The 285905-nt window shown below is 55.1% G+C and overlaps 2 protein-coding genes and 2 long non-coding RNA genes across 8 annotated transcripts in view; 1 reads left to right on the forward strand and 3 right to left on the reverse strand.

The window, feature by feature from the left end:
• The first annotated feature begins 37004 nt into the window (after nucleotides 1-37004).
• Nucleotides 37005-40610, forward strand: LOC113598450 (uncharacterized). The gene is made up of 3 exons (XR_003419078.2): nucleotides 37005-37132; nucleotides 37525-37650; nucleotides 40090-40610. It is a non-coding gene; the product is annotated as an uncharacterized LOC113598450 (long non-coding RNA).
• Nucleotides 40611-55201: 14591 nt separating this feature from the next.
• Nucleotides 55202-220324, reverse strand: SMOC2 (SPARC related modular calcium binding 2). Of its 5 annotated transcripts, none has more exons than XM_027056431.2 (13): nucleotides 220085-220324; nucleotides 174678-174849; nucleotides 164147-164253; nucleotides 162492-162591; nucleotides 148624-148671; nucleotides 145627-145677; nucleotides 144316-144390; nucleotides 103978-104164; nucleotides 97683-97765; nucleotides 68068-68164; nucleotides 66229-66476; nucleotides 59423-59460; nucleotides 55202-56719 (listed from the first exon to the last, which is right to left on the reverse strand). In XM_027056431.2, exons 1-13 carry the CDS (start codon nucleotides 220166-220168, stop codon nucleotides 56702-56704), a joined length of 1308 nt encoding a protein of 435 aa, XP_026912232.1. In that variant the 5' UTR covers nucleotides 220169-220324; the 3' UTR covers nucleotides 55202-56701. The 5 variants fall into 5 exon arrangements, with proteins under 5 accessions (XP_026912232.1, XP_026912231.1, XP_026912230.1 ...); XM_027056430.2 differs by having other exon boundaries at nucleotides 66202-66476; XM_027056429.2 differs by having other exon boundaries at nucleotides 145627-145710.
• Nucleotides 220325-254566: 34242 nt separating this feature from the next.
• On the reverse strand, nucleotides 254567-260597 carry LOC128315446 (uncharacterized). Its single transcript, XR_008298199.1, has 3 exons — nucleotides 257718-260597; nucleotides 255455-255571; nucleotides 254567-255133 (listed from the first exon to the last, which is right to left on the reverse strand). It is a non-coding gene; the product is annotated as an uncharacterized LOC128315446 (long non-coding RNA).
• An 895-nt stretch (nucleotides 260598-261492) lies between these two features.
• The window catches only part of LOC128315704 (proline-rich protein 36-like), a 25003-nt gene continuing 590 nt past the window's right edge, over nucleotides 261493-285905 (reverse strand). The window contains exons 2-14 of the mRNA XM_053223201.1: nucleotides 284172-284228; nucleotides 283171-283869; nucleotides 276575-276736; nucleotides 276399-276490; nucleotides 272846-273393; nucleotides 271926-272714; nucleotides 270762-271474; nucleotides 268446-268594; nucleotides 268234-268309; nucleotides 267446-267896; nucleotides 262409-262603; nucleotides 261768-261948; nucleotides 261493-261705 (exon numbers count right to left, since the gene is read on the reverse strand). Coding sequence (XP_053079176.1) covers nucleotides 261493-261705; nucleotides 261768-261948; nucleotides 262409-262603; nucleotides 267446-267896; nucleotides 268234-268309; nucleotides 268446-268594; nucleotides 270762-271474; nucleotides 271926-272714; nucleotides 272846-273393; nucleotides 276399-276490; nucleotides 276575-276736; nucleotides 283171-283869; nucleotides 284172-284228 — 4325 coding nt within the window. The remainder of the gene's footprint in view (nucleotides 261706-261767; nucleotides 261949-262408; nucleotides 262604-267445; nucleotides 267897-268233; nucleotides 268310-268445; nucleotides 268595-270761; nucleotides 271475-271925; nucleotides 272715-272845; nucleotides 273394-276398; nucleotides 276491-276574; nucleotides 276737-283170; nucleotides 283870-284171; nucleotides 284229-285905) is intronic.

A 285905-nucleotide genomic window follows, 5' to 3' on the forward strand; every position in this document is an offset into this window, starting at 1 on the left:
GAGACAACATGGATGAAACTAGAGGGTATTAGGCTGAGTGAAATAAGTCCATCACAGAAAGACAAGTATCATATGATTTCACTCATATGTGGGATTTGAGAAACACAGCAGATGCACACAGGGGAAGGGAAGGAAAAATAAGAGGGAGGCAAACCATAAGAGACTCTCAAATACACAGAACAGACTGAGGGTTGATGAGGGTAGAGGGGCTAAATGGGTGACAAGCATGAAGGAGGGCACTTTTCAGGATGACACTGGGTGTCCTATGTAGGAAATGAATCACTGGGTTCTTGAAGCCAAGACCACACTGTATGTTAGACTTGAATTAAAAAAAAAAAAAGTCAAACCACGCCTTAAATATATACACACACACACACGCACACATATACACACATATATATACACATATATATATAATAAAAATAAATACAATTAGTAAAATAAGATAAAATAAATAAAATAAAATAAAATAAAATAAATAAAATAAAATAAGGCGTGCCTGAGCAGTTCAGCTGGTTAAGCGACTGACTCTTGATCTCAGCTCAGGTCTTGATCTCAGCGTCCTGGTTCAAGCCCCGAGCTGGGCGTGAGGCCAACTCACCGTTCTCAGACGCGAGCTGGGGTCGCATAAGCGGTCCTGCCCCAGACAGGCCCGCAGCCGCACCTGCAGCTCGGCGCAGCGACTCTCATACCAGCTGCTATAAATACAGACACAATTAAACTCCATTTTACCCACGCGTCAACAACAGGAGGTTCACATCCAATTTCGCTTTGAATTCCCCTGCTCATTTTATCTTTATAGGGCTTTTCTCTATTGTGAACGGTTTGAGGAATTTGGAAACCGGAATTTCAAAGGCATAAAGGAGACGCGCTAACAAAGTGCCTCCGATGAAGAGGGATGTGCGTTTCATGCAGTCAGTGGCTCTCTTCTGCTCACGCAGGGGACAGATTCACCTGCGGGATGGTGCTTCTAAATCACTTGAATTTTACCACCGCTACTTGTGGTTCCTAAGACACGAGGTTGTTTGTAGGCCGGACACCCTGTGCGACAGGAGATTGGGGTGGGGACCACTCAGACCCTGCTCGTGACATACAGATTCCAGGTCACCACCCATCAGGTATGAATTTCATCCCCGGATGCTAACAGAACTCAGTTGAGAAAGGCCATTTTCATCAAGGAAGCTGGAGAAAGAAGCAGTTGATGTTCTAATGCCTTTAACATAAGCTTCCAAGGTCCGCTGGCTTTCGGGAGCACAGGAGGCAATTTCTTCAGCCGCCCCTGCTGACACTGAATCACTCACCTTACAGTGTTTCCATCTGTTGGTCACCACAGATGATGAGCCAGAGGGGATAAAAAAAGAAGCAGCCGGCTCGTTTATTTGCCTCAAAATCAAACCAAATATTTGTTTGAGGTTCCAAATATTTAGATAACTTGCCCGCTAATTTTTATTTTACTTCATGTTTTGCACATCCTTTCCCAGAGCCACAGTGCCCTCGCTCCACTTTATTTGTTGGTTTAAATGTCTTCTGCAAAGGGAAACTGTCACAGATGGACTTTTTAAAATGAGGACACTGTTGTTCATTTGTGCCGAGTGAAAACACTTTATTTTTCTCACCTTTTCAAATATTTTCCTTAAGCCTCGTTTTTAGCATTATAAGTGGGATGTGTGTATCCTTTTTTTTTTTTTTTCTTAGTTTATCCCATTGTGGCTCACTGAATTTTTGAATCTGTAAGACGTTGTCTTGCACCATATTTGGGGAGGTTTTACGAGGCCATGGTTTGGCTTCCAGCGTATGTAAATAATCCATTAATTCAAATAATTATTCTCTGAGCATCAGACCCTCTCCCCTCATCCAGGCACACCAGGGATGCGTGTGTTACATTTTGGATACGGTCCCACAGGGTCCTGTGGCTCTGCTATTGTTTCTATTGCTTTCCTCTCTGTGATGCACGTTGGATAATCGTTACTGATGTGGCTTCAAATTCACCGACTTTCCATCATCTGTATTCCACTCGAAAGCCCATCCAGAAAACTGTCCTATTTTATCCACTTAATTTTCAGTTCCAAAGTTTCTGTTTGATTCTTTTTTTCATAATTTCATACTGAGAAGTTCACTTTCTATTCATTTCAAGAGAAACTACCCTGATCTCAAGAGTGTAGTTGTGGTGAGCAGTTGTCTTAAAGTCCTAGATAATTTCAACATGTGGGCCATCTTGGGATCAGGCTCTGTTGATTGTCTTTTCCCGTGAGTATTGGTTACCATTTCCTGGTTCTTTCCATGTCAAATAATTTTGGGTTGTATTCTCGACAATTTTTCATATTATATTATAAAATTCTGGGTCCTGTTGAAATCCTCTGGAAAATGTTAAATTTTGTGGGTTTTGTTTTAACAGGCAGTTGGACCTGTTAGGCCAAGACTGTGTCACTTTTGTAGGCAGAGTTCCGGTTTCACTGTCTGACCACCTAGCTGTGCTGCGTGGAGATGTCCCCCACACTGGCCTCTCCGGGGTTTGTCCAGGAGGTGGGCCGAGGTCTATGTCACGGTCTGGTGCTCAAAGTTCAGCGCTTTCCTGCGGTGTTAGAGTCTATCCTGCACATGCGCGGTTCAGAGGCAAACCTAGGATTCGTGTCGGTTGAGACGTGGACTTGGGATGTTCTCCGGTCAAGCTGGGTCCTCTGACATTGCTTTCAGCTCTGAAGGCCTTGGGGTGTTCCCTCGGGAGGAGGGGGCCTGTGCATGACCACTTGGTGCAGCAGAAACAAGAGAGGGAATAATAAGTAGAGGGGTTTTCCCCCCATCTTCGACCGCTGGCCCTCTTACCCAATTCATCACCTCTGGCCAGAAAGACAAGAGTCTCATGGGGATTTGGGTTCTCACTTTGTCACTGTTAGAGGGAGCCTGGGGCTTGAGCTGTCACAAGAACAGGGCCAGGAGAGAAAATAGCCAACAAACAGAAGAAAAGGGAAAACAGGAAAATAAATGAAGATTTCCTCCTAGACTCTCAGCCTCCCGGTCTCTGGAGGACCCCGCTTCTGGTCCTCAGACAGGCAGATGGTAAAAATCTCAAGAGTTTGCTCTCACTGTCTGCGTGTGGGCTCCCAACTAGGCAGCCTTCACGTCTGTCAAAGCTGAGACGTAAAAAAAAGAAGCGACCAGTACGGCTCCTTAAATTGTGACCTCCCTCCACAATTCGACTGCTGTCATGAACTCTCAGAGTCTCCGGGTGGTTGCTTTTTGGATTTGTTAAAAAAACAAAATTCAGCTGAGTAAAATTTGTACCTCTCGCTGTCTTTATTCGACAACTCGTGAATTAGACGGCACCCCATCTAGCAAGCAGAGAGGAGCCCTGAAGAACAAAACACAATGAGCATCTTTTACAGGCAGAAGGAGGCAGGAATGGGACATTTGTGGCAAAGAGCGGATTGAGTCAGGCCAAGTCACCCTCCTACAGGGACAGAAGGGGTCTGTCAGGCACATGACCTCACTGGTGCTGACAAGGCAATGCCAGGGTCTGAACCTGCAGTAGGTTGAGTGTTAGTTGAGTCTTGGTTCGCTGACGTGGGACTTAACACAAGTCACTCCAACTGGGGCCTGTTGCTCCTTTTTTAACAGTTTTAATTAGTGGGGCTTTTTTGTTGGTGTTTTGTTTTGTTGATAATTGGTAGGAGAAGCAGGCTGCAGCGTGCTTGCTCCCTGGGCAACACCAGAAGTACTTTTTTCTCACAGTCTAAACTTATCATACTGTATCTATATATTGATTATGAACTACAGTTAGACTGTGGGAAGATGAAAGAAAGAAAAAGAAAGAAAGAAAGAAAGAAAGAAAGAAAGAAAGAAAGAAAGAAAGAAATGAAAGAAAGAAAGAAAGAAGAAAGGAAGAAAGGAAGAAAGAAAGAAAGAAAGAAAGAAGTGAGTTTCTTACATCACCAGAAGAAAAGAAAGAAAGAAAAGAAAGAAAAGAAAGAGAGGAAGAAAGAAAGAAAAAAAGGAAGAAAGGAAAAGAAACAAAGAAAAAAAGAAAGAAAGAAAGAAGAGAGAAGAGAAGGAAGGAAGGAAAGAAGGAAGGAAAGAAGGAAGAAAGAAAGGAAGGAAGGAAGGAAGGAAGAAAAGAAGGAAGAAAAGAAGGAAGAAAGAAGGAAGAAAGAAAGAAAGAAGAAAGAAAGAGAAGGAGGGAAGAAGGGAGGAAGGGGAAAGAAGGAGGGAGGGAAGAAAAGCTTGTGGCATTTTGGGGAGAAAAGAAGACATGACAGGGCGTTCTCTCTCCTGCATGTGGTATAAAAAGGCACAGAGTACCGTCACGCGGATGAGGAAGTAAAACCAAGCAAAATTTGAGTTTCTTCCTCTCCCGTAAAGACGGAGATCAAAAGAAGGGCCGCCCGTGCCTATGAGCTGGGTTCCGTGGCGTGTGGTCCGCACGTGTGGCCCCGTACGGCAAGCCTGCGCCCCGGCAGAGGAGACTCGGGGACCCGGGGCACAGCATCCCCCAGAATCTCCGTTTGCTCCTCCGTGGGAGGCGCTGATAACCTCGAGCCTCCCACGTGGCTGTGAGAATCCGTGAGACGCCCTGGACCCGCCACACGGGGCATAACGAGGTGCTTTCGTAACATGTACGAATGGACGGCATACGTTACCATACGTGTGCAACCGTGAGCGTCACCAAGGACACAAAACCGCTTTGTTAAAGAGCCCTCTGCCTGGGCGGGGCCACCGAGTCGGCCCGGGGTGGCCCTGAGCGGAGTTTCCCCTTGTGACAACTCCACACTGACTTGAAGACAAAGGGCTGCGGAGCTTGTCACCTGAGCCACCAGCAGGGGTCCTCGGCACGTGTGCCTTGTCTCTGTCCTCGGCCAAGGACGTTTGCTGTCTCTTATTTCCGTGTATGTTGGAAAGGAAGTTACCCGGGGGGTGCTTATGGAGTAGCGGGTTTCTTACGTGACCAAGTCAGACTTTGCCTCCCTCTATGCCCGCTCCGACTGCAGGCCGCCCACCCAGGGACAGGGTAGATTTAATTTTCACCACTATCCCTCTCCTGAGGCGCTTACTGAACGTAACAGGGTCGTGTTTTCACTCGGTCTGCCACGTCTGTTCCACACGGCCACGTCCGCATGACAGAAATGACATCGGTCCTTTCTGTGAAAGTAAATTAAAACTGTTTGTAGAACAAATTGTCAGGTTTCCTTATAATTGCCTCCATAACAAGGTGAACTGGAGTACGGTGAAAAAGTTGAGTTTATTTGACAAAAATCGATTCGCATGGGGCAGTACCAAACCAGAAGGGGAGAGTGGGGTTCCACGGACAGGAGCCAGGGGACACTGTTACAGAGAACGGCAGAAAACCAGGCAGGAAGTTAGGGATCGGCTGCGGCTCAAAGCCCAGCTGGCTGTTTGCGACGCGTTGTCCTTATGTGTCCGTGTGCTCACGTGGGCCACCAGGGCGTCAGAGCCACCTCAGGCCAATGTCCTCCTTGTTTCATTATTTGAAGCCATCACTCTTTTTATTTGCCTGCCTTCTGCTTTTACAAGGCCATGGTCTTGGTCTGTACGAGGGACGATGGCCGTGCCGTGAATGCTCTTTATATGGATGTTGCTCAGAAACTCACAGGGAAGAGTCACCTGTGAGCCCACAGCATTGACTGTTTGGCAGATAGCCTTTTACCCAATAAAATGTGCCATCAGCAATGACTCTACGACTATGAAGTAAAACAGACGATTTTGGAATCTATCACTTAGATTAATTACCATCTTTATGAGAGGCAATGTCTCCGTGTGGTTCACTTAACTTATCACCATGGACCCCAGGTGGGTATACCTTTGCTGGTTTTGATTTTATGTGATGAGTTCTGTTTTTACAAAAGATGTGCTTAAAAAACAAACAAACAAACAAACAAACAACTCCTGGCACTGATATTTACTAGCTCATTCATGTTCTTTGCATAATAGAACAAAATATCTGCCCTGCATAAACTTCGTCTCTGGGGGGAAAAAGTGCGTTTTGTTTCCCTTGATCTTTTGCAGGTAAGTTTAAAATATTCTCAATCTCAGAAGATGAAGAGTGTGAAATAAACCCAGGTGAAACACGTTCAATTCTGTTACCAGAATGCACGTTCAATCCTTCCTTTCAATGGGCTGTTCCGATTTGTTGTTAAATAATTGTTTATATTATTTTACTGATTACCATTCTGTGAGTCCTCTTGAGATTGATATGAATCTTAAATAAGGAAATAAATAAATATCCATTCCATTTAATTAATAGTGTTCTAAACAGCCCATGTAAAGAGTATGAAACTTGAATTTGACCCCGAGTTATAGCTAATAGTGTCTACACTTTTATGAAGCGGCCACTCAAAAATCTGATAGGAAAAGCATATCATTCGATTCAGGGCAGAATAAGAGGCCAGAGGTAAGGGGCGCCTGGGTGGCTCAGTCGCTTAAGCAGCCAACTCTTGATTTGGGCTCAGGTCGTGATCTCACAGTTCGTGAGTTTGAGCCCCACATTGGGCTCTGCGCTCACAACGTGAACTTGCTTGGGATTCTCTGTCTCCCTGTCTCTCTGCCCCTCCCTGCTTCTCTCTCTGTCGCTCTCAAAATGAATAAATCAACTGAAAAAAAAAAAGGAAGAAGAAGAAGAAGCTGGAGGTAACTATCAAGGGCCCCAAAACTGACAGAAGATGAGAAAATGACAATTCTCTTGAGATCATATAAAAATATGTTTAACATCTATTAAAATTACACTAGCATGTGAACATTTCTCAAAAGTAAAACTATTATATTTTATAACAGAAGAGAAGCATTAACTAGATGAGCATTCAAAAACATAAAATTATAGAGGCGCCTGGGTGGCTCAGTTGGTTAAATGTCCGACTCGTGACCTCAGCTCAGGTCTTGATCTCCGGGTCATGAGTTCAAGCCCCTGCACTGGGCTCCACGCTGGGCATGAAGCCTGCTTAAAAATTCTAATTCTAATTTGATTTACTAACATGGGGGTGTATTTACTGCTCAGAAAGCTTTCCAGTCCAAAGGTTGTCTTGGGAACAGAGAGCGACTCACGGCGGTGAGTGCCTCGAGGCGGCTGGCAGGAGGGCCTCGAGAGTGGAGGACACGGGAGCTGGCGTTTTCTGGAGACCTGCCACGTGCCGATCACGTTGACACACATTTCTACAATTAATGTTCAAACCCAATCTCTGAGGCAAAATGAAACATCGAGACATTCAGTAGCAAGCCCTATTTCTGGTTTGTTCATAAAGGGACCAAGGACCAAGATTCACAACCAAGATCCCAAATTCAAATTCACTGACTTGAACGCACGCATAATACTTTCATTGTCCTGTGGCAAAGTAAAGCAAAGAAATGCTGAATTTACTCAGTGTAAAAAAATTATTGTTGCTGCCTAGAATCTACCCTTTCTCCTTCTTGGGTTATTTTCCCCCTTCAAATGAAATAATGATGATAGTCGAGTACATTTCTTTATCATGTTTAATCAGGAAATAAACAAGAAAATGAAATGGGCACTATGTGTTGGCCTCCACATGGATCAACGGATTCCGAGTCCATGAAATCTCATCTTTAAGAAATCACTTTGGGGGCGCCTGGGTGGCGCAGTCGGTTAAGCGTCCGACTTCAGCCAGGTCACGATCTCGCGGTCCGTGAGTTCGAGCCCCGCGTCGGGCTCTGGGCTGATGGCTCGGAGCCTGGAGCCTGTTTCCGATTCTGTGTCTCCCTCTCTCTCTGCCCCTCCCCCGTTCATGCTCTGTCTCTCTCTGTCCCAAAAACAAATAAACGTTGAAAAAAAATTAAAAAAAAAAAAAAAAAGAAATCACTTTGTCTACCACACCTTGTATTCGTGATATAAGCCATTTCTCAGATCTATCTCAGTAGACAATATGCTTTTTTAGTTATCAGAATGCAAATGTCATAATTATTATTTCCACTGTATTCCATGAGTTAAAAAAGACCATACATACCTACTTTTATACGATGAGTCAGAGATTTTTAAAAAATGCCTCCCCAAACCTACACTCTTGGAATATGAAATAATCCTCAAAAGCCTCCAGAGAAAGAGCTCAGAAACATGGCATTGGCTTAAAACCACAATCATATTTTGCAGAAAAATATTTTTAGCTACAAAAATAATTGCTACTTTCTCCTACTTTCTTGGTAGGACTATAAAAACATCAGGCAACCAGTGAAATTCCTAGTCGGGAGATCAGGATATTAAATCCATTTTTTACCATTTTTAACAAGATAACAGATTCATTGGAAAACAGATTTTTTTCCCTAAAAGGCAATTTTGATAAGTTTTTGAATCAGAACAGTATTCACTTGGTAATCTTGACCTTTCCCCAGATTCCTTTAAAGTGTAAGGAAATCGTGGTGTTTCTTGGCAGTGAGGGAGCCCCTTCTGTTCCGTCAGTGGCGGGAACAGTGGCGGCCTGGACCCACGTCGCAGGTGCGGTGGCCTGGGGCAGCTGGCGCCATGATTCCCGGGGAGTCCCACAGCGGCCATGGATCTGTCTGCCACCCCAGCAGAACACCTAGTAAGGGCACAGAGAAAAATCTGGGGCGTCTCGGGTGAGAGAGAATTCTAGAATGATTTACACGAGTCCTTTTTCACTTCAGAACGGAGTCCAGGCCCGTCACCTGCGGGTCCGCGCGGCCCGGAAGTTGCCCCGACGGGGGTCAGAGGGTCGGGGGCCCTGAGGGACACAGGGAGGAGTCTGGGGGATTCTGCTCCGCTCGGGGGTTTGCTTCTGGTGGTTGTTGCTTGTCAAAAATGGACTCTCCCACCTCTCGCAAAGCCTCTGAGCATGAAGCACTCATGCATCGTTTGGGTTTAAAAATGGAAAAATGAATTTAAATGTTCGTTTTTTTCCAAAACTTACTCACGTCCATTAAGCCACATCAATTTTGCTTTTGGTCTGCGGAATGTAGGTTGAACTGGAAAATCTGTGTGGTTAAGGCACATATGATGTTATTGGGATCACAAACAAACGGCCCATCAGGAACGCCTCGGGGCCGTAAATGTTCGACAGGCTCGGCCCGGAGGTTCCCTCTCCGGTCCTCACCGCCTTCCGTTCAGAGCCCAGCCTCACCCACATGTTACGATTTCCTCCCCCCACCCCCAAGTTTGCCCGTGTGGGTCAAGCAGCTAGACAGATGCCTTCTGTCTCGGGGGCATCGCTCCATCGGTTTCCTGCACACGGTGTCCCCGGCCTGCGCACAACCGCAAGCCCCGCATCCGACGGCAGGGCGGCCAGCGTGGCTGCGTCCAGGGGGGCCATGGGCCTGGGCACACACCCTGGTAGAGGGGAGGCCGCCAGGGCCCGCTGTGTGTGGACATGCTCTGCGAGGGGAGAGGGAGGCTGGCATTGGGGCCGAAGGGAGGGGAAGCAGGTGGGGGGGGAGGAGGAGGAAGAGCCCGCGGAGCCTGGAAGATGCAGGATGCGCAGCTTCTGGAAGCCACTACCTCCCCTCGAAAACTTGCACATCCCAGTCGCAACCCTCGCGAGGCCTGGCAGGGAGGTTTATTACTGGATGCAGAGCAGGGGAGGGGTCGAGCTCTGCGTGGGGACCGGCCTGACCGGGGGGGGGACTGGACAGAGGAGGCAGAGACAAGGAAGGAGACCGGTGGGGGGTGCTCCGGGCAATCTCTCTGAAACTGGTTGTTGGCGCTAAATTCCCTCCCGTTCTGGATGGCTGGGGAGGGGTTTGGGGATGCTGGTGACCCCGTGACGGGCAGGAGGGAACCCGCAGTCCTGGTGTCCACACAAGCCGGGCCGCGAAGAGCTCTGCCCGGCTCTCGCCGCTTGCGGTGGGACCGGCCCTCGAAGGCAGGCCCTCAGGCCACACCTCACCTTGCCCTTGGGCTCTGACGCACTGGTGGTGGGAGGGCTGGGCGCGGCAAGAGCCTGGGCGCGTCCTGGGGAGTCGTGTCCCCAGAAGGCTGGAGGGCTAGCCCCCAGGGACTGTGAACGGGGTCTTATCTGAAAATAGAGTCTTTGCAGTTGCGGGCCAGGTAAGATGGGGTCATATGGACCCTAATCCAACATGACCCGTGTCCGTCTAGGGAGAGGAGATTGGGACCCGGGCACCGGGCACCGGGCAGGAGCGAGGCCCAGCTGCTGACTGCAGCCCCCAGGGGCAGGAGGGAGCCTCCCTAGGGGCTCGGACGGAAGGGGACATGACCCAAGACAGGTTGACTGCCGACCACTGGCCTCCCGAACATAAGAGAACAGATTTTGGTTGTTCCGGACCACCAGGCTGGGGGTCTTTGCTTCCTCAGCCCCAGGACCCCCAAGAGATGTAAACACCACACAGATCGGAAAGGGGTGTGGAGTGATTCTGTGTTTCCACGAGCCCGGCTTGGGGCTTGAACCCACGGACCAGGAGATCACGACCTGAGCTGAAATCAAGTCGAATGCCTAACCGACTGAGCCACGGCAGCATCCCTCACTTTTTATTTTAAATGTGCATTACAAAATGAGGTGTTTTATTTTTTCACTCGATTGAATAGAATGTTCTGAGAGCATCCAGATGGTAAAAAGAAATTCTTCTTATAAAACCACTGTGCGTATTATGTCAGGTAATATTCAACCGAGGGATTCTTTTGAGCAGACACCCAGACATGTTTAGGGAATGGGTAACGTGACTTTCTTTCACCCATGGGATAACATTTCGGTAGGGTCGACCTCCTGTCCCCTGCCACACCCTCTGCCCAGCGGAGAGAGAGTTTCTTAGCGGACACCCTGCGGCCTCAAGGGCACACGTGAACCTGATTATTAGGGAACTGTTTACCCGGCAGTGGTAAGATAAAGTCTAAACAAGTATTTCCCATTGTTTAGCATTGATTTTAAGTTGTAAAATGTAGATTTCTCTCTTCAGCTTGTACACTTGGTTGACGATCACGGGGATGTGATGTGGGCAGCTTGTCCGGTCTCCCGTTCTGACGGTCGTCGGCAGGCAGAGCGTTCACTTACCTCCTCCTTAAACCTGTAAAAGAGTCACCACGAAATCTGCCTCGTGCGACGCAACAAACGGGAAAAACGGATGCCTCCAGTTTGCGACCTTCCTTAAGCACCTCAAACCCTCCAACGTAAGAGAGGAGTCCGGGTGTCCACAGCACAGACGCGGAGGGGACCCGAGCCGGTCGTTCAGGTGGGGTGGAGACCGCCTGGGGGGATTTATTTTGGAGAGAGAGCGAGCGAGCAAGGCGGGGAGGACAGAGAGAGGGAGAGAGGGGACCCAAATCGTCTGTCTGCCGAGACGCACGCGAGGAGAGCCCGGCTGGAGCTGGGGTGTGCGCCTTCCCCTCCCCGGCACCAAGTGCCGGCACCCGGGCCCCACGTCTTCTCCGGGGCGCCTTTAATGTCTTCGGGGAACAGAGATCTGTTAGCTAGCTCTTCATGCTTTTATATGCATGTGGCCTTTAGGGATAATCTCAAATTTCCCTGCGGATTTGGCTGCTCCCAGAGCCACGTCAGCATGTCCTGGGTGGTGTAGTTTGGCCCTTCCGAGTCTGGCAGGCACTGTGACCCGAGGCCCCGCAGGGCCCCAGGAGGCGCCCGCTCCCACCGAGCTCCGGCCCCCAGTCTGCTGTGCGTGTTTTAGCCTCCCCGACATTTCTGCCTTCTCGGCACATCTTTCTGACAGTTTTCCAAGCGACGCAGTCAATGCGCATTGTCCTAGAAGCCGTGTTCATAAAGGGGAGTCGGGGGACAGCAGGCACGGGGCAGAATTCAAAATTAGCTCCTAATCTTTCAGGCAGAGTCTGAAAACATAAGGTACCTGAGAACCTGCAGGGTCTGCTGAGAGGCGGGCCGTCCAGGCTGCCCGGAGACCGTGACGAAGGAGGGACAGAGACGTGAGATTCTCTGGCCTCCCGGTCCCGTGTCACACGTGGTCAGTGCCACCGAGGACCGTCCCTGGGCCGTGACCACGATGACATGGGCTCCTGGGGGGGACCTGTACCTCCCGGGTGCCGACGGACACGTGCAGCCCAGGAGGCTCCCCACCAGCCAGCAGCAGAATTGGCGGTGACCACAGGTGACCGTAAGTTTTAAGTGACATTCATAATTACAGCGTTTGGGAGCAGACAGAGCTGAGGTATAAATAACTGTGTTCAGGGGAGAGTGGTCAGCTCGTGCTGTGGTTCAGCCCATCTGTCCTCCTGGACGTGCGGCCACCGTCACCCTGCTCTCTTCCCACAGCTCCTTCCAGAGCCTCCCGGAAGAACATAATGCCCGCTTTGCTGGAGACACAGAGAGGCAGAGACAGAGAGACACAGAGGGAGGGACAGAGACAGTGGGACAGAGAAAGAGAGGTGGACAGAGAGACAGAGACAGAGAGACACAGAGAGGGACAGAGACAAAGGGACAGAGAGAGACAGAGATAGAGACAGAGAGACAGAGACAGAGAGGAAGACAGATAGATGGATGGAGAGAGACAGAGAGACAGAAAAAGAGAGACATGGAGATACAGAGAGGGACAGATAGAGAGACAGAGAGAGAGAGAGAGACAGAGGGAGAGACAGAGAGTCAGAGAGAGAGACAGAGACAGAGGGACAGAGAAAGAGATAGATGGACAGAGAGAGACAGAGATAATAGAGACAGAGAAACAGAGACAGAGAGGGAGACGGATGGATGGAGAGAGACAGAGAGACAGAAAAAGAGAGACGTGGAGACACAGAGAGAGACAGACAGACAGAGACAGAAATACAGAGACACCCAGAGACACAGAGAGACACAGAGAGGCACACACAGAGAGGGGCAGAAGGAGGAAGTCACAGGGACGGGCTCAACCGCCGTCTCGTGGACGCACGTCGGCCACCACGGGGTTCAAGCCTGTGCAGAGTGGCCACGTTTCTTGTGGAATCCCGCTGACTGTTCTGGAACGTGGCTCCTCCCCTGTCTCCGCCGGGCAGGCAAACGTGGTCCCCGTCCCCTCCCGCTTCATCCCTCCCTGTGAAAGGACCACCTACCTCGTGCGCCCTTCCTCACGCAGCACCTTCCCTGCCCGCACTGTGGCCGTCACCCCCGCAGCAGCCTGCCCCCAGGCGTCCGCGGACCCTCCTCCCCACGTGCTCCAAACCACACCGCCAGACCCCAGGGTCGGTCCCTGTGCACGTGGCCTGTTGCAGCGTGGCCGTGGGCTCCCGAGCCCGACCCGCGGCCAGCATGACTGGTCTGTGTTAAATGAGGAAATACAACCTCTGGGTGTATTTAGCGCTATCTCTGTCACTATTTACCGCTATCCTGGGAAAAGTCAGCCTTGTTCGAGAGGATACTGGGGTGGAAAGACTGTTCTCGTCCCAGGCCTTCGTCTCTCTGTGTCTCTCTGTTAGGAGCCAGCCCTCCTGACCGCCCCAAGGTCACCCCGAGCGCCACTTAGGGTCAGGGTCTGGCTTGGTGAGGAAGGAGGGGCCGGGCACGGAGTCTCCTGCTTGTGTTTCTTTCTCCGCTGAGCCCGGAAAGCCCGACTCGGGAGAGCGATGCTGTCCGGGAGGCAGACACGGTCCCGGCGCACGGCGAAGGGGGACGAGGCGGGAATCGGGCGCCACGTTCGCCACGCACGCGGCCCCTCTGCGGCCCCCCAGCCTCCCGCCAGGACCCCAGGTGCGCGGGCCTGACGACAGTCACCGGCCACAGCCGCCTTTATTGACCATAAACAAAAGGAGAAATATTAAGGGGGAGGAGAACACAGCAACCCAAATGGATGCGTTTGCTTTTTCCATTTCAATCGTATCGGGTGGAGAAAGGGCAATTATGGAAAAGAGCAGGGAAATGAGCCTTTCTTGTAACTGTTCCCACGATTCGCTGAATCGCTTCCACCCCACACGCAGGAACCGGCGCGCCCCACGGAGGGACAGAAGCTGCTGGAAGCCGGGTGGTCTGGGCCCTGGCCCCGTGGCCCCCAGCATTCTGGGGGTGGCTGCATGTGTGGCTGGCCAGGACAATTTGGGGTTTATGGAGTGCGGTTTAATCCACAAAAGAAAATTCCTTTAATCAGGCAACAGGAATGCTGTGCCGTGTGCACCCAGGACCCGCTCCGACGAGCCCGGCTTGTCTGTGGGGGGCTGGGGACCCCTCCCCGAGCCCCGACTGCAGACACGGGTCCGCCGCGGCCACCGTCCCTCCGTGCGCCCGCCGCGCTGCCCAGAGGAGCCGCACCTGTGCGGGGTCCCCCGCCCCCACTCAGCCCGTCAGGGGCCACTCCGGGCGGTGCCTCCCCCCTCCGCGGGCGCACGGATGCAAACGGGGGTGCGTTGTCATCCTCGCCTGGCTGGGGGCGTCGTGGGGAGGCGGGAGAGTGGGTGTCTGAACCGCATTCGCGGCGGGCGAAAGGCGCCCGGGATTCCACCCTCACAGGGAAACGTGACGGTCAAGGCCTGACCCGCAGGAAGCGCCTCGTGTGTGCGTACCCGACGCGGGTTCCTCTCTCTGCTCCCAGGAGCTTTACCGAGGTTGCCGCTGCCGAGTTTGCAATACTCAGGGTGGCTGGGAGGGGGTGGCCTGGAGGTCGGCGTTGCTGTGTTGCGGGCACAGGGCACCGGCTTTGCTTTTGTCACCGGCGAGACTGCCCTGGTGTGTCCTGAGAGGAGCCGACCTGGTGGCCTCGGGACAGAGGGCTGCCCGGGAGAGAGTGAGAGGGAACCCCTGGTTTCACGAGGTGGGGAGCACACAGTCCCAGAAAACGTCGTGTCGCTCCTAGGGTGAAAATCGCGTCTGCAAAACTCTCTGATTGCTGGAATACAGGCATTGACCCACTTTTCGGGAAGAGCGGGCCACGATGCAGTAAAACGGATGACAATGACAAAACGGAGAGAAGGGAAAGCTACGTCAGACTTCGAAATCACCTGGTGAGCTGGGGTGCCGCCTGGGCAGATACAGGGGAGGAGGTGGGCGGGGTCCGGCCCCTCGGGCTGCTGTGCACCTTTACAGAGATACTCGCACCTCCCAATGCGAGGGTGCGGAGGTGTTTGAGCAGCTGACCGCCCGCTGCGCCCCGCACGGGACAGACTCCTCGTGCTCAAAGCTGCTTCCATGTTGTCTACCCTCAAAGACGGGGTTGGGAGAAGATACTGGAAATACGCACGAATTTGGCTAAGAGGCAGAACTGGTCATAGAGAAACACCCCGACCTCTCAGATCCTTTTCTTTCCTCCCTCTGACTTGGTGATTAAGTTTATCTGTGGGGTCGCCGGGAGAGAGGAGGGCAGGACGCAGGCTGGGCTCGCGCCCACCTCAGTGCTCACGCAGCCGCCGCAGGACGCACACGTTCCCTCCAGGGGACTGTTGTGTCCACGCTCCGGACCAGCTCACTGGCTAGAGCACTGCGGGTCACGGCAGGTGACTAGTAGAGGGGGCACGATGGTCCTTCCGACTCCTGCTTCCCGAGGCCCCAAGGCGCTCCCGGCCTTGGTCAATCCGTGTGGGGTGTCCCCCACCAAGAGCGTGTAAATGTGGGGCCGCTTGCTGTGGCCCTTGTTCCTTCACTGCCTGAGCTCCTGTTGACAGGGTGGAGGCTGGGCACAGGGGACGCGTTGTTTTCAGCCTGTGTCTGTCCCGGACCTTTGAGGGCCGGTCACACACCGAGCGGTCTGTGAGGGGGGTTGACTGGGGGAGGTTCTCAAAGGTGTGCAGGGCTGCGTGGTGGGGCCGTGTCCCCGAGGGAGACACAGGCTGGAGCCACGTCGTGGGGTGAGGCGGTACGGGACCCTCCGACCTCAGAGCGTCCTCGCCGAGCCAGGCCGAGGTCAGAGAGCAAGGGTGATCCTGGGTGGGAGCCGCTGGGGCCAGGGGGGAGAGAGCTGGAGCCTGGACGGGAGACAGAGCCCCTGGGACACCTCCTGAGCCCACCGGGCCCCGTGCTGTCCTTACTTTTCAATTTCAGCCAGAGATGAGGGGCGGGAAGTTCTGTTAGTACTTGGTGAGTGCTGTCCTTCGAGGCTTGCGGCTTCCCCCGTGTTTGCCCAACTAAAGCGGGAAAATGCTTTAGCTTTGGGCGTGTTACAGACCTGGGCTATAGCATTCGTGCAGGTCACGGCCCTGGAGAATTCTTAAATATTGTCACTTCGTGTTGGTGCTAATCTAAAGCAAATTATTTTTACCAGGTATAAACACAAGACTTTTTTCTACCGTGAAAGTTTGCCGTTAGAAATATTATCATGGGAGTGAAATCCTATGATAATCTGTCTTGCTCTGACTGACTTGGTTCGCTCAGCACGGTTCCCTCCAGTTCCATCCACGTTGTTGCAGACGGCAGGATTTCATCCTGTTTTGTGGCTGAGTGATATCCCATCATATACACGCCACATCGTCTTTGTCCGTCTGTCAGTCAGTGGACCTTTGGGCTCTTTCCATACTTTGGCTATTGTCGATAGTGCTGCTATAATCGTGGAGGTGCCTGTGTCCCTTCGAAACAGCACACCTGTACCCCGTGGATAAATGCCTAGCAGTGCCATTGCTGGGTCGTAGGGTAGCTCTATTTTTAGGTTTTTGAGGAACCTCCATACTGTTCTCCAGAGCGGCTGCACCAGCTTGCATTCCCACCAACAGTGCACGAGGGTTCCCGTTTCTCCGCATCCTCGCCAGCATCTAGTCTCCTGATTTGTTCATTTTAGCCACTCTGACCGGCGTGAGGTGGCATCTCCCTGTGGTTTGATCTGTATTTATTTCCCTGACGAGGAGCGACATCCAGCATCCTTCCACGTGTCGCTTGGCCATCTGGACGTCTTGTCCGTTTCCTGACTTTTGAAAGTGCTGTCTGTTGTATTGTCACAACCCCGTCCTCCTCGTCGCTACTCGGTACCCCGTTGCTTCGGGACGGCGGGGTCAGGGGTGACGGCTGCCCACCGAGGGTCACCCAGCCACCCCCACGCGTGCGCGCCTCTTCCCCTGTGCGGTGTGCACCCTTCGGCGAGTGGATGTGTCACTCCACGTGTGTGACCGCCTCCTCCGGGTGTGCCTCCAGGATCTTCCTCGGTGCAGGTCTGTATCTGTGTCCAAATGTCCCCTTCCTACGAGGACCCACCTCTGCGAAGACCCCGCCTCTAACAAGGTCGCATTCTGAGGGTCTGGGGCTGAGGGCTCCAACTCCCCCATGTGAAGGGGGCGGGGCACAGTGCACCCAACAGCAGCAGGTTGTGCTTTCCCGACGAAGACGCTGAGCTTCAGAGTGTCCAGGTAATTCCCACAGTTGACGCAGCGGACAAACTCGGAGATCATGCCGGTGTCGTCATCAGGACAGGACGTACTGCCTCTGGAGGCCGCGGGCTGTGCGGGTTTTCCCGTGCGCTAACACGGCCAGGCTCCGAACCCAGTTACCCGACCCTGGGTGCCCGCGCTCCCTTCTCGCCCCCACCCGCGGGGGGTCAGGGCCACGGTCGCCCACCGAGGCTGGTGGAAGGTACTTAACACTCCAGGCCAGAAGGGAATCTCTGAGCACAGGTCTCTGTGGTGCAGGGGGGGCCTTTGTGGCCACTGCGAAGAGACCCTGCGGCGGTGCCGAGAAGAGGCACCGTGTCCCCTGGGGCCACAGCCCAGGGCTGGAGCCACCTGTGCCCGCCCTCCTGAGGGTGCCCGGATGCCCACGAGCCGCACACACCCACAGCGTCGGGAGGCGGCAACACCACCCGTTCCCGGCGGGGAACCCGGGAGGGGAGGAGGCTGGGGAAGCCCCCACCCGCACCCCCAGGTGCCCGGCAGCCAGGCTGCTGCCAACAAGGGGGGAGGAGGAGAAAGAGGAGAGCAGACGCCAGGATCGCTGTTTTCCTGTCTTCAGGAGCCGGTCGCACAGCAAAGAGCCAGCCGGCAAGGTGCCTCGCTGAAACCCTACTGTCCCCCCAGGGGGCACAGGTCACAAACCCGGGGTCGGACCCCCCCCACACAGTGGCTGGGTCACATTTTGCTTTTCGCTGACGTTGAACCGGCACAGGAGGATCAAGGGAGTCTGAATTTCGGGCGCGGAAGCTGGAGGAGGCCTCCCTCGCTGGGGAAGCCCTCGGGGCCGCGAGGCCAGCTGTGCGGACGAGGCGTGTGCACCTGCGGGCGGGCGTCGGGGCCCCAGCAGCTCAGGGACGCGGTCACAGCTGCTTTCCGGGAGCGCCCAGTGCCTTGGCGTCACGGGACACACGTTCTCCTCTCCCTCCTGAAGTTAACGGGCGGCTGCCCCCCTCTTTGATGGGTCCCCACGGAACGGATGGACCAGGTGAGCCAGTCGCTCTGAGACGGCCAGCATGTTGTCCCGCGTTAAATCGTCCGTCAGCGTGGAACAAGGCATGTGGCTCCCAGTCATGGGACCGCAGACACCGGCGGGCAGGGGTCAAGGGTTCTGGCCCCAAACAGGCAGGCCTGCTGATCTGTACAACGCCCAGCGCCGTGATCGCGGCACGCGGCTCACTGCCATCCTCCTCCTCGGAAGAGAAATGTGATGACCCCATTTGATCTGCCGCCCAACCCCAGCCGTGACTTTTTTCGGGGCTGAAACAGCTTCCCTCACCCTGTGTGTGGGGGCGGGGGGGGGGGGCGGTGCAGAGGCTCCGTGTCTCCACCGATCGGAGCCGGACTCGATCAGAACAGACCCCAGGCGATTGCAGGCATGTGGGCTTTCCCGTGGTGGTTACAGACAGACCTTCCCATCCCTGCTCTGGCTGCTGCTTTGGGCCGGCCGGCCAAGGGGCTTCCTCACGGCCCCCGGCACCCACAGGTGCCATCGCCCCTGGGACCCGGCTCGGGTGTGGTGCTGCCCGCTCACCTCGGGACGTCCTGCCAGGCTCCTTTCTCCCCTGACCTGAGCCCCCGAGGGCAGGCTGCACAGAGGTCTGGTGTCTGGAAGGAATAATCAAAAACGGTTGGATATTTTCTTTTCTGAAGGTTCTCAAGGACGTTTCCTTCTCGGAGAACCACCGTATCTCCCACACCACACCTGTCGGCAGTCTCACGGTTTGTGAAACAGACGTTGGGGGGTGTGTCCCTCCAGGAAGACTCTGGGCTGGGGGTCACCATTACCATCGGCGTGAGTCAGGACGCTCTAAATCCTGTCCAGCGTGCTCTCTCCCAGGGACCGGGGGCCATGAACCATGTGGTTAAAACAACAGAAATTTGTTGTCACACGGGTCTGGAGGCCAGGAGCCTGAGACCGTGGTATCTGAAACCCAGTGTATCCCTTCCTTGCCTTTCTAGCTCCCGGAGGCTCCGGCGATCGGTTCTGTTCCTGGGCTTGTGAAGCATCCCGTCACCTCTGCTCGGTCCGCACAGAGCTTCTCCCTCTGTGCCAGTCCACGTCCAGACTTCCCGCTTGTAGGGACCACAGTGCTGTTGGACGAGGCCCACCCCGACAGCCTCACATTAACTAGAGCTCATCTGCAAATACCCCATTTGCAAATAGGCCCCGGGCGGGAGCCCTTTCAGAAGACACGGTCCCACGCACAGCGATGCCCTGACCGTCTTGCCTTGGGTGACGATTTCTGGCAAGCAGGCTTACGTCTTTCCCATGGTGTCCCGTCCCTGCTTCCTCAGAGGCTCTGCAAATCACAACAAAGCAAAGAGAAACACCCCAGAAGGAAGTCCATATTTTTCTATAACTTTTTACCTTAATAAACTAAAGAATCACACAAAGCAGCTAAAATGTCCGTTTTAGCAACAATTCCTAGGAGGTGCCATTGTGAGCCCAGACTTTTGCATAAGAACCTAATATTTGTGAAGTGTGACCCCATGAAATACAAGGGTTCAAGGGAGTCTCCATCAATCAGGTAAAGGTACGTGAAACTTCGCCACGGCATTCTTTGTACTTTTATGAAAGAATAAATTATTCCCAGGGAGTCAGGGTGGCTCAGTCGGTTAAGTGTCCCACCTCGGCTCAGGTCATGATCTCACGGTCTGTGAGTTCAAGGCCCGCGTTGGGCTCTGTGCTGACAGCTCAGAGCCTGAAGACTGCTTCCGATTCTGTGTCTCCCTCTCTCTCTCTCTTTCTCTCTCTGCCCCTCCCCTGCTTGCACTCTGTTTCTCTCTCTTTCAAAAATAAATAAACGTTAAAAAATTTTTAAAAGAATAAATGATTCCCAGTTGAACCGGGGGAAAGGGCCCCCTGCGCGGCTTCGGAGCCCCTTGGGCCCTGGGCGCTCGCACAGGGTGCTCGTTCTGGGAGCCGTCGGGAGCGGGAACTGTGCCGACGGTTCCCCGTCTGCTGTGTCTGTCAGAAAGTAACCAGCGTTTGTTTTGAAATACGCTTCCTGCCGTTTTGTTCTCTATAAATACGATTCCTATTTGCCATAGAGAATTAGGAAAACGTAGGCGGATATACGGAAGAAATTTCAGTCGCTTGTATTTTTGCCACCCAGAGAGAACCACTGTTACCATTGGGATGCACATTGTTTGTGCATGTGTTTATGCAACTGGGATTATCCTGCATCCACGCTTTCAGACTCTGGTTTGCTCCAGGCAGTATCACACCGTGCGCCGTGTAGACCCTCCGGGGGCTGTCCCGTGCCGAAGCGGCCTCCGCCCTCGCGGCTCTCACACCGCCATCCGTCGCCCTGACTACGCCCCGACTGCCCGACTGCCCGCCAGCCGCCGTCTGGCTACCTGCACGTGGACAGCGTGTTTCCCCAGCAAGCGCTGACCCCCCTCCCAACCCCCCTCTCCCAGGCCGCCAGGATTGCTCTGGAGGCACGGAGTGCCGTTCGGGGCGTGGACCTTACGCTGCACCCCCCGCCCCCAAGCTGCATGGACGGGGTCACAGAGGAGCCCCCCCGGCCTCCATGTCCCGATGCTGAGTCGGGATGACAGTGTCCCTGGGCTGTCCTGAGGACGCACTGAGTCAGTCTGCCGATGGGGCAGACTCGTGACGGGGCCTGGTATACAGTAAGTGTCACCTAAGTGGCACCATCACCCAGCCCCTCACAGCAAAGGACTGACGGTCCACGATGAGATTTCCGGCAGCCCCACGGCCACACGGAGCTCAGCAGCAGAACCCCTCCGACCTCTCCACCCCCACTCGTCCTGGAGCGGCCACCACGCGCTCAGTAGGCAGAGCGAACGCGTCCCCTGCTCCTCCCCTGGGCTGAGCACGTCCCCAAGCAGCCTCCTGGCGGCTTCGTCCACACGCGGTGACTGGCGAGCTCCAGCTGCAGGAACCTGAATTTGGTGGGGGCCCTTTGCTCTCCTGCCCCTGTTCCCCCCCCTTCCGAATCCCCCCCTCCACAGGGGCTGGGCACCTGCTGTCCCCTCTGCTGGTGCAGCTTCCCCAATCTGCACACGGCTCGTGTCTTCCTAGAATTCAGGTGTCAGCCCGAAAGTCACCTCCTCACAGAGGCCCTTCCTGACCCCCCTGACATATCTGCCCCCCAAACCCCTTGTCCTTGGCCCCACTGTCCCCTTATTTCCCATTACAGCACTGACATTCCCAACGCTGATTCACTGGCGAGTCTGGTCCATCGTTTCCTCTGTGATGTCAACTCCTCGAGCTCGGAGATTTCCGGGGCTCCAGCGCCGAGAGGAGGGCTTGGTCCCCAGTGGGTGGGAGACGCTTGTCTGGGCGCAGGGTGGGGGGTGGGGGCGGTTGCGGATTACTAAACAGGAAGAGCAGGAGCAAATCTGGAAGCTGGAGTTTCTAGCCGCCTCCACGTACCCACTGTCCCCACATGCTCTGAAGGCCGCACCCGCCACTGTCCTGCTCTCGGCAGCTCAGGCCACTCCGTCCGTGTATTTGAACTTTGTGTGTGCTAGTCCGAAAACTCAAGTGCTGTTATTAGGGAAGAACTTTTATAATCAGAATGGACTCCTTCAATCTTGGTTTTGAGAAGCGGTTCATTCTGTTTGAAAATTTACATGATTACAAGCGTGGGCTTTATTCCATAGGCATTAAAACGCTTCGCAGACCCTCTGCTTCGGTGAGAAGCCAGAATGGCCCTGAAAGCCCGTGGCCTGGTGTCGCTCAGGGAATCTGGGCCCAGAAAGTGTGGATCTGCACAGTCCGGGAAGGAAGCGTTATCCACGCCCACAGGCATCCAGGTGATGTGTCGTCATGATTTCCCCCAGGGACGGACACCCCTCAGCCTTCCCGCCCATTGAAACCCTTAATGACAGAAGAGTGCCAGCTCCTGTCCCCTCACCTCTGCGGGCATGACACATCCCTCCCATTAGCGTGAATAATGAACGGTTCGGGGGTCTGGAGAGAAATGGATCAATGCTTGCAAAGGTCCGTGGCCGCAACACGTCTGTGGCCACCAGGTCAGGTGCTCGTTGGGACGGCTGGTGAGCCTCTGACAGGCGGCCTATTCAGACCCGTGACTGGTGCGGGGAGGAGATGTGGGGTCAAGACGATGGCCCTTACCCATCATCCCGCGACACAGAAACACTCACACTCCGCTCCCTTCGAGCTGGTCCCACGTCACCGTAAAAAGCGCTGTGGATACAAGTACACAGCCCCGTTATTTAAAACTATGAACTGATAAATCTCAGTCACTTTGAATTTCAGACTTGTTATTAGGACTTTGTAAGAGGAAAGTAGTCTTCTGAAATTTTGGGTCCCAGACTTGGAGTCAGATGGCAGGGTCCCTTTCTTCAAGAGAAACGTGGCCCTGATGCTATTCTACCAAAATCTATTTGTCATTTGAAAATTTCTGCTTCGGCCATTATTATTTAAAAGCATCTGCAAACACCTCTAAATCAACAGCGTTGTGGGGCGCCTGAGTGGCTCAGTCGGTTAAGCGTCCGACTTCGGCTCAGGTCACGATCTCGCGGTCCATGAGTTCGAGCCCTGCGTCAGGCTCTGTGCTGACGGCTCAGAGCCTGCAGCCCATTTCAGATTCTGTGTCTCCCTCTCTCTCTGCCTCTCCCCTGTTCATGCTCTGTGTCTCTCTGTCTCCAAAATAAATAAACGTTAACTCAACAGCGTCGTAAAAAGAAACCTCACTGTGAAAAACCACGGTCCTCAATGTGACGAGTAGGACTCCACGTGGCCCCACAACTTTCCACGTGTCTGCCCTCTCCGAGCAGAGGCGCCGGGAGACACATGCCTTTGCAGCCTGCCTTCCTCACCAAATTTACTTTGGGAAAGGGATGTTATGGCAAAGATGTTGGAAAAGCATTGGGGCTGATGATTTTTACGGTTGTATTTCATTCTGAGATTTGATCGCTTTGCAGTTGGTTTCTTGGGTATTCAGTACCAAGGGCCAAATGTCCACTCTGTCCCTTTGTCAGGAAGCAGCCGCGAGGGGCAGCCACACTGGCGCTCGGTCTCTGCAGCAAGGAGGGCTCAGCGGGACGGACGCGTGTGGCAGCAGGTGCCTCACGGACACGCCGGGAGGACGGCGATGGAGTGTCCAGTCGCCCAGAATAATCCTCCAGGGGTGAAATACACGTTTCCCGTCAGAGAAGCAACAGACAGGCGTGTAGTGCTTCAGATGGCCTTCGAGGTGGAAAGGCGTACTTTCCGTTAATTAAAGTGAAAGGCGTACTTTTTAATGAAATGAGCTGAGAAATGCAAGTCGCGGGGACACGAGGATTGAGAAGGCGGCCGCGGTCCCTGCGCACCGGGCTCTCCCACTGCTGGGATGCACGGTCGGCCAGAAGCTTCTCTCCCTGCCGCACGTTAGCTGCAGAAGAGGCGGGACACACACACAGCTCCTGGGACCTGCATGTTCCGTTGCGCACAAGGAGCACAAAGTTCTCGTTGTGAGAGCGCAGGGTCTGAGAAGGAGGGACCCGAGCTCGGCGCGGGCAGCCAGCAGCAGCAGAGCTGAGAATCAGCACCTCTGAGGGTAATGCTGATTTATTTCCTGAATGTCAAAGGATCCCGTGGACGTGGGTCAAAGCTTGTATTCAGGTCTGACCTCTGGGGCGTCTGGAATATTCAGAAGGACACTGCTGTTTTGTGCTAGCCCTCTTTTCCAAGTTTATTTTTATTCAAAATTTAAAATTATTAAAAACAATCTAATTGCTAGATTTAATGTCTCATCTGAGCAAGTTTACTCCATTTCAGAGCAACCTTTTCCAGCTTTCCCCAACGGTTTAGCCTTAAAGCACATTTGGCGCCTCTGGAGAGACATGAATTTTTCCTAGACAAGGTTTTTATGGTTTCATTTTGTAACATTTAACTACATGTTTGATGAAGAAACCACAAAACCCCATGAACCTATATGCAATAATGTCGGATGAAATCCGCTGATTTTGTTCAAGGTTCAGAATTGCCATATGACTTCAGTCAAAACCACGCAAATTAAGACAAAAAAGAAACTGGAGGCCAAATGAACGGTTTGGAGACCACACCAGCCAGTGTGTGGGGGTCGTCCCGCCGTGTCCCGCAGCCGGGGACTGACACGCCACTGTCACCGATGCCCCTTCTGGAGAGGCGAGCATCCCTGGCTGCCGTGGGGCCCACCGCAGGGTCCCAGGCTGCATTTGGAGATTACGGAAACTTATCTTTCATAAATATTCCGAGAAGTAGGAAAACGCAGCAGTGGAATTTCCAGATGCAGCCAGGGCGCCCGCCGCACCGAAGCTGTTCTCCAGGAGGCTCGGCCCCACGCTCGGCTGGCCCAGCTCCCGAGGGCGGGAGGGCAGACGACAGGAGACACGAGCCCCCGGCCTCGTTCCCAAGATATTTGCGTGTGTGCTTTCCAAATGCAACAGTTTCATTGAAACTCTCACCTCCGATTATTAAAACCGAGTCTGCCCTTTGCTGTGTGCAAATGGAACTTGGACCACAGTCTGGTCTGCAAACACTTCAGCCAGAAAGATTTTCTGTGCACATAGCCTTCCAACACCCAGCTCTGGGCTGTTATGAAAACCGTGATCATCGGGACACACAAGAGCCCGTAAACACCTGGAAATGGCCGCACACCTTTTAGGTCTGTTATCCCAGAGTGAGACAGTGGATTTGGACTCAGATTACCCGGGTCGGTAAGCGTGTAGAAGTCTACACTCGGCAATACTCAGGACAACGTGCTCTTGCGACAGAAGCAGGGATGTGGCCCAATCACGGAAGGAGAAGCTGAGCTAATCTTCTGTTTAGATTACGAATTTCCACCCTCCGTTCAGCTTCTCTTTCAGGCTCCCCACCCCCCTGCACCCCTGAGCCCCCAGGAAGAGTCCCAGAGATCTCGTGCTCCGGCAGGACCTAAGCTTGAGCTTTCCCCGGTGAGTGTGGGCCTGTCAACTCCACTCTCTCTCCCTGAGCACAGAAGCGAGTTCTTGGCGCCCAGTAAGTCCCGTTCTCAGGGCTCTCTGGAGAGCCTCCTGCTGGTCCTTCCATCCCATTCCATCCCATGTCTTCAAAAAGTCCATCCGCGAGTGAGGGAGGGGGAGAAAGCAGGAGCATGTCCTTGACACTGAGCAGCAAAGAAGTTACACGGTGTGCCGTGCCGTTCTCCTTAGCAGGTGGGAGAGTAGACCATCGCTTCAGCTTTCGGGGGAGCTGGGGGCCCCGTGAACTTGCATCACATGCTGGCCCGGCTTCCAGCGCACAATCAGGACGTCGCTGTCAAAGTAACCGCAAAATGTAACTCGTGTGTGCACGGCAGCGACCAGAAGGCAGCCTGCAAAGCTAGTCTGCTTTGGGGGGATGAGGAGGCCGGAGCTCAGGGAGCCCCAGAAAGGCACACACAAAGAAAAGCCCCTCGCGGAGACCCAGCCCGATGGCCGTGAGTGGCGCTCTGCAGGGTAGCGGTGTCACGGGTGGGTGTGCACGGACACGTGCCGTGTGACGGGTCAGCCTCCCGCGAGGAGGCTGCTGATGGGCCCGCCTGGTGACAGGACCTGAGAAAGCAGGGCGTTTCCGCGTGACTTTCACGGGCACCACCCAGAACACCCTTCTCCTCCCGTCACCCATGTCTGCTCCGGGTTCTGGACCCTCTGTCGTGTGTTTTCAGGCATCCCCTCGAGCATCTGTGTGGCATTTGACAACACTGACAAGTCCTTCTGGAATAACGACTCCGGTGGTTTATGTTTGTTAATACGCTTAACTATTCCGGCACTCTTCTGGGTTCTGCCAGCTGTTTAACTGATTAAATTTGGAATATTAGATTTTAAATTTTATTTATCGACAGCCGAATGTTCACAGCAGCCTACGGAGCAGGCTCGGTTTCGGCTGAAGCTGCTGCAGTTTGCCGGCCCACGTTCCCCGGCCAAACATTCCCCTTTGCTTCACTATCACCCAGACCATTCCAGCATTGGTCCCTGAGTCAAAGCGGTGACAAACAAAAAGGAAATTTCCAGAAGAGTGCATAGCATAACGTCTTTTTATTTAAATTACTTCCTTATTTTGCTAAAATTATCATGCCACTACAAGGATTTTAAATGATACAGGGACATATCCTCCCCCAAATTCATCGCCAAGAGCTAAGCAGAGAACACACATTAGTGTCCAACATGACTTCATCCAAACCAGAAATCTGTCCTGGAAACAGGCAAGGCCTACGAAATGGCTTGTGAGTTTGTGCCGTGTCCCTTGGAGCTCCTTCCATCGTGTTCTGCAGTGATTTAAGGGCGAGCTTAGAAGAAACGACATTTCACACAGGAAGGGACAATGTCTGAATGTCTTCTCGTACCCGTCTGCTTTACTTCACCTTAAGTCGTTTTGGGGGGACCAGACAGGGGACCAGACAGGACCGCGTCCAGTGAGGAAGCAGACAACAGCCCCCTGGAGCGGGGAGGCCTTAGTGCTCAGCCGCCCTGTCAGAGGTGTAGGCCCGTTTCCACCGCAGCGGCTAAGCAGATTTTGCTTCTGAACTCTTCCCCCCGAGGGTGTGAAGGGGTTAAAGTCTATATCCTGGTTCCGGGAAGGCAGGGTGGAGGGGTTCCCTGCACCCGGGGAAGGACAGAGCCAGCGGGCGCGCTCCGTGGCACATCTCAGCCCTCTGCCTCCTGCGCTGGGGAGATGATTCGTGCCCGTGCGAGGCCACTGGGAGCTCAGCTGCGTCGTGACTAAGGATCACCGACGCCTCCAAAGGAAGCGAACAGACACCCTCGTGAGGGCGAGCACCCACACGTAAACGGCGTCACCCGCTCAGGTCTGCGCTCGGGGTGTCGCTGAAATGACAAATACAGAACTCCCGTTATATTTATGAAGTTCCACGTGCACACGCAACGAAGCAGATGTAAAAGTTACGCAGATCTAATAAAAGCCCTCGACGAAACACTGCTTCGCGGCTCAGAAAAGTAAAGCAGCAGCTTCTAATAGAAACGCTGTTTTCATAATAATCTGTCAGAAAATTCTCGCCTGCAGCAAACGGCGGAACACAGGAATGTAAGTTCAAAAAGCCTCATAAATCACTTTAGACATGCTCGCTTGGGCCGTGTCTGCGGAGAGTTATTCCAGATTTGGGCTCGAAGGTCCAGGAGGGGGGGTCAGATGAGGCGAGGAGATGGCAGGGCCCCCTCGGAGGGGGACGCCCGGAGAGCGGTCTGGCCAGATCCCGCCAGGGGTGGGTGGGCGGTCCCGGTGCTCAGAGCTCACGGCGGGGTGCGTGCTTCCTAACAAGCCGGCTCGGTGCTACGATGAGGACAGCGTGGGTCCCCGGCCTGCCCGCCGCCCACGGAGGCGTGAGGTTCCAAGCACATGAACACCGAGAACCTTCTCCACCGTCCCGCCTGGACATCTTCACCCTGCTCGAACCGGGCAGAATGAAAGGGTGACACGAGTCATTCAAAGGGCCTGGAAGCACATTCTGAAAGGCCTAGGACCAGTTTGTTCAATTTCTCCTTGCCAGGCGTGCCACTCCGCGTCCCCAAGTAACGTCCTGCTGGGTCACAGGGGGTGAGGTCTCCACTGGCCTTGGCCACTGGCGGCCAAAGCAACTGAGAATTCGCAAAACAGCAAGACGCCGCTTCAGCTCTTAGCTCGCCGCTTGCCACTGGAGTTCATCTCTGCTGAGGCCCCAGGACACGGGAGGCGACCAGACACCATCCACCCCGTAATCGAAGGCACACAGAACGTGTCAAGAGCCCCACGGCACCGCAGAGCTGCCAGAGTCCGGGCTGTTCGTCACGGAGGAGAGTCTTCCCAGAACAGTAATCTAAAAATGTCACCAGCTCCCGCGCCGTTCCCAGCACCGGGCTCTGCATGTGCCTCTGCGTGTGACATGGCAGGTCGCGCTTCTCAGGCGTGACGAGGCAGGGGTGTGAAAGGCGCTCACTCCCGGGCGCTCTCTTCTGCCATGGCGGGGACAAGGCAGGGGTGTGATCCCGCCGGAACGTGAGGCACGCAGAGCAGAGCCAGATTGCTGTACTTGCCATCGTAGGGGACGCCCTTCCTCGTCAGAGCCAGGCAGCCGACATGCGTGAGCACACCCACGGAGGCCGACGGAGCCACCCATCGCGTGAGCCACGTTCTCCTCGGCAGATGTCGCCACATTGTGGTGGGTGTCCCGCTTTCCATCGGGATACACGACTCCCGCGGCAGGTTCCGCAGGGCTCTTCCCTGCCGACCGAACCCTGGTGCACTTGGCCATTTTTTAAAGACAATGCTGCCTTTAAAAAAAGTTTTTTAATGGTTTTTTTTTTTTTTTTTTGAAGGAGAGAGAGACAGAGTGTGAGTGGGGGAGGGGCAGAGAGAGAGGGAAACACAGAATCCAAAGCAGGCTCCAGGCCCCGAGCTGCCAGCACAGAGCCCGACGCGGGGCTCGAACCCACAAACCGTGAGATCATGACCTGAGCCAAAGTCGTCCGCCCACCCGACTGAGCCACCCCAGGTGCCCCAATGCTGCTTTTCTTTTAAATTGCTGCATGGAACAGGGGTTCCCACATGCTCTCGTTTCTTTTACAGGCATCTTCAAACGATCGCTCAACTTCCCACCTGATTTTCTTCTCTCCGTAGCACAAGTTTTCTCACGTTTATCCTGTTGACTTCAATGGAAATTCCTTTTTTTCTTTTCTTTTTTTTTTTTTTTACTTTTTCCTTTGTCTCCCATGTTGGCTGGTTAGTGCTGTTATTTGTTTCATGTGCCCTTGCCTACTTCCTGGGAGTTCTCACTCTCCGTTGCTTCCTTGCCTGAAGTCTGTGACAGCCTCTGGTTCTCTTTCAGTTGAGCCCTAGAACCTGAACCCGTTCCCTCCGATCTTTATTCTCAGGAAGAAGAAGTAAACAAATCTCACACCACACCCGAGCCTGCCTCTTCAAGCGAGATAAACAACATTCACACCAAAGTGTACTTCCGCAGCGAACGGCAATTGTAGCAGGAGATCTGAAGAAGGCCTGGAAAAGCCCTCGCTCCCATCTGAACCCTGGGCCGCACAGCGTCCCGTGTCCAGTCCTGAGGAATGGGGGGTGACGGAACGAGGTTGCCCCTACCCTGCAAACACCTGAGCGACTCCCTGCCGTCCACGCCGCACATTACAAATGAGTGTGGACAGAAAGCCAGCATCGATCATAAACCACCAGCTGCCCAACAGCCCGCTCCAAACTTCAGCCTGGGCTGGTGACTTGGGATGGACAATAAGCTCTATTTACATGTGAGAGCAGAGGCCAAAGCCTGAAAAGTAGGCACCAAGCAGTACCCATGCTAATTTTCTACCTCCCCTCTTCATCAAAACCCCTTGGTCCTAACGTAATAAGGAGAGTTTTATTTTTTTAATTTTCTCTCTTTAGAAGAAGTCTCATGTAGGATTCTCTCAATGGTTAGCTATGGTTCCTGCTGACCGATGCTTACTTTGGGTAGGTGATGAATAGTTTAATCAATGCAAAATAGATTTCAGAAAGAAAAACTCGTTCAAAAACCCAATAAAAGATCACAAAGCCAGGTAGAGTCAGGGTCACACCCGCTTAGGTTAGCAGTGCCACACCCCTTCCAGGTCTCAGATACGTGTGCGTGCACACACACACCTACAGATGTCGGTGGTCTCTCTGGGTAGATTTCGATATTCTTGTAAGTAGAGCAGTAAACATTCACTATTTCTTAGTAGCTCACAACTTGGGGAGTTTCTGATACTTTTGCAAGTCAGTGAAGCTCGTTCATTCAGCATTGACTTAACAACAGTTAGCCACGCCTGGTGCTCCCAGTGAGTGTCTTTAGCAGTTCTGGTAAAGAAGTTTGATCATTCTCCAGGCGCCTGGGGGGCTCAGTCGGTTGAGCCTCCGACTTCAGCTCAGGTCATGATCTCACCGCTTATGAGTTCGAGCCCTGCATCGGGCTCTGTGCTGATGGCTCGGAGCCTGCAGCCTGCTTCGGATTCTGTGTGTGTCTCTCTCTCTCTGCCCTCCCCTGCTCACACTCTGTCTCTTTCTCTCAAAAAATAATAAACATTAAAAAATTTTAAAAAAAGGAAGTATGATCATTCTCAATAAGAAATACCTTGACTTTCGAAGGTACCCTCTCTGCCTTCACTCCCCAGACTCCTCCTGTAGAAGCAAGTAAGGCTGTCATCAGCAGCAGCCAAGATTTAACACAAGAGTAAGTGACCCGACATGGATTTTAGTGAAGGCTCAGGAGCTGCTGTCTGTTTGCACATGAAGAGAACATCCCGCGACCCAAGTAATCAATCCACCAGGCTGTTAAAAAAATATGACAGCTTTACTGCTTCTCAAAATAGGTTTTAAAAGGTGACACAAGTCACACATGGTGGACCAGACCTTGCCCTACTGTACACGAGAAGGCTGTGTGAAAACACCACCGGCAACCTGCACTGTTTTCATTGGGTCAACAGCAGCACAATTATCGTCAGGGACAGAACCAGTCAGGGAACAGTCAACACTCAGGTTCCAACAAATCGTGCAGGGATCAGACCTGGGCATTCGTGGGTCTTCTTGGGCCACGGGTTCGTCTTCTTCACCGAACCAATGATAAGCCCCTTGATGAGTCACTGTAAACAAGTAATTACATCGAGTAACGGAATTAATCGGCAGTGTAAACCAGCTACGTTATTGAGGTTTATTAATTCCTACAAATATTCCTTCAGAAATCTCTTTTATGCTTGGAAACTTATTTATGGAATTGTATCTTTAAAACAGAGAATCTACAACACACAGTGTTTACCAGTAAGTGAAACATACTATTTTCAGGAAGACCAACTATGCTCAACTCCCCATAATCTGATGGCGCAAATCAGCTACGCATCCTCTAAGGAAACTCGCCAAGATCAAGAAATGAATTTAGAACAGGAGCTGAAACTTCGGGCACATGGGTCTGCCGAGCTCCAAAATTATGCCTTTGGAATTTGAAGGAAAAGGATTCATTTTTGGTTGCCAGAGAAACGGTGAAAAAAAGAAAGATAATTTTCATGTCCCAAAATAAAACGAAACGTGTTTTGACTGGGAATTTAGGAGCCTATTGATTCACAGAGCATAGAAAACCTATGGAAAGATGCTGTTAACATAAAATAGAGAAGGAATGTGTAAAACCATGGAGCAGAGCTGGGAAAATGTACGTTTCAGGTTCCATTAAGATCAATCAGGTCTCATCGGCAACTTGAATGATTCCCTCTGCCTTTTTGAGGGAATAGTATGTTTCCAGATCACCTCCGGACCAAACACGCCCCTGCTCCCTGATGGACTGAGCCCGGTCCGCTCCGAGTGTGAGGACAGAAGCCACAGGAAGCCTCTGGTAGGACTTGTCTTGTCCAGCCAGGAAAATCTCAGACGCAGAGCAGATCGTCCCCTAGCTACCCGCGACCCTCTGCTTGCTGGTCAAGGGGAAAGCTGTCCCTGGCGGCACTGACTCTCTTCCTTCTTCGAGAAGCTGCCTGGACTACATTTCCCTGTGCGAGTTGCCGTGTTGAGTGGCTTCCCAACCCCGAAGCCTGTGCCTTTTGTAGCCAGGTCGCACCTGGTACCCCAGCATCTCGGGCCGTTGTGGTTGACACTCCTCTCGATGCCACCTGCCTCTTCCTCGTCCTGTGCTCACGTCTGGGGTACCCGGCGCCTCGCTTCCTTCTCGTGGCTGCTGCAGTCTGACCTTCCTGTGCCTCGACGTACAGTGGCCTTTCGCTGAAAACAGACTGCCTGGGCTGCGCTCCCTTTAGTCCGACATCCGTCCTGGGGAATGTGCCCTTGGCGAGAGTGGACAGATATACACATGTAGAGACACTTACGCCGTGTGGAAACAAATCACCCCTTCCTCCTTCTCACCACACGTATCAATAGAATACACCCACAGTGGAAAAAAATGTGTCGTTTGAGCCAAAACATGAAGCAGACATTTTCATTCAGTCACACGAGTTGAAGTACGAGTTATAACTGAAGGTGTATATTCAAAACACACCAAGTGTGAGCGCAGGGTTAAACCAAACTGACCTTCCCGGCCCAAGCCTGTGGCGGGTTAGGCACCATGGGGGGCCACACGGGCTCTGGAAGGACCCGTCCAGGTCAGGCGTGCACCACACACCGGTCCTCCGATGGTGCGCCACGATGCTCACCTGACCCGACCCTGGACACAAGCTTGGATGCGGGGCCACCTTTTGCCGCACAGCAGAACTCTATCACGGTGTTCGCTGATTTAAAGGAAACGACTTGTTCCTTTGAAACAGAGCTTCAAAGCATCTTAATATTGGAGAACTGAAATGGCAGATATTAGCCCTTCACACGTGGGTCACATGCTCACACGACCCTGCCGAGAAAAGGTGCCTCCGGAACATTCCAGAATAATGACCACAGGACAGGGCAGGACCCCGTGAGCCTCTAGGAAGTTTGTAGGTTGGTTGGAGCACTGATTTTGTTGTTGCTGTGGCTGTTGTTTGGGGAAGCTGAGCAGGAAGTGGAGAATGTTAATTAAGCACCGACTGCATGCATAATTTCAGGCAAAGGCCCCAACAACGCTATGGAGCAGGGGTTTGTATGCCCATTTTAGCAAGGACGCTGAGCAGCGGAAGAGAAGCAGTGGACGTAGCGACCACAGGTGGGCCGGGCTTGGGGTCGGGGGAGGTGAGCCCTCCATCATCCCACTCTGGCCCTGCCTCACCTTGCCACCTGCTGACTGCTGACCGGGCTCGTGGACGAGAAGGATTTTGGAATACTGTAGGAAGTGCCGAGGGAAAGCAGGGAGTTGGAATCCTCCAGAACATGTGAACAGTAGGTCTGTTTTCCATCGATTCTAGCACATTGATGAGCCAGACGTGCGGTGCAGCCACGCCAGGACATTTCAACACTGAGAATGGTTCCCGGAGCGCGTGGGGGCTCAGTCAGTTGAGCGTCCAACTTCAGCTCAGGGCGTGATCTCGTGGTTTGTGAGCTCGAGCCCCGCGTCGGGCCCTGTGCTGATGGCTCAGAGCCTGGGGCCTGCTTCGATTCTGTGTCTCCTCTCTCTCTGCCCCTGCCCCACTGGTGCTCTCTCTCTCTCTCTCTCTCTGTCTCTCTCTCTCTCTCAAAAATAAATAAACATTAAAAAAATTTTGATGTGAATTTTTAAAATACTGAATTTTTTTTAATAGTAACGAAAAAGAATAAGCAGGACCCTGCCCCCTCTGCGTGCGTCCCGGCCATCTCCCGCACCGGCTCCTGGTGTCGTCTTCGGGGCCGGACGCTGCCACTCTGACTCCGTGCCTTCCCCAAGCTCCCCCAGGGGAGCCGGCCGCCAGGCCAGGGCGAAGCCCAGCCCGCGCTGCTCTCCAGGCCTTCGGGCTCCAGCATGCGGTTCCCATTTGGAGCCGAGAAGCAGCCGTGTTCTCGTGCTAGCTCCAGATGAAAGCCGTCTCCTGAAAGCCAAGGGCTCCAGCACGAGGTGGCGTCCTCAGGGCCTCCGGCAGCCAAGAGCCACACAGAAGGTGCATTCATCCGAGCTCTGACAGGATGTCCAAGGAGGCCGTCTGCTCCCAGCAGCTTGTGCCGCCTGGACCGTGCTGTCACCCAGGGCCTCCGGAGTCAGACAAATAAACACTGAGCGAAAGTCAAGTGCTTTCAAATTCTTGGGAAGTCGTCAAGCCCTCATCAGGTCTAACATGCCCCAGGCTGCCTCCGTGGAAAACCTGGACCAGTGCTCTCCTAGTGGGCACACCCCAACCGCCGTGGAAAATCACGTCTAGCAGGTATAGGAATGACCCTACACCCTCCAACGTTAAGGGGTGGCCAGGACTTAGAATGAATTGGCCATCCACTCAATATTTTGCGCCTTTGTTGCTCTTATGAGCTAACTACCTTTGGGGAACAGAAGAGAAGTGTAGGCTTCTTCAAGACATTTGCTTTGTTTTGTTCGTATCGGCCCATCTACTGAGTAAGCACAGGGTCAACCGTGATCCGATCCGGCCACTCTGGTCCCTCTTCTGGAGGGTGAGGGAGACCCTGAGGCGCTAGAGAAATGCCCCGAGAGCCCCGCCAGCGAGCACACTGGGGGGCTTGCCGAGACCCCGTGACCCGCACCCATGCGGCACGAGATGGCTCAGTCACCCAGGTTGGTGGCCCCTCCTCTTTGTGAGCTCGTCTCCAAGGTCCTAGAACTCTCTTTCTTTCTGAAACCTCACCGACCACACTCTGGAGAGACCCCACGCCAGCGTTCACCTGAGAGAGAAGAAAGCATCTCACACGCGATCTTCGCACAGGCACGCGAGTCTGTAATTACGGCATTTGGGGCACAGAGTACAGGCGGGAGGCATATTCGTATTTTTCGGAGTGACACCAGATCAGTAGTGTGTCTTGTTGGCGATAAAGCCGTTAGTGGGGGAAATGAGGTGGACGACTTTCTCCGTACTTTCTCTTCCTCCGCAGAATTTTCTGTGGATGGAATTCAGGCAGCTACACAGCGTCAGTGAAAACATGTACGGAAGAACAATGCAGTTCAACGTATTAGTAAGTGTATTAGTAAGTGGAATCAGTAAGTGGAATCGCCATGGTAGCTCTTGATACGCAGGTAATGAAGTCCATTTTAAATTCTATCCCAAATGCTGCCCATATCACCGCTGGTAATCGGTCTTTTTAGTTCCCTTTTACTCTGCAACATTAAACTCCGTGTCTTTCCCCTTTCCCCGTATGCATGTGCACGCATGTGTACGGCCTGGGAGGGAGGCCGTCAGGTGGAGGAGAGGGCCTGGGACGGGGACCGCAGGACCACAGAGGGAATCGGAAACGCCAGAGCCCCTCGCTCCGGAGGTAAGAATTCAGCCGATGCCGCCGAGCGGAGCCAGGCACACACGGAACCCGGAAATGCGATCTGGAGGGAAAGAAGACATTCCCCTGGCCATCAGTTCAGAGCCCTGGTCTCCAGGATGACACCTGCCACAGGCCCCTCGCAGGACAATGGGGGTCTTCCGGGAAGGTTCTTGTCGACAGGTAAGTTCCTAGCAAGACGTGCAAATCCAACGTGCTGACGTAGAGCACATTTCAGCCGTGATTCTCATTAACTGTGTCCACGTTTGACACAGACGAGCACCCAGAAGGATGGGATCTCCGGGACTTATGCCTCTGATCGTTTGAACGGTCAGCATAGAAGAAATTTAGGAAGTCTGCTAACTGCATCTAACTAGCACTATTTCATTCATACTCAATCCATCAATAACTTCCCCTTCTGTTCATTATTTCAAAGTTTCTAGACGTCTGCTCGCTAATTCTATGAATTTACGTGGGGCACAGAAGGTCTCAAGAAATGAAGAAAAAGCAAAATAAAGAAGGAAATGCTTGCATACATTAAAGGCCTTTTGAGACCTGTGAGCTAATGACTAATAAATGAGTTAATAAGTATTACTGTCTATTCAATCACTTATGTTTTGAAGTAATTTTAAAATACATATCTTTAAAATAAAATTAGGGGCGCCTGGGTGGCTCAGTCGGTTAAGCATCCGACTTCGACTCAGGTCATGATCTCGCGGTCCATGAGTTCGAGCCCCGCATCAGGCTCTGTGGGGACAGCTCAGAGCCTGGAGCCTGTTTCTGATTCTGTGTCTCCCTCTCTCTCTGACCCTCCCCCGTTCATGCTGTCTCTCCCTGTCTCAAAAATAAATAAACGTTAAAAAAAATAAAATAAAAAATTAAATTAAATTAAATTAAATTAAAAAATAAAATATCTTCGGGCGCCTGGGTGGCTCAGTCGGTTAAGCATCTGACTCCAGCTCAGGTCACGATCCCACAGTTCGTGAGTTTGAGCCTCATGTCGGGCTCTGTGCTGACAGCTCAGAGCCCGGAGCCTGCTTTGGATTCTGTGTCTCCCTCTCTCTCTGCCCGTCCTCTGCTCGAGTTCTGTTTCTCTCTCTCTCAAAAATAAACATTTAAAAATATGTAATATTAATTATTATTTAATGGTGCAGATAGTTGACATTTTTTCCTTCTCTCCTGCCTTCATGAAAGAGTTTAAAAGAACATTTCTAAACCCAGAGGAGAAAAAGAGTCCATGTTACTTTCAAATCACTATCTACCTTTTTTTTCTTCTGGTTGCAAAGGTGTGTTCATTCTTCTAAAAATTAAAAAAAAAAAAAAAAAATCCCCTTTTCTCCCCTCAAATCGACTTCTGGGTTCCAGAAATTGTTTTTATTAAAAAAACCGAAGCAAACCCAACCCTGCATTACCCGGGGTGAAGTGATAAATGCATCCCGTGGAGGGAAGGCCAGGAGCCGTGTGCCCCACGGACAGACGGGGAGGTTACAGGGGCTCTAGGCCCCGGGCTGTGACTTTCAGAGAACCCGCTGGACACACATCCCTTATGCAGTAATTTTAAAGCGTGAACAAATATACTCCAGGACACGGCCTCAGTCACCATGGACCTCACTCCCCCACCGGCCGGGCCCCTCCTCTGAGCCGGGGGTCCAGCGAGGCCAGAGAGCTGGGAGGGGGCTCCGGAAGGGCTGAGGCTGGTGGGACCCCCTGGAACTGTGGCAGAACGTGCGCGGGGCCGTGGCTTGGATGGTGGTCTGACTGGTGTCGGTTGATGGGCACATTCGACCGTGGGGGAGCCACCTGGTTTTAGAAGCATGTTAGGTGGGTGGCATTGGTGGAATGTTAGAAGCGAAAGTTGGCATAAGCCCGTCACGTGCTCGGAAGCTAGAAGACGCTCCGCTGTGTCAGTCGTGGGCTAAAGAGAGTACACCCAGCATCACACGGGACTTGCCCCGAGGGGTCGAGGAAACACGAGTTCTCACGATTGGCGCGAGGCGGGCACGTACCGGACAAGAGGGCAGTTGGAAGGGGATGATCCGAACGTCAGACGGCGGCATGGACCGTCCGCCCTACTCCCCACAGTGTCTCGTTCTCGGTCCGGAGCCAGACGTGGGTTGGGCGGGACCCAAGTGAGCAAGCGGCCAGATCTGGGTGCTCGCTGCTCCCGACCTCGGCCTGTGGGCGGGGCCTGGGGCAGGGCCTGGGGCGGGGTTTGTGGGCGGGGCCTGGGGCGGAGCCTCCCCTCCAGCCTGCCGTGCTTTGCTGGGCTTGGCGGTTCCCCTGTGTCGCGTCCGTCCGCATCTGTCCACCTCGGTCACTGGAAATAGCTTGCAGCCCGTTTTCCTGGCCGCGTTGTTCCCCCAGCTTCACCTTGAGCTTCTGCTGCTCTTAAATCTGTGTTCTATTTGCGCCCTTTTGTGACTTGTTCATCCCGATGCCGCTATTCCGTGTTATAAGCGGAGGAGCAGTTTTATACGGGGTGGCCACCGACTGGGGAAAAACACATCCCTGCCTTTGACAGAAGGAAGCCCCATCAACAGGCCCTCGATCTCGGTGAGCGGCGCTGGCTTGTCGGGAACGGTGAAGAACCTGCCACGTTGTTTTTTGGCCACGGGCACCTCTGTTCGCTGCTTCTGAGAACCTTCAGGTGACTTCTTTTTTTCTTTAAAAAAAACCATTTTTTGGAATGTTTACTGATTTTTGAGACAGAGAGAGAGACAGAGCACGAGTGGGGGAAAGGCAGAGAGAGAGACACACACAGCATCCGAAGCAGTCCCCAGGCCCCGAGCTGTCAGCACAGAGCCCGACGCGGGGCCCAAACTCACAAACGGGGAGCTCGTGACCTGAGCTGATGTCAGACACCCAACCGGCTGAGCCACCCAGGCGCCCCTCAGGTGACTTTTCTAACCAGAGATGCAGAAAGTCGCGTAAAAGCAGTGACTATGCACCAGCCACGTTTTCATGGCCTGAGTTAGGTCACGTCGGCTCAGGGACACGCGGGAGGAGCTCCCCAAACACGGCTTTATTTGCACGTCCTGAACGCAGCTGAGGAAGAATTCACTATTTTTCTGCCTAAATGTCATCACCAAGCTTTAAATGGGTTGGATTCAGTGAGTCCTTGAACACATTTGGTTAATCAGTGTCTCCCTGCCCCTTGGTCTTTAAATGCGAGTGGGTTTTAAAGGAAATTATGACTCATATGTTTCTAATTCTCTTATTCTTGCTGAAACTTATCTAACGTTGCTTTGTGATAGTTATCTGATGTCTGAAAGTTTTTGAACTTTTAACTGTTTTCCCAAAGTCAGGACCTTACGGTCAGAAAAACAATTAGCTCCAAACCCTACATTTTTCAACTCTGAACTCGTGAGGTTTGCAATGACTTTTCTACGTGAGCAAATGTTATTCTCTACAAACAGCTGAGGATTAAATCATCGAGATCCCGTTTTCCATGTGGCACCGCCGGTGGGGAACCAGGAGACCGGCCCTCAGCTCTGCATGGGGGCTGTGCATCCGTGTGAGCAGCGCCCCCTCTGGCTGGGGACAGCGGCGGGCAAGGTCCAGGCGCTGGGACGGGGGTGGGGGGCCTGCCCTCTACAGGATTCGGTCCCCACAGACGTCCACGTTGTGTTTGAGGAGAGGCACTGTTTCTCCCAAAGTGAGAGGCGGGGGTAGAGACAAGGGAGGGGGCTCCCCTCTCTGTCTTCACTGGGAGGGGTCCTCTGTCCTCCCTGGGGGGGGGGCTCCTCTCTCTGTCCTCCCTGGGGGGGCTCCTCTCTCTGTCCTTACAGGGAAGGGTCCTCTGTCCTCACTGGGGGGGCTCCTCTCTCTGTCCTCCCTGGGGGGCTCCTCTCTCTGTCCTCACTGGGTGGGGGCTCCTCTCTCTGTCCTCACTGGGGGGGTCCTCTCTCTGTCCTCACTGTGAAGGGTCCTCTGTCCTCCCTGGGGGGGCTCCTCTCTCTGTCCTCCCTGGGGGGGCTCCTCTCTCTGTCCTTACAGGGAAGGGTCCTCTGTCCTCACTGGGGGGGCTCCTCTCTCTGTCCTCCCTGGGGGGCTCCTCTCTCTGTCCTCACTGGGGGGGTCCTCTCTCTGTCCTCACTGTGAAGGGTCCTCTGTCCTCCCTGGGGGGGCTCCTCTCTCTGTCCTCACTGGGTGGGGGCTCCTCTCTCTGTCCTTGCAGGGAGGGGTTCTCTGTCCTCACTGGGGGGGGGGCTCTTCTCTCTGTCCTCACTGGGGGAGATCCTCTGTCCTCACTGCGGGGGGCGCCTCTCTCTGTCCTCACTGGGGGGCTCCTCTCTCTGTCCTCACTGTGAAGGGTCCTCTGTCCTCCCTGGGGGGGCTCCTCTCTTTGTCCTCACTGGGTGGGGGCTCCTCTCTCTGTCCTTGCAGGGAGGGGTTCTCTGTCCTCACTGGGAGGGGCTCTTCTCTCTGTCCTCACTGGGGGAGATCCTCTGTCCTCACTGCGGGGGGCGCCTCTCTCTGTCCTCACTGGGGGGCTCCTCTCTCTGTCCTCACTCGGGTGGGGGCTCCTCTCTCTGTCCTCGCTGGGAGGGGTCCTCTGTCCTCACTGGGGGGGCTCCTCTCTCTGTCCTCACTGGGGGGGGCTCCTCTCTCTGTCCTCACTGGGGGGGGGGGCTCCTCTCTCTGTCCTCACTGTGAAAGGTCCTCTGTCCTCCCTGGGGGGGCTCCTCTCTCTGTCCTCACTGGGGGGGGCTCCTCTCTCTGTCCTCACTGTGAAAGGTCCTCTGTCCTCCCTGGGGGGGCTCCTCTCTCTGTCCTCACTGGGGTGGGGGCTCCTCTCTCTGTCCTCCCTGGGGGGGGGCAGGTCACCCTTCTCCTCCCAAGTGCAAGGGAGAGAAACACACAGAAATTGAAAGTACTTGAAAGGCTTCCTTCTCAGTCACCCTGAAATTAGAACTCCCTCAGGTTAACCGGGCTCAGAAGCAGAAATTAATGTAATAAGTCACTCGGATGAAGGCGCCTCACACAGACAAAAGTGCTTTTTCTCTTCCTCTTTATCTCTTTCGCAAAAAGGAGATTCTTACTCCAAATAAAGAACCTGGTGAGTTTATGTCTCTGATCCCCACAGGCAGGGACGGGCGGTCCCGTTAGAGGTCCGTGTTGCTCTCCACTGCAAATTGTGTCCTTGTTGAGGCACACATCGGAGCCGCTGGGGAGCTCCAGAAGCATCTGCGGACACGGGGCACCCAGGGGACCCCAGGCTGCTGTCCCCACATTAACCTGGACGCCCCGAGGCAGAGGATGTTAAGAAAGAAGATGGGGGGTTGAGTCCCGGAGGCCCCAACTTTCAACTCCAAGACCTTGGACAGATAGATCAAACTCACAAGCCGTGTGTGTCCTCATTTGAAAACCGCAAATAATACTTAGCCTGCTTCCCCGTTGAATTTGGTAACAGTGTCTGGAAAAGGAAGTAATGGACCCCAGCGCTCTGCACGTGCCAAGCCATGGGTTATTTCTGTCGTCTGCACGTGGCCTTCCCGCCTCTTCCCTGCCCTCGCCCACCTGTCCGCCGGGCGTCCCGCCGGCCTGGAGGTGGGAGTTTGTCTCAGGTCGCCCGGGGTCCCCTCGTGCCCCGATCAGAGCTGTCGGTGAAGCAGACGGCACGGTGTCTGTGCTCGACAGATGCTCCTCCGGCGATCTCTGCACAGTCACTGTGCTGGCTCTTGCCCTGAAAGAATGTGGAACAGCCGCGGGGTGGCCCCTGAGTCGGCGCAGCTGTGGCCCGAGACCCTGTGGGCGAGAGGTCCCCTGCCCGCCGCCGTGGCCGAGCCAGCTGCCACTCGCCCTGCCGGGTCCACAGAGCGGGCGCTTCCCCGGAGGCTTTCCTCGACTCGGCGACGGAGGACAGCTGGGTGCCCCTCCCCTAGCAGGACACGGGACGCACTCTGCACTTCACTGGGAAGCTGCGACCACACAGGACCCGGGTCAGGGAGGTCGACCAGAAGTTTCCAGCCAGACAGCATCCTGGCCCAGCCACGGTCTCTGAGAAGTAACCCAAACTTCAATAAAACAGTGGAATTTGGTTGAACTTCCAAGTGACCATTAAAATTCTTCTAACATGACCAGCACAGGGAGGCCGGGTCTCACTTGGCGCGGGAGGGACCAGGGCAGAGGCAGCAGGCAGGTTTTTCCTCATGCAACACGACACCTGTTGTGGGCTGCATCGAGTCGCTGGTGTTCATAAAGTATTTGTGAGGGTTTGCTTCCCTTCTCCCAAGGCCCCACCCCAGACACAGCTTCGGGACACCGTTCCCTGCTTTTATTTTTTTATTATTTTTTAATATGAAGTGTACTGTCATATTGGTTTGCACACAACACCCAGTGCTCATCCCAACAGGTGCCTTTCTCCCTGCCCATCACCCACCCTCCCCCCCATCAACCCTCAGTTTATTCTCAGTTTTTGAGAGTCTCTCGTGGTTTGCCTCCCTCCCTCTCAAACTTTTTTTTTTCTTTCCCTCCCCCATGGTCTTCTGTTAAGTGACTCAGGATCCACATAAGAGTGAAAACATATGGTATCTGTCTTTCTCTGTATGACTTATTCCACTTAGCGTCACACTCTCCAGTTCCATCCACGTTGCTACAAAGGGCCATATTTCATTCTTTCTCATTGCCACGTAGTACTCCATTGTGTATATAAACCATAATTTCTTTATCCATTCATCAGTTGATGGTCATTTACACTCTTTCCATAATTTGGCTGTTGTTGAAAGTGCTGCTATAAACATTGGGGTACAAGTGCCCCTATGCATCAGCACTCCTGGATCCCTTGGGTAAATTCCTAGCAGTGCTATTGCTGGGCCATAGGGTAGATCTATTTTTAATTTTTTGAGGAACCTCCACAATGTTTTCCAGGAGAAGAAGAGAAATAAGAAAGATCAGGGCAGAAATAAACAATATGGAATCTAAAAAAATTGTAGAGCAGATCAATGAAACCAAGAGTTGGTTTTTTGAAAAAATAAACACAGTTGATAAACCTCTAGCCCAGGCTTCTCAAAAAAGAAAAAAAAGGGAGATGGCCCAAATAGATAAAATCGTGAATGAACATGGCATTATTACAACCAATCCCTCAGAAATACAAGCAATTATCAGGGAATGCTATGAAAAATCATATGCCAACAAACTGGACAACCTGGAAGAAATGGAGAAATTCCTAATCACCCACCCACTTCCAAAACTCAAACAGGAAGAAATAGAAAACTTGAACAGACCCATAACCAGCAAAGAAATTGAATCAGTTATCAAAAATCTCCCAACACATAAGAGTCCAGGACCAGATGGCTTCCCAGGGGAATTCTACCAGACATTGAAAGCAGAGACAATACCTATCCTTCTCAACTGTTCCAAAAAATAGAAAGGGAAGGAAACGTTCCAGACTCATTCTATGAAGCCGGCATTACTTTGATTCCCAAACCAGAGACCCAGCAAAAACAAGAGAACTACAGGCCAGTCTGCGTGATGAATATGGATGCAAAAATTCTCAACAAGATACGAGCAAATCGAACTTAACAGCATATAAAAAGAATTATTCACCATGATCAAGTCGGGTTCACTCCTGGACTGCAGGGCCGGTTCAATATTCATTCCCTGCTTTTAAAGAACCTCTGCAGAGGCACCGAGTGAATGATGGGAAGGTCGGAGCGAGTGGGTGAGGGGCCTCTGTGTCACTGGCCCTCGTGAGCACTCGCTAAGCTGTCCTGTGCTGGGGGCGCGACGGCACACCGGGCGGTAGGTCTGTCTGTGTTTTGGAACCACACGATGGTCCCAACTAAAACAATCATCTGGAACATGCTGGCCGTGGGTCTGCGTGTTTCCACCCGTGAAGCTCCCATGGCGGTCCCGGGATGCATTCGGGACAGACGGGGCATGTCAGGGTCATGAGCCTTATCTTCCTGAGATTCTGTGTTCTGCTGGAAGGACACGGTTGGGGCACCATTCCTCCCGTGTGGACACCGTGCCCACAGCGGCCGTGTGTGATTCTGCGACCTGTTAAACTGCTGTTGCCCTCAGAGCAATTCCTCTGGGGCGCTGGGGGGCTCAGTCATTAACGAGCCAGCTTCAGCTCACGTCATGATCTCAAGGCTCCTGAGTTCGAGCCCCACATCGGGCTCGGTGCTGACAGCATGGAGGCTGCTTGGGATTCTCTCTCTCTCCTCTCTCTGCGCCTCCCCTGCTTGCACTCTCTCTCTCCTCTCTCAAAATAAATAAACGGGAAAAAAAGGGAATTTCTTTTAGCAGCCTTAAACGGAGTCTGGAGGAAGAACCCCCCACCGCCACCCGCCCAGTTCAGACCCGTTTCCTTCAGGAACACGTTCCCTTCCTATTTTGCTCCTGTACGTCTTTGCTTCACGGTTGCCGAGACGCCCACCCCCGACCCCAGTGTGGACGAAGAGCTCGTCGGAGCCAGAGAAGGCAGTGGAGTGAAAATGCTGGAAGTAATCAGCCCGGAGTGGTCCAGACACTCACCCCTGGGCTCTGAGTGTCCTGTGCATCGGCCGACAGGCACCGACCCCACATTTCGGTGGAGAAGGCCGCAGGCACTCCCCGGCTCCGAGGGCCGCACCTGATTATTCTGAGCCATTTCGGGTCTGACAGGTCAGCAGATGGCCGGCTTGAGTGGCACAACCAGGACCGGGTGCCCGGAGCCCCCAGGACACGGGGAGCCCGTCTCAAGACCACATCCATGCGGTGTTCGGGGACACGGCCACGCGCCAGCCCCTTCCGGCAGCCCCTGCCAGAGCTCCCGTGCCACAGCCTCCAGGACGACTCCCGTATCAGAGGCCCAAAACATTGTGCAAGTGTCAAAGCCTGAAAATGGTCTTCTTCAGACCCCTGGGCGTATGGGTTTCGAGAATGGACCTGCAGGCTGTGGGCAATGCCACTTGGGCATGCCACGAGGCATTTCTGGGGCTCGGTTCCCTCATGGGATCCACACAAATTCGTTGTCTTCTGCAGCTCTGTGATCCCCGTGGTCCAATCACGAGTATTGATAACCAGCATGGTGGGTGTGTTTAACTGGGAGAAGCTGAATGAGTTAAATATAGAAAATAAGACAATTCCAGTCTTTCTGCTTCTTTATGGAGCCTTTACGTATGATGTCAGTGATGTTGATGGGACGTTTATTTTTTAGATAAAGTTGCATCTGAATCAGTAGACTGTGATAAGTGGATGGTCCTCCGTAAGGTGGATGGGCTCCATCCAATCAGGTGAAGGCTGTAGGAGACAAGCCTGAGCTGCCTGGAGGAGGAGGGAAGTGTGCCAGCCTCTCAGTGTCCCCCGGGTCTGCACCTGTATGATGTGCACACACCCCCTCTGGGTTCTGTGTACCCGGGTGTCCCTCTGACTAACACAACGAGCAGGAACCGGGTGAAAGCCTTCCCTAAAGGGACGATTGCTGGGGCTCTCGCCCCGGAGGTGGCCTTGCCATCGTGCTGACTGCCGCCCGCGGGTCTGGGAGGTGCTGGTGTCCAAACCCATTCGGCTCAGCTGCCCGGGGACAGGGCCGTGCCCATAACTAGACAGCCCCCGCTCTGTTCATCTCCGCCACCCGCTCTGAGCGTCCTGATGTGTCCTGATGCCATTGCGGAGGCCCTAAGTGACGCTGCTGGAGGGATCAACGCAGGTGGCACATCCCGGCCGCCCTCATCCAACGTGGAAGGAGGAACGAGGACACAGGTGCACGTGGTCGGCCCGAGGAGCGGCCCCAGTGACCCAGTGACAACATGGGGGACGTAGCACGGGCAAGGGAGGGAGGCCTCGGAGAATCCTGTGAAACGCTTCTCAGAATCAGCCCACTTCGTGTTGAAGAAACTGGCTGTGTGTTCACCCCACCCCCGTCCTTCATGGCTTTGGGGTCACCCAGCCCCCGAGCCCTGCCTCTAGTCGGGGACCCTCCCCTGGCAGAGCGCAGAGGACTGCACTTGCCGTGTGGAGCTGTGTGTGTCTGCGGGAACCAGACCAGCTCGGCGGCCTCAGCGGGGGGCCAGGGGGTCCCGGGCCCCTGGCGTCCTTCCTCGGCCGCTGCCCTGCGGCTCCGTGAGAGCCCATCCCCACCGCTGTGTCGACAGAGACTCCCTTCTTTGAAACACGGAATAACGTCACACGAAAACATAAGAGCCCCAGGCAGCAGCACAGGGACGGGACCAGAGGTTTGGGGCCAGACACAGACTTTCCCTGCCGTGTACGTGAAGGTCAAGTGGCGGGAGACCCTGGCCAGTGGGCAGCCGTTCTGCACCCTTGAAGGGGTGTGAGGCCCAGAAGCACCAGCCGACAGCGTCCGGGGAGGACACCCATCCCCCTCCTACACACACGCGGACCCTCCGGGTTGTCCTGTCCCTGCAGTTCTCAACACACGCTTGCGATGGATACGTAATCATGACACCGTGCGCCCAGGCACGCACATCGCAAGCCTGGCTTAAAGATGTGGCCGACCCAGGACATTCCATATGGGCGATGCCAGCACCACAGAAGAATGACAAAATTGTAATAAACCCTTCCCATCGCTGACTCCTTTCATCTTCGTAAAAGAAGCTAATTGTAACCTTGACTCTGGCCGTCTGATGGAGTCCCACGGCCTGAGTGTGCAGTGTCCTAGAAGGAAGCCGGTGGAAGTCTGCAAGTTTTAGCTTAGCTCCGCTTACCATCAGCCTGGCTGGTGCTGCCCGATGCTTTTACAGTCCTGTGCGGTCCCTCCCGCTGCAATGTTTTGACAAGAATCTCAAGGCGGTAGGGAGGCCACTGTTATTTCACCTCTAGGTCTTCAGCAGGACATGAGGCTTCAGGAGAGCATTTAAACATAAAAACAGACCCAGGAAAAATCCGCATTAACGCTCATGTGATAATTCAGGCCGTATGCCTCACATTGTACACGCATGATTGATGTTAACCGAAAATAAAGTTACACTGAAAACAATTACAGCTGTCAATGAACACTCGCTCCACATTTGCATGTTTTAGAGAATTCCAGGGCCGAGAAATATGGAACCCATTGTCTTTTAACCATGTTCTCTTGTGGTCCGTAACACCGGGCAGCCTTTGGTACAACCGTCCAGAGTATCGCGCTTTGGAGTGCCTCGTGCTGTCAGCCGCGCTCACTGGTTGTGTCTAGTTAGAGATCGGACTGAAGCCCACCAAAATGAGGCTGAGGGAGCCTTCTTAGAGCAATAAGAATGGGAGAGGCTGAGCCTGATCACTGTGTCCAGAGGAAGCGCAGGAACACAGTTAGACATCCGCAATGACGTGGCCTCCTGACGGCCTTCCCTTTTTGTCAGGGACAGATGGAGCCACGGAATTCAGCCGGGCAGTGCTGGACGTCACCATGCTAAGTGCGGGGCTACACGCAGCCCACTAAGCTGAGAGCTTCTCCAATGGTGGAGCTCGAGCTGTGCTCGGAGGCTGAGTGGCCGTGGGGCCCGGGCACCGAGGGCACCAGAGAGGGCGTGCACAGGGGCCTCGTGGCTCAGAGAAGTCAGGCGTGAGGATGCGTTCACACATGACCCCTGCATTTGCGGGAAGTCAAACACCAGAGGGCAGGAGGGGGGACCGAACAGCTGAAAGGTGACAGAAACAGAATTGGTGAGAATTCGTTGCCTCTTTTCCCAGTGACTTCCCCTACCTCTCCGTGTTTCCCCAGACTTCTCCCCTGCTCCCCCCCCCCCCCGCCGGCTGCCTCCTCCTCATCTTTGCGCCTTTTCCTTCCCTGCCTGATTTCTTACTTGGAAGCTGAGATTTTCACGGATGCAGGCCGGGCGCCACCGCCCGGGGTCCGTCCCTCTCCGTGCAGGGCCAGGAGCTGTGAGCCTGGGGGCCTGGGAAGCTGGCATGTCTCCTCCGCACGGCCTTGCAGCTAGCGTGGCCTCGGGCCCGCAGCGGGGTGCTGGGGAGCCAGTTACCCCTGCCCTGCGCACAGCTAGGAGAGGGTCCCCAGAGACGGGCTCTTCCCTGATGGCAAGGCTTTCCCCCAACGCAGCTGCTGCCACGTACACGTCACGGACTTTTCTGCCCGACAGACTGGATCGGAATTCAAGTTCTGCCCCTCGGCCGAGCGTGTGGGCCACGGAAGCACACACGGTTTGTGCTCGGCGATCTCGTGCTTGTGACACACGTCCGTGTAAGCGTTTCAGTGAGTGATCTGAGAGTATCTGAACAACGGTCAGGGCCGGCAGGCGTCAACATTCACAGCTGTTTTTCGTTTCGTAGTTACGAGGTGCCGTTTATCTTTCCAAGCGCTGTCTGTATCATGTCCCATCGAGGCCCCCCCCGGGGGGTGGGGGACACTGATCTAGGCGCAGTTTACAGACGCAGAAAGTTCAGACTCTTAGAGCAAACGGGCTCCAGAAAGGGACGGGGCTTCTCAGGAGCTGAAGGTGCCTGTGGGGTTGGTGTCGGCAGAGACAACGTGATTCGGGAAAAACCATTTACACGGATCACGTCTTGCTCACGGAGGCTCTGAGCCTCGGTGCTGAGAGTTTCTAGCGGAGCAAGGCCGTCACGGGGGGGCCTTCAGCTGCCAGAAGGGTTCAGTCAAGTCCGCCAATGGCACCTCTGTGATACAAGTGACTTCTGCAGAAACTTCTGCTTTTAAGAAATACTTATTTGTATTTTTTAGCTACTACACATCCAAAAATCTCAGCACCCCCCCCCCACACACACACACAATGGAAGACTTGCCATTTCCTTCACCGTCAATGTGTTTGCTAAATAAATAAGTAAACAAACAAGATGTACTCTGTCAGCCAAACCTTCAAAGGGTCTATTGTTAGAGGAAATAAAATGTTTAAAAATGTTATGGAATTAAGTTTTGTTTAAAGTCTTAATATTTAAATTTACAAAGAGAACTTCATGTCTGTTGTGGTTCCGATTTCCTCATTCTGCTGAAACCTGCTGTTAATTTGGAAATGTATATTGGTTTCTCCTTTAAATTTTCATTAAATGTTACCTAGCCCACATGTGCATCGCATGGGAACTAGGAGCTGGGCTTTAATATAAATGGCATGTCCATACACAGGCAAGTTAGAGTCAGACGCACAAGTGGAGGGGAGGGTAAGTTTCCAGGAATGCCTGAGGGGCTCCGTCCACACATTCAACCCCGCGTTGTCCGTGCTCGAGCCTCTTTACTTGCCTGTCCCCTCTCCAGCATTCCCGCCTGCCCCTACTGTCCCTCGGTACCACCAAGCGCGTCACCTCCTCTTTCAGCTGTAGTCACTTGTCTATAGTGTTTACCCAAGGTCTCACTCGACCCTCCCAAGTTTACTTCTAACTCCTCACTTCCTAATGAGCTTACTCCAAATGGTCCATATGGAGAAGTTATGGACTGAACTCTGTCCCCTCAAAATCCATAAGCGGAAGCCCTAAGTGCTTATTGCAAGTGACAGAGGACGCCAGGCACAGAGGAGAAAGGAACTGAGAGTCACCAGTGTCAGTGGAGGGAAGGGACCTTGCATGCACAGAGGGCATCATCCACTAAAGGAAAAGGAAGAGGCACGTCCTCTCCACTGAACCACGGGAACGGGGGGGATGGACCGGGTCCCATATATTTGTGTGATGGGGATAGGGGGGACTCTGCCTGCGGTCCTGAGGTGACAGGGTGAGAAGCTGAAGGGGTGCAGGGTGGAGGTGGGGAGCCAGGGGAGGAGCAGGGACAGTGAGGGAGTGGCGGGGGATGTGGAAAAGGATGTGGCATCATCTTGGAGTGAATGGGAGACAGAGTCGAGACAGAGCAGCCCAGGATTTTCAAACGGTGACGGGAGTCGGCATAATTTTGTATTTTCCCTGCAGCAATGGTCCACTGCGTGGGCGTGAAAGCAGAGGTCCTGTCACTAGGTTGACTCAGTGCTGGAGTTTTCCCCACAAAGGTCCCAGAGAATGCAGTCAAAGAGTTGAGGACTTTTGCAAAAGGGTAGGACAAGCCATGGACGGTCACCCGTGCAGGGCGGGAAGTTAAGGTAGCACGTGGCTGATGAATGGATCCAGGGGAGTAGGTTCCGGGGACTGAAGGGGCATTTCCAGGAAATGTGGGCATCGGGTGCATGCGTCTAGGCACGGCGGGAGCGCTGTCCGGATGGAGTCTCCACGGTGTCTCGGGGAGGACGGGTACCGTGGGGGAGGGAGGGCTCACTGCAGAAACAACCAGGGATCTGGCGTTGGCTGGAGATCGAAACTGTGAGCCAGGCGCTAAATAGTCAAGGGAAGCGCGCGGGAGCCCAGGATGACATGGGCACCATGCTGTGGGAGACAGCGTGGGACCAGCCAGGAGACCCTCAGGAGTGTCCCCGCAAGGAGGAAGGCCTGGGGTGCCGGAGGCTGCACGAAGTCGGGAAAACCTTGACCTTCCCGCTGGGACCTGGTTATCGGCAATCCCATGAGACAGACGTTAATGCTCTCATGTTCCAGGGGGGCTCTGAAGGCCGGACTAAAGATCCTGCCCAGGGTCACAGACTAATAGAGCATCCGGCAGGGTCACACTTGCCCTCCCCAAATCACCGTCGCCCTGCAGGAAAGACCGCACACATCTTCCACTACCTTCTCTCTGAAAATGGCATCGATGGTTCATTAGCACTCCGCGAATGTGAATGGAGCCCTGGGCTGTGCACGTGCTGTGCTAGAACGGGACTAGGAGAGCACCCGGTGTCCTCAGTACCGCCTCGGGAATGCTGGCGGGGAGCCCTTGGATTGGCACTGGAAGAGGTGCCCAGAGGTCGTGTGATTGGTGCCCACCTCCCGGTCAGCCCCTGTGAGTCTGTCTCAGAAGAGAAAACCTGCTTTAATTGATTGAATGCGTGCAGTTTATAATCAAATAAGAATACTTTGGGCTCGCTGCCAGAGCATATCAATCTATGGGGCTTTTCAGCACCCTAAAGGTAGCCATCTGGCACGGTTAAACGCTCCTCCTTTCCAAGTTTTATTTACATGAATGGTTTTGCTTTTAACACTCAATGTGCATTTCATCAGCAAGATGGGACACAGCCCTGTGCCCCATTCTCCGAAGAAGCAGGCTCTGCAAAACATAGGCGTGTTTAGCATTTAATGGCAAGATAAGTTCTCCCCCAGTTTTTTCAAGCATTTGAAAGACCAAAGAGTGAGAAAAATAGCGTGCGGGCTGCAAATTCATCAGATGACATTTCTGTGTCACAGTAAACATACAAAAAATAGAAAAATCAGAAGAAAAAGTTTCTGATAACTAAGAGACATACCCGAAGAGAGTGGAAATAAACTTTCTGAGAAGGAAATACATGGATTTAATCACGGAGGAGGTACTGATTTGATGTGAGTGCTAAAATACAGACAATTCTTCGGGAAAGCGAAGTTTTTCTTAATTGGTGAGCAAACCGTGAGCGAATTTCATGACACGAGTGATGTTTGCTGCAAATATGATCTACGGTTTTGCACGTATGTCCTTTAGAGACAGACTTGGCATGTGGATTCTCAGACTTCAAGGAAGAAATCACGGACAGGTGGATTTATGCCATAACTTACATGTAAGGAATTCTCAGCGGCCCCCATGGGTGTCTAGTGAATGACAGTGAGCCCCACCAACACGTTGCAAGCACTCGGGAAAACAAACACAGAAACAGCAAGTTCTGGAAATGAGAAAAGGGTGAGATTGCTCAAATTTGGCCAAAGAATAATTATAGTGACTGACACTGTGGAGAGCCGATGTGAGGCCAGAATGGCATTACCGGACGGGAGTCTGGGACAGTGTGACAGCGCGGTGTGGGCTGACCCACGAGTGGGGGCTGTGACTGCAGCAGGAAGCTCCCACGCCCCTCCCACTGGACTTCGACATCAGCTGGTCGCTTCCTGGGCAGCGTTTTCAATCCTGTTTTTATTTTCCTTTCTCAGGAACACGTCTTGAGACTTGTAATTGATGACGGGCTATCATTTATTTCTTTTTTAAAAAACTTATTTATTTTGAGAGACAGGGAGAGAGAGAGCACGTGCACACACGTGAGTGCGGGGAGGGGGGGGGACAGAGAGCGAGGGAGAGAGAGAATCCCAAGCAGGCTCCGTGCTGTCAGCGCAGAGCCAGATGTGGGGCTTGAACCCAGGAACCCTGGGATCGTGACCTGAGCCAAAGTCAAGAGACGGACGCTCAGCCAACTGAGCCACCCGGGTGCTCCAAGGATGCAACTCATTTCTAAATATTTCATTCAATAGACATTTTTTCCAGGCAAATGTAGTTGGAAAACTCTAGAGAGCCAGGGATGCAGTAGAGGACGTGATCTCACATTTATTCCCTACAGTGTTCATGGAGCAAAGGGACCGTCTTCGTCCGCCCAGACAGCAGCTTTTGAGCGCGTGTCCATGTGACTTCCCAGTGCCTCGGGGAAGGGGATGTCTGAGTGACAGCCTCTGCCTCGAGGACCTGGCAGAAGGGAAGTTCAGGAAGGGCTCCCTCACCGGGCTGCGGCGTTTCTGGTATGTGAGCGGGGGGCCCCAGAAGGAACCGCCTTCCAGCACCGGTCTGAATGTCAGAACTGGAACGTTCTGCGTCTACTTCGTTCCTCTTTCCCAGCCGGAGAAGGAGCTTCCCGCGAGGCGCAGAGGGTGCAGAGTCCGGCGTCAGAGCGTCCGGAAGCTGCCGGCTGCGGAGACCGCTTAGGTCAAGGTCGGAGGGAAGTCAGTCCGCTGTTGAGATGCCACCCCGGCTCACACCGGCCTGGCCCCAGGGACAGCGGGACTAACAGGTCAGAAAGGCCGTTTCCTTTTAAATTCTCGCTCGAGTATAATGGACACGCAGTGGCACATTAGTTCCAGGTGTACAAAACAGGGGCTCCCGAATTCTGTACATTCCTCAGTGCTCGTCGCCTACGTGTCCCCCGTGTCCCTGAGCTATTTCTTTCGACATCAGAAATAAATGGACTGCCAGACCCAATCCCAACCCGATCTTAAAACACATTGAAATTATTTATTTTATCTCGCTTTTAGAGATATGTGTCTTTTATCATAACAGGAGCCAGTTAATAAAATTACTAACCAAATTAGAAAGACCATTTTTGTTGATGAAAAAGTAACAGACTCGCCCTGTTTTAAGCCATAAAACTCAGTCCTTCTGTTCTAATGCTCAGAGAATCATGAATATGAACCTTGAAACTAAAGCATTCGGAGTCTCACCCCGAGGCACCCTTACAAGATCTCAGAAGCAATAAAAAGGCATGTCTCTTAACTACCGTAGCCACAGTTAATTGAAAAGGCCATGTAAGCACAGGTTGGTAGGGACTGTAAAAAATTCCATTTTTTTCAGCAAAGAAACAACACATCGACTCAGCATAATTTCAACTGGAAGGTAAGGAAACAAAATATTTGTTCTGAAGGTAAAAAAATTAATAACAAGATGTATAAAACCCCGCTGCTGGGAAGCACCCACGAATGGAATTAAGTTGTCCACCTGACCAGTAGTTAACCTCCAGGCTTCCAGAGAAAGTGGGCATGAAAGAAGGTATTTGCGTCACACAACGCATATAAGCCTGGACGAAAATCATTGCGAGCGTTCCAGGAACTGTCGGAGGGCGGCTGTGGCAAACACCTGCCAGCCGCCTGCCAGGAACGCCTTCCCCTCGGCCTTGCCGGCCCAGCTCCCGTTTTGTCCCTGGCGGCAAACGTGGTGATAAAATCCGAAGCTAGGGACGCAAGGGAGGGACACCGGAGGCAAGAAACCCGCTGGATGGGCTCCGGGAAGCCGCGAGGCAGCTGACGTGCCACGCTCAGCGGCCACAGGCCTGCTGCCGGCGCCCTCCACCCTCTGCCCTCCACCGTGTCCGCTGGCACACAGGGAGATGCTGGGGGCCTCCAGGAAAGCCTCGCTCCCAGACCCCAAGGGGTCTGGCTGCGTCGGCCAGGCCTCCCTGCGGCCTGTCTGCTCGTACGGCAGGAAAACGGCCCTTACGTCACCGCGACCTGGCTTCCTAGCCTCTGTTTCTTACCAATGAAGTCAATTCCCGAGAAGATTCCCACGTTTCCACCTCTAGGGAGTTTCCTTCTGTAGGAACCACCTGCCATCTGTACCCTGGTGTGTGCTATTGGGCTTTGGATCCGGGCCTCCCCCTTGGGCTTCGGATCCGGCCTCCCCCTTGGGCTTCGGATCCGGGCCTCCCCGTTGGGCTTCGGATCAGGGCCTCCCCTGTTGGGCTTCGGATCCGGGCCTCCCCCTTGGGCTTTGGATCCGGGCCTCCCCCTTGGGCTTCGGATCCAGGCCTCCCCGTTGGGCTTCGGATCCGGGCCTCCCTGTCCTTGATGCTTCTTTCAGGGAGACGCTCAGAACCACTTGATACAAACCAGCCTGACCCGTAAGTTTGAGTTCAAGATGCCTTCAATTAATGCCCATTTTAGACCAAACGGGTCACACCGTCAATAACCGGGGAAGCCTTCAGCTCTGTGTGGTTGTTCGACAGCATGGTCTGAGCTCTCGCCACGTCTGACGTCGCACCCCGACACGCATCCCCTGTGCACACGTTCTGCTACGCCTCTCAACACCGAGCGTTGCCCACGGGAGATTCAGGGCACACGTGTGTGCTAGAGTGCAGACCAGGTGCTGGGCTCCCTTTCCCCAGTAGGGACCCACCCCCACACGCTGCCGTGACCTCTCGCTGGGAGCCGTGCCTTTCCCCGCCCCGCGACTCGTTCCGACCCCGCGATGGGCTCCAGCAGCAGACACGGGCCGACGGGTCACAAACTAAGGCTGGAACGGGTTCGCGCCGCCAGGCCCGCTCCGTCTCACGCACAGCCTTGCGTGGTCCCCACGCCGAGGGGATGGGGTAGACCTGCAACCCAGTGTGAGAGGCCCAGAGGCAGGTCGGGCCCGGCCCAGACTAGACTGCCCTGCCCCGGCCAGCGCAAGAGTATGAAAAAGGATGCACAAGGGCTGTTTTAAGCCATGGCGTTCCGGGGCCGCTTGGTCCCAGCATTTTAGTAAAAGATGGCGAATGTCACTTTTTAAGTGAGGAAATACCAACAATGGCTAAGTAGCTAGTCAAAAATGCCTTTGATAGTTTTGGTCTATGTAGTGTTTCAGAAGAAAACCGCCATCGCCACCATCACCACAAGGCCCTGACCTTAGAGCCACGTGCATTCTCACTTTCTGGGGGAGCTCCGCGGTTCGCACGAGGTCTCTGCTTGGCGGTTCGTGATTCTATCAGTCGTTTCACTGATTCAAAAAAAGCTTTCACCTCGATAACTGAAAAAAAGTTCCAGGTGGGACCCTCATGGGCATGATTTCCGAGTTGGTCAGCACACTTCTGAAAAGTCTCGAACTCGGGAGTTTTTGACAAGGATGCAGGAGACCGTTTTCAAACACGAGCAGGGTTGGGGAGGGAGGCAACTGTCACTAAAAACAGCTGCCCGAGGTATGTAAAGGAAGGAGAGCTCTGTCTTAGATTTGGAGTCTCCGTGCCTGGCGACGAGAACCATCCGCTTCAGGCCACGCACACCGGCTCACTCCCTTCCGGACCCACCTCGACTCTCCTCTCGCAGCTGGCCTTTATGCGAGCTTTTCCAGCTCCCGTGATGGCCTCAGCCCCTCCTCCCCGCTCCAGAAGCCCGCCCAGGCCCCACCCCATCTACCCCAGCTTCCGGATGGCTGGCTGTGCTTCTCCTAGCTCCATTTCTGCACAGCTGACTTGCCACTATCTATTAGTTTTCATACTGAGTAGAGAAAAAAGTGTGCAAGACGGGATCTACCAGAAGGGAGGAGAGGACTGCGTCAGAAGCCCCTGCAATGGTCCCAGTGAAATGCGAGGGCCTGGCCTGGGACGGAACAGGGGACTGGAGAGAAAAGAAGAGTCGTGGGACTTGACCGATCGCTTCGATCAACGTCAGATCCTTCTTTGTTCCTCCCGTGGTCTGCCCTGGCCGCGCGGCATGTGGGGTCCTCAGCGCTCAGTCAGTGCTAAGTGCGAGTGACTGCCTCACAAGACAGGGTCAAACCCCACATCCTTTGTGCCAGGCCCTGCGCCCTTCACACAAGCCACACCCGGAGGCGCACAAGGCCACCGGCCCCGGCTTACGGAGGAGACGGAAGCACAGAAAGTTGGAGTCATGCGTCCCGAGTCACACAGCCAGAGGGGCAGGGCCGGGGTCGCTCACTCGGGCCAAGAACCGTTGCCTCTGCCTCTTGACTGCAGGCAGCTCTGGGACTAAGCAGTGCTAAAGGGCTGTGCTTTGCTGGTAAGAAGACACCACAAGCAGAGTTTTGAAAGCATATTTTATTTGAATCTACGAAAAATGATTAAATCCAAAGTTCAGAAATATAAAAGATTATCCAATAAATTTAGGATCCTAACTGTTTCTTAAACAACGTGACAGACACCGAAGCTGGTTTTGTGGCTCCAAAGTTTCGGTTTTTACTTTCGTACAGTTTAAATAAGTAAGAAGCCTCATAAAATATCTTCATGCACATGCACAGAGATCGTCTTACATGACGTGCGTCGGGGGGACTTGGGGCCATGAAGATTATTTTTCCAACCGAAAGCTGGAGCCGAAACAGGATCACAACCCGGCTCCCACAGCTGTCGGCCCGGCCTCCAAACGGCTCGGTCAAGCCAGCGGACGCGTGCGGTGTCGGGGCCCAGCTCTGGGTGCCCGTGGTCGCACCGCAGGCCGGCCCCGCTGCTCACAGCGGGGGCATTCAGCTCCTGACCTGCTCTCACAAGGGCCACTCGGGTGGATCCCCTCAGGGCACGTCCTTGTGCCCTTGAGGCCACACAGAAGGACGAGGCGGGAGCAGGGGACCGGCCGAGACCAGCACCCCGGCTACGGCGGACGCCGGCTGACCCGTCTCTATGGAGGGTGCTCCTGAGTCGTTCAGGTGACCGGTCACCTCCCAGGACTCCCAGAGCCGGCCGGGGCACGGTGGGCAGCGGCCACGTGTCAGGACAGAAGCGGGGCACTCAGCGCTGGCCGGGGTGCGGGTCTAAACCCGCCTCTCTGGACGCCGGGCCTCTCCCGGCTGCCTCGGGACGGCAGGGGCGATCCCTAGTATTTTACCGCGTGGTTACTCTGAGCCCAAGGCAACGCGCAAACCGAAGCTCGAGAAGGAAAAGCAGCCCCCAAAGCCAGGCTGGAAGTAGCCTTTCCTACGGGCACTGCCCAGACTCAGCGCATCGCCGCGGTGCCCGCTTGGCTCATTGGGAGGACGCCATCTCTGGAGGGCACAACAAAACAAACCAACACAAAGTCCCAAGAAGCAAATAAACCCATGCGCTCGTTAAGGGCATGATGAGGACAGGACGGCAGAGGACTGCAAACTTCTGCGGAAGCTGCCGACGCAGATTCGAAGACGCCGCAGGCACAGCGGACCTCAGAGGACGCCAGCGTGGCCTGTGGGGGGCGGCTGCCCAGGGCGGGGAGGGGTGGGGGGAAGGCAGGGGGTCAGGGCCGCGGCTCACAGCTCTACTACGTCAGCATGTGCAGGATAAAGAAATTAAGCCTAAAGCCATTCAAAATACATCTCTACCAAGTGCAGATTTCCAAGGCCAAAAGAGGGCACATACATTGTATGTGATTAGTTTTCTGAAGCCAGCCCTTCCATTTCACAGATTAAAGCCGTCTGTTTAAATATCTCATTTCTACAAAGTGAATTTACATTTAAAGTACAAAGTGCAAATACTATGTGTTTTTGGGTTTTTTTAATTGCTTTTTGGTGAGGGAGTCTCCCACGTGTCCAGGAACCGCCTTGGATGTGTGAGTCGCTACCCTTGCTTTCTTGGCTGAAAAAAAAAAGACAGAAACGGAGACATGGTTAGGAAGTTTCCATCCCTCATCTGTGAGGAGTAAAGCCTGCCTCCTAGGACTGGCGTTAATCTACCTGTCGGCAACAGGGGAAAAGCAGTATTTTTTTTTTTAGGGGTTAGGCTCAGTTTATTTATTTACTTTTAGTTTAGTTTAGTTTAGTCTTCTTCCTAGAACTAATTGTTATTTATTAATAATAGGTTTTGGTATTCTATTTATTTACTTTTATGTTAGTTTAGTTTAGTTTTCTTCCTAGCACTAATCGTTCTTTATTAATAACAGGTTTTGGTATTCTGTTTTATTGTGTTGCACTGCACTGTATTTTTAAATGTGTGCAACAGGAACCACTGTTGGTTCCATCACTTTGGGCATAAGGATTAACAAAGACACGATGCCAACGTTAACTTCAGACCCTCCTCTCCCTTTCAGTGATCAGGACTATCAGGAGAAACATACTGGCTGAGAAAAATTAGCATTTGCTTTAAGTATTTTAGGTAGATTCAATATATTCAATGTTCTGCAGCCTCCCGTCATTTGATTATTATACAAGATAACTATTTTTAGTTTTTTATTTAACGTTTATTTATTTTTTGAGAAAGAGAGAGAGCGTGCATGCTTTGAGAAAGAGAGCATGCACGCGCGAGTGGCAGAGGGGGCAGAGAGAGGGAGGAGACACAGACTCGGAAGCAGGCTCCAGGCTCCGAGCTGTCAGCACAGAGCCCGACGCGGGGCTCGAACTCACGAACCGTGAGATCATGACCCGAGCCGAAGTCGGACGCTTAACCTACTGAGCCACCCGGGCGCCCCAATACTTTTAAGAATCTAATTCATGCTTCAAATTTGATAAAGGCATCACTGATTTTTGAAATTTCCTTTTCATCCTTTCCATGTACTAACTTACCTCTCGAGAAGAAATGCAACTTGAAAAGTCTGTCTCCTAAACTACTGCCATTCTGCACCCCGACTGCCAGTTAAAAGCCATTTGGAACGAAAAGGAGAAGCAAGATACAGTCTTTGAGATTTGTTTTCCCAAGTGTATCAATTCCTACCAGTGTAAGTCGATCCATGCTCCTGTTTGGTTATCTAAAATAATCCACGTAAACACTTAGGAGGCGTCCAGGCTGCCTCTCCTCCCCTGATAAACACACTAGTAGGTGGTCAGAACAAAGAAGAGGGTCTCTCCCGCGTCTGAGCTCATGGGAAGTTTTGTTTTAATTAGTTGTGGGTGAAGATAAACCATCAGTATTTTCACAGTTACGGAAACCCATCACAACTGTCGGAGCAGACGAGGCTGGCCCACGTCCACGTCGGCGTGGGGGCACTGCTCTGATCGTGTCTGAATCCTGCCGGGAAATGCAGAAGAGATCAGGAAAGACGCCTCGCTCTTGGATAACTACGGGCCCCTGAATCCTCCTAGCTCCCCTTTGTTTAATGCTTCTTGTCTGCGGTTACTCGGACGGTGAAAGATCTTGGCGCTCAGAAATATTTTATTCCTCAAAGAAAGATCTACGGCCCTCCATTATTTCATCACGTGCAAGCCACAGCTGGTTTATGCAAGGGACTTAATCCCAGAATCACGGTTTACAGTAACAGCCCTTGTAACCAGGGCATGGAAGTCAGTATAGCCATCCCGACACCATAGAAACAGCAGGAGCGGCTGTTCCGGCTTCTTTTTCTGGGAAATAGCTGAAGAGGGAGGCTCGCGTCTTGAACCAAGTTTACCGCGCGCGTGGCCATCGTCACCGCTGGGTAATGACAACACCCCGCGGGCGTTTCCGCTGGGGTGACTGCTTTCAGACCAGCCCGGCTCTAAAGCAGAGGTGACTTGTGGTAGGATTTAAAAAGTTAAAGCCGTAAACATTTGCTAAACAAAGGAAACCGTATCACACGTCTTTCCTAACAAAATGGTTTTCAATTACATCTAGGGTGTGCCTTCGACGGCTCCGCTTAAAACCCACACCAGATGCAGGACATGACTTGGGAAACGTCCGCTGACGTCCAACCGGTGATTTTATGAATGGGCCAGCGGTCCTAAGGAGGGAGGCTTTTTGTCGTGGCTTTGAGGGAGGGAGAAACGTATCCACTCACGTTTGCCCTCTGGAAAATGTTCTAGACTTTGATGGGTGTGGCTTGGGATGCTGGGGAGAGTCCACACAATTACCTACTTTACCCGCACGTGTGAAGATAACAGGATTCAGAAACACAGAAACATGTGTCTAAACACACACTGGGGGAGGCTGAAAATCCCTTTTGGAGCAGAAGAGTTGTCTCATTAAGATCCCCAGATGAAAAGAAAATGTTCACCTGAATGCCCAGAGGGTCTCCTGTCCCTGTGATCTCCTTAACAAATTGTTAAGATATAAGTTGCAAATCCCAGACAATTATTTTTTTTTAATTTCCACAAAACAGTAGGACTCCATTTTTTTCTAAAAATAACAAAATGAAATTTCAAAGAGTAAAAAAAAAAAAATTAAGACAAATCTTTAAGTTGATGATTTAACGAGTTGGTGATTCTGATGGAATTTTGTAAGGTTCTTTTGGCCACACTGGGGTATGTATATGAAACGTGGCTTCTCCTGTTTTGGGAAGGTACTTTACTTTCCAAATCTCCAGAACCCCGAGTTTTCATTGCCTATAATTAAACAAGTTATTAACGCTAAAATAGAGAGAACAATACTTACCTGTCTATTAGAAGTGCTTTCAGCATTAACTCTGGGGGCTAACAAGGAAAGAAAAAAAAAAAGACACTATTAAAAACCAAATACTCTTCATTCAGTGAAAATTTCAATATCACTTTTCAGGAAGGGAACAAAATCACTTTAGGACAGTGTCATCAAGTGACACACTTTTCACATGAGAAAATACGTCTAGAGGGAGACAGCACAGATTATAAGCAGTGGCTTCGAAAAGTGACGACATACAATTTTCTAACAATAAACGCTCCAGTCCACCTGGAGAAGAAGGTTTCATTTTACCAAAACTTCCAAAGCAACATCTACTAACCCAAGACCTTTCTGACCCGTGTTTCTTAAACTCTCTCCGGGGAAAGGAGGCCCCAGGCAGGGTGCAACACGGTTCCCTGACACGTTTTGGTTTTATATTTAACTCATAAGAAACTAGCCTATTTGGCTCAAAACAATTTTTCCAAATCCTCGAGGGAAATGGAAGGTGGAGAGAGACACATATAAGACGCACAGTGTTTGTCCTGTGGCCTCGCCACGTGGCCCGTGGTGGGAGAGCAGGCGGGAGGCTCAGACCCGGCCCCCAAGGTCACGTCCCCCATCCTGCGGGCACTCCTGGGTCCAGTTCCCGGGCACCTGCCCTCCTCCCCTGCTTCCAAGATGGCCCTCCACCTTCCTGGGTTCCCTCCTCTCTCCCTCCCCTGCCCCTGGACAGCACAGCGCTGTCCCCAGCAACAGGGAGCACGGCAGCCCTACCTCACTAAACCCAGGGGACTACACAGAGAGGGGACTGGTGCCCAGGTGCCCAACGGGCACAGCGTTCAGGAACCACTGGCAACCAGTTTACGTCACTGGTGACAAGTGATGCGGAGGGCTCCAGGTGACCCGGCGGACGGCGGTTTGTGGTCAGGCAGTATGCCTAGAAGGGACGCGGCTAGCATGGCAATTTGGTGGAAAGAGCTAATTTGGTCAAAAATGAATATTTCTTCATTGCTGAGTGTGCAACGGCCATTTTGGAGACTCGTGAGGGAATGAGGCAACGTTTTGTGAATGTTTTTCCTGAAACCTTCAGGAAGATTTCCTTTCTTGTTTTTATCGTTTATCGACAGTTTCAGTTATTTTTTTTTTTCTGTTTTCTTTTGGTAATAGTGAAAATCTAGATCACAGCTTCCGCTAATACGTTTCAGTTAAATAATTCAAAGGTAAACTGTTGTGTAATTTCCTAAACTAAGTGTGATCAGGAAGGAGATGTGTCACGACCCCATCCTGCAGTGAAACGTCACAGCTGGCACGCGTGTGCGTGTGCACACATACTGACATTCCGGAGGAATGTACGGGTCTCATTACGTCTGAGGGAAAAAGCCACGTTATCTGTTTTTTATTTAATTTCTGTATTTGTTAGGATAAGACATGCATTGTCCAGTTGTGAGCAGAGATGAAGGAAACAAAAGATAGCAGTAATAGTTGGCCTATTCAGAACGTCCAATCTAACCCTCTCCCGAATGTGCAGGTTTTTCTGGCTTTTCAAAACCTACTTCAAATCACACGTGGCAGGAAGAAGGAGCTGATAATAAAGGTGAAAATGAAAATCACAGTAGGAAAAAAGAGAAATTCTTCAAGGAAGATAAGGGTTGTAGAATCAGATATGAATCTAAATCCCCAATGCTCACTTTTGACCAAATGGCCACTTGGACCACATTTTAGCTTATTTCGAGGGGATTCATCAGCCCTCTTCTTGGTGGCTAACACGGCCCTCAACTCAGGACATTGGCTCACCTGCAGCCACCTGAGGAACGGAACACTCCAGCTTCCACGGTGACAGAGCTTTCTATTAAGGATGAGGCTGTCAAATGCCCCGCCCCTGATCACCCCAGGGCAGGTCCTGACAGCTAGCCCCCCACCTGTCACCCCAGGGCACGTCCTGACAGCTAGCCCCCCACCTTGTCACCCCAGGGCAGGTCCTGACAACTAGCCCCCCACCCTGTCACCCCAGGGCACTCCTGACAGCTAGCCCCCCACCTGTCACCCCAGGGCACGTCCTGACAGCTAGCCCCCCACCTTGTCACCCCAGGGCAGGTCCTGACAACTAGCCCCCCACCCTGTCACCCCAGGGCACTCCTGACAGCTAGCCCCCCACCTGTCACCCCAGGGCACGTCCTGACAGCTAGCCCCCCACCTTGTCACCCCAGGGCACGTCCTGACAGCTAGCCCCCCACCTGTCACCCCAGGGCAGGTCCTGACAGCTAGCCCCCCACCTGTCACCCCAGGGCACGTCCTGACAGCTAGCCCCCCACCTTGTCACCCCAGGGCAGGTCCTGACAACTAGCCCCCCACCCTGTCACCCCAGGGCACTCCTGACAGCTAGCCCCCCACCTGTCACCCCAGGGCACGTCCTGACAGCTAGCCCCCCACCTTGTCACCCCAGGGCAGGTCCTGACAACTAGCCCCCCACCCTGTCACCCCAGGGCACTCCTGACAGCTAGCCCCCCACCTGTCACCCCAGGGCACGTCCTGACAGCTAGCCCCCCACCTTGTCACCCCAGGGCAGGTCCTGACAACTAGCCCCCCACCCTGTCACCCCAGGGCACTCCTGACAGCTAGCCCCCCACCTGTCACCCCAGGGCAGGTCCTGACAGCCGGCCCCCCACCCGGTCACCCCAGGGCCGGTCCTGACAGCTAGCCCCCCACCCTGTCACCCCAGGGCACTCCTGACAGCTAGCCCCCCACCTGTCACCCCAGGGTACGTCCTGACAGCTAGCCCCCCACCCTGTCACCCCAGGGGAGGTCCTGGACAACCTGGGGCAGTCCTGACACCCCAGAGCCCCCTGCAATCACTGAAACCAGTCTGTCCTGAACCTGCTGACCTGCCTCATGTGCCCCTCCCCATGGAAACCTCAGGGAAGTTGTCCACGTCTCCCCCGTTCCCTCTGCCCCGACTGACCATGGTCCCCGTGTGGCCCTGCGTGTCGTGCTGTGCCCCCTTCTCTTGGGACCGCGTGTCACAGACTGTCTTCCCCATGGCAGCGGTCTCCTGCCCTGTTGGCCCTAATATACCTCAAATCCTCTATCAATATACTATGTTTTGAAACCCCAGGATATTTAATCGATTAAGGCACTCAAACCCAACTCCAAAGGCCAGCACTAGCGTTCACAGGGAGGTGGGATTTTGAGACAATTGCTGGTCATCACCAACCAGGCGTGAGACCCCGGAGCGCCAGCTTCCTCAGCGCCCTGACCCCTCCAGGTGAGGGTCTCTGGGGGGGAGGACGACGGCGGTCCCTCCTCGGAGCAAAGCAAGGGCCAGCGTTTGCAGGAAGACCACCGTCCCATCCTGTCTCTTCCACAGACGGCAGCCTTGGATGAACCACTCGGTGGCATCCTCTAGAAGCCGCGGTTTCTCACGGGTTTGCCCAGACGAGGCTGTTCTCTGGGACGCGCACAGGTACCGTTCCTGCCAGGCCGCCCTCCTCTGGCCGAGTCAGGCTGACACTGCTGGACGCTCAGATGCCCCAGAGCCCTGAGGCACGACGGCAGCACTCCAGAGCTCCATCCCGACACCCCGAGGGCTGCGCTCAACATCACTCCCACCGAGACGCCCGCCGAGCTCCTCAGCCGGAGCCCGGTGCCGTGTCCCCGGTCCGCCGGCCACGCTTTGCACGCGCCGCCATTCCTGTGGCTCCCCTGGCTGGGTGCTTTCGCTCCTTTCCTGTCAACTGGAACTTCCGAGGCTCAGCTTCTCTGTCCGCCCCTTAGTTGACGGCAGACCCTCGGCCATTTGCTGAGTGAATGAATGCACGAATGAAGGGCGTCACCCCCAGAGAAAGCAGCTCCAGAAGGCGACGGGGACAACATCACCGTGAGGTCGCGGCCCCCCGGCTGGCCGCAGGTGATGCTTTCACCTTCCCGGCGCGGGAGCTCACGCCGCTTCGGAAGCCGGGCAAAGAGCGCAGAGATGCGGGGCCTGGCGGGGATCACCTGGAGCCAGACTGCACCGGGTCACGGCCGGACACGAAGCGCGCACGCCCGAGGCCCAGCGCCTCCGCAGACGGCCGGTCACGCCGTGCGCTGAGCCGCGCGGGTCGGGGAGCGCGCGGGCTTCTCCGCAGGAAGGCAGAGTTGTGCGGGCGGGAGGGTCGCCGCCTGACCGGAGGAGACCCCGCTCCGTCTCAGAGCCTGGGCGCCCTCACCGCGCTCATCCCCCCCTTCACGGGGGTGCCCGGAACCTGTGGCCCGCACGGTGCGCCTCAACGGACGTGCCGCCACCGGACCCTCAGCTCCAGACCCGCGGCACGTATCAGGCCACCAGACAGATGCCGAGGGGAGGGCTCCCTGCGAACAGTGGGCCGGTCTGTGCGATCCGGAAACGGGCGACGCGGAAGATCCTAGAAAGAGCAGGCTGCACACGCGGCTGACCCCGCACTTAGGTCACTCGTGGCAGCCACAGGACCTGGACACGGGTTCCAAAGGGAGGCGGCAGCACGCCCATCCGGCCATGGCACACAGGTCACGGGGTGGGTGCCCTGGTCTCTCCCCACGGGAGCGCCACGGAGCGGAGGCCGACGGCGCCATGGTGCCACAGCCGCGGGGTCGGGTGGCCCCTGCTGCCCACCGGCTCCCGTGACGACCCCCGAAGGCCTCCAAGGGGCCCCGGCTCTGGCATTTCTGGCTAGAACCGCACAGGGTCCCTAGTTTCCGGGGGCCCTCGGGGAACCGAAGTCGAAGACAAGGTGAGGGACGCGGCGAGGGCGGCTGTCCCGGTCCAGGAAGGCACAAGCAGCGGCGGAGAAGCACCAGAAAGGACCCCGAGGCCGCAAACAAAGGAGCGGGGGTGGCGGCTGTGCTGGTGCAAAGGCCCGGAGGCGGAGTTTTGGTTTTCACACCAGTGCCATCCGGAGGTTGCGGGCCGGCCTGTGGTGGGCCAGGGGGCCCGACAGAAAGTGCAGCCCGGGCAGGGGCGGCCGTGAGGGTCTAACGCTCGGTGCTGGGGCCGCTGCGCAGGGAGGACGGGGTGGAAGCCGGTGCCGGCTGCGGAGCCCCGGGAGACCCCCGACTCCGGCTCCGGTGACAGTGACAGTCGGGACGCTGTGGCCTGCACGCCACCAGTCGGCACAGCCGGAAGAAGAGCAGCGCCTGAGCTGGTTGTGACGGGTCATGAGTTCCGTGGGCTCTCGTGCAGCTGGCTCGGGGCCACTGCTGGCCTGGCACGGGTCGCGACCAGGGTGGCGGGGTCACTGTCCCGCTCGCGTGGAGGCTGCACTCCTCCCACTGTGCCCTCAGACACGCGGGACACAAACACACGGACCCGGCCTGGAGCCTGGTAGCTGAGTAGTGTTGGGGGACCCTCGTGACAAGGGCTAAGGACACAGGGACAATAAGACAGAAGGGAACATGCTGCTTCTGGAAACCCGCACGTGGCCAGCTGCTCGGGGCTCCGTGTTCCACAGCCGGGCTGCAGACACAGGACGGCCGAGCCCAGCACGACGAACTCAACGCTTGTCTACTCCCTGCCTTGACTTCTCCTTTCTTTCTTTTTTTTTTTGTTAAATTTTTGGATTTTTTTTAATGTTTATTTATTTTTGAGAGAGAGAGAGAGAGAGAGAGAGAGAATAAGTGGGGGAGGGGCAGAGAACGAGGGAGACACAGAATCCAAAGCAGCTCCGGGCTCCGAGCTGTCAGCACAGAGCCCGACGCGGGGCTCAAACTCACAGACTGTGAGATCATGACCTGAGCCGAAGTCGGACGCTCAACCGACCGAGCCACCCGGGCGCCCCTTTCCTTCTTGTTTCCACATAAATCCAAGTTAGTTAATACAGAGTGTGATAATGGTTTCAGGGGCAGAACCCAGTGGTTCATCGCTTACGCACGACACCCAGTGCGCATCCCGGCAAGTGCCCTCCTTCATGCCCGTCACCCATCTAGCCCATCCCCCCACCCACCTCCCCTCCAGCAACCCTCAGTCTGCTCTCTGTTTTTAAGAGCCTCTTATGGTTTGCCTCCCTCTCTGTTTTTATCTTATTTTCCTTCCTTTCCCTTATGTTCGTCTGTTGTGTGTTTTTAAATTCCACACAGGAGTGAAATCATATGCTATCTGTCTTTCTTTGACTGACTTACTTCACTCAGCATGATATTCTCTAGCTCCATCCAACTTGGTTTCCTGCTCAGAGGTGTTACTGAAATTGGTGACCCTCCCCGGCACCCACACTGTGCAAACGAGGCCATTAAGTCCCACTCGCAGCCAGCAGGCAGGAGGTCCGTGCATCCTGCCCGCCGAGGGTGCTGGGATCTACCCACCGCGGGGAATCCTCTTTCTCCACAACAGCTGGTTGGTCAGGCCAGCCTCCGACGAAAACATACACTCGACTGGCAAAACAGCTAAAATAACGTTTCCAGCCATCACAATAGTGGGTCTGCATAACAGGAACTACCGAACTGCTTACAAGCCAGCCTGAACGTCCGGTGGGAGTCGAGATGCGGTCCCCGGATTTGCACCTCAAACACAGGACGACAGGACAGGTTTGGAAAGCCGGCCACCGCGGTCAGAACAATAAAACACTGGTCTTCACACAACACCCAGCTCCTCCCCTTCCAACCGGCTTCCCTCAGACGCTTGTGGACGATTTGCTGTCATTTCTACGGACAAATGAGCTACACGTAAGAGGCACACGGTGCTTTTCTTTCACCCTCAGACCAAAGGACAATCTACCCTCGTAAGCAGTCGCAGGAGCGGGCGTCGGGACCCGATGCGTGGCAAAGCACAGAACAACGAGAAAGGCTCTTACTGGGGCGCTTCCTGGCACTGGCTTTACCTTCTTCTTTCGTCACCCCCAGGCAGCCCATCAGCTCCGGCACCGAGATGGACTTGTCATTATTCACGTCGCAGTACTCGACAAACTTCTTCACGCACTTTTTGGGTTTTGACTTTTTCCGAAGGAACCTCTTGAAGGGCTTGATCTCCTTTTTGCCAATGTCCCCACTGGAGTTCTTATCAAGTAGTTTGAAATACCAGTGGACCACTCTCTCCTCTAGCGTGTGGCTGGGGTCGGGTTCGGAAAGCCTGCAAGAACACACAAGGGCGTCAGGAGCCGCGGCCACACCGCCGTCACCGCCCTGCCCCTGCCCGTCTACGGAAGGCACGCCGTGCGCACCAGCCCCCCCAGAGGGGCGCCCTGCCCGTCACTCCCACGGTGCCGGCACCTAAGCCAGCAAAGATTCACCGTTCCATATAACGAGGTTTAAAAACAATTTAGAGAAAGGGCTTTAAAAAATATTTCAAGTTGGTTTCAAAACGGCAAACGACACAATGAATTTATGCGTGTGAATTACACAGTTGGTGTCGGCCAAGCGTTTGAAGACAGAAGCCCCGGGTCCCAGGTTCGGGCTCCGTGGGGTTGGCGGGTCAGCTCGCACATCCATGGCCCTACAGACACTGGGACCCCGAGGCTCCCGACTCCTTTAAATGTGACGCACAGGCATACATAGCACTTTATACCACAGGGACACTGCCGGATGCAAATAAAAATACATCTTGAAGTGGTAACCAGACATTTACCCTTGGATTTCAAGAAAAGTTTGGTATTTTAAGATCTAGGAGACGAGATACTCAGGAGGGAGGCCAGCACTCTAAGGAAGTCACCACGGGAAGATTCTCCCTCAGAAAAAGCTCTTCGAAAAAAGAAATAAATTACTGCTAATTCCCAGGGGGACGCAGGGCTTGCCATGAGACGTCCAGGCAGCGCTGGGAGGTCCCTTGGCGCCTGCGGTTAGTTGTGGGGAGCACACGGCATCAGGACGCTCCCAGGAGGGCTCGGGGAGCACGGCCCGGAGCCCCGGAACCCCGACCCCCTGCACGGCACCAGACCACCCGTGTCCAGAGTTTCGCAAGTCACCGTGAGCAGTGTCAGTGTGAAAAGTGCCACCGAATTGGACACTTGAGATGGTAAATCTTACGTATTTGGGTTTTTCTACAACAGACACACAGTATTTTGAAAACGTGAAACCAAACATCTTAATTCAAACTATGAAAATTGACTCGATGGCTCTGAATTGCAACTCCAAGGCATTAAGCCGTTGGAACTGGGGCCCCGCTTTCCGTTCCTCTCCCGCCTCCCACCCGCCATGGCCTGGTGCAGCCACTGGAAATCCCAGGTTCTGGCTCGACCCACTGTGATACGTGAGCTCCGTGAGCCCCACAGGGTCCCCCCTCCATCCCCGTGAGCCCTGTGGGGTCCCCCCTCTGTCACCATGAGCCCCGCAGGTCTCCTCTCTGTCCCCGTGGGCCCTGCAGGGTCCCCCTTCTGTCACCATGAGCCCCACAGGGTCCCCTTTCTGTCCCCGTGAGCCCCGCAGGGTCCCCTCTCCATCACCATGAGCCCCACAGGGTCCCCTCTCTGTCCCCGTGAGCCCCGCAGGGTCCCCTCTCTGTCCCCGTGAGTCCCGCAGGGTCCCCTCTCCGTCACCATGAGCCCCACAGGGTCCCCAGTCTATCCCCGTGGGCCCCACAGGGTCCCCACTCCGTGACCATGAGCCCCGCAGGGTCCTCCTATGCTGACCATGCCTCCGATGCCTCACGGCTGCACCAGCTTCTAGCCGGCGATCACCAAGGCTCCTCAGACCCTCACTGACCCTCCTCGGACCCTGCCACGTACCTGCCGGAGGAGGGGTCGGACACGGCGTGCACCATGTCCGTGGACAGCGCGTCCAGAATGCTCGTCAGAAACTCATTCTTTTTGGCACCCGGACAACCTAAAAAAAGAAAGTCAGCATCTTTTTTTTTTGCTCGTATTTCACAGAACCCACAGAATAGAAGAGATCTTTCCCTGTGATGAAAAGAAATGTTTATGTCTTGGAAATCAGTGTGTCGGGGTACCTTAGTATCAGTGAGCTCATGTGAACACATGGCAACACATATATTGACGTGGGGTCCTGATTTTCGTGAATGATGGCATCTGACACTTACCAAGTCGCCCACGGGACTCAGAGATCGTAGGCACTGATATCCGGCAGTCCCGGGCGGCACCCCTACTGGCCAACACTACGTACGAATTCCTGGTGCCTGCGGGCATCGGGAAACGCGCGAGGTCCCTGCTGAGACGGACGTGGCCGGACGCCTGTCCCGGTGGGCCTGGGGGACCCCACAGGCGCAGAGTGGCTGGCTTACGGGCAGCTCGGCTTCCCTCAATCTATTAACCCACAAGGCACCGCCTAGCGGCAGCCCCCTTCTCCACCCTCACACCACTTGCAGCTCCCCGGCCCCCGCACCTGCCGCACTCCGCCCCATCCTGTTCTGGGACAAGGACAAGAGCCGGGCCAGGTGCATCCTTTCCGGGCTCTGGAGAGGTCAGAAGACTCGGCCTGGGTCGGACGGTGGTTCAGTGAGACGGCCCGTGAGTCATTCAAAGACCAACATGTTATGCGGTTAAACACACTCTGGTTTTCTTTTGACACTTGAGTTGTGGTTATTATTATGCAAGTATGTGTTGGCTGCCTACAGCAGGCATCCATTCAGGCCTGTCTGCGCTTCGTTAAGTACACGTATCAGAGGAAAGATGTGAGTCCTCACGGCGGGGAGGGGGGGAGGTTAACAGTGAAAAACAGCGGTGTTATTCCCCTTTGATAGAACCAAAAAACTAGATCCTACTCCATAGGGAAAACACACACCATTGAGAGAATGTTCCTTCTCAAGAAAACATCATGATCTGCTTAGCTCTTCCCTCTGGGGGCTGCCGGTGAGTTGCACGTGGTTCGGAAACCCAGGGAGCCTCCCGCAGCCCCTGCGCTCCGGCTGGGAGGACAGGGGCCTCGATGGGGGCGGTTAGGAAGGGAGAGAGACAGAGCATGACTGGGGGAGGAAGAGAGAGAGAGGGAGACACAGAATCCGAAGCGGGCTCCAGGCCCTGAGCTGTCAGCACAGAGCCCGAAGCGAGGCTCGAACCCATGAACCACGAGATCATGACCTGAGCCGAAGTCGGACGCTCAACCGACCCAGCCACCCAGGCGCCCCTTTGTAAACTTCATTTTAAATAAAGAAAATAAGAAATGCATTCGTCTCACAAAGACAAAGCCACCAGACCTGCAAGACTGTCCTCAGGCACACTGGGTCCCACGCCGTGCACACGCGCTCTGGGTGAGGCTAGCTGGACCTCACACACACACACACACACACACACACACACACACACACGGTCCGCCTGCAGATAGGAGGTCCTGCTCACACTGCTGCCGTTCCTCCACAGACACTGTTGAGGCCCCGGGAAGGCGCTGGGCCTGGTGGCCGCAATCACCTACACGGAGCGAACGTCCCGAGTCCCCGCCTCAGCTGACAGGACCACAGAGTCCTGATTTACCCCAGACTCTGGGAGCACGCGGCCACCACTCCGAGGGTAACAGCTAATGAGACAGGAATGGGGGTGCCACTCCCCATCAGTGGGGAAGTGGGTTTCACCGCGACGAGGGCTCGGGGAGCACGGTCCCATGATCCCCGCGAATCGGGGCACGGGTAGGACCACAGGTCACTTAGACTGAGGGGTGGAGGTGGGGAGGCCCCAGAGAAAGCAGCCGGCCTGGGTTTGTGGTATCTGCGCGGCGTCTATCGCGGTGTTCAGGGGCTACTTCTGAGAGGACTCCCCCCGGGAGCAGAACGGAGACCCCCCCCGTCCTAGTCACCCTGGGATGAGGGTTGCCACTGGGTGATGGGGGCTGCTGCTCAAAGCCAGTTCTGAGACAAAGCAAATGAAAACGCAAAATGAGAAGAAATCAGAAAAAATTCAGAACCCACTGAGCAGATTTTCCTTGCGTGGAAGTGACAGAGGTACAGAATGGAAATGTCACCATGAAGTGGACCAGATCTTGGAAATACACGAAAGCAGCAACAGGCCTGACACAGAAGCAAGGCGCCCCCAGACCTCGGGGGCTTCTGCTGGGAGGACGGGTGGTCTCTCCGGGGACAGGGCGCCGTGACCCGGACAGACACGCACACTCCTCGGGGACAGAGCCACTGGTCGGAAGTAGACAGGTCAGGGTGGCAGTGAGGGCCGAGACCTTCTCAGGGCCCTGCAGACTGCTTGCGGGGCCAGGGCGGCGGGGAGCCCTGGGGGGCCACGTGCTGACAGGACGGCCACTCCTGGCCGGGCCCTTGCTCCTTGGCTCGCCTCCTGCTCACCCTGCACGGTGGCCCCTGGGGCGGCTAGACGGCTGTCCTAGATCTTGTGTTGTTTAAACCACAGCCTGCAGGCTCTGCGACATGACACAAAGTCACACGGGGACAGCTGTCCGCACGAGTGAGCTCTCCTGCAGAGCGCAGGGGCGGCCCCGCAGGGAGCAGGCAGGGCGAGCGTCCTGCTGTCCGCAGGCACACAGCTAACAGCCACTTAGAGAAACATCGCAGGGAGAGGAAACCAGACTGCCCTTTTCAAAGCTGGAAGAGAATGACTGCAGCAATTTGTTTACGAATCTGTGGCCAAACAAAGCCTACAGCTTAGCCTGACGATGCTGTTGATCCTGTGTCTATCTGCAGAATCCAAGTAAAACCCTCGGGGCTCAGTGCGATTTCCGTGAAGACACTTGAGCACTAATCCTGGTTTGGGGCCACAGGGCCGTGCCCCGGGCTCCAGTGCAGGCGCGGACGGGCCCAGCCAGCCGCCCCGTCTGCCGCACGCACTGGGGGTCTCGGAGCCTGGTTTACACTGGGACACTTGAAAAACCATTTCATTTGCTGACTCTTAAGGTGAACGCATTCTTCGCTTTCTATGAAATGTCCTTCTTTTAAAAAATAGGAGCTTTTCGTATAGATAGTGCTGCTATAAGCATGGGGGTGCGTGTGTCCCTTCGAAACAGCACACCTGTATCCCTTGGATACGTGCCTAGTCGTGCCATGGCTGGGTCGCAGGGTAGCTCTATTTTTAGTTTTTTGAGGAACCTCCACGCTGTTTTCCAGAGCGGCTGCATCCGTGTGCATTCCCACCAACGGTGCACGAGGGTTCCCGTTTCTCCGCATCCTCGTCAGCACCTGCTGTTTCCTGAGTTGTTCGTGTTAGCCATTCTGACAAGCACCCCCAAGTTTATAGCAGCACTATCGACAATAGCCAAAGTATGGAAAGAGCCCAAAGGTCCATGGATGGATGAACGGATAAAGAAAATGTGGTGTGTGTGTATATACACACACACACACACACACATATATACATATATACGTATACACACACACACACACACACACACACACATACACACAGTGGAGTATTACTCGGCAATCAAAATAATGAAATCTTACCATTTGCAACTACGTGGATGGAACTGGAGGGTGTTCTGCTAGGTGAAATTAGTCAGAGAAAGACAAAAATCATATGACCTCACTCATATGAGGACTTTAAGAGACAAAACAGATGAACATGAGGGAAGGGAAACAAAAATGACATAAAAACAGGGAGGGGGACAAAACAGAAGAGACTCCTAAATACGGAGAACAAACTGAGGGTTGCTGGAGGGGGTGTGGGGGGGGGGTGGGCTACATGGGGGAGGGGCACTAAGGACTCTACTCCTGGAATCATTGTTGCACTAGATGCTAACTAATTTGGATGTAAATTTAAAAAAATAAAATTTGGGGCGCCTGGGTGGCTCAGTCGGTTAAGCGTCCGACGTCGGCTCAGGTCATGTTCTTGCAGTGGGTGTGTTCAAGCCCCGCGTCGGGCTCTGTGCTGACAGCTCAGGGCCTGGAGCCTGCTTCGGATTCTGTGTCTCCCTCTCTCTCTGCCCCCTCTCTGCTCATGCTCTGTCTCTCTCTGTCTCAAAAATAAATAAAAACATTAAAATAAATAAAAAATAAAATAAATAAAAACAAGAAATAAAGTTGCTTTGATATTGTTTAAAACACAGACTCTGGCAAAGCAAAGAAGGAAACATCGCACACGCTGATGCTCGTACAGAGCAGAGACGCTTGGAAAACTGTGGCCCTGGGCTGCTGTGAGGGAAGGAGGGCAGCAAGACAGGGGAGGACCCCCCAAGGCTTGCGGGGCCCCAGGGGCCACTGGAAGAAGCTTGGACTTTACCTGCAGGGAAACCAGCCTTCGGGGGGTTTATAGGATGACACAATCCGACTTATGGTCTTCAAGTGTCCCATGTGCACTGTGGGGGCCCAGGGCGCCGGGCTTTGCCTGTGGTCCAGGGAGGAGCTCAGGGGGCATCAGGGAGGACGCAGTACTCTGGGGGGCCTGGCCTGGGTTAAATGGGCCTCAGTCTACACAGCAAGTATGCAGAGAACGTCCTTTGCAGGACACAGGCTTAGGTTCAGTCCTGAAAGCCCATCTGTCCTACAGAAGGACTCAAGGCTCTGTCCTGCAGCCACAGCAGGAAGTGAGGGTACAACCCGGCCCTGGGTCTGAGCACTGTGCCGAGACAAGGCATGAGGCACAAGTCGCCTGCCACCGAGAAGCACCTCCTCATTAAGACTTTTGCAAGGCCCAGGCCTACTCACCATTGTTCAGTCCACACTGGAGGCCACGAGCAAGGGCCTACCCGCAAACAGCCTTCGGGGGAGAGCACGAAGCTTTCCAATCTTTTAAACTTTTTTAATTTATAATTTTTTTTACACTTACTTATTTTTTGAGAGACAGAGAGAGACAGAGAACAAGTTGGAGAGGGGCAGAGAGAGCGGGAGACATGGAATCAAAAGCAGGCTCTGGGCTCTGAGCTGTCAGCACAGAGCCCAATGTGGGGCTTGAGCCTACGAATTGCGAGATCATGACCTAAGCTGAAGTCAGATGATCAACCGACTGAGCCACGCAGGTGCCCCAAGTTTATTTAAATTTAAAGACAGAGAGAGAGAGAGAGAGAGAGAGAGACAGAGTGTGAGTAGGGGAGGAGCAGAGAGAGAGGGAGACACGGAATCCGAAACAGGCTCTAGGCTCCAGGCTGTCAGCACAGAGCCTGACACAGGGCTCGAACTCACAAACCATGAGATTGTGACCTGAGCCGAAGTCGGATGCTTAACGGACTGGCCACCCAGCCACCCACGAATCTTTCCAATCTTAAGATGAAAACAAAATCTTGACTCTTACGTACTGACTCTAGTTTTTCTATCTTCTCTGTACTTATTTTATATATTTATTTTCATATTTCCATATTTCCAACATTTTCTCATTATTCTAAACAAAGAGTTTCACAGGCTGGCGACTGTGCTCTGATTAGTTACCATGACGTGTGCTGGAAATCGGCACTGGGCCAGCGCCTGTGGGACTTGAGGATCAGAGTCTCTGAGCCCAAGCAGGGCAGAGGCAGAGGCAGAGAGAGAAGGAGACAGAGGATCCGAAGAAGGTTCCCGGCTCTGAGCTGTCAGCACAGAGCCCAACACGGGGCTCGAACCCATGAAGCGTGAGATCGTGACCTGAGCCGAAGTCAGAGGCTTAGCCCACTGAGCCCCGCAGCGCCCCTAGAGAAAACTTTCTTAAACCACTAGCTCATTTATTTCTACTTCCAATAGTTTGCTCCTCGTTATTGCCTCTTTCATATCCTGTGTGAGGAAGTGAAGAAAGAACACAAGCCCTAAGCACGAGACAGACCGCCCGTATGTGTAAAAACTGTGAGCCTGTGCAAGTCCATCCTTGACTGTCACAAAAACTAAGCTTCCAATCTATGAAGTGCTTGTAAATCGCATTTTATAGCACCAACGACCTTGATGTGATTGCAAAGAGCCATCACTAAACTCCTCACCGGAAAAGAGCGGGGAAGTGTTTCCTGGCACCGTAAGGTTGGGTGAAGACAACTTCTGTCACCTTCTTCATCGCTAACCAGCACGTGGCAGCCGTGTGGAGCGGGTGCCGTGAGGGGCGCCGGTGCAGGCAGGAGGGGGGCCGCCGCGGGGCAGGCTCGCGGCGGGTGCAACCACCCGACTCAGCCCTTCTCGCGGCTTCCTGGCGCGGGACGCAGTCCTGTGAGATAGCAGCGGCAGGGTCAGGGGCTTCCTGACTCGGAAACGAGCAACACAGATGTGCCCAGGTGGCAGCCTTCGCCCTCTGTCCCAAGCCCTTCTGACATGTTGGGAGCGTAATCCCTGCATCCCGCTCCGCTTGAAACACCCACGCTGCTCTCCCGACCTTGAGCTACTGTCTGGAACGGCCTGGAGTTTGGAAGCCTCTCCAAAACACGGCCACTGAATCTGTGCTTGGCCAAGAACAGCTAACCCGGACAGCAGGACACACGGCCGATGGAGGTCCCCCCGTCCCGTTGTCCCCATCGTGCACACAGACACAAATACCTGCTTTGTGCCTTGCAGGATCGGGCACGGGGGCCATGCTTCCTGCATGTTACGTCTCCCAGCGAGACACTCTACGTCGCTGAAAATTCGTCCTGCCCTTTAAGTTCTGCATCACCGGACCACGGACCACAGAGGGAGCCTTGTAAAACTCCAGAGGTCTCTGACCAGCCCCGTGGCACCTGAGGGACGCGGCTCTCACCACTGACATAGAGGGGGCTCAGCGAGCTGTTGCTGAGGGCCGGAGGGGCAGCCCCCACTCTCCGGGGGCCAGGCTGTCTGCTCTGCGGCCGCAGGCATTCACCCTGCACTTGGTGGCATCGGGCCTTCACCGCAAGTCACTGAAGCAGGGCCCGTGCTGCCAGGGGACGTCCGAGACGCGGGAAGCCATGGCTTCCCGCAGTCAAATATCGCAGAGCCCGTTCTGTAAAACCACAATAAAGTCATGCTGAAATCATGCTCGTAAACTGACTAAAAGCCACACGCATTCTTTAAAGAGGCGAGGGAAACCAGAAGTGAGGCCGACCGCGTGCCTGGAACTCAAGCAGAGGCTCCAGACAGCCCAGCCCCGGCCGGCCCGGCTCTGACACGCTGTGCAGGACACTCTCCAAAGCACCCGGGGCGCCCACACCCCTGCCGGCGCTGCCCCAGAAGCCGAGCCCTCGGGGAAGCGGCCGCAGCGGCCAGAGCGTCGACGCTGGGTCAGCAGCTGCCCTCTCTTCCAGAACGGGGTATCCCCCGACAGACAGCCGAGGGGTGGGCAAGGGTGGGAGCGCGCCGAGACCCCTGCCCGCCCCTAGGTCCCCGACACCCTCGGGAGAACGTCCTCGTAGCCGCGGCCGTCGGTGAGCCAATGTCATCACAGTGCACTCAGGCCGCGGGTCTCCACTCTGTGCGCGGAGCCTGGGGCTGAGCCGACTTACAGACACGGCGTCAGCCCGTCCCACGAGAACCACGGCCACCTTCCCCCTGCGCCAATGAGCACGGTGCACCACACTGCTGGGCGGGGGCAGCGCCGGGCTCCTGAGTCCCGGGCCGACCTCAGAGCCCACGGCTGCGACCACGGCAAAGGCTCCCCCATGGGGACGACACGACGGGGCCTCTGCTCTGGGGACGGGCTCCACGCCTCGGCCGTTGCCGCTTCCCTGCATGGTCCCTGCCCTCCCTGCGCCTCCCGCACGGAGCCCGGCTTCCCGCTCACCTCCACGGCAAGTGCCGTGCACCATGTCCCGTGTTGTGACAGCCTCGGCACTTTCTCCCGTCCGGCTGATTCTGCAATTACTGTTGAATGGATCCCATCTGGTTGTTCACTTTCATTAACAGAGGTCGAGTCCATGCAGACGAGGGCCACGTGTCTACCTTCTCGCAGCCCAGTCTACACCTCAGAGCGGCTGTGTGCTGGCCGCTCAGCTGGGGACCTCCTTCTCTGGCTTCACTTTCCTGCCATTTCTGAGATGTAGGCTTTGTCCCCAGGAACGAAGACATGGGGGGACCAAACCCTCTGGTGCATGTCTAACGTGGTTTCTGAAGTTTTCAAATGTCAACAGATTCCGTACACGTTTTCTCCTCCATGTCCACGTGACGGACAGAACACAGCAAGGGCCCCAAAGTCCATTTCCCATGTCACCTTCTCCCTCTTATTCCCCCAGGAGAGCCGACACACAAGGAAAAACTATCCAAAGGAAACAAATGGCATCACTGTGATTTATGTTCTCTGAAGAGCCCCGACGGGATCAGCCTGGTTGCTCACGAGAATGCTCAGAAGACCGTGCAAACGCCTCATGGTTCGGAGCGGCCTCCGTTCCAAGGGGAAGGTGGCACTCAATGCTTGCCCCCCCCCCCCCCCCAGGATTCACCTGGAGCCACTTTTTCTCACTTTGAGCAAAGACAAGATGACCTCTCCTCAGGTGACAGAGGTCAGCGACTTGCAGCTTTGGGGTCAAGGTGTTAAGTCAAAGGACTAGGGTCAAGGTCAAGTGAGTTCTGCAGGGGCCATGAGACCTGCCTTCAGCTCTCTCATTTTCAAAAACACCCTTGCGATGGCACGAACGGAGAAGGACACTCATGCTGAGTGAAACTTGGAAATAGCACGAAAGTGCGGATGGGTTGTAATAGGCTACATAGGAGACTTTTAAAAATCATGACTCAAAATTATCATGGGGTCCGGACACTGAGCCAACCCCAAGTAAGGTGGAAGGCTCGCGGTGTGTCTGTGCAGGTACAGGCTGGACGGCACCGTATACAGCCAGGGATCACGGACTCTAAACGCTGAGCTAAAGACCCATGGCCACCCAATCTCATCCACCAGCTGGCATGGAAAAGCCTTCAGTCTGGCAGGGCACGGAGGAAGGGGACAAGACACGAGATGTCACTTCTATACTTGGCTTTTGGTTTTGTACTTAAGTTTTTTTTTTCTTTTTGGAAAGAGAGTGAGAGTGTGTGCACGAGCTGGGGTGGGACAGAGAGAAGGGGAGAGAATCCCATGCAGGCTCCACACCGTCAGCACAGAGCCCGATGCGGGGCTCCGCCCCGTGACTCTGGGATCATAACCTGAGCCAAAACCGAGAGTCAGACGCTCAACCGACTGAGCCACCCAGGCACCCCTGGTTTTGGACTTTTAAAAACAGTATTTCACAAATAAATTGACAAGGAGAGAAAAGTTACTGATGTCTGGCACTTACACTGTGAAAAATCTGTTCCGGTTTGTATGGCTAAAAGTTGGCAGAAACTGACCTAATTAAGGAGCTGCTGGCTGTCGGAATGAACTATCAACACGGGATATTACTTCTCGTATGCCTGAGTTAAGTCATTAACTATTAACCAACTCACCCAACCGTTAATCAGCTAGGTGTCACAAAGCCTCCCGTCATTTCAAGAACTCCTATGAAGGTGTCTGAAGATTCTGGAGGGTCTGTTTCAGTTCATATTTAGGAAGCGTCAAGTCTGGAGATGCTAAGAGGGGCACGGTGTTCGTGAATGATTTTTATGATTCACATTGACCTCCTAAGACTGTGTTTGCGAGCCAAGGTCTATTTTGGTAGCTGGAGAGAGGCTCTGTCCTTCTCCTGGTCTGCTGTCCCACCGACTCTGCCAGCAGTTATGAGCCTGGCTCGCGAGGCTGTGGCCCCAGCACAGGATTTCTGGTAAATGGCAGAATCTTTGAAGAAAAGATTACACACACGCTTCTCTCTGGGAGCCACAATCAATGACTGTAACTGGAAATCCTATCTTCCTTAGAAAACAGCCTAACAGTACGATGGGATAGGAAAACAAAAACAAAGAAACCACATCACTTTCTGTCTTCCTTGAATATAAGTTCTTCCCAAACACATGCCTTAGGTGTATTAATTGTGAACCCGTAATTTATACTTGTTCCTGGCTGCTCCCGGAGCTCACCCCCACCCCTGAGCAGGGTCCATTCTCTGCCTACTCAGTCCTGCCCCTTTTTAGTAAAGTAGCTCAGGGGCGCCTGGGTGGCTCAGTAGGTTAAGCATCCAACTCCTGATCTTGGCTCAGGTCAAGATCTCATGAAAGATCTCCTGGGATCCAGCCCCGCGTCGGGCTCTGTGCTGACAGTGCAGAGCCTCCTTAGGATTCTCTCTCCCTCTCTCTCCACCTCTCTCTCAAAATAAATAAATGAACTTTAAAAGAAAGTAGCTCAAAGCTCACCTTCTTCAGGAACACTTACTGCCTAGTTCAGCAAGCATGAACTGCCTTCTCCTCTGTATTCCCAATGCCTGTAGCAGCCATATGCCCACTGGGACTGCTCCCACCGGGACCGCTCCCACCGGGACCGCTCCCACCGGGACCACGCCCACCGAGACCACGCCTGCCGGGACCACTCCCACCAAGACGACGCCCGCCGGGACCACGCCCACTGGAAACCAGACCCTTCGTGCAGCTCATCCTCGGGGCTTCACGAGTGGGTTTTGCTGTGACAGCTCTGTGTTGAGTTTAGGAAATCAAGCCATGTGTGTTTGGATTCTTTCTACTGTACAACCTGTGACAAGGTGGGGCTCTTGAAGGAAACACCCGAGCTGGAGACGAGAAAGACGCTCCCCCAACAAGTCGTTTATCCATATGCCTGATCCGGAGGTCCTGAGCAGTGAGGTTTCAGGGCAGACCAACCACAGGCGCGGCCTGGTCTCACATGCTTCCCAAAAGTTGACCACACCAAGTCACCTGCCACTTTCAAGCGACTGACTGAGCTTTGACGAGCCGCGTGGGTTAGCTTCATGACCACTGGAAACACCTACACTTCAGCAGGGCTTTAAAAACGGCCATATGGACGAGGTGAGCCCAGCATCCTCCTATGGAAAGAGCCTAAATGTCCCCCAACCGATGAATGGATAAAAAAATTGTGGCTTATATACACAATGGAATACTACGTGGCAATGAGAAAGAATGAAATCTGGCCTTTTGTAGCCACGTGGATGCAACCGGAGAGTGTTATGCTAAGTGAAATAAGTCATACAGAGAAAGACAGATACCATATGTTTTCACTCTTACGTGGATCCTGAGAAACTTAACAGAAGACCATGGGGGAGGGGAAGGGGGAAAAAAAAGTTATAGAGAGGGAGGGAGCCAAACCATAAGAGACTCTTAAAAACTGAGAATAAACTGAGGGTTGATGGGGGGTGGGAGGGAGGGGAGAGTGGGTGATGGGAATTGAGGAAGGCACCTCTTAAGAGGAGCACTGGGTGTTGTATGGGAACCAATCTGACAATAAATTTCATATTAAAAAGAAAACGACCATATGGAGCCATGGAACGATGACAGGCATTACACGTGGCATGTTAAATACACGGGAACGGCTCCTCCCTGCACCCACCAGCCTGTCCAGCTGCCTACCGAGCAGAGCGTCTGTTTAATAAAAGGTCTGAGCAATCATTTCCACCTCCTGAAGACTCTCGGGGTCCCCAGGGCTGCCGCACAGACAGTGACATGCCCTGCAGGGTCCCTCTTGCGGAAACTCGGGCTGAATGACTTGTGTATCGTAAACCCAGATGGATCGGAATTTCCCAGATGACAAACAGCGATTTAGTTAACGCCTGGGAAACGTGCACTCAGGGAGCCCGTTGACACGTGTGACGACCCCGGGCCCAGAACCCAGAGCCTTCTGGTGAGCAGAGGCCCTGAGAGCCCTGTGTCAGAAGGGACCCGAGGGCTTCTCCAGGCCCCCGTCCCCCCTTGGTTTTTACACGGGAAAATGAAGAGCAGACAGAGGGAGCATGTCAGAGAACAGGGTGCACCCCACCTGACATCCGGGGCATGCAGCACCAGGCACGTAGGACGGGGACACCTGCTCTCAGCAGGTGCAGACACCGCCGCCCCCCGAGGCTGAGGGCAGTGCCCTCGTGACCCGCACACACCTCGCTGATGGGCCTGCTTCCCACTCGCATCCCAGCCGCCCCAGGTCGGGAAGCTGGCGCTGCCCCTCCGAGCGGTCTCTGCGGGACGGGACGAGTGCCCTGGATGAATGCCCTCCCCACCGGGCACTCCGCGTGTGCACGAGGGCGGCTCCAGGGAGCTGCGTGCAGAGCTCGGAAGGCAGTTATGAAGGGCAGGACGAGGCCAGGGTGACCCCGCTGAGGACCCGACCTGTGGCTTGGGGAGCTGACCACGAACCCTCTGGAAACCCTACCAACTTCACAAGCACAGGCGAGGGGGTGAGGACTGACGGACGGGAATGCGGGACAGCATCATTCATTACTGGACCGCACCTCTAGTGTCACGTTTTCAGACGGAGGCCGTTTCTCCAAATCACACGCTCTGCTCCTTTCTTTAAATTTTTTTTTTCAACGTTTATTTATTTTTGGGACAGAGAGAGACAGAGCATGAACAGGGGAGGGGCAGAGAGAGAGGGAGACACAGAATTGGAAACAGGCTCCAGGCTCTGAGCCATCAGCCCAGAGCCCGACGCGGGGCTCGAACTCACGGACTGCGAGATCGTGACCTGGCTGAAGTCGGACGCTTAACCGACTGCCACCCAGGCGCCCCTCTGCTCCTTTCTTAATACTGAAAGCAGCTTCCTGTTTATTATCTCCTACAGATTTTCCGGAGGCTGGGCCCGTAGGCGGCCACACGGAGAAACAAATCGTTTCATTTTGGAATGAAATGCTTTCACTCGATGTTTCAATGCGTATTTTTTGCCGGGTTATGTTAATTTAAGGCAGAAATATCGCCCACAATCCAATATTTTTATTTGAGAGGTAGCCACAGATGGCTAATGGTTCTCCCCGGAGGGTAACTGGATTTTATCGCTGTGTCTCCAAGAACTGTTGCAGGCGCTTTGTTTCCTCAATATGATGGTGACAGAGCTTGAACGGGCCGTGTGCACACTCACCTCATGGCCACGCGGGACGCCCCTCAGGTGGCAGTTAATCACAGCCACACGTCCACCACGGTGGCGCCCGCTGGACACCCACGGCTGCCCTCCCCTCGGGCCAGGACCACAGCCCGAGAGCCAGAGCCTCCCGCGAGGCCTCACGGCGACACAGCAACCCATCGGCCTGGGAAATCCTCACCTGACTCCTTGCTTAGATGGGACGCCACTGCACAATGAGCAGAATCGCCCAATCCTATGCTTTGCATTAAGAAACACGTTTCCCTCATCAACATTATGCCCACGATTGTAGTAACACCAAGCACGTTGGGTGAAAGCTGTCTTTCTTAGGACTCCAGGGCCATGTCAGTCTGCACCCTTTGCATCTCTCCTCTTGTAAAATGTAATAAAATCAGGAGATGAAGGCTACAGATTTTACAGGACAGCACAGATGAGAAGTGGTTTGGGATCTGTGTGTTTACATAAGCACGGATTTACTACCGAACTCCCCAGGATGCCACAGCTTGCCAGACTACACGCACCTCATCACGGTAAGATTCAAGTGTAAATGAATGAGAAAGAAGTCAACACAGAGACCAAGAGTCATGGTAAAGAAGGATGGCAGAAAGTAGACTTAGGCTGATAAAAGAAGGCACACTTGGGTGGATGGAGCCACGCGTTTGAAGGAAGGTCCCCCCGAAAGGAAACACAGCATAAACCAGACCATAGGGAGATACAAGGCCACTTGCTGAGTCTGAAACGAAGGAAATGCTTCCTGTGCCTCACGTAAGGGCCCCGTGGTGACGACAGCCGGATACTCGCCGAAGTCCTGACGAAGAACACGGCTTCCAAGGACTACTTTCACGAGACACGCCCGCTGCGGGCCGCAGCAGGGCCGGAAGCTGAGAAGCTCTTCTCACGGCACAATCACCTCACCACTTGCCCGAAGTCCCCGCGCGAGAAGATCAAAATAGTGTGGATTTCTTCCGTGCACATTGTCTGTTTTCTCAGGGTCTGAGAAACTGAGCTCCTCCAGATGCTGGGGGCCTGGATTCCATCTCCTCTCCGAAGTTGGTTAAATGAGGAACTGTTTGCTTTGAGAATCACATCAGTTAGGAGTCTGGCCATAACACACGCTGGCTAGAGGAACGTTCTTTACCTACAGAAGTTGCAAGTCAAGATTCTCCTCACAAAGCAGTCTGGGGCCACTCAAGACCACGGACCTCGGTGATCAAGGTCCCGAGTTTCCGGAGCCAGATTCCCAGCCTGCAAGAGGCTGGGAGCTGGCATAGCCACTACTGTGAGTCCCAGTACAGGTGCTGATTCTGGGGACCCCCTCAGACAGGTAGGTCGTGAAACACGTTTAGGTAACACGATGAGTGTGGTTGTCACCTAAGTTTGCTGACTATACACAAGCAAGTGGTAATGCTTACTTTCAGAATGACTAACCTACAGCCCTTCTTTGTGGGCGGTAATTAGAGAATAGGGACCATTGCCTTTTATGGCCCCGAACGGTGCAGACTGCGGTAGAATGCCGTAGCCAGCAAAGACGGAACCCAAGTGGCCACAGGCACGTTTGTGGAAATGTTATGGCCAAGTCCTATTAACTGTGTCTATTCTCATTCTTTAATAGAATGTACATAAAAATGCAGCTGTGTCCCAGACGTCCCTGAACCACGTCGGGTAATCCGAGCCGTGCCTGCAGAAACCTCTCACACATGGCCAATTATTTCTAAAGAAGGGAAAAGCAGCGGCTACGTAAGAGCTCAGAGGTTCTGAGTCCTTCGCTGGAGCCCGAGCCGCAGCGGCCTCACACCTGGGGCGCACACGGCAAGCCCAGCACCAGCCCCTGAGCACGGCCGGTTGCCGACGTGGCCGGGCCGCGGCGGGGCCGGGCGGGCTGTGCCAGGCGGACGACGGCTGGCCTCCCCGATGCTGGAGGGGAGTCTTCCCTCTGGAACTTGGACTTCTTCTCCTAACCAGCGTCAGGGACGCAGCTCTTTAATGCGACACGTACACACACCTCGTCTCTGGTAGGCCCATCGGAGCGATTTCCCCAATTACCAAAGTCACAGCCTCGATTTTAGCGTTCTCAGTGAGGCAGCTCTTGTCTTAACAACGCCTGCAGGACATGAAAGCCAGATCATGTCTTCACTCCAGCGCCCAAGAAGGTGTGTGACAAGCTGTTAAAAGTGTAAACAAAGAATTCACTTCCTCCTGCAAGGGCTCCTTGCCTTCCGTGCTGACAAAACCCAGGGCTCGTGTGTCTGCACTCTCTGGGCCCACAAGCTGGCTCCCCTGACGGATTGATGAGGAGCCCCGGGCACCCTGCCCCTCGGAGACGCCAGGGGAGCCTGGCGGGCGGGCCACACCCATCTGCCTCAGGGCCGGGGGCCACGGGGGACGCAGATCTCAGCCCACCTTTGCTGTGTCCACCCTCTCACACTCACAAAGGAAAAGGAAGCTTTCCGGGAGGTGGTACATGAAACCAGGTGGCAAACTTACAGCCAGCCAGTCGCTTCCTGTGTTTGAGCCTGCGCTCCGCATCGTCATTCAGCAAAGAAGAAAGAACGTGAAAATTACAGCCACAGAAGCCAATGCCATCGTGTAAGGAAACTAAGAGCCTGATAACACGGACAAAAGCCGGACTTTCAGTCCAAGAGGCACCCCACACTGGCTGTGGGACCTCGTGCAGGCCACACGACCGCTCTGGACCTTAAGGTCCTCACCTCAGAGCAGTGCCCGGACGGGCTGCTGTCCAGGCCAACGTCCTCTCTAGCATCCTGTAATCTCCGTTGGCTGGAAACCTGAACAGGCAGAAGGGAAGATGGGTCTCTGGGCCCATCACTTGCCACGACCAGCCTTCCAAGAATGTGTGCATCACGAGCCAGAGCTAGGGCGGGATCCCAGCTCTCTTGGGGATGCTTAGCATCCTCAGTGGCTGCGAGGCCCGGGGTATCTTGCTACCTCTAGAAGCAAACCCTACGCAAGGGTCCCGGGGAAGAGAGGTGGGAGAACACGCAGAGACACCTGTGTTAACTTTGGTAAGCGGAGCCTCATTCCAACGGGGCACAGGTGGTGTTGGCCATGGTGGCGGTGACAGCAGTTGGGGGAGCGATGGTGGCGTGTGTGTGTGTTCCACGGCACGGAGCGATAATTACATTATCATTTATTTTGGTTCCTTTAGTCATAAGCCACAGAAGGCGTTCAATAGGACCCACCTTACAACCAGTGTCATGTTATAAAGAATTCTGTTCTAGTAAAATCCCCGTGAGCGTGCGTGCCCGTGTGTGCAGGCACGCACACGTGGATCCCTGATGGCTTCCGCACGAGCCCGGAGAGGCAGCTCGCTGCACCACCGTGGTGAGGCCTGAACTATACCGACTTGGGACGTTTCAGGTCAACATACGCATCCACAGCGCAAAGTGACCTGTCGTCATGGACGGCTCTAAAGACTGGCCGAGCGGACACACGCAAAGCTTCTGCACTCACACCTTCTGCGTCCCCAGTCAATGCTCACCAGCACGAACGCCAGCGTGGTTCTTGGTGCTATCGTGCTTTTTAGTCTTGGGCACCTCTGACTCCCCATCCACAGCCCTGTCAGTGATGCCTTTTAATAAAAAATTCATTGGACAAAACCCGTCCAGGAGACCGTCCAAATTCCTTAATGGGACCTGATTTGAATCCTGCCAAACCTCAGGCTTGTTTTCTCCTTTTAGAGGATCACATGGCAACCTCAGTTTGCTTCACAAATGCAGCTTCTCTGGCTTCACGTATTTAAGGAATTTCTATAGGAATGCCTCAGACGGCACCACCAGCAGATAATGAAAGGGATCACTGGATCCATAGTCCTTTATGTAAAACTTGAGCTAAGTCACTGACCAGATACAGGAGCTATGAAAATTAAACCCTTGTCTGTCGAGAGGGCTCCTGAAAAGATCACTCTTCCCCATGTTCATGAGGCCGGCTGTCAGGACGGTCATTCTTGCACGCACCCTGAGCGGTTCCTGCTTTCTGGAACTGTCCTGTGCTCAGAGGTGAGGGAAGCACTCTCACGAGTCCTGGCATAACAGCCCTCCCTGACTTCTCTCTCTCTCTCTTTTTAAATTTACTTATTTTGACAGAGAGCGGGAAAGAGAGCACACATGAGCAGGGGAAGGGCAGACAGAGAGAGAGAGAGAGAGAGAATCCCAAGCAGGCTCCATGCTGTCAGTGAAGAGCCCAACAAGGGGCTCAATCCCATGAACTGTGAGATCAGACCTGAGCCGAAATCAAGAGTCAGTCACTTAACTGACTGAGCCACCCAGTACCCCTCAGCTGCTCCTTTGTGAAGGAAACTCTGTGTAGACGTGTTGACATCAGAAACAATGCCATAAAGTAGAAAGGACTTTGAATTAATGGTGGGAAAAGAAGGACTGTTCGACTCTTTGTCAGCTCCCTTGACACAAGGCAATCGCTTCACTTCTGTTGAGTTTAGATGTGAAATGGTCAGTCAGAAATCATGTAGAAGTAGACTCTAGGACTGGTGCATTCTGGGAAGATAGTATGTGCCAGAAGAGTTGGTTCACTTCACAACAAAGAGTGATGTCAACAAATGACACGCTGTGACAAGAAGAAAAAGGGAGGGTCACAAGGAATTGAGACGTGCATAGGTGTCCATTTGTCTTTCTGACACCTGCTGGATTCCTTCCTTTGCTTCAAAAATAATTTCTTCATTACAGAAATTACAAAGACATGACTCCTAGTCCTTTGCATTTGAATAGACAAATTCACCCCATATAAATAAAAAGTGGTGTGTAAAGTGTTAAATAAACTATTGACTTCGACTGGACTTTTCAGAGCATATTAAATGATGCTACCAAAAGTGCTATTTCATAGCAGATGATGCATGTTTCTCAGGAGATTAAAAAAAAATCAGACATCTAGGACTTCTTGAATTTAAGGACTCTACATCGATCGGTCAGATTCCCAAGAAGTCGGACTCTGAACACACAGATGCCTCAGATTCCCCTTTGGAAACAGGACATTACGCACTTCCAATAAGGTACCTAATTTAATAAGCAAAAGCACAGAGAAAAGATAGAATGAGAGCACAAAGCTCTAAAGCAGTCTGCAGGAAATCACTCGCGAAAAATCTATCCCAGGCACGTCCGAAAGTTACCTGAAAACCAAGGAACGGCCCACTTATCCTTTTGTGTCAGAGGCAGAAACCACTGACTTTTCTGAAAAACTGTTCTTGATCTGACAAGTCAGGAGAGAGCGAAGAATAAAATTAAATCATCCTGTCAGGCAGAATATTCTAGAAGTTTCCATGGCCTGCTGTTCTTCATTATAAAGCAGGTTCTGAACGTTTCCTCCCCTCGTTGGCCATCTGGGAGCGTCCCAGCAGCCTGACAAGGAGCTTATGAATCTGGGCGCTGCGCTCTCACTTTGTCCACTGAAATTCCTAAAGAATTAAGTTATCGGGAAGAACCAAAGTCCATTTCTACTGTCAGCTGTGCCGTTTCCATGAGTCGGGCCTACGTGCTCGAAGTAAAGCCCAGTGCTCTGGCCAATGTCCAGCTGTGATCATTGCATTTTGCCTGTGTGCACTCCCTTGGGAATTTCGGGAGGAGCAGTGACGTTTCACCGCGACTCCCTAGCACCACGCGGTGGCCGGGGAGTCCTCACTCCAGCAGCGCCACCTGGGGCGTGGGAGAAATGCTCCTGACACTGGCACAAACCCTGGAGAAGAGCTTTTCTAAAACGTTTATTGGCTTTTGAGAGAGGGCACGCGTGAGCGGGGGAGGGGCAGAGAGAGAGGGAGAGGGTCCGAATCGGGCTCTCCGCGCAGAACCCAGTTCGGGGCTCGGACTCATGAACCGTGAGATTATGACCTGAGCCGAAGCTGGACGCTTAACCGAAGGAGTCACCCAGGCGCCCCTGGAGAAGAGCTTTTAATGATACCGTGACATTTTCAGACATAAAGGTGGGATTTCATCCTGCGTCAACCTCCACTTCCTTAGCCTTTCTAACTTTTTATCGCGTTGCTCTCTTGTTTAAGAGCATCCTTGCCGGGGTCATAAACTGCAACCTTCGCTCCCGCCCCGGAGGACAGAAGCGGGTCTTAAGTGCCTGGCCGTCCCCCAGCCTCCGGCACCGGGCCATCGGCATGAGAGCCACGCACAGATATTGGCTCACAAACTGGCCAAGAAAGGACTTCTCAGGGGTAACGAGAAGGCACAACAGTTTCAGCGTTCTGACCCATTCTGGGTTCAGAAACAAGAGGGCCAGGAGGGGAAGTGAGACAGTAGAGAAAGAGTCAGGAAAGGGCTGGGAGCAAGGGCGGGAGGTCCCAGCAGCCCTCGACCCCGGGCCCGCCTGCAGCCCCTCGGGACACGAGGCCGGCAGGTGCAGAGGTCGGGGCGTCTCGGAGGGGGCGCCGGGGCCAGTGCCGGGGGCTGGCATTTACCACAGAAGGCCTAGGGACACGGAACACGCAGGACTGCAATAAAGAGCCCTCCCTCTGCGGCAGATGCCAAGTTCCACAAGGGAAGAAGCGTGAGTGTAGACGCTGGCCGGGAGGCGCACGGACCCCTCAGACCCTTCGCTCCGGGGTGCCACGCCCGTGCCGTTTACTGCAGCAAATTGTTTAAAAGTCTGCATTACAGCAGCACTTCCATCGGACTCTGGCAGAATGTCACCAAACCCGGCTCAGCTCTGAGGGAAGCCGAAGTTAAGGAAAGCGAGTTGCAGGCCAGTTAAAAGCACATTTGTTATTTTCGAGCATACGCCATACTTGGAAGGTGTTCCGAGCGGTTATTTTGGACAAAACTGCTTATCACAGAATAACAGTTGTTTAATGACGACTTTAACTTACTGAATGGTGTTTGAGAACAGTCTGTCCTCTTGAGTTCTCTAAACTGTCTCTGAAGCATTGCTTTACCCCCCCAGTCGGTCTGGCACGTGCTTCTTCACGGTCAGTGCGGCTCTAACCCCCACTCCCTCTCTCCCCCGCAGAACCGTGACTTCCAAAGCAACGGAGGCCAAGCCAAGGAGGAGCTAGCACACTAACGCCACGGACAACACTCCCTACTGTCCCAGAGTCTGTTTAATCGGCCCTTTCGATGAAAACCGAGACTTCGCGAATGACTCCAGGTGCCTGACACCCGAGCTGCCCGTGTTGGCCTGAGCCGTGCCCTGAGAGTTCCTGCGGCCTCAGGCGAGGTGCTCAAACACCGGGTTCTCCGCTGTTTCCGCCAATGCCTGGATATTGACGAAGATACTTACCGTGCTGTTACACCGGGAAACGAGAGACCGGCTTAGAAGCTGTGAATTTTAGAAATTAAAAACGTCAAAAAAAAAAAAAAAAAAAGGAGGCGACCTTTTTAACCATGGGTCACCGTGATTCCAGTTCAGGAACCCTGTTTACCAGCGTCGGTTGTGGGGGGGGGGGGGGGGGGGCTGTGGGTCATGTGACGCTTCGGGGTTCCTACCGCCTTCTCGGCCACACACGACCCTCGTGTGCCCGCGGTGACAGCCCCACGTCCGGGGTGCGGGGTGCAGACTGTCCCCAGTCCCTTCCGCTGCCCGGTGCGCGTGCCCCGGCCCCAGCCTGCGTTCCCGCGTCCACGTCCCACTGGCTCGTCCACTGCTACCACTCACAGCCCGGCTCCTCGTGACCGGACGCCAGATGAACCGACGTGTTCCCACACATCACACCCGGCTAACCCGAAAACTGTGGGGCCTCGTATTCAAAACGCGCGAGGAAGCTCACGATGGTGCCGGCAGATGGTTACCCGGGCCGCCCCCAGGAAGCTGGCCCTGCTGCTGATAAAATCCCTGACCAGATACTTACGTCCGAGGCAGACAGGGTAGTGAAACCTGTCCGCTCTCTTGGACAAGAAATAGACGGGGGGTTAACGGTACCCAGATCTCAGATCATCGTATCTCTGCTGGACCGCATTCACCGGGCAGCCAGGACGGGGTGGCTGCATCACTTGTAGACTTTGAGACACAGGCGCCTTCTTTTCCGGAGCCAACGACTGAATCCTGGGGTACAGGGTTCTCGGGAAGATGAGGTGTTGGCTTCGATGGGCCTCACCTCCGTGACACGCATGCGGCTTTGAATCCGTCTGGAAGCAGGGGACCCTACAACCAGTGGCAACACAGGGCGGGCCTGTGCTTTCCTAGACCCCGCAGCTGCAGGTGCCGACGAGGGAGGGGGCTACCTGGGGACCTGGCCAGGGAAGAGCTGAGATCAGCTGGTGACAGGTAACAGGATCCGAGGCTGAAATTGGGGAGGTGTCCAAGTAGCTGTGAGGCTCCGGGCAAGAGTGAACATCGCTTCTAACCAATTAGTCACAAATATCCATCTGAGAGGATACGAAAGAAATGGGCTCTCCACTTTCCTGCGTTTTTAGTAGCTCTTTTTTAAAATGTTTTATTTATTCTTGAGAGAGACAGAGGGTGAGCTGGGGAGGGGCAGAGAGAGAGGGAGACACAGAATCCGAAGCAGGCTCCGGGCTCTGAGCTGCCAGCACAGAGTCCGACGTGGGGCTCGAACTCACGAACCGTGAGATCATGACTTGAGCGGAAGTCGGACGCTTAACCGACCAAGCCACCCAGGCGCGCCTGCATTTTTAAACTACATTTTCATCCAAATACTATCACAAACTAGATTTCTCAACTCTCTTTCAGGCACAAGAAGCTCCTCTTTATATTCGGTGACTCAGGCAAGGAACCGCCTTAACACTCTTTCTCAGTTGGTTCAGTACCGAAGCATTAATACTCGGAAACAGCGTCCGACTTTCTTGTAAGTAACTGAAAGTTTCCAGTCGACCTTTAGGATTCCTTCCTCTGCGTGTTAAGACCAAAAAACAAAACAAAACAAAAAAAACCTTTGCTTCTTTAACTTGGCCTTAATTTGTTCTTATTTTACTGTGAATGAGTAATTCCCACAATTTTCCAGCAAACCTCCTCCAGTTTATCTTCATTCTCTTAAAAATGGAGAAAAATATCAACTGAACTAAATACATATTCTAATAAAAATCTCACCAGGAATGAGGCGCCTGGTGGCTCAGTTGGGGGAGCATCTGACTTTGGCTCAGGTCATGATCTCGCGGCTGGTGAGTTCGGGCCCCGCGTCGGGCTCTGTGCTGACGGCTCAGACCCTGGGGCCTGCTTCGGATTCTGTGTCTCCCTCTCTCTCTGCCCCTCACCCACTTGTATTCTGTCTCTGTCTCTCTCAAAAATAAACATTAAAAAAATAAAAAATAAAAAATAAAAAATCTCACCAGGAACCCCGCCAAGTGCAGCACAGTTACGACTTTTCAGTCCTGGCTCCGTGTATGTCTTCTGCACCTCCAGGACCCCACCAGCTTGTCTCCTAGGAAACGGGGTGCAGGCACCCCACTTTCTCAAGTTTGCCACACGCCGCCTTGCCTTTAGGAAAGGCCTACCTTAGAAGCCGTGTTCACTGACCAAAGGCGGTCTGAAGACGGTGGGATGAAAACAAGGCGAAAAGTGCCCATAGCCCCGCGTCGGTCCGCAGCGAGCCGGCACACGGGCGGCGGGCACTGGGCACCCCCTTTCCCGGAACCACATCAGCATCGCCACCTCCAGCCCCCAGAGCCCAGGACCGTGTCTGGGCACATTGGGGCATCGTCTCCGTGTATGTTGTGCGTCTGTTAGCAAGCTGTGTCCCGAGGTCCCAGAAAGCCCTGAGGCAGGTAGGTTTTGGGCTCTGGGAATGCTCAAGAACTCTTCTGTATAAATTTACAGTAATGGCCTCTTCACTTTACCCATTTCGACTTACGGAAGGTTTCACCAGAACGCTCTGCTCTCGCGGAGCACGGGTCCTGCGCTGGATACAAGTCCCACTCACCGTGCGTTCCTTGTGTCCTGCGGGGCTCCCGGGGCCTTGCGTTGAGTCCCTGAAACCCGTCCCCGAGGAGGAGCTGGCGTCTCAGGGTGTCCCTGCAGACGCCGTGTCTTGACTATCAGACGTTCTCAACCAGGGGACCCCAATGCCCTTGGCCCCCCTTGTCCTGGGATTGCTGTCCCCCCAAGTCTTTAGGACGGGAAATACGTGTGTGATTTTAACTGGGTTTTTACTCCGCATCTTTCCCCAGTAAACCTGGACTTAATGGCCCATCTCTCTGTCACGCATCCTACAAAATGCAATTTGCATCTAAAGGCTCGGTAATCTTACTCACTTGCAAGTTTAAGTTGGTATTTAAACCGTCAAGATCATTAGTCAAAACTTAAAATAAAGTAGCTCAGGTCTTTCTCCCAAGCACTGCTACTCAGTCTCCTGTCACATCCAGAAACCCAGACCCAAACCCCGACCCCGAGTTCACAAGCACCCACGGTTACCGTGATGCCATCAGAGAGCTCGGCACAGGACGCACTGTGTCCTCGAAATCCTCTCCCCACTCAGCACACCTGCTCTCACCTCCACCCCCTCTACCCTGGCCCCTGTTAGCAGGCAGCTGGCGGGAAGCCTCTCGGCGCCACGGCTGACCGGGGACGACGCCGGGAAGACTGAGCCGCCGAGGGCACAGAGCACGCGTGTCGCGGCCCCGAGCTGGCCGCGTCTGCAGAGACACGGAGCCGCCCATCTCAAATGAAACGCTTTGTTCCGAGCCCAGCTGCAGTTTAGCAGACTCGTGGCTATGAATCGGGTACGTGATCTGACACGAAAGTCAGAGATGTTGACGTTTCCAATGGGTGAGATATTGACATCTGGTATTCTCTTCGAAAGGGCCTTGAAGGCCACACACAGAGCCCCCTTTGGAAGAAAGGTAAATTCTGGAGTTTTCCAGGTGCTGCATTTAGGGTCCAGTGACCCTGTTGTTCAGTGGGAGTTCAACTGCCACACGGCGCCGTGTTCGCGTCGGACCCCATGGTTCCGTGCTCGCCACGGAAGGTCACCGACGCTACCGTCTTACGACCTACCCCTGTGCTGTGCCCAGTGACTTACCGCTTTTGCAACTGTTTCCACCCTCTTAATTCCGTTGTCTGCTTTGCCCATCCCCCCACCCATGTCCGCTCCGGCCACCACCAGATTGTTCTCTGTGCTCAAGAGGCTGGGTTTTTGTTTGTCTCTTCTTTTCTTTGTTTCACGTCTTAAATTCCACATATGAGTGAAATCATATGGTAATCGTTGTTCTCTGTCTGACTTACTTCACTTAACATCATAAATATATAAAGAACTTCTATGAATCAACACCAGAAAAACAAATAATCTGATTAAAAACAGGCAAAGAACCTGAACAGACATTTTTCCAAAGAAGGCAAACGGCCGACAGACGCATGAAAAGAATCTCGAGTGCTGGTGAGGACGAGGAGAAAAGGGACCCGCGTGCACTGTTGGTGGGAACGCAGACTGGCGCAGCCCCGTGGGAAACAGTACAGAGGCTCCTCAGAGAGGTACAAACAGGGCCACCGTGCGACCCGGCAGCCACACCAGTAGGTGTTTACCCAAAGAAAATGAAAACACTGAATCGCTAATTTGAAAAGATGTGCCCTTAGGGTTATTACCACATTATTTACAACAGGCAAGACGTGGAAGCAGCCCACGTGTCCGTCCAGACAGGAGCGGAGAGGATGTGGTGTGTGCGCACGCACACACACACGGACACACACATACACACACATATACACACGTAGACACTCAGACACATGTACACACACATACACACACATACACACATATACACACACACATACACACTCACACATATATACACATACACACATATACACTCAGACACACATACACATACATACACACATATACACACATATATACACACACGGACACACATACACACATATACATACATACACATATACACTTGCACATATATATACATACACACACATACACACACGTAGATACTCAGACACACGGACACATACATAGACACATACACACACATATACATACACATATACACACACACATACACACATGTATACACTCAGACACACATACACACGTACACATACATACACACATATACACACATATATGCACACACAGACACACATACACATACACACATATACATACACACACATATACACTCACACATATATATACACACACGTATATATTCAGACACACGTACACACACATATACACACGTAGACACTCAGACACATGTACACACACATACACACATATGCATACACACACATATACACTCACACATATATATACATACACACACATGCACACACGTATACACTCAGACACACATACACATACATACACACATATACACAATATAGACACATATAGACACATACACACACACACATATACACTCACACATATATATACACACACACACATACACACGTATACACTCAGACACACGTACACACGTACACATACATACACACACGTACACACATACACACATATACACTCACACATATATATACATACACATACACACACATATACACTCAGACACACGTACACATACATACATATGCACACATATATACACACACGGACACACATACACACATATACATACATACACATATACACTCACACATATATATACATACATACACATACACACACATATATACTCAGACACACGGACACACACATACACACACATATACACACATATATACTCAGACACATGTACATATACATACACACACACAGATACACACACATATACACTCACACATATATATATACATACACACACATACACACACGTATACACTCAGACACACATACACATATACACACATATATACATATATACATGCATACACATACATACACACATACACACATAACTACACAAAAATACACACATATGCATACACACACATATACACAGAGATACACACATATACACAGATACAAATATACACATATATACACATACATATATGCACGCACATACATATATGAACATACACATTGTACATATGTACACACATACATACACATAATTACACACATATATGCACACACACATACACAAATACACATATACAAATATATACAAACATACACAATGCACAAACGTATACATACATGAACACACATAATTATATACATATATACATATGCACACATATGCAAACATACACATACACACATACACACGTGAACACACATACACGTGCACACACATGTATACACAAATGCACATACATACACACACACACACACATACTTGCTATTCTCAGGACAAAGTAAGGATCATTTTATCTTACCTTAGAAAATCATAATTAATTTTGCAAAAAATTAGAGCACTGTGAGCATAGTACTTGAGAGATGCAGGGGTGCTTTTAGGGTTCCTAGCTGGGTCAAAGATCCCAGTGCACCTGCAGTCACCAGGGACTCGAAGGGCTTTTTGTCTCCGTAGACTTGAAAAGACTGTGTGTTGTGGTTCTACCCCCTTCTTGGGTCTCTGGGGACAGGGGCCCCCCGGCTGCTGGCGGCTGCCGCGTCTTGTCCCTGCAGTAAGCGTGTGCGCCACGTCGGCAGGGGGGAGGGGGGTGGCGCAGGGCCGTGGGGTGGGTCTGTCAGTCTCATCATGATGCCGCAGGCTCTGCCCAGAATGGAGGAGGAGGAGGAGACAGGCCTTCCTCCCCTCAGCCGGCGGCAAGCCCTCGGGGGGTCTGGCAGGAGCAGCGAGCTCCATCCACCAGGCCATCCTCCCCCCACGTCAGGAGCCCAGGCGTCTAGGACTCGCACTGCACACCTCACAGTCTGCAAACCGCTTGCTACATCGAAGTCCACAATGTCACTCGGCCCGGAACAGCCAACAGGCTTAGAGGAGGAGAAACGCGGCCTCGTGTCCTTAATTTACAAACTCTGTGCCACATATGAGCGCCTCCTCTGTGCTGGGCGCTGTGCCAGCCGGCGGGCCCCGGGAGGCTCAGTCCCCGCCCCCCGGAAGACATGAGGGCATGCGCCATCTGCAAACAGCCCACGTGAACACATGCGGTGGCCGTGTCCCGCAGACAGGTGTCCGGGACAGGCGCCCTAAGGAGCCGTGTAGACGGCACAGAGCTGCCCCCGGGGAAAGGTTCCGTGCCAGCAGCCCCGGGAGCAGAGCTCTGCAGGGGACGCGGTGGGTGGAGGTCACCGGGTGGATGTGTAAAGAGATGTGACAGACAGATGCCAGGACAGGAGGAACTCAGACCAATTCGTAGATGGAAAAGGGGCAGTTCAATGCCTTTGTTTAAAACTGCCGCCACCCTCGGTGTTTACCCCTCTCAGGATGCTATGACACGTCCTGTAAGGAAACTCATGGAATAAAAGAGCCCCAGTAATGACCCAGTCCTCAATAGGGGACCCGTTAGCGGGATCTTGACCTCCCTCCACACGGTAAAGCGCCAGCCTCCAAAGATGAAATCATCACTGAGCGGCAGCTCATGAGAGCCGGGCACGTGCTCACCGCCCCACGAACCGTGGGAATAATTACCTGAGAGTCAACAAACCCTCTAAAAACGTGGACCGTGAGTGAGAAAATTACAGCGTGTCTTAGAAAATAAAGGGCCCTTACTGGCCGGGGCTTAGAAAGCCAGTTAAAACGAAAACTGTACCTTTTAAGAAGAAAATGCAACAGCCTCAGTGTGGCTTGAAGCGCCTGCCCACGGGCCTGCCACTGTGCTGTTCTGGAAACGTTTCTCCTCTCGACAAGAATAGCCTCTAACCTGGAGTCATTTCAAGACCTACTTGTTTTTCCCTAATAAGGAAAACTGTCTCCAAAAAATCAAAATGATTAAGTGGTCATGAGCAGTACTAAGCAGAATGTTACATGGTTTGCATACAGTGGCCTGTGTGTCTGGAGGCTGGTTTTTATTTAAGGTATGAGTGGGGGGGGGGGGGGGATCTCTGCGTGACAGCCTGATAACCCAGCCGAGGGGACAGTCTGTCCAGCTGCGAGGACGCCTCCTCGCAACGTGTTCCCTGACACTCCCGAAGGTGCTGTGACGGCCGCACCAGCCAGTGAGACATCTGCGTGCTTCTCAACTGGACCCTCAGCTGCTTCCACGAGACAAACGACCATTTCCGTCTTGAATCACGAACCCGGTCGAAACCACACACGCTCTAGTTAGAGGTAGTGCAGTTCCGTATTATCAAATAAGGAAAAGGTAAGCGTCTTGGACCTCAGAGCCAAAGTCAAACAATCTGCTTGACGTTTATGAGACAGCATTGAGACCAGCTGAACACAGCGAGGGCTCTCCGTGCACCAAGCGCCTGCTAGATTCACTGTTTCCTGTGAGGAACAGTCTTGTCCACCACGGAGGGCAAGAGATCGCACCCGACGACGGAGGGAGAGAAGGCCCTCCGGTCCGAGAACATGAGGGCGCGTGCGATTGGGCAATTCACTGAGCTCCTTGTAAGGGTAAGACATCATGTATGCACAAGGCGCTTAACTAGGAATCTGCGTGGGTGTTTGCAGCTGCACCTCTATGCCCTCCCCCTCCCAAGACGCGGGAGCCTGATCCCAGAGACACAAAGCAGGCAGACCACTCCCAGAGACAGACACCGTGCGATAAAAACCGTGTCTCCCACAGGCTACCTGGACCTGTGTCAAAAGACACTGGTGGGAGCTGGGGGACAGCCCCCCACACGGACGTCTCAAGAGAAGCGAGGGCGACGGGCAGAGCTGTTCTCACGGAGGAAGCTGCTCCTCTCCTCCCTCTGTCTTAGGGACTTTGGTTCCCAGTGTTGGCTGGGTAACAGACGCGTCTCGGTGATGCGCCATTGTTTTCTCTCTTTATTCATAAACAGGAAAACATCTTTACGTGTCAGAGTTTAAAGCCCTCTTCCCTGATACTAGGACAAACAACGCAAGAACCGCATCTTCTAAGCGGAATTTTTACAGACTTTGTGTAAGGCCAAGATCAAACATGTGCTCTGAGCTAAAGGACATTCGAGAAGGATTTTCACGGTCTCTGAGGCACTGGGGAAACACAATCTGGAGATACTTAGAAGAAGAAAAGAAGACCCCAATGAAATAAAACAGAACTGGCTTTGAAGCACCACACGATGTCAGAGCTTCGTCTCTGAACTCCTTGATCTCATGACATGCGCCCGGCCGCCAAGACCCCGCCGGCTGGCACGCGGCCCTCTCCCCTAATCCCACGCAAACTCCGGGGGAGACGCGGCCCCCACGAAAGGCTTCAGGTGTACCTGTCGAAGGAATCATTTTTGCTGTATCACCAACACTTATGTGCTCTTTGCTGAAAGACACCGCCTTTTCATGAATGTATTTTCAATAATTATAACGTTTAACTCACCTCTGTTTAATTCGAACCGGTTCTTTGTGACTAAACATACTTGATACAGAGATCGAGCTCATGTTTTACTAAAACCTAAACTTCAGCTCCTTGAACAGTTGATTCCATTCTAAAGGAATGTCAGAACATGACATTTGACTTAATACTTTCTTTTAGGTAAAACAAAGGATCCTTTTGGTTTAGAAGTTCTGATTTTAGAGACACCGTTCGCTTCTCGGAAAGGCCGGGTCTTAGGCTCGGCACTTCCGGCCTTGCCGGCCACAGGTGCTGACGTGGGCAGGTGCCCGTGTGAGCCCCGCCCCGCAGGTGCCCACTTGGGACAGAGCAGGAGAGATTCCTTCTCATCCTGAAGTTTCGAGAAAGCTCAGGTGCTGGGGGAGGCGTGCCCACCACACCTCTGTGGCACTTACCTTGCAGCGGACGGTCCTTGTACAAGTCCCTTGTTCGGGTCGGGTGAGCCCGGGCTGTGTTGTCACATTTTGGCTGCTCGTACCTGTGAGGGAACGGAAGGGAAAGCGGGTTCAGACTCAGAAGGCGGTGCTCTCCTCTGTTTCCCAGGCAGTTGTGTGATGGCCCCCGTCCTTGGACCGCAGCGCATCTGTGGTGTCCACTTCTCAGGACTGAGGACTTTCCGTGACCTCTGTGACAGTTTACTAAAGTTTAGTTTTCACAGTCGGGAGGAAGGAGCACATTGCACAAGACTCCACCTCTCCGTCCAGTTTCTGGGACAAATCTTACACGGCGGCTGCAGAACACCAACCCCATCTCTTCCAGGATTTGTTACGGTTCAGAGGGGGAGGGGCCGGGGGCAGGTGAGGGCAGTGGCTGTGGCCCCAGGAGAGAATGCAAACTCTCAGAAAGAACCTCCGAATTTTTTATTTATATCTGAGAGACCTTCCTGAGGAAGGAAGGGAGGGAGGGAGGGAGGGAGGGAGGAAGGAAGAAAGGGAGGGAGGGAGAAAGGAAGGAAGGGAAGGAGGGAGGGAAGTAAGGGAGGGAGGAAGGAAGGAAGGGAAGGAGGGAGGGAAGTAAGGGAGGGAGGGAGGGAGGAAGGAAGGGAGGGAAGGAGAGACGGAGGGAGGAAGGAAGGAGGCAGGGAGGGAGGGAGGGAGGGAGGAAGGGAAGGAGGAGGGGAGGGAGGAAGGAAGGAAGGAAGGGAGGGAGGGAGAAAGGAAGGAAGGGAAGGAGGGAGGGAAGGAAAGAAGGAAGGAGGAGGGAGTAAGGAGGGAGGGAGGACAAAGGAAGGAAGGAAGGAAGGAAGGAGGGAGAGGAAGGAAGGGAAGGAGGGAGGGAAGTAAGGAGGGAGGGAGGACAAGGAAGGAAGGAAGGAAGGAGGAGGGAGGGAAAGGAAGGAAGGGAAGGAGGGAGGGAAGTAAGGGAGGGAGGGAGGGACGAAGGAAGGAAGGAAGGAAGGAAGGAAGGGAGGGAGGGAGGGGGGAGGGAGGGAGGAAGGGAAGGAGAAAGAAAACACTACGTCCGGCCCCCATCAAGTGGACAGAAAAGCACGGAGAAAGGACAGGTGGGTGGGGGCCGCGTGGAGCAGGTGCTGTGGCTGCCGCTGACGCCCCCCTCAGGAGAGCAGGTGCAGGGGGGGCTCTAGCACTGACTGACGGGCCCCCGGGCACCTCTGCTGAGGGCTCTGATGCCAGGCCGGCAGCCGGCACTGGCCCCCCGAGGGCCTCCCGACGGCTCCTCCGGAACGTGTGTGGGAGCACCGGCAGTGGAGACCCAGGCCGCAGGGAGGACGGCCCCCGTGCAGCGGGGCCGCTACCTGCGGGACCTGCCTCCCTGAGCACCCATGCGGTCGGCCGGGTCCGGAAAGGGTCTTGGACAGTGTGAGCCGGGGGAGGGGACGAAGGTGGAATGTTCCGGACCGAACCCTGCTGACTTTCAGGGAAGTGATCGAGGTTCCACCGTCCATTCTGCCGTGGTCTCCTTCCTCGCTCGGGGAGGAAGGGGCGGGGCACCACGTTTCCTTCTTACAGGTCACTTCAGGTTCCTCTTTCTCTCCGCCGTTTTGATTTCCCGCCACAGGGAACAAGAGAAACTCCAGCGTCTCCCTGGTGCCCAGTCCGGGGCGGGGGGACGACCCGCTGCGGCCGGAAGCGAGTGCCAGGGGGAACCCGAGCCCCCCGCCCCCCCCCCCCGAAAAGTCTCTTTGATGCCAGAGAAGTTAACACTCACTCACACAAACGAAACAGACTTTTCAAAACGTTGATTTTGAACCTGAAGCGTCCCCCACGCACTCAGGCGCACAGTTAAGCTGTCACGTTCACACGCGCCTGGAACGCAGTGGGGTTCGGCGTCGACGGCAGCGGGCCCACAGTCACGAGACCCTGAGCACAGGCGAGGACACCCGCCTCAAGCAGGGTGGCCCCCACACTGGAACCTCAGCGGGCACAGGGGAGCCAACCTGCACCCAGAGAGAGCGAGCGGAAGAAGCCAGCGGTCAGAGGGACTGCTGCTCAGCTCCCGTTCTCGCGGGCGACGTTTGCAGAACCCGCGGGCTCTATCGCAGGCTCCGGTCCGTGTCCGCCGGCTGGAACAGGTTGGGACGGGTGCCCGTGTGAGAACTGACACCATCACAGCTGACGGCCGTGGGAGGAGCCGAGCAAGTGCCCCCGCTGCTGACGGAACAGGTGGGAGCTGGGGACGGAACTCCCGGTGGACAGTCAAGTGCCCGGCCACTGAGGGCACGTCCTGTTTGCGGGAGTATCAGGGGGTGCCCCTCGGGGACAGCCACGGGCCGCTGTGTGGGGTCAGAGGCCAACCCATGACGTGGAGTCTGTGCGGAGCCTCCGCGTGGCAGTCCCCCGCTCCGAGCCTTTCTTTGAAGCGGCCTGGAAGCCAGCCACGCTCGTCCTTCCAGCTTGGTTCCAGGTTTCACTGGAGAGCTCTTAAGAATCCTACACATGTGGATTCAAAAATGTGTATTTACATGACAGCATTCTGCCTCTTTTAAGAGGATGGTGACACGCCGTAACTTGCGGAAATGGCGATCTCAAGGAACAGAATTAACGCCTTTGAAGTCTCCAGTAAAAACAAATCTCAAATTCAGTGTTTACGCCCCTCACATTCTTTTCAATAGCGTTTCGCTCACTTGTGCGAAGTAAAAACGAGCATCTCTCGACTGTCTGCTTGCCCGTCAGATACCAGGCTCTCCGCTGGGGAGAAGGGTGATTTCGCGTGCACTTGGCCAGTGACAGAGTCGGGCTCTGGGGTTGGGAATGGGGGGGCTGCCCTACTGCGAGGTAAGGACAGCCTGAGGTCTGGGGCCCCTGGGTGGCTCAGTCAGGTAGGTGTCCGACGTTGGCTCAGGTCACGATCCTACGCTTCGTGAGTTCGAGCCCCACGTCAGGCTCTGTGCTGACAGCCCGGAGCCCGGAGCCTGCTTCGGATTCTGTGTCTCCCTCTCTCTCTGCCCCTCCCCTGCTTGCACTCTGTCTCCCCAAAATAAATAAATATTAAAAAAAAAGAAAAGAAAAGAACAGCCTGAAGTCTAATGGCAGATGGGTGAATGCTTCATCGGCCATCAGGAAAGTGAAAGAGAGCTGGCTCTGCTCTGGGAGCTAACGTAGAAGCTGGCCACCAGCCCGATCCACGCTTAGTGGGATAATCGGATGGCCCCCTCAGCTCTCCCCACTATGAAGCAGGGGCCGGCTGGAACCCGCCCCTCTCCTCCCAGATCCCACTGGACCACGCAGGGCGTGGGCTCACACGGGTGCCTGGGCCCCGGCCCACAGGGAATCACCACTCTATAGCCAAGATGCCAGTTCTGACACCGAAAGGCAGGAGAACCAAGAGGCACGTCGGCGCGTGGCCCAACCCGTTTCCGCCCCGATGATCATCCGAACCAGAAATTCTGTGCTGGACGGAAGCCTCTCCACGCTGGCGGGCAAACACGTACTTCTACTGTCCCCGGCCCCAACATCCGGGAGTTTTCATTACCTTGCCTGGTGAGACGAGGAAAAGGGAGCTACCTGGCTTATAACGACGGCGCACTTTATTTCTATGCCTTCTCTCTGTCTTGGAGCTTTATTTTTCATTTTTTATTTTTTTAATTTTTTTTTCCAACATTTTTTATTCATTTTTGGGACAGAGAGAGACAGAGCATGAACGGGGGAGGGGCAGGGAGAGAGGGAGACACAGAATCGGAAACAGGCTCCAGGCTCCGAGCCATCAGCCCAGAGCCCGACGCGGGGCTCGAACTCACGGACCGCGAGATCGTGACCTGGCTGAAGTCGGACGCTCAACCGACTGTGCCACCCAGGCGCCCCTCTGTCTTGGAGCTTTAAATTACTCTTCCTGTCCGCAAATATAGAGGAAAACTGAGGGAAAAAACGTGCACCATCTACACAAATATACAGCGAAACTACAAAGTATCTCTCTGGAACTGCTTGTTTCAGAAAATCGTAAGAAAATAGCATCGATGTGACAGAAAGAGGACTTTCTGCAGGCTTCCTGCCCAGTCACAGTACAGCCAGTCGTAGATGTGGGTGAGGCTGGCCTGCAGCTTATCAGATATCCCTTAAGGTGGGTAATTTTGATTTCCCAACATCCATGCCTCTCTAGAGATCAGTCTAAACCAGGTCCATTTTTCAGGCCAGTCATGGGTTTGCCCGTGGTCGTGCGATCCAGTTCTGGCCAACAATCCATGAATTAAATTTGCTAGGTAACGTTTAGGGAAGGTTGTTTGGACTCCCGGTAAAGAAATGGGCTGTGTATCCTCTGAGCACTGTGGTGTCTGGATGAGATGCCCGGATGCCTGCAGCCATCTTATGACCATGAGAAGAGTCCACTCAAGGGTAAAGACAACACAGCGAGGATGTCAAAGTAAAGACCTGGGAGATCCTGTGTCATCAGTGACATCACCAAATCATAGCGTCAACTGAAATGCAGCTTCCTTCATCTCTGTAATTCTCACCTGAGGTAAACGTAGCCCCTCACTGTTTATGTCCACGGATGGAGGATAGATGGATGGACAGATGCACGGATGTACGGGTGGGTGGAGGGATGAGACAGAAATGCGGGCATCCAAAGGGTCTTCCTCACTGGGTTTAATTTAATGCTGTTTCTTGAAAGTCAAAGTTCTAAGAGGGAGGTACTCCCTTCTGGAGGCAAATTCTGAGAAAATGAGAACTTGATGCTGTTCTCCCTAAAGTTTTTGAAGCCACGATAAAGTCTGGGCAGAAAGAAATCAGGACAGACGGGAGGGAAGAGGGGTTCCTATATTGCTTGTCCGATTATGATAAAAATGCATACAGGTCCCCTAGGGACGACACCGTAAACCCTGGTCCGGTCGTCTCAAAGCCAATACGAGCAGTTCTGGTTTTGACAGCAAGGATTTCCGTTGGCCAGTGTGAACAAAGCCTCTCCCGGCGAGCCTGGCCCCCGTTTCTGGAGGTGTGGCCGAAGGGCCATCAGGGCAGCAGCACAAGCCCTGGCCTGGGGAGCAAAGGCCCCAACCTAAATGCACAGTGAACAAGCCTGAGTTCTAAAGGCAGAAATACTGCTTCCTGAGAAAGGTTTTTAGGAAACAGTCCCTACACACACGGGCACGGGAACCAAGACAAAGCACTCACGCCAACACCCTAAACAGATTTACGTTCTTCTCAAGCCGTGCAGGGCACACTTGTGTGGACGCTCTCCTGCGGCAGCCGTGTAGTCGCCGAACCCCACTCGTCGGCCTGCAGGCCTGGTCGGGGGTCTGCTCTGGGCGGGCACAGAAGGCGTGTGGCCAGAACGGGTGACTCGCTGGCCACCAAGAACCGGCTTGAATGCTACTGTGTTCCTCCAATTTGATCCCTGCTTGTCCGGGACGGGGACCAGGTGTGGGCGCACTGCACGTCAACCAGATGTTTGCGAGCTGGTCGCCTGTCCTTCGGCCGCCTTCCTCCCCTAAATGTCTCACGGTCACCCTTGAAAGACTGGGGGAAATCATTCTGGAAGCGTCAAAACGCTCATGCCTAGGTGCTAGATATGAAACCAGAGGCCGAATTGGATGGCTTTTGAAATATTTTTGTACATTGGTGAATTATCTTATCAATCTACGAAAATTCAAACTCAATTCACGTAACAAAGGACTGCAAACACATCTTCACTCGTGTCTATCCCAGTTCCACGGGCAGTTCGTGTGCTTCGGGCGCGATGACGAAACCGCCTGGCTCAAACTCACACACAATACGAGGCAGTAAATGTTTCTGCATCTCAGACCCTTGAACAGCTCTTGCTGAGCTCGCCTTTAGCACACTGTCTTGATTTTATGCTAAAGAAAGCCATTTGGAAAAAACACACAGAAAAAAGAAAGCCACTTGGGGCGATCGGCTCTTTCGGCTTAGAAAACGCGGGGCTCCCCGTGCCACAGGCAGAGCAGGGGATGCCCGCCGTGGACACGCAACGCATTCTGCCACCCACCCTGCTGGATACTGAGACCGCTTCCCCGACTGCAGCCGGCCGGAATCGGGGCCCGGAGGCCTCAGGCGTCACCGCTCCCCGCTGCGCGCTGGCAGCTCCCGGGGGCCGTCGGAGGGGCAGCGTGCTCCAGGTGCCGACGGCCGGAGCCATTCGTGTCCGCGGCGGCCCCACGGCGCTGTCCGGGCAGCAAAGCGAGGTCTGGGGCCGGGCACCCGTGACGGCGGCACCCACAGCAGGCGCGCCTTCCCTGGCCTCCCGCCCGCGCCTCCCGGCCCGCGGGCGCAGCGCTACCTGGTGGACGTGCCGGGGATGGGGCGTCCGGTGTCCACGAGGACGCACCAGCAGTAGCCGGTGGACGGGTGGCACTGCACCGGCTTGTAGAGCCCGCCGTGAGCGCACTCCGGGATCACCACGTTGTCGTTCTTGGGCTGCCTGGCCTCTTCCAGGGCCGACTGCTGCTCCTGGTCGCAGGAGGACACTGGGGACAAAGGACAGAGGCGTGAGCGCAGTGGGTCCCTCGCGGGGCCCGCAGGTGCGACCGGAAGGCGGCAGGAAGCCGGGGAGGCAGGGGCAGAGGCTGGCCAGTCGGAGGGGGGCCGGGTCAGCAGGGCTCAGGGAGGCACGGTGGGCCCAGGTGACTGGCAGTCACCTGTTAAAGGAGGGGCGGCTCCGGGTGCACGACAATCCGGACGGCAGCATCGGCCTGTGGTCCCGCACCCAGGTTTCAGTCCAGGTTGTAAAAACTGAGGCCGTTTGTCAGTATTTGCAAACTTACTTTTTTTTTTTTTTTTTTTTTTTGCAAATCAGTGCTGGACCTATAATTATCAATTAGTTTCTATTTCTTTCAATTTTGTCACCAACTTTTATTTAAAGGACGTGAAAGGACACAAGCCCAGCCTATGTCCGAGCACGGAGGAACCCAGTCTCGGCAGACGGCGGGCCTGGGGCCACACGGCTGCGACAGCCACCGGGCGTGTCCACGGCACACGATGGCACCGGTGACTGGGGAAAATGCTTGCTGTTAACGGTGACAGAGGCACAATCTCACGGCATCTACCACTCATGTAACAAGCAGCTGCTCGTAGGGTTTTCCAAGGGCTAGACCTGCCCTAATTCATTTCATGGGCTTTCTCAGGCAGCCATTTGGCAGATGAGAAAACAGAGGCACGGATAAGCCACTTGGGGAAGGCCACGCGGCTAGGAAGGGGCGGACCCAGAGCTCAGATCCAGACCCGTCAAACTCAGAAGCACAAGGTCTGACCGGTTTGTCAGCCTGCACCCCTCCGGCCTCCGGGCAGATGTGGTTCTCGCGCCCCCTGTGTGACACTGACTTCAATGTGCCTCCTGGGGGCACCAGGGGGGCTCGGTACGTAAAGCGTTCGACTCTGGATTTCGGCTCATGATCTCACAGTTCGTGAGTTTGAGCCCCACATTGGGCTCTGGGCTGCCAGTATGGAGCCTGCTTGGGATTCCCTCTCTCTCCCTCTCTCTCTCTGCCCCTCCCCTGCTCATGCACACACTCTCTCTCTCTCTCAAACTAATTAAATATTTATAAATAAATAAATAATCCATCTGGAAAACAGCATGGAGGTTCCTCAAAAAAGTTAAAAACAGAACTACCCTACAGTCCAGCAACCACACTACTAGGTATTTATGCAAAGAATACCAAAACACGAGTTCAAAGGGATACATGCCCTTGGATGTTTATAGCAGCGTTATCGACAATCGTCGAATGACGAAAGAGCCCAAGGTGTCGATCGATGGATGAACGGATAAGGAATAGGTGGTACATACACACAGTGGAATACTACTCGGCCATAAAAAAGAATGGAATCTTTCCGTTCCGTTTGTAACAACGTGGATGGAGTTAGAATGTATTATGCTCCGTAAGATACGTCAGTCAGAGAAAGACAAATATCAGGTGGTGTAGAATTTAAGACACAAAGAGAATGAACACGGGTGAGAGAGAGACAGGAGAACCAAGAACCAGACTCTCAACTACAGAGAACATACTGACGGCCACCAGAGGGAGGTGGGCAGCAGGTGCAACCCGGGTGCTGAATCACTGTCTCGCACACCAGGGGTTAACTAACCCGAACTTAAATGAAGATGCGGAGGACAAACAGCTCTGCAAGCAAGCCGACTGCATGGGGCTATCCGCACTCCAGCACCCCCACAAGGTGAGTGCGGTCTACTCCATAATCCTCAGAGGGTAAGAAACTCGAGCCCAACAAAGTAAAACCTGGGGAGCACTTTATCCTTCGCTGTAAAGTCACACACGGTTTGAAATACAATCTAGAAATAGTCAGCATATTCCAAACACTCCTGTTCTGGATAATTCCGGCCTAAACACAAAAGGGTACAAATTAACACCGGCAAATTAAATCTCCCTCCTCCCCCATTTTAAAGAATTCCAAATGTGTGCGCTTGTCTGCACTTTGTCTTCGCAGTGGGCTTTCTCCGGGAGGGCCTCTGACCACTCAGCCGAGGCCCCTCGAGCGGACATGCGGAGACCCGGCCACTCACTCCCTGACCCCGGGAGGCTCAAGGTCAAGGACGATCACAGAAGTGTCGGAGGTGGGACCGGTCAGGAATCACTGCCGAGAACAGAGCCCTGTGTCCCCGGTCACATGCGTGGCTAACGGTAGGGCGGCCCCGGGCCCCCCAGGGCTGTGGGCCCTCTCCCCCTGAGCTGCCCTGAGGGACCCCAGGCCCACGGCCCCGGGAGCACACCTGTCCTCCGCCTGAGCTTCTCTGTGGAATCGAGCAATGGCATTCTTTTGCCTTCGCATTTCTCCAAAGGAAGGAAACGGAGAGAACAATGCCTTGAGTGGATATAAAATCTTGATAGCACTTTCCTGCTTATGAAGTGATTTTCCATAAACCACGCCTTAGTCTGTTCGGAACCAGCTGACTGCAGTTCACAGGGACTTTGCGACTGTCGACCTAACATCGAGCAGGTGGGACCGCCGAGAAGCTGAGAAGAACGTGCCGTGGGGGGACCAGCACCCAACTCAGGGGGCCCCACGAGGGTGAAAGAGGTTAGATGCACGAGCAGAGCACGAGGACCGTGCTTCCCCAGTGTCAGCTGGGATGGCCTGGCACCCAACAGGCCCTCGAGGACCTGCTTTTTTTTTTAATTTTTTTAACGTTTATTTATTTTTGAGAGAGAGACAGAGCGTGAACGGGGGAGGGTCAGAGAGAGGGAGACACAGAATCTGAAACAGGCTCCAGACTCTGAGCTGTCAGCACAGAGCCTGACGCGGGACTCGAACTCACGGACCGCGAGATCATGACCTGAGCCGAAGTCGGCCGCTTAACCGACTGAGCCACCCAGGCGCCCCTAGGAACCACGCTTTAGATGATAAGCGGCTCTGGTATCGACAGTGATAGAAGGACCCAGGTTGCAGCTCCTCTGGCCACTCCATTTACAACACGAGGACCCTCATGTGTGGAATTTCGTGACTTGTCCCTTACCGACTGTATTGCCAAATGCTAGGAGACTTGTTAAAAACCATACGAATTTCCGTGTACCCCCTCGAAAAAAACATTAACATGTTGCGTTTCAGACCCTCCTCTGTGTTCCCACTAGAAAGTGCTTTCCCTGCCGTGGCCTCCTGGGCCGGACGCAGACTCCTGAAACCGGATGAGCACGACTGCGGCTTCATCAATCAGCGTATCTGTCCAGGTGGACATTTTGTAGGATAATCAGAGAGGCCATAGATCATTCCAATGTCACAGTAGATGCCAAAATCATGGTCATGAGCAAGAGGGAGAAGGAAAACCTTGGTCTCTGGGTGCACAGCACACTTCCTGTTCCCAACAGCCAGTGCTCTGGTCCCGGTACAGAAACCCCGGGACCCAGAAGGTCCTAGCGGCAAGCGCTCCGGGCCAAGTACAGAAGCGGCCCGATCCGCCCCGAGTCCAGGGTGCAGACTCCTGCCCCGGGCACAGCCGTGCCTACTTGGGTGCCGTGTCCCTGGCACGTGAACACAGAGGAGGCCGGTAGAAGGTCTCCGCGGGACTGTCCAGACCACAGGAACCCACTCCCGGACCCTGGGGAACACTTGGCTGTGCAACTCCCACTCTTCGAGGCCTCCAAGTATTTCCAATAAATCCCCTGTGGCTCCAGTTACCCAGAATCAGAGTTTTTTGGCTGTAAATTAAGTCCTTTAAGCAACAATGTTCTGATCCTAAAATAGCCCAACATTAGGATCGGGCATTTGGTTTTCATTTCAACAATAACACTCCAACGATCGGGGTACCCGACGCACCTAGCTGGAGATCCCATCAGGCACTGTTCCAGGTGCCGGCGAGGCGACCCACGCGGTGCGGGTGATTTCTAAAGATGTGATTCATCTCTAATCCACAACAACAACTCACGGCCACTGCATCTCTTAGAACGCCACCACGCAGGTCTGTAAAATTTCAATCTGTTCCCTGTGAGTTCTGTCCTCTTCTGCATACGCTAGAGTTCACTCAGCAAATACACAGCTCCATAAATAAAATCCATGCACGCTCACATGGTCATCATAAGGAAGCTTTCGCTCCAACCACAACTTGGAAACTGACAAGAAGAAAAGGGCAGTGATTGGCACTTGTGGCCCGTGAGTCACTTGAGACCATGAGAAGTCACCAGGGAAGGAGCAGCAGAGCCACACCTTCTCAGAGGAAACCCTCAGAGCAGTTAGCCCGTGACTCCAAGGGCTCACACACTTGGGAGGAGAGCTGATTCCCAGCACGCAGCCCTGGAAAACACACTGCTCACTGTGAGCGTCCACTTGGTTCCTTTTCAGAAGTTTTATTAGTGAACAGAATTTATGGTGTGATTATTTGGGCACAAAATACTTCTCAAGCTCCATCCAAGGACATTCTGTATCTATAGAAATGGTTCTAGGAAATTCTCGAAATGTCCCTTTGGAGTATTTTATTTCATATTTGAAGGTTCATCACAAGCAAAGTAAGATTAAGTCAACAATCTCTTATAATTTGCCAAGAACGTTGTAAAATGTAGAAGATATTACAGCTGAGTCAGAAGAAATTTCGTGTTTGTTGCATAAACATCCTGGTCAGTTAGAAATGTTAAATTAAGCAATTTTATTTGGTAAATCTGGCTCCGTGTGGGGAATTCAAACTTGTTGGAGAAATGCAGTTCTGTGTTCCATTGCTAAGGGCCATGATGAAGGAAGAAGGCCTTTAGACAAACCGATGACAACCCCTGGGAACAGAGGCTAAACAGAAACTCGATTTCTGCTTTGGAAAGTGGCTCTCCCTCCCTAAGGCAGCACCAGCCCCAGGGGATCTGACCTCGGCTCACGCTGGGGCCACAGGGAGATGACACAGACACCCTTTGTTCATAAAGGGCATGAAGCACTTATAAGTGGAGATAAACACGGAACAAAGCTTATTTTACCACAAATCCAGAAACTTTCAAACATTGGGACACAGAAGCAGGGCTTTAAAAGGGCCCCAGAGAAATAGGTTTCAAGGAAGGCCCGGAAACACGTGGAGGGAGGCCCCATAAAGCATTAGGAAAGGAGGTGCCCAGGGAGGGGCGCCTGGGTGACACAGTGGGTTAAGCATCCAACGTCAGCTCGACTTCGGCTCAGGTTCGTGAGTTGGAGCCCTGGGTCGGGCTCTGTGCCGAGGATCCTGTCAGCACAGAGCCTGCCTGGAATTCTCTCTCTCTCTCTCTGCCTCTCCACTGCTCTCTCTCTCTTCCTCTCAAAATAAATAAAGTTAAGAAAGAAACAAAGAAACAAAGAAAGAAGGAAAGAAAGAAAGAAAAGGAATAGAAAACTCCCAGTGCAGCTGTGGGGGCGATGGGACAGGATGGGATGGCTGTTCTGAGCCAGGATGATGTCATTAGGGAAAAGGTCAGGTTCAGGAGTAGGAGTCAGGCCCCCAGCTTTCCTCGGCCCCTCAACCTCTTGTCTGACCAACTTTAGCAAAAATCTAATCCTCATTTAAGCCCATCCTGCCTCCCAGGAGGACTGTGTGACCGAACGGCACAACACCTACAAAGTGATAGGTTCTACACAAACTTGGGAGTATTATTAATGTTGAGCACAAGGTTTACAGAACCCACTGGGCACAGAGACACAAAGATAAGAGGTCCTATAAAGAACTAGACTCGCAGCCCCAAAGAAAATTTAGATACTTTCAATACCATCCACGTAGAGTTTTTCAATCACATATTCAAGCATCAGAATGGGGAAATCCTAGATTTTTCTGTAACTAGTAGTTTCATTAATGCCCACGTTCACCTTACATTAGCCTACTAATTACCTAACCCTCCAAGTAGTGATACGTAAAGAAGCCTCAGGTGACTGATAGGAATTGAAAGAGAGAGTGCTATTTCTGCCACGCGTCCATCCAGCACTTTCTGTGTCTGGCCACGGAGACGCCTCTCGACCCTCCAACCTGGCGTATACAACCCGTCATGCCGGCAAAGCTCAACATCCTCCACAAACAAGCAGCCTTCCGTTCAGTTTGTCGAGTCTGTTCTCACCCAGGCCACTGGCTCTCGGTACTCTAGACGGCTCTCCTCTCGCCATGGCTTCGTGGCACGCCATGCTGATACCGTGAGCCACTTGACCCAACATAACTGTGGTGACTGCACCGCTCTCTCTTCCACAATCTGTTCCATCTACACTTGTGTGGTTCCACGCAGGTGCATTTGTGCCCGACTCCACGTGCTTGCCAACGTGTGTGGCTCAGACACGTGGCCTCCTGGGCCACGCACCCCGTGCTGAGCAGATTCTTCAGAGGTAATTAGCACTTCGGAGGTAATCTGCCTCAGTCCTTTTTCATGAAAATATTAAAGTAGAAACATGAGTGCAATGCCAACTTGTCTCTGTAAATTTTCATTTCTACAGTCGTATAACCACTCTGTGTTTTTAGGAAACTACCTCTGCAAATTTGGTTGGATTAAAAAAAATGAGTTAGCTTTTAAAATTATTTTATCTCCCAAACCATCAATAGATTTCAGTGACTTATAATGTGTCTGAAAGTGTGTTCAAATAATCTGACGACCAGAGGGAAGTCAGATTATGACAAATGGCTGCAGGACATTTTTGAACTTAAAGAAAAAAAAAAAGCACTTAATTAATGATCTCATCAAGTACGCCCCACTTGATTTTAGTATGATGATGCCCCAAATGCACTTAAAGAAATTACATCCATTCCAAAAAACAGACAGACAAGAGACCTTTGGGTTCGGCCATGTTTCATGGGTATGCAGGCTGCAGCAGTAAGTTTTGGCTAGCTCACCTTCCAAGAGTTTCACGTTGATATTTAGGGTTTCGCTGCTTACTTTTCGACAGGCACAGAATCCCGGGAAGCTTTCTAAAAAGCAAAATATTTGAAGCTGTTGCCCATTGGGTGCCCACCACCACAGATGCAGAATTGTAACACCAGCAGGTCAACAGGTGGTTCCAGTCCTCTTCTTGATTCTGAGTTTCCTCTGTTCCACCCTTAGCTGTCAGCACAGTTTGCAAGGACGCCACTCCAGGTCCCAAATTCTCCACAACAGGGTTTCCGTTGTCTGTGCCGTGGGGGCAAGTGATGCCCAGATGGTGGGTCGTTGGATGGTTATGGTTGTTCTTTGTAAAGGACCCTGTGTCCCTTTATCCACATGATAATCTGCTCTTGGAACATTCTGTTTTCCCAGACACACCTCATATTAAAGAATCACATAAATTTGCTATTCAACAGCAGCCAACGCCATAAGGGCTCTTCAGAAACGATTTGCAGGTATTGAAAGCGTGCCCATACATTACCCTAATGGCTCCTGCTTATTGTATTTGCATTAATTCGTATTCAGTTTATACTGACAGATTCTATTTTCCATTTACTCTCAGTTAGTTCTATAAAGGAAGAGACAATGAGGAAAATTTAATTTTCAAAGTCAGCATCGTTACTTAAATCTCTGGCAATCCTCCCCAAAATACGGCAGGTTGCATGATGTGAAGTAGAGAAGACTGAATAAGATATGAAGAAACACAGAGTCAAGACTGCTTCGTCCGACCTGGCCCATGGCTTTAGGGAAGTCATGTAAATGATGGAATCGCTTGCCACGTAGTATCACACCAGTCTAACTGCCTCCTGAGATGGTCAGAGGAGCTAATGGAATAATATATGAGTGTATGTAGAAAGAAGGATAAGGCGTCTTTCAAAATTGAGGGACTATTTAAAATACTAGAGGGGCGCCTGGGTGGCTCAGTCGGTTGAGCGTCCGACTTCGGCTCAGGTCACGATCTCGCGGTCTGTGAGTTTGAGCCCTGCATCGGGCTCTGGGCTGACGGCTCGGAGCCTGGAGCCTGCTGCGGATTCTGTGTCTCCCTCTCTTTCCCTCCCCCACTCATGCTCTATCTCTCTCTCTCTCTGCCAAAAATAAATAACATTAAAAAAATTTTAAATAAAATAAAATACTAGAAATAATACTCAGTAACTCCTTTAGATGTTTTAATGACATTATACCCTAAATGCAAATGTTTCCAGTTACAGTAAAACTATCCATTTTTATGCAAAGAAAACTTAGGTGTTGTTCTTCTTAAGGTGAATTACTTCATTCACTAAATGGCAAAACGCCCAGAAAACTGGTATTAGAAGAAAACTTTATCTGATAAAAAGTATATATATTTTATTTTCTTAATTTTTTAAAGTTTACTTACTGATTTTGAGAGACAGAGAGAGTGAGCAGGGGAGGAGCAGAGAGAGAGGGAGCAAGAGAATGCCAAGCAGGCTCTGCCCTGTCAGCGCAGAGACTGATGCAGGGCTTGAACTCACAAACCGGGAGATCATGGCCTGAGCTGAAACCAAAAGTTGGACACTTAACCAACTGAGCCACCGGAAAAGCATATGTTTTAAAAATGCACAGCTAACATCAGATTTAATGATAAAAGACTTAATGCATTCACTCTAAGATTGGAAATTGTGTCAACACTCCTACTTGTGATTATACTGGGTGTCCTGGGCAACGTATTAAAGATAAGAAATAGAAACACAGAAAGATTGGGGGGGGGGGGGGAATGTAGTAGAACTTTCTCTAATCACACATGACAGAATTATGTAGGTAAAAAGAATCTAAAACATCTACAAAGAAAAAACTGCTAGAATTAATAAGTGAATATAGCAAAGCCTCAAGATACAATGTCAATATGCAAAAATCACCTGTCCATGTAGTAGCAAGGAATAACTAGAAAAGACCATTTTTAAAAGGCATTTCCAATAACACCAAAAACATGAAATAAGTTTATGAAAAGATGTGCAAGACATTGAAAAAGCACTGCTGAGGGAAATGAAAGGAAACAATACAAGTGGAGAGAGATGTACCATGTTCATGGACCAGAAGACTCAGTGATGTTATAATGTTCATTCTTCCCAGACTGTCTGTGGTTTCAACATAATGTCCAACAAATCCCTAAGATGCTCTCTTGTGGAAATTGGCATTTTCATTCTAAAATGTATTTGGAAAATCAAAAGACTGGAAATATCCAAAGCACTCTTTTGAAAGAACAAAGTTGGATGACTAACGTTGCTGCATTTTAAAGGTCATTATAAAGCTGCCTCTCCAGACAGTATGTGACTGGAATCAAGATAGCTAAATAGATAATGGGAAAAAATAAAGACTGCATAAACAGACCCCAGAATACATGTTCAATTGATATTTAACAAGGCACCAAAGCAACTCAAAGAGGGAAAGTCTTTTCAACAAATGATTCTAGAACGACAGGCTATCTACGCTCCAATAAAAAAAAAAAAAAAAAAAAACCACAAAGTCTAAAGTACACCACACACAACAATTTATTTGAAAAGACTTCAAAATCTCAACATAAAAGCTAAACACTATAAAGCATCTAAAGAAAATACGTGAGCCTGTGTTTGTGACACTGGGTTAGACACTTTTTAGGTCCGATATAGAAAGCCTTAAGTACAGAAGAAATATGTAGTAAATTAGACTCTACTAAAACTGAAAACATATACTCACCAAAACACACCAAGAAAAAAGTAAAAGGCCAGGCCACGGACTGTGAGAAAATGCCCCTAAGGCATACATCCGACAAAGATTCAGGCTATATAAAGGACTCCTACAGATTAATAAAGAAAGATGAAGAATTAAATTGGGCAAATATTTGAATAGATACTTCAAAGATATGTGACTGAACAATAAACACTTGAAAAATGGTCTAGGACTATGTGTCACTAGACTGGCTCAAAGTAAAAATCCAAAGCCAAGGGCTGGGACTCTCACACAAATGCAAATGATAGGAACGCTTTGGAAATCTACTCTTGGGTAAATACCCAAGAGTAATGGATAAAACATCCATAAAATAACATATAAGAACATATATGGAACCTTATTTGTAAGAACCTTAACCTGGAAGCAATTAAAATATCCATTAAGTGGAAAAAATAAATAAGTAAATAAATAACAAATAAATAAATAAAAAATAAAATATCCATTAAGTGGAAAGTGCACAAATTGTGGAGTATGCATACAATATGCAGTTATGCATACAAAGTATAGAGAATAAATGGGTAATATAGATAATCAATAAGGATGAATCTCAAAACTATTATAATGCGCAAAACAGAAACAAGGGGGCATACAGTGCATTATTCCATTTATATGAAATTCTGGCCCAGGTAAGAGTAACACAGAACCATGGGATGATGGAAATCAGAACAGTAGTTGCCTCTAAGAAGGCGCTGACCCAGAAGGGCCTGAGGGAGCTCACCCGGTGATGGAGACCTTCTCTGTCTTGAAGGATGTGACTTCCATGGGCATTCCTGCTTGCCAGAGCTAAGCTCATCTCACTGAGCACCACGGTCTGTGTATCTCACCGTATAAAAATATCCTCAATAAACAGACTGATACCTAAATGAATCTTCAAAAGTTTTCAAAATAAGAATAAAATAGGGGGCGCCCGGGTGGCTCAGTCGGTTGGGCGTCTGACTTCAGCTCAGGTCATGATCTCACGGTTCGTGGGTTCGAGTCCCGCGTCGGGCTCTTTGCTGACAGCTCGGAGCCTGGAGGCTGCTTCGGATTCTGTGTCATCCTCTCTCTCTGCCCCTCCCCTGCTCACGCTGTCTCTCTCTGTCTCTCAAAAATAAATAAATGTAGGGGCACCTGGGTGGCTCAGTCGGTTGAGCGTCCGACTTCGGCTCAGGTCATGACCTCACGGTCTGTGGGTTTGAACCCTACGTCGGGCTCTGTGCTGACAGCTCAGAGCCTGGAGCCTGCTTCGGATTCAGTGTCTACCTCTCTCTTTGCCCCTCCCCTGCTCATGCTCGCTCTCTCTCTCTCTCTCTCTCTCTATCAAAAATAAACAAACATTAAAAAAAAATTTTTTAATAAATAAATAAATAAATAAATGTAAAAAGAATTGTTTTAAATAAAAAAAAGAATAAAATAGGAACTCTAAGAGACGAGAAAATATTGGTCACAGTTTTATTGGCAACACATTGTTTTTTTAGTGTGTCTTATGAAGGGTGGTACCTCAATTCAATGATGTGCAAACCACGTGTGAAAGCCCACAGTCAGTCCCCAGCAAGTGGCACTTAACAAAAGCTTCGTCTCCTCCTCCTTTTTTCCAAGAGGACTTGGTGTGCACGCTGTCTACGAAACAAAGAACTCTGACCATGAAATGCGGCATAAAGAAAGGACAGAAGCACCTACAGGCCGAGTGACTCTACATGTGCAGCGGTAGCTTTGTCCATAATAGCTCTTGGGCCTCCAAGGACGGACTTAACCGGCTGAAGAAAGTTTCCCTTAAAAGCTGTGCCGTAAGACCCGCAGAAAGTCTGTTTGGCCCCATGTCCAGCGGGTCCTGATTAATCTGTAAGAGCCTCCAAGTTATAAGCGGTTTTCCCGTCTGATCGGATGTATCACGTGAACAACCCCTGCATCCACCCCTCCTCTTTGCTTCCTGGTACCGTCCTCACTGTCCTGCCTCTGCTGGCCTGAAATCTCACTACTATTGGCTGGCCCGACTCCGAAGATCTCGTGGGCCTGCCACACGGCTCTGACGTGTGTGGACTAGAGTTTGTTTACTCCTGATGGCCTCTGCCAAGTCCCAGTTACCACTGCAACCGCAGCCCGGAAGGCTAGAAATGCCTGTCTCCTCAGCCGATTCCCACCCTCGTCCCCGACTGTGCCTCACATCCTCCAGGGCCTCCCACTTAGGAGAATTACACACTAACTTCGGGACTCAACAGATGACCTTGCTGGCCCGTCCTTGCTCCCTCCCCATCGCCAGAGTTTCTGCAGCACTTCCACACGGGCAGGGCGTCACGTTGGGTCCAAACACGTGAGCTCCCTGACTCAGAGGACGTCTGCAGGCATCAGACAAGCTGGGGCTGGACAGGTGCACAGAACCGCTTCTCTCACCCCTACTCTTGCTCCGAGAAGAACATTCTCCTTTTCTCACTCGCACAAGGAGGAGGAGGCATGTGGGGCAGAGCCCAGCCAAGATCAGCAGGTGCATGAGAAACAGACACTGATCGCTGATTCCCACGAACATTCTGGAGTTATTTCTTGAGAAGCAGTAGCTCTCTGACACGACAGTCATTCCAGCGTAAGCTTCCAAAACCAGTATCTTCTACTTTTTTTTTTTGCCTCTCCTTACAGTATTTTCAAAAGTCACCCCCCAAATACTCCTAATTAAGATACCAAATATCTTACTTCTCCAAGCATTTGGTCACATTCCCTCATTAGCTTATGACCCCTGCTTTTAACGTGCATACAATTAACCACAGGTTCACTGAACAGACCCGTGCTCAGCAAACATGGTGTGTGGGGCACGGGGCCACACACAAGGATGCAAATGGCTGTAGAGGGAGGGTCCCCAACAAAAGGTGGACATGCAGGGCAGCAGGGGCCAGACTGAGGGACCCCTGAGCTAGGTTCAGGGGTTCCCACAGCACGGGAAGCCTTGTAAGATTTTCAAGACTGCTACGATCGTATCTGTACTTTAGGAACCCTGGTGGCAGGCTTCTAGAGGACCGACTTGAGGCTATCTTACATTACCTTACCTACTAGGGTACCCAGGCCTTAAAATACGAGACGCATAGGAGATTAAGTGACACACACTGCAAGCATGAGGAAGCCCGGATAAAAGTACATAGATAATTCAGCGCAAATGCAAGCAACAACCAAGTGCCCAATTAGAGGTATAGACCGCTGTCCCTTGGAAGGCCAAAGATCTCCCAATTTACCTCCTGAAGCACTCAGCTGTAGGTGCACACTGACCCGGTCCACGCACTGAATCAACAGTGAGCCTAGCACCTTTGTTCTGCTGTTTTTTTATTTTATTTTTTTTAATCTTTTTTTCAACGTTTTTTATTTATTTTTGAGACAGAGAGAAACAAAGCATGAACGGGGGAGGGGCAGAGAGAGAGGGAGACACAGAATCGGAAACAGGGGCTCTGAGCCATCAGCCCAGAGCCCAACGCGGGGCTCGAACCCACGGACCGTGAGGTCGTGACCTGGCTGAAGTCGGACGCTTAACCGACTGCGCCACCCAGGCGCCCCTTTGTTCTGTTTTAAAGGGCATGTAAGCCACGGGGGCTCACCAAATGTAAGCTACTTTCCGTCATACTGGCCACACCACCACTCTGTGTGATCACCTACCATCTAACCTGTGGACATTGAGTTTCACTGCTACCTGAAGGGAGGTCAGTAAAGTATTTCAAGGTTTAAAAAGGACACCTCACACACACAAGTATTTCAGAGATAAAATAATGAACAGTTTGCTGGGGCACCTGGGTGGCTCAGTTGGTTGAGCGTCCGACTTCGGCTCAGGTCGTGATCTCGCAATTTGTGAGTTGGAGCCCCGCGCTGGGCTCTGTGCCGACAGCTCAGAGCCTGGAGCCTGCTTCGGATTCTGTGTCTCCTTCTCTCTCTGCCCCTCCCCCCCTTGTGCTCTGTCTCTATCAAAAATAAATAAAATATTTAAAAATTAAAAAAAAAACAAAACAATAAGTTTGTTCGGTAGAATCCCACTTATAAAACCATATGAATTTTGCAGATGAGCAGAGACTGGAGATTGACTACAGGATTTTCACGTATTCATTTACTTGGTCGCATGTTAATTCTGTGAAGGGGGATTACCGTCATCGTTTTACAAATTCAGTGATGGAATCAGAGAAGGTAAATTATTTTCCCAATCTGGGTAATGAGAGACAGAGACAGCCGGGAACCAAAGTGCTGGGCGGGGGTGAGCCCTTCTGACAAGTTGCCAGATAATGCTAAAGCAGGCATATATTTTCATCTGTCGCACATGTCGACAGAGAGGTTTCCATGTGTTCTTAGCATCGATTCCCTGATTTGTACTCATATTGTCTTCATCAGTCATGGAATGCCTGTGGCTTTCTTTTTAATTACACAACAGATGATCAAAGAAGGCAAAAAAGAAAAAAAAAAAAAACGAGAAATGCACCCTTACGGTTTGATTTTCTAGAAATGGTGGATTGGGCAGAGGGCAACCTTGAAACTCATAATATAAATGGAATACAATTACCTGCGTGTCCACGTTCAGGAGGCCACCAATCGGGGTTCTCAGTGCTAAGGCTTTGCCCACAAGCAGCACGAATGTGTCACCGGCCACGCAACTTGATTCCAAAGGAAGGTTTTTAAGGTTAACTTTTTAATCCAGAGTCATTGTCTTAATATTTACAGGCATCACAGGCACGGAGCTCGGCTTCCGCATATTGTCCTGCGATCCCGGTAAGCACAGAACGAGGGACGTGTATTCCCACCGTGAGTTTTTTCCAGTGAAGAAATGGAGACTCCGGAAAGGCCTATGGCTTACGCGAGACGGCAAAGCTAGGGAAAGCGGAGTGGGAACCCACACCCACGCAGTGGCGCAAAACCCACACTCCAGCCACGGTGCCCCCGCCCCTCGCCGCCCTCTCGAGAGACACACAATATGGGAAACCACAGCCAAACTCGAGTCTCGAAAAAACAGATCTGGATGCGATTCATGGATCCAGTTTCTTTGCAAAGAAAATAGTGACCACGGGTGTCCATTCTGATGATTTTTTCCCATATTTATTTCCCATAGCAACAGACCCAGACTTGAGTAACTGGAGACCTAGAAGTCGTTCCCGTTCTGAAACATGAGCAAAGCCCCCGGGAGAGGAGGAGAACACAGCCAAGACAAGGAAAAGCCACCTCAGCAGGATCTTGGGGCCCCGTGATGCCGAATGATCCCCAATCACACCCCTTCCCATCTGTGCCCCAGTGTTTCCGGAGGGTTCATCCACGTGAAAGTCAACCTCACCCAAGCTTTCTATCAGTCACAATTACACCAACATCACTCCACAGTGACCCCTTACCCACTTCTCTGTTTTTCTTCCACCCTGAGCCTAACTCTCTGAGGTGCTCCCCAGATCCTGTCCCTGTTCTCCAGCACCGCCCCCCGGGGTTTCTGCACCAGGAGCCACCACAGGGCTACACTGTCCCTCCCGCATTCATGGGACGGAACTCCACAGCCATCACCAAGCAGCCCTGCCCAGCACCCACCGTCCCAGCCACTGCTAACAAACCCCTTGAAGCCTTCCTCAATGGTGAATATGGCACCCCTCGCCCGCTGTCTCCTGAACAACGTCTGTTATGCAGAGTATGACACTGATTTTCTTAAAAGGGAGGCAATAAAAGTAGTCATATTTTATATTTGGATTCCATACACAGAATTAGAATATTTTCCATTTTCCAGAAAAGTCCCCCATCAAGACGGGTGGTTTTATCTAACACAGCTGATTACAAACAAAACTGATCCCGCCATCTTATTTAAAACACACTGGGTCCACTCAAGCCAATGTCCAGAGTTGGCCAACTTTCTTCAAACTAGTTTTCTTTGCATTTCGGTAAGGGAAAGAAGAGATGAGAAAAGGAAAAGCCAGAAGCGGCATTTTGACACAAACGACAGATGTTTGAGAACCACGTCCCCGTGCCACACGATGCAACCTGGCGTACCAGACGTGTCCCGTGTGGGAACAGTGCAGACCCTCTAACTGTGCATTCTTGAGCTGACTTTCCAGTCTGTCCCTCAACTGCAAAACGAGAACAACAGCCCGTACCTCACCATTGTGACAGAGAGATAAAACCTGATAGACACAAATCCTGTCACACAGAGTGTCCTATGCTCACCTATCCCTTTCTCTAACGGGTGCAGAAGAAAGCACATGAGGCCACAGAACTAGGTCAGCAGAACTGCATTTTCCTGCAGGTCGACGAGATTGCTACTTAATGGTGTTTCACCCTTAGAACCAGCGAGAAGTGGTATCCCGACGCCTGAAAATCATGCCCCCAAACACCACTATCTACGGCCAATTCACTGTAACAGGTGTTTTTGCCGAGACTAACATATAAAATGACGTTAGAAGCAGCTCCTTCAGGAACAGCGATATGGTGTCACCAGCAATAACTCAATCCTAGTAGAATTCTTCTCCCTTCTTCGAAAACACCACGTGGAGCCTTTTTTGTTCTTGGGGAAACTGTCACCTGAAGGCAACCCCGTGGGTGTTTGTCCGGAGCCTGGCTGATCGGGGAGGGTGTGCGCTGTGCCTGCAAGGAGATTATTCAGAGACGAACAACCTATATACAATTAGAGCAGACAGGACCCGAGAACCGTTTAGGTCTTCCGAGGGGTTCTACAGGATTTAAAGAAAATAAAGTCACATTTCTACAGCCCTTTTCATCATAGAAGCACCTCCCATTCATGTATTTTATTCAATTCTAATTGCTGAGGACTGCAGAGGGGTCAACAAACACTGGGCACTATCCTAACCACTTCGGGGGAGCTCATGAATAGTCATGGATACTCACAGACGGTGATGGATACTCATAGAAAGTTATGGATCCTCATAGATGGTCATGGAAACTCATAGATGGTCATGAATACTCATAGATACGGACACTCACGGATACTCACGGACAGTCACGGATACACACAGATACTCATGGATACTCACAGACGGTGATGGATACTCATAGAAAGTTATGGATACTCATAGATACTCATAGATCATCATGGTTACTCATAGATGGACATGGAAACTCATAGATGGTCATGAATACTCATAGATACGGACACTCACGGATACTCATGGACAGTCATGGATACACACAGATACTCATGGATACTCACAGATGGTGATGGATACTCATAGAAAGTTATGGATACTCATAGATACTCATAGATCATCATGGTTACTCATAGATGGACATGGAAACTCATAGATGGTCATGAATACTCATAGATACGGACACTCACAGATACTCATGGACAGTCATGGATACACACAGATACTCATGGATACTCACAGATGGTGATGGATACTCATAGAAAGTTATGGATACTCACAGACGGTCATGGAAACTCATAGATGGTCATGAATACTCATAGATACAGATACTCACAGATACTCACAAATGGTGATGGATACTCACAGACAGTCATGGATACTCACAGATACAGATACTCAGCTTAGAAGCTGCTCTCATTCCATTTTACAGGTGAGGACATGAGACACAGAGTGACTCCACCCCTTGCCCCGGCTCCCTCAGCTCTGCACAGGCACACAGACCAGGCCGTCCCACCCAGAGCGCCGCCACCAGAAGCACCCGGTAGTTTCCATCCGTCGTAAGCACCCGGACGGCGAGCACTGTATCACCCACGGGTTCCTCGGGTGGGCACGGGTGCAGGGAAGCTTAGCGGCTTCCCGAGACTGCGCAACAATAATGGTTTCAGAAGCAGGACACAAGCCAGGTTGTTAAATCCCTAGTCAATGCTGCTTCCGCTTTCTCAGGAGCCTCAAACTCCTCTCCTGAGGAGCTTCCACTCCTCTCGGGAGCCAGTGGGGTCCACTGTGGTCTCCCAGCAGCTGGTCTCCCAGCCCCGGGCTCAGCTCAGGGGACAGGCAGTGATACACGAAGCACCTCTGTACCGTCCCGTCCACGGCCTCGTCCAGCCCTCCGTCTGGGGCCCTGTCTGCTGGGACGTGCCTGACCCTAGCCTAGACCTGAGCGCCAGTCATGCCGTGACAATGTAGCCGATGGCTTCCGGGTCACTGAGGGTCCTGCCAGGGCCAGATGCGGGACAGCAATGCCTTCCGCTCACCAGAAAGTGCTGGCAGCCAGCCTCAGGGCGGCCGGGACACATTACGTGTTCTCTTAGACTGGCCCCCCTGAGAAATTCTGACATTCTCCAAAGATTTCTAATCCCTGGACCCAAAACAGCCATCATGACCGAAAACAGAACCAGTATCTGTAACCAGGGCAAGAGAAGAAAAACCAAATGTCATGAAGTGAGTGCCTGCAGGCTCTGAGGGGACGGACGCTGAAGTGTTCAGACAGAAGAGGACATCGTACCTGAACTCGGGCCCCAAGATATTATTGTTTTAAACATGGACAGATTTCAATGGGTAAATGGCCGTTTCAGAACAAGTATCTCCAAGGATACGGTGGCTTGACTCCCCTGTCCAGGGCTGTTTTTTCTAGGAAAACCTTCAGGAAGGGCCCTTCACGCTCCGCACACAAAGCGTATCCCCACACTTGCTTTCGGGGAAGAAATCTAAAGGCCCTGCCTGTGGATGTTTGGGGCTGAGGAACCAAGTGGCCTCCCTGGGGATGTAGGCTGTGTGTGTGCGGGTCCCGGGCTCACGAGGCCTGGCCACAAAACCCCTTCTTTCACTCTGTCCCACATTCTCAGGGGATCCCCCCAAGACTCCCCACCAGCAAGGGATTCCCATCGTCTGAATTCCCACTGAGCTACTCCACTTTTTCTCAACCATCACGATGGCTGTGCAGGCTTCTCTGCCTGCTCGTGCTATGTCTACATCGTGTCCCTACTCCAGAGCAGTGGTTCTCAAAGTGGGGCTCCAGGACCGCCAGGACAGCCAAGGAGGTCAGAACCACTTCCATAAAATATTACCGTGTCCTCTGCCTTCTGATTCTCACGAGTGACGTGTGATGATGCCACACGGAATGTGCCCCGGGGATTAAACACTTTTCAGCTTGAATACTGCCCGTAAATGTTCACAGATATAACCCATCCTAAGAAGAGCTGTTCGGGTCCTCAATAAGCTTTAAGAGTAAAAAGGATTCTTACACCAAAAAGCTTGGGAACTGCTGAATTAGACCACACACTTCGGTTATTTGAGCAGGGCCTCGGGCCGGGCGTGCGTTTCTGGACTCTCCCGATAACGGCAGATGCGTGCGATGTGCAGTCGGCCCTGTTCCACCCGCCCGTCTGGGTGCGAGCGGCTGTGTGCGAGCCACCATCATCGCCCCACTGGACCGTCTGACAGCTTCAGCCTCACGTACACACAGGCCAAGCCACCGCGCCCGCGGCTCCTGCACCTGCTGTGGGCAGGGGTGAATGTGGGGGCTGTGCGGGGCGCGGATGCTCCGCCCACAGGGGTGGATGAGCGGCTGTACGCGGCACGGAGAGCTGAAGTCAGTAAAGTCCAAGTGGTCAGTGCGGCCCCGAGACAGGCCCACGACGTGGCCAAGGGGGCAGGGACCCAGGACGGCAGCGGTCCCGACGGGAGAGGCCGCTTACGGGGGCGGGGCTGCATCGGCGAGCCGTGTCCCCAAACCGGCACCAGGCAGGGGGGCGGCCCGGCACCTGGAAGGCTTCCCTCGGCCGGGGGATGGCCCGCGTTCAGCCGAGTTTATGTTTCAGTGTTTACAGCCGTTTCGAACGGTTCTGCTGTGTTTTGCTTTCCTCCCCCGCTTGGCTCTGCTCCCTTCACAGACACTCAGCCTTGACGGGCTCCTCCATCCTCCTCCCGCATCCCGCCCTCCTGTCGCCGTCGGGGGCGTCCCCGCGCAGAGGCGCCTCTGGCCAAGGGACGCTCTGAGTGTGTGCGCCCCGCCGGGCGTGAACAGGCGTGCAGGCCTATAGAACCGGGGAGGGAAAGACTTTCCTGAAGGCGAATCGGACACACATCTGCGGCTCGTTTCGCGACCTGACGTCCACTGTAATTTTCACAGAGCCACTGTTTGAAGGCGTGGGGCCGTGGACCACCCCCTCCCACCCTGGTGACAACCGAGCGTGGCCGGGCTGGCCCCTGGGGGACCGCGGCCGGGCCCGCGCCCCGGCCACCTCCGCTCACCTCCCCCGGAGGCCCCGTCCCCCGAGGCCGGACGACTGCGCGCTGGCCGCCCTCCCTCCCTGCAGAGGGGAGAGAACCCAAAAACACGTTTTGGCAGAAGTGTTCAAACAGAACCGAGTCTAAATATTTAACATTTTGCAGATCACAGTGCGCACAGGAAACGACGGGTCTGGCACGGAGTCACCTAATAAGGCAGCGTCTGCTGTAGTTCATGCAAAGGGCGGCGGCCGGCCTGCCGACCGCCTTTGCACACGCATCACACTCGGGGCGCCTGGTGTGATTTGCAACGCGGAGCCCTCCCGGCATCTCCGGCGACAGACCACGGAGCGTGGCTTCTTGGAGGCCGGGGAGGCCAGGACCCCGGGTACGGCAGTCAGAGGCCGAATCTGCCCCTGGTCACCCGGCACCGAGCCATCGGGCCACCACACGGGCTACTTCTCTGAATGGGGTGCACGGTCCAAGACCCTCAGGAGCAAACCTGAGCTCTGGACACTCAGCTGGAACTTTCCAGAAAACAGGCCTCCCCTTCCTCCACCTGTGCCCGGGGCTGCAGCTCGGTGGCTTGCTCCCTCCTGGGCGTTTCCACTTTAGTCTTGCAGTTTGAGGGGATCTGGGCGCCCAGGACACGTGTCACCTCCTCACGACACAGTCCTGCGGGCTCCTGTCTCATGCCCCTCCTTGCACCCAGACCGTCCTGCCGAGACGCAGGCCTGCAGGTCCCTTACCCACCCCACCATGAGCCAGGTGACCCCCCAGCACCGCCGCCCCGGCCCGGGCTGGCCCTCACCTGCACCGTGTGCGGGAGCCCTGGTCACCCCAAACTAGGTTTTCCAGCTGCACAAAGAGCCTGCCTGTGAGAAGGGCCACAGCGACCCCCATAACGCCTGTTTCCTTGCGGGCACCCCTTCCTCGCCTTGGAGGATGAGGGAACCATCGCCCCACAGTCAGCCCGTGCAGCGGGTTCGAGGCCCACAGCCACCCTCCCCCTGCCTGCAGCGACGGCCCCCGGCACGGCCAGCGAGACGCCCCATCCCTCTGGCCCGTGACTGGGTCAGGGCTGGGCGACTGGTCCCACACAGTCTGCTGAACACGGCATCTGGGACTTTTATTTTTTAAAACTCCACCGGCCTGTGTGGAGCCGCCAGTGCCCGCAGGTGGAGGAGGGCTAACCTGGTAACGGACCTGGTAACGGACAGGAGGGGGGCAAGGTCGCGAAAACGTGGGCTGGGTCCTGAAGCCCCCCGAGCTGCAAACCGGGACCACGGCCAACAGTCAGACATTCCAATTGTGCCACAGGCACTGGCTGCTGAAGCCGTGGGGACGAGAGCCACACTCTTTGCTGTCTCCCCAGCCCGGCCAGGCCATCTACGGTCCCAGGGCCGGCGGCCCGGACGTCCCCTGGGAGCCCGTCAGACACGCAGGTCCCCCCGCTCGGCGAACCGGAACCCAAGCTCCTACATGAGTCCGGATGCCGTTCACGCACGGCCTCGCTCAGGCAGCTCGCCCAGATCCCCGGAACCCCTGAGCGACAGCCACAGGCCGACATGCTGAGTGAAGGGACAAACGTCCACAGGCTGGGCTGACGGGCATCCGGGGCTTGGAAGACACACGTCTCCGTCAGCCAGAGGATCCAGGATCCCCAGGAAGCCTATCCCAAGGACATAATCACAAAAGTGCAGAAAACTAAGAAATTTGTTCCTTAAAGAATTGTTAATAGTGGCAAAATGCTAACATTCCTACAAGAATCTGCTCTCAAGAAATTGATTCCGTAAACTATGCCCCACCACACGTGGTACAATCAAAAGAATACCGTAGAAAGCATTTCACAGATATTACTGTGGAAAACAATCATCCAGAGAACTTTATTTTTTTAATATTTATTTATTTGGTGGGGGGGGGGGACACAAGCAGGGGAAGGACAGAGACAGAGGGAGAGAGAGAATCCCACGCAGGCTCGGTGCTGTCAGCGCAGAGCCCAACGTGGAGCTCAAACTCATGAGCCGTGAGATCACGACCTGAACTGAAACCAAGAATCAGATGCTTAACCGACTGAGCCCCCCGGGCGCCCCTCATCTGGACAACTGCACAAGGCTTCAAATCCCGGGGCCCACCAGATGCAGATCTGGTGACACAGCAGACCAGCCCAGGGACCTGCATTTTTCCAGTCACCTGGGATGGGCTGTGGGCCGTGCCGTAAGAAATACCGTGGCAGGAAGGTGTTTGGAGACACTGAAAATGCTCCCTGCCATCTGCGAAGCACAGAAGGAGGTCATATGTGCACATTCGGATGCTGTCCCCTCCACTTACCTCCGGACTGTGAGTCCACTAGTTACTTTGTTTTATTTTCCTTGTTTGCAAATATTTCCTACAATAAATATTTGAAAACTTTGGACGGGGCGCCCGCGTGGCTCAGTAGGTTGAGCGTCCCACTTCGGCTCAGGTCGTGATCTCGCGGTTCGTGAGTTTGAGCCCCGCGTCAGGCTCTGTGCTGACAGCTGGGAGCCTGGAGCCTGCTTCCGATTCTGGGTCTCCTTCTCTCCCTCCCCTCCCCCGCTCATGCTCCGTCTCTCTGTTTCTCTCAAAAATAAACGAACATTAAAAAAAAATTTTTTTTAAAGAATAAAACGTTTCCGACTGCTAGTGTAAACCCAGGCCCGCGTGCTCCCGGGCAGAGCTCCCTTGCAGGTGGATGAAGGGCAGCCATGTGGGTCTAACAAAAAACATGAGGGTTCTGCTTCCTGCCCCTGAATACCCGCACCCCCTCCCCGGGCACCTCAGTGGCGGATGAATGTCCCTCGAGCAAGATGCTCCTGGGGAAGACGAAGCCGTGAAGAGGAAAGGAAGAAGAAAGATCCCAAAAACTCCCTGCTGAAAATAAGTAAATAAAGCAGAAATAAATGCAAGGAAGCATTGGGGTGCCTGGGTGGCTCAGTCGGTTAAGCGTCCGACTTCGGCTCAGGTCATGATCTCGCAGTCCGTGAGTTAGAGCCCTGCGTCGGGCTCTGTGCTGACAGCTCAGAGCCTGGAGCCTGTTTCAGATTCTGTGTCTCCCTCTCTCTGACCCTCCCCCGTTCATGCTCTGTCTCTCTCTGTCTCAAAAATTAATAAACATTAAAAAATTTTTTTTTAAAAATGCAAGGAAGCATTAGAAATGTTCCTACCAGAAATAGCAGTGTTAAATTTTCCAACTATGACAGTGTTTAAAACAGTAACTAAAATTATGTTATCTTCAATTGTCTCCTCTCCTCAAATTTTCCTTCCAAATTCCTTCTCGAGTCACGTGGAGCCTTTCTCCCAGGTTTGCAGATGCCCTCCCTACCCCCTCCCCCGATCCTGATGGGGACAAGGCCCTCTGTAGGAGCTGCCCCCCCTAGCCCCTCAGACCTCCTCCTGCAGGCTGCCTACTCTCCCTGCAAAGGAGCAGAAGTGGAGCCCCAGCCCATGGAGGACGCTGGAGGGATGGCTCTGAGTCATGGGGAGCGGGGAGCGCCCTGGGACCCACTCGGACTCCTAGGTCAAGTTCCTCGGGTTGCTCAGAAGCAAACGTGGCCAGGAGGGCACATCTCCGCGGCACCTTCCTGTTCAATACGTGTCTGCGATCTCACCTCTGCTCCCCACTAACCCCATTCCCAGCCAGCTACTCGGCCCGTCACCGGGTTTGGAACGTTTTTAAGTCTCAGCACTGTTCCGGAGCCCAGGAGTAGATGCCCACACATACACCTGAGGGACGTGTGAAAGAGAAGCTGAGACACACAAAGGAATAAGGACAGTTTTTCCAACAAGTGTTCTGGAACAGCTGGACGTCCACGTGTGGAAAACAAATCTAGACACAGACCTTTACCGTTCACGAAGTAACTCAAAACACATCACAGACCTGAATGTAAACTGTAAAAATGTAACATCTCTGGAGAGAGCACAGAGAAAGTCTAGGGGCCCTTGGGTTTGGTGCAGACTCTTTGGACAAGACACCAGAGGTGTGAGCCAGGGAGGAGACGGCTGATGACTCCGGGTTGTATCAACACCGAAATCATGTGCTCCGTGAGCGACACCGTCCCCAGAAGGACAGGATGCAGAGAAAGTGCCTGCGAAACACATATCCCATAAAAGACTGTGTCTAAAATAAGCAAAGAAAACAACTTGATGAAAAAATGGGCAAAAGACCTGAACAGACACCCCACGGGAGGAGTCACCCAGTGGAATGAGCACGTGGAAAGAATTTATTCAAAGCAATTTACTGACCCGCTCCCACCATCTATGCAGCCTCACTGTAACCAGCGGTGATTGCAAAAGGCAAAGCAACGGCTTTAGACACAATATTTCAGGAATCATGAGAACACATCATGATTGAAAAATGCTGAAAATTTAGAAAAAATCTTGAGCTAATAAAAACTCTCTTCCCAGGGCGCCTGGGTGGCTCAGTCGGTTGAGCGTCCGACTTCGGCTCAGGTCATGATCTCGTGGTCCCTGAGTTCGAGCCCCATGTCGGGCTCTGTGCTGACAGCTCGGAGCCCGGAGCCTGCTTCGGATCCTATGTCTCTCTGTCTCTCTGCCCCTCCCCTGCTCACACGCTGTCTCTCTCTCAAAAATAAAGATTAAAAAAATTTTTTTTTTAACTGTCTTCCCAACCAAACATTTTAGAGATTTTTTTCTTTTCTTTTTTTTTTTTTTTTTAAAGTTTTAAAAACTGACTTCTAAAATGAAGAAAATACCCCCCTTTCTCTTGTGGCAAAGTCACACAAAACATGAAAACAAACTTATTTCCAAGTTTCCAGACAAGAGAGAAAACATGCCAGCTAGCCAGGACGAGTCTTGGACCTTCCTTCCCGAGTCAAGTTCACACAGTTGCGAGCAGCACGAATGCGGGCTGGAGAGTGTTCCCTCTGTGTGCTCTTCATCCAGTCCTCCCGGTGGAGGAACACTCTGACCCCTCCTACTTGCGGGAGTCCCCCCCAGGCCTTCTCCCCACTGTCTCCCCCACACGTGTCCAGCAGGTATGCCTTCCAGAGGACCACGTGTGTCACACCACGCCCCGCACGGTCCCACTCGTGCTGGTTGTGCCCAGTACCATCGGTAAAGGCAGGCAACTCTTTAGCCTGAAACTGAAATTAAATCCGTAACTATTCAGTTATTAAATCCGCAAATGTACAAAGTGAAGGCCAATCATCTAGTACAAGGATTGGCGATAAACCTCAGACGATGACTTTGTTCACAGTGGGTATCACCGAGAAGTGCACAGGAATTCTGTACACCATCAACAACCTCACACGTCAAGGGCAGGCTTGGGGACACAGGAAGCATTGGGGAAAAGTCCCCACAGGCAGAAGCGGCAAAAACATTTTGGTAGCTTAAGAAAACAGGTGAATTTTTTCTTAGTTTACGTGAACTGTACCTGGCTCATTTTCACAAACGTGGGGGACGGGGGAATTACCAACCGAAAATAGCTATTGTATACAAGATACCTGCGGTAGCAAAAGCAATAGCTAAATTTGTGTGAAAGTTTCAATCGCCTTCATCCAAAATTTGATTCGCTGCAATCAAGGTGCATCGTGGGTCAAAATGAAACTTGTATCAAAGGTGCGTGAGAAATTACCAGAATGACTTTCCTTACTGCCTACAAAACCATTCCTGTGGGAGAGGAACTTTTTAATAGGCAACTTAAGACTCGAGGGTGACCACAGAAAGAGTAGAGGAGGAAGGTGTGTGGTCGAAGACGCCCACCGACAGGGAGACCTTCCCACTGTGAATGTCACCTCCAGGTGAAGCCTTTTTACCAACAGGTTTTGCTTTTAGTGCAATACCTCCAAATTCAAGACACATTAAAATAATTCTGTTCTGTACGTTACGGCCTGAATTGTGCCCCCCCCCAATTCATATGTGAGAGCCCCGACTGCTCCCCAATGTAACTGCTTTTAGAGACAGGGTTTTGAATATAATCACCTTTTAAGGAGTTGGGCTGAGGTTGGAGGTCAGGAGGGTGGCCCTGCTCTGACCTGACCGGCGTCCTTACCGGAAGAGGAGGGGACGCCGGAGAGGTGCACCTGCAGGGGAGGAGGCAGGAGCGGACTCAGGGAAAGGGCGGCATCTGCAAGCCCAGGAGAGCCTCCCATGGGGCCCACTGCTGCACCCGTGTCCTGGCCTCCCAGCCGCCAGGACCGTGAGGGATAAGTTCCCGTTGTTCGAGCCGCCTGGTCCGTGGCGTTTTGTGAGGACAGGCCTAGCAGGCGAGCACCCTATGTCAACATTTGATTGCTGAAGAGAGTCGGAGGAAACGTTCTCTGTTCAGGTGAGCTAAACAAAGGCTGAGCGCCGGGAATATTCACCCATGGGCAGATTGACAGGGAAAACGTGGAATGCCAGGTTAGATGTGAATTTACGGTAAGTCCATACCACGCAAAATTTGTATTTTTTTCTCTTATCCCATTTCCTCTTAATCCTCCCCCAACCAGAGTTCCTATTAATGTAACTTTTAACTGGATACACTTGCTTTAAAAAAGAAGTTCAAGGTGAAGAGAGGAAATTATCCAGCAGAATTAACCTCAAGGTTCAGATTGATCTCACGGAAGAGGAAGGCGCGAAGGGTGGGCATGTCGGGGGTCAGCGTGAGACCTGCTGCTGGGGGCGACTGTGTGCACCCCCCTCACGGAGGATGTACCTCGCTCTCCTCTGACTGTGCAGCCCCCCCCATGGAGGGTGAACCTCACTCTCTTCCCTGGAAGGGGCTCCAGCCTTACAGTTCCTCACATGTAAGACCAAAGCACAACCAATAAAACGAAAATAGATAAAGTGGGTTTCATCGAACATAAAAGCCCTGGTGATTCCGAGGGCACCATCAGGAACGTGAGCAGACGAGTCACGGAATGGGATAAAATATTTGCCAGCCACGTATCTGATAAGGAACTTGCATCTAGAACACCCAAAGAAGTCTAAGAACTCAATGATAAAATGGCAAGTAACCAGTATCACAACGTCCACAGGATTGAACACACGTTTCTCCCAACAAGACACGCACGTGACCACGTGAGAGTGCGCACGACCGGTCATTAAATCAAACCGCAACAGTGCAAGGCCCCACGCGCATAGGGTGGCTGCAGTTTTTTTAAAAGATGGAAAGTAACGAGCGTTGGAAAGGATGAGAGGAGAAATTAGACACCCGATGCCGGTGAGGACCCAATGCACGCACTTTGGCGGTTCTCAAAGACTCTAAACAGAGTCACCATACGGCCTGGCGATTCTGCCGTCAGGTAGACACTCAGGAAAGAGAAAAGGACGTGTACACAACATCTCTACACAAATGTTCACAGAACCATGGAAATGAGACAACGTCCGTCAGCTGAGGAACGGACACATAAAACGTGGAGCAGGATTCCGGCACCAACGGGGATGAAACGCCAACATCCGCCAGAGCGTGGCCGGTCCTCGTGACCATGGCGCTGAGTGAGAGAAGCCAGTCACGAAAGAGCAAACACAGGAGGCTCCACCCTTGTGAAGGGCCCGGAATGACGAAGTCCACAGGGACAGAGGTAGACTGGTGGCCATCTGGGGCTGGGGGTGGCCGTGGGGAACTGCCAATGGATATGGGGCTTGGGGTTCCGTGGGAAGGATGAAAATGTTCTAGAATTAGAAGCATTGTGATGCTGCACAACACAGGGACGACACTGAAAACTTCTGAGTTGTACCCTTCACACATGGGAGTTTTACCAGACCTCACACAGCTGCTTAAAGAAAGCTGGCGGCGTGGAGCGTGGAGGCGTGTGGATGAATGAGGAAGCAGCAGGAGGGCGGCGGGAGGCCACGGACGGGCCTCGGGCCGTATGAGGTGACGGGGGCACCACGTGAGAGGCCTGAACAGAGGAGGGGCTCGTGTTTTTAAAGGTCAGCATTGAGAAAGCTGCATGTGGACAAGACTCCAGCCGACAGGTGCGCGAGGATGCACAGAGACCCGGGGTCCGCCGCGGTGACCCAGGTGCCATGAGCACGCGATTCAGGGAGAGGGGCAGCCACCAACACGGCACACACAGTTCAAGTGCAGGACGCTCAGGCTGGCCTGCGGAACTGAACACAAGGGGTCGGGGAAACTGCGTCAAGGACGACTCGTGTTGTTCGACCTTCCCCCGATATTCAGATGCCTTTGTGAAATTTAGTGTTTTGTTTTGCATAAATGTGTAAGAAATAAAAGTCAAATGTCCAAAACCTTGTTGATAATAGTTAACATGTTTGTTGTGGTACTTAAATTTTAATGTTAAACAAGTCACCAGATATTAAAGAGCAAACTTATGTTGGGTCGCCTGGGTGGCTTGGTCGGTTGAGCGTCCAACTTCGGCTCAGGTCATGATCTCGCGGTCCATGAGTTCGAGCCCCGCGTCGGGCTCTGTGCTGACAGCTCAGAGCCTGGAGCCTGTTTCAGATTCTGTGTCTCCCTCTCTCTGACCCTCCCCTGCTCACGCTCTGTCTCTGTCTCTCAAAAATATATAAATGTAAAAAACATAAAAATAAAAAAGCATTACTCAGTTTCCCTCTCAATATGAAATTGAGCGTCAACTACTTTCTCGAATCATTTTACTTACTGTTTTATTTCTATCTAGTAAGATACCAAAGTCGATCACCAAATTTTGTCTCTCTCTCAAAAATAAATAAACGTTGAAAAAATTTTTTTTTGAAGATTTAAAAAAAATAAGTGTGGGAAACAAATAGTTGAAAGTTCTTCCTTGAAAAAAAATCTTATCATTGAAACCAAAGTATCAATTTCTGGCATCCCAATCCAAATGGAAGTGTAGAAGCATCGAAAATTCTCTCAAAACTCACTGCTGAGATTGGTGTTTTAAAAGATGGTAATGGGGCGCCTGGGTGGCTCAGTCGGTTAAGCGTCCGACTTCGGCTCAGGTCATGATCTTGTGGTTCACGAGCTCGAGCCCCATTTTGGACTCTGTGCTGACAGCTCGGAGCCTGCAGCCTGCGTCGGATTCTGTGTCTCCCTCTCTCTCTGGCCCTCCCCTGCTTGCTCACTGTCTCTCTCTCTCTCTCCCTCAAAAATAAACATTTTAAAAGAGAGCAAACTTATCTTGATGAGCACTGAGTAGCGTATGGAATTGCTGAATCGCTATACTGCCCACCTGAAACTAACACAACGCTGTATGTTGATTATACGGTCATTACAATTAAACACTTAATGAAAAATGCTCAAGCCCTCAAAAGAAAAATCACCTGAGAAGCTGCTCAGAATGCAGCTTTGGAAATCTCACACCCGAGACTCCAGTATTCCACTCCGGGAAGGACAAACGAGACACAAGTGTGCTAAGGATTCTAGGTCAGATGACGCAGGACACACACAGGCACTGCCCCAGGAGGACAGAGGACCGATGAAGAAGGGGGGTGAACAGCACGCTGGCCTCGCCAAGGGGTACGCCCTGGGCTGGGGAGACGGGGCACGAGTGCACAGAAATTTTTAGCAGAAGCGAACCATTATGCACGTATACGATACAAATACAGCCTCGCACATATCCCCACACAGCCATGTGTATATACATACGTCTGTATGTATGACCACGTGAACGCTCAGAAACGATCAGCACCACCTAATCCAGGACCAGGACCTAATCCATGTGGTGAGGTTATAATCCTATTTCCTTTTCTCCCAAAGACTACATCCCGGTCTCCGCGAGCACCTGCCACGGCAAAGCTCGGTGGAGAGTCGCGGCGGGCCGCGAGTCTACAGGCCCAACTCCTTCTCGGGCAGGAGGCCCTGGGACTAAGGTCCCTGCGGTAGGACCCCAGGGAAGGTGGTGGCCGCGGCCCAGGCTGGGGCTTCAGCAGGGAGCGCTAGCCACCTCCGTAGGCTCCTCCTCTCCCGAAACCGCCCTCACGGAATCGAGGCCTAGAGGACAAAAGGTACCAGGGTCCCGGCGAGACCGCCCGGAAAACCAGTGCTCACCGGGGCTGGTCACCAGAGCAAAAGGCAGACTTCTGACGAGCAGGGGCGTTACTGCCAACACCCCTCCTGGTAAATCCAGGAGTGTCACTGGCGGCACAAGGCCAAGTAAACGGAAGAGTCAGGCCGGTCGCCTGGATCTGCCGTTTCGGTGAACTCTGGGACTTTCTTCACGTGTAAAAAGGGAAAACAAGATCCTCTCATAGGCCTCAAGTGAGGACGGCCTGGAAATAATTCCTCTGCTCAGAGCTAAGGCTGTTGTCCGGGGCGGGTCAGGCAGGTCCCAAATGACACACACTTTACGTCTTCAGTTACTGGAGTACCTCGAGAAGATACTCGTATGACCTTGAAGCCTTACTGGTTGGCCCACAGAACCTTAACAGGACTTAAATATTCTGTGTTTTGATGCAAATAGTTATTTAACATAGAACTTAAACGACATCTTTTTAAATGACTTCCTGGTCTGCTTTTTCATCCAAGATACAATTGCCTGATGTATTCTGGCGTTAGCCACCAGTGGGATTTTCTGGCAAAAAACACGGGGAAATACTCCCAGACCAGGATTTATCTGGGACACAAATGTAGGACACAGACATATTAAAGAAAAAAGATAACCGATATAAAGAGAAGCAAAGGTAAGGAAAAAGGTTGCATCCGTGGAAAGCACAAAAGTGTTTCTCAGAGAAAAGTAAATACTTAACACGTTGGCTTGTATACAGGTGCTTGTTCACATACATACGCACACGTCGCGTCATTCTTGGGGAGGGACCCAAACGCTTTCACAAATGGACTGAGGTTTTTTTACCCTTGCCACAAGTCACTGGCCAGGGCCAGAAGTCACGCATCAATCCAGCGTTTGTGGGGGTATTTCCTCAGTGTTACGGACTCTGGCCCGTTTGGGGGAAGCTGTGCCAGTGGGAACAGTCTGCGCTGGCAAGACCCTATACCGCTCCCCCAACACTGCTGCCCACAGCGAGCGAGCGAGAGCCGCAGGCAGCACAAGACGCACTGCTCTCCCTGGGGGTGAAGGCAGGAAGTCTAACCTCCGTCAACCGTGGGTCATCTCCAAGACCGTTGCTCACAAGCCGAATCGATTCTGATTTAGTCTTTAATGTAACTGACGGGAAGACCACGGAAACAACCACAGCGGGGTCTGTCCTGTCAGGTTTCTATTCCTAAGTGTGAAAAGCAAGGAGAGACACCTCATTCAAAGTCAGGCTGCAAACCACATGGGCATTCGCTGCAACCAGCAATCCTTTCCTGGGGCACCCGTCACTTGTCGCTGGTCCCATCCTTACGGTTTCCAGCACCTGAACTCTCAGTGTGGGTCTCTAGAACTCCACACGGAACGAACACGCACGCACACGCTCGGGATGCTCAAGGACCGTCCTCTTGTTATTTGCAAAGTCTAAGACTGACCTTCGACCCCAACAATTGACACGAAGCCCGTCCTGCTGAGTGGAGGACACGGACGGCACCGACGGGCTGCAGGGCTTTCACACCCGTGGCCTCACTCGTGCCAGGGAGTCACAGCGCCGCCACTTTGAAGGTGACACGCAGGAAGGAAGATGAGCTCGTGAGGGTCCCTCAGAGTGAACCCCAAACCGGCCCCAGTGACACAGAGGCCACGGAGGTCCTCAGCAGCAGCTGAGATCCTGCTGGAAGAAAGGCCGCGGCTAACTCTCGGCCCCTCGGGGAAGGGACGGTCACACCCGAAACTGCCCCGTTGGCCGTGTCCCCACACACACCGCGTGGGTGCACGGCGTCCCAAAGCACCTTCACGGCACACGGTGCCTCTCTCTCTGGTCACCTCCCCTGGTCCAGTGCGTCCCTTCCCACGGAAACGGTAGTGGGGGGGGCATGACTTTGCTTTCGGGTTCCAGAGTGGGGAGGCTGCCACTTGCCCTGTCCTCAAGCCTGTGGCCTGACCCACACTTAGGCCAGTGCTCCTTCCCATCACGTCACTTCTGCGGCCAGACCCTCCCTGGGGTCCAGGCCCAGAGAGGCGCGAAATGCCAGCACCCGTTCAGAGCCCACAGCAGAGGCACAGCAGCCGGGCCTCCTGGTCCACCGTCCAGGGAATCGGGCCAGACACATCTCACGGTGTGCCCACCAGCCGTGGAACAGGCCACACCCGTCTGATCCGCAAAACAGTGGTAGGAAATCCGGAGCTGAAAATCTTGGCTGAATCTAAGACTCTGCCACTTAGAGATTTTGAAAATATACTTCCCTGTGAGTTAAGAGTTAGACTATATTATCCACTGAAATACACAGCACTCTGCCTGACGCGTCACGAGCTTTCTACAAATCGTAGCTACGGTCCTATTTAATATGAGACTTCATGAATTCAACGGCGAATTAGATGCACGTCTTCACATGCCGAGGGCCCCAAGTCCGGACGTACACCCGGCCGGTGTGTGTTTGCAACCGGCTGGGACGTAATGTGCTTGCTTCCGTTACCTGTGTTCTGTGCTTACACTGAAATGCTGCATCCCGATTATTCAACCCCACCTTGGACACAGAAATCGAAGAACTGAACGTGACTGAAATGAAAACTCCCCTTTACAATGAGGAAAACTGAATAAATCCAGGTATGCACACTCTTAGGTAGATTAAGTAATATATTTTAAATAATACAATCTCACAGTCCACGTTTAAAAGAAGTTATTGGATTTGGTTTAACGCGCCAATCTCTTCAAGTGACTGCAGCTTTATCACTTAAGAATCTCCTTGGTACCTTGATGTTTGAAAACTGGAATAAAAAGTAAAACTAATACTTTAAAGCTTAGGGACGAAGAAAGAAAAAATAACGGGTATTACTTTTCCCCGGGAGGGAATGCAATTTACCATGATTTAAAGCAGAATCCAAAGATAATTATCTTCTGGCACTAATTTTAATATGTGCAATAAAACAAAAATTATCAGCTCTGAAGAAAGCAGAAGAATGTTTCCACTGCGGGGGTCCCATAAAACCAAGGCGCATCCTGGCATCGGGGACGTCTCCTGGATATAAAACAGAGCTGTCTGGGAGAGTTCGGGGAGGAAGGAACATTTTTCTCCCAAGTGGGAGGGGATGTCAGAGACGACAAAACAGGCCCCGTGTGCCCTCAGCTCACACACACAACTGGAAAATCCCGACCGTGGAAAGGTCGGTGGGACCCGAGGCCACCAGGGTGGGCCGTGTGGCCCCAGTGGGGCTCTCCCCTGGGGTCTCCGAAGGGCCAGCGCTGCGGCCCGACCTTGGCTGTCGGAAGGGCCACAGGCAGAGAGAACGACACGGAGCGCCTGCAGCTTGGGATGGGAGACGACCCTCCGGCTGGGCCACTGGGGGAGGCTGCCCGCTGCCCCCAGGGCTGCTGCCCGGGCCACACAGACAGGCCCGGCGGGACGGCACCCTGGGTCAGCTTGTGGCCTCAACACAGAGAAAGGTATTGAGCCCTCACCTTGCCCCAGAGCAGGGCAGCAGGCGTGCCCCTGATGCCGGACCCACACCCTCCGACAGAGGCCCCGAGCATGACCCACCATGGCCCAAGCCCCACTCGGCCCCACTGGGTGTGGCATGTCACACTGGGGACACGTCATCGGGGTCCATGGGGGAGAAGGACTTGACCGAAACACGAGGCCCCGAGGAGGCGGTGGCTGGGTTCCCTGGTCCTCCCTGACCCAGAGAGCAGACGGGTCACCTGCCCGGCTGTGCAGAGCTCACCCGCCACCCCCCACGCCCAGGCCTGCACCTGGCACCCGGGCTCCCCCATCCTGCTGGGACGAGCCGACCGAACTTCCGGGGGGAACCCGCTTCCCTCAAGGTCGGCCGATTTAAATGTGCATCTACAAGGCACCTCCTCAGAAACACACGGGCGTGCGGAGCGGCCGCCACCAGGGCCACAGCGCTAGCCGGGCTCCTGCAGACCGCGGGGGACACGGGCCGTCCAGGACTCTGCCCCACCAGAAGCGACCCCGGCCGGACGGGCTCACCTGCGTTCTCTGCAGACGCTGCCCCGCCCCGGGGGCTGGGGGGTGGGGGTGCGGCCGCGTGGGGGGGCCGGGAGTCGTGCGCGGTGCGAGGCAAACACGGGCCCAGCCCCAGGCATCGTGAGGCCCCCAGTGAAGCCTGAGAAGCCGGCCCTGCACCTTCCGGAAGCAGAGAGCTGGGGCCTGAGGGTCTGGGGAGCCTCGTCAGGACCCGCTGCACCCAGAGAAGCCCCTACGACCCCTTTCACACGAGGAGTCCACGGGCCCCCGGCCCCCACGCGCGGCCTCACGCACGCTCACGGCCCCGGCCCACGGCTGGGCTGTGAAGGCCAGCGCTGTCCTCGTCGTATTCCGCACGCGCGGGGGCTGACACGTCGGGGCCACCAGGGGACCCCAGATGGGTCTAGAGATGCTGGGTTCGCCCCGGGGCTGAACAAGGTTTATCTCTACCCTCGATGAGACCTCACTCCGAGCAGGGAGAGACACGCCAAGAAACACACGTACCTCTGAAGACAGAGGCGCATCCTGGAGAGGAGGAGCGGGTACGGAGAGCGAGCGGTCAGGGGCTGGCGGACGCAGGGGTCTCTGCACACGAGGAACGGGGTCTGGGGGACGACCCATCACGTGAAGCAGAGGCATAGGCAAGACGTAGCAGGGCTTCTCTGGGCCATCTGGGGACAAGGGGTCAGGGACAAGAGTCTCCTGGAGGACATGGGAGCAGCAAGGGGACAGAGCTGCAAGACGGTGTATGTGTCCGTGCGGGCGTGCGTGCCCACGGCTTTGTGTGTGACGTTTGCGCGTCCACAGGAGCCTCGGCGACTTGCCAGCGGTATGAGAATCCCCCATGACTCTGTGGGGCCCAAGGGCACCTACGGGGGCAGACGGCTGTCTTCACTCCGTGAGAAGCCCGGCGTGAGGAGCATGACTGGGGCCGGTCAGGTGCCATTTCGGTGCCCGCCGTCGAGAGCCTGGGATGTGTCATCTGAGCCTGTGACATGGACACAGGACACGCCCGGCCCCACTGGCCTGTTGCGAGGACCGAGTGGACGTGAGGGACTTCGCAGGCAGCCGCGTGCAGGGACCAGGCTCCCCTGCCACTGTCATTACCGCTCACGGGGGGGACGAAGCCTCGGGAGGCAGTCAGCAGATAATTGCTCGCTGTCCCCAAACTTCCCGTTCATCACGCTTCCCAGCAGAGCCCTCTCGTGGGCACGGTGACTCCACTTGCGTGTCAAAAGCGGATCGTTCTGGGGTGCCCGGACGGTGCAGTCAGTTGAGTGTCTGAGTCTTGATTTCAGCTCAGGTCATGGTTCTAGGATCGAGCCCCACGTCGTTCTCTGTGCTGACAGCTGGAGCCTGCTTGGGATCCTCTCTCTCCCTCTCTCTCTGCCCTTCCCCTACTCTCTCTCTCTCTCTCTCTCTCTCTCTCTCTCTCTCTCTCAAAATAAATAAACATTAAACAAAAAAGGAGGTCACTCAGATGTCATGGAGCCTAATATGACATCGAGCAGTCATGACAGTTACTGACAGTCATGAATGACAGTAACATGACAGTTACTGACAGTAACATGACAGTCAATCAGTTACTGATTGTTAACTTAACCAGTCGTTTCCTGAGCTAATAAAGAGATAAAGAGAAACCTCTGATGGCAGGCCATTTCTTCACAGCACGGAATTTTTACTTACTTTGGTAAAAATACTTCCAGAAAAAGATCTGAGGGAAACACGCGAAATTAACATCGACGTGAAAGTCAGAAAAGTCTCTGCAAGTTCAAAGGTGGGGCAGAGTCACCCCCACCCCAGACCACGTCTGTGTTTGGGGGATGCCCTGCACGTGCACACGCTATTACGGGAGCCAGAGTACAAGGCTGCTGGCGGTGTGTAGGCCGCGTCACCTTGGCTGCCGTGCCACGATGCCATTTCGGGAATGAGTAGGTCCGTGCAACTGCTCATAAACCGAGAAAGTACCAAACTGTGGTCAAAAGTTATGAGGATCCCAGCCTGTGCCCCACCAGGTACAGGAGTCGTAAGGTGTCAGTTATGGGGGCCGCGAGGAGGGCTGGCGCGAGGGCGACCCTCAGCCGGGGCACGGGACACGCAAGCGTCCCAGAGCGGGTGAGTGGGGGGTGGTGGTAGCACCCAGGGCGGGCAGCACCGCGTGTTCCCAGAGGAACGCGGACTGAGGGGGACCCGGAGCAGAGGCGCGGTGAGGACCAGGACTGACCAACAACACCACACACTCTCGCAGCCCGGTCCAGGGTCAGTATCCACCGGGGCCACCCCAACCCTGTGGGGCTCACCCTCTCAACGAGGCTCGCAGATTGCTAGAACATTCCGAGTGAGGACAGTTATGTCCATGCAACTTGGCTTCTTACCGAACAGAACATCTGACAAACATTCACATACACCTGTGCTGCCCTAGAGCGAACGACTTGGTCCCTCCTGACGTCCGTTTCTTCCACTGTTCACTTAAATGGGGTGAGTCAGGTGGCCTCCGTGGCTTTGTTTTTAGTTTTAAGGTTCCATAATCCCAGTAACTCTTATCCATTATGGGGCACCCAGGTGGCTCGGTCAGTTAAGCATCTGACTCTTGATTTCGGCTGAGGTCGCGATCTCACGGTTCACGGATCCGAGCCCCAAGTCGGGCTCTGTGCTGACAGCATGGAGCCTGCTTGGGATTCTCTCTCTCCTTCTCTCTCTGCCCCTCCCCTGCTTGCCCCTCCTCTCAAAATCAGTAAGTAAACTGAAAAAAGAAACTCCTATCTAATACGCAAAGCATTTCCAAAAACGTGGCTTCTTCGTGAAACTTACCCATTAAGTTGAAGCAATCACAGAAATGGCACTAAGTCGCTCCCCTGAGCTGCGGTGACGAACAGGTTTCTTCATTTCCCTGAGATTCAGTACTTCGTTTTCCCTTTTCCCTTAATTTATAAAATGAGGGGGCTGGGCTACACGACACTTAGGGTCCCTTCCAGCCATAAAACTGAATGGTCCTCCTCATCTAAATGTATCCGTTTTCCCCTCTGTTCCCTGAACTCCTTCTCTGTGCTAACTAGTGGCCCACAGCTCAAAGAATACTGACTTCCTGTTTTGTGAAACGAAAGCATTCTTAGAGAAATTCGTGTTCAGAAACCATCTCCTACTTCTTTTACATTCCATAGACTAATTTTGTATAATTCAAAGACGGTAAGTTACAAAACCTCTTATCTGGTAAAATTTGGTGATCGACTTTGGTATCTTACTAGATAGAAATAAAACAGTAAGTAAAATGATTCGAGAAAGTAGTTGACGCTCAATTTCATATTGAGAGGGAAACTGAGTAATGCTTTTTTATTTTTATGTTTTTTACATTTATATATTTTTGAGAGACAGAGACAGAGCGTGAGCAGGGGAGGGGCAGAGAGAGAGGGAGACACAGAATCTGAAACAGGCTCCAGGCTCTGAGCGGTTAGCACAGAGCCCGACGCGGGGCTCGAACTCACGGACTGTGAGATCACGACCTGACCCGAAGTCGTACGCTCAACCGACTGAGCCACCCAGGCACCCCCTGAGTAATGCTTTCTTAACTAAAATACAGTTTTAGATTCTACTCACTAATGTGTAATGACTCACATAACAAGAGTGATGCTCCTCCTGCTGGATGAACCACCAGGAGACCGTGTCATTTATATTTATATTGCATTTCAATTAATAAAACTTCAGCCGTCAAACTGCACCTAAATTAATTGTTTTCTGGTTATTTATCTATTTGGTTTTTTTGTTGTTGTTGTTGTTTGCTTCCTGTAGTTTGTTTTAGGAAAATAAGTAATGATACCATCAGAATACCAATGACCATACGAGGGCAAAACTCTTTACGGATTTAATAAATACTCATGGAGTACCCAGCATGTGTACATTTTCAGACTAGGGTGCTGTATTTTCCTTTTCAGGAATGGTCCCTTCTAATGACTCCTACCACTGAATGCCCCAAAGTGTACTGACCACAACACAGGGAACACACTCATTAGCACGGCAATCGTATTCTACGTACCCAACAGCACAAGTAATATTATGTTACCTCAGCACAAACTCATGAAAAAAAAAAAAAAAATAGAGGGAATTTTAACTAATAAAGAAACATCCGAGCAAAAGAGAAATCCGTGCCCAGTCTGGCCTCTTACAGGAAAAGACACAAGAGTTAAAGACAAACAGCTAATTTTCTAAAAATTTGGGAATAATACACAAATCACCACTTGTGCTTTGTTAGCTAAATGTGCCTACTTCTATCAGAGAAGGTCATTAGTAAAAGTATCTGCTAAAAATAAAAGCTAGGGGCGCCTGGGTGGCTCAGTCGGTGAAGCGTCTGACTTCGGCTCAGGTCATGATCTGGCGGTTCACGGGTTCGAGCCCCGCGTCAGACTCTGTGCTGACAGCTGGGAGCCTGGAGCTGCTTCGGATTCTGTGTCTCCCTCTCTCTCTGCCCCTCCCCTGCTCACACTGTCTCTCTCTCTCTCTCAAGAATAAATAAATAAATAAAACAAACATTAAAAAATTTTTTTAAATAAAAGCTAAATGCAAGTGAAGCGCGTCTTACATTCGCGATCTCAACAGCAGCGGCTGTCTGCAAACCCCACGGCTGTCTGCCGTTTCCTTGTTACACGTAATTAAATACTATTCTTAATACTGAGAAATACCGATTTGATCTGACTTTCTTCAGACCCTCAGAAAGAACATGCATCCAGACAACTGACATGAAACAAACAGAATCCAGTAATTTCATGCCCCACGTCCATAAATCAACTCAACGTCGTCTTTTTGTGTCCTGCCCATTTAGGCTGATTTAAATCAAATTATAGCATGGGGTAACTTATGTAAACTGGCATTTCCTGAAACATCATTTTCAGTCCCACGAAACGGTGGAAGCCTGCATGGTTACTGTTGGTTAATTATAATCGACGGGTCACTTAAGGCCTGAAACTCTGGTAACAGCCCGTGAGGAGCGAGACACAAAAATGTGCTTCTCCCATGAGCTTGTGTACTTACTGTCAAAACCTGAAACCTCTGACAATTCAGACTGCTTTTATAGAAAAATGCACATGTCCAGGGACATCGTTCAGAATAATTTGATACGTGTTCCTCAGGGAAAGCGTGGGCACAGCCACACCGCCCTTGCATGGGAAGCTTCCAAGATCCAGCAGTCAACCCGAAACATGCCATGTTTGGTCCAGTTCCCACGCGCTCATCGTGTGCTTCCGAAGAAAATCTAATGAGCTAACTTCTGGAAATACAGTGACAAGATTGAACAAAACTAACTCCCCATTTTGGAAGTTCCTAAGAGAAGTACGCATCTTTATACACAAGGTAAAACGTTTCCCAATCATTTCTGAGGCAATAATTTTCAAATTTGGTAAACATGCTTTAGATTTCCCTGCCATTTGTGCACACGTATCTGATGGTCAAACCTTTGGATTCTTCCCTTTCTCACCTCAGCCCCAGGGAAGCCGCAGCCAGGAGGGAGGAGGGCCCCGTCCCGGGCAGTAACACGTGGGGCTGGGGACAGCGATGGGAACATCAGGGACAGAAGCCACACAAGAACACATCAGACCGATTCCACCCCTAACCCTCCTCTGGAGCCTTCACGGCTCATCCCGCTTGTTGCCTCTCAGGCTGTAAATCGGTGACCGTTCCTGTCACAGAGAGCGTGTCTTGGGGCCTCCAGGTGGTGGGAACGTACCAAGACTCAGGGCCTCCCCTCAAGAGTCCTTCCAGAAGGGGTGGGTAAGGACGGAGGTCACGGGAGAGAATCAGAGTACTCTTAGTATCCTGAACTTAAAGAAATCTGAGGGGTTTGTTTTGGTTTTTTCGTAAATGGACATTAAAATGCACTCGGAAAAAAAAAAACCACTTCCAAGCACAGGCCACAGAGCTGTGATCTCAGGCTGCCTTTGTGAACGTTTACGATTTTTTCACTGGAGGCTGATCACAGAATATTCACGTTATTACTGAGTCTGTGGACCCTCAGCAGATGAATACTTTAAACCCAGAAGGACACCTTCTTTCGGTAAGTATTTTTAAAAAAAAAAAAAAGCAACATCTGAAAAGGCCCGAGGAAGCACACACGCAACCAACTAAGCACGAACGAAGATTACAGACAGAATCTGATTTCACGAAACCTGTAAACGCCACTAACCAGATGCCGGGCAACCCACCTCCTCCCCACAAATGTCAGAACAGTCGGCTTTAACACGTAAAAGTCGGTCAAACACTCCTTTGTAGCAAATGCAATCTACCCAGCTTTCAGGATTTGGAACTAAATTAGCCAAGGGTTTGGTCATCTCTGAAATTTGGTCAAAAACAAATACTTGTTATCAATTATTGCTATATTTATACCAGAAGCTATAGTTTGTTTGGCATATGCAGAGAAACTGTTTAAAGAACTTAGGAAATTTAATAAAACCACCAAAATCTGAACTACATTTTGGCGGTCAGGTCACAAGAATTATTTGCATGACTCACTGGAAACTGAGGGAAAAGATGGGCTCTACACACTGAACTTCCAGAAAGAGAAACCACTTCCTACGCCTATGAAATCCCTCCTCACAAAGCAACGTCGGGCCCCTTTTTACCTGAATTCTTATTGGTTTTGTTCTGCCGACTTTTAACTTGCTCAGTCCAAAGCGTGGGGTAACGGGACGCGATATCTAATAAAACAAAACAAAACGATTATTTTTAATCATCATGAAAACACAGTCGCTCAATTAAAGACCTCAGTGGGGAGCCTAAAAGCTGCAAAGTCAGTGGGCTAAATAAATGCATATTCCACACTTTTAAAGATACTGTTAAGCTGATTACATATTTGAGACAAAAGGAAAGAATAATATACGTTTATAACATGTTAGTATATGTTTTTTTTTCTTTCTTCTTCCAAAAGCAGAAGTAAAATTTCTGTGGATCCAGAGTGGCTCCGCTTGAGAGGAGTGGGGTTCAGGGAAAAGCCCCGATGTACGGAAACATGTCCCCGCGCCCTAAAGATTCACAGTAACACACAAGGTTTCGCTCAGGAAAGATTCATCACAGACTACGCTATGCAAAACGCAGCCGTGTGTAAAACACTTCAGGAACACTTCGTTTTCAGCAGTACTGTGTCACAAGCCACCGAGTATTCGCCGAGCGGGTCAGTCACACCGTGGGCCCGAGAACACACGGGAGAGGCTGCCTCGGTCCCGGCCGCCCTTGGCCACGATCAGCCCGGAACCTCAGACGAGTTCTCGTCTGCGAAACGGCATCTGAGGACTCGGTGGGCTAATGACACCGTGTAGCCCGTGCCGTGAAGACATTGTTACCGCTGCTGCTGTTACCTGCGCACCCTCACTCCTTTTGGCCTGACACTTTGTCACACTTTGGCAAGTCGCTCAGACGATCTGTTAAAGGCTAAGAATGGGAAAATCTTTGTCGTGGCTACAAAATTCAAAACACCTTAGAAACATCCTCACGCTCGTGACCTTACACAGCTTGCCTCCCCTGCTGCATCGTGGCCAGCACGAGATGCGAAAGACACGAAGTCCGAGCAGGGAACAAGGCATGTGCTAGCATATGCTTCTGAAAAATATACATTTTATATTATCCAAATTATAAAATTTCAACTCCTCGATTTTGATTGGGGGGGAAAAAAAGAGAGACTTTTGCATCGTGCTGTATGTGTGCCACGGCCACATCCACAAGCCGTGCCCCGAAGCCACCGGGAAAGACAGCAGGTGTCATAAACTTGGAAGCGGCCAAATCCAGTCCACTCTGAGAGGACTCCCGGCAGGTAACCAGCCTGCATGTCCCAGGCCCGTCCGTGGCTGCCCCAGCACGTCCGCGGTCCTCCCCCATAGGACCCTGTTTCGGGCTGGGCTCACCTCCCCCAGCAGGACCCTGTTTTAGACCGGGCTCACCTTCTTCGTCTCCTTGAGGCTGAGTCTCCAGCGCTGGGGCCGAGGCATCATCTGAATTCAGAACGGAAAAGATTTGCAAGGAGACTACAATTATGAGAGTAAGTTCAGTAAGTGTGTATACGGGATGGAAGCTGAGGGCTCGCATGCACCCCACACACCAGCCAAACCACCACCCCCCCCCCGCCCCGGGGCACACAGGGACGCGGGGCCCGGCAGGAGCCCTCCCGAGACGGCACAGGGCACCTGGGCGAGCAGCCACCTGATGGCTGGTGCAGGCTGCAAACCGGGCCCCGGGGGGAGGTGCTGGGATTCCCGTCCCTCGGAACCAGAGTGGCTCAGGGCCCGTGAGGGAGAGACAAATGACCTAAGCAAGGGGCCACGGCAGTGGGAATGGGGGCTCACGTCAACAAAATCGGTGGGTTGGGGTGACCGGAGACAGAAGAGAGCTGGGGGGTGGACTGGGGTGGCCGGGGGAGCCCAATATCCCTGCTCTGCCCCCCCACCCCGTTTTGCCAGGGCAGGTAAATAAGGATCAGGCCCTGACTTGCTGCCCTGTGCACCCCTGCACTACCAGCCCCTCTGTCACCCCTGCAGGAGCTGGGGAGCAAGAGTCAACATCACAGAGCAGGACACGGGTGTGGGTGACGGAGCTGCTCTAACGCCATTTCTCTAGAGACTGAGGCTGCAGTGGATGATCTTTAATTAGCAGAAAGACTGTGGTTCCCTGGAACGGCGTCAGGTTCTAGAGAGTTCCGAGCCATGGCGGGATGGCATGGAGAATGAGCTACGGGAAGTCTGCCCCCGGTAAGCGGGGCCCCCATCAGGGACACAATCACAAGGCACTTTGTGGGGCTGTTTCTCGCTCGAGCTTGCTCATGTGAGCTCGTTATATAATAATTTGAGGATTAAAATACAATAAACAGTGCGGGAGATAAGGGCCAGCCACGAGGCTTATCTGTGATTCATGACTTTCCCAGATGTCTGGGGAATAAAAATGAAGTTTCTCATAAGTTCTTTTTGGGGGCAAACCAAAAGGCTTTTTCACAAAACTTCAACACTGAACAATCTTTTGAAAAAAGGCTTGCTTTCTGTCAGAACGCTGACAAAATGTAATGTCGCCTGTTCGAGAAACTCAAGTTCTAACACTGGAACAGCAACTGTGAACCGTTGAAGATCGTGTAATCCCTTCCAGAAACTACGATGAAACGGGGAGCATATCTACAGCAACCACACACGTTATGAGTGCTGTACATTTTCACTGAGGCCTGGACACATCACCTCTGTGGGGCCACCGGCCCATTCCCCAAATCACTGGCAGCCTGAAAACTCACGGCGAGCCACTCACGGCTACCCAGTGACCACCCGTAGGCCTTCCCTCACCCCCCACCAACGCCAGGGGCCCTTCCTGTCAGCGTGACCCTGCTCACATCACTGGCCATGCTCTGGTCCCTTGTAGACTTCTGTCCCAACATAACAAACACGTGGGCACCTACTGAACTCGGCCTTGAGAAATTGAAACAAAACCACGGGCAGCTAGCTGTGTGCTTTTTATTTTTCCCACTAGAGTTTGTAACGTCTCGTTTTCATCCACAAGCCAGTTCTGTTGCCTAATCTCAGGTATTTTCTCTTGTCGTGTGCATGTCCAGAGATCAAGAGGCTTCAGTAGAAGGAATGTATTCCTGCCCTACATGAACTTCTGTGCCCACGTACCAATTCCCTAGGGATTTTTGTTTCACTTTTACAGGGCATTCAACGTGTGTTGCAAGGAACGGGTTTAGGAAACACCTTCTGACATAGTGCTTCCTTTCCTTTCCTCCTCCCCTGAGCACCGGACTGATTTTCGCAATCATAAATACTGCCCCTTCCTGTTCTCTACAAAATACTGATACGCCCACCTCAGGATCTTACAGACTCAGATCCCAGCCATTCATCTAACATTCTAGGCGACTTTATCCCCTTTTCCAAACGTAAACTCTCGCTCCAGCCAGCGTTCTATGCCTGCCCATCACGTCTCTCCCCTATTTCCCTCAACTACGAGGTTCTTCTGTTCTAGGTTATGCCTGTCCCCTCTCCCACCCCCTCTGTGGCCACCAGCACCTCCCCTTTCATGAGACCACTCGTGTGCCAATCGGTGCCTGTCCCAAGCGTGCACCCGAGGTGCCCCCAGCTCTACCATCCCACCAGGGCAGCCACGGTGCCCACCGTAGTCTCAGGACACACTGAAGGCAACATACTTGACTAAAACTCAGCTCTATCCGGCTTTATGCCCCTTTCTTTATCACCAGTTCCTATACTATAACCTACATCATAAAAAAAAGAGGTGCCTACAATGTTGGTACTAAAACCTTTTCTTTTTTTCAATTTTGTCTTGAAAATCACTTCTGACTTTAAAGGTCGATGTAACACAAAGAGAAAAAAAAAGCGTCACTGGGTCTAAAGGATGATGGCTGTGGGAAGAGCGAAGGTGGGGCTCCTGCAAGGTCACGGTGGGCGCGCTGTAGTTTGCACAAGACGAACCCAGCTGCTACGGAAATGGCTCGCTGCTCTACCTGGCTCTTGTCACTACCGGTCCCAGGGGAGGCGACTGTCACAATGGGGAGAAGCATTCCTCTTTCTCATGAGGAAGAGTTGAGACCTCTTTCTCGGTGGCCCTCAGCATTACACTCCCGAATTACACGGGGAACCCAAACACCACGCATGAGCCTCTCCCCAGGCAGAGACTGTGGCACCGAGCAGCATGGACAGGTGGCCCCGACACAAGCCACGTCGGAAGGGTCCTCCCGGGGGCGTATGTGGGTTACGTGCCCCGCACCTACAGGACCCTGGAGGTCCAAAGGCAGGAATAACACAGTGCATTGAGTGAATATGTAATGAACTGTGTCAGCTCTCGTATCGTTTAGTCCATATTTAAATTTTAACCCGAGGAGCTATTTTAGGGCATAGACTGAATTAGCTTTAATACACTATCATCAGGAAAATTTATTTTAAGATAGTTACCTGTTTTTCCTGTGCCTTCCCGTTGGGGTAACTTTTCATTTATGGAACCTAAGGGGGGAAAGAAGGAAGAAATTATCGTTGGCTCCCAAGTGCCCATCCACAGCTGTTACACAATGCTTCCTTCCACTTCCAATGGTTTGCGGTGCTTGTCACTTTCTCATTAGACTGCACAAGCCACCTAGTACCCAGAGGTGACCACGTCATCTGCCGTCACAAGCCCTAAGCTAGTAAACCAAAGATTAGTTCCTACTTCTGTTGCTAACTAGTCGGCCACGTACCTGAGACCCGCACTCTTTAATATACAACACGTCAGTCTCTTCACTTGAAAGACGTCATCATCCCCTTCACATACATCACCACATTGGGGCAGCAGAATGAATTAGAATTAAAAAGGAAACATTTTTAAAGCAATCAAAGTTATGCAACCGAAGATACTTGAAACCCTGGTTTTGGCTGGATTTCGTTCCATAGAAAAGAAAGTTGAGGAGCCATCTTAGATTGTAGAAGAATGCAGGAAAATTCAGAGCTGACGGAGTAATTCCCGGAGTGTTTGTGATGTCTCTGATACACCGAGAGATCCGTGAGATAGATGGGCGGCCCTGTGCTCTGTTCCTGGCAGCTTGAAACAGCACAAGCACTGACTTCCTCCCGCACCATTACAATGCCCTCCCCCAAAGGAATAAAACAAAAAACTGTGCTCAGGACGAATTTGGAGTCTACCTGCTGATGGGGTGAGGACAGTCCGTGCAGGACTCCCCGAGGACTGCCAGAGTCACATGCTGGGCTCTGTACCTAGTGCGGACATCACAGACACAGAGGCGAGACCCATCGCTTGTCTTACGATCTTGAATGTGACATTGACGTACAAACCATCACTTATACTAAAGATGTAAACCGTACGGTATTTTGAGACTGTTTACCCTGTCTCTTGGGCCATAACGGTAATATAGTAGGAGACGTCCAAGCAGGTCATTGTAGGAAAGGATCTCACGGGACGGGCGTTAACACAACTTCGCAGATACCGTTGGTTCCCTGGAAGCCGGACGGAAGTCAGCAGGTTTACCGCAAGGGACAACGGGCAGTCACGACAAGCACTTCTCGAGCACCGCCAACCTCGGGGAAGCCCACTGGGTCTGCCGCAAGTGCGCCCCGTCGGCCCCCAGCTCCGGAGGAGACACGCTTCTTCCTCCAGCCCTGATTCTGTGAAATAACTGAGTCATGTGCATTTGGAAGCTTTGCTCTCCAGGCGACAGAAAGGACCTCGTTCTCCGTAGGACATCAGAGCTGCTCACGGACGACCACGCCGGGTTACCGCCCTCCCGCCATTTGGGGAAAAGGTACATGTTTCCAGGCTTCAAAACACAGGATTCTGCTTTTGGCGAGACTCCCCGGGATATAAAAGGGGCCCACGGCGTGGCCTCATCCTCAAGCCTTTGGGGCCTGCCTTTCTTAGATTTCTCAAGGAGCTTAACTGTCTTTCCTCCTCAGCTTACTGTTATCCTGTGTTTCTGCAATGAGTCAAAAAATGTTTTCTACTTTTGCCTGAAAATGGTAGTATTCCAGTAATATTTCCGAATATGTAGGCGTTAACATTCTGAGCTACATGTAAATATCCTCCGTGATAACCCGACGCCCCGCACGAGAGGGCTTCTCCACAGCATTGAGGACAGTATTTTGTAACGCAACCATCGAGGACCATAAGCTGTGGATTCACAGTCGGCTGAGAGGCCTCGGGAAAGGTCTCCCTCCGCCCGCAGGCCTGCTTTCTCCCAGACCAACCTCTGCCAGGCTTGCTCACCAGCCCCTGCACCAGTCCACGCAAAGATAATTCCATCCCGTTCTCAGTACGTAAGAAATGATTTTAAAGCACAGTCCAGTGTCGCTGCTAGCCTGCTCCATGGTTCAAGGATTCTGCAACAGAATCTGAAGAGGTCCCAATCACCGCACCTTCTGAATGCCTCTGGACGAAAATCTCCCCAAGCTTCACCGCCTTCCCTGACATCCCGTCCCCAAGGGTGTGGAAAACGGCCAAGCACCGCTCTCCACGCAGCAACACCGCTATGCTGAGTCCAATCCATGAAGCCACAACCAGAAAGCAGCTCTTATCTGTCATTACAGCTCTCCAGAGACAAGGACTTGCTGGAGAATTCCCGAGGGCGTGGGACCGACGAAACTCTAGGACGTGGGCGCAGAAAGGGGTTTTGAAGCGGGGGGCTCGGAGAGAGCGAACAGCTTCCTAAACCACGAGCTGCTCGGCTGAACCTTCGAGGCCTGATCACTGCTCACGGTCACAAAGACTGCCCTCACATTCACGTTCCAGAGGACGCAGTTGAATTCCCTCCGTTTGTGCGATCTCAGCCCCTTTCAATGCTATTTTGCTTTTTCTCTTACTGTTCAGTTTTGTTGGGAGATCACTGGCATACGGCACCATATCGATCCAAGGCACACATCACAAGGAAGGGGCTTACCTGCGCTGTGGACTGAACAGCAAGGGCAGTTTGACATCGTTTCCTACAGATACAAATCATTTGATGCTATTTGAAAAGAGGTGGCTCTCTCTCTCTCCTCCCTGTGCCCCCCTCCCTCAAAATAAATAGATACACGTAAAAAGATATTTTAAAAGAGGCGGCTTTTTCTGCAATCAGGGCACGCGTCACTGGTGGAGGAAACCACAAAAACGATGCAGGGAGCACGATACCTATGGCATAAGGGGAACAATGTGAGGCCCGTCATTCTGGGCGCCCGGTTCCAATGCAGCTGCCCTCGGGAGTACCGACCCGTTGCCAGAGCGGCCCTGATGGAGGGTGCCGTGTTCTGCTGAGAGCGGGTACCCTCAGCAAACTCCTTCCCCAGCGCCAACCGCTCCTTAGAAACAGCCAACCGCTCCTTAGAAACGGGGTCTGGGTGCACGGCTCCGGCGGAAGGGAGAGGTTCCCGAGGTCAGCCCGCGGCGGGCCAACTCGTGTCCAGCAGGCAGGGCGCGGGGCTCCTTCAGGGCCCAGGTGAACAAGCCATGCTGATTTATCCCTCTCTGGAAACTGCATATCCAGGGACAGACTTACAACATCAGAAACAGAGAGCGAGAGAGAATGGGAAAAAGAAAGAGAGAAAAGGAGCAGAGGAAGGGCAGGCTCCACTCCTCCTGTACTTTGCGGACACGCATCTCGGCTTGGACACCCGCTCACCCATCTCTGCCGTGAGTCTGAAATCCAGCCGATGCCGAGCTCTCTCGAAGCAGAGGCCCAGAGGCCCTGCGCCCAGAGACGGGCCCCTGCGTCCCACCAGCCCCTCCTCCGTCCGGCGAAAACCAGCGGGCTTTGCTCAGGGGTTGCCCGGCTGCTTCTGCCCTCCCGCCCCGAACGGACACCACGCGTGCAGGGAGGAGGCGGAACCGGGGCCAGAGAACAACCCTGCCAGCTGCCGGCCCCGCCACCTGCTCAGGCGGCTTCCCCGTCCCGACCTCGGCTCCCTCATCCGCAACATGGGCAGCATCGGGGCCCCCCCCTCCGCCCCCTCCTGGTTGAGCGAAGACGGGACACCAACAGGCGACAGGCACACGGGGAACGCTTGCTTCGTCGCCTGCCTGGTGCCTGGTGCTCACGCCACTGGGGCCTCTGTCTTCACACAGGAGGCTTTCATCTGCGGAGGGTGACACGGCCCTTGCGCCCCAGAGGGCCCCGCGGCCTCCACTCAGAGCAGGTGGTCAGGCCGGGCACGCTCTCGTGTGTTGCTAGACAAACAACAGGAGAGACGCAGCCCTGAAAGGTTTCGTCTACTTTGGGGAGACAAGGGCTAACTGGAAATTACTGGAATAAAGTACACAGTAGTTGTGTGCACGGCTAATCAACACAGTTCCTGCCGTGTGCTGCTCGTTGCTCTAAGTACACGACACGCGAAGTCACTTAACGCTGACAAGAGCCCTATGAAGTAGGTCTCATCATGATGCCATTATACAGATGAGGAGACTGAGATCTGGGCGGGTGTCTCACGGGCCCAAGTCACGTAGCAGCATCCATGTGTGCGCCGTGAGCCCTGGGGGGGCTGAGTGGAGGCAGGAAGGGGTGAACAGGCCCTGGCAGAGGAGGTGGTGGGGGGTGGGGGGTGAGAGGCGGGCTGGCGGTGAGTGGGGACACGGCGTGTCCAAGGGGACGCCTGGGTCCTCGAGTGCACCCCGCAGGCTCCTGGTCCCCATCACTCTGTGCACGTCCCCCAGGCAGGGACTCTCCTGTCACCTTGGCCTCCACAGAGCCTAGTGGAAGAGCCTGGGTTAAGAGGCAGCCTGCATGGGACCTGTGAGGGCAGACGAAACCCTGCCGGCTCCACCCTCCTGCCCTCAGACCCGCTGACCTGGCGCTGACCTGGCCGGGGGTGGAGAGCGGGGGCAGGGAGGCCGTGCGTCAGATGCAGCGGGTGCCGAGGCCCAGGACGGAAACCCACACTGGCATCAGAGAGCTCAGAAACCCGCCAGCCCCACATCACGCTTCCGTCAAAGGTCTGCCCTACAGAGGGCGCCAGGTGTAGACACGTGGCTGAGCCAAGGTGCGGGGGGGGGGGGGGGGGGGAGGGGGGGGCCCACCTGCCCCCAGCTGTTAGTAAACCCGTAGAGCAGGGCCCCTGCCCGCGTTCCCTCCTTGGGTCGCTGGGACACCCGACCCCATTAACGCCAGCGTCAGGGCCGAGACACTGGACGGTCCAGAGACAATATGACCTTCGCGATCGTTCCATGAGTTTGCAGAGCACTGGCAGGCAGCCCCCAGGCCCACGTGCTGCCCTCCCTGGCAGGACCCCGTGCCGATCAGTGTGTTCCTGGCTCCCACCCCACGGGACCTGCTTCGGGGAGCGTGGCTGCTCGTCCTCACGGTAGTGGCTGACCCGCTTTAAAACCAGCCCCACTATGACGCTTCCTGGGTGTTGGCAGATGGTGCAGGAGCCGCTTAGCGAATCCCTCATCTTTCCTGGATGTAAGACTAGATGTTATATACCCACTGCACACAGAACGAAACAGCGGGAAGGATCGCCTGATACGAGACGGCGATGGTTTTCCATACACGACTTCAACGACCACAGACTTTTGGTACGTGCCTGAGGAACCAGGCTTTAGAGTAATTGCAGAGAGAAACGCAGAACTTTCTGCATTTTTTTTTTTTTTTGCTTTTTTTTTGTTTTCTGCATTTTTAGCCCCTGCCTCAGTTTGCCCTTCCTATGGACTTCCAGGTCCCATGGGTGACTGGGAGTACAATGTTCACAATCAGGGCTCACTTCCAACGGGTGAAGGTGACTCGCTCCCCCCGGATTTTCCCGGGTTTCCTTGCAGGTGACACCGCACCACCTGGAATACGACGTGGCCCTGAACCCCACCGGCCCCCGAGAGGGCAGCGAGCACTAACCTAACGCAGGTTTTCGTGAGGCTGGGCCCCTGGGGAGGCCAGCAAGGGAGCCCCTCTGTCTGCAGCAGCCGCCCCCGGGCCCAGGACGGAGACGCCTGCGGGCCTCGGTCCCAGTGGACAGTGGCGGGGGGGGACTGTGCGGGAGCCGTGACAAGAGTGAGCCCTGTCCCCTCCAGGCTGACGGAGCCACGAGTCTTTTCTGAGCGCCTCAGATTTGGAAAGGGCCTGGTCCGCCACACTCCTCGTCCCCACAACCTTGGGCAAGGACAGGTCGAGCGGCCCCTGACCAGCCCCCACCGCCACCAGCCATCCTTTAAGGTTGGGCCATGCCCAGCAGGTGGGGGTGGCCCTGGGGACAGTGCTGGGCAGACAGAAAGCAGAAATGAGCTGCATTTGGGGCCCTGCGCCCTGTCCCCCGGCACAACACGAACCCCTGAGCCCTGTCCCCCGGCACAACACAAACCCGATAGCCCAGGAGAGCAGCATCGGTCACCCTGGGCTACGAGGGCCCCTCTGGGCCACAGCCATGCCAGTCGGTGGTCACCGGTGGCCAGAGGGCCAGGTGACAGCTCCGAGCCTCCCCGGGACTCGCAAGGCGGCTCCCCTCATCACCCGTAACCCTGCCCCAGGGAGGTCCTGGGGCCTCCTGCCCAGACTTGGGCCCCACCCAAGAGGGTGGGGCCCAGGTCGGTCCCAGCAGCCACAGCCGAACGCTCGCCACCAGATGCTATCGTTCCCGCCTCAGACACCCCGGGGTCCGGCCACATGCTCTTTCCGTCTCAGGTGGCACAGAGCCGGTGACAGAGACAGGACCCCAGCAGGACATTCAGGCCGCTTGGAGGAGACGCCGAGGCAGATACCGTGTCCCTCGCCCAGAGACAGCAGGAGGCGGCTGGCCGGGCGAGTGTCACCGCCAGGAGCGTGTCACCTGGAAGCTCCTCGGAAACCAGACACCCCAGCCTCTCTCCTCCGGGCCGCTCCGCGGACAGAAACTTGAGGACCGCACTCCGCACAGGGAGGCCCGGCCCGTGCCTTCTGCAGGCCTGCTTATTACGTGCCACTGTCCTCGCCACATCCCCGTGTCTGCGTCCAGGCCCGGCCGGGCCACGGCCACCTCCCGTTGCTCGTTTGTGTTTCTGTGGCCAAGAAACGAAGCCAATCGACCCGTCTCCTCTGAGCGAGTCTGCAGCCAGGCCCACGCTCGCCCCGCGGGACGGAGTGCAGGTGGCGCTGGGGTGGCCTTCCTGGGCCTCCTCTCCTGTGAGGCGAGGCCGGTCTGGACTCCCGCGTGCAGGAGCGTCAGAGACCAGGAACGCTCTGAATGTGCCATCTGCCGGGCTGAGCGCCGACGGTCCCGCAGCTGAGAGCTTCCTTCTCTGCGACGGCAGAGGAGGGGTATGTAAGTCTTTCTTCACACAGCCCGAGAGAATCCTTCTGGATTTATCTTCCGTTGGCGTCCATGTAACGCCTGTGATGTCTGTTTCCTATGCTTCCGTGTATGCTTTGGAGTCTCAATTTCACGCACGTCAGCGGGTACGTCGCTGGCACAGAGCCCAGCGGCATCGTGGACGGCTTCCGGGCACAGGAGCTCGGCCGCCGCACACACAAATAAGTGCCATAAAAATAAGTTCTACTTGTTCAAAAAAATTCAAAAGAAAACACACATCCTTGTTTGTTTTGCATAGAATGTCTCTGGAAGGACACAGCCACTGGGGGTGGGACGCAGACCTCGCGACCATCACTCTGACAGGACCTCTTGATTTCTTTCACAGTTTTAGTAAATATTAGAAAACACGACAGAACAGCCATTGAGGCACAGGTGTGGAAAAGGACACCGTAAAGTGCTAAAGTCGTGAAAGCCTCAATTACAAACTAGGCACCGTATCAAATGTACAGTCAAGTACAACAATCGAGCAGACTGTAACACAAAAATAAAAACGCGATGGGGCACCTGGGGGGCTCAGTCGGCTGAGCGTCCATCCGACCCTTGATTTTGGCTCAGGTCACGATCTCCCGGTTTGTGAGTTCCCGCCCCACCTCGGGCTCCGTGCTGACAGTGCGGAGCCTGCTTGGGATTCTCTCTCCCTCTCTCTCTGTCCCTCCCCCACTGTGTTCTCCCTCTCTCTTTCTCTCTCAACATAAGTACATAAACATGTTTTAAAAAATAAATTAAAAATGCAAGTATCAGATACCTGAAAGCACTCTTTTTTTCCCAAAAGGAAAATTAACAGCAAAAGCATGAAGTATTTTTCCAAGAAGGAAAAGTAACCACAATAAAATACCATCAGCACGTAGTGGAATAATTCAATACCAAGTCCAAATTCACGAGGAACGGGTGAGCAGACCCAAGGCAGGGCCCTGAGAGGCCCCCAGCAGAGCGCGCTCCCTCCGGGTGTACCTTCCCCTCCGTTAAAGCCGTCTGTGCATACGGTCCCTTGCCAGTGTGCACCGAAACATTCTGTCTTGCTATCATTTTTGGGGAAGAGGATTGTTAAGCCTTAAGAAAAGGCCATTTTGAGGGGGGGAAAGGGGGCTCCTTCTGATCGGTGACCTTTCCAATTCACACAAAGCAGCTCTGAACTTGCATTTCTGTACTTTTCATAAAGAAATGCTTCAGAGACGTTAGCAGCCAGCTGCAGCTGTTGATTTCAATATTTGGAAACTCGGTTGTGCTGGATATTTCCTTCAAATTCCTCAGCTGCACAGGGTCCTTAACTTAGTGCCAGGGAAATTCGTTAGTGAAAAACGAACAATTAGCTTCTATGAACGTAGTGCAAATTTTCAGAAATGATTAGCACAGTCACAGAAATGTGAATTTCCTCCACTCCAGGCAGAGGCCAGAACGGCAGGCGTTGTAGACAAACGGGAAGACCGCAGCCCCGCCTACCATGTATCACGTAGACACACCGAGGGGCTCCACGGAACCCCACGTCCTCTGGCATTCGCGCCTGGGCCTTCGCAAACCCAAACGTGTAAGCTGCCCAGGTAAGTAATAGGAATGTGTGAGTGTCATCGGCCCCAGGAAAGGACCATGAACTTACTCCTTCCCGTCCGGGGAAAAGCAAAGCCTCCGATAATTGCCACCGAGGGAGAGATGACACTTGTCACAAAACTTGCCAGGAAATAATCAGGGCCGGAGAGGTGGCTTTCTGTCCCGCGCCACAAGAAGGCGCTGGAACACGGGGTGTGGCGACGTCATGTTGAACGGGATCTCCGTCCTGCACTCGAGAACTCTCCCCATAACCCACCCTGGTGCAAGACGGGGTGGGGCGGGCGGATCCCAGGAGGGCCTCAGTCACGGTTGCGGGATGTCTCCCCTCCACGCCCCTGTGTCCCCAACTCTGCAGCTGACTTCAAACACATACCTCAAGCTGAGCTACATACAAAGATTCTGGGGGTACTGAAATATGAAGAAATCGTGAACACAGGTTCAGCTTACAGGGTCTCAAACTGCTTTGTACTCTTGCCGGGAATAAGCTCTTGGCCACGGGGCACAGTTACGGAAGGGACGTGAGATAAAAAACCCTGAAGCTATTTCCAAATAATAGCGAATAGGCGAGCTACAAAAATCCTCCCTCGGAGAAAAGTCCTTTGTCTCTGACTCCTACCCGGCCCCCAGCAATGTTACTCTTCAAATCTTAGAAGGAGGAAAAGAACACATCCTCACAGAATAAATACAAACCAGCGGTGTTCAGATGGAGGCATGTTGACCTGGCCGCTCACCAGCACAGACGAGGGGGGCCACGCTCAGCGCGTTCCCTGTCATTTCCTTCACCTCCAGAGTGTCCCCATGCAGGGAAAGACCCTGTGCAGAAAGCCGTCTGCAGACCCAGGAGTCTCGATCAACAGGCCAAGGTGAGCTATAAATCCCCAAGCCATGAGTAAGGAACACCCGCCTTCCGGCAAGCAAGGCCTGGAGTGCACCTGGATGCAGCTCAAAGAGCAGCTTTTTGGTCCTCAATACTTCTCAAGGCCATATGCTGCCTGCCACGGACATTCACGCTCTCCGCACAAAGGGAGAGACCTCCCACCATCCTTCAGGCCTGCCTCCGGCGCAAGATCCGCGAAGAGGAAAGCAAGAAGCAGGAACCATCTAGAATAAACGGTGGGAACAAGACCATTCCGCTCCCTTTTTATGCCAGACTTTCCCAGAACGATCTCTCCCTCACCTGTCCACCCCTGCCGTGTGCCTGCAGCTCCTGGCCCGAGACCGCGTGTCTGCAGAGACCTCAACGCCACACGCACCTTACCTGGCAAATCCTCAACAGATAAATTAGCGATAACAACAAACGGATTCCTCGGGAGAAAGGTACGGCTGGACGTGCCCCGTGAGCCCTAGGCTACGGGTCACGCACACTACGATTTACCAAAGCGGAATCTTAGTACTGCGTTAGGGGTTCGCCAGGTTCAATGATCCAGTCATCGGGAAGGGGTGTCAACTGGGCAGAAGGGCCGGGGCCACCGCGTCCCCTGAAGCCTCTGCCTCTCACAGCCTGAGCGCCACTCACCCGGCGGCCGTGGCTGGAAACACCAAGCAGGCCACCCACTAGCTGTGACAATCTGAGCGGCGTCCTCACCCCAAGGGACCATCCTTGACCAGAGCTGGTTATAGACGGCAGGTCTGCAGAAGTAACACCGAGGTGTTAACGTGGTTGGGGGGCCGCAAGTAGCCTCCTGCCCTCCGAGAACCTTCGACAGAACCTCCACGTGGCCGTGGATTTCCAACAGGGACCTACACACATTCCCAGCAAGGCGTTCAAGGCCCATGGACTTACATTATTGCACGTGGCCGAAAATGTGGGCTATGGAGGCAGAAAGACAGATTTAAGTCCTAGCTCTGTCCCTTAAAGCACGGAGGCCTTGGGCACAGTCCTCCCCTGTAACATAGAAGGTAAGCCCACCTCCCACCCAGGCTGCTGTGACGCCCAACACACGGCGGGGCCCCACGAGCGGCGGCCACCAGGCCTGCCACCCCCCGCTGTCCCAGAACATCGCGGAGGGCAGACGCTGAGGCCATTCGGCCCCAAATCCTCATCCACACCTGTCCCAGCCTCCCTTCCCGCCTCGGTGAGGCCGTCCTCACAGGGCTCCCGAGGCATCTAAACCCCCGCCCTTTCCCCCCGGGAAGATCCTCCGGGAGATGTGTGACCTCACGAGGAATTTAACGCACTTTAACTTTCCACACCTTTTTAAATCCGTGAAATCCCGCACTCGTGCCTGAAAGAACACAAACACACCGGCAGAGCACGATGGACTGTTGTCAAAGACGCAGAGAAACAGCTTCCGGGCAGGAGAGAGAGTCTCCACGTCCAGCCCCCTTTCCAGTCAACACCCCTCTCTGCACCTGTAGTCGCCGTCCCGGCAGTGTGATCACCCCTTCCTCGTCTGCCTCTGCGGCTTCCCACCCGAAGAGGCTTCTCCAAGTGCCAGGGGTGAGTTTTGTCTGGTGTTGCATTTTAAATGGACCCGTGTGCCCTGTGTTTTGGTGCGTCCACTCGGGACCACGCTGGAGCCCCATGTCGGCACGAACCGAGCGAACCACGACAGGAACCACGGACATCCAGCCACTGCCCGGATTTGGTGGGTACGGCAAATGCTGCCGCGGACGTCCTGGTGCCAGTCTCTGTCCTGCCGCAGACGTGAGTGCTTTTCTCCGTAGCCGCTCTGCGTCCTGCTGCCCGCACGGGAAGGGCGTGTGGGTTCTGCACCGGTGGCTCCGGCAGCCGTGGGAGGTTCTGTGGTTCCACGGCCTCGCCGGCACGTCACGGATCGCTTTTTCTTTGCGGCTAACGGGGTGGTGTGTGGGGACCCGACTGTAACGTTCACGTGCGTTTCCCTGCTGCGTGAGTCTCAACCCCGTCTCCCGTTCGCTGGCCATTAGCTTCTCTCCTTTATAACGTGCTGCCTGCTTAAGGCTTTGGACCACTTTTGGCTAGAGTCGTCCCATTTTTCTTATCCATTAACAGGAGCCTGGGTATTCTGTACTAATGGCTTAAAAATACATGTTAATGGAATATGTTTCTTTCGAAGGTCCTCCTGGGAGAAGGGAGGAGGAGGAGGATCGGGGGCAGGGGCTCTCATGTGCCGCTGAAACCTCGCCAACACGCGGATGTCTGCCTCCCTCTGCTGCGGCCTGCCTCCGTGGTTGCGCGTGTTCACGACAAACACACACACGTGCACGTTCTAAGTGACAGTCACTCTTTGTGGCTACGTTTTAAATCTCTTCTCCCAGTGTTGACGTTTTTATAGCATGAACTTACAGGATAAGCCTGGTGTGAACTCCAGGGCCAAAGATAATTGTTGAACACTGAGGCTAACCCAGTTTTAGTAAACCGGGCGGGAGCCACGGCCATCGTTCACAGCCGTGGCTAAGGGACCCTAGCCATGAGGCACACCAGCTACGAGACCAGTGGAGAGAGGGGGATACACGCGGAGAGGGAGTCCCTGGCTGTGTGCAGATGAAAGCTCGGCCCTCCGTGGTGCGTGTCAGTGTCACGGCCCCGTGCAGAGCGCCGCCCTATCACCCTGCTGTGCTGCACGACCTGGGAGGCTCTGTCAGCATCTGGGAAGAAGTTAAGCCACGCTGTGGAAGAGTCCATCATAAACTGTCCACATGTGTGTATGTGTGTGTGTCTGAGCGTGACCGGGCATCGTGCGTGCGGGCCACTGGTCACTGGCCAGGCCCCCTGAGGTCACAGCCCCAACCCCGGGGAAGTGGAAAGGGACGCTCACCTGCAGAGAGAGGGTCTGAGAGAACAGCCGGCCCCGTCCTCACCCCAACTCTGCCCTGAAACACGGGGCTTTTCCTGCGGTTCCCACACAACACACACCGGACTTCTGACCAGACTGTTGTGCATCATCCATCCCGTGGACCAGAAAACCCACACGGGCACTGAGAAAACGGAGCACGTCCATAGAGTCAAATTATAATTACCGATGCCTGTTTGGAAAAATACGTCAGCGCCCAGTACAGTGGTTTGATTCCAAAAACAAAGGACTGTTTGGAGAATGTAAGAAACTCAGCCGATTCTGTACATAAAGACCTTCCCGATAAAGATCTTTCAGACGCAGCTTAATTTTTCAAACGGTACCACTAAAATCACAGAGAACAGGCATCCCCCGGCTTTCTCCTTTGTACGATAAGGCTCAGTGCAAGCCGGTGCCACACGCCGGAGGTGAAGTAAGTCTGTGAAAGTACGTCCCAGAGCGAGGGACACACACGGAGGCCGACCGTGTGCGTTCATCCCCCCTTACTCCACGAGTCTGCACAAGAATTATTAGGTGCAAATGTTAGCTCGCTAAAAATATTTGTCAGCAACTTTTAGCTCTTGGATAACAAAATAGTTATTTGAAATAAATATATTTTAATTTCGCGTTATGCACACTCCGTGGCTTTTAAGCGATGACCAGTCACTGGAAATATTAGGTTTCGCGTCGCTGTTAATTACAGAAGTCATCAGGCTGCAGCGGTTATGAGTTCTGGCCTGTGCCTTGGCTGCTGGTGTAAGCGTCTGAATCATGAGCAGAATTCCTAATTAGAAGATGCCTGACCTTTAAATAAAAAAATGAGTCTAGAAGTAAATCCTGAACGCAAACGTTTCAGTATTTTACATGAAAAATCAGGACTAGGCTCTGTCCTTTATTATCACCGCGGCTACATTCTACTACAGTCTAATCTAGGGACCGTGATGCAAAGGTCACGGGGCCCCTTCACAGATGCGCCGATAGGCCCTCTCAGCCAATTAATCACAACTCAAGGGGCGACTGGGTGGCTCAGTCGGTTAAGCCTCAGACTTACGGTCTCACAGTTCGAGCCCCGCGTCGGGCTCTGTGCTGACAGCTCGGAGCCTGGAGCCCGCTTCGGATTCTGTGTCTCCCTCTCTCTCTCTGTCCCTCCCCTGCTTGCACTCTGTCTCTCTCAAACATAAATAAACATTAAAAAAATTCTTTTTAAATCACAACTCAAGCTGAAAAACATTCTCAAATAAAAATGACGTGACTCATTTATATCGTTTTCGGTAAAATATTAGTGGAAAACGGACCATTCCGTAAGTTACTCTCCTGCCGGTAAGATTACCTTTGGTGCGTTAGCTCTCTTATGAGTAATAAAGCAACACAAATAAACCATCTGGGGACGGACCTGTGAAGAACGGTCCTCTCTCTTTGCAAACGTATACACATAAAACCAGAACTTTCCTTTTTGTTTTTTGCCAAAGAAAACACGTGGGGATTTGCACTGCTGACTGCAGCCCTTGCGGTCGTTCCTAAAAGACTAAGAACCCTGAGTCGAAGAACCTACCAACCTTCAGACCAGGGCTTCGGCTGGGAAAGCCTCTTGAAACCGTTCTCATCCTGTTTTAGGCTCTGTCGGCGACACGAGCCCAGCGCCCGCTAGCCCTCACTACCACCTACGCTGCATTTCTTCCGAACCGCGAGCACACAGGCGTGGAGGGTCAGGACGCGGCGCGCAAGGGCACCTACCGGGGCACCGGGGCGTCTTGTGGGCCACGGCCGTGCCACTGACGGGCCTCCCGTTGGGTGTGACGCACCAGCAGTATCCCGTGTAGCTGTGACACTGCACCTGCGGGACGGCAGGACGGGGTCAGCTCGCTGCCGTGCTCGAGGCGGCCCCACTAGGAGGCCACGTGACTCTTACCTGGCTGCATCTGGACACAGCGGCAGACGGGCGGCCCCGGGACCCAGGGGTTTGTACGCGACCCAGGAGCTTCTGCCGCGCATGCTGGCTCGCCGCCTCTGAGACGGGCCCCAGCAGTCCCGAGACAGGCTCGGTGTCTCCCCACTGCGCCCAGACTGCGATGAGGAGGGAGGGACGGCGTCCATCCTGCCCCCGAGGTCTCCCCAGCATCCTGCCCACCTCCGAGCCCCGGGGTCTCCCCAGCACCCCACCTGCCCCCCGGGTCTCCCCAGCATCCTGCCCACCTCCCCTGCCCCCCCAGGTCTCCCCAGCATCCCTCCCGCCTCCCCTGCACCCCCAGGTCTCCCCAGCATCCCTGCCCCCCACCCAGGTCTCCCCAGCATCCCACCTGCCCTCCAGATCTCCCCAGCATCCCTGCCCCCCACCCAGGAATCCACAGCATCCCACCTGCCCCCCGGGTCTCCCCAGCATCCTGCCCACCTCCCCTGCACCCCCAGGTCTCCCCAGCATCCCTGCCCCCCACCTGGGAATCCACAGCATCCCACCTGCCCCCATGGGTCTCCCCAGCATCCTGCCCACCTTCTAGCCCCAGGGTCTCCCCACCACCCCACCTGCCCCCCGAGTCTCCCCAGCATCCTGCCCACCTCCCCTGCACCCCCAGGTCTCCCCAGCATCCCTGCCCCCCACCCGGGTATCCACAGCATCCCCCTGCCCACCTCCAAGCCCCGGGGTCTCCCCACCACCCCACCTGCCCCCCGGGTCTCCCCAGCATCCCTCCCAGCCCCAGCTCCTCTCCCCCCCACCCCCACTCCTCCATCCACACAGACACACGCCAGAGAGGGCATCCCCTGCTGTCGGTGCCTCTGCCCACTTCTCCCCCTCTCCAGCCCCTGCCAGGCCCCCGGAGGCCCAGTGATATAAAAGCACAGCGTTCATGTCACTATCGGACAGCACACTGTTTGTTTCCCTGCGAAGGGCTGTGTTCGTTAGCCCCGCACTTCAGGGATTTTTGCCTTAATGGGGAACAGTGGTGTCGACAGCAAAGACTCGGCCACACATAAGACAGAGAACTGGGTTATTTTCCTGACTGACTCTGACCAACAAGGTGGGAGGAAAGTCACAAACCCGCCTTGCGCCAGGGTCACCGGCGGCCTGCGCCTTCCCGCACCTGCCCCAGGCGTGGTAAACTAGGACTGCTTCCCACGGAAGGCCCGGGGTCAGTGGGGCCCGCTCGCCTCCCAGAAGGGCTGGGCCAGGCCAGCGCCCAGGGACAGCGGCCGGCGGCACGGCCCCGACGTGGGCACTTGCGCCGGGACGGGCGTGAGTGAGTGAGCTCACCAGCACCACCGCCAGCGGTGACAGTCAGCCCCGCCAGGAACTCCCTTCCCAGCTGTGCACGGGGGCCCCCAGGGACACCCCCTCCCCCCCCCCGCAGCTGGGAGCAGACGCTGCGGGGACCGGACGGGGCCAAGGGCCTCACCTGGCTGTAGGTGCCGTCGTCGTTGCATTCCGGAATAAACACCTGCTGCAGCTCCTTCCGGGCCTGCTCCTGGGTGTACTTCCTCTCGGCCACACACCTGGACACGTCTGCGGGGAGAGCACACGCACCAGTTACACAACCGGGACCCACGAGCGCGTGAGCCACCGGGCCACGTGGGGGCGCGGGGCCGCAGCGCCCCCGGGGGGAAGGTGACGGGGGCAGGTTTTCTCTGCACTCGATGAGCGAGGGAGCCGAGGCTCAGAGCAGCCGCTCTGCCTGTCCTGCTAAAAGGCAGGTGCTGCCTCCTGGGAAACGAAGAAGCTCCGGCCGTGGCCGGCTGCAGGCGGGCTCTCTGCGGGTCCAGGCCACACGTGGGGGCCCTCGGACACCGCGCCGGCCCGGGACACCCGCCCCACCTGAAGACCGCCTCGGCGGGACCTGCACAAGGGCCCTCGCGTGTGTCGCACTGTCCCAGGGTCTCAAAGCGATACTAAGGTCCTGCCCCCTCCAGCTCCAGGAGGAAAATGTGACAGCACGTCAGATGAAAAGCCAGACACCCTCAGCCCGCCCTCTGCTCTGTCCCAGACTTTCAGGTGTTGGCATTAGCGATACTGCGGCAGAACCTGATAAAATGCACCCAGTTCCTACTGCTCCTCAGGAAGCCGTCTCCTGAGACCCAGTAAGTCGGTGAGAAGGGAAGCAGCTAAAAACACCGAGTGCGTCTTGTCTCCTTCCGGACACAGACACCCTCAAACGAATCACGGGCACGCGGGTGTGCACGAGGGACGTGGCAGCTCGTGAGCGAGGCCACCGTCCCCTCCGCCACCCCCCCAGCCCGCACCGGCCTGCGTGCGACACGGGGGCCCGGCAGGCAGCACCTCCCGCTGCGGGCCCCAGGCCTCCCGGCATGGGCTCCGGGGCACGAGCCCCTTGGACACCGCAGCACGGCGTGCGTGGCCAAGCACCCACGTGCGTCGCCCACGGGCCTCTCACCCTCCGACACGCCACCACAAGTTCACGCTCCCTTCTTTGGGTCGCCATGCGACGTAGCTCATGTGAGTTTTAGAGCTTGAAAAGACAGGCTTTCCCCGTGTTTCTAAAGTGTTTCCAGATTTATTTTTTTTTTAATTTTTTTTAATGTTTATTTATTTTTGAGACAGAGAGAGAAAGAGCATGAACAGGGGAGAGGCAGAGAGAAAGGGAGACACAGAATCTGAAACAGGCTCCAGGCCCTGAGCTGTCAGCACAGAGCCCGACGCGGGGCTCGAACTCACAAACTGCGAGATCATGACCTGAGCCGAAGTTGGACGCTCAACCGACTGAGCCACCCAGGCGCCCCAAGTGTTTCCAGATTTAAATAACAGGCTGTCTTGATCTGAAGGGGCCTCTGGACTCCGAGAGCCGCTTCTTCAAACGTGTGCCCTGGCCAACAGCTTTAGATGGTGACTTCTCATGGTCTGGTAGCAAATCCTGCTGGCCCTGACTGCGTGCCCTCTGGGCGCCCGCTGCGGGGCTCGGGGCCGCAGCCACGGCCCCAGCGGCATCGGCCTGCTGAATACAGACTCTGCTGCTGAACATCCCCGTCCCCGGCTTCTGCGGACCCCGGGCCGCCGGCTGCGCCGTGTGTCACGGGCATGCGTGCTGCAGAAGACGCTCTTCCCTCCAGGCCGGTGCTCGTGTGTTGATCTCCGCTTTGGCCTGGCCAGCCGGCACTCGGCAACATGTGGTTTTAATGCAGCCTGTGTTTTAGCTGAGGACAAATCACAGCTTTGCTGGACTTGTGTCCTCGTGTTTTTAGCACAACCTGTGGTTTGACCGTCTAAAAGGAAAAGCGACAGGAGTTCCAGCTTGCGCGGTCTCCACCAGGGTCCCGACGGAATCGCAAATCATTTCGAATACTTGAACTATCGTGGAACGTGCCAAGAGAGCATACGTTTTCCAAACAACGTGTGGGCCTCGTTCCTGGCCTGGATGCACTTCCTTCAAAGACTCTGCGCTTAGCGCTGATCGGACGTCCTCAGACAGGCAGCGCTCACGTCTGACGGAGACTAAATTCCAAGTTTTCGTCTGGCACATGGCAGGCTGTGTAGTCACAGGAAAGAGGACTCTGAGGCCCGGAACGGCCGAGTCGGCATCAGATGTCCCCCGAAGTTAAGTCCGTGACCACCTACTGAACGAACGTGCCGTCTGTCTCCCACCGCCGGCCTGGTGTCCCTTTCCTAGATCTTCTGAATGACGGTCTTCACGACTGAGCAGGGTCTGGACGGCACCCACCAGATCAATGCTCCTGAAATATGCAGAATGCCAGGGATTTCGCTCAAAATTAGTCACGCCTCCCTTGTGCTCTCTTCAGCGTGTTACTTCTTCATCGTGGTCGGAAAACTTCACAAGAGACCCACTTCCTCAGCAAGTGCTTCTGGGTTCCACGTGCCACAGAGCGCTACAGGTGATCCCGCATCGCTGACACTCTCCGCCGCGGCCGTAAGGTCACGTTAAACCCCTACCTTGTTAACGTGTACACGCTCGGGATAAATCGAATGCCCTCCTTTACAGAAATCCAAGTGTTCAGCCCAGCAAGATGCGCGGCGAGGCTGGATGTTTTTCTGGCCGGTGACTCGGTCTGGAATGGCTACCGAGTGGTTTTGACTTTCAGCCTGGTGCCGTGTGCTCTCTGAGGTCCAGACGCCCTCACGGCTCTGTGCCCATGCCCGGCACAGGCCCGGCCCGGGTGAGGTTGGCCTCAGGGCAGGGGAGCCGGATGAGCAAAGGCCACCAGACAAAGGAGGCACACTCTCCCTGGGCGGTGGCCTCAGAAATGATGGCCCTATGAGACACTTTTATTTTTGCTGGCATCCAGTGAAGGCAGACGCGGGATTTCAAAGGTTGTACTATTTTATCCACCCATAATTTCAAAGGCCAGACTCCGAGGAAAATGGAGGACTCGGCACCACCACGCTCTTCGCATAAATAGAACATTCTGTGCCTCCTTAACGTCAGTGGGTGTGCGGTGATGCAAGACCAGAAGGGCGAGCAAGGCGCCCCGTCCACCGAGCCACTGCCGGTCGGCGAGGGCAGGGGTGCCGTACGTCCTCCGTGACCGCAGAGCTCTGGAGCGGGAGGGGGAAGGAACAGAGTTTCCCTTTTACATAAGTGTTATCGTTTCAAACGCAGAAAGACAGAAACAAATTATAATAGGAAAACCTCGAGTTCGTGCTTGGGGCTGCCAAGCCATACAGGAAAAAACCTACATGCGCTGCAAGCTGTTGCAAGAATGTATCGAAGTATTCGGAGTCTGTGCAACATTTGTACAGGAGACGACGGGTCACAACCATCTGCCGGGTAACTGATAACCGCGAGCATCAGGGCATCAAACGAGACCACGGCGCAACCGTCACCACGTCCCCTTTACGGAGTCTGAGTGCCACGCTCCCGGGCCCGGCCGGCGCTGCGCTGACGCTCCCGGCTCTGCTGGTGAACCAGTGCTGCGGGAACACGCGTGTGGGTGGAGCACAGGGAAGACCGTTCTTCACGCCACATTCCAAAGAGTCTTGTGCTTCTGATCCCGGCTGGAACGTGCGAGCAATGATGCTGCTTCCCGTCGTGTCTACTTTAGTCCGCAAGGAAGGACATTTCTAACCTCAGACCTGTTAGAATGTCATAAAAGAGTGAAGGTGAACGTGACTGGCGTAGGGTTTCTGCAAGAGAGACGCACAGATGTGACGAAAGTCCTAGGACACCGCTTTCTGCAACGGCTACTTCAGGTGGCCTGCCTGTGGGAAGGAAGTGCAGCTTCGACACGGCACGTAGCACGAACAAGGACCCCGCCTGAAGACTGGATGCAGGAGAGAGTCACGTGTACACACACATGCACGCACAGAGGCACCTGCACACACACACACAGACAACTCCCTTGCTGTCAAGTTCCTTTTAGAACAATGCACGATTGATCTCTCCTCTTGTCTGGTGGCCCAGAGGTTTTTACTCACCATCTGTGCACACAGATGCACACACGCACACACATCTGTACACATACACATGCGTACATGGGTACACGTACATATATGCAGATACACAGGTGCACGTGCACACACAGATACACACACAATACACACCCACACCCACACGCAGGTACGCAGACACACAATACACACCCACATGCACACGCACACACAGATATGCACACACACAATACACCCACATGCACATGCACACACAGATATGCACACACACAACACACCCACATACCATCTGTGCATACAGATGCACACATGCACACACATATGTACACATACACATGCAAACATGGGTACAACGTACATATATGCACAGATACACAAGTGCACATGCACACACAGATACACACACAATACACACCCACATGCACACGCACACACAGATATGCAAACACACAATACACACCCACATGCACACACACACACAGATATGCACACACACAATACACACCCACATGCACATGCACACAGATATGCACACACACAATACACACCCACATGCACATGCACACACAGATATGCAAACACACAATATACACCCACATGCACACGCACACAGATAGGCACACACAATACATACCCACACGCACATGCACAGATACGCAAACACACATAATACACACCCACATGCGCACACACACACAGATATACACACACAATATACACCCACATGCACACATACAACACAATACACACCTACATGCACACGCACACACAGATATGCAAACACACAATACACACCCACATGCGCACACACACAGATATGCACACACAATACATACTCACATGCACACGCACACACAGATATGCAAACACACACAATACACACCCACATGCATACACACACAGATATACACACACAATATACACCCATATGCACATGTACAACACAATACACACCCACATGCACACACAGATATGCACACACACAATACACACCCACATGCACACACACACACAGATATGCACACACACAATACACACCCACATGCACATGCACACAATACACACAGCATGCACATATACACACATATGCACATATACACACATATGCACACACAATACACACAGCTACCTATACATGCACACAAGAACACAAGCATATGTACACATACACATATATATGCACACATGTGCATGCACAGATACACACATGCACACATACACACAGATACACACAACACACACACAAAGATATAGATGCACATGTGCACACTAGACACACATGCACACACATGCATACACAGATAGTCGTGCACACATACACATTCCACACATCCCGCGTAGATTTCTTTTACAGAAATCTCTGTTTTGTTGAAGAAAATAATAGCAGGCTAAGAGCTGACTTAGCGTAGCCGAACCACACTCTGGGACCGGACGCTTGCTGTGGGTTCACAAAGCCTCCTGGTGAAGCTACAGGAAACACCCAGACGGCTCTGGCCTCCCAAAGGCGATGCCCCTGACGTGAAAGGAGCCTGTTTCTTTACACTCCGCGTGTAAATCAAGGCTTGTTAGGGGCCTTCTCATGATTAGGAAAATGGTTGAACAGGAAGACTTCTTAGTGTTCACCTGGTCCCACCGCCCTGTTTTAGAGACGAGAAGGCTGGTGTGGGCATGCGGCCCCCGCCAGCCGGTGAGAGAAACCGAGGCTGAGTCTGCAGCTCTCACACCTGAGCGGGCTTCAGAGCGCTGGGAAGTGTGCAGGGCAGGCGCTGGGACCTCCCGGCACCGCCCCACCCCTCGGGGGCCCCGATGTCCGCGTTCCGAGCACCCACGTGGACAAACAGGCAGAGAGGAGAGGCCAGCGACCGTGGAGGAGTCTCGGGATGCGGGGCGGTTACGCCACATTTTTAGCAAAACTAACGGAAAGGTAGAGGGCGTTCAGAGACGCCAACACCAAGCCCAGCGGGGGTGAGCGACGCCTCCGGGCTCCGCAGAAATCCTCGGGGACGACACGCCCCGCTCACGCTGCCCTGCAGGTCGCTGCTTCCCGCTGGGTTTCCGGGACACAGGTGCCCAGCGCTTGGGCTGCCCTCCTGGGGGTCTGGCCGCTCAGAGCCCAGTGTCAGCGAGAAGTCCCTCCGTGGGCAGCCCGTGGACCGCACGTCCACAGAGGGAGGCGCTGGGGCCGCCAGGGTCTGTCCCCATCGAGGCCGCGGGCTCTGCTGTGTGTTCCCCATCGTGGGAGGGTCCCCGGTGCAGCTCACCAGCTACGAGGTAACACTCCCCAAGGCGCCACCCCAGGTGGCTCTTCCCACCGCCACCAACAGGCCCGGAGGGACCACGGGTCTCCGCAGGGCAGCCGTGGCGGGAGGCCCCTGCGGAAGGGCCAGCAGGTTTCCCCAGACAGCACTATGACCCGGGATTTGTCCCGGCAGGGACTGACCACGGACGGAGGCCCCACAAGCACGTGTTCTGGCTTCTACTTACAGCCACCGCTTGTCCAAGAAAACCCTGCGGGTGTGTGTCCCTCGGGGTTCATGCAACACGATCGTCATGAAGAACAACAACCACTCATCCGTCCGTCCCCGACGTGGGCACGCACTTCTGCCTCTGCACGGACCTTGCCAAGGCCCCGCACGTCCGGCCCGCGTGCCGTGTGCTCACCGTGGCGCAGGGAGACCGTGGCCTCGCTCAGCCAGCCACGACGAGGACCACGAGACACTGGCAGCAAACAGGAACGGGGAGAGATCGGGAGCATTTTGTAAGCACGTTCCTTTTCTTAGAAACTCCTCGGGCCTGGAATCCCCGAGACGGCTGTTTCTGTCACGTTTCCGCTATGACTTTGCTTCCGGAAATCCCAAAGTCACTCCAACGCCTCCTGACGTTGGACCGTTCCTCCTCCTTGTTTTCTGGCTTTTTCACTGGATGCCAGAAATGTTGTCGAAAAGCAAGACAGCCCCAATGGACTCAGATCAAAGGGAAAATATTAATGTGTTTGCTAAGCTCTGAAAACCCAAACTCCACAAAATTTCTAAGAAAATATGAGAAAAATCCATCGGTGCCAACCACTGCATTTCTATTCAAGGGCAACACTTAGACCCTGACATCAAATGCATAAAATATTTTAATCCAGCTTAATGAAACGTGGACTAAAACATTTTAATTGTTTTCAAACCAGTACATTCCAAACAGGCCAGTGGGACTGCCACCCACCCAACGTCCTCAGAATATGCGGTTGCCCATCTGCCAGACTGGCACTATTTCAACCCCAGGGACAATGTGAGAAAAACCCAGACGGCTGTTTGTAGCACGTGAAGCGGTGCAAGGGGACCTTCGGCCTCGTGCCCCCTCCTTCCCGTTCGGAGACGCAAGCTTCTGACCCGGCTGTGCTGTCGAATCTGTCGTACTCGTGCCCTGAGAGGGACGTAGGCGGTACCATGACTTCCCCAGTCCGGCAGGATTCCTGTCTCTGGCCCCCATCCGCACCGGGGCTCCCTTTTACCTCTTCCCACTCCCTGTGAACCGTTTCCTCCCTGTTGGAGCCCTGGGCAGGGGAACGGCGTTGGTAAGCGATGGCACAGTTCACCAGTCTATACGAAGGAGCCCATCCCCTGGACGGGGGCCGATCGCCACCGTGAGCCGGGATGCAGGCGGAAGGCTGCTTCCGCAGGGACCGTCCCGCCGCAGCCTGGAAGCCCCTTTCCAGGGCAGCCCCCAGCGTAGCACAGGTTCCTGTCCCCTACAAGATGAGGTCTGTTCCCAAATCATGCATCATGCGTATCAGGGGTGCATGACGCCCGGTTATTTTAAACAAACGTGTGACTAATAATGTCGCTGTCAATAACCTTCATATTCGCTACCCTTGCCAGCTGAAGCACCAAACAAACTTGACTTTGAAATCTACGGGCATCCGTAGATTTTTTTTATTTTTTATTTTAACCCCTTGGATTTCAGTGGAACCAGCTTTTGTGAAGTGAGTTTTATGTCTGCTCACTCCCCTTAGCACATTTTCTGTGTCACAGATTTGTGGTCTGAAATTGGTTGAGGGAAGTGAATGAGAATCCCAGCCAAGGGAATTTCCCAGAAAACTTAGGCTGGATCCAAATACAAAGAGGGGAACGATGACATTATCAAAAAGGACACACGTGTCCAAAAGCAGCCCAGCACAGATGCCACGGTGGACAGAGTGGAGCCGAGTCAAGGGCTCTGGAGAGCGACCTTGGCAGGTGTGGACTCGCAGGCCTTTGCATCAGGTTTCCACCCAGGGAGGACAGGGGCCCGGGCCCTGGTCTAACTAACCCCTCCAGGTGCCTGCTGGTGATCGCTAAGGCAGAGACTAACCCCGGCAGCTCCCCCGTGGCCTTCCGGCAGAACAGCTGATCGGGGTCATCTACAGGAACGTGGCACGAGAAAGCAGCATTGACTCAAACTTTACCACCGCCCCCACAGCATGCTTCCGCGGGCAAGGCCAGCACAGGCGACTGCCTCTAGAAGCTTCCCTGAAGACCAAGTCGCCTGATATTTGAATCTATTCCTAACTCGCCTCTCCTTTCTCAGCACAGATAACTGACGTGTAAAACTATAATCGAGGCGTCCAAATTTTTCTCAGTTTGACGAGTTCAGAACGAGAGTACAGAAATTAGACACAGAACAGAGAGGAACAGAACTCCTCACGCGGGTGCTTTCCTTTGAGGCCACTTTTCCGTGAGACGTGGTCATGCCGTTTCTGGCCAGGCCCACTGCAAATCACTCTTTTAAGTTCCAGCACAGTAAACATGCAGTGTTATATCTCAGGTGCACAATATAGTGATTCTGCAGTTACACATACCCTCGGTGCTCATCGCAACCCACGTCCTCTTTACCCTCTTCCTGCCACCTCCCCTCCGGTGACTCAACTGTGTCCTCTGTAGTTCAGAGTCCGTTTCGGGCTCATCTCTCTTTCTTTTTCCTTTGTTCATTTGTTTCCTTTCTTGCATTCCACATACGAGTCAAACCCTATGGCGTTTGTCTCTCTCTGCCTGGCTTATTTCGCTCAGTATGATACACTCTGGCTGCACCCATGTCGCTGCAAATGGCAAGATTTCATTCTTTTGATGGCTGAGTAATATTCCACAGCATACATGCCGCATTAGCTTCATCCACTCACTTATCAACAGACATCTGGGCTGCTTCCATAATCCGGCTGTTGTAGATGATGTCGCTAGAAACATTAAGGTGCACGAATGCCTTGAACTGGTGTCCTTGTATTCTCTGGGTAAATACCTAATAGTGCGACTGCTGGATCTTAGGGTAGTTCCGGAACCTCTGAGGAACCTCCATACTGTTTTCCAGGGTGGCTCCACCAGTTTGCATTCCCCCAGCAGTGCACGAGGGTTCCCCTTTCTCGACACCCCAATATCTACTGGTTCCTGAGTTGTCAACGTTAGCCATTCTGACAGGGGTGAGGTGGTATCTCAGTGTGGCTTTGAGCTGTATTTCCCTGATCATGAGCGACGGTGAGCATCTTTTCATGTGTCGGTTGGCCATCCGGATGTCTTCTTTGCAGAAGTGTCCGCTCGTGCCTTCTGCCCATTTTTTAATTGGATTATTTGTTCTTAGGGTACTGAGTTGCATAAGTTGTTTACAGATTTCGGATGCTGACCCTTTATCGGATATGTCGTTTGCCAATATCTTCTCCCATTCCGTAGGCTGCCTTTTAGTTTTGCTGATTGTTTCCCTTGCCATGCAGAAGCCTTTTATTTTGATAAAGTGTCAATAGTTTATTTTAGCTTTTGTTTCCCTTGCCTCCAGAGACGTATCTAGAAAAATGAAAATCATCTGAATCCCTGCACAACTGTCCAGACACCGTCTTTCCTAGTAAAAAGCGTATGAGGGGCACCTGGGTGTCTCAGTCGGTTGGGCGTCCAACTTCAGCTCAGGTCATGATCTCACAGTTTGTGGGTTCGAGCCCCATGTCGGGCTCTGTGCTGACAGCTCGGAGCCTGGAGCCCGCTTCAGATTCTGTGTCTCCCTCTCTCTCTGCCCCTCCCCTGCTTGTGCCCTGTCTCTTTCTGAATGCAATTCTGTTGGGGCTCAAAGCATCAGCATACTCTGCGGAGTCAAACCCTTCATTAACACAGGAAGTATTTCAGTGTTTTGCTCGGAGCGTGCTAGTTAAATCTAAATCTGCTTCTTAAATCAGGATAATCGAAAATTTCACGTGTAAAATCAACACGAAAGAAATCGCCATCGACCCCACAGGTGCTGTGCGATGTCCCCCTGGCTGGAAGGGGGGACAAGACAGGGCCGATGGAAGCAGGATTAACTTTGGTGAGAATAAAACACTCAGAAAGTGTTCTGTGAAACGCCGATACGCGTGTGTCGAGATGGCACCAAACAGCCTAAGAAAAGAACACGAAACAAGGTATAAGGTGCCTCTGCCCTTGAGTCCCCGAAATTTCCCTCCTTCCTGACACAAACCTGGAATCCCTGAGTTTTTACGCATAAAAACGTAGCGAAGATGAGAACAACCTACTCGGCCTTATGCTTAGCGGTTGATTGGCCGGCCTCTGAGCGAACGATCAGACACGGCTCACCTCTGCAGTTGCCCCGGTAAGCGATCTCCAGCTGAGGGTCCTTGCACTTGGCACGCTGGAACTCGCAGCGGGACAGGAAGGTCCGGCCGTCAGACGCGCACAGTGGCTTCTGTGAGGAACCCGCACACGCCAGCTGGCAGTCCTTGTCCTTGTCTTGATCCACTCGCAAAAACTTGGGGGAGGAAAGAAAAAGAAGCCAGACAAATGTAAAGAGGCGTTTCTGCAGAGCAGCGGGAGACGGACGTTGGCCTGACGCCACCGCCAATCGCAACCGACGGCGGCCAGAGACATCGCGGGGGCCCGAGGACTCTGAGCCACAGGCAAGCAGGGAGGTCGACGGCCCGCGGTCTCCAAGCCAGCGTCTGCGGCTGGATCCCGGGGCTCCGGACTCAATGGTGCATGACACGGTCCATCCCGCAGTGGGATGTGCAGGAAACCTGCTTCACCTCCATCGTCCACGCGACCGGGATTTTAATCTGTAAATTCACTCGCTAGTTCCCTCCCGCGTGTGCCACGTCTCATGGTCACCCTGGAAGTTAAGACCGTAAGGAGGGCACCGGAGGAGCCAGGAGGCGGTGGCGCCTCACCACCTCCCTGTCCCAGCGACCCCCTCCCGCGTACTTGCTCAGATTATGGTTTTCTGAATAAACGCCCGGGCCCTGGGGGGGGCTGCTCGCTCCCAGGACACGGGGCACGCCCAGCAGTCAGGGGTCTGCCCGCCCAGGGCCACAGGGGCTGCGAGCCTGGGACCACGCGAAGGAGCCAGTGCAGAGGGCCCGGCGGCCCCCCAGCGCCCGCGCTCGCAGGGGTTCCCCATCCCGCGTCGGCTCCTGCTGACATCCCGACGCGGCATCACGGAGCCCACGGTGCCCTCCAGTGGTCCGGCTGCCCCCACGCCGGCCCTGCGCGGACGGTCCCACTGCAGGCGGCCCACCTGACGCCTGTCCAGCGTGGGACGGCTTTGTACCACGGCATAAACGGCACCTCCGGGCGCCCATGGCCACGGGCGCATCACCCGCCCCACGTGGGATTTTCTCTGGTTTGTGAGCACGAGCCCCGCGCTGAAGGAAAACGCCGGGGGCAGAGCCGCGGTCGTCACCGCCTCCTGCGGGCACCGCGTACGTGTGAGCAGGTGGACGTGGCGTCATCTGTCCCGGAAACACCTGCGGAGCCAGAGAGCGCCGTGCTCAGGGCCTGTCCCCTTCAGAGTCTGCAATGGGGGACACGCGGGAATGGGTCCAGAAGCCCAGGGAGCCTCACCAGGAAGAGAAAAGCAAGCGGAAAGGCGTCGCCGCTTTCCCGGGGGTGTGCAAAACGTGCTCCTGAGCTCAAACCTGGGCGAAGCGAGCGCGGAAGAACATCTGACTGAAGTCTGGCCACAGAGTTTCCGGGCCCGGTCGTTCCGCTTTGCCCAAAATGTGTTTTAACATCGCGGCCCCCAGAGGCGCGCCCGCCCCCGGGGGCCACCCAGCTCCTGGGAGGTGCCGACGCGCCGGCCTGCTGTCCCGGAGGGAGAGCGGCCCCCCAGAAATGTCACCCCCAGCTTCTCGGGGCTCTGTCCCTGCCTCATCCTTCCGCAAAGACAGACCTCCTCTCACACCACACAGCTGGGCCCTGACAGTGTCGTGTGGGAGAGATAGACAGACAGACAGAGACACAGACACAGAAAGACACAGAGAGGCAGAGAGACAGAGACAAGACAGAGAGAGAGAGACGGAGACAAAGAGACAAAGATAGAGAGAGACACAGACAGAGACAAGTCAGAGAGACAGAGACACAGAGAGACAGAGACAAGGCAGAGAGACAGAGATAGACACAGAGACAGAGAAAGAGACAGAGAGACAGAGACAAGACAGACACAGAGACAGAGAGACACAGATAAGACAGAGAGAGACAGAGAGACAGAGACAAAGAGACAAAGAGAGAGACACAGACACAGAGATGAGACAGAGACACAGAGAGACAGAGACAAGACAGACAGAAACAAGACAGAGACAGAGAGACACAGATAAGACAGAGAGAGACAGAGACAGAGACAAAGAGACAAAGACAGAGACACAGAGACAAGTCAGAGAGACAGAGACACAGAGAGACAGAGACAAGACAGAGAGACAGAGATAGACACAGAGACAGAGAAAGAGACAGAGAGAGACAACACAGAGAGACAGAGACACAGAGACAAGACAGAGACAAGACAGAGAGTCAGAGAGAGACAGAGACAAGACAGACAGAAACAAGACAGAGACAGAGAGAGAGACAGAGACAGAGACAAAGAGACAAAGGTAGAGAGAGACACAGAGAGACAAGACAGAGATACAAAGAGACAGAGACAAGACAGAGAGAGAATCAGAGAGAGACATAAACAAAGACAAGACAGAGACAGAGAAAAGACACAGAGACAGAGACAGAGAGAGACACACAAACAGAGAGACAGAGAGGGACAGAGAGAGAGAGAGGCAGACACAAGACAGAAAGAGAGACAGAGGCGATGTAGAAAACAAGGAGCACAGGTGAGCCTGTGAGATCTCAGGACCAGCCCCGCCACCAGGTACAATAATTAAAAAAAGCCTAGTATTCGGGCATTTGGAATTTGACCATAATTCTTGATAATTTAATGCTGCAGAACTAACAATGGAGCCATTCTTTGTCAGAAATAAGAGAACACACACTTCACGCACGTGTCTCCCCCTTCCCATTTTTAACAGCAATTATGTTCCAAGGAGACAGTGCATTTACCGGGGCTGTGTTCTTCAACAAGGGGAAATAGAACAGTCCTAGTTTAAAGAATTCACTGTTCACTTTTTTAAGTTCATCTATTTATTTAGAGAAAGAGAGAGAGAGCGGGGCGGAGCAGGGAGAGAGGGAGAGAGAATCCCGACCAAGCAGGCTCCGCGATGTCAGTGCAGAGCCCAACAGGAGGCTAGGTCTCAGGACCAGGAACCACGAGATCACGCCCTGAGCCAACATCGAGAGTCGGGTGCTCAACCCACTGAGCCACCCAGGCACCCCAAGAACTCACTCTACTAAAAGAACTTGGTTGAGGGTCTTCAAACTAGTTCAGATAAAAGGTAATTTGCCAAGTTTAGAAAGGAATCAAAAGGACCTTGAGCGACACTATTTTAAGGAAAACCTCAGAGTTGCAGGGGTCCCCATGTCATTTATCTTTACAAAGCAGTGCTGTGTGCCCGACGGCAAGGACAGCGGCAGGGGTGCCCACGCCGTGTCTGTCCAGACACCGAGGGAGAGATCCTGCAAGGACGCCAGACAGGTCAGATGCAAATGGGTCAAAAACGCGGTCTATATTTTGATTAAAGCAAGGGTGTAAGCCGGAGGGGAAGTTAGAACAAGATTCAACCATTAAAGGAACGGGTTAAAGCATCCCTTAAATCTGCATATGGATGGATCCTCCCACAGTGAGATTGATTCAAGACTTCTTTCTACTGTTTACGCTATGGCATAACATCAAGAAATACGTAGGTCTCCAGCTGTAAGATTCGCAAAAGCATCAACTTTCTAACCCGGAGGCCACTAGGCAGTGAGTTTAGCTCCTAAGTGTGTTTGCTTCCTCTGCAGACGAGGTTGACCCTAGGGATCGGGCGGGAAAGAAGCACGGTCAGGGGGTGGGGATGCCTGCACACCGCTGGCTGGCGCGTCAGAGGAAGTAATTCTGAGAGCAACTGAAGGACAGGTGTGAGAGGTCACAAACGCAAGTCCGTTCTAAGGAGCAACGTCTCCGTTTTCAGCCCTGAGCCTTCCCTGCTGTTAGCAAATGAGAGAATGGAAACCCACGATGCCGACGTGGAGATCTCGTAAAGTCGACGACTTGCGCTCAAGGGGGAAGGGAAGCACAGCCCACTGTAGGTGTTTCTCCCGGAGACATTGCCGTTGCGTTCACTTACCCGTTCATTCATTCATTCATTCATTCGTTCCCTAGAAGTAATATAAGCCAATTCAGATGCAGCTTTAATTGAACTTACCTAATAATTATTCAGTCACTGCTGCCTACCTCCTCTCATCTCCAGGAAGGTGGGGCTCAATGGAGGGCCTGCCCTTGTAGAATTTACAATTTAGAGGGCAGCAAACCTGGGACCACAGACAGTCACCGTGTCATCTGGGACACACATGATCACTAGGTCCTCTGGGACCACCCGTAATCACCACACCATCCAGGGCCACCCGTGATCACCAGGTCAAGAGAAAGTATCAGGTTTCTGAAGGAAGAGTCAGGAAGAAAATGAAGGGTCAGTCCTTCTCTCAGGGTCAATGCAGAGGGGTGCTGTGACAGGAGGACCCAAGATAGGGTGACAGATGTGGGATGGGGTGATACAGAGGCTGAGGCCACGTGTGTGAGCAGCAAACCCCAGGAAAACTCTCCACCCTGTGTGGGACCACCACAGACCTCTCAGGACTTGAAAGCAGCCAGGGGAAACGCAGTCCCCACAGCCTCGCTGAGACGCTGGGGCACGCAGGTTCTAGATGCTTCTTATGGTTGGGAGTGATGTGGAAACACACTGTGATGGAATCAGGAGGCCTAGAAACCGTTATCTTTCTTGTTTTTTACCACGCTGCCTCCACTGTTTGAGTGAACATAGATTTGGGGGGGGGGTGGGGAGAGACAGAATATGAGAGGGGTAGGGGGAGAGGGGGAAGGGAGGAAGGGAGGGAGAGAGAGAGAGAGGGAGAGAGAGATCGAGACAGAGAATCCCAAGCAGGCTCCACGCTCAGTGAATAACCCAACCCAAGGCTTCATCGCACAACCCTGGGATCATGACCTGAGCCAAAATCAAGAGTCAGACATTCAACGGACTGAGCTGCCCAGGTGCCCTGACAGAAGACTTTCTCTGTGTTTTTAGAGACTCTGTGCTGGCTTTGGTTCCCCAGACCTGTTGTTTCCTGGAGCTCTTCCAGCTCCTTCATGGACCCCACCTGCCGTACGGTGAGGCTCCAGCCCCCGACTCAGGGCGGCCACGTGTTGTGCTGAACTGTTTGCTCTGCAAATCTCTTCCCTTTCCCCAAACACCTCCGTTTTCTTTGTTTTCCTCGCCTGCTTCCACATCAAAAGCAATTGCAATATTCATGTATTTTTGCTTCTTTTTAGCACTTCTCGGAGGTAAGTCAAGAAGTCTCTTGGGTTATTCGTTGTTCCAGATTTATGTTTGTGTGAGATTCCATGAGAACACGGTTATTATAAAATTCTTCTTAAAAAAATATCGTGCAGATGGTGTAACCTTAATGCGAGACTTTGGGAACAACAAAAAAATCACCTTAGTCAACATCTGTCATTATTTCCAAGTACCGGATTTGACTTGTCTGCCCACAGCAGATTTGGATTCTACAAATACCCCATAAAGATTCCATGCAGCCGAACTCCCAGTCTTAGACATCACACCCTCTCACCAAACGGTCTCACCATATCTGGATCACTTCAAAGCGTTTACAGAAGGTCCACTGGACCTTGGGCTCAATCTTCATTACTTTAAGCTACAACCAAGTCCCAGTTCTTTATCCAGAATCCCAGGAAGCATCGAGGACCATGCCAAATGAATACGCAACGATTTACGTGTTTTTCTTGGGCTCCCGCCTTGAGAAACAGGCCAAGGCTGGGACATAGGAAACCCTGACAGTGGACATCCGATCAAAGGCTCAGAGCCCCTGGGACGGGGTAAAGACGATGTATGTTCGTCTGTGCGGCCTTGGCAACCCAGCCACACAGTTGGTCTACAGTTGGTGCTCAATAAATGCTTGTATTGATATACCTCTGGGAAACCCATTACAGAATTACTAGGACACACTGCAGAGGAAGGAGAAGGTATTCGAGCAAACTGACATAAGGGCGCAGGGATGATGGAGAGCCAAGGCCACAGACAGACACTCGAACTTCAGGAGGGGAGACTCACACTGGGCACTTTCTGCTGTGACTGCATCAGAGCGAGCAAGCCTGGGTTGCACCCTGACACCTTCACGGTCTCTCCGCCACCCTCTGAGGCACACTCCTTATCTCGTGGGCACTTCCTACATCTCCGGACTGAGGCACAGAGAAGCCCAGACATCAGATCTGCCCTGTAGTGGCACCAAAACAAGTATTCTACCTGGAGAGCAATTCCCAGTGAGAGGTTAAAATAGTTTAAGTGAGAAGTGTGTAAACATAAAAGGGCAGCACTATCAACAACAGTCAAACTACAGAAAGAGCCCAAGTGTCCATCGATGGATGAACGGATAAAGAAGATGTGGTGTGTGTGTGTGTGTATATATATATATATATACACACTTGAGCGCAAGTCGTATATACACACACACACACACACACACACACACAAACACACGATGGAATACTACTCAGTGATGAAAAAAAATGAAGTCTAGCCATTTGCAACTACGTGGATGGAACTAGAGGGTATTGTGCTAAGTGAAATAAGCCAGCCGGAGAAAGACAAGTATCCTATGATTCCACTCCTAGGTGGAATTCAGAAAACACAACAGATGAACATAGGGGGAGGGAAGGAAAAATAAACTAAGATAAAAACAGAGAGGGAGGTAAACCACAAGAGACTCTTAACTATGGAGAACAAACTGAGGGTTGACGGAGGGGAGGTGGGTGAGGGGCAGGGGAAAGTGGGTGGTGGGAGGGGGGCACTTGTTGGGATGAGCACTGGGTGTTGTATGTGAGTGACGAATCACTGAATTTCACCCCTGAAGCCAACACCCCAGTACATGTTAACTAACATGAAATAAGTAAAAAATAAAATACAATAAAATAAAAACAAATACATACATACATAAAATATGTGTTCCTGGAGCTCAAAAAAAGAAAAAAAAATCAACCTGGGAATCGGACAGGGCCCATGTCAGAGCCGGTGTCCTGACCTTGGCCGTCTGCACGCTGGGGTCCCCGCAGTTCGGCGGTACCGCGGTCAGCTGGGCAGCTGGCCGACCGAGCGGATGCCTGGCCTCCGCCCCAGCAGCGAGACCCTGCTTTGCAGGCCCGGGGCGGCGCCGGGAATCACCCGTGTGCGGGACCCCGACCCTGCTTCTCGGCGGTGCTCCCCGGCCAGGCGGCGGGAAGCCGGCGGGCGGGTGTCCACGGTGCTGCCGTGCAACCCTGACGGCCAAGCCTCGGTGTTCGGAGACGGGCTCCGGACGATCCGGAGCTCCCAGGAGCCCCGGCGTTTTGGGAGGCAGCTAACCGGGGCCACGGGCCGCGGCTGTGGTGCTTCGGGCCCCCGCTTCCCTAGGGCTATCGAATCCACTCCGTTGATAAAACGACATTTTCCGAGGCGTTTGGCCAGTTCCTTTCTCCAGGCTCCTGCTCATTTCAAAGCATTTAGAGCAAATTACACTAAAGTGCATGTTAGAGGACACCAAGTAGCCTGCAAGGCAGGGGGAGCCCATCCCAAAGCTGAGACACCAGATCACTCGTTCCCCAGCCAGACCTCCGCGGGGACCACGTGCTCCGCAGCGAACCCGCTCCCGCTGCAGACGCGGCCAGAGGGGGACGGGGGACAGGAAGACCGGGCCCGCGGGACACAACCTGCCCACGCGGCCCCAGGAAGCCCGCCCGGGCAGGCGTGCGGGACGGGACGAGCCAGGAAGCCTCGCACACGCTTCCCGCGTTTGCGTTCTTCAAGCGCGGAGGGTGAGTACCTCGCCTTAGGGGCAGGGACCCCCGATCTCCGGATGAAGACCGAGCAGGGTCCGGTTCCCGAACTCCAGCGTCTCGAGACCCACGCGGTGTCCGAAATACTGCCTACGCTCCCTGCTGCAGCGAGCCCTCCATTTGCCCCACGCTCGCCATCTCGCCCGTTCTGGGACGAGACGTGCGCCCCACACGGACTCGGCCAGCAGGGACGCTCAGCTGCTAACAAGGTCATGGGCCTGGTTCCCGTGGGGCTCTCCGGACAGCCTGCGCACAAAGCAGGTTCTAACAAGGACGTGCCACGTGAGTGAGTCGGGCACCGAGCGCTCCCGTGGCGTCGAGCGCTCCTGTGACGGCCCGCTCGGGTCCCGGGAGGCAAGAATCCTGCTCCACCCGCCACGGAGGCAGGCGTGTGCTCCCGGGGCACAAGCAGGGAGCGCTCCACGGAGGAAAAGAGCGGACAAGGACACCTTCATCTCTCCCGTACTCGTCTCCACCAACACGACTCCCACACCCCCAGGTGAAAGAAACCGGTGCAAAAAAGCCAGAGCCCTTCCCCGTGACACAAAGAGCCAAATGCCCTTTGCTCGCATGCCCAAGGGGCAAGTGCAGAGGCGTCCCCTTCAGAAGGAACACTGCCAGGGCCTGGAGGTCAGGGGGAAAGCCCTCGGGAGCACCGATGAGGAGACCAAGGCTCTCAGGGGACACCACGCTCAGATCTTCATGTGACCTATGAAGAGACACAGGGTCCCAGAGGAGGTCACACCATGAGCACACACAGCAGGGTCCTTGACCCGCAGGCTCTGGGGCTGGGTCGTCTCTCTCCAGGCGTTGACCCCGGGGCTACGATATCCACCCCACACACGGACCAGTTTTCTGGAAGAAACCTCAGAAGGCAGCGTGGAGGAGGGGCTGGAGGGTCGGTGACAGAGTGGCCCTTCCGTCCGCCTCCCTCCTGAGTTTTCATCTTCTGGCTTGACGGGCACTGGCTCATGTCGGGCATCATCAGAAGAGGGAGATGGCTTTTCCCCGCTCACCTTGGTTTACACATTAGAACAGATTCCTCACATTTTTTGACAGTCTTGGTTTATGTTATGAGATAGCCAAGGCCTGGGATCCTTCCACGGGAATTCTCTTCGCAGTCGCTTGAAATGCAGCATCTGAAACCTGGAAAGCAGTTATGCCACCATCGAAAACTATCATCATCGCTGAAATGCACCAGTACAATCTCTGAGATAGGTGGGAACGGTTCTGGAAGCCCCACACTCGCCAGCCGCGGCTGCTTCTGGAGTCCGTCACCCGACACCTCGGCCCGGGGCGTCGGCATCCCGCTCCGGAGGGGCGAACGCAGGAGAATCGGCTCCCCGTCCTCGTCTGCGGGCTTCCCACATCCCACAGGCAAACCGTGTTTCGGCAGATCTGGAGAGCTGGGAGGCACGAACCTGCAATTCGCCCAGAACCTTTGCATCACGCAGCCCGCGGCCCTCTGGAGCGGCACAGCCCAGTACAGAAACCGTGAGCCACGGGCAGCCATTTAGATGGAGATGAACCAAAATAAGACGGGATTTGAAATCCAGGGGCTCCCTTGCACAGCCGCTTTGAGTCCCCCAGAGCACCTGTGTGTGGAGCTGAAGGCAGGGGACAGAGCGTTTCCATCGCTGAGGACAGCTTCCCCACAGTGCCATCCAGAAGCGAGGCGTAAAGCAGAATTCGTCCCTCCCCTTGCTCCCTAAAGCCCAATTTTTAGAACAGTCGCAAAAACACAAATGAAAATCAGTTCGTGGCTCTATTGGTAATGACGCAAATCCAGAATGCCGAGAAAAGAATCTTCTTTTGGAAAAAATTATGTTGAAATTAACACCTTTAATTACAGAGCAGAGAGAAAAGCCTTAATTACAAGGGAAGAGGAAAGGGAAGGGGGAGGGACTGCAGGGGACCACAGTCGTTTCTGCAGGACGCGAGGGCCTTTCAGGGCTGAGGCTCGAGCTCAGGAGCAGCGAGCGAGGTGAGGGGCGGCTGGGGGCCTCACGTGGCCTGGGGGGGCGTGGGGACGCTCAGGACACACACCCAGAAGTCCCCGTGGTCACTGCCGACCAGTCATCTTCCCCACGAGGCACTCGAAGCAACACGCACATCGTCCACTTTTTACAGAGAAATTAAATGTCCCGAAGAGACACAAAGAAAACCTCGGGTTTCTCCAAGGAGGAAAATGTCAGAACTCTGGAAGCCAGCCCCACGGTGTTGACCGGGATCAGCCGCCGTGGCCCTGGGTTAACATCAGACAGTGCCAGACAGGCAAGGCCATGAATCAAACCCACCACCATGGGTCTCCCAGAGCCCACAGCCTCCAGCGGGGGGAGCTCCCAGATGTGGAGTCCCAGGGTGGGGGTCAGGGTGCTCCCGGGACGCGCAGAGTCCCAAAGGCAGGGGTGGGGGTGCTCCCCAGACATGCAGAGTCCCGAGGGTGGGGGAGGGGTGGGGGTGCTCCCTGGATGTGCAGAGTCCCGAGGGTGGGGGTGGGGGTGCTCCCCGGACATGCAGAGTCCTGAGGGTAGGGGGGTGGGAGTACTCCCCGGATGTGCAGAGTCCCAAGGGTGGGGGAGGGGTGGGGGTGCTTCCCGAACGTGCAGAGTCCTGAGGGAGGGGGTGGGGGTGTTCCCTGGACGTACAGAGTCCCAAGGGCTGGGGGATATGCAGAGTCCCAAGGGCGGGGGTGGGAGTGCTCCCCAGATGTGCAGAGTCCCGAAGGTGGGGGGTGGAGGTGCTCCCCAGACATGCAGAGCCCTGAGGGTAGGGGGGTGGGAATGCTCCCCGAAAGTGCAGAGTCCTGACAGTGGGGGGTGGGGATGCTCCCTGGACATGCAGAGTCCCGAGGGCAGGAGTGGGGGTGCTCCCCAGACATGCAGAGTCCCGAGGGTGGGGGAGGGGTGGGGGTGCTCCCTGGATGTGCAGAGTCCCGAGGGTGGGGGAGGGGTGGGGGTGCTTCCCGAACGTGCAGAGTCCTGAGGGAGGGGGTGGGGGTGTTCCCTGGACGTACAGAGTCCCAAGGGCTGGGGGATATGCAGAGTCCCAAGGGCGGGGGTGGGAGTGCTCCCCAGATGTGCAGAGTCCCGAAGGTGGGGGGTGGAGGTGCTCCCCAGACATGCAGAGCCCTGAGGGTAGGGGGGTGGGAATGCTCCCCGAAAGTGCAGAGTCCTGACAGTGGGGGGTGGGGATGCTCCCCGGACATGCAGAGTCCCGAGGGCAGGAGTGGGGGTGCTCTCTGGAGTGCAGTCCCGAGGGCGGGGGTGGGGGTGCTCCCCGGACATGCAGAGTCCCGAGGGCAGGAGTGGGGGTGCTCTCTGGAGTGCAGTCCCGAGGGCGGGGGTGGGGGTGCTCCCAGACATGCACAGTCCCGAGAGCGGGGGAGGGGTGGGGGTGTCCCCGGTGTACAGAGTCCCTAATTCTGTGCCTCACTTAGAGACTGAAATTCCTGCCGGGAGGCAAGTCCACATCCACACGGGCTCTACACATCTTTGGACACACCTGGCTGATTAGGGGCCAGGAACCAATGCCCCGAATTGGCAAGGCCAAGTGACCTCCGGCCCCCAGACAGGCCCCGGGGGGTCGGGGCCGATCAGCGGCTGTACCCTTGGTGGCCTGGCTCGGGGACTGGACTGCTCCGGCCTGCGGCTGCACCGGCTTTGGGAGAAAGCAGCACAGAACAGCAGCATAAGGAGACAGACACCCTCAGATTACGTCTGCTCCGCGTCCTGGGGCTCCCGGCCCCAGAAAATCAGTTCCAACCTAAGTCAGAGGCACTGCTAAGTTCCAACATCCTCATCAAGTTTCTCCCATCTTCTTGGCCGTGACGATGTGTCCAGGAAATATTTCTAGCGTGGGTTCATTTATTCAAAAAGATTTTGACAGGTTCCTTCTCCGTAGTAAAGCATTTCACTGAAAGTCCACAGAAATGCTAGGTGTTAAATTCGGAAAAGTAGGGGAGGGAGGAAGAGAAGACTCGTGTCCCTGAAGGCCTCCTAATGAGGGTGCAACCGGGATTGCCACGGTGCCCGCCCCACGGGTCAGCCTCCTGGCCCCAGACGCTGCATTCTGCCATCACACCGAAAATACACCCACTGGGAATGTCTCAGGGGGAAAGCCACTCTGAACAGCATCTGGTAGGACTATTTAACAGACTCGCCAAGATTTGGACCAACATGCCTGGAGTCATGTCAGACCGAGCAGACAGTGAGGTTTATAATGGAAACAGAGACACAACTTCAATTTAGGACTGGTCCGATAGCGTTAGAATGCATCCACACTCGTAACATGCCACAGTTACTGGTCCGCGGTTGTTGACGCACAAAACCCACAGACGTGGCCGCCGCATGGGGTCCAGCTGCATTTTCAGAAGGGTGATTCCGTGAGGAGCTCTTGTCACACAACCCCGGTCGGCAAACCCAGTGAGGACAGCAGCAGCCACAAAGGCACTTCAAGACTAGAACACGGGTCCAATGAGATAGGTGTTCTTAGCTGTCATCTCACTGGGGAAAGAAAACCAGGATTTACATACTCTCATCCCCCCGTTAGCAACTTGCTTGTCTAACACTGATTTTAAGTAACCAAGGGGTAATATACCTAGAACTTCGATATCAAGACCTCAAACTAATGTAACTTTAAGTTATGATCCTATTCTAGGGCCAAATCTTTTCACAGCAGTGTCCATCCTGAAGATATCTTTATACTTGGTCATTTTCTGAAGTTTTCCTTTGGTTCTGAAAACCTGTCACCTGGAGTTGTAGACCATTCATAAAACACCAACTATCACCACTGTGCAAAGCTACGCAGTATCTGACACAAAGTAATGGGAATCAGGTTTTTAACAAATCCCTGCCAGCAAGGATCAGTGTTTCAGCGCGTGTCCCTCCCCGAGATCACTTCCGAGCATCTAAATACTCCATTCGCGTCGTCTTTGTTCCAACTTGTGATGTCTCCTTGGAACTACCTTCCCAACAATGTACGAACGGCTCAGGACAATGTCCCGGGTACATTTTCCCCTGGATGGTCCTGCTGGACCCCAGCAAGGCCCGGCGGCACACGGGGACATCAAGAGACGCCCCTCGCGGTGCGGTCGGCGGCCTGGAGACGCTGCTCCGCGGGGGAGCACCTCGCCCTGCCGTCTGCACGTGGTGTCTCAGTGTCGCTGAGCCGTGGCCGCTGTCCTCCCAGAACCAACAGAGAAGCCTGTTTAGCTAAACCGACCTCGCTCCATAATCATTTTCAGTTAATCTCGTGGGGCAGTGGATGCCGGCATGCCCCCTCCAGTGCTGGACGGTCACTGGTTTCAACCCTGAGGACGGACCTGGCCGGCGTCCGACTAATCAGATCTGATCAGCCGGGAGCCGTGAAGGGGGTGTGAGTGCAGACACCGGCTGGGCCCGGGCGGCCCTGCCTTCCGGCCTCTGGAGAGTTCTGGATCTACACGTAAGGGGAGCTGGAAGGGACGCCAGCGTGGGAAGAGATGAGAGTCCGTGAACCCAGCGGACTCCACGCCTGTGCGCGTTCTGAGTGAAGGGGGACAGCATCGGGGCCCCGAGCGTTCTCGCGGGAAGGGCAAGCTGAAACCTGCATCTCTAACGACAGGGGGCATTTCCGCTTGAGATGGAAGGGGCCTTATTTTTGCCTCCACGAGGAATGTTCCCTTCAAACACAACCTGCGGTGTTTCACGCGCGAGTAAAAGAAAACGTTATTGTGTTTAAGTAAATTCATCCGTAACTCCAGAGGCCAATTCGACACCAGAAGGAACTAAAATACAAAGAGATTAGTTAATCAAAGGACTTTCATACACTAGGACACTCGCTTCTCGAGTGAGGACAGTGGTTCACTGAAGAAGGGCTGGGGGATATGTGCCTGGTGCTCCGGCCGTCACGGAAGGTACTGCTGATTACTTAGCGGCGTCCAGATTTGATCCAGGAAAGACACAAGCCACCGGGCGCAGAGCGCTCTCCCGGGTTTATAATCTTCCGCGGTGAGGTCCCACCTGGCTTCAGTATTTCTAATACGGCCAACAGGACAGTTGCTCTTGTAAAATAGCAAAGTAAAACCACAATTCCGTAAACTCAAACGGCTTTTCTGCATCCGTGTCCGGTAAGACTGAAACGTCCCTGCAGCTCACGTGTGCATGTATTGTAACTCGAGCATCCAATCAATGCCTTGCTTTAAGTTTTTATTGAACACTTTATCACAAGTCATGACATTTTTGATCTTCGAACACGCACGAGCTCGGCCTGACTCAGTGGGAGTCACGCAGGAGGATTTCAGGGCTCCCTGACCCCAAACGCCGGTGCCGAAAGACACATCCTTCTTGCCCTTGACTCTCATGCCGGTCTCCGTGTGCTTGGGAGACTACCTTAGCATCCGTTAATCCATTACTTCACATACACAAGTTATGCTGTGATTTTAATAAAATAAAGTCCATTTTCCGTTCAGCGTTGTTGATCTCTGGCTTCTTCATTAATCTAGTTCATCCGGCATCACGTGGACCCAGATCAAGAACACCGCGCAGCTCAAATACACAATAGGGAAGGCCTGATATGAGAAATAGTTGCAGTGACCTGGCCTGACCCGCTTTGGATTCTACAAGATGATCCAGAAATATTTCCCGTCTCAGGCGTGACCCACCCAGAGTTACACGGGGTCACCCTTCACGAGGAAAGAATGTTCCCTGCCCTGTTCGAGTGATACATGAACACACTCAGGCAGGTGCGGGAGGCTCCCCTCCACGTCCCACCCCAGCGTGAGAGGAGAATGCAAACCCCAGAGCCCCTCGGCCCTGGCTGCTGTGGGTGTGTGGCCAAGGCAAAGGGCACTGAGCAGGGGGACATGCCCTGTGAGAAGCGTGTGCCCACCCCCGGCGGCCTCCCTGACAAGCCAGCAGCTCGGCACCCATGTGTACCCACCTGCCCTCGCTACACCTGACTTGCCCCTGGGATGGGTCTATCCCGCCTCTGGGCGGACTTCATCATTTATAAAACTGGGGCATCAGGCGACTTCTCAGGTCTCACAAGGTTTCAAAATCCGAGACCTCTTTCGGCCGACCGCTTGTCCCCGAGTCCTGCCGTGCCCTGGCCCGGACACCACTATGTCAGAAGTCTACTGGGGCGGGGTGGGGGGGGGGGGTGGTGATGTGCTAGGAAGTGCACCGTGTGCCGGCCGCCCCCCACGGGCCGGTGTCACGACCCCCCCTCCCGGGAAAGGCAGCTCCGCGGAGGCACAGGTCCCGCCCTGGACTTCTACTCTGCCACAAAAAGTCACGACGTGGACTGGCCGGCAGAGAGCTGGAACCTGGGCTATTTTTCTTGTCAGCCACAACAGAATCTGAGCAAAGCAAACAGGGAGCCAGGTTTTCACGGGTGGGCCCAAGCACTGTCACCGATTCACCGGTGACTCACCACGGGTTTGGACGTGTAGTCGTGGCTCTGGGGCAGGAGGCCACAGGGGCGACTTCAACACTGATACTCTTTCAGACCAAGGCCGCTCCAGCCCAGACCTCCAGCCTCCGCGGCCCTGCTCGCCCCCTGGGCTCCCTGTCTTCGCAAGGGACAAGGGACACGCAGGAACAGAGGAGGGGACGCGAGGGTCGCAGGCAAAGGGTGAAGCGTGGCTTTCAGAGCCGACTAGCTGTCGACTTTATTTTCCTGATGCGCCGTTAGATTTTTCAGCCACTTTGGTCACGCAAGCCATTCCCTTACTTGCGTCCCTCTGGTGAACACTGGGCTGGCCCCAGGGCCCCGCCGAGACAAGGGAACACACAGCGGGACTCGGGCAAGACGGAGATTTCACGGCCCAGCACGATCCACTGAGGAGGGGAGCACCGTCCTGAGTCTTGCCTTCATTCCGAGACGTTCCATGGCTCGGCACTACTCAGAACATCACAGAATTCATCTCTTACGTGCGGTGCCTCCGAATTTGACCAAGAGTCAGAGGAACCTGTAGGAAAACTCCTGAATGGTATTATGGACACACAGAACCTACTAACATTCTCCGCCTCTTGATTCCCTTTACTCCGTGGAGCAGAGACGCCTTATAAACGTAGCTTATAAATACATTTGGATATAAATGATCAACTACGCACAACAGTCTTCCAGTTCTCGCTAATATAAATGAAGCACAGGATCTTTACCTGCTGGTCAACGGTGGGATCATCCTCCGTAAACCCGAGCAGTTCAAAACCAGACGTCGTTGGGCACTAGAGCCCCAGCTCTCTCTCCGAGCTCAGACAGAGGGCGAGCCGACCCCCCCACGGCTACTCTCTGTCCCGCAGACGGCTCGTGGTGCTCGAAGGACAGCCGGACTGTCGCCCCAGACGAACCCCGTTCTCGTCAGCCTGTGGCCACGCCACACACACGGACACTGGACTCCAGCGTATCATCTCCATCCCGTTCTAGAAACACCTACTTTCAGGCCACTCTCCTGCCTGCCTCATGAAGCTACCTATTCACGCTGACCTTCCGTACGGGCAGAAGTCACACAGCTTTGACGGCTCCACTAACCCTCTGCCTCCCCTTCCCAATGCCATGGCAGAGCAGCCCAACCACAGTCACCCTGTCTTTATCCGAATTCCTTCGACGGTCATGGTGCGAAGCACACAGGACGTAGAGATACTCCAGACCGTTCTCTGCCCATTCCGTGTCTTGATGCCTTTTCTCCCCACTGGACGGAAGGTCTCCAAGTCCAGGAGAGGTGGCTTAAGACTCGACGCATCCCTCCTAACGTCCAGCAACAGGCACACGGCAGGTCTAAGGCACACAGGTGACACGGCCCCACTTTGCCTCACTGGAGGCCAGGGAGAGCATGGCTGCCGTACATCCACAGAATGAAGAATAACGAATGTCCCTCGTGCTGGGGGAGAAATGAGAGCGGTGGGGTCGGGGGAGATGTCTTTCTCGCGGAGAAGCTGGGCCAAGAGGCATGGGACAAGTCTGCGGAGCACGGGCTGCGGGAGGGGGTGAGGTGGCCGTGCTACTTCTGCTCAGAGGCCTTTTATCTCATCTCAAAACAGCAAGCGTATTCGGGGAAGGCACTTTCTTTCCTCCCTTCCCTTTTCTTCTCCTTCTCCTTTTTTTTTTTCAATATATGAAATTTATTGTCAAATTGGTTTCCATACAACACCAGTGCTCATCCCAAAAGGTGCCCTCCTCAATACCCATCACCCACCCTCCCCTCCTCCCACCCCCCATCAACCCTCAGTTTGTTCTCAGTTTTTTTTTTTTCAACGTTTATTTATTTTTGGGACAGAGAGAGACAGAGCATGAATGGGGGAGGGGCAGAGAGAGAGGGAGACACAGAATTGGAAACAGGCTCCAGGCTCCGAGCCATCAGCCCAGAGCCTGACGCGGGGCTCGAACTCACGGACCGCAAGATCGTGACCTGGCTGAAGTCGGACACTTAACCACCTGCGCCACCCAGGCGCCCCTGTTCTCAGTTTTTAAGAGTCTCTTATGCTTTGGCTCTCTCCCACTCTAACCTCTTTTTTTTTTTTTTCTTTCCCCTCCCCCATGGGTTTCTGTTAAGTTTCTCAGGATCCACATAAGAGTGAAAACATATGGTACCTGTCTTTCTCTGTATGGCTTATTTCACTTAGCATCACACTCTCCAACTGATCCCATTCACAATTGCACCAAGAAGCATAAAATACCTAGGAATAAATCTAACCAAAGATGTCAAAGATCTGTATGCTGAAAACTATAGAAAGCTTATGAAGGTAATTGAAGAAGATATAAAGAAATGGAAAGACATTCCCTGCTCATGGATTGGAAGAATAAATATTGTCAAAATGTCAATACTACCCAAAGCTATCTACACATTCAATGCAATCCCAATCAAAATTGCACCGGCATTCTTCTCGAAACTAGAACAAGCAGTCCTAAAATTCATATGGAACCACAAAAGGCCCCGAATAGCCAAAGTAATTTTGAAGAAGAAGACCAAAGCAGGAGGCATCACAATCCCAGACTTTAGCCTCTACTACAAAGCTGTCATCATCAAGACAGCATGGTATTGGCACAAAAACAGACACACAGACCAATGGAACAGAATAGAGACTCCAGAACTGGACCCACAAAAGTATGGCCAACTAATCTTTGACAAAGCAGGAAAGAACATCCAATGGAAAAAAGACAGTCTCTTCAACAACTGTTGCTGGGAGAACTGGACAGAAACATGCAGAAGGTTGAAACTAGACCACTTTCTCACACCATTCACAAAAATAAACTCAAAATGGATAAAGGACCTGAATGTGAGACAGGAAACCATCCAAACCCTAGAGGAGAAAGCAGGAAAAGACCTCTCTGACCTCAGCCGTAGCAATCTCTTACTCGACACATCCCCAAAGGCAAGGGAATTAAAAGCAAAGATGAATTACTGGGTCCTTCTCCTTTTTTAGAGAAAGAAAGTGCACACACGAGTGGGGCAGAGGGACAGAGAAAGAGAGGGAATCCCAAGCAGGCGCCGTGCTGAGCACAGAGCCAGACATGAGGCTCAATCCCTAGGATCATGACCTGAGCTGATATCAAGAGTCAGACCCTCAAACGACTGAGCCACCCGGTTCCCCCCCGGGAAGAGCGCTTTTAGGACATCACGTCTAGAACATTCCCCACCCTCCCTTGCGTGCACACACGCACTCTCTTCCGCCAGGCCGCCATCCCTGCAGCAGACAGCAGGGCACGCAGCAAAGAGTTATAACCTCTGTTCACCACGTGTGCTTTGCTCCCTCACCTCTTTGCTGACCAGGCCCGGAGACATCCGCAAAAAAACAAGAAAGTGCTCAGTTATGTGTCCAAAACTTCCAACTGTACTTGTCAACTCTCTTGGTGGAGGAAACAAGTTATAAAAACACTTATAAATGAGAAAGAAATGATTGGAAGCCCATCTAAATATGCAGCACATGACAAAGCACCCACGACGGGCCCAAACTACACATCTGCACGTGCAGATTGAACAGGTGCACAGCGGTGATCGGGGTCCGAGGTACGAGGCCAGGACTGAGCGGGCGTGTGGTCAGTGGCCTCACGTACGGATCTGGATGTCGATCTGTGCAATTCCCAGTCTGGTCCTTGAGTGGCCTGGGGTGTCCACAGGAAAGACTGCCCTGACGGGGTCTGAGCCCCCCCTGCTCCGAAGTGACCCCGGGATTGGAAAAGTGCGTGGAAATGAACTGCGGGGGCCGAGCTTCTAAAGCTCGCTGACCTGAACTAAGACCCAGAAATAACTAGATTCAGTTCAACCTTGGTTCAAGGTGTGAAGTCCTTTTGGGGCGCCTGGGGGGCTCAGTCGGTTAAGCGTCCGACCTCCCCTCAGGTCACGATCTCGTGGTACATGAGTTCGAGCCCCGCGTCGGGCTCTGTGCGGACAGCTCAGAGCCCGGAGCCTGCTTCAGATTCTGTGTCTCCCTCTCTTTCTGCCCCTCCCCTGCTCATGCTCTGTCTCTGTCTCAAAACTAAATAAAACATTAAAAAAAAATTTTTTTAAGGTGTGAAGTCCTCAGCGGCACGGCACACAGAAGTCTACAATAAACATAGATTTTCAGATCAAAAACCAAGGAAAGCAGATTTGCTGATTCTGAGCTTTAAGCGGTGACTTGTTCCAAGCAGAGCCAACGGTGCCAAATGCTTCACAGACACGGAAACCGTGACTAATTCTGTAACGTGTATTAGAAGCCTTCAAAACGTTGATCACAGCAATTCCATACCGCAGTATATGTGAAGAAAAAATCAGAAAGGCACACGTTCATGCAAGTTTTGCTCGCTGCAGTATTCTTTCGAGTAGCCAAATAAACCTGAAAGACTTAAATACCCAACAAGAGAGGCCCGGATACACAAACGGCTCTAAGCGCGTGCATCAGAAATATGGTAATCCATTACAATCACACAAAGGCGTAGAAAATAGTTTCAAATGAGAATATTTAAAATGCAAGTGAAGAATGGATCCCAATTTTATACGCACCCCACGCTCACACGCACACTAGACAAGACCACAACACGTCAGCCCTGCAAAGTTCTATCCGTGTTTAGGCTCTGGGTAACGATAACACAGGAGATCGACGTGCTCTCTTTTCCAAATACCCGCAGTGGATCTGGGCTCCCTCTCTTTTAAAACACCATTCTTTATACACTTTATTTTTAACTCACAAAACACCTCGAACCTATGGCAAATAGGTAAGGATGTGCCTGCCCATCACCCAGTGGACGTGTGTCGATAGCAAAGTAGGAAAAAAGCGTGAGTTACTAAAAGCAACAGCAAAGAACAAACACCCCAAACACCCGGTGAAACAGGGCAGGCTCACGTCGTGCACGCCTCGAATACGTTTCGGGTCACCATCTCAGCTAACGCGGGATTAACCACGCACGGTAAAACGTGCCAAAGACACACTGGTGTCAGCCCTGTCACCACCAGATCCGGATGGACCCCCCAAATCTGACACAGAGCCGACTCTTCCGTGTTTTTGCAGCTGCCCTCTACAGCTTGGGACGGCCGAGAACAAACGCAAGCATGTGGGTTAAAGCCCCCCTTCTCTCCCATTACGCAGGTGAGCTCCTCGGCGTCCGTGAACTCCCCGCCGCTCCACTGAGGGGTCAAGGGACACGGAACGCATCCGGCATCACACCACAGACACTGGCCATCACACCCGAGACCCCCAAAGCCTGGTCCCAAACACCTCCTCCCCCTGCCCTCCTGCCTGTCCTAGCGGGTCTAGGGCACCCACCCCCCGCCAGCTGGGATGCTGGGCCCCCACATCCCCACGCTAACCTTGGCCTCCCGTCCGTCACCCCCAGGACGCACCCCGCCTTCCCAGGCAGGACCTCAACGCCTCGCCTCCCAAGGCTTCCACGGGTTTTTATGGAACCGAGCTCCGCGTGCACATCTGACTCGCTCCCCCCATGCACCAGGGAGCGGAGCGGGATGTGGGATGTGGTTTTCATCGGGTATTGCTGCGTGCACGTGCACAGCCACGAATGTCTCACAAACAAGTACACGGGCGAGCTCAATCGGCTTCCACGGGGAAGAGGAAGAAGGCACTAAAATGTGATGTTTGCACAGGATGCCAGCTGCCCTCCGCGTGTGACGTCTCCAGAACCACAGAGGCCACGGGGGTTCTTCGCGCGAGGAGACCAAGGACGTGAGAAGCTGTCTAGTCCGACGTCCCCCGGGGCAGAGCCACACGGGGACCTCAGCCTTTCCAACCCCAACGTCTCCGGTCTCCACGGGTCTCTGAAACGGGACGTGATCCGACCTAAGTCCACATCGTGAGCGGCCCCTCCGTACGACGCGGTCTGATCTGAAATTACGGCCGAATCTGGCTCACGTTCTTCCTTTTCTCTGTTTACCAGCGTGTCTGAACCTTGAGTCCTGGGACAAGATGCTGGCTTTCCGTGCAGTTAGCAGCGCGGTGCCATCTGCAAGGGGAACGAAGAAGGAGTAGCACGTCCCAGCCGTGAGGCCACAGCGTGTGAACTGCTCTGCGCGCGGCCACGTCCCAGCGGTGGCAGGTGTCCAGGGCTCGGGAGGCTGAGGGGATGCTCACGGCTAACTCGGTCCTCTGCTCCAGGTTTTCTAAGTTGAACGACAGCAGTCACGACAGCCGCCACCTTCTAAGCCGCAACCCTGAACTCGCTGCTGTGCTGCACTGCGTAGGTCAGCCACACGCCCCGGACTCGTCCAGTGTGCAGCCCGTGCAGCTGTGAACAGCGGTCTTGGCCGCGGAGCTGTCAAAGAGGAGGTTGGATGCGTATCCGGAGTTGGGCTACGTGGACAAGCTTGGAAATCATCCCACGGCAGGTGCTGTTTGAAGACTTGGACGTTGTGGCCTAAACACGAGACGGGGTAGGGTGTGCAGAGGGCACAGGGGTCAGGACCAAGCGCCAGACAGAGGGCAGAGAGGGCTCAGCGCACAGGACCCGTCGGCGCTGGGACAAACACCGGGAGGGGGCAGTGGCCACGGGGCCCCGGGGAAACCTCAGAACGAGGAAGCCGTGGGCTCGCTGAAGTCGCCCCAGAGCCTCAGCCTCACGCACGACTGGGGTCCAGCGGGGCGGTGAGCCGCGCCCTCCCCTTGTGACACTCGGGAGGCGGCCGTCCCCCCGCAACCCACGCGTGAAGGAGGGGCTGGGGCTGCCTTCCTCCCAGCGCCCGCCTTCCTGACACTGGGAGGTGCTGATGTCGTGGGAGGAAGGGGCCGACCGGCCGGCGTGCCACCGGCGCACGAGAGGACGTGCCCGTGACCCAGCACCCGGCCCCACGCGGTGTGTGTGCCGGTCGCAGGGCGCAGAGAGATGCCCTTACACACGTGCTCACACCCACACCCGGACACACGCTCACGCACACCTGGAGAGGAGGGAGAAAAGGCGGCAGTGAGGGCGCGCGGACCCGCGGATGGGCACAAACACGGGCGGCGGACGCAGCAGGGGAGGCCCCCCGGGCGCCAACCAGCGGTAGCTCCCGACGTCACGCGTCGCCCCCCACCTCCGTCACCAGGGGCCAGGTCCACCTGCCCGCGGCCGCCCTCCCAGGGGGGCCGCCGCGACCTGGGTCCCTCCACCCTCCCCCGTCAGGGCCGGGGCGGCACCCGAGCGTCAGTCAACCCGGGGCGTGGGGACCAGACCGGAGACCTCACACGCCAAACTCGCGTCCGCGAGAGGACGGAGGAGTCGCGGTCCCGGGGCAACACCCGGCACAGACTCGGCCCGTGCCCAAAGTCAGCAGCTCGCCCTTGGTGACCCGCGAAGCAGAGAGAGGACAGCATGGGGGCCCGCAGCAGGGGCGGAGGGGGCCGGGACCAGACGGCTCTCCGGGCACACGCGTTCCCGTCCGGTCCTTTCCAGTAAGAGGTAGGGATTCCCCCATCTGCCCTCCGGTGTTAGCTTAAACACACGCAGAAAATGATCTTGTTCCCAAGAAACCAGCCTCTCTCTGCAGCGTGGCCCCATTCACGCCTTGGAGGGGAAGGGCCTGCGTTTCCAGCCGTTCGCGTGGCGGATCATATCTAAGATCTCATTCGGCAGAAGCCTTATCATACCGTCACCGGCAGATCGAGGCGCCACAGGCCACAGCAGTCTGCTGTCACGACAAAGCGGAAAGTTTCACGAAGTCCCTGTGAGAGGCGGTTGCGTTCAGCAGCCACGCCCGGAGGCCACGGCGGCCCCTGCCACCCCGGCCACCACTCACGTGGGTGCCTTTGCGCTCCTGGAGGGAGCCCTTTAACAAATTATTTGCACAGACACGTCAGCGCTTCCATAAAACCGAACGGAGACAACAAGGTGCACATATAAGGAGCTCTTAGAACCTCACATTTGCTATTTCTTGCCCTTTTTTATGTTTTGGTAAAAATTATTCTGGAAGTGCCCCAGACGGCTGTGGAGAGAATCCAGATTTCTTGCTAATCTTCAGTGTCTTGGGATTTGCGGCCTTAGATGCATTCAGTATGACTTCATTGAAAAATAAAATGTCAGAGAGACACTTTGTGGGATCCTGGAATAGAAACATTTCTCAAAACTCTGGTGATACTTGTTCAACACAGAACAAAGCAGCGTCACGGGGGCCAAGTTTAGAAACTGGGTTTTTAAAACAACAAACCACCCGTGTGGCAAAGTGGCTTCGCGGGCGGGTCTTCTCCACGAAAAGGAAAAGGTGCCGTACAAAGGGAAGGGGGAGAGCCTTGTTTCTGTCAAGTCGCGAGGGTTCCCCAGAAGACCCCACGTGAAGGGTGTCTCCAGCCCACAGACCCCGATTCGGGGCACTCAGCGTGGGCGCAGGCCTGCGTCGCCTCCACACGGCGGGTGGCTGGGTGGCCGGTGGGTACCAGCCCCCGCTCACTCTGTGAGCAGCTCTTATCACAAGCCTAGCACGTGCTCACTCGGGCCAGCTTTGAAGAAACGGACATCCCCAAGTCGTGTACGTATCTTCCGCGAGCACGTCGAGCTTAGAGAACGTTACTGTCTAGCATAGCCCTCCAGCCCAGAGACCAGGAAAAAGACACAGGCACGGTTTCCTTGAATGGCCTGGAAATTTCCATTCAACTTTCTCGAAGGGATGAGAAAGCCTTTCCAGTGAGACTGCAGATCAGGAATCTTGGCAGCGTGCGCGATGTGGGAGATGCTCTCTGTCTTCCTAAATGTCATCTCGAGAACCAGCTACGCTGGGAGGGAGGCTGATGCCCTGCTGATTTTTACCACAAAGGCCTGTGATGTGGGTTTTGGTGCAGGGCCTGAATTTGCACGGTGCTCGGAGCGGCTAACGTTTATTGATTTCAGGACACCACGTACAAACAGAAAGATTTAGAAAATCACTTCCGAATCCAAACCCTGACCCTGTGAATTCTAAAGCCCTCCTGCCCTCAACCAGCCAAACCTTCACATTTGTGTAAACCGGTGGGCCTGCATCTGTTTACAAAACACACTCGGTCACCCCCAGCAAGGCCCACCCACTGTGGGCCCTGCTCCACTTTCCTCACTGGGGAACGCACTGCTCGCTTAGAAATTTCCAGAAGGTTTCCAAAGGCACTACTGAAACCACTTCCCCCTGATGTTGCTACAAAAGCCAGACACGACACCCTGGAAGATCCTTAGCTCAGGGTAAAGATTCCTTTAATAGTCAGTGGGGCCGGGGGGCGGGGGGGGCGGGGGTGCACAGACCTGCCCTACACAGATGTCCAGAACGCGAGCTGACAGGACCTAGCTGTCACGGCTGGTTACACCACGGCTCGTTTTCTCTGAGACCATGGGAAAGCAGGATTATCAGTAAGACTAACGCGGCACTTCAGAAACGTTTGCCGCGTGCGCAGAAGTGAGAGCTGCGCTAAAGAGCTCCAGAGTCAACACCGACGCTCGGAGTCGCTGCGGGGTGGCGGGCCATCCGTGTGCCGGGGAGATGCCGGGGCGGGTCTAGGTCTCCACGGAGCGTCTCCACGAGCTGAGAGCAGGGCCTTGAAGGTCACTAACCCCAGCAGCCCACACGCACTTGCGACCACGGGCGGGCGTCTCAAAGCACAGCAGGGCTGCAGACAGGCGGACCTCACACACTCCTCATCTGCTCTAACCACGGTGGGACAGGACGGCCCGGAGGCTTCCATTCGTCGGCCTGGGCACAAGCCTGGGTCAGGGTCCCGGCCGTCGCCTCTGGCCTCCGATTTTGTTCAGTGTCGGCACTGAGCAAACGAGCACGTGCTAGCTAGCCACGGAACAGAAGCGCACATGGAGAGCTCCCTGGAGGTGCTCTGAAGCATCTATCTGTTCAAATGCATTTGTTATTTAAGCAGAAAACGTAATTGCTGCCTTCTCAGAATACACAGGAGTCTGCAACTTTTCCTATAGTTCCATCACACGTACAGTAAATCTTCTCATGTAACAGGTATTACACGGGATTTAAGAAAAGTCTGAAAAACAGTCACCCACGGCAGGGCCGTCAAAAGGAAAATATCTTTCATCGACAGGAAAGTGTCTGGATAAACTCAGTAAGACACTGAAAGTGAAATACAATTTTCACAGCTTCGTGGACGTGTAGCCCACATTTTATAAAGTTCACGTGCACAAGAAACAATCTGCATTTCAGCCAGACTGTGCAGGTTCGGGGGCTGATGAGTTCAGGCTGCACGGCCAGGAGCCGCAGGATCCCGGAGACACGGCCCGAGCGCTCAGTGACCCACCCGTCACTCCAGAGCCTCCAGCGGCCACTGAGACAAACCCCAGCCGGAGCCCCCTTCCTCAGAGGGTCGGGGGGCAGCCCCGGGCCCAGGCCTGGCTCAGCTCCCGTCCCCCCACACCTCCCCGGCACCTGTGGGGAGGCCGGGCCAGGAGCAGGACCTCGTGTCCGGCCTCCCTCCCCCCCCCCCCCAGCCTCCTTCCCACGCCGTCCTGCCTCCCGGGACATAAACACACTGCAGGTGTCCCCTGCCTCCAGCCAGGGCCTGGAGAATTCGTCCTCTGGGACAGACGCGTGTGCACACATGCTATGAAAAGTATGCTTTCTTCCGAAGACTTCTGGAAGCTGCCTCCAGCGGACGTTCCTTCCTCGCCTACGGACCCAGAGTGCAGCCAGCGGACCCTCGGCCACAGCCACCCTCCCGACCCAGCGCTGCCCCGCCCGCTGGAGGGCACTCGGAAGTTCTGGGCTGAGCAAAGGGCTGGGAGCCGCTCTCTCACCGCCGACAAGAGTGAAGGCTGGCCTTCTATCTGCAACCCAGAATCCAAACTATAAAAACTAAATCTGAGGGGCACCTAGGTGGCTCAGTCGGATGAGCGTCCGACTTCGGCTCAGGTCACGATCTTATGGTTCGTGAGGTCGAGCCCCACATGGGGCTCTGGGCTGACGGCTCGGAGCCGGGAGCCTGCTTCCGATTCTGTGTCTCCCTCTCTCTCTCTGCCCCTCCCCTGCTCACCCTCTGTCTCTGTCTCTCTCAAAAAATGAAAAAATGTTAAAAAATTTTTCTTAATAAAGAAATAAATAATAAAAATAAAAAACTGAAGTCGAGGAAACTATAGAAAATCACAGCTGCAGGATTGACGACTGTTTTTTGCGGAGTCGAGACCATATAAACCAACATGGAAATTCATTTTTTATTAAAAAAATAACCCAGAAGGAATGTGTTGAAGATTTGGCAAGACGTACCAGCTAAGCAAAGCAGCAGTGCCTGCCGCCCACACGGGCGGGCCGGGCTCTCCCCGCGCTGGATGGCACCCAGCTCTGATAAACATAGTCTGGCCCAGGGGGGATCTATCCCGGGAATAGGTAGCCCCCACCCCAGGCAGGGCTTTGCTGGGGTCCCTGGGGCCTCGCCTGGGTCGCCGGGCCCCCTCTGTGACCGCCGTGGGGGGCACACGCGTGCGGGGCTGCGGACAGTCGGAACCTGGGCAGGCTCACGGGCACTTGCGTAGACACTACCTGATTCGAATTCCCTTCCCTGGTGGCTCACACTTTCTACTCCTCTGCCCACTGGCTTTCTTAACACAATACTGTCCCAGAGTTTCCTGTTTCTGCGATGGCAGAGTAGAGCTGACTAGTACAATCCTGAGGGAAACCTGGGAACTCTGAAAAGACTATCGCTTACGAGTTCAATAACAAATACGTTGAAAGTCTGTGGCACGTGATATCTGCAGGTCTGCCCATCCGCGGTTTGTGGGAACGTCATCATCAACGGGACGTAACGCGGACCTCCGAACCTCGGGTGTGCGGGTGTGGGAAGAAACCAATGGCAAAAAGGACTGAACACGCGTGGGACTGGTGGCGACTGACTTGTCTAGCGCTTCCCCAGGGAACAGAACACGTCCAGGAACAGCTCTGGACAAGCCACCCCTCCAGCTGGATGAACGGGTTGCCAGAAGGTCATCCTGGAAGGAGTCGCCGCGAGGCCAGCGGCCACAGCTATCGCCCGCGTGGACCCAGGGTCGTGATGCGGAACCCGACCCCAGCTCCGTCCGTTCCGGCCAGCCTCCCTCCACAGAAACCCCTTACCTGCAGGTGCGTCTGCCCCTCTGACCTTGGCAACGCCCCGGGGCCCCGCCGGCCCACACTGACGTCCCCTGTGGTCATCTGAGAATGACCATTGGGACAGCGATAATTTTCCAGGTCGGTGGGCAGGGTAGCATCTTATGATTTCCTGTTTTTCAAGTTTGGGTCAGTAGGGTGTCTTAGAGACAGAGCACCTGAGAGCTGGATGGGTGAGGGAGGGGCGGTGATGTCCCTGGTGATGCAGTGACACAGAGCAAGCCCACGAGAGCCACCCCCACTGTCTGGCAGGGCCGGACCCCAACAGCGTCCCCAGATAAACGTAGGGACCTCCAAATAACACACCGCTTAGTGTCTCACAGATCACGACAAACATGGCCAAAAGTCATTTGAATCTTCAAAACTGTGGGGAGAAAAGTTTCTCCCATTACCTGGTCAGCCACTTAGCCCTCTTCCCAGGAACGCCCCCACCATTCAGTCTCACCAGGTCACATAGCACTGAGGGTGGCGGGCAGGGGGCAGGCATACAGCATACACTGGGAGCCCCTGAGGTCAGGTCATTTCCAAGGCTGATGCGCCCCGTCTCTGGAGCCTCCTGTCTCCCTACGGCCTCTAAGCTCCCCTCCCACTCCCCCTCCCTAAACATCTCTGCAGAGGTATGGGAAAGCATGAGATGAGAGCCTCATGCGTGTCCAACACCAAGAGTTTGGGGTTCTGCAAGCAAACAGAGAGCTCAGAGGGGCCCGAAATCCTCAGGGCAGAGGCCGCCCAGAAGGGGCGCTGGGAGAAGGAGGATGCACCCCAGCGCAGAAGGGACCACCTGATCCACGGACACTGGGCAGTTCTAACCCAGGCGCACTGACGACTCCATTGCAAGTGTCAAATTTTCCCCAATCTGTCAAAGATTGGCACGAACTTCAGAATATGGGAACAGCCTTCATTATACCTGACGGAACGAGAACCCAAAGTTACCCACAAAGCGGGCTCAAGCAATGGACCTGCTGACCCAGAATCCTCGAAAGCTAAGGGGGGAGGGGGAGGGGTGGTCGGGCGGGGGAAGGGCACAGCCCAGGCCTCTTGGCTGGTCTAGACAAGAGGCACCATCAAGGATTCCTGTGAAATGAGCAACTAGGCTCACGCTCCTGCAAAGCTGACACACCATCTCCTCGCCAAGGGCCTCCATTTATCCACATCGGAGCCCCGACCTGGAACGTCGCACATTAGATGGTAGTGTCCTGAAAAAACTTAGGACAGCATGAGCCCCACGGAGAGTCAAGGGCACTGGGGACGCCCAGCGTGCGCCTCGCTTCCCGCTGGGTGCCAGATGCCAGGTTCGGTCACAAGAACCGCATGTCTGCACAGATCCTACCTTGTTAGCTATGCTAGGAGAGAAGACCAGGTAACATCCCGAAGGCTTTAAACACTGCAAGTCAACCCCCGCTTCTCAGTAAATATTAAAAGAAAAGCCAGCACGATGGTCAAATGAAAAGCCCCTAGAAGAGTAAACCTTACTCAGTATGCTGTAAGAAAAGGGGTGAACCTCTAAAAGGTTACCCTGCACATTACCGTTCTAGGTTGTCTCTAAAAAACACCCCAAAAGATTGCCAAGTGATTCCTTTTAAGTTCATAGTGTGCCCAGCACCAAGGGCACGAGCTTAGACTTTCCCTCTCCAACCAAATTACCACGTAAGCACAGATATCCTACAGACAGACATATGTCAGGGCTCCCAGGGTCTGCGGCCAAGGCCAAGGGTCAATCACAGACCTTCCTGTGCTCTCCTGGGACCAGATTGTTCCTCCCCATCATGTAACAAGCATTTAAAGAGAAGAAAAGCCCCAGGGGCATTCATATTGTTTTGCACCCGTAACGTCAAAAATGGATTCTATTGTCTATTAACACATTTCCACCAAAATAAGTCCTTCACAATAATGGATGCGATTGCACTGTGGAGGTTTGAGTGCTGAAATCATTTTTGGTAAAAATCAGCCTTCGATTTCACCTTAAACATCAAGGGAGCGAAGAGGGTGAGCAGACCCCCGACCGCTTCTAACTCCCAGGCCGGTGAGAGGACTCGCTCTCTCTCTCTCTCGCCTCCCCAACGCCTCGACGCTACCGAATAAAGAGATTAAACACTCTCATCGCAAAAGAGTTTTTCAAAACCAGGTGGGAAAGTCTTGAAGACGTCACAGCAAAATCAAGCAGACGTGTCCGGAGGCACCGTGTGGGTCGGCGGGGTTATCTCTCAAAATGTCTGTTATGTGGTTATGTCGTTTCTAGAACATCTTCTACTCTCCTAGGAAGGACACCCTGTCCTGTCTCCATAAAGAGCTGCTCACGGGGCCGGGCTTGGGGTACGTTCTTCTTTGGAGGCGGCCTCTGGCCCCTTAAACGTGTGCTTAACGGTCGTGGGGGCGTGAACACTTAAGTCGGAGGCAAGGGCAGGGCCCCCGAGAAAACCTTGTTGGCACATCAGTCCGGCAACGCAACCTCCACCCACCTACACTCCATGCGCATCCCGTCCGAAGGTGCCTCCCGAAGGGACCTGCAGAGCTCACACTGGCAGCCCGAGACACAGGCACCACGAAGCCTTCGGAGGCCAACACCTCCCCTTGGGGGACTCACGTGACTCGCACATGAGACCATGGGGCGTGGGGAGAAAGGTCTGGCCCGCAGCCCCACGGGGACCCTGGACGGTCCCCCCCACGACAGCCTGGGACCCCAGATGGCAACAGCGCCCCCCCCCCCCGACGATGCAGCCACTGACGCTTAATCCATCCGGGCCCCCAGTTCCTCCCCACAAAGTGGAGTGTCAGCAGCCCCCTCGGGGCACCGCTTGTGGGGAGGGGGCGTCAGCGTCCCAGTAAGTGGTGTTCCTAGCGCAGCGGACCCAGCAAGGGGGCACTCTGCAATTCCTTTTAAATTAGTCTGCTGGTGGAGCGCCTGGGTGGCTCAGTCGGTTAAGTGGCCGACTTCGGCTCAGGTCACGATCTCGCATTCCGTGAGTTCGAGCCCCGCCTCGGGCTCTGTGCTGACAGCTCAGAGCCAGGAGCCCGTTTCAGATTCTGTGTCTCCCTCTCTCTCTGCCCCTCCCCTGTTCATGCTCTGTGTCTCTCTGTCTCAAAAATAAATAAACATTAAAAAAAAATTTTTTTTTAATTAAAAAAAAAATAAATTAGTCCACTGGTTTCCAAGGTGTACTTAATAAGTTCGCTTTTAATCATTACAAAGTGAGAGTAATAAGCCTATGCCTGACTCGCCGCCCCGGCTTTTGTGCGGCTCCTCGCGGAGCTGGCCCCAGACCAGCCTGAGGGTCCGGAAGGCTTCCCGGAGGAAGAGCCGGCGATCTGGCAAGTGAGGGAGGCAGAGCAAGCAAGCACCCGACACAGGACGCCCGGCAGGTGTGCAGGTGGGGCTCGGCACAACAAGGGCATAGCAGGCCACGCTGCAAATAGCCCAGCGCAGGGTGGACACATGGAGGGTCGCGGCCGAGCCCAAGACGCCTGGTCTCTCTTCAAAGAGCTGGACGCTAAGCCACCGCGGCAGAGGAAGCGTGTGTCGACAGGGACAGTGATCACAGGCACGGTGACAGAGGGGGACGTCCTCCCATCCCGCAGCACCAAAGACTGAGACTCCGCGGCCGGCCCCGCCCCCCCACCTCGTGACCAGACTGCGTCCTCCCGCCCACTGACCACAGGGGCCCAGCGAGGGGCCCTCCTGCAGGATTTCGTCCCCAGGGGTCCCTCCAGAACAAGTCCGGAAGGCCCGTGTGGCGCTAAATCCCATGCCAGAGTCTGTCTCGAGAGGGGCCCCAGTGTCCATTTCTCCGGCGGGTGAACAGGGTGGGCCACGTGTCGCACCCCTAGGGCCAGCAGGGAAGGATGGCACACGTGAGGTGACGCGGCCGTGAAAGCACTGAGACCAAGAAGAACGGGAGCAGGATGTCACTATCAGACCATTTAGGAAGTTCCTGAACAGCAGGCAAGAGAGAGAGAACAAAAGCTTCTGGAGAGACCAGCACTCTCCCTCTGCTGGGCCCGCTGCCCCCGTCACCTGGGCCAGACTGATCTCCAGTGCGCTCGTCCCGGGAGACAGGCCGGGGGTCCCCGGCCCCCAGACGACAGCCGGAGCAGCGTGTGGCCAGCGCCCGGCGGGTCTGTGACCCTGGCAGTGCTCACAGAGGAGGCTGGCTACGCAGGGTCCGGGAACCCCTATCACACCCACACAGGTAACGTTAGAATCTGTGCTGCGCATTTACACATGACATCTCCCGGTCACTTTACAACCACGAGCCACCCACGGGTCGGTACGGGCCTTCAGTGAGTCCTGCACAGGGGCCCCCTGTGACTGTGCCCGTCAGTCCCCTGGCCCTCCCCCAATGAGGAGTCACTCCCGGGTGAGAGGGGCAGTGGCCACACCGGGACACACACGCTGCCCTGAGCTTTGCTCTGATCTATACTTTGTTTCTGTTTTGTGTTTTAATTTTTGTAATGTTTATTTATTGTTGAAAGAGAAAGAGAGAGCATGAGAGGGGGAGGGCCAGAGAGAGGAGGAGTCACCGAATCCCAAGGAGGCTCCAGGCTCCGAGCTGTCAGCACAGAGCCCGACGCGGGGCTCGAACCCACAAAGCGAGAGATGATGACTGGAGCCGACGTCGGGTGCTCAACTGACTGAGCCACCCAGGCACCCGTCCCAGTTTATACTCTGTAAAGGGTGGAATGCGTCACACACGTTTCTGTTCCGTGTTTACACGTGTCCCCCACCTGGGCCCTCACGTGAGAGTCCAGACCCTCAGGTCTGTCCAAGTTACAGGACAGAGCAGGATGGGTCCAGCCGCCCGCCACAGGCCTCCGGGAGACTGAGGACACCAGGCGGGGCCTGGCTCATTCCACACTGTGTACCGTCTGCCACAATGAAAACGCTGAGCGTGACCAGAAAACGGCCACCTCGCTCTCATGCGTGCGCACCTGTTCCCGGTCAGACCCTTCAAACTCCTACCGCCGGACTCCCACCTAAGCTCACGTGGCTGGGGCAGAAGGAGGAAGGCTGAGCTCACAGACTTTCCTCCCACATGGGCCACTCACCTCCCTCCCCGTCCGCCCGACTCCCCGCTGCTCCCTCCCTCTGCTCTCTGGTGACACTTCCTAGTCCCTGGTCCTGTGCTGCGCACCAAGACGCTCCTGCTAACAGTACCTGTCCCCAGAGCCCCTGGCACCCTGCTGAAACTAAAACCAGCCTGCTCTCCCAGCCTCCGTCCTGAGAGCACTGGTCAATCTAGCTCCGCGCAGAGAACCCGTAAGTAAAGGACACTGCGACCCTGTGGAGTAGACGCTTTGTCTCCACCGTCGCCAAAACACGAAGCCCACACCCAAGTCACTGTCACCACCCAGTAGCAGCAAGAAACGTGTCCAGGAGCAGCCCTACTAGGGGGCCACGGGGGTCCCGATCCACAGAAAGAGCGCGGGCGTGGGAGGGACCCTCCACGCAGCTTGGCTTTGTTGTGCATCCAAACCAGGCCACGGGATGCAGGTTAACACCAGGGAAGGACTGTCCCTTGGGAATGCCCACCACCCAGAGTCCCATCCCTTTCACGCCCACGCATGCCAGGGCCCTCCACCCCTCTCCCCACCCGACCACCACTGCACCTCCCACAACCCGCCCACACCCCGCCTTCCTCCATGCCCCGCCCATCCCACCTCCCCAGGCCCCACCCACCCTCACCCACCCCGCCTCCCCCACACCCCACCTCCCACATCCTGCCCATGTCCTGCCCACCCTGCCTCCCTCCACGCCCCACCCACCCCCCCACCTTTCACACGCCCCACCCATCCCACCTCCCCCACACCCCGCCCATGTCCCGCCCACCCTGCCTCCCTCCACGCCCCTCCCCCCTCCACACCCCGCCCACCCCACCTCTGCCCACGTCCCACCTCCTCAAGCCCCACCTCCCTCCACCCACCTGCCTCCTTCCAGCCCTATGCATACCCCACCCCTGCCCAGGGCTCACTGGGCCCACAGACCTAGCCATCTCCCTGCTCACAAGCTGTGACCATTCACAAGTGTGTCTGTCATTCAAGAGTGATGTGTGCGACAAGCTTTCAAATGGCCCCTGGCTTAGCACCACTCACAAACCAGCCCTCACATCGTGACACCGCCACGGGAGGCCCAGGCCCACCTGCCCGCATGAACGTCTGTCCCCCGGTCCTCCGCTGGTATCCGCACACTCAGGGGCCGGCCAGGGCACTGCCACCCTCCACAATTGGAAAGCCACGTGCGGCCCCTACAGGCACTTGGCGGGGACCCCGAGCTCATTACCCATGTGCCCCTGCGCCACCCGGGCACCCCTACATCCCCCACGTGCCCCGGCACCACCCTGCACGGCCCCTGCACCCCTACGTGCCCTCCAGGCACCACACTCGGAATGCGCACTGGGGAGTCTAGAGCAATTGCTTCCCCAGGGTCCTCCCTCCATTTGGGTGACATCAGGATGGCCGTAGGGTTTTTTCACTCTTCCTTCACTGTGGGGTTCCTGTCTCTCCACAGCTTAACTACCAACCCAACGGCTGGGCCGGGACATCTGACACCAGTGATGTTGAGTCAGGCCCCAGGAGCAATGATGAAATCTGCGTCCTTCTGTCCACACTGTCCTACCTGATTGTTAGGTAACCTCCATAAAGCGAAGCAGTCTCAAATATGCTTCAGAAAGTGAATTTTAGGGAGGGAAGGAGAGAGAGCATGAACGTTTCCAAGTTGAGGCGATGAGAGAGAAGCCAGCCTCTCCGACGGGGAACCCAGTGCAGCCTCCGGGTACACCTGGGCTCGCAGGGCTGAGCCGGCCCTGCCGCCCCCCTCCTCCTGCCTCCCTCCTCCTGCCCCCCCTCCTGCCCCCCTCCTCCTGCCTCCCTCCTGCTCTCATTTCCGCCTCTGCACAGAGACAGCAACTCTTGGGATGAAAGGCAGCACCGGGAAATTGTTACTGTTACAACGTTGGCCTATTTTCAAGAAAACTCCTACAGGAGAATCAGACCAAAGCGGACACCCCCCCCCCCATGGCCCATCCAGGCTCCCGCAGCGAGAGCTCCCGCCCTAACCGAGAGACAGCTGAGGAGCCTGCACCAGGGACCCCCGCCCCAGCACCACAGCCGCACCCCTGCTGACACCCCTGGAGGCTCCCGGAGCTGCCCAGCCTGCCCTCTCGGGGAGCTTCCTGCTCTTCCCCACCCCCCACCCTCCCCGACCCCTGCAGCCCGGGGCAGGGGTGGGGGGCTCATGAGACCCTCTCCCCTGTCCAGGAGCCTGTCTTCGTAGTTTCCGCCCCCACCCCCTCCTCCCTCCCGCAACATTTCTGAAAGCGGCGACCCCCTCCCGTGGCACCTGCCCCCCGCCACGCCTCCAGCCGGACACGGCTTGCGTGGCGCACAGCTGTCTCGTCTGCGGGACGACGGAGCGCCCCGCGGCTGGACGGTGACCTGGGAGCAGCACCAGGCGCCCGGGGGAGGCTGCACGTCTGTCACGCGCCCCCCGGCCCTCAAGCACGTCCGACGCCGGAACCGCTGTGTCGCAACTTTATTTACACACTGCGCGGGCCCGTCCCCCGGGGCATCCTCTGCTCCAAGGGACGCGCGCCGAGAGGCCCCCCGCCACGTGGACGGGGCGCTGGGCTGCAGGCACGTGGGTCACGGGCACCTCGAGCACAGCTGGGGGCCGCTCCCCCACCCGCCCTGCCGCGCTCGCCCCTGGGAGCCCCCGGAGCTGGACCTCACAGCCGCAGAGGCACGCAGGACTACCCTGAGCTCTCAAAGAAACTGGGAAGCCCAGAAAGTATGGGAGAGAGAGTTAATTTAAAAAGTTGTGATGTTTTAAAACAAAACCCGGTTAGGATTTGGCCGAGTCAAGTTCTGGGTTAGTTCATGTGTTCTCAGACATTTCAGCTCACAGAGCCCGACGACCTAGGGGCCTCTCCATCCTCCCTGTGGGGCCTCCCTGCTGATGCAAAGAGGCAGCCGAGGCCCGAGGCCAGGACGGGGTGGGGGGGGGGCGCTGCAAGGGTGAGGCTGGCAGGCAGTGACCCCACGCACACTGCAGACGTCAAGAGACCCAAGGGCAGAGACAGAGATAGAAATGCGTAAGAGACACAGAGAGACAGCTATAAAGAAAGAGGCCGAGGGAGGGAGGGAGAGAGAGAGATGAACCCCTAACCCTGCTTTGCCAATTATTTTGTCATGTTTTGCTGAATTTGGGGTTTAGGTAAGAAGAACAAGGATGGGGGGAAAGGGCTGAGGTGCCAAGCCGCCGGGGAAGGAAGGGTGCTCAGGGAGCACTGCCCCCGGGGCTGGACCCGAGCTCTGGGAGGCTGCTGGCCCGCCTCCTGTCTGATCGCACCCTGGAAGCATCGGCCCGGACGTGCCCGCCCCCAGGGAGGCACTGGACTCAGAGCTGCTCAGCCCGGATTCTGCAGGACACAGGCTGCCCCACCTGAGCGTCCAGGGCCTGCTCGAGCCCGGGGCGTGGGTGTGCAGCCCTGTGAGGGACGCAGACCAGAGGCCAGGGCCCCTCGCGGCCCAGGCCGCACTCCAGGACTCCCAGAGCCCGGGGACAGACCCCCCGTCCCAGCAGCAACCCGCAGGGCTACCCTGCACCACACAGGGACCCTGACAGCCTCCAGGAAGCTGGGAATAAACACCGGGCCCTGGGGAGGTCTGGAAAACCCCAGAACAGTGGGTATGGCCTCCTGACAGCCTCCAGAGCCCAGTCTGCGGGCCACCCAGCGACGGCAGAAGGCGCAGAGAGAAGAGGTCTGGACACGAAATGAATGAGAATGGGGCCAACAAGGACTTTTCTAAATGTTCTTCCGATTTGGGGCCACAAAGCAATGTAAATGGCCCCCAAGCCCGTGCAGGTGAGCGGTCCACAGGAGCGTGTGCAAAGAGCCCGCGGAGCTGGGGAAGGGGCACGATCGTTTTCCGGGGAAGATCCATCATAGAGTAGTCTGTTTGAGAGCTTCTGTCCCTGGAGCACGAGGACAGCAAATAACAATTTAGGACAAAGTAAGCGAAGCCACTGCTTCCGATAACAATCGGACGCGCTGAGTGAGCCCATCTCGCAGCGTCCCGGGGGCAGCGGGGGCCGCCCCCGACTGGCTGCTTAGAGCCACCGTTCTACCCCAGTAACACGGCGCGCCTGTCCCACAGCTGAGCAACAGCCCGAATTCAACAGGCTGATCCCAGACTTCCAAACACAGCTTCCAGAAACATCAGCTAAAAGTGTCCCTGTTTCTCCCTTCCCTGATTTAGCATCTCCTCAGGTTGAGTCAAATCTTTAAAACTGGGGAGTTGAATGTGGCGCCTGCACTCACACTAAGTGGCAGCGGCCCATGGGGTCTTCTCGATGTCAAGGTGGCGGGGGCTCGGCTGGCGGTCAAACCCCAAAGCCCACCCAGGAGCCCCTCCTGGAGCCGCAGCCCGGCTGCTCTCGGGCTCCCCCCTGTGGCTGATGCCGGAACGTTAGCACCTGAGCATAAAACCCAGCGGAGCGACCACACCTGTGCTCTCTGAGCCGGGTGTCAAGGTGGCCCCGCTGGCCAGAGTGCCTAGGAAGGGCTCCGGGACGCCACCTGGATCACAGCTCTGAATGCAAAGAATGATCCGTCTGCGACCACTCCCTCCAAAAGATCAATCTTCGAAGAATGAAGACCTGATTATCAGGAACACATATCTGCAGATTCGGCAAAGCTACACCTTAGCAAACGTGTATGTTCAGGTCACAGCTGTTACTCACTTTCCTTATCCTGAGGCTTACAAAAATCTAAAATATACACGCCCACGAAATATATATAGCGTCTTGGCAGGGCCAGTATGAGGACACGCGAGATAACATCGCAGGAGCACAGGAAGCTGGCTGTCTATTTGAAGAGAGAAAGAGAGTGTGAAAACAAGTTATTATATCACACGGAACTCCCAGTCCCACGAACCAGATACAATCATCCTGACGCTTAGAAGACCACGTCCACGTCTCCGGGAGATATCCTGTGTACAAGGAGCTAGAAGCAGAACAATTAGGAGTATCCGTAGCTGGTTGAATGACCTTATTCACAAACTGTCATTTATCGGGGTTTTTTGGAGCAAGGTTCACAGGAACGTGTACTTGGGCGTCTGATGTAGGGCTTCGCTGATTTCTGAGGCACTGATTCTCAGGGCGGGGGGAGGAGGGGACAGACATACCCAGAGCTCCTGGGGCTTCTTCCTTGGCACAGTGAACCCACGCGGCAAACGGACATGTGCCCGTGTCTCATCTCCCGGGACTGAATCCTAGCCTGTCCCTCGGGTGCATGGAGGCCAACCCTCTTACCGGAAGACAGAGGAGCGAGTGCTCAACAAATTTGCATAAGCCAGAGGGGACAGTCCCCATCTGAGATGATGGGATCAGGATGCAAATCTAGTTGTAAAGGGAAAAACACAGAAAAGACCACTTACAACAACGACAGGGAGAGTCACCACATGGAGAACCCAGATGCACCCCACTACTGCCTCAGACAAGGTCGTGCTTGGCAGCTTAGTGACCGACTGCTTTTGAGATCTTGCATCTAGACTGAAGGCCATATTCCTAAAAGGATATGGGTCAGCCAGAGCCCAGAATGGAGCCCGTCCAGAAAGGAAGCTGGGAGCCTCAGGCCCACGGATCCCCGTAGAAGGGCCGACAGCAGACTCGGGGCAATGCTCAGCCGGCGCCCCGGGCACGTGGACAAGTTCCTTTGTCTTCAGAGCTCTCTAAACCCTGGAGAGACAGCCCAGGCCTGAGAAGCAAGGTGTCTGGCCTCCAGAAGACCCAGTGATCTTCTCTAACCACCTCCACGAATGGCCCATGCAAACCGATGACGTAAATTCTTGTGGATTTGGATACAGATGAATTTTAATTTTTTTAATGTTTTTATCTATTTTTGAGACAGAGGGAGACAGAGCACGGGCAGGGGAGGGGCAGAGAGAGAGAGAGGGAGACACAGAATCGGAAGCAGGCTCCAGGCCCCGAGCCGTCAGCGCAGAGCCCGACGCGGGGCTCGAACCCACAGACCGCGAGATCGCGACCTGAGCCGAAGTCGGCCGCCCAACCGACTGAGCCGCCCAGGCGCCCCCAGACGAATTGTTAAAGACTGCGTGATTCTCAGCCCATGTTAAAACCAAAGCCCTTCCAGGGGGAATCCTGCTGATGACAAATCGTATTCCGTAGTGGACACCACTGGAGCAGGACACAAGACGTTTCTGTTCTCTCTTTTCAACGTGTAAAACTTTGCATGTGTCTGTTTCCCAAAGATGAGGGACTCTGGGCCGTGACGCCCCGGCACTCGGCCAGTTCCACGGGAGACGGGGGCCTCCCCGTCCCCTCCCCCTTCCTCCCACGCCTGGCCCGTGGGCAGGGCAGAGGCGGGGGGAGCCGAGCCCCGTGCAGAGCCCACACTGGACCGCGGGCCCGCGGGCCCGTTTCGGCTCCATTTCCAGTGAAGACGCTACAGTCTGATAACGCACCTAACGTGCCTGATCTCTGGGGAAGAAAGTATGATGGGAAAGCACAACGTCATTTTCCACTGCGCCGAAGGGGACTGCACATCACCAAAGCGTGTCAGGGACACCTGTGCCCCACACAGGTGACACACCGTCAGCATCACCGACCCCCAACCCGCCAGGAACCCCCACGCTCCCATGCGCGAGGCGGCCTCAAGCCTGCCCGCCACAGACTGGCGGGACACTCGCTTCTCTCTCCCAAAGATCTATTTTTTCCATTAATTTTACATATATTTAAAATCTCGGTCACACACTCCCCAACCCCATGTGGAATGAATCAGTACACAGCTGAGAACAAACAATGCACTAAATTCTGCTCTAAAACCTTCCTTCGAATCTGGAGCATTGTCTTCAAAATTACCAGCGTTTGTGGAATTTATTATCTTGTAATTTCCCTTTCGTAGTTCAGCGTGATTGGCTCTCCTCCACGGGGCGACTGCATGTTATGAAGCCTTTATGTCACTTTGATTTGGAATGCAAGGAAGGGTCCCTGCGGCCGGGGAGCCGTGCGGGTGGCTCTGTGACAGTTGTGTTCACCCGTAATATTTCTCAGGGCTCTAGGAATCCTTAGGGCAGGGTCGCAGAGGGAAGCTGCCCTGTGCAGAGTCAACCAGAAACAGACCAGCTGCGTGGAGAAAGGGCACGTCAACGTCCAGTCCTTCGACGAGCGAAGAAGGGGAGGACAATGAGAAAGCCCCTGCGCTGGGGTCAGGTTCTGGGCCACAGGGGGGCCGCCGGACCCCAGCGCCCGGAGCTCCCAGGTGGCTGGAAAGTCTTGGGGAAGGGCGCCTGCCAAACCCCAGAGGCAAATCGGGTCCTTCACGAACACCAGGTTCCCTCAGAAATTAAAATCATCAGTCGGCCCGCTCAGCGACGCACCGTCCGTCCTGCCTCAGAGCGCATGCGAACACTTCTCGGCCACCTCCCGCCCAGACACAAAAGTGTGGCACCCTTGCAAAGAGGCAGATCTGCTCGCTGGTCAGAGGACCCTCGCCGTGGGGGCAGATGGGACGGCCAGAAAGTCTCCCCGAGGCTCCAGGTGCCCTGCGCCCTCCCCTGCCGCCCTGAGGGAGGTGGGGACCCCGCCGCGAGGGCTCCCCAACGCAGTCCTCACGGGACAGGGCCCGAGACGACCTCCCTCACGGCGAGGCCTCAGCATGGCCTCCCGAGTGCCAACCCTTGCCCACGGGACAGAATGTCCTCGGCCTGGCCCGGGACACGTCCATCATCCCGTCTGCCCGTTGTGGGCTGGGCTGGGCACCGTTTCACCAACAAGCCGACGAACTTGCTCTCTAAGAAGTGACCAGAATCCAACAAGTTTGCGAACATCCAGAATGCAGCGGGGCTGACGGCCCAGGCCGCACTGAAGTGTTCTCAAGCGGTGATCAAACACGCCACACGTTATTGTGTTGACCTCAAACTCTTCATGCTTTCTGAAACTTCATTATTATCGGGAGAGACCGTGCCAGCAACCTCAACCCTTGAGCGCTGGCTTACCACCCCCCCCCCCCCCCGCCAAAGGCGTGGGGCTTGCTAACGGATGGGTCGTAACATGATGCAGGGGGACAGGATGGCAGCCGGGCCACCCCCCCCCCCCAGCAAGCTGACCACCGGGGCAGAGCCGGGAGGAGGGGACGCACCAGCGCTGGCAAGGAGGGACTGTGGGGGACAGCAATCAGAAGGTTCTTCTGGATTTCAGGGCCAGCTACCGCAGCCACGGCCTAACGGATGGCGGGTGTCCTGGTGACAGACGCCGAGAAGGCTCGCCGTGATTCGGGCAGGAAGACGAGAAAGACCACCAGGGAAAAGCGAGTAGATGACGGAAGGTTCCTCCCGGAGGAAGGAAGCACTCACCGTAGGGGCACTTCACCTCCTCTGCGCCAGCCCTGTCCGTCACCTGCCACAGTATGTCCTACGCGGCGAAGTTTGGGCAGAATCGTGGTTTTAGTCGTCACTCTGAGACTGCCCTCCTGTCAAAAGTTCTCGTTAAATTTAGCCAGATAGTCCACAAGTTTCCATTTATTATTTCTTTTTTTTTTTTTTAATTCTGACGATATAAATGCGTTAACGTTTTACTTGGCTCCAAGTTTTTGTGTTTTATTAGGAATCTTTGCTCTTTGATTCTCAGCCTGGGACTGCGAAACCACATAAAAATGTCTGTTAGTAATACTTTGAGAATAATTTCTTCTCAGCCCATGTGAACTTAGGATTTTATTCTCTGAATTCTTTCCTCTTGTGGGCTTTGGTTAAATACTTAACGTATCGAGCGTTCTTCAGACCCCAAGCACGTACGGATGTTAATAGCGGGATCCTACCCCGTTACCAACCCCATCAAGCGGGGACACAGAGAGGGGACAATTCTAATTTTCTAAGTCATAATTTTTCTTCCCTAATGCCAAATCCCACTGGAGATTCATCATCCTCAGCCTTTGTCTGGTATGTGGAGAAAAGTGCAATTGTCATTCAGAAATCGAGGTGTTACCTCGCTCTGTCCCACTGTTCTGCCCATCTTAATAACAGCCTCTGTCCTAACATCCTAGGGGGTCGGGAAGGCTTCTTTTGATATAGAATTGCCTGGAAAGCTGTTCTGAGTCATCGTTACATCGATGCCCATTTACCACCCGATCCTCGTAGGGCCTGAGGCTGCTTATGTGTTTATTTATGGTCTTGATGTTGGGGCTTCTAGGTTGGAGACTGTCGCTTGTGGTGACTTCTCTCCTCCCTCGCCGCCTCCGTGGCCGCTATGCTGATGAATGAAACCCGGCCTTCCCGGAGCACCATGCACTCAGAGCATGTGCAGTGGGAGAAAACACGCAGAATCACTGCCTGTTGGGCACGTCTCATGCTGGGACGATGCACATCCCACACACACACCCCCGCCGCCATGGCTCAGAAACGCTGCCGTCAGACCCTCTCGGGGACGTGCTAATGACGACACTTTTTAAAATTTATGTATGAGCAAACACTGTCATTCCTTTCCCCCCTCTTCTCTTTCAAAGCAAAGAAATACACATGGGGCACAAAACAGCCATCTCGACCCTGTCCTTCCACGTCCCCCAGACCAATGAGTCCGGAGCACGTCCCCTCCCCAGGGGGAAGGTGGGAGGGAAAAGAGTGCGGACTTATAAAGTCCCTGAAGGTGTCACTGAAATTAGAGCAGGGAATGCCCGTCCCCCAAGGGAAGGAACATAATTCCGGGTTGAATCTGGAAACAGCTAGATCAGCTTAGTGGCAGGGGCAGCTTCCCTGACTCTCCAGCGTGGGTGCAGCAGAACCTTTGTGGGCAGGTTGTTGAGGGCACACAGGAGGAGCACCCACAAGATGCCCTTGACGGGGTGTGTGGTGCACAGAGGCACTCAGTGCCACCACCAGTGCCTCCGGACAGAGCCCAGGAGATGGCACCCGCTGGCAACAAGACGTGGCAAGACGCCTGCCCCCTAAGCGTGGGCACTTGGTCTGCTCCACAGTGAGCCCGCTGGCCCAGCTCAAATTCCGTGGGAAGGGGGTCACGTAACACACCTCCTCGCCGCCCCGAAGGAAACCTGCAGGGACGGGCTGGCCGTCCGTCTGTCCAAACCCACACGACGACACTTGTGACAAAGTGAAAGAAGAGGGATCGCACATGCCCACGCTGTGCCACAGTCTCAGCCCTTCACAGAAATAGCTCGAGACAAGTCAACCATTCCCACGAGAAAGGGACACAGTCTGGCCTTAGGATGCACCCACCTTTTATTTATTTATTATTTTTTTTTTTAGTGGCCTTTTTAATTTTTTTTTTCAACGTTCATTTATTTTTGGGACAGAGAGAGACAGAGCATGAACGGGGGGGGGGGGGGGGCAGAGAGAGAGGGAGACACAGAATCGGAAACAGGCTCCAGGCTCCGAGCCATCAGCCCAGAGCCCGACGCGGGGCTCGAACCCACGGACCGCGAGATCGTGACCTGGCTGAAGTCGGACGCTTAACCGACTGCGCCACCCAGGCGCCCTCACCCACCTTTTAAAGGAAGGCAGACAAGTGGCCCCAATTAGGGCAGATTAATCACTTAACACCACCTGCTGATCGGCAATAATACTGGAAAGTCTCACTGAGGACCAGGAGATCATAAAAGCCATCAGAAAGGGCTTTATGGTGCCATTTCTAAAGAACAACTTTGAAGGAAAAAAAAAAAAGATAATGGTCAAGCAAAGCAGATTCCCTTAGCCTTGGACACAGAGCAGTGGAGGTGATCGAACCCAGGGACACTCTGACCGCACGGTGCCCAGACACAGACCAGGCGGTGTCGGGAGGAAGGCAGGCAGGTGCACAGTCCTGGGAAGCCAAGTGCGACGGGCTTCTGACCCACAGAGGTGGGGGAATATCCCCGTCTCTAGGTGACAAGAGAAGGTGGGAGAGACGGTACATTGTCCAGCCCTGCACAATTTACCTCAACTGAACGCGGGTAGCTGCCAGGAGCAAAGCGGTGCGTCCTAACCACCCTGTGACGGGCAGGAAAACCACGAAAGGCCAGTGCCCTCACACCCGAAGGACACAGCACCACAGCCGATAGTTAAGGTCTCTCAAACTACCTCCTGTGGACCAAAGGCACGGGCGCCATCCAAAGCAAGGTGAATGGGAGAAGAGATCCCCCCATACGAAAAGCCTTATCTTTAATCCTCACGGGGCAAGCTAATCAGACAGCACTTTGTCCACACGACACCGATAAGCAACCTGGGGATTAAGAAACCTCAGTAACGTGTCTAGGGTCGTCACCCATCCAGAAGACGCCACTCCCGGGCTCCCGGACGGTCTCTCGGACTTAGTGAAGATCAGACGTAAATCTTGCAGAGGAACCAAAAGCTCCCCGAATACTAGGCAGTGGTGTGAAAAGAGATGGTCCCTACACCAGATCCAGGGCTCCCAACGCTTCCCCGTGACCCTTCGGCCAACCTCTTGAATTCTCAGATGGCGGGGCGGGATGGGGAGGAATATGCCAAAATATTTGAGGGCTTTAAAATCTTCTTCCGCCAGGGCACTGTGTTTGCACACGTAGCTTTCAGGCAGAAGGTCTCCTGGGAGGAGAGTGCAGTCAAGGGCCATCGCCCGCCCTGGAGTCCCCAGGCGGCTTTTCCTGCCGCCAGAAAACCCGAAGTAAATGTCACACAGAAGGGCAGCAGGGAGAGAAGAGAACTTACAGGGATGTCAACGGTTCCAACAGCTAACCGCCCTCTTCTGCTCTTCCCAGGAGGTACCAACAGACCACGGTGCCCCCTGGGGAGCGGGCACATGGGACTCCACCCTTTACACTCTCAGAAAATCGTGGCAAGGGTAGGTAAGCCGCGGCCACAGCTCTAGAAGGAAATGCCAGTGTCTTCTTTTGAGAACCGGTCTGTTTCTCTGTGGCCTTCAGCGAGCTACTGGGGGGGGGGGGGCGGCGGGGAGGAGTCTGCTGTGAGGAGCTTGTGCCCTAAGCGTGTTCGGGCCACGGAGGTAGACACCGGGATAAGCACAGGAAACAGTGTCTGATGGCCTCTCCCGGAGATAAACGTTCTGCAGGAAGGCTGAGCCTGCGAAAACCTCCTTACAGCTTCCAGGGAGCAGTTTCTAATCTACAAGTCATTTGCAAGACACAAGGCAGGGACCCAAGGACGGTTCCAGAAGAATTTTAGGTATGAACAGTGAACTAACTCAGTAACGTCTTTTCCCCCTCACACTACTCTGAGGGGGAAAAAAGGCTCATAGGACTGCTTCAAATTTTTGCTGAAAAGCAGAACCGGAGCACAGCTCCTTTCAAACCTCCGGTATTTTCGATACAATAAACGCCTTGAGGACAAGTCCCGCCACTTAAAAGGCATCTCTCCACCAGAGGTGTTCTCTCCACCTTCGTGTTTTCTCAAGCACTTGTTCAAAAACACATTTAAGTGGAATGTTTTCGTTTCTGCAGATTGCATTAATTACGGGTTTGCAAACACTGCGGAGCCCACGAGGTCCGCCCGAGCTGGGGGCTGCAGACACCCGGCCTGGGCCGGCGGCCGGTGGCTTGGCTCGGGCCCCGCACATAGCTCCGGGCTCGGCCCCGCGCGCCGCCGGCCAAGACTGCTGCAGAGAAGTCTCGGCTAAGAAAGAAAAACACACGGCGGTCAACCGCGGTGACCCACGCGCTCGGGAGCGCGCCTGCCTGCGCGCAGCACCCGGACCCGGAGAGGGCCCGGAAGGAGGGGCCGCGGGACGCGACTTGCGCCCGCGGAGACGGGCGAAAATAGGGTTTCTTTTTAATGTCACGTGCCTCCTCCTAGTCTCCCTCAGGGAGGGTCTCTGCGGCCGGCGGGCGAAGCACGGGGGGCTCAGGAGTTGGGCCCAGGACAGCAGCTCGCCCCCCCCACCCCACTCCCCGCAGAGGAGCCCCGGTGATGGAGGGGCGCGAGGCCGAGCGCGCTCCGGGGCCGGCGGGGCCGGCGAGTGCGCGACCCGCTGAATGCCGGTGGCGGGGTGGGGGGCGGCCCTAGGGGCAATCCGGGGTCCGCGCGGGGCCCTGCCCACCCGCCAGCCGGAAGCGCGGGACCCCGAGGGCACCCCCCCCCCCCACGCGGCGGGAAGAGCCCAGAAGCCCCACGCCGCCGCCCGGGCACCGGCCCGGGCCCCACCTGCTCGCACCCCGCCGGCGGGAGGCGGCGCCACGCTCCCGGGGGTCACCTGCTTCCCGCGCCCCGGGCGCTCGCGCGGGAAGGGGAGGCGGGGGGCCGCGTCCCCGCGGGACGACTCACCGTGAGCGCCGAGAACTTCTGCGCGGGCGCGGGCGGGAGCAGCCCGGCGAGCAGGGGCAGCCAGCAGAGCTGCGGGAGCAGCATGGTGACGCGCGCGGCACGCGGTCCTGTCCCCGCGCTGCGGGCGCCCGACTCCACCCGCCGCCCTCCGCACCCGGCGGCCCTCCGCGTCCCGTGCGGCTCCGCCGGCGGCTGTCAAATAACTCCCGAACTTCCCGGATCCTCCTCCCGCTCGCTCGCTCCGTCCCTCCCTCCCTCCCTCCTCCAGCCCCACCCCCGCGCCGCCGCCGCCGCGCCCCGCTCGGCTCCGCTCGGCTGCGCGCTCGGGCCGGGGGCCGCCCCGGGCGCGGGTCTGCGGGAGCGGGAGGTGGAGACAGGCCCCCGGGGCTGCGCCGCCAGTCAGTGCCGCGAACGTGCCGGCTTCCCTGCGCGCGCACATGCGTGCACGCACATGCACACACGTGCACACACATGCACACATGCGCGCGTACACACGTGCGCATACATGCATACGCGCGTACACACGTGCACATACGCGCACACACATGCATAGGCGCGCACACACGTGCACGCGCGCGCGCGCGCCCTAGGAGAGTGCCCGGCACAACCGCAAGACGCGCTGTGCCTCCTCCCCTCCCCGTGATCGGGAGCAGCAGCGACCCGCTCCACTCACTACAGGCCCCGCGATGCCCACCACTTGAGGAGCCCAGGGCAGTCCCCAGCCCCCGCGGTTGTCCTAGACCTGTGGATTCTGATGCTACCGCATCCAGTCCTGAAGGTCGCCTCTCAAATCTGCTGGTGGATTAGCTGGCTCTCCGGCAAGAGGCACCATCAACACCACAGGGTCCAGAAAATTCACGGAGGGCGGTGCGCCTTTGGCATTTTTAGCAGATTAATGCACTTGGGGGCGAATTTCGCAGTCGACCTTGGGGGGCTGACAGCGAGGCAAGTGTGGCAGGAATGCGGTTGCTGGTAAAGCGGCTCTGTGAAGGCGGCTCAGGTGTTTACGCAGCGAGCACAGGGGTGGCACAAGTTGCAGGGTCCGCAGCGAGGACCGGTTGGAAACACAGCGAACTGTGCACACCCAGACTCTGCATAGTATCCATTGCAGACGACATTGCTGAAATAGTTTAGCCTTGGCTTACAACTTTACAGGAGGAAAAAAAAAAAAAAAGCTAATTCTGGCGCGCACAGAAAACCAGAGTGAGGATTTTCAAGAACAATGCCTCAATTGACTTGTCAGGGGCACGGGGAAAAAGAACAAAACAGAAAATCCAAATCTGATTTTTAATCGGATGTTTAATCTGAAGCTTTGGCCAGAAGAGGGGCTGTCTCAGCAAATTCTGCGACGGGTTATTGAGACAAAAGCTTGGTATTCCAAGCACAGGGTCCCATGCTGCGGGGGGAGAGGGCGTCTCATTTCTGTCCGGGGAGTGATGGACACAAGGCCGGGGAAGATGGGGAAGAAATGGGTCTTCCTGAAATCCACTAGGAAGTCCCCTTCAGATTCCGGAGCCCTGAGAATCTGCTGAGTACTGAGATGCATTCCTCCTGGCCGGAGGGCTCAGAGGAAATTATAATAAAACTCTTGGGGCCTGAGAAACAGGTGAGCAAAGCAGCTGCAAATGATTATGTAAATAAGGAATGCAATTAGGAAACATTAATGGAAATTAAGGCAGAAATAAAGAAGGAAACACTGCATATACCACTAACTGTGAGATCATCCAGAGAAAATTTGCACTCGGATCTGACATAAATCCTTTGAAAAGCACTTCCTACTAAAAATTCTGTTTTTACTTCCTACTCGATTTCGGGGACCGCGAGCTAACAGCTGGACTGTTTGACGCGTGCACTTTTCTACCGAACTCGGAAGACTGAAAACATGCCCGTGCTGTCACCCTCGCTGCCTACGGGGAGAAACCTGAATTATTCCCATTTTACGGAGGAGAGGTAAAGGCAAGGCGGTCAAATGCCCGAGCCCAATCTCACAAGCAACAAAATCGGGACCAGACCTGAGGTGCCCACACCTGTGGTCCTGTGAATTCTCCCTCCCTTCCTTCGGAGGCACCGGGGCGACGGGGAACAGAAGAAAACGTGACTCTCAAAGCCTTTTACTCAAGAAAGATGTGTCAACATGTCTGTCACACATCACCTGCAGACCCTCTGGGGATCCCAGAAAGACACGTGCAGCGGGCTTGTCCACGTTTCTGATGGGTGAGGCAGGGCTGGGCCCTTCAAAGCCCCCCTAACAACGGGAAGAGAGCACGGGACCCAAGAGCCAAGTGTCGCTTTCTTACAGACGCTGGTGATAGAGTCTGGAGACACAGTAAGTCTCCACTTTTCTTTGGTGGCGGGGGCGGGAGGGGGGCAAAAAACAACACATTTATTTAAAGCACTAGGTCATGGTTATGTCTGTCTGTCACTCTCAAATCTCCAGAAAGTTATTACTGGCATGAATACCAGGTAAACATCCCATTAGGAAAGACACGTATACATGTACGTGTTTCACAATTAAGACAGGAAATAACTCAATATTTTCCAAACAGTTCCTGGAGGACAGAGCAGTCCGCAGAAGTTCCTTTCTCTTGGAAATGTGGGGATTTTTAAAGTAGTAAGTGTCAAGAGGTCATTCTAAAACATGCCTTATGGATCCAGAGTTTAAATCCCTGTCACTGATGGAAGTAACAATGCAGAAGAGCAGGAGAAAGTCAGGGCCCAGGACGCCAGCCATGCTCGGATTTCCAACCCACTTAGACCATTGGCAAAACGCCTTATCAGGCGCACCGGCTTTCTTTGTTTATTTCTTTTACTATGCTAACACTGCGACGGGATTTTATTCTTGCTGGAGACACGATAGAATTTAATTATTATTTCTGGCTAATTTGTGTTTGGCCAAACGCTCTTGTCAGCCCTCTTTTCCACCTCCACGTGCCAATGTAGGGCGATTGACCAAAGGTCTGCGATCATGTCTTCCCAAGCTCACCGCAGAGTCCCCGCGCTGACGGTCAGCTGCTCCGGACTGGACAAGTGCTGGTCAGGGCGCAGACCCCACGTCGCCGGCCCCCTCCGCTCACTGACTTTACTGATGCTTCTCCCAGCTTCTACTTAATCCTGGCAAGAAGGTCTCCCCAGCACAGTTTCCCTCCCTTCGGGAGACTGTGGGTGATGTGCTCTCACCTCAGTTCTGGGCTTTTCGCCCAAGCCTCGACTCCAGAGACCTGTGTGCCAAAAAAGAGTCACAGAGAGACTGCGCTGAGCGGTCAGGCAGATGGACAGCGCTGGGGAAGCTGGCCTTTGCCATGACCGTGAGACAAGGTGAGCACAGCCAGGTCGCGCTGGAGAGCGGTCAGGGTCCAACTGCATGAACCCTTTGCCCAACTCGGAGGTTGTCCCCTTATTTTTACACATGAAAGTAACAGATCATTTGAACTTGTCTTTGTTCTCAATAAAATCATGTAGACAAGTTTGTCCTTCCTTCTCAAGATGCCTTATAACAAGTTTTATGACAACACTTTAAGGGCACATTATGGAAATTCTGAATAAATTGAAATATACTGAGTGTTTTATACATATTATCTAATTAATTCTTGCAGAAATTCTGCAATGTGATTATTTTCCAGATGGTAATAATAAGGACCTGGGAGACAACAGCTAGGAGCAGAACCCAGCCTCCCCCACACCTCTCTTCCACATCAGCCGACATTGCTGAGCACGTGCACAGGTGAACCATCCATGGCTGGCACTGTTTTTTTTTTTAATGTTTTTACCATTTACTTATTTTTGAGAGAGGGAGAGAGAATGTGAGTGGGGGGGGGGGGCAGAGAGAAAGGGGGACAGAGGATCCAAAGCAGGCTCTGTGCTTACAGCAGAGAGCCGGACATGGGGCTCGAACTCACAAACCGTGAGATCATGACCCGAGCTGAAGTCGGCCGCTTAACCGACTGAGCCACCCGGGCGCCCCTGGCGTGCACTGGTTTGCACATTAAGATCCATTACCTAACAAGTAAAAAAAGCACTTTATAGTTGTCCTTGATTTATCAGTAATACTTCCACCCAACTAGAGCGCTTTCCAAAGGTAAGATGTAATGTTTCCAAAGAAATACAAGCTTGCTCTAAAGCCAAATGCAAAATTGCTACTTTTCCAGTGAGAACATTCCCTGTAAGACAGGAGATGCCTGGGCCACTCCACAAGGATGTGTTTCTGCTGCCAGAGATCCACTCAATCCAACAACGCATCTAACTTCAGGTCCCAACATGCCATTACCCCACTACCACCACAGACATAGCACAGGCTTACTGAAATCTGTTTCCATAATATCCAGAAGCTGTTTTTGCCATCTGGGAAACTGCGTTCATTACTATACAAAACTTCACAGAATGTATCAGTTATAGAGCTGAAAACAATGATCATTTGGAAAGCCCGTCACTGCCAAGACCAATGGAGGCATAAGGTGCGAGCGTGGAGAGGCCTCGAGCCAGTCAACGGCTCCCAACTCAGCTCAAAACTGCCTTTGGATTCTCCTTCCTATTAACCACAGTCCGGGGGCCCTTCCTCCTCTCTTCACATGAGAACTGCCTTGAGGAGGGGAAGAGGTTTTAAATGGCAACTGGAACACAGCTTGCCAAGAATACTCTGCCGTTTGTGGCCCACGCGGATGGGAGTTACACCAGCAGAAAGCAGTGTAAAAAGATACCCCAATAAAGAAAGCTTCCGATTGCCTTCAGCAGCCCCCCCTTCCCTGGCCCAGCACACACACCAGCACAACACTCTACCAAACCCTGTGCATCGCCCAGCTCTAAGCATAATATTGAGATGTATCTGCCCAAACTTAGTAGAAGGAAGGAAATAACAAAGATCGGAGCGGAAATAAATGAACTGGGTACTAAAAAGAACAGAAATGGTCAATGAAGTAAGAGCTGGCTCTTTAAAAAGATAAACAAAATGGGCACATCTTTGGCCAGACTCACTGAGAAAACAAAAAGAGAGCTCAAATTAATAGCATCATGAAAGAGGAGATACTACATCTCTGCCACAGAAATACAAAGGACCATAAGAGGTTACTGTGAACAATTATACGCCAACAAATTGGACAACCTCAAAGAAATGGATGAATTGCTAGAAACATACAAACTACCAAGACTGAATCATGATGAAAAAGAAACTCTGAACAGACCAATTACTAGTAAGGAGATTGAATCATTAATCAGAAACCTTCCAACAAACAAAAGTCCAGGACCAGATGGCTTTCCTGGTGATTTCCACCAAATATCTAAAGAGGAATTCGTGCCAATCCTTCACAAACTTTTCCAAAAAATAGAAGAGGAGGGACCTTTTCCAAATGTATTTCACAAGACCAGCATTATCCAGATACCAGATAAGGACACTACAAGAAAAGAAGATTACAGGCCAACATCCCTGATGAACACAGATGCAAAAATCCTCAGAAGAATGCTAGCAAACTGAACTCAACAGTATATTAAAAGGATCACACACCATGATCAAGTGGGATTTATTCCAGGGATGCAAGGACGGTTTAATGCCTGTAAATCAGCCAATATGATATACCATAGTAACAAAATAAAGGATAAAATCATATGACCAGCTCAACAGATGCAGAAAAAGCAGTTGACAAAATGTAACATCCATTTGTGATAAAACCTCCCAACGACATGGGTATAGAGGGGAGGTACATAATGAAGGCCACACCTGACATGACCACAAGCTAACAGCACACTCAGTGATGGTGAAGAGCTGAAAGCTTGTCCTCTAAGATCGGGAACGAGACAAGGATGCCCACTCTCACCACTTTAATTTAACATAGTATTGGAAGTACTAGACAGAGCAATTAGGCAAGAAAAAAAATAAGAGGCATCCAGATTGGAAAGGTAGAAATAAAGTGTCACTGTTTGCAGATTACATGGTATTATCTATAGGCAACCCTAAACATTCCGTCAAACAAGTGTTTAATAAACGAACTCAGGAAAGTTGCAGGACACAAAATCAATATACAGTAATTTGAAACGCTGGTCAGCATTGAAAGTGTACTTGAAATTTTTAGCCAAAAAAAAGTCCTTGAATTTCATTATTTGTTTATTATTTAGTGACCAGGATCATCAGAGGTATTTGCCAGCCTTTTATTTTTAGGATTTCGGTGCCATTTTAAGAATTTGTCAGATTATTTTATGACTCTTCGGCATTTCTTTACATTTGTAATTTATTTCCACCTGTAACATATCGGAACACAGAAAAGGCCGTCATTGGAAACATGCCACTATTTTATCAGCCGCCATGAAAGGAAACAACCTTCTGAGAAAGTCATGACCCGGTCTTACGTGTCTGTGCCTCTGGGAGACGCCACAATGTGGAGAAAGGGCACACGTTCACGTATACACTCAGTATACTCAGCGGACTCACAGTCCACTCTCTGCTGTAGGAACAATGGTGATTGCTGACAATGGGCTTGGTTTGTACTTAGGTTTATTATTATTGTTCAAAGTAAGATAAATACATATCCACTAGAGAAGAAAGAAAGAAAGAAAGAAAGAAAGAAAGAAAGAAAGAAAGAAAGAAAGAAAGAAAAAGAAAAAGAAAGAAAAGAAGAATTCAAACAACACCCAGAGTTCTCCAATTAGTGACCGTGGTTGAGATGCATACATTTTCTCCTGCTTTCTACAGAAACACCTCCAAAGCGAGGCTGGCGGAGCTTTTAAAGCCATAAATCTACAAGGAGAAGGAGAGCAGAAGAGGTGGGGAGGTGCAGGAAAATCGCAGAAGCTGGAAAGCAGACACACAAGTGGAAAACGACTCAGAGAGGAGGAAGCCCGGCCCCATCACGGAATCGTCAGGTGGCTGAGAAAGGACGGAGGAGCCCAGAGACAGCCCCTGTCCCTGTCCCACCGAGCAGAGGGGGCAGCGAGTGTCGGGCGCCCGGATCGCTGGACACCTGGATCGCTGGACACCTGGGACTGTCCGGGGCAGGGACCCAGGATGCACGTGCAGTGGAGCGCAAGTCTGTGTAACAGATGCTGGAAAAGCTGTTTGTCCCCGACTCACTCCCTGAGGGATCACAGGCAGGCCTGTGCCCTCCGGTGAGGGGTCTGGAAGAACGTTCTCCAGGGTGGCCTTTGGCACAAAGGGAAGCGTGAAGATACCGACAGTGGTGGAAACAGGGAGCCCACCCTCAGAACCACGGCCGGCGGGCCTCACACACACATTCAGAGCCACAAACCGCTACTAATGTCTCGTCCGCAGTACGAGGGGACAGTCAACAAGAACCGCGGGGCAGTGGCGGGGAGCCTCTCCTCCGAGAGGCCGAGCCCACAGCCCACCGAAGGAGGCGCCCCTGCAGGAGAGAGAGCAGAGCAGGGTCCCAGGCCGTATTCTGACACACGCCTCCGAGCAGTCTACACATCCAACAGGCAGGAACTAGATGCTTGGGGTTCTTTTCAAAGCAACTTCAAATAGGAAAAGGCAATACGTACTCTCTTAGCAGAAATGGAAAATGTAGTACAATGGTTGAAGATAAAGGTGAAGAAAGCCAGGCGAAAATGCACCGACTTGGAAAATGGGAGAGAAAACCAGGGGTGATCGGAGACCCGGGCCGAGAGAACACAGCCTCCTCCAGCCCCCGTCACCTGCTCCCCTGGGAACAGGCCTTTGAGAAGGGGAGAGGAAGCAGGTCTGGGGAGACCACCCCCGCCTCGCTGACCCCTCCGGGGCTGGGAGGGGAGTCCAATTGCCCCCTCCCAAATCCGTGCAGAAGCCCAGCCTGGTCTTGAGGAACGTGGCCCAAAGAAACAGTGGCCAGAACCACTTGGGACAGGCCCACGGGTCTGGCCCAGACTCCCTGACCGGTTCGTCTGTCTCTCCATCCTGAGGTCCAACCGGTGGGCCAGGTGCTGGGAAGCCTGCTCCCCGTCTGCGGCTGGGAGGGGAGCCGGTGTGACCGCGGTGGAGAGCGAGCTGTGTATTCTGTCACAGCCTTTCTGAGGGACGGCTCCCAAGGACAGGCCAGCCTCTGGGAAGGAGGCTTCCTGGGACACCTCCCCCCCACCAAGATTGGGAGAAAGACGGGAGCTCCGAGGCCAAGAGCTGAGGGGAAACTCCTGCTCCCCCAACCCCTAAACCAAGGCAAAGAATCGGGGACCCCCCTCCGAGTGCCCATGCCTCTCCCACAAGCCCCTTCTGCACACCTAGGGGATTTACTGGTATTGAGACCTTTAACGAGAACTCACACCCCCGAGTCTGGCTTGCTTGCTGATGTATTTATAGACAGACACAAAGTCAGGCCCCTGACACTGATGGGGACAAGCAGGTCGTCACCATTAAACACGCTTTTGCGAAGTAACTGAAGGGGGTCTGCCCCTCCTGCAGCCTCACCGTCACCAGACCCGTGCAGGGGCGCTCGGGGCACAGAGGGGAGGGTGCTGTCCCAGGGCAGCACTGTGACGGACGTAGAGGGGTGGGGCTGGGGGCTTGGGGGCTCTGAGGACCTCTCCGGGGTAAGCACCCGCAGCAGCAGGGCCCAGGGAGAGCAGCGGCTCTCTGTCCCGGGCTTCTGAGCAAACGGAAGCCAATGCAGACACCCGAGCCAGAGAGCCACGTGCCTGCTCCCCTTTCCCAGTGCGCGGGCTGAACACCCTGTTCCCGGGACACAGAGGCTCCAGGAAGGAAACGCGCTCCAGACCATTAACACGGTGGGTGCCATCCACCACTCCCCGCAAGGCCCTGCTCTGCAGCTGTAGCACACTCTGCTGGCCTCCCCGCGGGCCGGCCACCGCCTGCGGCCAGACGCTCAAAGTCCCCTGTCCAGGAGGCACTGCCTGGGGGACTCCAGCTTTGCCCAGGACATGCAGCTGGCAGCCGCCAGGGCCCTCGCGACCTCCAGAGGGCAAGGGGGCCCTCGCATAGCCTGATCTCACAGTGAAAGCTGTCCTTTCCAGGGCGCCCCAGCCGTCCTGAGCCGGTCCGTAGGTCCAGCCGCCCTGGAAGGGAGGGGGCTCCCAGCCACGACCCTGAAACACAGGCATCGCGGGCGATTCTCATGGAGGCCACCCACCCAGCACAGAGAACGCCCCCAAAGAAACAGCTCCAGGACGTTCCCAAACAGGGACAACATTTTTCAAGATTGAAGGGGCCTCCAGTGCTCAGAAAAATGAAGGAAAATAGTCTGAATCCAGGCACGTCCTCAGGGGCCACAAATCAAACGCCCACAGGGAAGGAGACATATTTTCACAGCAGCCCGAGTCAGGGATGCCTCAGCCTCGTCAGCAGTGCAGTGCAGGTGGGGACAGGGGAGTCACCCGTGCACACACAGCACACGTGTGCACACATACAAGTGCACACGCACAAACACACATGTGCACATCCACAGCACACGTGTGTACACATGCAGCGCATGAGTGCACACACAGTACACACATGTACACACATGAGTGCACAGGGACACAGTACACACATGCACATTCACAGCACACATGTGTGCACACATATGAGCGCACACGGACACACAAACATGCATGTGAACACATAGCATACACATGTACACCTACCCTTCACATGTGCACACATGCACACAAACACATGCACACACGGTACACACATGCACATTCACAACACATGTGTACACATTCACAGCACACACATGTACACATGAGTACACATGCATACACAAACACGCACGTGCACATTCACAGCACACACGTATACACAACCCATGCACACGTCCACACACATAGCACATGCGTGCACATCCATAGCACACACGTGTACACATTCACAGCACACATGTGCACACTCATTACACGCGTGTGCACACACGAGTGCACACAAACACACTTGTGTGCACAATGCATCACACACGTGTGCACAAATACATGCACAAATATACACATATGCACGTGCACACACACACTCACATACCCCCCCAATTCCTTTCAGCTCAATCACCTGAGAAAGCCCCGTGGCCGGCAAGCCAGGCCCCATCCCGGAGCGGTCCCTCTGCGTCGGCCAGGGGCTGCCCCCACCGGGGGCTCCCCTGTCACAGATGCCAAGGAAAGGACACCGAAGAGGGATCCGTCTTGCGGGCTGTGAGTTTCAGGGAAGAAAACAGCATTTTAAATAATTTCCCACAGAATCAGGGACACAGCAGAGACCACCTGCGTAAAAATAGAGATGGGCTGAGCCCTCGCCCAGAATGACACTTCCAGTCAGCGGGGCCCCTGCCAGGGAGAGGGGAGGAGAGGAAAACAGGGGTCCCGACACTGGGGGCGGCCGGGCAGGGTTGACGTGAGACCGTGTGCTGCGCGTCCAGCTGGGTCCCGGCTCCGGGGCCCTCGGGAAGCCACACCGCGGGCGCTTCCTCCTTCCGTGGCCCGCATTCCCCGCAGGGACGCCCATCTCTCCCTTCCTACGCCTGTCGCCCGTCGGCACCGCTGGCGTCCTCAAGGGACTGCTCGTTTGTGTGCGTACTCCCTCCTGCCTGCACGCGTAGCTCTCTCGGCCCCCCCTCGAGGGCCACAGAGGGGAGCACCCCAGAAGTCTGCCCTGTGATGTCGTCATGCAGTGCTGGAGCCACGCCGGGTCCCTGCTTGCTGCGCTCAGCACACAGGCGTCTGGAACTCAAATACCCGCCCAGCATGAGCAGCTGCAGGGGCGAGAGATGTGCGGCCGAGATAAGGCCCCGAAAAATCTCCCTGGCAGCTGGGCGCGCGTCTAGAATTGACATTTCCCTCCAGGGTTTGGGCCTCTGGCCCTCGGTTTCTTGTCCGCACCCCAACTGCAAGGACGGGCCTTCTTGCCCGTCTTCCCTGTTCTGGCTGCCGGCCCCGCCTCCACCCCACAGTCTCCGCAGAGACAGAGACTCTGTCTCTGGGGAAAGGGTCTCTTGCCCCCCCAGGCCAAAGACCACACTGTCTGTTGTTGAGTTGTCTGGGCACTCATCGAACTCGAGACCTGGCTGGGTTTCCCCAGAATTTGGCTCCCGAACACCTCTGACTAACACGTCTGCTATTCTGGCTCCTTGAGCTGGGCCCGTGAATCTACTGGCCCCGAGGGAGCCCCAGCCCTCCGGGGTGCACGTCTCACCCATCCCTGCCTGCTGCCAGGCCAGGCCTCGTGAACCAGCACGACTCTGCCTCCCAGCCTCCTCCCGTGCCCTGAGCCCTGCGGCACGCGCTGGGTCCCCGCGTCCCCGGTGCCCGGCGCGCACGCTCTCTGCGAGGGGCAACTGAGGCGTGACTGGGGCACTGGGGGGGGGAGGGGGGGTCGATGTGTCCGTGGACTGACTCGGATGCAATCGCAGAGGACGTGGGGCTTCAGATGACTCTTGGAGGACAGGGGAGTTTAGAAAGGAAAAGTGAACCAGAAGCCCTCCATCTGCAGGAAGACGGCTCCCGGAGGCGCGAGCTGAGCCCTGAGAAGACGCACGCGGCCCGAACGGACATGCTCGTGCAGAGGTGGCGGTTGATGTAGTTGAGCGTCGGGTCAGAAAAATTCTGGTTTTGTGGCAAGCGGTAGAGAGCGGCTGTACTTGTCAGGGTTCCCCAGAGAACAGGTCGATCCCTCCGTCTAGAGAGGCCGATGGTAGAGGCTGGGCTCCCGCGGGCCCCACACGTCCAAGATCCGTAGATGCTGCCGTGGGAGCAAGGCCGTCTGCGGGAGAGCCCCTTCCTCCTCGGGGAACCTCACGCTCTTCTCTTCAGGCCTTCAGACGATCAGACAAGGCCCACCACCGTGTGGAAGGTCAGCGGCTCTCTTCAGACTTGACTAACTTCTATCTCATCTAGAAATAGCTTCACGGCGGCATCTAGATGGGGGTTTGATGGAACACCCAGGCGCACGGCTGCTACGGCCAGCCACGTCAGTCGGTGCGTGCTCCTGGGGTGGAAAGGACGTCCCAGCACATGGAGCATGGCAGCGGGGGCTCTTCAGCGGGAGGCCTCTGGAGCCGCACGAGGTCCTTGCTGCACGGGGACCCTGCCTTCCAAGGCACGACAAAGCAGAGAAGATACGGTCGGTGTTGCAGAGGACAGCTCGCTTCGAGAACGTTCTGCGCCCTTTGCCTCGTGCTGTTCTGACGTTCCCTGCTCCTCACGAGCTTGGAGAAGGGAGGAGGGACAGTCAAAGGGCTTCAGGAGGGCAGCAGCCCTGCGGGGCCTCTCCTGACGTCCAGTGATGAGCCTGACATGACGAGACAGACAGAGCCTAGACTAGGTCACTTAACTTTCAGCACCTGCGCTCCGTCATGCCCGTGCCCCTTTGGGATGCGTAGGCAAGTTTGGCGCGGTAGCAAAAGCAGTGAATCCAGCACACTGTTTTCAGCGCGCAAAGAGGCAGCGTCGTGGAAGGACACGCCCAGAGCAAAACAGGGCGATGCTAAGCAGAGACGTCAGAGCCACGTCCGCTCCCAGCGAGAGGACGGAGCAGGACAGGAGTGGCTCTCAGGACCGGGATGCTGCGTTCCTTCGTCCGGAAACCGCTTACATACACGCTCCTTTCATCATACTTCCAGCCGCACGCACCTGCTCACCACGGAGCACGGCCTCACACTGAAACGTCCCCGCAGGCGTGGGGCTCCTGGCCCAGTCAGTACCCAGCGTTGTCTGGAGGCCTCGAGTATATACAGCTGGCATGAGGCTGTTTACACGTGAGCGCCACGGGGTCGGCCGTTCCGGAGAGCCCCGCATCGTATGACCATCGTGGAGCCTCTCAATCATTCGTCTCCATTTACCAACTGAAATTTTGTCTAGTATCTGAGCGTTTTTCTTCGGGGATGTTGCGCTGGTGACGATTCATCATGGAGCGTAGTACAATTTAAGTTGCCCCCCAAATACCTACGAACCCCATATCTGACAAAGGAAAGGGCTGTCATCAGAATACACAAAGAACTTGCAAAACCCAGCAGTGAAAACAAAATTCCAACTAACAATGGGCAAAATACGTGAGTAGATATTTCAGCAAAGAAGATACGCCGATGCGAATAAGCACACAGGAAGACGTCCGGCATCATCAGCCCCCAGGACCACCAGCAGGCACCGTCGGAGCGGGTGAGGAGCCCACGGCGGCCAGCAGCAAGGCCGGAGGAAGAAGGCCCTCTCGGCCCAGGCGGGAACGGTGCGGGCAGGTCCCCAGGCCCACGTTTGGCCAGCGCAGCCGTGGCCTGCTCATCTCCCCCCCGGGCTCTCTCCTGAGCATCTTGAATGTTCTCTTCATCGGGTTTGAGTCACCGCCACGTCTGTGGCTCCCACGGGCCAGCACGTGAAAATCACGCTCCCTTCCCCCTTCCCATGCCCTCTGACCTCTCCTGTCTGGGGTCGCTACTCGCAGCCCGCTCGGCGGCCCCAGGTCACCTGCTGTGCCCCACATCGTCCCACACGTCAGTGTCTCAGCCCGCACCAGCGTCCACGCTGTGCCCTCTGCCAGTTCCCCGTCTTCTGAGTCCCGTCGCCGAGGCCCGGATCCAGGGCCCCCACGTGCCCGCGGCCACGGGGAGAGCCTGGTGCGGGATGCCCACGCCAGGCCCCTCTGGGCAGAGCACACGCTGACTCGCCAGGCCCTCGAGGCCTTGTCCCGACAAAGGTGTTCACAGGGTTGGCACAAGGCCGCGCGGAGGGCCGGGGCGCGGAGGAAGGGAGCTCGGGTGCCAGCCCCGGAGGAGCGAGCTTCCAATTGCACGGGAGGCAGGGCCTGGGGCCAGGGGTCACACTTGTGTCACCGGGCCCTCCGAGGAGCCCGCGTGCCCCCTTCTCCCCCCAGCCCTGTGCAATTACGACCCCAAAGGCGAAAGCCCCAGCTGCCCAGACAACCGCCGAGACCCAGTCCTGTCCGTGTCCGTGTTTAGAAAGCCTCAGGTTCAGGTGCAGTCCCGTCCCGCGGACCCACGGTGTGGGCGGGGCGCTGCGGGCTGCGGGAAGGCGACAGGTCCCCCGTGTGCTGGCAGCTTCGTTGTAAATTTTGAAATAGAGGACTGTCATTTCCCCAAAAGCCACCTGCCGCTTTTCTTACCACACTGTCCCCTGTTAAGGACACACGTCCCTAAAATCCCTACACTGAAGCCCTGACCCCCAATGTGATGTGATGATGTTAGGAGGTGGGGCTTGGGGGGTGATGAGGTCGTGGGGTGGAGCCCCCTTGGGAGAACCCGGAGAGCCCCTGGGCCCCTTCCGCCACGTGAGGGCAAGGAGAAGACCGTGTCTCTGAACCCAGAAGCACGTTCTCACCAGACACGGACTGTGCGGGTGCCTTGGCCTCAGAACCATGGGAAATGCGTGAGAAACGCATGTCTGTTGTTGAAGCCGCCTGATCCGAGGTGTTTCCACGTTAGCGGCCAGGACGGATGGAGGCAGCCCCATTTTCTGCCCGGTAAGAGTCCTGCCTAGTCACACGGGGGGACGCTGGCCTCTTCCCGTTGCTGGTTCTACCCCTGTGCTGTCCCCAGACCCTGGGGATTTGCTGTTGAGGGACAAACACAGGGGCTGTTAGCAGCCTGGCCTGCTCTCCTTCTCTTCTCTCCCTAACCGCCCATCTCGTACTCGAGGCAGAGCAAACACCCCAACTACCGGCCAGCGCCGACGTCCGCGTCCACTGCGTCCTCGTCCTCGAGCGCGGCCGTTCAGTGGCTCGGATGCCAGAGGAGCTGCTGGCTTACAGAGCCGAGGGCCACACTTTCAGGAATTTTCCAGAGCTCCTCATTAAACGCAAATCAGGGACGCTTCCACTAGCCCTCGGGCCCCAAGGAACCGTCACCTCTAACACGGCCACAGCACAGGGAGTAACTCAGGGAGGCGACTCTCACCCTGGACGGGGCTCCTGGGAGAGCCAGGCTGTTTCCGCAGCCTCCCCGCCCCGCCGCCCCCGGACTTTGGTGTCAGTCGGGGCCTCCCTTGCCCGCGGCCTGTGCTCTCAGGACACTCAAGTGCACTTCTTGGCTGTGGACAACAAAAGACTTCAGAAGATGTTTACTCCCTCCTAAAATATTAGTGATCTCCTCGGAATCGGAGCACGGGCCCGCGGGACGGGCGCCTTCAGCCCAGGCTTGGAGCCCGTCCAGGGAAAGTGGAAATAAGGTCTGCACCGCCAGATGTGAATAGCATTTCTGTTTCAGCCCAGCAAAACCGACGCGGTTAGAGAAAGGCCAGAGAAGCCGCCTCCCTGCCGGCTCAGCCGGGCCGCGAGCCCCAGGTGCCTGATTTTACCTTTCATCAACAAATGAAAATTCTTGGCTCGTTTCACACCAATTCTGCCTCTTCTTTGGCCCACCTGGGATGCCTACCTACAGCTTTTGACATGTCTTAGGGGAAGTTTGCTTTGCAAAGCTGATGGGAACTGAGGAGGAGAAACACGGGATTCAGGACGGTTTGTTGTACGCCCGGAGCTCCCGTGTCCGTCCAAACAACTGAACGTGGAAGGCTGGAGCCACAGAGCACGGACCCTCCGCCACGCCGGGCCTGCCGTCCACACCGTAGCAGCCTCTACGTGGGCACCTGGGTTCTACAACGTTCTGACGCCACCGTTTGATTCTGCACCATGTGAAGACACATCCACGGTGCCCCTGGTGGCCTGGGCCTCTAAGGGACGCCTCAAGGAACTTTGTTCAGCGTCTTTGGCAACCCCCAGTCTCCCTGTTTTCAGAGTGCCTTTCAAAAATAAACGTTGAATTATCCCTCAGCGTTGGGTAACACCTCTCTTCCTGTAAAGACAGATAAGCTGTGTCTGCCCGTGTGTGAAAGAGAAAGACGAAATGGGGAAATCCATTTAAATGGTAGAACTGTGTTTTAATACGTCCCATTCACGTCCACACTTCATCGTTATTTTTGCTGAGTTACTCGGCGTGATGACCCTGGAGGGGTCCTTGCTGCTAGGGAGGGCCCCCCACACACGTGGGGACACAGCCTGGCGTGCTTCCCCATGCACCCGAGGTAGCCCTGGGACGCCCGTGTCCCCAAGGCCTCCTGCGGAGCCCGGCGTCTGTCAGAAGCCGAGGAGGCGGCCTCCGGGGAGGCCGCGTGTGGAGAACCTCAGACGGCCTCTACGGTCCTTTCTCAGAGGCACTGAGGACGCTTCCTGGGAAATCAGGCATCGCTCCAAGCCGGTTTTGAAAGTATCTGATAAATACCTAATGAAGACGTCAGGTGCCCAAGAAACGTCAGTGGCTTCATCATATAGACGCATTTCTGCTTCGCTAGGACCTTGCAGCCCGATTCCGAACCAACGCTTCTGACATGGGCAGCTCCGGGGCCGGGACCGGTCCAAGTGCAGCCAGGGGGTGGGGGACAGATGCTCAGCCAGTGTGGGGAGGAAGGAAGGGGCGGAGGGGGGAGGCGGGGCGGGCAGCATGTGCAAGGAGCCGCCTGCCGGAGGGCCGTCCCCCGGCCTCCACCTCTGCACCCAGGATGCACCTCGGCTCCGAGGGTCAGGTTGGAGCAGTGGGCCCGTGGGGAGTCTGCCTCAGGCTCCACACCCTCTTCTCTGCTGCCCCCTTGCAGCCCTGTCCTCCGGGAACAGCCGGAGCCACCAGCGAGAGAACCGGACCACACGCGGTCTCTGCCCCCCACGCTGATGGGTGAACCCCAGGAGGGGACAGGGAGCGTGGCCGAGGCAGGAAGCTGCTTCTGGTCACAGCTCTCCAGTGGGCCTGTGGACCCCCCCCCCCTCCCCGCCTCACACAGACAGAGCGCTGCCCAGGGCTAGGAATTACCGTCTTTGCCTGGAGCACGAGTCCCCTCCCTGGGCGTCACCCTTGGAGCCCTGACCCAGCCCAGGGGTCGCCCTCGGTCCGGGGAGGAGCAAGCCGGGGTCCGGCATGCGGTCCTCCGAGCTCCCCAGGGGAACAGCGGGGGGACACATGTTTTCCCTCTTTGGTCACAGACGCTGCGGCTCTCGGGTAGCCGGGAGCTGCGGGTACCCGCCCCCCTGCGCCGTGCGGCAGCTCCAGCATGTGCCAGAGGGCCCAGGGCGAGAGAGAGGGCACTCTGTGCCCGCTGAGAATGCCATCTGCAGCCGGCCTGCCCCAAGTGCCTACCCAGCGGGACAGTGAACCCAGCACTGTGGTGGGGGACAGGGACACAAAGACAGAAAGATAAATCTGAGCAATAAGGTGATGAGGCACAAAGCCCCTGTGGCCACGGGAGAAAGTGCTCTCGTGACCGTGTGTCGGCAGCTGCAAAATGTCACAGCAAAAACCTCAACGTGCTGCTTGGGGTGTGGGGAGCGTGAAGAGATCGGGGGGCTGGCCGGTCTGGGGAGGCTTCTGAAGGAGCTGGGTTTCGAGCTGGGTCTTCCAGTAACAGACACGAGCTGGCAAAGCCAGGAGTGGAACGCGGGACGCGCCAAGATCAGCATAACCCCGTCCGGCGGGTGTGCGGTACCCCCTCCCCGCTCGTGTGTGAGTCCCCCACACCCCACACCACATGCAACACTGGGCTTTACTCGGGGTGCCCACAGACCCTCCTTATAATCCGACACCCAGTGACCCGTAACTCTCTGAAAGCTTTCTGGCCGAAACTATTTAGTCTCGGTTTCTTTTTCCCCCAAAGAGGCAATTTTGTGTAGATGTTTAAGGCAGAACAAAATTGTTTTATTTTTGAGTCATGAGAGAGAATTTTAGAGACGTCTTCTTTGCTCTCCATTGTGATTTCTGAGCAGGGGGGAGGGGGGAGGCTCAGCGTGCTGGGCCCCCAAGCACGGATGTCCAAGCGTCCACACCTCTTTAGTTTCCAAGGGGAAGATGCCTCGTGGTGGGGAAGGTCCGAGATGAGCTGGACATCGAAGGGTCTGGTTTGCAAATCCCCCCCTCCCCCCGATGGCACCTGTCTCCGGGGCCGTGCCCACGAATGAAGGCGTCCTGGGAACAGGCTGGCGTGACCTGGCACCCCCCACCCACGTCCCCGCAAGCATGGTGGGAGCCAGGTGAGTGCGACACCGTGAAGAGACAGCAGCCCGGACAGAGTCCCGAGCACGTACCTGAGAGACACCTGCACCCCCGGGGTCTGCAGAGGAGGCGAGCGGAGACGGTACCCCCTGGACGAGGACGCCGCGAGGAGAGGGGCCGCTACGGCTGTTGGACGGCAGAACCCAGGTCCCGGCTCCTCACCCCAGGGCCCGGACGGGAGCGCAGAGCACGGTTGCCGCGGCGGCCCCTCCTGACGCCCCTCTGGGGGCGTTCCGAAAAGGGACATGTCGCATAACAAGGTGCCTGTACTTAGCACCGCTGAAGTGCACTCTTAAAAATGCTTGGGCCGGTGAGTTTTATGTCGTGGTGGTTTTGTGTTTTTTGTTTTTTACCATAACTAAAAATAAAAAAGGAAAAACGGGGGGAAACCGGGAGAGGAAAGGTGCCCAGGCCCACACAAGGCTCACCCCGCTGGGCCTCGGGAGCCCCCTCCCCCGAGAACCCGCCTCCCCGCGACAGGCCGCGTCACAGGCGTGTCTGGTGCGACGTCCCTGGGGCGGGGGCGGAGGGTCCTCTTGCGGGTCCAGGCCGTCTTCCCCACGAAGCGGGGCTCCCTCAGGCAGACGCCTGCCTCTCCTCTCCCGCACGGCCCCACCCCTGCGCACACGGGAGGGGCGCCCCGGCTCCGAGCGCCGTGCGGGGGAAGCCGGGCCCGAGAGCTCCGTCATCATCAGTGAGGGGCCGTGAGTTCCACACGGACCCACAGCCTTTACCTGAAGCTACGCTCAGCTCTTACTGAGACGTTCGGCAAGTCGCTGCGTTGCCCTAGTAATCGGCTCCTTGGTAACGTGACCCTGACGTGAACGTGAAGATGTCTTAGGAAGCTGGGCACGGAGATCATGGATTGAGCCTCGGTGCAAACGCCCCGCTCGGCCAGCAGGCCCTCCGAACGGTGTCTGTCCACAAAGGGGGAACCAGCCGCAGCAATTTCCCAGACAGCAGGCAGACGCCGTCCGCAAGCTGAGGCGGGGGCCGGAGGCCGCCCCGGCTCTCACGGTGGAGTCCCGGGCAGGTGGATATCGGGGGGCGCCGGGCACCTCTGGACCTGGGGGCAGAGGAAGGCTGGACGGCACGGCGCCCATCGGAGGCCATCTGGGGCCCGCCCCGGGCCCCGGGCGCGGCTGGGGCATCAGAGGTCCCTGGGCTGGGGTCATGCCGCGGACGGGGGCGGGGCTCGATGACACGGCATGTCTCACACCGCCCCTGCGTCTCCCCCCGTCTGGCTTGCAGAGTCTGGTGGCCGGCACTTCCCTGGACACTGGCCAGCCGGGCAGACACCCCAAGACCCCGGCCTTGGGTCCCCCGGGAACCAACAGGGACAGAGCACTCGGCGGAGAAGCCAGAGGACTTTCCAGCACCGGCATCTGGGCAGCTACAGACACCTCCAGAGTTGGGGGGTCGGTGTGTCAGGACACTCCACGTGAGGCTTACGTGCACTCGGGTTAGAAATAAGAGGCCAGACCTTAGAGCGCAGAAAGGAAACAGCCCCCTAGGAAACATGGGACTCAGAAGAGTCACAGCGTCCCTACAGTCAGGGAAAGGAAACAGGGAAATGCTTCAGATATCTGGCGGAGAGCAACTTCCCGCCTGGACGCTGTCGCAGACGAGTGTGCATCCAGTGTGAGGGTACTGAAGTTAGTAGGTGTGTAAGTTCCCAAAACACTGACTTTTCGTGTGCGATGTCTCAGGTGACCCTCTACCCAGACTAGGGAGGGGAGGGCGGGGGAGTGTAGGGGAGGGGAGGGGAGCAGCGAGGGGAGGGGAGGGCGGGGGGAATAGAGAAGGGCAGGGGAGGGCAGGGAAGGGCAGGGAGGGAGTGGGGAGGACAGGGTGGGGAAAGGAAGGGACGGGAAGGGAGGAGAGGGGACAAGGAGAGGAGGCGAAGGCAGGGGAGGGCGGCGATGGGTGAGGGGAGGAGAGGGAACAGGGGGGCAGGGAAGGGAGGGAAGGGCAGGGCAGGGCAGGGAAGGCAAGGAAGCACAAGGGAAGGCCTCCTGGGGGAGAGGGCCCCACCCACAGCATGCCCTCCACCCCTGTCCACCGTGCTCCCTGGGGTACCACTGTCCTCCCTCTGCTGTCCTCCCACAGGTACCACTGTCCCCCTCTGCTGTCCTCCCTGGTTACCACTGTCCCCCCTCTGCTGTCCTCCCTAGTGAACAATTGTCCTCCCTCTGCTGTCTTCCCTCATGTACCGCTGTCCTCCCTCATGTACCACCGTCCTCCCTCTGCCATCCTCCCCCAGTTACCATTGTCCCCCCCCCCCCGCTGCCCTGCCCCGGTTACCACTGTCCCCCTTCTGCTGTCCTCCCCCAGTTACCACTGTCCCCCCTCTGCTGTCCTCCCCCGGTTACCACTGTCCCCCCTCTGCTGTCCTCCCCTGGGTACCACCTTTTACTACAAAAACTAAAAAAAAAAAAGTTAGGGGCATCGTGTGCATTTCCCCAGTTTCTAAGTTTGGTCCCCAGACACCCCATTTCAGACGAGCCGACTCGGGGCACACGGGCCTTGGGAGGGTACACACTTCAGTGAGAGCAGGCATGGCCTCGGTCCTCAATGCAAGGAACCCACTGTCCCCTGAGGGGGCAGAAGCTGGTGCCGCTCTCTGCCCACGGCCACCCCCTCCCCTGCTCCCGGACCAGGAAGGCAGCCCCGTGGCCTGCTGACCCGCAGCCGTCTCCCCCTGTGTGCGTTCTGCGGCCGGGCCTCTCTTCGTGCCCCCGTGTGAGGTGGGCAGCAGGTGGGCGCACACGCCCGGACCCCACGCCCCACGCGCGTGGCCTCCGGCACCCACCACGGCTGTGTTGCTGTCGTCGCCGAGCGCGGGCCTCGCCGGCAGCTGTCCTGAGCCCTTCAGGTGCGCCATCTCACCGTCAGGAAAGAAAGTACGGGAAGCGAAGGGCCTGGTTATCATTCCGCGGAGGACAGCGTGCTTGCCTGGCTCACAGAGGGGTTTGAGCCCAGGCCCTCCGGCCCCACGCGTCCCAGGCTGGGCCACCTCAGCAACGCCCTGCCTGGGGTCACTGCAACGAGAGCAAGAGCCATGCTGGCCGTCGGAGCCGCTTCCGTAAGGGAGGACTGGACAGCGTGGAGGGAGGGAGGAGCCCGATGCGGGGAGGAGCACTCCAGCGCGAACCGCCTGAAGCCGAAACCGTCGCCGCGCGCAGAGGGGACACTTCGGTGAGGAGCTAATGGCCTGGCCGCAGAGGCGTGGGCGCCAGGCTGGCTGTCCTCTAGGGCCTGAAGGAGCCCCCGCTTTCGCCGAGCGTCCACATGCCTGTCCGGGCTCCATAAACACTCGCTCCCGAGGGGTCTGAGCCCCATGTCCGAGGAAACACGTGCGTGGCCGTGTGGCTGGCACTGACACCTGTGGGGCGGGAAGGCAAGGCCACCCCCTTCCCCGCACGGATGCGGCCTCACTCCCGGGTGATGTGGGGCGGGTTCTGCTAAGCGGTCAGCCACCAACTGGGGTTCTTGGAAGAAAATAAGAGACAATTTCTCTATTGTATAAATCTGAAAATCCGCCCCTGAGTTCAAGTCTGAGTCACTGTGTGAGCAGACCTACCTCCCCGCGCCCGCCTCGCCTCTGAGGGAGTGAGTGAGGGCGCGTCGCCCTCTGCAGGACCCACGGCAGCTCTGGGAAGGCCTTGGCATCCGGGATCCTGGGCTGCCCCCCTGGGGCTCGCGTGCACTGGCACGCCCCCCCCGTCCCGAGCCCCACAGAGAGCCCGCCAATCATGCATCGTCGTGGCACGTGTGGAAGGACCCAGGGTAAGTTCCACAGATTATCGGAATTATCGGGTCGAGGCTGTCGCCACGCCTCTGTGCTGTGACAGACGGGGCTCTAAACGCCGCTAAAGGGAGTGAGCGCACCTACTTATCCACATACCAACTTTACCCAGCGGTCTAACGGCTTACAGAGGCGAAGGAGTTTAACACATGTCCCCCACTCCCTCTCGGCCGTCGCTTACCAACGTTCGATAATTTCTGTGTTTGGTGCCGCTAATGTAGAGCCTGTCGCGTCCACCCCTTTAAACCTGAGGGAACGAGCCCATCCGGACGCCCCGCCTTTTCTCCTCTCCCGCCTGCCGGCACCTGGCACTACTCTCGCCCCTTCCGTGTGGTCGCATTGTACCCATTACACCCCTTTCCCTGCCATCGTGATTCTGAATTTTGGAAAATGTAGGTCCTCCGTATTTTGCCATTTTAGACAACATATTCGCTGCTGGGCCGGGCAGCTTGAGGGAAGCAGTGAGGCTGCTCGCAGGTACACGGGTCCACCGTCGAGGTGAGACAGACATTCCTCCGTGTTCTCTTACTGCTGCACAGACCACATTGAACGGTAGCTGGCTTGACACGCATTCACTTATTTGCTCAACAAATATTAATGGTGCGTTTTTGATGAGCCAGAACTGGACATGCTGGAGGCCACAGCTTCACCACCTTGGGACTTGACTTTGGAAGGGGTACACAGACCACACAGAGCAGTCAGGTGGGGGGAAAGCTGGAAAGGGAGTAAGAAAGTGCCACAGGCAAGAGTATTGCTTGTTGAGTAGGCAGCCAAGAAGGTCTCACCTAGAAGATGGCATCTGAGCCAAGACCCGATGATGACGGCGAAGGAAAGAGCCATTCGGACATCAGGCAAAGAGCTTTCCAGCCCCTGTGTCCGAAAGGGCAAAGGCGTTGGGGCACCTGGGTGGCTCGGTCGGTTGGGCATCTGACTTCGGCTCAGGTCGTGATCTCACAGTTTGTGAGTTCAAGCCCCGTGTCGGGCTCTGTGCTGACAGCTCGGAGCCCGGAGCCTGCTTCGGATTCTGTGTCTTCCTCTCTCTCTGCCCCTCCCCTGCTCATGCTCTGTCTCTCTCTGTCTCAGAAATAAACATCAAAAACAAATTTTTTTTTAATGGCAAAGGTGCTGAGGCAGGAGTCTTCCTGCCTGCTAACAGCGCAAGGTGGCCACTGTGGCTGGAATGGACCCTGCAGAGGGGCAGTGACAGGACAGGTGGTGACCGGTGGCCAGAACACAGCCCACTCAGGCTTCTAGAGGCCACGTTAAGGTTTTCGCGTTTGATTCTTACCGTACTGAGACTCACTGAAGTGCTTTGACCGGGGCACTGACATCATGCGACTTCTGTTTTTAAAATATCATCCTGTTTTTTTGTGTAGATAACAAAGCCGGGTGAATGGAAGACAAGTGGCCTGGGCATGAGGCAAGTGAGGGTAGAAGTAAGAGGAGCCACGGTGTTCCAGAAAAGTTGATGGTGACTCCAGCCCATGTGGCGGTGAAGGCATGAAGGTTGGTTGGAGCCTGGATACATTTTAAAGAAAGAGCCAAGTGCACATCCAAACTGATGGAATGTGGAACATAAGACAAAGCAAGGAGTCACGGATGAGAGATTTTCGACCTATAGAACTCAGAGAATGGCGCCGTCCATGGATGATGTATCTGTCCATGGTCGATGGAGCTGCCGATCATGATGGGACTGTCCACTGATGATGCAGGTTAGCCCGTGGGAGCAGCAGCATGTGGGGTGACGGAGATCATGGGTTGGGCCTATTAGACATGTGAGGAGAAAGCAGAAATGTTGAGCCATCAGTTGAATACATGAATTTGTAATTCAGAGCTGAGTGAGTTCTGGGCTAGAACTATGAATTTGGAAGTTGTCACATCCAGTGGTATTTAAAGCCAAGAGGCTAAATAAGGTCACTATGACGGTTGATTTTATGAATAAACTTGACGGGGTCACAGGAAGCCTAGATACGCTGAGCGTGTCTATGAGGACGTTTTGGGGTGACAGCAACCTCTAAATCGGTACACTGAGAAACACAGACTGCCCTCCTACTGTGGGTGGGCTGCAGCTAATCAGTTGAAGGACTGAATAAAACAAAAAGGTGGATACTCCTTCAAGTAAGGGAGACCCCTTCCCCTCCACCCCCCCCCCCCCCCGCCTGACTGCCTTGAGCTGGGACAGCAATATTTTCCCTGCAGACTCAGATGGAAACATCAGCTCTCCTCGGGCTGCAGGCCGTGAGACTTCTCAGCCTCCATCACAGGAGCTGATTCTGTGTACTCTCTGTCGTCTCAGTCTCTGTCTTTCTCCAGGTCTCTACTGTTCCGTGTGTGTGTGTGTGTGTGTGTGTGTGTGTGTGTGTGTGTCTTTCTCCCCCTTCCTTCCTCCCTCCTTGAGTTTTCTAATTCCACAGACAGGAATCCAGGGAACACGTGGGATAGGGTGGAAAGAACATAAAGTTGGATCAGGTCCAATTCACAGACGTGAGCTCACGGAGCAGAGATTAATGCTATGGCTCTGGGAGTTGGAAAGGACTCTAACAGTTTGATTGGCTAGTTGGCTAAAACATGCCGAAAGGTGGCCCAGAGCGAGCGAATTAGAGATGCTTCGCCTTGGTTTAATCTAGAGAAAGGGATTCAAAGCCTGGAGGTGCGAGTGTTTTCCCTTCTTTCTGGAAATGCGTATGACGGCATTCCACAGAAGGATTGTCAGTCTGTTCCTTGGTTAAAGTATAGAACTGAGTACTCGTCGTTTTGAGTAGGCGAATCCGCGTTTGCTCATTTCCTGCAACATCTTGAATGCATTGTAGAAGGGTGGATGGATTCCCTCTGCTCCCAGCTGACTCTCCTGACCCCAGGCAGTCACCTGCAAAGTGCACGTTACTGATCATAAGTTGAGAAAATGAAGATAGATTGATTTATGCATTTCTGCTGTTGGAAAAACCTGTGACGCCCATGCCAGCTTGAAGATGAATCTGCGTCAGCGTATCGAGGGCACATTTGTTTGCGGCTTGGTCGCCTGTGTCGGCAGGTAAAGTTAGGGTATTTTTGTGCCAAAATATATTCTGTTGTCCAGGCCGCTGACATCAGACAAACGCCCTCCAAAGGCTCTGCCGGGAGGTGCGTGTGGAGAGATACAAGGACAGCATCGTCCCCAGTGGTGTCTATGCGCCTCTGGCACCAAAGCCCAGCGCCCTGGCCGCCTGGCTGCACTTGACCTCACTGAGGCCGGAATCCCATCCACGCAGACACTTGGCCTTCAGAGAATTAGCTATCAGCTTCAATAACTTCTTTGGTTTGCTCTAAATCGGTTGCACATCTCAGGGTTTTTATTTAACAGGAAATAGCCAGTGCCTGACCTCAACAGCACTGGATACAAAAATCACTTGGAAATTTTCCCACGCCGACACTCCACAGGCTCTATCTGCAAGACCTTTAGATGCGCCATTTACAGAAGAACGTCTGTTTGCCTTGTCTGGCTCGTCGCACGCCTCTATTGTTCAGTCCCCCCGCTTTGCTGTAACGACACACGTTCCCCCCCAATCTGTCTACCTTTATCCGGGAGTCCTAGCCACGATCAGATTTTCATGTCCATGACTGTCCCGCCTGCGAATAGTTACATCGTCAAGAACTTCTTGAGCAGAAATCCCCCGAGGAGGACGCCGAGGGTCCAGCTTCTGGACATTAAATTATAGGAGCTTCTTTGCGTTCATCTCTCCTCTCAGCTTGGTCAGGCATCGGGGCTCAGAGTTTGGGTCTTCGTGGTAGAAAGTGGGTGCTAGAGCCTGAGTGGCCTGTGCTGACAAGCCCACGCCCCATGTGAGCGTCTCTAAGAAAACGGCTAAGATTCCTTGTGTTCAGAACAGAATTAAGTACTTTATACCCATTATCTAGTTAAATGCTTCTAAGAATCGTGTGAGTTACAGACCGTCACTTACACTTTCTGGGGGGGAGTCACTGGATATTAGAGGGTGTTGTGAGCTGAATGTGACCCCCCCAAATAAGGCTCATTGGAGCCCTGACCCTCGTACATTCCTCTGAAGGCGACCTTATTTGGAAATAGGGCCTTGAAAAGGCGATCAAGTCAAAATGAGGCCACTCGGGGCCCTACAGGGCTGGTGGCCTTGTACGAAGGGGAACTGGGGGCAGCCACACGGGGAGGGAGAGGAGTGCTCCCCTACGCCGAATCCGGGCCAAGGCCGTGGGCCCAGAGCACCCCTCCCTGAGCCTGCGGGGAGCGCGGCCCTGCCCACAGCTACATCTCATGCTCACAGCCTCCAGAACAGTGAGGGGATACGTTTATGTGGTTCGATTTGCTCTTCACTCTGAAGTATTTTGTTACGTCAGCCAGAGAAAACTCGTACACGAGGTCGCCTGCCCAAGACCACGTGGTCCAGAGGCAGCGTGGGATTAGACACAGTGGTCTGAGTGTGATCACTCCGCCAGGCCACCTTCCTGAGATGATGACGTTGGGCAGCTGGCTTTCTGCCTCGTCCCCATGCCCACGCCTCGTGCGACATGGTCACCGGCACCGCTCGGGGTGAAGTCCCCCGACCGGGACACTGCGGGTCCGGGGTGTCTCGCCGTCCAGGCCCACACCCGGCCGTCTGGCTGGTGGTCTAGATGCTCCCGGGCTTCAGCCTGGCTCTGGAGGTCCCCAGCACACGTGCTAGTATGTCTGCTTCTCCAGAGCGGGACCAGAGGGGGCCGTCCAGCTGGGGGCGAGGAGAGGACCCTCAGGGTCTGTGGACAGGGAGCTGGAGGGGACGCCTCCTGAGCCTGGCTCGGTCATCCTGGTCTGAAGCTGCCTGGATGGTCCCCTTCCGTCTACACCGCAGGACAGGGCCACCCCCGTTATCCTTGTGGCCAGAGCATGTCTGTTGAACCGCGTGATGAGGAGGCAGGGGTAAGGGGTTGACAAAATTAGGCTTCAGCCCACATGTGATGAAAAGTTGTGGTGGGAACCCACGGACACACACCTGCCCGGAGACTTTGGGTCCGACTTCGCAGATAAGCAGATACGGTATCTAAGGATACCGGAGGCTGACGGGTGGAGAAATAGAAGAGGAAAATCTAGAGCTCAGCAAGAGGGCAAATCCCCGACTGTGTCCGGAAGGTCGTGGGAAATTCAACGTGTGCTCACGGAGCTGGTGGGGAAACAGCACGTGGGGCACCCAGGGCCGTGTGACAAAGCTCCTTGAACAGCAGGACTCCCCTCCCTCCTAGTCTGGAGGCCGAGGTGCGGGACGGGGGTGCAGCAGATGCGGCCCCTTCTGTGTGCGGGTCTGCTGGCTTCCTGGGTGTGCTCGGCGGGTGGGGCGTCGCCCTTCTGCCTCCACGTTCACACGGTGCCTTCCCGGCAGCTGAGTCTTCATCCCGTGAGGACACTCCACCCGATCGTAACCTCTTCTCATTGAATTGCATCTGAACTGACCCTTTTTCCAAGTCAGGCCAGGATCTGAGGGGCTGGGGGCTGCGACTGCAACACACGAATTTTGGGGGGCGGCTACTTCTGGCCGAAGCGGTCGGATTTTGTGCTCAGTGGGGCGGCTACGCGGCACCCTGGAAGGCTTGAGGTTTGAAGCCAAGGACAAGGGACCCTACCCTTGCCTTTTAGGAAAGCACCCCGACAGCGCACACAGCACCTTGCTCACACCTGACTCACTGGAGCACAGTCACGTGACTGGACTGGCGGCAGGGCACGCGGAGCAAGGCTATGATGGACGTGGACGTACTTCCAGAAGCTCTGTTCCTGCAGAAGACGAGGCAGGGGCGAGGGGATGAGCCACCGGTGCCGTGGGTCAGAGCAACAGGGCCATTCTTTTTTTTATTATTATTAAATATAATTTACTGTCCAATTGACTTCCACACAGCACCCAGTGCTCATCCCAACAGGTGCCCTCCTCCCTGCCCATCCCCCATTTGCCCCTCCCCCCCATCCACCCTCAGTTGCTTAAGAGTCTCCTATGGTTTGCCTCCCTCCCTCTCTGTTCGTATCTATTTTTTCCCCTTCCCCTCCCCCACGGTCTTCTGTTAAGTTTCTCAGGATCCACACAGGAGTGAAAACATGTGGTATCTGTCCTTCTCTGCCTCACTTATTTCACTGAGCCTAATACCCTCCACTTCCATCCACGTTGCTGCAAAAGGAAAGATTTCATTCTTTCTCTCTCATTGCCAAGTAGTATTCCATTGTATATATAAACCACATCTTCTTTATCCATTCATCAGTTGATGGACATTTAGGCTCTTTCCATAACTTGGCTGCTATAAACATTGGGGTACAAGCGCCCCTATGCATCAGCACTCCTGCAAAAATTCTCAAGAAGATACTAGCAAATCAAATTCAGCACCATATGAAAAGAATTATTCACCACGATCAAGTGGGATTCATTCCTGGGCTGCAGGGCTGGCTCAACATTCGCAAATCAATCAACGTGATACACCACATTAATAAAAGAAAAGATAAGAACCATATGATCCTGTGAATCAATGCAGAAAAAGCATTTGACAAAATTCAGCATCCTTTCTTAATAAAAATCCTCGAGAAAGTCGGGATAGAAGGAATATACTTAAACATCATCAAAGCCATTTATGAAAAGCCCACAGCTAACATCATCCTCAACGGGGAAAAACTGAGAGCTTTTTCCTGAGATCAGGAACACGACAGGGATGCCCACTCTCACCGCTGTTGTCTAACATAGTGTTGGAAGTTCTAGCATCAGCAATCAGACAACAAAAGGAAATCAAAGGCATCCAAATTGGCAAAGATGAAGTCAAGCTTTCGCTTTTTGCAGATGACATGATATTATACATGGAAAATCCGACAGACTCCACCAAAAGTCTGCTAGAACTGATACATGAACTCAGCAAAGTCGCAGGATACAAAATCAATGTACAGAAATCAGTTGCATTCTTATACACTAATAACGAAGCAACAGAAAGACAAATAAAGAAACGGATCCCATTCACAATTGCACCACGAATCATAAAATACCTAGGAATAAACCTAACCAAAGATGTAAAAGAGCCTTTCTAGGTTGGGTTCCTATAACTGTAGGGTCTTAGACTTAAAAGGATCTCAGAACCTGCCTAGTGTCCCTGCTGCTTAAGTAGGACCTGCCCACAGTATCCCACAACGGTATGTTCAGCAGTGGCCCCCTGGATACTTCTGGTAATGGGGACAGTGGAGGGTTTGGACAAAGCCATAGCTGGGTGCTCCTAACACAGGCCCAACACCACTGGCTTGTCTGCCCGGGGTCTCCCTGGTCTGTCCTGGGTCTCTGTGGTCACCCGGGGTCTCCCTGGTCTGTCCTGGGTCCCCGTGGTCGCCCAGGGCCTCCATGGTCTGCCCAGGGTCTCTGTGGTCTGTCCTGGGTCTCTGTGGTCACCCGGGGTCTCCCTGGTCTGTCCTGGGTCCCCGTGGTCGCCCAGGGTCTCCATGGTCTGCCCAGGGTCTCTGTGGTCTGTCCTGGGTCTCTGTGGTCACCCGGGGTCACCCTGGTCTGTCCTGGGTCCCCATGGTCGCCCAGGGTCTCCATGGTCTATCCTGGGTCTCTGTGGTCACCCGGGGTCTCCCTGGTCTGTCCTGGGTCCCCGTGGTCACCCAGGGTCTCTGTAGTCTTTCCCGGGTCCCAAAGACTGCCAGCCTGGAGCTTCGCCATGGTGAAGAGGGAGGCACCCTGGGTTCATGGGGAAAAGACAGGAGCACGGGCACCGGTGGGGAGCAAGGGGGTCGGGGGCGTGTGACCCCTCTGGAGGGGGGGAGCAGAGGCTCCGGACGAGCCAGCACTGCCGTCCACCCCCAGCAACCGCACAGAACCGCCCGCAGGACCGGGTGGTCCCCACCGCTGACCCTGGGCACAGGCGACTGCCAGGGGTTAGATGGGGTGTGGCCCCGCCATCCCAGTTGCGAAAGCATCTGAACAGCTCAGCTTAGATGACGGGACCTGAGCAGGGGTGAGTCCGGGCAGGGTAAGGAGAAGGTGAGAGTGAGCCAGGGGCAGGTGAGGGGCGGGGGCTCAGTGGGCCACCGGGAACGTGAGAATGATCACTGATTCTCTCCTTCATTCATTCAGACTCCTGTGGACACCATCAGGGCGGCCGAGATCTAAGGTGACCCCGGAACCTCACCCTCGGATGAGCCCTCCGCTTGCGTGAGGGCAGACCCTGCACACACGATGGATGTCACTCCCCTGATTAGGTCCCTGATCCAGTGAATCAGACAAAAGGAAAAATGTCCTGGGTGGGCCTGACCTCATCAGACTGGCTCCAGCCCTTAAGGACTCAGAGGCACTTGGGACACTCTCTTCTTCCCTCGGACACAGAGCTACCTACAAAAAGGCAGTTCTTAAACTTTGTTGGGTCTGTCCCCGAAGAAACCTATTTAAAGACGGCATTTCTGGGACCCCCACCTCCAGACTCTGGGAGCGGGCAGGGGGCTGGGGTGGCCCTCTGACGAAGCCCCAGGCAGGTTGGAGGCAGGTGGCGCGTGGGCCACCGTCTGAGGAGCCGGGACAGGGACCGCACGGCTGAGGAGCCCGGATCCGATAGCCGCCTGCCTTCCTGTCTGAGGTCGGCTCCTTTCTGCCTAAACTTGGCAACGTTTTTATGAACGAGGAACACTCACAGAGAAAGCTCATCTGCTCCTAACTTCCGTGGGGACAGACGTGGCCTCACACCGCGGGGCGAAGAGCCGTTGGCACGGGCCCAGCTCCGTGTGGCCGCACTGGGGCCCCGGGAGGGCCGCTGGCCCGCGCGGTGACTGCATCTGTCCCGGAGCCGCGTGAGAGCGCCGCGTGGACGCGCAGAGTACAAGCACGTCCCGAGCTCTGAATTCTGATCTCACTGGGGGGCTTGAGGCCTCAGCAGGCATCTTGCCCCCTCCGGGCGCGCGGCCCTTGCGCGTCTAGTGTGGCGGATCTGACCGAAGCCTCGCGTCTGATTCCGATTTATCTGCATTTACCTCCTCGAAATACTAAAGCTCTTTAATGTCAAAGAGCCTTTTAATGGCCTTTTAATCCTTTTCTCTTGAGAGCAGGAGCTTGTGATTTGCCCAGTGTGAACAAACACAAAACATCAAAAAATCCATTTTTGGCCCTAAACCAGAAGTCTGCAATGAGCGAGGGAGATTATAAATGTGGCAAATGTGTTCCCGGTTCCAACTGCCCCACGGAAGTCTTGACTACTCACCTTGCCGAGAGCCGCCTGGACGTTCCCGAGGTGCAGAGCTCACCCCCCCACACACACACATGGACACTCACATCTTCACACTCGTGCACACACATGCTCACACTCGTGCACACACTCACATCTTCACACTCGTGCACACACATGCTCCCATGCCCCAAGCACACGTGCACCCTCACTCATGCTCGTGCACACCCTCACAAATGTACATGTGTACACACACACACATGCACACACACACACACGCACACACAGGCTCACACACTCACATCTTCACACAGGTGCACACACATGCTCACACTCGTGCACACACATGCACCAGGCACACGTGCACCCTCACACATACTCATGCACATACTCACAAATGTACACGTGTACACACTCACATGCACACACATGCACATACGTTCATGCATATCCTCACACGTGCACACACACATGCACACACAGGCTCCCACACTCACATCTTCACACAGGTGCACACGCATGCTCACACTCGTGCACACACATGCACCAGGCACACGTGCACACTCACACATACTCATGCACATACTCACACTCATGCATATCCTCACACATGCACACACAGGCCCATGCACACTCACATCTTCACACAGGTGCACACGCATGCACACACTTGTGCACACAATGCTCCCATACCCAGGCATACAGCCACACTCAATCATACTCGTGCACACCCTCATACGTGTGCACATGTACACACTCACACACATGCACACACAGGCACACGCACACAGAAAAACACACGAAGGTCCGTCTCGAAGCTATGCTGGGTTGCTGCTCTCTCGGTTCTGCCCCCTGCCTGTCCAGAAGCTCAGCTCGGGGAAGCTGCCTCATCGAGCCCTTTGCCTTCAGTTCCGCGTGGTGCTCCCTGGACCAAGGGACACCCTGCTCCGTTCTGAAGCCCCTGTGCACGCTGGTCCCCGTCATCGCAGGAGCCCAGGGGACCGCCGGGAGGGGGACAGGACGGCAGCGGAGAAGGTGTGCGGTCGGCAGGAGATGCCGGGACATCGCCGCTTCCCGAAGCGTCGCCGGACCACGCGCGCCTGAAATGCACCTCCCGGGCCAGTGCCACGACGCCGCCACACAGGAAGGCTGTGAACGAGCGGCCAAGGAAATAGCCAGAGAACGCACAGTGGTTCACTGGGAAGGCCCTCACGGAAGCTCAGAGCTCTGCTTGCCGGAGAAAACTCCTGCTGCCCTGGGCGACAGGGGACTGGCTCCACAAATCCCCCCACACGCAGAGCAATGTCCAAACCGCGATGAGAAAAAGGGTGTTCTCCGTGCCGTTGTGTTAGGCGTGTTTACACTGCACACCCGCGTGTCCGTGCCCACAGCTCACCGCGAGCATGGGCCCCGTGCAACCCTGCGTGCTTTCCTCACGTTTCTCATCTCTCGACACTTCGGGTTCTCACTATTCACTTAATTCCAGCCCAGCTTCAGAACGAGCCCCGGAGCCCAAAGTGCTCTTTACTCTGACCCCTCAGTTCAGCCCAGGGGACCATGACACGCGAGTGCAGTGCCTCTCCAGCGTGCTGCACCTGCACGTGTGTGTGCGTATGTGTGTGCACGTGTGAGCCTGCACGTGCACGTGTGAATGTGAGTGTGTGTGCCTTGTTCTGCACGCGTGCATGTGAACACGTGTGCACATGTGTGTATGCGTGTGTGCATTTGTGCTGTGTGAGCATGTGTGTGCATGTGTGCTGCGTGGGTGCATGTGTTAGTGTGTGCATGCACCTGTGTTCTTGTGTGTGTTGTGTGCATGCATGTGGGAGTGTGTGTTTGCATGTGTGTGCAAGTGTGTGCATGTGTGCACGTGTGAGTTGTAGCAAAAGGGATAAACTTCAAGTCTCAGGTGTCATATTATGGAAGGGCCTCCCTCCTCCCTGCCCCCTCTTCTCCCTCCTTCCTCTTCTCCCTCCTCCCTCCTCCCTCTTCTCCCTCCTCCCTCTCTCCCCCCTTCTTTTCCCTCCTCCCTCTTCTCCCTCCTCCCTCTCCTCCCTCCTCCCTCTTCTCCCCCCTCCTCCTTTTCTTCCTTCTATCCTTCCCGCCCTGTATTAACTTCTCCTTTTCTTACAGGAAAGGACTGCATTGTTTTGTCATCAGACAGCAGGTTGCTCGTCAAAGGGAAGGTGACGATGGTCTTTAATTTCCGGCCCCACAGTGAGGGGCCTGGTTGGGCCGGGACGGGGTGGTCTCTGGTCGGCTTCCTGCATCGGGGGTATCAGCCCAGATCTTGTCCTGGAGACCTCCGTGGGCGTGATGGCACAGAGACCTGGGCCCTCTAGCTGATGCTGGGAGCACTCTCCCCAGACGCAGGGGAGGAAGTCTTCCGGGAGCAGGAGCGGGACCCCCCCCCAGGCCAAGCGAGGGGCTGCGGGCACGCCCTGAAACCCTCCAGGCTGGACAGTGGCCAGCATGTGACTCCGCCGAGCAGTGCCGGAGGGGGCGCCCGGGGCCGCTGCCCTCTGCCACTCCGTGTCGCTCCGGAGTCCGCTCTGAGGCGGGACACGGCGTCCAGCCCCATGAGCGGTGCTGGCGACGGCCTCTGCGGGGAGCTGCGCGTCCGCCACCCACGGGCGGGGGCTGGGCCTGGTGCCTGCACTTCCGCGAGGAACGCTGCTGGCTCACCCGCACAAGCCGCGGACTGCGCACATTCGCTTGGCTGGCTGAGCCCGTGTGTCTTAGTTGGCTTTGCCGGGCGGACCCAGAAACAAGGGGGGGGGGGGGCGAGTGGTTACCTTGGGAGGTGACTCCAGGAGACACGCACAGGGTGTGGGGTGAGCACAAGGGGAGGAAGGAAGGGGTGTCTCCAGTCGCCAGCCCCATGCTGCCGGGGCCTCTGGGAGCAGGACGCAAGGTGTCCCACGAGCTCCCCAGCCCCGGGCAAGCGGACTCGGGCGGGGGGGGGGAGGGGGTGGTTACGGACCGCCACCCGCCTCTCGGGCGCTCCCGGGCCAGGGCCTGGGGCTCCAGCCGGGGCAGCGGCCCCCACAGGCGGGCGGCCCCAGGCAGACACGGCATCTGTGGGGTAGCCCGGGAAGCCGGCGACGTCCGTCAGCGCGCACAGGCCAGCAGGGAAGAGGCCTCCCCAGAGGGAATGTCACTGTGTAGCAATTGTCGGCAATAACTTCCTTTTCAGATGCACCAGGATCGGGGATTAAAATACTGGCAAGAACAGAATAGTACCTTCATCTGTCTTACTTTGAGGGCAGGGACCAAACCTGTTTTCGATTTGCGTTGCCAGCAAAGATTGAATGTGATGGATGTGTTCTAAAAAGTAGGTTAGTCGGATGTGCCCAGGTTTTTATTTATCCCTGGACATGGTTCCAGCATGTTCTGTCTGTAATATTTTAGATTGGCTTTCAAGCTTGGGTTTCTCCACTCACAACTCACTTCCTGGGCAGTGTCCCGAGGCCACACAGGCCCCTGGGGTGGCCAGGCCTGGCGGCCGCTGCACAAACCCAGCCTCCCGCGAGGCCAGCAACTGTCAGGGGGACCGAGCGGTCAGTTGATGTATGTGCAGCCGAAACACAATGGAGCAAACAGCGTTTATTTTAGCCCAGTAAGTATACAGCAGCCATCTAAAACTAAAGTAGGGGTTTCCAGACATTTCTTTAGCCTCAGATTCAGATTCCTTTCTTCAAAAGAAATCTCGCCCAGAAAGGCAGACACAAGGAGCAGAGAGTGTAGGACTGTCCCCCATGATGGCACAGGAGGCCTGGCTGCCGTACGCCTTCGCCGGGGACCTCAGGGCTCTGAGGGGCCGCAGGGATGTGGGCACAGGCTCTGAGAGCCTCTGCGGAGACAGCCGCACGGCCGGCACTAAGCAGACCAGAAGCCCGCGGGACCGAGGGGCCAGGCCGCCACCTCCCGGGGCGTCCTGCCCACCGGGCCCGTCAGTGGGCAGTCTGTCAGTCCCACTGCCCTGTGAGCCGCAGACAAGAGCGACGGGAAGGTGCCCGATCCTGGCCTGCTCGCCTCGCTGTCCCCGGCAGCTCTGGGAGGGCAGGGAGGTGCCGATATCCTTCCCAGGCTTCGGTCAACAGCTGGCAGCCAGGCCGCATCACGCAGGGGGCCACACAGGGGGCACTCACCAGCAACCTGTGCATTAGACAAGGAACGCTCAGCGACCCGGCCGCGTTGGCATTCAGGCTGCGGTGCACGGGCACCTTCCCGGAATGTGCTGGTGCCGGAGACGGGAGGGTGTGGGGGGACGGGGCCCCGGGCCCCGGGCATCCGCACGGCTCATGCCCAGCCCTGACCTCGGACGTGCACAGCATTACAGTCAGTGGGAGGCCGAAATGTGCCCGCGGTTGTGTCGTTTAGGAAAGTACATACGACAAGTTAAAACTAGACAGAAGAATGCCGGAGGCCGTGCTGCTCCGGGAAGCCTGAGAAGTCAGACAGAAAACGCTCCCTTACGTGCAATCATGAAGCCGGTCTCCACGGGGCGGGAAGGCGCAGGGCCCGCGTCTGTGCCCCCCGTTCTCTGGGTTGGGCTTAACCATGTGTTCGCCTCCGTGGAACCACCTCTGGATCCTGGGGACACAAGAAATGCGGAAAGTTCACCTGGTTTTAAACCAAAGCCGTCTTTTCTCCCGGCCTCACCCTCCCTGAGAGAGAGAGGAAAGCCGTGGCTCCGGCGTGGCTCCCAGTCGGGGCTGTAAATCAGCCCAGGTGCGCTCCCGGCCCCACCAGCCTCCCCGGCGCTGCCAGGCCGCAGCGGGCCAGCCTCCGAGGATGCAGGAATCCGCCGGGAAACCCGGGCCAACGGCTGGCAGGCAGCCCCGCGAGCCGCAGCCGGGTTTGGGGTCTTTTATGACCCGGGACTAAGGACACTGCTGGCTTCTGGGAGGGCTGCTGTCCCTGCCCGGCACACGGGCGCAGGCTCGGTGTCTCCCCAGAACCGCGGCGCGCCGCTCACAGATGGGCGAGCCCCCAGGTCCAGGGCCTTTTGTCCCTGTGGGTTTCCAGAGGGGGCAGGACGGGGGAGAGCAAGCCCGAGGGCCGTGCCAGACGCGCCGCGCGCCGGGCCGGCCCACCCACCTCGCCGCCTCGGCCGGGCCTCGGGGCCTCGCCAGCAGCTTGGACGGTGCCCTCCCTGCCCGGCTCTCAGGTCTGAAGCTGTAGCCAGCTGTTTCCTGCTTGCCGGGAGGGTGGGTTTAGACGACTTCCCCACAAGAACGGTCCTCGTCTCCCCAAACCTGAATCCAGAGACTGGTCTGGCTTCCCCGCTTGAGCCTGGCCTGCAGACGCCCGGACCCCCGAAGTGGCCAGCGGAGGGCCGGCTGGGGCTGGCGTGGGCTGTGCTCCAAGAGCCACCGGGGCACCGAATCCCAGCCCTCCCCGCAGCGCCGGGGGCCGGCCGCGGCCTCGGAGCTCCCCACAGCCCGGCCGTGCATCCGAGGGCAAACGCGGGGCGGGCCCTGAGATGTTCTCCGAGGTGTCCGTTCTGCGGGGCCACGTCTGCCCATTCTACAGCTGGCCCATCTGTGGTACCGGGTTCATGCTCACCCAGGTCCACGGCGACGGGTCTGTGGGCCACTCGGCTTCCACCTCCTCCTGACGGCCAGCCGTGCCCACCATCGCCGTGTTGCCAAAGGATCGTCTGGGGCCTCCCCGAAAGGGGAAAGCTGGGGGAAAACACAACCACATTTATCGTGGGTGTGTTTATTTCCGGTTTAGAATTATGAACTTGTCTGCCGTGCTTCAGGGCGAGGCGCCAGGGTCGGGGGGGGCAGCTCAGACCCGAGCCAGGCGTCCTCTGCGCACACAGGCACCCACGTCGATGCAGACCGTCCGTGGCTCCTCTGTGGCCCGTTACTCGAGTGTTTCGGCATGTTTTTCACATAGCTTCGGTCTGATTAAAACCCCAAATGCATTTGGCCAACTGCATTTCCCTCTAATTTTTTAGCACATATTTATTTTAAGGGAAATCTAAGCCATGCATTTCTGATTCACTCATTGTTCGTCCATGCTGGCTGCCGGGGGCTGGGGGGTTTCTTCGGGTGCCCAGGGCTGGCCCCGGCTCCTCCAGAGTGACCCCGCCGCCCCGCCCCGGGGCCCTGGTGGGGACACGCAGCAAGCAGTCCTGCCCAGGGACATACTGACCCTGCAGAGAGTCTGTAATATCCATAATATGTGCAGGGTGAACATGCCTCCCAGATCTGAGCGGCATTGAACTGTTGTTGTTGTAACTTAGAACCCATGATTTTCAAGCGGTTTCTGACTTGGAAAAGCACATTTTCCCCTCCCTGACGGACAGAAAGCTCAGGTCGGACAGAGGCTGGGAGGGACGTGTGTGCCCCGCACCCCAGGCGCCGGCCCCCTCCTCCCGCTGCAGGTGAGGGTTAGGGTCTTGTGCTGCGGGAGGGAGAGCAGACAAGGGAGACGCGAGTCCTCTCCCTTCAGGCCAGGCAAGGCTGGGGAAGGGCTGTGGCCGCTGCAGGGGGGCTGGGGGCGTCCCCAGCGATGGGTCCTCCTCACCCTGTCCCTTGCGGCTGGCTCTCCTTCGAGGGGAGGTTCGGGGCCAGGGAATCCACACAGAGTGAAGGGGCTGAGTCGGCGTCCAGGCCGTCCAAGGGGCCCCGTGCCAATGCCCCCCCCACGCCCACACTTGAGGCTGCCTCATCCTGCGGGGCCTGGCGCTCAGACAGCCTTCCCCCGGGGCCACCTCAACACTGACCAGACTTTCAGTGGGTGTCGTCCACCCGTTCTTCCGTAGAACCAGAGGTTGCCGGTTACTTGAACTTGTGCACGTTGCCAAAACTGACGGCCATGTTTTCTGTTGGTCGTGCGTTTGATATTTTCACCATCCTGTGCTATTGCGCCCATGCAAAAATCACCTGAATGCCCCACGGGTGCCAATATTTCGGTGTCCAAACTCCACCTGCTGGGTTACTTCCGGGGCATGAAAGCAAATATTTGGCTCGATCCCTGGGAAACCCACCAGATGCCTTTCCCAGAGAGCTCGGCTCTGGTGCTCAGGGCTGGGACCCTCTGTCCTCTAACACACTTGAGGGGTGTGTCCCTTGAGGGGAAGGTCACCTTATGTAACTGCCAGGTGACGGCCATCATCACGGGTTGGCAGTGAGGGGGATGGGCAGGGATGCTGCAAAATACATTGTTCAGGATAGGCTTCTCTGGCATTTTCCAAGGGGTGGGCCCACTCTATGTCGGTCGTGGCCTCTGTCTCCTAAAATCTGCCTCCGCCTGCCTTCAGTGCCCTGCATGCCTGGCTAACAGAATCCCCACGGGGCACATTCAAGGAGAGGTCGGGCCTGTCCAGACCTGTGGCACCTGCAGCATGGCCTCCCACAGTCACCTGCACGCAGCATATGACTTGGGGCCGTCATGGTCCATCTGACAGATTTAATTCCCAGATGGGTGAGTTCACGGACCTCAGGTGAAGTCCCTTCTAGAATTTTGTCCCACAGTTTACATTGCGCATCCACTCACCAGGCTTGAGGGCTTTGACTTTCATACACGGCTTCGAGGATGACGTTTGCGGGTTTAATCTTGGCGGCAGAGGACTGTGGAACCCAAAAGGTGGGTGGTGAGCCACGGTCAGCCTGCCTCCCTCCTCCCACACGTCCCCAGGAGCCGAGAACTTAGGACAGAAAGTTGTGCCATTCTACAATAATGCCAGATCTCTCTTCCGTCACATTTACCGGGTTAACAGGAATCTTACTCCAAGAGCTCACGGCATCCACGAGTGCATGCACACACGTGCCCAGTGCACACGCACGTGGAGAATGTGGGCTGAGCGTCCGGTGAACTTCACTGAGCCTCTGATCAAAGCACCTGGTACTTTTGCATTCATTTCTTGCCCGTCTGTTCCGGAACCACTAACCAAATGTCCACCGTGGCCAAGAACTGCTGTGGCTCCAGCGGTTACAAGACAGCTAAGACACAGCTCCCCTTCAAAGGGCTCCCAGTGGGGCCCAGGTGCCCGAGGACATGTACCCGAGAATGTGCTGCCTGAGGGGTGAGAAACAGGTGAAGCGTCCTGAGCTCTCACGGGAGGGAGCGGTCACGTCAGGGGGATGAGTGCCGGACAAGGAGAGGAGAAAACGGCCCAGGGAGAAGGCTGCACGTGGGCCATCTCCCCTCACTTACCCATTTGTTCGATCTCGCACCATCACCGAACGCCCCCTTGGGAGCCGGGCACCGGCCCCGGGGCAGCAAAGGTGACAGACACCCGTACTCACGGAGCTCACCGTCCGTGGAGGGACATGGTGAGGGGTCGCGGGGCTCAGAGACACGAGAAGGAGGAGGTGAGACTTTCCTGGAGCCTGGGGCACGGTCGGACATCGTCCAGGCGAAGGTGGAGATGTGGACCCGAGAACCGCCCCGAGGACCGGAGTGCTGGTCGACCACTGACAGCCCTGAGTGGCGCTGCCGGTGCCTTCCTGCTGACGGGAGGGAGCCGTCAAGAGCCTTTGGTGGAGGAGCGGAGGCTCCTCGGAGAACGGACAGACCCAGTCACAATTCTGGGAGGAGGGAACGGCGACATCAAAAATAACTGGGCAGCAGACTCCCCGCGGAGAGCTCGGCGGCCGGACACGGCCAGGTCCCGGCACGGGCCCGCGGGTTTGAGTCAGATCTCCGGACGGTACTTGCAAAAGTCCACAACCCGGAGACGTTACCTGACAAAGTGTCGGAAATCAGTAACCACACAGAGCAAGCGCACGCAGCCTGGAGGACAGACACAAAGAGGGAGAAGAGACCGGGGGCGTCCTCACTTCGTCTTCTTCCCTGGGGCCTCAACCCAGCCTTGCGGCAAAGGTGGTTCTTGGTCCGTCTCCAAACTTAATAAGAAAAATCTGAAGACCCATCAGTGTCCCGTGAAGGCACAATCCACGTAGGCATGTGCAGGCCACACGAACGCCCTCGGTGGTCATCAGGCTGGGTGCCCGTGGAGACTCCGGAAGAAACCAGTCGGGGTGCTTATTGGCTTTGTTACTTACGAGCACAGTTCCTGCTCAGTAGGCCGCCTGTTCACCCAAGGGTGTCCAGTGCACGTGTGACAACAGCAAGTGATTCGTGGCCCCTTTATTTGACCCTTTAAACTCCCTCCAGTGAATATCACTCAGTGTCATGTAAGTGCCCCCAGTCTACACCCCGGAGGCAGGTAACTTTCTAGGTGAGAATCCTTGATCTGGCTTATTTCGCCGAGCATAATATGCTCCAGGACCATCCCTGCCGTCACAGATGGCGGGCCTCATTCTTTCTATGGCTGAGTAATATTCCAGTGTGTGCACGCGTATATGTGTGTGGGTGTGTGTGTGTGTGTGTGTGTGTGTAGCATATGTTCCTTGTCCATTCGTCTGTCTGTGCACACTTAGGTCGTTTCCATATGTTGGCTGTTGTAGATAATGCTGCAATAAAACAAATGAATAGGGGCGCCTGGGTGGCTCCGTTGGTTAAGCGTCCAACCTCGGCTCAGGTCATGATCTCACGGTTCGTGAGCTCAAGCCCCACGACAGGCTCTGTGCTGACAGCTCGGAGCCCGGAGCCTGCTTTGGATTCTGTGTCTCCTTCTCTCTCTGCCCCTGCCCAACTTGTGCGCTCTCTCTCTCTCTCTCTCTCTCTCTTTAAATTTAAATAAACTCGGGGCACCTGGGTGGCTCAGTCGGTTAAGCGTCCGACTTCGGCTCAGGTCACGGTCTCGCAGTTCGTGGGTTCGAGCCCCGAGTCGGGCTCTGTGCTGACAGCTTGGAGCCTGAAGCCTGCTTCGGACTCTGTGTCTCCCTCTCTCTGCCCCTCCTCCCACTCGTGCTCTGTCTCTCTCTCTCTCTCTCAAGATAATAAACAAACATTAAACAAAGTTTTAAAAACAAATAAATAAATGAACAAAAAGCAGAATCAGACCAGTAAATACGGAGAACAAACGGATGGCTGCCAGAGGGGAGGGGTGGGGGAGGGCAAAATGGGGGAAAGGCAGAGGGAGACACAGGCCTCCGGTTATGGGGTGGGTGGGTCACGGGATGAAAGGCACAGCACGGGGAACGGAGCGATGGTACTGTGACAGTGTCGTGCGGTGACGGGGGCAGCCGCAGTGTGGTGAGCGCAGCGTGACATATGACTTGCTGGGTCACAGTCTGTGCCCCTGTAACGAAGGTAACATCGTGTGTCGACTACACTCAAGTGAAAATAAAAATTAACGCGAAATGGGCACGCTCAGCCTGGACTCGAGGCGCCAGCGGCACGAGGCCAGGTTCAGAGAGCCTGCCTTGCGCATCCTGGGCGAATGGCTGGGAAGGCGCCGCTGGAATTTTCCGGGCGCACAGCATCAACACGGAAGGTCTGCAGTGGGACATCATCAGCCACACACAGCCTCCGTGTAGACACTGAGGAAGGAGTTGACCCCGGGTGGTAGGCTGAGTCAGGACCCCAAGGGTGCCCACACCCCAATCCCTGAAACCGTGAAGGTGTGGGGCTTTGCAGCTGTGACCGGGCTAGGGGTCCCGAGGCGGGGACTTCATCTTGGACGGCCCTGCAGTCTGTGACTGTGACATCAGGAGTCCGTACAAGACGTGATCACGGGAGAGAGCCGGCAAGGTGCTGGCCAGGCGGCGAAGGAAGGGTTGGGCTTTGCCGACGGGGAAGGGCCACGGCCCCTTTCCAAAGGTGGGAGGGCGCACGCTGTCCCCTGGACCCTCCAGGGGGAACTGCCGGTCACCCGGCGAGGCGGGTCCCAGAGGCCCGGCCCCCAGGACTGTACGGAGCTCACCTGTGCTGTTCTCAGCCCTCGGGTCTGTTCCAGCAGAAGCCAGAGACTCCGGTGGCCCAGGTACCAGGACGCCCACGGGTAGGAGGGGCCCTGGCCACTCAGACTCCGCTCCCCTCGATTCACTGGCTTTGCCCCCGTTCCTGTGTCTATCAGGCCAGCAGCAAGACGGCTCTCCTGGGCACTGCATCGCACAGAATTAGACAACATTCAGGGGACAGTGGGGACCTCTTCTGGTACATCACCCCCAACAAGCTGTCTTCGCCTATCATCGCCCGGCGTGGGTCACGGGCACATTCAGAAAGATCTCTGAAAGGAGGCTTGGCTTGTCATGGTTGGCGGGGACCGGGGCTCTCAGCAGGGCTCAGTTCTGTCCCCAGCGGCTCTGCAGGGGGTGCAGGTGAGGGGCGGGCTGGTCCTGGCACCAGAGGGCGGAGGGGCCACGGTGCTGCCGGACGAGCTACAGACCAGCGGCCGCCTTACGCCAAGGGTTCCTGCGCACACGCCGGGGCCGCCTGGGCTGTGCTGAGCCGCGTCCGCCTCTTCTGAGCGACACGCCCGCACTCCAGGGGCGTCGGAGCAAATCACATCCTGTCGAGACGGAGACGTGGAGGGTGTGCGGCGGCAGAGCACCTCGCGGTTGCCTCCGGTTCCGCCGCCGGTCCGCCTGGCGGGGGGACGGTGACAGGGCGATGGGCTTGCCTGAGAGGACGCGCACCACGAGCTCTCGTGGCCCTGGAGGGGCCCTCGCCCTCAGGGGGACAGAGGCACCGGGGTCCATGGATGGCCAGGGGTCAGAGATGGAGTGGAGGTGCTCGACCCCCGAGTCCTGGCGGGATCTGCCGGTTGCACCAGGAGGAAGTGTCACTTCGAGGGCAGGAGGAAGTTTCAACGACCTGCGCGTCAGATTGGACTTCGGGACAGAGGGGCTCACGCCTCCATCCAGGAAGGGCAAGCCCGCCGCCTGGCCTGTAGGGGACGGCCCCAAGTGCTGCAGGGACCCCATCCCCCAACGCGACATCGTCCCAGCCTGGGGGAGGCGTCGTCAGGGGCAAAGCCAGGCAGATGCTGAGTTTCCGCGAGCGCGTGTGGGTGAGACGGCCCGGAGGTCAGAAGTGTCTGGACGGCAGCCCGGGCCGGGCACGTGAGTATCTCCGTGGTGGGATCCCGGGGCACAACAAGGCGTTGTTAAGCGCCCATCGTATTTAAGAATTCACTGATTTCTTCCTCTTAAGTTTGCACGGAAGTTTGGCGGGAAGAACAGAGAACACCAGGAACGTAGAGTCATAAACCCCACGTGTTCTGAGGGACCTTGACTGGTCTGCCCCCGGCCCTCCTGGAACACGGGGCCTCCCGGCCGTCCAGGATTGAGGAAGCGTGGGGAAAGCCACCTGCGTGAAGCCACACATCGTCTCTGGGTCTCCCGGAAACGCACCAGGGACTCCGCACTCTCCACACTTCTAAGGGAAAGGCAGAGGGCCTGGGGCAGTTGTTCCTCCATTCAGTCCCACGCCCTTGCCGCTTTTTACACAAACGCTTTTAGAGTTTTCTTTGGGGATTAAATGGGTACTTTACTAAATTCAACAGAGTACTTAGCATCTTGCGGTATGAAAACACAAAACCAACAACAACAAAAAACCCTGAGAGATGCCTTTATTAAAAAACATAAATAATGCATTTAACTATGTGCACATGTGCTAGGACCACCGTGATGGCACCAGCCTTTCATTTTTAAATTGTAACTGCAGAAAGATTATAAATGTCAGGCTTTACGAGGCCCTAGGAAAAAGCTGTATTAGCTTAGATATCGTAAATCATCGGTGCGAGCACACCATTACTTGACGACCGTATGTTTACAAATTGACACACGGGGATGGGGCGCCTGGGCGGCTCGGTCGGTGGAGCGCCCGACTTCGGCTCAGGTCACGATCTCACGGTTCATGAGTTCGAGCCCCGTGTCGGGCTCGGAACCTGGAGCCTGCTTCCCGATTCTGTGTCTCCCTTTCCCTCTGCCCCTCCCCTCCTCATGCTCTGTCTCTCTCAGTCTCTCAAAAAGAAGTAAACATTAAAACATTTTTAAAAAGACTTTACAGATAGACACACGGACAGCAGGGTTTGAAAAGCAGGGAAGATCACTTATTCTGGTTCTTCATCATCAGGGTGATAAGCTCTCGCACAGAGTCACTTTGTTAGGAGTGATGCCACCTGGTAGAGGGAGCCAGCCACGGACGGAGGCCGGGTGAGGCAGGCAGGTCACACGGGGGGCTCGCCTGAGTCACGTCACCCCAGGACAGCTCATCCTTTACAAATCTAAAAGGCAGCTCAAAATGAACCGTGTTTAGCCTGGCTTTGAAGACAACACCGGATTCACAACTGAATCTTCTCTCTAACCACCCACAGAACGTCACCCTCGTTCTGACCCTGAGGCAGAAAGTCTCGGGGGAGAATGCCCCACGGCTTCTGTATTGCTGCTCCGCACACAAGCTCACACAGACGTCAGATAATAATGCCGTTTTAGAACATACTTCCGTTACAGAAAGACAGAGGCTGGAGACCCCTGTCCCCCAGACTCCCCGGTGCACATGGGCCTCGGGGTAAGCACAGGTGCCCTGAGCCCACAAAGCAGGAGAGGGCAGCATGAGCCTGGGGGGGGCGGGGGGGGGGCGCTCCGGAAAGTGGCTGCTCCAGGCTCCCCCCGGGGGCTGTCTGCGTCAGGAGACCGGAGAAAGGAAGCAGGCTTGCGGTCTCCTGCTCGGGGCCTCCCGGGGTTGCTACCAGCTGGCAGGTGTCACCCTTACCACCCCTGCACCTGCGAGGCACGGTGTTGTGAAGGACCGGCTATGACGTTCGTTCCCCAGATAAGGAGACTGAACCCGCCAGAGGTCAGGTCATTGTCCAAGTTCCCAAAACAACAAAGCAACAGCACCGACGACGTTCGGATCCGCCTGGCTTGACCCCGCCCCTGAGCGCCATGGCCTGACCCAGCACCCGGGCGGGACCGTGGCTTTGACCGGTAGCCTGGGCCAGGGGAGAGTGTGGGGCCCTGTCTGCTCTCCCAGGGAAGCTGGTGGCTTTGCTTGGCTGGCCGGAGGGTCAGTCTGGGGTTCCTTCCTGCCCTGTGGTTCTGTGAATGGGCAACCCAGGCTTTCCTCTGATGCAAGAGCCCTTCGGCCAGTGACTCACAGGGTCCTGGCATCAGAGTCTTTTGTGCAAACATTATTCTTTGAAACCCCAAAAATAAACATGCAGGGGCAGAGAGATCTAGTTGGGGCGAGCCGCTCCGGTTGGGGGCATGGGCGGACCTCTTCCGAGGGCCCCACCTGAGACACTTGGGGAAGTACGGGAGTTCAGAGGACCTTGGAGCCCCGCATGGTCTGGCATCTCGGCAGCCGCCTGGGAGGGCACGGGTTTGGCACGTCGTACCGAGGAGGACATAGGAGTGACATGCCCAGGCTTCTGTCCTCGCAAACGGCCTGAGGAAAGACGTGCCCCAAGTCCCCCGAATCAGAGCGAAGCCGCCCCAGTGTGGGGGTAGTTCTCCAGCCGGCGGGGAGGCGCTGGGGGCAGGGGGGACCTTCCGCAGACAGCAGGGATCCCCTCGCAACAAAATCCCTCTCCACTTCGGCCTCTGGGAGAAGAGGGAGGAGACGTCCACTCCCTGGGGCGTTCCAGGGCCTGGAGTCCCCCTTGGCGGCTCTGTCCCCTGGCTCCGCGTGCCACACCCAGCTCATCACGTGTCCGCCCAGCTGTGCTGGACTGAGCCGCTGTCCCAGAGGCCACAGGAAGTGGGATGCCGGCAGCCCATGCAGCTGGAAGGACGGGCAGTCGTGGGAAGGAGTCGAGTTTCTTCCGAATTCCACTTCTCTGGAGCGCGCCCTGCTAGGAAGGTCTGCGTTTGGTTCCCCTCCCCGTCAGGCCGCTGGTCGCTTTATCCCTTCCTGTCAGGCTGAGCAGTTTCTGGGGGAAGCGGCCACAAAGCTACCTCCGGAAACACGGAGCGTGTGTCCCGGGGCTGGAGCCACAGGAGCGAGAAAGAGCCCATAACCGTCCACATCCGGTGCCCACCAATCCGGGACAGGTGGGGACACAGGTGGGGACACAGGCCCCGAGCAGGTGGGCCTTCCTGGCTCCCGGTACCTCCCACAGCTGGCCCACAGCCCGGCTCCCAGCCCACGTCCGCGTCTGTGACTCGGCACGGGTGGCTCAGTCCTCCCCCCACAGACCGCCCGCATCGCCACCTGGAAATCCGTGCCGCGTCCTAGACTTGAACAACTGTGCGAGAAGGAACAACTTAAACCACTTCTCACATGAAAAAATTCCCCTAATTTACTGTCAGAGTGGGTTTCGAAGCATAGGGTTTCTGTCGTTTCCATTCTAACATGTGTTTAATTTAGTCCCAGAGTGTATAACAAAAATAAGGGGAAATAGTTGCTTTGCAAACTAGTCCTGGGTCGTCATAGGCGGGAAACGCTCGGGCACACGGAGGCGAAGAAAGAGGCAGCTGGAGCCTCAGGGGACGGGGCCCCCCGGAAGTGGCCCTCGGGAGCCGCTGCCCCCAGAGCGGGTCTCCAGACGGAGGCGGACAGGAAAGCACCTGCTGCCCCCACCCCTTTCTCCCGGGGACGAGCGAACCAGAGCTCGGGCTCGGGGCCCCATCGGGAGCCCTCAGTGCCCGTCTCAGCCTGAGTGACGAGGGCTGAGCTAAAGCCACAACTAAAGTCGCCTCCCTTGAAGGGACACCTTCAACCACAGGCCTAACTTGGGAATAAAAACAGTCATCTTCTCTGACGCTGTTAGTTTTCTGATGAAAAGGGGAGCCGCAGATACTGGTCTTTCTGGGTAAATACAACGTCCCGCTGCTGGAGAGATGGGCACTCCCGGGGGAACAAGTCCACACAGGCGCTCCCTCAGGGCGCGAGGCAGCTGGGGGTGCTTCCCTTCGAGCCAGGCCTCCCGCCGCTTGGTGCACATCTGGGCCCAGCCCGCCTGGATCAGGAAGGAAGCTCGGGAGGCATTAAACCTCCTTATCAATAACTGCCTGCTGTGCCCGGCGTATCCGGCTGCAGGCACCTGTAAAGCAATAAAGGCTGCTGGGACGGCCACCGCACACGCCCCGGGAGCTCAGCCGCCGGGCCGTGGCTCCAGATCAACGGTGTCTGCTCTCAGGGAGCAAACGATCACATCAAAGCCGCAGCGTCCTCCAGGAAACCCGACGACGGCCATAAAAGTGAATGCGAGGGGTGAATGAGGCTTTGTTACCTCAACAGGCAGCCTGTGTCGGCCCTGGACATTCACCCAGCTGCTCCGAGAAAGGGGCACAAGTGTGCCAGGGGGCCGGTGGAACGTTCCAGAACCCTCACCATGGACTCAGGACGCCCCAGGGGGCCGGTGGAAAGTTCCAGAATGCTTGCCATGGACTCAGGACCCCAGACACACATGTCAGGCCATGGGGACGGGAACCAGGGCCCGGCCTCCTCTCCCTCCATCGCCTAAAGACCATGGCCCGGGGAAACAGCTGCACTGTGGTGTGCCTCAGGCCAAGATAGTCCACACTGTAGTGTGCCCCGGGCGGGGGGTCTGCTCCCGACGCACGCGCGCGTGTGTGCACGTGCGTGGACGTTGTAAATGGGTGCACACACGTAGATACAGGTGTGTGAGCACAGGTGTGTGCACGGTCGCACCTGCGTGCCTCTGACCGGCTGGCTGCTGTGCCCTCAGACACGGTCATCTTCTGCAGCCCCGACCGTGACCCAGGCTGCTGACCCAGGCTGCTCCTGGGGACCCGAAGTCTCCCTGCACCCTGGCCGGCCCACGTGTCCAGTGAGCTGACAGAGGGGCCGCCCCGGGTCACTCTTCCAGCACCCACGGCACGGAGACGCGTGGGCACCAGGCCCCCACCGAGGCCACGGTCTGCAGCACCGGGCGCTCGGAGCAGATGGAGGAAAGCGGGCCTTTCGGCCACGGCCAGTGGCTGGAAGCTGAGCGCAGCCGGAGGTGGGCGGGGCCCTTCCTCCCCCGGACCAGTGTCCCAGGGACGGCGGGGCGGGAACCGGCCCAGAGCGGCCACACAGCCCTGGACAACAGCGCCATCAGGTGGCGACTCCTCCTGCAGGGCCTCCCCAGGTTCTGACCCTGAAACCAAGTCCGAGGGAGGGACACACACGCCAGCGCGTGCACGCAGCCTCTCTCTTGTTATGGCGCGAACGGTGTCCCCAGAGAGGGGTGCCCAGGTCCCAGCACGGTGCCTGTGAGTGCGACTCTATGTGCGCAGACGCTGCCGGGTGAAGACGGGGCCACCCTGGAGGAGGTGGGCCCGAATCCAGCGCCCGGCGTCCCTCCGGGAAGGGCAGAGACAGGCGCACCTGGGAGAGGCACCGTGAGCGACAAGCCGGGACCCGGGGCCCCGCGGGGCCGGAGGCAGCGGGGCGGACCCTCCCTGGAGCCTCGGAGGGAGCACGGCCCTGCCCACCTGCGAGCTGGGCCCCGGAGCCTGCGTGTCTGCCCTCCCGGGCAGGGAGCTTGACCCGCACGGTGGGCGCGGGCCCCTGGGGGAGACGCGGCGGCGGCGGGGAGCCGGTGTGCGGAGAAGGGAGGGCCGGCCGGGGTGCGCAGGGACCCGGAACACCGCCGGGGACCGCGTGGGCGCACCACGCGGGGAAGGACCCAGGCAGCACCCCTGACACGGAGTGTGACCGACCCACAGCCACGGAGCAGCGCCGCCGTCGGCAGAAAGCTTTCCAAAGCCTCGGGCAAGTCCGCTCTCTCTGCGGGTGTTTCCTGGCCTCGGAAGGCGGCTGCCAGGGGACGACGCCGCTGTGCTGCCCTCCGTCCTGCCAAAGCAGGAACCGGCTGTGGGGCCACACAGCCCCACGCGGGGCGGGGACCGGGCTGAGGAGCGCGGGGCCCAGAAGACAGCCGTCGGGACAAGGGACACTTGGCACAGCGCGTTGAGGACTCAGGAGGAAGGCGGAACTCCGTGATGAGCGACACGGGGGCGGGCTGCGTGGACCCAGAATCAGGGGGACTGGCTTCCCCCCGCCCGCCACCGGCCCCACGTGAATTTAGGAACAAACCAGTGCCGCGCTTCCTTGCCAGGAAGAAATGGCAACCCGAATAAGCTGCGGAGTAGGGGCATATTGGGCCTCTGCCCACGGGTCAGGCCCTCGGTCCGGGGCTGCCCCCTGGTGGCAGGCGGCGGCACTGCACCGTCCGGGGCGGGGAATCCTGCTGTTTTTGAACTTTTTAATCCAGCCGCCAGACACGTGACATTGGTTTCAGGCGCACAGGTCGTGACTGGGCAACTGTATGGGTTACGCTGTGCTCACCAAGGGGAGCCGCCCCCTGTCACTGCACACGCTGTCACAGTGTCACTCACTCTATTCCCCGTGCTGTGCCTTTCATCCCGTGACCCACCCACCCCTTAACTGGAGGCCTGTGTCCCCCTCTGCCCCTCCCCCTCCCCCAGCCCCTGGCAGCCATCCGTTTTTGCAGGTCTGATTCTGCTTTTTGTTCGTCTGTTCATCTGTTTTGTTTTAAAGGTTCCACCCGTGAGTGACACGGTGTTTGTCTTTCTCTGTCTGACTTATGTGATACGCTCTGGTCTCTCCATGTTGTTATAAATGGCACAGTCGCCTCCCTTTTTGTGGTGCTTCATATTCCACTGTATCTGTGCCACACCTTGTCCGTCCATCCATCAGGGGACACTTAGGTTGTTGCCATAGTTCGGCTGTCGTGTAGAATGCTGCGATAAACATAGGGGTGGGTGCTTGTATCTTTTCAGAAACAATTCCACAGCAAGAAAATCCCATGAAAAAGTGGGCAGAGGACCTGAAAAGACGTTTGTTCAGAGAAGACCCACAAATGGCCAACAGACACGTGAAAAGACGCTCACCGTCACTCCCCATCGGGGAGATACAGACCAAAACCACACTAAGCTAGCGCCTCATGCCTGTCGGACTGGCCAACGTCAACAGCACAAGAAACAGGTGTTGGCGGGGATGCGGAGAGACGGGGACCCCCGTGCCTTGCTGGTGGGAATGCAAACTGCTGCGGCCACTCTGGAGAACAGCGTGGAGGGTCCTCAGAAACTTAAAAGTAACGATCCCGTGTGATCATGCATCTGACGGAGGTTTCTGGATCCCACCACCCGCGCGCAAACAATTTGATGAATTTCTAACGAAGCGACCGCAGCTCCTCAGGGGCTGATGTCAATTCATGAGGCCTGCAGCAGAAAATTCTCATGTACCCTTCCCTGAGACATTTTAAAAAAAGCGGTATTTCATATTATCAAGAAGTTAAAATAATGCCAAGCATTAAACAGGTTTATAGGTATTGCTCATGCTTCTGTTCATTTCCCGTTGCACTGAAAATATATTTACCCTAGAAACACGTAAATTGCCAGCAATCAGATACAACATCGTACGGATGGTTCACTTACATAAATGATTTAGAGCCTATGCTGTTTCTAATTTCATATTGTGGGGACAGACTCGGCCGCAACACAGAGTGTAAACGTCTTTGTACAAACTCTGATGCACGTGATGTGATAAGGAAACACAGTCTGTGTTTAGTGCGCACCGAGCTCACTAGAGGAACCTGGGGCCCACCCACCAGCTTTCAGTGTCTCAGCAGACGGGGGACTTATCCGTCCTGCGAACCCCTTCCTGCTTTCAGCCGAGGAGCCCGGGAGTCAATAGCCACGGAAGCATGGGTGCTTTTTCCGGGCCCTGGAAAGTGCAAGCAAGTAGCACAGTGAACATGTGTCCTAACGTAAGTCCCACGGGGCCTCGGAGGAGCTCCAGGGCACAGCACTGAAGGAAGCTGTGGCTCCTGTGGCCACCTAGGGAAGAGCCCAAGGCCCCCATGGCCTAGCTGCTCCAGACACAGGGGGACAGTGAGAAGCAGACAGCAGGGCGTCTCCTGCACAGTGTGGGGCGGGAGTGTGGCTGCGGGCAGGCTGCAGGGGATGGTGTGGGGGTCCGGGCAGAGCAGGCAGACTGCAGGGGACGGTGTGGGGGTTCGGCATGGTGGGCAGGCTGCAGGGGACGGTGTGGGGGTTCGGCATGGTGGGCAGGCTGCAGGGGATGGTGTGGGGGTTTGGCATGGTGGGCAGGCTGCAGGGGACGCTGCGGGGGTGCGGGTATGGCCAGCAGTCTGCAGGGGATGCTTCTGGGTCCGGGCAGAGCAGGAAGGCTGCAGGGGACCGTGTGATGGTCCCGGCAGGGCGGGCAGGCTGCAGGGGACGGTGTGGGGGTCCGGGCAGGGCGGTCAGGCTGCAGGGGATGCTTCTGGGGTCCGGGCAGGGCGGGCAGGCTGCAGGGGACGGTGTGATGGTCCCGGCAGGGCGGGCAGGCTGCAGGGGACCGTGTGATGGTCCCGGCAGGGCGGGCAGGCTGCAGGGGACGGTGTGGGGGTTCGGCATGGTGGGCAGGCTGCAGGGGACGCTGTGGGGGTCCGGGCAGGGTGGGCAGGCTGCAGGGGACAGTGTGGGGGTCCGGGCAGGGCGGTCAGGCTGCAGGGGATGCTTCTGGGGTCCGGGCAGGGCGGGCAGGCTGCAGGGTACCGTGTGATGGTCCCGGCAGGGCGGGCAGGCTGCAGGGGACCGTGTGATGGTCCCGGCAGGGCGGGCAGGCTGCAGGGGACGGTGTGGGGGTTCGGCATGGTGGGCAGGCTGCAGGGGACGCTGTGGGGGTCCGGGCAGGGTGGGCAGGCTGCAGGGGACAGTGTGGGGGTCCGGGCAGGGCGGTCAGGCTGCAGGGGATGCTTCTGGGGTCCGGGCAGGGCGGGCAGGCTGCAGGGGACCGTGTGATGGTCCCGGCAGGGCGGGCAGGCTGCAGGGGACCGTGTGATGGTCCCGGCAGGGCGGGCAGGCTGCAGGGGATGCTTCTGGGGTCCGGGCAGGGCGGGCAGGCTGCAGGGGATGCTTCTGGGGTCCGGGCAGGGCGGGCAGGCTGCAGGGGACGCTGCGGGGGTGCGGGTATGGCCGGCAGTCTGCAGGGGACGCTTCTGGGGTCCGGGCAGGGCGGGCAGGCTGCAGGGGATGCTTCTGGGGTCCGGGCAGGGCGGGCAGGCTGCAGGGGATGCTTCTGGGGTCCGGGCAGGGCGGGCAGGCTGCAGGGGACGCTGCGGGGGTGCGGGTATGGCCAGCAGTCTGCAGGGGACGCTTCTGGGGTCCGGGCAGCGCGGGCAGGCTGCAGGGGACGCTGCGGGGGTGCGGGCAGGGCGGTCAGGCTGCAGGGGATGCTTCTGGGATCCGGGCAGGGCGGGCAGGCTGCAGGGGACGCTGCGGGGGTGCGGGTATGGCCAGCAGTCTGCAGGGGACGCTTCTGGGGTCCGGGCAGGGCGGGCAGGCTGCAGGGGATGCTTCTGGGATCCGGGCAGGGCGGGCAGGCTGCAGGGGACGCTGCGGGGGTGCGGGTATGGCCGGCAGTCTGCAGGGGACGCTTCTGGGGTCCGGGCAGGGCGGGCAGGCTGCAGGGGACCGTGTGATGGTCCCGGCAGGGCGGGCAGGCTGCAGGGGACAGTGTGGGGGTCCGGGCAGGGCGGTCAGGCTGCAGGGGATGCTTCTGGGGTCCGGGCAGGGCGGGCAGGCTGCAGGGGACCGTGTGATGGTCCCGGCAGGGCGGGCAGGCTGCAGGGGACGCTGTGGGGGTCCGGGCAGGGCGGTCAGGCTGCAGGGGATGCTTCTGGGGTCCGGGCAGGGCGGGCAGGCTGCAGGGGACCGTGTGATGGTCCCGGCAGGGCGGGCAGGCTGCAGGGGACGCTGTGGGGGTCCGGGCAGGGCGGTCAGGCTGCAGGGGATGCTTCTGGGGTCCGGGCAGGGCGGGCAGGCTGCAGGGGACCGTGTGATGGTCCCGGCAGGGTGGGCAGGCTGCAGGGGACAGTGTGGGGGTCCGGGCAGGGCGGTCAGGCTGCAGGGGATGCTTCTGGGGTCCGGGCAGGGCGGGCAGGCTGCAGGGGATGCTTCTGGGGTCCGGGCAGGGCGGGCAGGCTGCAGGGGACGCTGCGGGGGTGCGGGTATGGCCGGCAGTCTGCAGGGGACGCTTCTGGGGTCCGGGCAGGGCGGGCAGGCTGCAGGGGACCGTGTGATGGTCCCGGCAGGGCGGGCAGGCTGCAGGGGACGCTGTGGGGGTCCGGGCAGGGCGGTCAGGCTGCAGGGGATGCTTCTGGGGTCCGGGCAGGGCGGGCAGGCTGCAGGGGATGCTTCTGGGGTCCGGGCAGGGCGGGCAGTCTGCAGGGGACGCTTCTGGGGTCCGGGCAGGGCGGGCAGGCTGCAGGGGACGGTGTGATGGTCCCGGCAGGGCGGGCAGGCTGCAGGGGACAGTGTGGGGGTCCGGGCAGGGCGGTCAGGCTGCAGGGGATGCTTCTGGGGTCCGGGCAGGGCGGTCAGGCTGCAGGGGACGCTTCTGGGGTCCGGGCAGGGCGGGCAGACTGCAGGGGACGCTGTGGGAGTTCGGCATGGTGGGCAGGCTGCAGGGGACGCTGTGGGGGTCCGGGCAGGGCAGTCAGGCTGCAGGGGATGCTTCTGGGGTCTGAGCAGGGCGGGCAGGCTGCAGGGGACGCTGCGGGGGTGCGGGTATGGCCAGCAGTCTGCAGGGGACACTTCTGGGGTCCGGGCAGGGCGGGCAGGCTGTAGGGGACAGTGTGGGGGTCCGGGCAGGGCGGTCAGGCTGCAGGGGATGCTTCTGGGGTCCGGGCAGGGCGGTCAGGCTGCAGGGGACGCTTCTGGGGTCCGGGCAGGGCGGGCAGACTGCAGGGGACGCTGTGGGAGTTCGGCATGGTGGGCAGGCTGCAGGGGACGCTGTGGGGGTCCGGGCAGGGCAGTCAGGCTGCAGGGGATGCTTCTGGGGTCTGGGCAGGGCGGGCAGGCTGCAGGGGACGCTGCGGGGGTGCGGGTATGGCCAGCAGTCTGCAGGGGACGCTTCTGGGGTCCGGGCAGGGCGGGCAGGCTGCAGGGGACGGTGTGGGGGTCCGGGCAGGGCGGGCAGGCTGCAGGGGACGCTGTGGGGGTCCGGGCAGGGCGGGCAGGCTGCAGGGGACAGTGTGGGGGTCCGGGCAGGGCGGGCAGGCTGCAGGGGATGCTTCTGGGGTCCGGGCAGGGCGGGCAGGCTGCAGGGGACGCTGCGGGGGTGCGGGTATGGCCAGCAGTCTGCAGGGGACGCTTCTGGGGTCCGGGCAGGGCGGTCAGGCTGCAGGGGATGCTTCTGGGGTCCGGGCAGGGCGGGCAGGCTGCAGGGGATGCTTCTGGGGTCCGGGCAGGGCGGGCAGGCTGCAGGGGACCGTGTGATGGTCCCGGCAGGGCGGGCAGGCTGCAGGGGACCGTGTGATGGTCCCGGCAGGGCGGGCAGGCTGCAGGGGACCGTGTGATGGTCCCGGCAGGGCGGGCAGGCTGCAGGGGACAGTGTGGGGGTCCGGGCAGGGCGGTCAGGCTGCAGGGGATGCTTCTGGGGTCCGGGCAGGGCGGGCAGTCTGCAGGGGATGCTTCTGGGGTCCGGGCAGGGCGGGCAGGCTGCAGGGGACGGTGTGATGGTCCCGGCAGGGCGGGCAGGCTGCAGGGGACCGTGTGATGGTCCCGGCAGGGCGGGCAGGCCGCCTGCGGTGGACGGGCAAGAGAAGCGCCCCGCTGGGGCGGAGGGACCCGCGGGCCAGAAGCGTCCAGCATCACAAGCGGCAGGACGTGGTGCCCAGCTGGGGGCAGGAGTGAGGTGCAGGGTTAGCCAGGGTGGGCTTCAGTGTGTGGCCAGGGAAGGCAGCCACGGAAGCCAGCTCTGGCCGCAGGGAGACCGACAGTCCCCGGGTCCCTCCCCCCACAGCCCCCGTAGGGAGAGAAGTGGGGGCGGAAGACGGCGGTCTCTCCAGGCAGGCGGCGCAGTGCGACTGTGTTGGCCTTGTGCCAGTCGGCTCTCCGGGGATTAAGACCATGACACAGAATAGGCCTGGAAGCAGGACCGCGTCTGCCCGGCGGCCTTATTCCGGTCTCTCGTCGCTGCTCTTACCTTTGCCCTGGGTTTGGACTCTGACCCAGAAATCCAAGTGGGTGAACAAAAACGGAGCAGATCCTTCCCCAAAAAGGGAGTCGGTTATAGTCTGTGTCTCCGAGCAACCTCCAGGGAGCCCCTCTGCCCCCTCCCCTGCCCCCCACGGGAACCCTGGATAGACCCTGGGAAGGGTCAGCCCTGCCAGGCTCGTGCCCACGGCTCCGTCTGAACAGAGAAACCCTGGGCCTTTGCCTTCCTCCAACACAGCTTCCACGGCCCCTGGCGTCCAGGCGGCCAGGCCGGAAGTGACCTCCTTCCTCCCGCAGTCTATCAACCTGTGCGTGTGTGTGTGTGCACGTGTGGGTATATTTTACTTTGTTCTGTTTGAGATCACACTTTTGTACCACATCTGAGAAATCTTTGCTTCCCCGAAGGTCGTACAGATTTTCTTGTTCTCATCTGGGAGTTTTGTAGTCTCAGTTTTTACATCGAAGTCTCTGATCCATTTTGAGTTAATTTTTGTATACGGTGCAAAGGCATGGGTCAAAGTTTTCTTGTTTGGGGCACGTGATGTACAATTTTTCCAGCGCTGTTGATTGAGAAGATTTTCCTTATTTCACTGAATGGTCTTTAAACGCTTTCCAAAAAGCAAATGTCCACATATCCATGGGTCCACATCTAGAGTCTTGACTGTGTCCCATCGACCCGTCTGCCCGCCTCTCTAGCGACAGCACATTGCGTCCATGACTGTAGCTTTGTAGTAAGTGCGGAAACGAGGGCGTGTGAGTTTCTGCGTTTTGTTCTCCTCTCTCCAATCTGTTTTGTTGTTCCAGATCCTTTGTATTTCCAGCTTGTCCGTTTCTACCGAAAAAATCCAGAGATTTTTTACTGGAATTGCGTGAAAGACGTAGCTCAACTTGGAGAGAGTTGGCATCTTACCGATAGTGAGTCTTCCGACCCAGGAACAAGATCTATCTCTCCGTCCATTCACATCATCTTTGATTTCCCTCAGCAACGTGTTACAGTTTTAGTTGTATAGGTTTTTCACATGGCTTGTCACATGTATCCCTAAGGGTTTTGTTTAAACTCACTCAGTCATCGTATTGTTAGAAAATTATTGGTAATATAATTTTGAAACAAATATAGATACATTGTAAGATAAAACAAAACGTAATCCTATTAACAAAGGGCATCTCTTTGCTGGTTCTGGCGTGTGCTGACCATGGTGCATGACCATATTGTGCAGAAACCAATATGTTCTGCACAAGAATACAAATGTACAAAGCAAGGAAGATTTTTACTTCATTAAGATCTGATTTACTAATTAGTTACAAATAGGAAAGAAGAAACCTCACGGAGGGGAAGCCCGGCCGCCAGCACCTTCAGCAAGTGTGAAATGAACAGCACGAGCAGTGAGACAGGGAAATGGTGTGTCCCTGAGGTGAGTCCAGAAGAGTGATCACCTTGGCTTCATCTCTCGCGCCGCTTTTCCACCGCGAGCTAACTTCTTATCGGAAAGAAAAGGCGGTCAGCTGCAGGGACGCTGCCCCTCAAAAACGGGGACAATCGTAGATGGCGCTCTAAGCTGCTGTCGCGGGCACGATGCCCGCGGGGCGACTCCGAGGGGCCACCCCCAGTTCCAGCCCCGGGCCCGCACCCCGCAGGCAAGCTGCTCCACGCGGCCGTGGCAAGTGGGGGTCTCGGTGGCTGTCACCTGCAGGCCGCCCCAGCTGGGCCCCCCCACCCCTCCTGCAGGGGGAGGGTCTCTAAGGAGGTGGAACAAGGGGAAAGAGAGGTCAGCGCACACCGGCTCCTCCAGGCCCCGAGCCTGACCGACCGGCGCGTGGCACAGCATCGCGTGGCACAGACACGGATAACGCTCGCTGGCCCGCAAGTGAGGGGCCGGAGGCCTGAGGAGCCGAAGCAACGGGTCCAAAGTCGGGGGAAAGTTGCTCTTCCCGGGCCTGAGCTTGACCCCCGGTCCTGGGTCCCAACCTGCTGGGGGAAGGAGTGGAGGCAAGGCGGCGGCAGAAGGCCGAGGGCCACGTGTGGCCAGCAAGCGGCTTCTGCAGGGGCTGCGCGGGGAGGGGAGCCCACGGGGACGGGGACGGGCCGCGCCTGATTGCACAAGGCAGTGGGGTGAGGTGGGGTCCGTCAGGCCGTCGCCAACCTTCCTCCCAGGGGGCGGCGCCTGCAGCCTCCCGCGCGCCGCCAGGGGGCGCCGTGCCCACGCTAAGAGGAGCGGGCCGCCCGCTGGCCCGTGTCTGGAAGGGAGGGCGGGAGCCACAGCGGGCTTCCGCCTGACTCCAAACATTGGCAGTTCCCACCTGCTCTGATTTTCAGAACGAGCCCGTCGGGGGCTCCAACACGTCAGAACCGTCTGCCCTTGTAGGATCCCGGGGTGTGTTCTCCCAGGGAGGGGCGGGAGACCCGTCCAAAGGAGGAGGGAGGGTCCTGGGCCCCCGCACCCCCCCCCCCAGAGTGTCACCTCCGGCCACAGGTGTCACCCTCGGGCGAGACCCCTGCTTGCTCTCTTCGTTCTGAAAACCCAACATTCTGAATCAAGCGAAACAGACACAACGTGAATGCAGGGCATCGATGTTCAGCCTCAGATGAGGAAAATGTTGGAAAACACAGAATGCTCTCTGGGCCAGGGGACGGCCAGCGGTTCCCAGCCCTGGGGTCCTAGCAGGACAGCTTCTTCCACAGCTGGGCTTGGAGAGCGGGCTGACAGTCCCCTCTGAGGACACCAACCTCAGGGGAAAATCCTAAACATGAAGCCATTGCGATACACAAAGATGTTCGCAGAAGTGCCTCTGCATTGGTTTCTGCACCTGTTAAGGAGGTGAGAATACCGCCCCCTCCTACTTCTTGGGGCTCTTGTGAAGCTTTAAATGAAATGACTCGTGACAGCACGCTCCTGCAGATGATAATTACAACCACAGAATATCGCAAGCCGTAGATGTGAGTACCTCATCCCCTCCAGGTGACAAGTGCTAACTCATTTATTCACCAAGCATTTCTTCGTCTTAGCGAACATACTGAGCATCAATCGCTCAGTATGAGCTCAGCGCTGGGGACGTGAAGCCGGGGGAGGCATCGTTTCTTCCCCAAAGGCTTCCCCAAAGCCTTTTACAAACTCCTTCTGGAAAAGCCAAGCAGACCCAGAGCTTGCCCATGATGCAGGAACTTTTCTCCTGAAGCATATGTTAATCTTCAACTTTAAAGTAGCTTCATATCTCGGGGTTGTGACATAATTCCTTTATTTTTAAAGAAGTATATTTTTAAAAGTCCACTTCTAGAATTTCCGGCAATCACATTGTTCTGGTAGAAAAAGGATCATTTCAGGGCACCTGGTGGCTCAGTCGGTTTAGCGTCCGACTTCAGGTCATGATCTCGCGGTGTGTGGGTTCGAGACCCGCGTCGGGCTCTGTGCTGACAGCTCGGAGCCTGGAACCTGATTTGGATTCTGTGTCTCCCTCTCTGCCTTCCCCTCCCCTGCTCATGCTCTGTCTCTCTCAAAAATAAATAAACATAAAAAAAATTTTTTTAAACAGAAAAAGAATAATTTTTCGTTTTAAAGAAAACCACTTATCTTTGGAGTTTTGATGTGTTCACATGCTCTAAGTGGCCAGCAGGAACACAAGTAAATATCCATGTTCCCAAAGAAGTTCAGGGAAAGCCTCCTACTCTCAAGTCCTGTGGATCATCTGCTTTCTCCGTCCTTGAACCGTGAGCAGCTCGATGGCTCCCCCTGTGCCCCTGGGTCATTGCCTACCCCCTGGTCTTCACTCATCTTGACATACATCAGGAAATGGGGCTCAATGTTCTACCTACAGCCTCAGACATCCCAGCATCCAGAATCTTCACAAGGCACGAAAAGAGCAAAGCACTGGTCCGGAAGGGAAGCCAACGCTGGCCAACGTCTTTCTGAGCAGTGCTCGAGGTTTTACGCCTAAACTAAAGACCCAAGTCAGTTGCGTGGTGCCCCTGCTCCCTGGTGGGCTGAGAAAGGCCACGGACAAGGTTTTTCTGTTCAGTTCTAGAACCGTGTTACCTCATTGCAAAGCGCCTCAACCTCTCCTTACAAATCACATCACAGTAAACACAAAAGTGCACTCTACGTGTCCTTTGTCATAAGTCACGGCAGCTTTATCGGTGATGGAGTAGCAGTGCCCAGAGCCGGGTGAGGGGACAGGAGAACCAGGAGAACCAGAGACCGTTTCTGTGCATTTTCACTGCAGAAGCATCCGGGTTCTAGAAAGGCAGGGCGGCCGGGGGCCCTCCACGCCTGGGGCTCCCCCTTCGCTCTGCGTACTCACTGGCAAACTAGCTGAGCATGACGTGTGACTCTTTCTCTCCTTTGACGCCCAGGATGGGAGCGAGATGAGCCTTTCTCCAGACTAACCTCCGCCCCCTGCGGCCACCACCACCTAGAGCCCTCCCTGCTTTCGGTCTGCCCCTCGGCCAGGTGAGAACCCGCCTGGGACAAGGGTTCCCTGCATGTTCTGTGAGGGACAGACGACTGCCCCATTTTGATTCGGCCCCGTTATGTTTTTTCAGCCAGGGTTTGAAACCGAAAAAAAAACTTTTTGAGAGTAATTTACTCATAAACAAGACTTATTTATAAGCAAGAATTGTTATAGGTGACCATGAATTGTGCGCAGGCCCCACAACAGGGAGCTGGGAGCCACACATGGCTTCGTGCCGGAGACAGCGGCAGCCTTCAGAGCCCGGGCCCCGAGCCCCGCACCTGCTCCCCCTGCAGACCCTCTGCTCTGCACCCCTCTTCCTGCCCGGGTCAGCGGACCCCGGCCGGCCCGCCAGCTGTTCTGTGCAGCCCGTGAGCTGGGGATGGTGTCTACGGCCCTTAAGGGGGAAGAACAACCAAAAGAAAAAACCTGTTTCTGAAACTCCGGTGTCCGGGCCACGCGGGAACTGGCTGCGTCTCTAGTCCCCTGAGCACCTGCGGGATTGCCTCGCTTTTGTCTTTGTCGTCCGCCAAGAGGAAAGTACTCGTGCTGTGACTCTCCGCGCAGGGAGCTTGTCCCCACCCCGCAGGTGCAGCTGCCTTTCCTTCTCGATGCGGTGAATCCGCGGGCAGGAGAATGGCCGGAGGTGATGTTGAAGCCCGGGTTCCGGCCTCTGGACAGACAGGAGCCAGTGCCCCCCCATGCCTCCCCCCTGCCCCTGGCGGCCCCGGCCCCCACCCTGTGCGTGAGGGCGCTGTTCGCCTGTGAGGCGCTGCTGTCCCCAAGGAGCCACTGGGAGGAAGCGGGCAGACGGGCTGGGTGTGCGGAAGAACCTCAGAAAAACAAGGCAGATCGACACCAGCTAAGCCGGGGTCCTCGTTCCTTGTACTCAGAGTTCGGGGCCGGAGCTGGTGAGGATTTGGGGGCTCGGCCGTCGCATTCCTTCAGCTGGAATGAGACATCGTGATAAAATCTAACAATGACGCCAGATCTGCTTTGTTTGCTGTTTCCGGGGGTCAGGAGAAAGAATAATTGTCTCGACTCGCATGTTTTCTCCACAGCTTTGTCCCTAGATCCTTGGTGGCACGTGCTGTCGGTGTCCCCTGTGGGGGAGGGGGGCTCCTTCTGAAAGGCCCACGGGAAGCCCACCCCTCGAGGGGACCCTGAGGACAGACGTGGCCAGCCTGGCTTGACTCCAGGCAGAGCAGGAGAAAGTCACACAGCCTGGGTGTCGGAATTCAACCACCGGAGCTGAAACGTAGATCAAAGGGGTCCTGGGCGCAGGGAGCATGAATCCTCCCTGACCGCACATGGCTTGGGAGCACGGAGCAGGGGAGGACCCGGCAGCCTGAGGGCACGGAGCTGGGGAGGACCCGGCAGCCTGGGAGCACGGAGCAGGGGAGGACCCGGCAGCCTGGGAGCACGGAGCAGGGGAGGACCCGGCAGCCTGGGAGCACGGAGCAGGGGAGGACCCGGCAGCCTGGGAGCACGGAGCAGGGGAGGACCCAGCAGCCTGGGAGCACGGAGCAGGGGAGGACCCGGCAGCCTGGGAGCACGAAGCTGGGGAGGACCAGCAGCCTGGGAGCATGGAGCAGGGACAGGACCTGGCAGCCTAGGAGCACGCAGCAGGGGAGGACCTGGCAGCCTGGGAGCACGGAGCAGGGGAGGGGAGCACGGAGCTGGGGAGGACCCAGCAGCCTGAGAGCACGGAGCTGGGAAGGACCCGGCAGCCTGGGGGCACGGAGCAGGGGAGGGGAGCATGGAGCTGGGGAGGACCCAGCAGCCTGGGAGCATGGAGCTGGGGAGGACCCAGCAGCCTGGGAGCACGGAGCTGGGGAGGACCCGGCAACCTGGGAGCACGGAGCAGGGGAGGACCCGGCAGCCTGGGAGCACGGAGCAGGGACAGGACCCGGCAGCTGCAAAGGAGCAGATGTGGGAAGCCGGGGCAGGAGGCCCCACAGAAGTGGGCTGACCCTCGGCCTGGGAAGGCTCGGCCACCGGCGGGAGATGCCGGGTCCAGGTGGCCCGGCCAAGGGGCACCCCCAGTCCCGCCGGCAGGGCCCCTGCCTGGAGCCGCCCCCCTGCAGGCACAGCTGGCACAGAAGGCAGGGAGGCCTCTGTCCACCCCAGGCTCCCCTGAGAGCGCGTCCTTCTCTGCTGTCCTGGCCTGAGCAGCCGGTTTCCGCGTGGACACCCCAGCGGGCGTCATCTCCTGGAGGCGTCCTCACCCTGCAGCTGATTCACATCACGGTGAGAGCGTCACTCACCACTTGGTGCCGCCCTCGACCTCACACCCTCCGCCCGCCCCCCACCCCCGGCGCCTGGGGCCTCCTCTGGGACGTCACTCAGTGCCCAGCCTGACACAGGAGCCACACCCGAGCTCCCCGCCCTGTCCCCACAGCCCACGTGCCGGGAAGAGTCAGACCCCCTCCCCCTCCGTGCTAAGAGCACCCTCTGCAGAACCGGCACCCGTCCCCCGCCCGCACACTGTTCCTGTGGGTTCGCGCCTCTGCCCGTATTTGCACACCGACCTCAGTGAAGGTGCCGGCGGTGGCTGGCGTGGAGCAGACCCTCACACGGCGGCTGATCTCTCCACCCAGATGTAAACGTCCCCAGACGAGGCTGCCCCCACAGCTCTGTCCCTGCCGACGCGGGCGGGTCTGGGGTGGGTGCTCATTCACACACACTCGGTCACTTTTTACGCCCATGCCTGGAGGGGGGGCTCCTCTTGGGGCCCACAGTTCACAGACGTAGGAACTGCAGCACTGAGGGTCCCTGCACCCCACAACCCGAAAGCGGCTTGAGCCTCGAAGCCACTTAGTGCTTGCAGCTGGTTCCCGACGAGCCCCGCTGACCCCGTCCTTTCGGGTCTGGACATAACTCCTCCACCCTCGCGGGGATGCAAGAGGCAGGTGACCGCTGTTTACAACAGCCTGCGGAGCCCGAAGGTGCCTGACCCTGAAGTCCGTGCAGTTTTAGGCCTAGGAGTTCCCGCCGTCCCATAACTGGTGCCATAACGAGCCTGGTGCCGAGGCCGCGGGGCCAACAACCGTCGGCATCCAGGATGCCCCGTCCCTGCCAAGTTCCGTTACTGAGAGCGAAGCCTGACACCCAGTCGACGCCTCCACGGGGAAACCGAGGCGGGAGCCACGGCCACGGGAAGCCGCCCAAATCTGAGCGTGTGCTGTCCCTGACGGGCAGCACTCCCTTCGCAAGAAACCCTCTGGTGCCCGCACAGCCCGTCAAGGCCAAACTAATAAACACGTGGGCAGTTTAAGTACTGCTGAGCCCACCACAGCAGGCAGCTGACAAGGGACGGGGTGGGACCCACACGTGGACACTGACCCCGCGACCTGCCCCCGCGCATCGGCATCACCTGGGGGTTTCCAAGCGGGGCCGACGCGCGGACTCTTCCCGTGTCGACAGTCTGAGCAAACGGTGTGAGGAGGGGAGGGGCGGGGGGCACCGGTCATTTCCAGAGGTTTCCCGGAGAACCCTCCAGGGCGGGGCCCGGGGACAGCCTTGGAGAAGAGAGCACGAGGCCCTGGGGGCCGCGGATGGAGCCCTCTGCCACGCGCACACAGCCGTCACCCGCCCGCGGTCCCTCCCCCTGCCCTTCCGTGGCCCCCACTCACCGTCCCGGCCCCTCCGCAGAGCTTACCCCCAAAACACTGTCACGTAATGAGGCCACGTCGCTCAGTGTAGAGAAACAGAGGGAGGTGACCCCACTAGCCATCCGGCTGGAGTGTTCCTCCTTCTGGTGGTTTTCTCCTGCCCCCACCCCACCCCCACCCACGATGGCAGAGCCGTCTGTCTGTCCCTCTGCCCTGCCGGGACGTCTGGGGGGCATGGCCCTAGGGCCGCCTGTACACGGCTCCGCTCCGTGCATCGGGGACCCAGGCAGGGCTGACCTGCCGCGAGCTGCCAGCCTCCGGGCACAAGCCCCCGCTTCCTCACCCGCGTGGGCGACCGAGCAGACCCTCCTGGGCTGGCGCAGGGCGGCTGGAGCCCCATGGCCCTGCTGCTTCCCCTCAAACACCGTGCCTTCTGCTGAAAGGGCCAGATGTTGTGGGGCGTCCCCCGGTGCGCGGGGAGGCCGTCTCCAGAAGGCGAGGCGAGCCCGCGGCCCCAACACACGGCAGCCGTGCTCCCCCTGCTCCACACAGAGTGACAGCGGGGCGCCCGTCGGGGTGGCTGTGGTCGGCGGGAGGGAAGCTTTGAAAACCGTGCACGCCTTCTCCGCCTGCACGGCGGCCACACCCCTGCGGCAGGGCCTTCGCTCCCCGGAGGTGGACACCCGCGTCCAGATCCCGCCGGGAGCCCCGGGAAGCCCACCGTCCACCTGCCGCGGCGCCTGCACGGATGGCTTCTCCTCCCAGCATCTTGGGGGATCCGCGAGGGGCTCCCCGCAGTTCCCGCTCGCCCGCTGGGAGCCACGGCCTCGAGGTCCAGTGTCTCCTGCTTGTGCTGACTTGGACGTCAGACGCACTCGGGCTCTGGCCTCACGCAGGTGGAGCGAGTGCCCACGGCCAGCGTCCTCAGCGGGTGACGAGGACCAACGCGCCCGCAGAGAGTGCCCCTGAGCCAAACCCAGGCTGCTGTGTGCAGAACACGGCTCCCGACTCCCGGAGACGCGTGACAAGACGGAGCTGCGGTCTGAAAGCTGAGAGGCTCCGCACGGAATCTGATTCCCTTTAAGTCCTTGCTTTTCAGGATTACCTAGTAATTTAACACTTATGTTTAGTCGACTTTACTAAGTTATACTTTTTTAACAAATGACAACGTCAAAGGTAAGACTGTTCAGTGTCCCCAGGTTGTGTGGCCACGTCCCCATCTTGCCGGAGGAAGTCACAGTGAGCAGACATCCCGAGGGGCAACTTTGAGTGCGTTTATCGAGAAAACGTACACGTGCCGATGAGCGGGCGTCTAACAGCCGGGGGACTCGTGCCAGCAGGTACCTGGCAGAACGCGCACCACGATCTGACGGAGGCTTTGGTGTAGCTGCTGGCTGTGTACTAAAGGGAAAAGCCGTCACAGGACCCTGGGACGTCACCGAGGCAGCAGCTGCAGAAGGCAACTGACCCCGGAGGCCGAGGAGGACAGGCTCACAGGACACGGGGGCTTGGGGGGGTCAGGGGCCGCGCAGGGGTCTCGGGGCCGGGATGTGGCTGGGGTGGGGGCCCCGCTCCCCTGGACTCAGGGTGAAGGAGTGCTGTAGGCAGAGAGGCAGGGGCACTCGGGTTAGGAGAGTGTCCCTCGTCTGCCCCCCCGGGGTGAGGCCCGGACACAGTCGCTCGCGACCGGGCTGGCAGGTAACCTGGGTCCAAGTGGGGATTCGGAAACAAATTGTTTTGTCCAAACAAGAAACACTAAACGCACATGAAACGGACGCCCTAAACGGCACAGGGGAGAGTGCCCAAAATCACAAGTGGAAAGAGTGGGTTCAGTTTGCATCACATGATTTCATTTTTATCATAAAACATAGGGCCCCAGAAAAGTTCATAAAAAAATCAGACAAAAATGGTCATGGCAGTTAAGCTCTGGGAGTTGAGAGCTTTTTGGGGATTTTTTTTTCTTTTTTTGCTTGTCAGTATTTTTCCTTTTTTTTTTTGTTTATTTATTTTTCAGAGAGACAGACAGAGACAGAGCACTAGCAGGGGAGGGGGAGAGAGAGACAGAGAGAGAGACACAGAATCCAAAGCAGGCTCCAGGCTCTGAGCTGTCAGCACTGAGCCCGACGCGGGGCTCAAACCCACGAACCGCGAGATCATGAGCCAAAGCTGGACGCTTCACCAACTGAGCCACCCAGGCGCCCTGCTTGTCAGTGTTTTTCAAATGTTGCATGATAAACATGCATTACTTTTGTAATAAAACATGTTTTAAAAAATAAACTAAATGGGGCGCGTACTACACGTTTATTTCTTCCACCACTCGAGTCCGTGCTGTATACGACTTCACATGACGTCCCTTGAGCGTGTATTGACATACGACACGACTACAATACATGGCCAACATTCAGCCTTTTTAAGTTGAAGGAAAACCAGTCATTTCCTACAGTTCAACCGAGTAGGAAGCACGATTTGATACTGAAACGGGTTCTGGAAATTTGTGTGGATTTTTAGTTTCATCCAGCCGTTCCCGTGGAGTCTTATCGTCCACGGCACGGGCTCTAACCCAGTCCTGACATTGACTCATGGAACAGATCGTGGCTGCCTGCAACAGCTGTTACCTTTCCTCTACATTTTTTTTAATGTTTATTTATTCTTGAGAGAGAGAGAGTCAGAGACAGAGCATCAGCAGGGGAGGGGCAGAGAGAGAGGGAGACACAGAATCCGAAGCAGCTCCGGGCTCCGAGCTGTCAGCACAGAGCCCGACACAGGGCTCGAACTCACAAACCCCGAGATCGTGACCTGAGCCGGAGTCGGACGCTTAACAGACGGAGCCACCCAGGCGCCCCAGCTGTAACTTTCTTCTATTTTTGTAAAGTATTGCTTTTCTCCCTCTGCAAAAGACCTGTAGATGATTCTGACATGCTTCCTTCCCACGGAAAACACTCTATTCTCACTCATTTATATTCTACTTATTTACCCTCTCCAGTTATGGTCACTTACTAGATCTATTAAAATAGTTTTCTAATGTTAAATGTGTATCATACAAATATAACCATATGTGTGTACAATATGATACAGAAA

The sequence above is a fragment of the Acinonyx jubatus genome, chromosome B2 (assembly GCF_027475565.1).
Source record: "Acinonyx jubatus isolate Ajub_Pintada_27869175 chromosome B2, VMU_Ajub_asm_v1.0, whole genome shotgun sequence".
NCBI lineage: Eukaryota > Metazoa > Chordata > Mammalia > Carnivora > Felidae > Acinonyx > Acinonyx jubatus.

Coding starts and splice junctions, on each gene's coding strand:
- SMOC2 (XM_027056428.2), bottom strand. CDS start 220,168: ATGCTGCTCCCGCAGCTCTGCTGGCTGCCCCTGCTCGCCGGGCTGCTC. Junction 97,766..103,977: donor ATCCCCGGCACGTCCACCAG/GTAGCGCTGCGC, acceptor GTTCCCTCACAG/GTACGAGCAGCCAAAATGTG. Junction 59,461..66,201: donor CAGTGCCAGGAAGCGCCCCA/GTAAGAGCCTTT, acceptor TTTCCTTGTTAG/CCCCCAGAGTTAATGCTGAA.